General features: G+C 47.7%; 11 protein-coding genes, 1 long non-coding RNA gene and 1 other non-coding gene across 25 annotated transcripts; 9 read left to right on the top strand and 4 right to left on the bottom strand.

The window, feature by feature from the left end:
- Positions 1-35,171: 35,171 nt before the first annotated feature.
- Positions 35,172-37,350, top strand: CITED4 (Cbp/p300 interacting transactivator with Glu/Asp rich carboxy-terminal domain 4). The gene has a single exon (XM_038160996.1). The coding sequence runs from the start codon at positions 35,493-35,495 to the stop codon at positions 36,105-36,107; it is 615 nt and encodes a 204-aa protein (XP_038016924.1). The 5' UTR covers positions 35,172-35,492; the 3' UTR covers positions 36,108-37,350.
- A 10,826-nt stretch (positions 37,351-48,176) lies between these two features.
- STX12 (syntaxin 12) lies at positions 48,177-62,008 on the top strand. Its single transcript, XM_038160929.1, has 9 exons — positions 48,177-48,358; positions 51,793-51,862; positions 53,606-53,705; positions 55,387-55,524; positions 56,471-56,514; positions 58,350-58,455; positions 58,892-58,964; positions 59,136-59,218; positions 60,561-62,008. The coding sequence occupies exons 1-9, from the start codon at positions 48,244-48,246 to the stop codon at positions 60,648-60,650; spliced, it is 819 nt and encodes a 272-aa protein (XP_038016857.1). The 5' UTR covers positions 48,177-48,243; the 3' UTR covers positions 60,651-62,008.
- Positions 62,009-64,361: 2,353 nt separating this feature from the next.
- Positions 64,362-86,130, top strand: PPP1R8 (protein phosphatase 1 regulatory subunit 8). The gene is made up of 7 exons (XM_038160873.1): positions 64,362-64,499; positions 73,153-73,213; positions 79,046-79,199; positions 79,789-80,009; positions 80,595-80,739; positions 82,379-82,443; positions 83,529-86,130. Exons 1-7 carry the CDS (start codon positions 64,444-64,446, stop codon positions 83,880-83,882), a joined length of 1,056 nt encoding a protein of 351 aa, XP_038016801.1. The 5' UTR covers positions 64,362-64,443; the 3' UTR covers positions 83,883-86,130.
- LOC119711249 lies at positions 75,670-75,833 on the top strand. The gene has a single exon (XR_005259686.1).
- SMPDL3B (sphingomyelin phosphodiesterase acid like 3B) lies at positions 84,929-92,776 on the bottom strand. Of its 2 annotated transcripts, XM_038160870.1 has the most exons (8): positions 92,748-92,776; positions 92,344-92,664; positions 90,831-90,928; positions 90,184-90,327; positions 89,455-89,627; positions 89,129-89,309; positions 88,405-88,538; positions 84,929-87,378 (listed from the first exon to the last, which is right to left on the bottom strand). In XM_038160870.1, the coding sequence occupies exons 2-8, from the start codon at positions 92,631-92,633 to the stop codon at positions 86,986-86,988; spliced, it is 1,413 nt and encodes a 470-aa protein (XP_038016798.1). In that variant the 5' UTR covers positions 92,634-92,664; positions 92,748-92,776; the 3' UTR covers positions 84,929-86,985. The 2 variants fall into 2 exon arrangements, with proteins under 2 accessions (XP_038016798.1, XP_038016800.1); XM_038160872.1 differs by lacking the exons at positions 92,344-92,664; positions 92,748-92,776 and adding an exon at positions 92,071-92,331.
- A 136-nt stretch (positions 92,777-92,912) lies between these two features.
- On the top strand, positions 92,913-96,881 carry RPA2 (replication protein A2). The gene is made up of 9 exons (XM_038160702.1): positions 92,913-92,997; positions 93,134-93,246; positions 93,320-93,421; positions 93,494-93,607; positions 94,056-94,130; positions 94,905-95,018; positions 95,308-95,418; positions 95,504-95,598; positions 96,268-96,881. Exons 1-9 carry the CDS (start codon positions 92,982-92,984, stop codon positions 96,350-96,352), a joined length of 825 nt encoding a protein of 274 aa, XP_038016630.1. The 5' UTR covers positions 92,913-92,981; the 3' UTR covers positions 96,353-96,881.
- A 1,009-nt stretch (positions 96,882-97,890) lies between these two features.
- XKR8 (XK related 8) lies at positions 97,891-100,849 on the top strand. The gene is made up of 3 exons (XM_038160706.1): positions 97,891-98,377; positions 98,940-99,136; positions 99,807-100,849. Exons 1-3 carry the CDS (start codon positions 98,082-98,084, stop codon positions 100,544-100,546), a joined length of 1,233 nt encoding a protein of 410 aa, XP_038016634.1. The 5' UTR covers positions 97,891-98,081; the 3' UTR covers positions 100,547-100,849.
- Positions 100,850-101,791: 942 nt separating this feature from the next.
- Positions 101,792-152,955, bottom strand: EYA3 (EYA transcriptional coactivator and phosphatase 3). 8 transcript variants are annotated; one of them, XM_038160974.1, is made up of 19 exons: positions 144,817-144,904; positions 142,339-142,453; positions 132,288-132,382; positions 130,336-130,379; positions 128,228-128,307; positions 124,833-124,899; positions 123,910-124,052; positions 119,127-119,264; positions 114,312-114,394; positions 112,762-112,945; positions 111,863-112,002; positions 110,723-110,806; positions 110,047-110,136; positions 109,569-109,627; positions 108,410-108,567; positions 106,780-106,894; positions 106,307-106,428; positions 105,950-106,050; positions 101,792-105,097 (listed from the first exon to the last, which is right to left on the bottom strand). In XM_038160974.1, exons 3-19 carry the CDS (start codon positions 132,318-132,320, stop codon positions 105,017-105,019), a joined length of 1,722 nt encoding a protein of 573 aa, XP_038016902.1. In that variant the 5' UTR covers positions 132,321-132,382; positions 142,339-142,453; positions 144,817-144,904; the 3' UTR covers positions 101,792-105,016. The 8 variants fall into 8 exon arrangements, with proteins under 8 accessions (XP_038016902.1, XP_038016903.1, XP_038016901.1 ...); XM_038160975.1 differs by lacking the exons at positions 142,339-142,453; positions 144,817-144,904 and adding an exon at positions 152,845-152,955; XM_038160973.1 differs by lacking the exon at positions 142,339-142,453 and having other exon boundaries at positions 144,817-144,906.
- On the bottom strand, positions 146,473-152,977 carry PTAFR (platelet activating factor receptor). Its single transcript, XM_038160982.1, has 2 exons — positions 152,845-152,977; positions 146,473-149,912 (listed from the first exon to the last, which is right to left on the bottom strand). The coding sequence occupies exon 2, from the start codon at positions 149,855-149,857 to the stop codon at positions 148,790-148,792; it is 1,068 nt and encodes a 355-aa protein (XP_038016910.1). The 5' UTR covers positions 149,858-149,912; positions 152,845-152,977; the 3' UTR covers positions 146,473-148,789.
- Positions 152,978-158,892: 5,915 nt separating this feature from the next.
- Positions 158,893-169,540, bottom strand: DNAJC8 (DnaJ heat shock protein family (Hsp40) member C8). The gene is made up of 9 exons (XM_038160988.1): positions 169,390-169,540; positions 168,206-168,307; positions 166,434-166,490; positions 164,757-164,823; positions 164,016-164,110; positions 163,077-163,148; positions 161,872-161,963; positions 160,851-160,926; positions 158,893-159,676 (listed from the first exon to the last, which is right to left on the bottom strand). Exons 1-9 carry the CDS (start codon positions 169,456-169,458, stop codon positions 159,554-159,556), a joined length of 753 nt encoding a protein of 250 aa, XP_038016916.1. The 5' UTR covers positions 169,459-169,540; the 3' UTR covers positions 158,893-159,553.
- A 93-nt stretch (positions 169,541-169,633) lies between these two features.
- Positions 169,634-170,473, top strand: ATP5IF1 (ATP synthase inhibitory factor subunit 1). Its single transcript, XM_038160990.1, has 3 exons — positions 169,634-169,792; positions 169,982-170,094; positions 170,196-170,473. Exons 1-3 carry the CDS (start codon positions 169,697-169,699, stop codon positions 170,332-170,334), a joined length of 348 nt encoding a protein of 115 aa, XP_038016918.1. The 5' UTR covers positions 169,634-169,696; the 3' UTR covers positions 170,335-170,473.
- Positions 170,474-175,058: 4,585 nt separating this feature from the next.
- HNRNPR (heterogeneous nuclear ribonucleoprotein R) lies at positions 175,059-196,058 on the top strand. Of its 5 annotated transcripts, none has more exons than XM_038160985.1 (11): positions 175,079-175,200; positions 182,222-182,387; positions 184,656-184,774; positions 185,193-185,300; positions 185,820-185,933; positions 188,036-188,212; positions 190,090-190,225; positions 191,303-191,508; positions 192,209-192,358; positions 194,442-194,563; positions 194,755-196,058. In XM_038160985.1, exons 2-11 carry the CDS (start codon positions 182,231-182,233, stop codon positions 195,365-195,367), a joined length of 1,902 nt encoding a protein of 633 aa, XP_038016913.1. In that variant the 5' UTR covers positions 175,079-175,200; positions 182,222-182,230; the 3' UTR covers positions 195,368-196,058. The 5 variants fall into 5 exon arrangements, with proteins under 5 accessions (XP_038016915.1, XP_038016913.1, XP_038016914.1 ...); XM_038160984.1 differs by lacking the exon at positions 175,079-175,200 and adding an exon at positions 175,890-176,044; XM_038160983.1 differs by lacking the exon at positions 175,079-175,200 and adding an exon at positions 175,894-176,044 and having other exon boundaries at positions 182,219-182,387.
- Positions 196,059-208,823: 12,765 nt separating this feature from the next.
- LOC119711162 lies at positions 208,824-213,417 on the top strand. Its single transcript, XR_005259675.1, has 3 exons — positions 208,824-208,957; positions 209,082-209,112; positions 209,990-213,417. It is a non-coding gene; the product is annotated as an uncharacterized LOC119711162 (long non-coding RNA).
- The last annotated feature ends 22,596 nt before the right edge of the window (positions 213,418-236,013 follow it).

The raw sequence follows: 236,013 nt of genomic DNA on the forward strand, positions 1-236,013 counted from the left end.
TGTGAGATCATCCTGCTGGCCCTTGGCAGGCAGGGGAAGCCACCCCACATCATCCCACCAGCTCTGTGTGTGGCTCAGTGGCTACTCCAGCAGCTCTGCTCCCAGCAGGCAGGGTAAGGACATGAGCAGCTCAGCTCTGAGATGGACAAGCTGTGCCTTGGACAAGGTCCTGCCACGTTTTGGGTGGTGGGCAGTGCTCTGGATGGTGAGGCTGGGCATGAGAAGGAGTTGGACTCATTGATCCTTGTGTCCCACTTCCATGAGCAGGACTCAACATCCTGTCGGGTGAAGCCACTAGAGAAATGCCACCACATTTCCCACTGTGTCCTCCCTGCTGCCTGCAGAAACAGCCTTGATCCTTGACATTACGGAGGGGTGGGAAGGGCTGGACACACGGCTGTCTCTTAAGGGTGGGCAAAGAAACAGCAAGATCACCCCAGGGCAATGCCAGGCCTTGGCACACAGTGCCAGGGCAGCTGCTCTGTGCCTCGCTGGCTGCAGCAGGTCAGTGCTGCCATCAGGAGAAACCCCAGGAGGAGCTGCTGCAATGACACCCCCAGAGCACACCCTGAACTTGGGCTGGGAAGCCTGGACAAGCCTGGCACGCCACACAAGATGTGCCAAGCTGACCCCCAGCGTCACTCCCCAGCTCCTGGGCACAGGTTTGCATTGTTTCACTTGTTCTGTTTGACCCCTGCAGCCACCCCTGACCCCACAGCCACCCCACATCCACGTCCTGCTCCCCTCCTGGGGGTTCTGCAGTTTTTCAGGAGGGTGGTGCACAAAGGGGACCAGGGCTCAGGGCTCTCTGGGGGACGGAGAGAGCAGCAGCATCTGAACAGCTTGGAGCCAAGACAGCAATGGTCACAGGGTGCAAAAGGCCCTACAGAGTTCACTATTGTAGAAGCTCTTGTTTGTGTTGTGAAATGGTGGTGTGGGATTGCCTCAGCCTGGGGATGGAAACAGGCATCACTGCAGGTGGGGCTGGCAGGTGTGGGGCTGGCAGGTGTGGGGCTGCCTCCAGCTCAGCCCCAAGGAGCCACTGTCCAGTCCTGGGTGCAGAGAAACCCTCTGAAGCATCCTGGCCCTGCTGTGTTTAAGCTGGCTAATGAGTAGCCAGGCAGGATGTGGCCATTCAAGGCCACTGGATGACAACAGCCCTTCTGCCTCTGTTTACACAGCACACACACCTGGGCCATTCCCACATCCCCAGATCCTGCCTGAAGCCTGCACATTGCTGCCGGGATGAAGAACTGGTCTTGGACCAGGGAGTGACCCCATCTCTGCAGTGAGAGACCATCAAAAGCTCTGAGAGAGCAAAGTGTGGCTGAACAAAGTGTGGCAGATCCCTGCCTACCTGAGGAACAGCCCTGCTGAAACCCCAGCTAAAGCCACCTCTGACCAAAAGCTGAAGGCAGCAGGTTCTGTGCTTCTCCCAAGCCAGCAAAAACATCAGGACCAAGAGGCTGGAGGAATGGAGAGACTGCCTTGCCTGAATGCACTCATGGGATCACAGGGCCAGAGAACATGGGTGTGAGCAAGCAAGCACAGGAGAGCAGGCTTGGCTGCACCAGGCTCCTGCTCTGCCTCACATGGATGTGTCTGAGGGACTCACCTTAGGAGCCATTCCACAGAATTCACAGAATGACAAGGTTGGAAGAGACCTTAAAGATCGAGTCCAACCCATTTAGAAAGAGCAGTTCAGGATTTGTCTGTGGTGCTGAAAAAGTCTCCCAGTTTTGGAGACTAAATGTAGGACGTGTCCTCTGGCAGGTACTCATCTCTCCTAACATGAATGGTTTGGCACTGGGACAGACACCCAGGCATGGTGTGGACTCTTCATCTTCAGAGAATTTCAGAATTTGAATGGACTGGGCCTGAGAAACCCCCCGCAGATTTTAAGCCAGTTATGCACAGAGCAGGAGGTTGGACCAGGAACCTCCAGCACTTCCTCCTAAACTAATCCTTGCTGTAATTCTTTCAGCTCCCTGAATTTCTGATCTTTGCAGACCAGCCAAGAAAATGGGCCTATCCATAGGTTCCCACCTAAGGAAAGTTTGGGTGAACTCAAGAACTGGATTTTCTTGGGTGTTAGTAGAGTTGGGTTATTCATGGTGTTTGCTTTGCATGGCTCTGGGAAAGCCAAGGCTTGACATCTCTCTCACACATGCCTCCCACTCAAGTTAATATTATTCTTCTTGAGAAGAGGAAACCACTTAAGGCTCTCACAAGTGCTTCTCATCAGCTTAAGTGAACAGAAGAGTGAATATGAACTGATCTTAGGTAAATGAAGTCCACTTCAATTGTCAGTTAAGGGTTCAAAGCCATTTCATTAATACATTTCAGCTCCACCTCCCTGTGCACAGACCCAAAGAGACACCTCACACCCACTTTCAGTGCTCTTCAGCAACTAACACCCCTACTCAATCCACGGATACTTGAAGACCTTGGTAAACCTCACCTAGGTCCAGATCCAAAACCCCCCTCTGATCCAGCAGAGCCGGGACAATTTCCACCATTTTCTAGCCCTGCACTTTTTATTTTCCTTTCCTTTCCTTTCCTTTCCTTTCCTTTCCTTTCCTTTCCTTTCCTTTCCTTTCCTTTCCTTTCCTTTCCTTTCATTTCCTTCTTTTTATATCTTCTTTCTTTAATCTTTTTCTTTTTCTTCTTATTTTACTTTCTTTTTCTTTTCCTTTTCTTTCTCTTCTATTTCCTAATTTCCTTCTTACTTTCTTCCCTTCTTTGCTTCCTTCTTTTTCTTCTTTCATTTTTTCTTCCTTTTCCTCTGTACCATTTGAATGACAAAGGTTTCTGATTACAGTCCTCCAGGGGAATCAAACACCAGGGCTGCTGCTCATTTACTGACTGGCAGATTAAGATGGATAAAGGGAGAGATTTGTATATTGACTCCGTGTTTATGTAACTCATGTGCAAGGCCTGGCCAGAAGCAAAGGGGGATCTGACCCACATAAATAATAACGAGCAGCATTTTTAAACTAAATCATCTGGAAAATTCACAGACGATTCCATCGGTTCCTTCTATTGTGTCACCAGAGGGTCATAAATAATTCAGCCTTGCTCAAATATTTATGGAAATCAATTTAGCCCTCAGTCCAATGCCACCTCCCTGAGAAAACAGTTTTCTTTCCTATCACAAGTGCAAACTGACTGCCCTCTGTCCCACGAGCCTTCCCAGGGCCAAGGGCACCTGTAACCTCCCACAGCACATCCAGGCGCCAGCTCTGGAGCCACGCAGACCGCAGGGAAGATGAAGCTGCACATGGTCTTCCAGGAGAGGAGCAGGTCCAGCACCAGTCCCCCTTCTGCTGTGACCACCCTAAGCTCCACCATGGGCATCTGCCCTGGCCCAGGGTGGCTGTCAGCTCCAGAGCTGAGGAACAGCCTTTGGCAAAGCTGTGGGCACATGGAGAGCAGCTCCTGTGCAGGTGACAGCTGATGCTCGAGTCAACAACTCACTCCTGCGCAGGAGAGAGACACCTGGATGAGATCAAAGGTCACAAAACAAGCTCCCACAGGAGCCAGCAGCCCAGGGGAGCTCCCCGTGCCCGCTCCCAGGGCAAGGTCCATGGCTGTGCCATACCCACCGAGGAGCAGCTGCCACTGAGCCGTGCCCGGGCACTTGCTGCTCGCTGCCCTCCTTCCTCTGGGGCTGGCACATGGAAGGACTCTCTTGCCAAAAGCAGAGTGGCCACGTGGGCTGCCCATCATGACCAGCACCCCGTGGTGAACCCACCATGCTCCTGAGCTCCTTACTGATCCTTCTGGAAGCTCAGCATTTCATGGGCAATTCCTGTTTCTTGACTGAAAACCCCACTTCCTGGGAACTGTGAATCTCTTCCAGCACCTTTATTGCACAAACAGGACAAATTCCTGGGGTCAACTATGAGGACACTCTTTGGGGGTGCAACACATTCAGCAAGTAACTAGACCACCACACAGATAAAGATCAAACCTCCTCCCAGCTCAGCCACCAGCACAGGAACTGGGAGCAGCCACACACAGTCCATGATCGTGTGGAGAAGCCACATCTCCTCCAGCCTCTGTTGCCTGAAATTCCTGATCACCTCTTAGTGGGTCATTTATCTGGCCTCTCCCCAAGTTTCTGAGCCCATTTCTCTCCCAAGGTGCACTTTGCCTGGAACAACATGCAGAACTGTGCAAAGGCACAACCCAGACAGGTTCCCATGGATCCTGTCCCAGGCAGCAGTGCAGTGAGCTGGGCAGACACCAGCTGTGAATGCCATGGGGATCTGAGGAGACATGGACAGGCTGCAGTGACCAGGAGCCCAGAGAGGGAGTGTTTTGGTGGCTTGGGAGAGATTATCCTCCTGTTTCCACCACAGGGGTATCTCTGCACCAAAAGCTCCAGTCTACAAATATTGTGAGCACCTGGGGTAGGAGACAAGCCTGGTGGGGAGCTCAGGGCAGGTGTCCCAGAGTATAACCAGGGTGACTGACAGCCAAAGAGGTGAAACAGGAGTGTTCCTTCCACCATGCACACTGTCTGAGGCTCCTCCAGCTCTTCAGGGTAAGGAATGCTCTGTGCTGCAGGACAAGGCAGAGGGAAGCAGTGACTGGCAGTCAGAGGGGCTGTGGGAGCTGGTGGCACTGTGGGTCAAACTCTGCACCATCCTGGCTGAAGGAACAGCAGAGGCACACTCCAGTGTGAGGAGGGTTTGTGAGCTTCTGCACTGTCACATGTCTCAGCACAAGAGACTTCCAGCCAACTCCCTTCTGCTTTCCAGACTCTCTGCTTTCACCCCAACTTGTCACCATCCCTGGAGGGTTTTAAGAGCTGTGTGGATGTGGCATTTGGGGACATGGTTTAATGGTGACCTTGACAGTGCCGGGGGAATGGTTGGACTTCACCATCTTAGAGGTCTTTTCCAACCCAAACAACTCCATAATTCTATAAATCTATTTCACACAACTGCTGAGGCACCACCAAGGCCCGCGTACATCCCACATCTGCACATCTGTAGATGTCACTAGATGAGAGCACAGCTGTTGCTCCAACAGAGAAAAGCACCAGTGGTCCACACAGGGGACACTTGCACAGGTTTACATCTGCAAAATCTTCACTTCAGGTCACTCTCCCAAAATCACAACCCCTCTCTGCTCTGTCTGCACACCAAGGAGCAGCAGGATGCAGTTGGCTTGCAGCTCCCACCATAGGGGACTGCAAGCACCAATGCTTCCCCAGCACACCTGGGCATGGGACACAAAGGATCGTGGATATCAGTAACATGGAAGAGCTGCACAAAGAGAAATCATTTTCCCTTGTTGGGAGAAAATCCTGGGAAAAAGTTAGGCAGGATCCTTTTCTGGTTTGGTTTTTTTGGGTGTGGTGGTTTTTTTTTTGTTTTGTTTTTGGGTTTTTTTTGTTGGTTTTTTTTTTTCTGCTTGCCAGGCAAAGTCCCTCTCCTGTCCAGCATTTGTGATTTAGGAGCTTGGAAAGTGTGCTTTTCCTTGTCAGACTGGTGATTCATCACAGAGTGGAACAAAATGGATGTTCCTGGGCTGCAGGGCTCTGAACTGCCCAACATCTGGGATGCCATCTAACCATTACCCTTAATTCATGGTCTATTGCAGGAGTGTCTGCCTCTGCAGTGAGGGCAAGGACATCACCTGCTCTCTCTGCAGAGCTGTTTCCTGACAGCATGTGCATTAGTTGTGTTTTATTCAGAAAGGGGTTAATTTGTGCCCTCTTATCCCCCAAGCACAGGAACACAATCAATCTCAAAAGAGCTGCTTGGCTTTTTCCTCCCTCCTCCAGCCTCACTTCTTGGCTCTTAATAAATTATTCAGCTTTCCTAAATATGCATAGGGATCTCATTAACAACTAATTTTGCTTATTTAAACCAACTGCATAATCAAACCACTATAGTGTTTCCCCTTTCTTATAGCCATGAATTATTCATGTGCTGGGAATCTGCATACAAATTTATTGATTCTTTAAAAGGGTGCCTTTTTCACAGCCTGGAAAAAAGAAACCCTGGTTATTCTGGTGTCCAGCATTTTGGCCCAAACTCCCATGTAACAAATCATATGGTGTTTTCCTGGGAACAGACAACAGACAAACCCACAGCATCACCAAATGCACCTGGAATTCCTGAGTGCAAGGAAAGGGAGTGTTTCCAGCACTGCAATTAATCATTTGCAGAATCTCAAATTGCAGAGTGTGAAGGGCTTGTTGTTGCAGCATCCATTTCACTCTGACTTCCTGGTGCCTTGGTGCCTCCCACACAAGGCAGAAAAACACCCAGATAAGGAAGGGACATCTTGCAAAGGCCTGCAAAGCCACCAGTACCCCCAGACACAACCTGGGCCTATCCCTCAAAGGAAGCAGTGCAGATGAAAGCATGCAGAGGGTCAAGGGGGAGCATGGACCAGTGTGTGCTTCCAGCCTGCTCAGCCCTGTCGTGGAGGGGAGCAGGGCTTTGGGGACCCCCACATGGCCCTGCTCATGCACACCCCTGGTTCCACGCTGGCCTGTTACAGTTTGTCTCATCCTCAAGCTCTTCTGAAGAGCTGTTTTTGGAGATCCACCCCCAGACCCCACATCCTTCTGGCACAGATCCCTGAGGAGGTGGTCCCATTCTGCTCTTAGGCTCACAGAATTACAGAGGAATTCAGGTCAGAATGAGCCTCTGGAGGCTTCTAGTCAAACCTCCAGCTCAAAGCATGCTCAGCTGTGAGATCAGACCAGGCTGTCACACCTGTACCCAGTGTTCTCTTGAGAATTTCAAGGGTGGAGACTGCAAAACCTCTGAGCAACCTATTCTACCACTTGACTGTCCTCATGAGATGTTTTTCCTCCCATCCATTCTGAAACTCCAGCTTTCAATTTGTGTCCATTGTCTCTTGTCCTTCTGTTGTGAAGACCCTGGGTCTCCCTGATTGACTCATCTTTCCCAAGTGCTTCTGGTTATCATTACCCTCCAGCCTTCAAGGCCTGTTTAAATCTCAGGCTGAGATCTGAAGGAGCAGTGTCCATAATGACAACCACAGCATAAAAAAGCTCCTACAAAATCTCCTCCTCAAGAAGAGCATTTTCAGAGAAGGCTTTGACAACCTCATCCCCTGAAAGGTGAATGTCAGAAATGGAGCCATGAAGCAGTCACCTTCAACTCATTGTAGACAAAGGAGGATTTAGAACCATCTGAGCATCTTCTTGTAGGTGCCCCCAGGTTCTCAGCCCCTGCTGGTGGTTGGGGACCAAAGGGGAGGTGAGGATTGTCTCCATGCTCCCCAGCTGGAGCTCTTGGTATGAGCCCCAGCACAGACAGCTCCGTCCTGAGGTCTGCTGGGAGCCCAGCAGCAGGTCCAGAAATGCCAGGCACAGTCCCAGGGACTGCACACTGCTGGTGCCTGTGGGGTATTAGCTGTGCCCCCTCCCCTGGCAGGAGCTGCAGGTGGGCCCCCCTGAGCAGAGGAACTTGGAGCTGCAAGTCCTCCAAGAGCTCTGATCTTCCTGTCTGGGGGCACTGCAAGCTCTGGACAGTGCTCACACCTGCAAAGCCAGTGCACCTGCAAAGAGCCCCAGGTGGCTGCAGCAGTGTTCACAGGAGCCTGGCTCACCACAGGACGGAGATTTCAGTTCATCTGCTCCAACACTGTCACCAAAATCAGAGCAGCAGCACACACAGCCCGGGGACATCTGCAGTGCTGCCATCCCTGGCAGGGCCAGCTCCAGGACCTGTCCCTGGCAGCCCCTGCTTTGGTGCATTGGTCAGATTTGTCCCACCCAGGGAAAGCTGCACCCTGCAGCCACATCTCTCTCCAAGCCCCTGCTGACAAAGCCATGACTTGTCTGCCCCATGGGCCATCAGTGTTTCTGCACTGAACCATCAGATGGTTCATTCTATCTGTCTTTTGAGAGCTGGTGAGGCTCTTTGTTTGCTTGCTTTGTAAAGGAGCAGGTTGTTGTGTTTTAATTTGTCTTCTTGCTCCTTTATAAAAAATAACCCTAGCTGTGGGAGGAACATGAATCTGTAGATGTTCTTTTACAACACAGCAGAATCCTGACACAAAATCTCCAGTTTTTTCCCTTCCCTGAATTGGTGGCTGGCTGGCTCTCCCCTTACTCACCTGTTCAGCTGCAGCTTCTCAGGGTGTCACTCAGAAGCAGCCCCACGTGGAACAGCTTGAGGAATTGATCCCAATCACAGCCTGCAATGGTCTGGATTCAGCCAGGACTTTTCAGGGAGGACCTGGTGGTGAATCACAGAACCACTTAGGTTGGAAAAGCCCTCTAAAATCATCAACTCCAACCATTAACCCAAGCACAGCCAAGCACAGTACCCAGGGATGCAGGATGGCTGCTGAGCACCCCATTTCCCACACCCAGCTCAGGCAGGGGTGTGCTGACCCACCCTTGAACGAGGGAACGGATCTGCTCCCTGCCAGCCCTGTGGAGGCGCCAGCAGGGGTGTCACAGCAAGGTCACCTCAGAGCTGGCAGGACAACACACACTGCTGTGAGTCACCTGTGGCTCTGCCAGAACTCCTCACATGGCACTTGGAGAGGGCAGTGGCACTCAGGCTGACCTCTGGAGACCAAGGCACTGAGGAACTGGCAGGTGCTTTCAGGCTGTTGTGGGTGTCTTCTCACATTCCTGTGCACCCAAAAGCCACCTCTTCTCCTCACAGCATGTGACACCCCTGATCACAGCCCCACTGCTCTTCCTCAGCCCTGTGGTGCCACAGCTGGGCTGAACAGGACTGCCCTGCCTGCAGCACGGAGAGCAGGGGCTGAATGAGGCAGGAGGGCAGGGAATACTGAATCAGAGATGGAAAGATGAGGAAAGTGTAGGAGAACACTGGTGAGATGCTCCTCACAACCACCAGGCTGAAGCAGCCGAACTGGTTGCTTGCAAACCCAGCTCCTCCAAATCTTTGGAAAAGCATTCAGTAGTTGACTGAGAGACAACCTGCACAAGGCAGAGCAGCTATCATCCCTATTCTGATCAAGCAGCTGAATGACCCCAGGAGGAAATTCATTTACTCAGAACAGCAGGAACTCGACAAAAATCCCAGTTGTGCACCAAGGGACACATCAACCCAGCTGCTGGCCAGCAGGCAAAGCCCTGCAGCCCTGGAGCAGCTGCATGGACACCAGTGAGGCTGCTTGAAGCACAGATGAATGCATGTTCTCAAGAGCTAATTTTGTACACACAGCAAGCCTGAAATAGCAGCTTCTGGGAAACATGGCCAACAGGCAGGGAGATGAGACCGTTCCAAGGCTGGGTGCTGAAGGAGTTCTTGGCAGTGTGGCAAGGAAGGTTTGGCTACTGTTGAACCAGCAAGTTTGGGCTCTTGACTTTTGCTCAGGGTTCTACTGAAAGCAGCTGAAGAGCATCCACATGGCTCCAGCTGGGACAGTGCTCGGGTGGGGATTGCAGGAGGAGTCATTTGGCAGAGGACAATCCATGAGCCACATAGATCCTTTCCTGCTCCAGGAGTCCCACTCCTCTGTGCAAAGAGCTTCTGAGTCAAAGAAGTCACATTCACTACCTTGAGACTGAAATCTGCCTTCCATGGCCCCTTTCACCTTCAGAGGAGAGGGAAAAGGCACCAGCATGCTGGGCTCACACAGAGCACACTGCTGCTGGGCACCAACAGGGAGGACAGGAAACAGGGAGCTTCATGCAGAAGTTACCATGCCTCCAAAAAATCAACCTGCAAAAATTTTATCAGGGACAGTTGGTCTCAATGTAACTTCAGGCACATTCCTAGAAAAACTCAGAGCTTTTTCTCCTCTTTAAGATCAGGCTTCTCCTTGTCTGTGTCTCTTTAGTTAGTCTCTGTTCCTTTGTTCACTTTATAAGAGCTAGATTAATCCTGTGATCCTGCTGGTAACCAGGATGCCTGGGTCCTGTGGAGGGTGGAGAAGATATTGTCCTTGACTTCTTTGTGAGCATGAACCAGTCACCTTCCTCTTGCAGACCTCATTTTCCCAGCTGGAGATGGTTCTATTTACCCACACTTGTCAATACAGTTTTACAACCTGGGTTAATATTGATTTCCAAGCGAATGCATTAAACTCATATCCAACCCTCAGCACCCGTTCAGAGCTTCCCTCTTTCCCAGCACTTCACAGGCCAGCTGCAAAGCAGCACAGATGAATCAGGAAGCTTCTACCAAAGCACAGCTCTTTGCTGCAGCTGCTCTTCAGAATGATCCCTGGGACAGACCCCTCACACAGCACCCAAGAAGGAGATAACCTGTTTTTTCTGGATGCATTTTACTCATCACAACTGTACCTCCTGGGAGTTATTCCAGATCTGCTCTTCAGAAACAGCTGACGGGCTCTTGACACCTGTGTCCAAGCAGAGCCCAGCACACATCCCCCATTCCCCCCTACCCGTGGCGCAGCAGCAGCAGATAAAATCCAAAATGTTGTGAGAACAAATGCACAAAGGGGTTATGTTTTGTTTACATCTCTGCACATGTCTGAGCAGCTCTGCTGGGCTCTGGGTGTGTGCATGGTGCTGTCCCTTCCCAGCCCACCTGCTCTCTTGCCCACAGCCATTGCTGCCCTCTCTGCCTGCCCCGTGGAAACAGGGAGTGGCACAGAGTGTCTGGATGCCTTAAGAAGATGAGATCCTCACATAGGCAGCATTAATTGCAACTTTTAACCTTTAATTACAGGTTCCCTTGGTTTCCACTGTGTATTTGCAGCTGATTGCCTCTGTGTTTCCATAGCTCAGACGTGAACTCACACTCTAGCAATGGCAGAATCCCTCCAAGTGGCCCAGGCCAGTTTGTGACTTTTTTTATCTGCCATCCATTTATGGGCACCTGGAGAGAGCCCAGGTGAGGATCCAAGCGTTCCCCACCAACTTCATCCCCTGTTAAAGCAACATGTTCCAAAAATGGCCTCAAGTGGTCTGGGAGAATAAGAATCTCCTTCACATCAGCAGCGCTGGGGAGTTGAGCCTTTGGGGCCAGCAACCCACAGGGAAGTTGGGACCTTCAGTCACACAGGACACTGCTCCAGTGGGGCTCCTTCCAAATGGACTGCCAGAAAGATTTGATCATATGCAAAAACATGCAGATGGAGCTGATTACTCTGAGTCACACCCTGAGTGCTTCTCCCAGTGCCCACAGTTTCACAGGAATGTGTGCAGCAGGGACAGCACAGGGACTTACCTGTGGGAACTGAGTCATATCATGACATGTCCCATCCACATCCCTTCCTTGCAGCTCCCTGCTCCCTTCCCAGTCCCTGCTGTACGGAGCTGCCCTTGTTTGGGGGTGATAAAAGCTCCCTTTGGAGCAGCATGGCTCCAGGCCTGGAGGGGAGCAATGGCAAGAAGGGAGCATCCTTGTTCTGCACTAATCCCAGCACTCTTCCAGGAAGCTGGACCTGCAGATCTGGACCTTAATTAGGACTTCAAGCACCTCTCTGAGCACTGGATATCCATTATCTTTGCTGTGAGGGAGGCAGCTGCTTCCTTCAGCTGGATGATGGGTTGTGTGACCCAGGAACAAGAGCCCGTGGCAGATTTTATAAGATCAACCATTTTCCCCCGAAGATCCTCCCTCAGAGCCTGCCAAAGGGACAGGTCAGACTGGACAGGAAGCACCTGGCCATTCCCAGAACCAGGTGTGACCTGTGTGAATGTGCCCTGTCCTGCCCTCCCAAGCACAGCCTGGTGCAGAGCCACTCCCTGCCTTCCCTGGCACTGAGCAGCTGCCATGGCAAGGCCGTGCCCGTGGGTGGGTGCACAGGAGCTCCACGAGCAGCAAGGAGCTGCACCCACCCTCAGAGGGCAGGGAGCAGCACTCAGCCGTGCCCAGCTCCCCAGACAGCCTGGCCAGGCCCCAGCTTCTGTAAGCACTGGGCTACTGTATTTGTTGGGATTTTTGTGGCAGCAAGGAATGATGAATTTGATTCCATGTTTTCAGAAGGCTAATTTATTATTTTATTATATGATATGATATGATATGATATTATATAATGTTATACTATACTATACTAAAGAATACAGAAAGGATACTTATAGAATGCTAAAAAGATAATAGTGAAAACTCATGACTCTTTCCAGAGTCCTGACACAGCTTGGTACTAATTGGCCAACGAGTGAAAACAACTCACAGCAGAAATCTAATAAAACAATCACTTGTAGTAAACAATCTCCAAAGACATTCCACATGTGAGTACAACATAGGAGAAACAAATAAAAAAAAAGAATTTGTTTTCCTTTTTCGCTGAAGTTTCTCATCTTCCCAAGAGAAAAATCCTGGGCGAAGGGCTTTTTCAGAAAATGTAAATGCAGCACTGGGCATCACAAAATCACCTCCAGATGCTTCCTCCCGTCTTTTCCCGTGGGTTATGCCTACCCCTACCACAGAGGGCTTGGAAACCTCCTTCTATCTTATCTCATGCACAAGCACCAACTGGCTTGAGGGAAACAGCAGCAAAACAGCCCAGCTGCCCGTGCTCCTGAGGCTGCCAGGAGCACACGTGTTCCCAGCTTGGCAGCCTGCTTCCCACAGCAAGAGCCCACAGCAGCCCTGGGACCCCCATTCCTCCCAGAATGCTGCATTTGTTAGGGCAGCTTGGAAAGAGAAAGGAACATGGGGAGTGCATCTCATGGGGCTTGGTGCTCTGTGGTCCTGGGCCCCCTGAAGGCTGCACATCACAGTACCAGGAGTTATAAACGTGGCTTTTTCTTCGAGGGAAGGGGGAGGATACACCCAGCACGGCAGAAATGTGACCGCTCCCTCCTGCACTCTGCCCCACTTGGAGACAGACAAGATAAATCCTCCTGACTCCCAGCTCCTGCTCTGCGTTTGCTCAGGCTGGCACACCAACACACAGCAGCTCTGCACTGCCTGCTCCCCAGCAGCTGCACAAGGCTGGCTCAGAGGAGCTACGAGATCCCTGCAGCTTTTATCTCAACCACCTTCCAAAGCACACAAGCACCCAGCCCCCCGAGATGGTCGGGATGAACCCCAGCACTGGGGATGCAACAGGCTCAGTCAGGAGTGGCCAGAAGGTTGTATGCTGGTCTCCAGGAAATGCCCTGGCCAGGCAGGGTCCCTGAACCCCTTCAGAGGGGTCTTCTTGGGGGCTTGAAGCGTGTCAGACACCTCCCACCCAGGACAGGTCAGGGTCAGGCTGCCCATGACTGAGGGATTGGAAATGATGGTTGAGGTGGGGCCTCTCCCTGCCCTGGTCAGTGCTGTGCATTCCTGAAAACTCAAGGACAGTGAAAAAGCCCCATTTCCCTGCACCTCACTGGTGCCTCTGCTTCCCCAGAGGCTCATGTCTCTTCCTAGCTGCACCTGCCCCTTCCCACTCTGCTTCTCAGCAGCACAAGGACAGCAGATGATTTGTAATAAAGGAATTAAGGACAGGAGTTTTAAGTGAGCCAGAGGGAATTCCCAATCCACAATCCACTGCAGTTCAAACCTGTTGCTTTCAAGCAGAAAAGTCCTTCCAGCAGCACCAGCACAGGGTCTGAGGGATGAGAAGAAGCCCTTTGCTTTCCCTACGGGGGTCAGTCCCATCCACAGCTACACCCCAGCTGAGCAAATGGGGCTCAACCCGTGCCAGCTTCTGCCAAGGGCATTCAAAACACACATGATAAAAGGTTTAGATGTCATCCTCTGCTGCATTACATCACATTAAGTCATGTGTTGTCACCCCACACTATATCAGCTCCCCAAGCAGCTGTGTCCTGGTGACTCAGCCATTCAGGCTGAAATACAGTCCCCTCTCCCAAGGCATTCATGTCTGGGTGACATCTGAAGGACACATAATATTCTGTAATTCTCTGAGTAACTGTTTCCTAGGTGCAAAAATGAAATTTCTGAAAATTTACAAGAAAATTATTTATTAGCACATGAGATAACACTGACACAGAGAATACCCATGATAAAAGTGGTGTCAGGGAGAGTGTCCACCACTGACCCCATCAATGAAACAGCACACTCTCAGCCTCTGATACAGATGAAATTCTCTAAAATCTCAGGGAGACATCACATTTCAAGAATATTTTCTCAGAAATAAGAGGTCTTTCTGCCTCCAGCACTCTGAAATTTCCTTCTGCAACGGCTCTCACTCCTCCTGACATTCACAGCTGTGTCACTTCTTCTTCTCAGCTGGCATGAAACCATGGCACTCTTATTAGGAGAACTCTTCTCTCCGAAGGGCCACTGCAATTTAAACCTAACTTTAGCCCTGACTTTCCCATTTGCTACAACTGAGTATAAATAACTACTGAAAATGTTTTATCATCAATTTTTGAATCTGGGCACCCCATCTAAGCAGACTTTCCTGGCTGCTCCCCATCCAGGGGTCTTTACATGCCTGCTGTTTGCTCTGGCCTGTGCCTTGCTCCCTTCACAGGTGGGATTGCTCTGTGGGTAGGTGAGAGTTGCTCATTTTTCACGTGCTGCAGCAGAGCTGCCTGAGCACAGCCAAGGACCATTGGCACTGCTGATGAGCTGGAAAAGAGTCACAAAGCTGATTATAGTCTGTCAGCTTCCCTAACCACTTCCAGCAATTAGATTTAAGGACTTTCTTACTAAATTTGCAGAAATTGCTTCCTTTCCTCCTGCTCCTCTGAGCAAAATGGGCAGAGCCTGATCCCAGACTGCCCACTTGCATTGTCAGGACAAACAGTCCCAAAGCACCTGGCTCAAACTGCACCCCCAGACTGCTCAGGCAGACCCAGCACTGACTCCCCCAAGACCCTGACCTTTACAATAACCCACGAAGAGAGAGCAAGGATATTTACCTCCAAGCCAGGTGCATGTCATTCAGCAGCTGAAGCAGCCTCAGCTCACAGGCAGTGGGTGCTGGATCAGGTCAGGGACTGCTAGCATCAATACCAGCCAACTCTAGGGATTTGTGGACTCATTTCTTCCCCTTTCTCCTCAACCCCATGCAGTCAGTCCTTCTGCAATTTAAACCCCTCTAATTCTGCCTTCCCAGCCCCAGTGAAACAGCCCCTTCCCTTGCACCAGGCACTGTCTCTGGCCACACAAACAGCCATCACACGGGGCTGATTTGGTCCAACACAAAGCACAATTGCAAGGTTATTTTTCCCTGAATTAGCTCAGCCAGCACTGGCACAGGGGCAAGCAGGAAGAGGCCACCAAGGGCAGGAGCCCTGGCAGGGTCATGGAAGCCTCCACTCAGATTAGCTCCAGCCATGGAGGGAAATGGATGCACGACAGAGAAGATCTGTGTAGGGGACAGTTCATCCCCTCCCTGCCACACTCAGTGTTCCTTCCTTTCACTGTGTCCTTGGCATAGCACAAGCTGTACCTTTCCACTGCAGAACACTTTATTTTTTTTTTTTTTCCCCTCTTGCAAAGAACCAGGCAGCAGCCCTGTGACACCAGGCAGGAGCTGCACCAGGAGCTGTGACACCAGGCAGGAGCTGCACCAGGAGCTGTGACACCAGGCAGGAGCTGCACCAGGAGCTGTGACACCAGGCAGGAGCTGTGACACCAGGCAGGAGCTGCACCAGGAGCTGTGACACCAGGCAGGAGCTGTGACACCAGGCAGGAGCTGCACCAGGAGCTGTGACACCAGGCAGGAGCTGTGACACCAGGCAGGAGCTGTACCAGGAGCTGTGACACCAGGCAGGAGCTGTGACACCAGGCAGGAGCTGCACCAGGAGCTGTGACACCAGGCAGGAGCTGTGACACCAGGCAGGAGCTGCACCAGGAGCTGTGACACCAGGCAGGAGCTGTACCAGGAGCTGTGACACCAGGCAGGAGCTGCACCAGGGGCTGTGACACCAGGCAGGAGGCAGGAGCTGTACCAGAGTCCTTGTTTCCCAGAGGGTCCATCCCCAGGGACAGACCAGCTGCCACCCTGCAGGAGGGTGCAATGGTGTGTCCTTTGTATATCACACGCAGGGAATGAAGACACAGAGCTTCTAGAAACATTCCCAAATCACAGGGATGGCAGAAATCTACCCAGAGCCTGAGTGGATGAACATGGACCTGCACAGGCAAGAGCTTTGGGGACCTTTTGGGCTGGAGAGAGTGGGTAGAAACCTAAAGGTCTGTCCTCCTGCTCCATTTTCTCCCCAAGAAAACATCAAGTCTAACAAAGCTGTCTCTCAGCTCATCCTGTTTCTTGCAAGCCAAGTGGGAATCCAGGAGTGATTTCTCATGCACTACTTTGCCATTAGCTACTCTGCAAAGAAGAGGCAAAGGATGTCTGAGAAATGTGGCTGTATGTGCAGAGCAAGTGCTGCACCCACACCCCAAAAGAGAACTCTAGCTGCAGCAGTTCTCATTGTTTGCTTTTTAGCTGTTTTACTTAGCACACACGCTCAGCTGGCAGGAAAGCTCTCCTGTTATCACAGAGGAACTTCCCTCAGTGATGGGCTCAGAAAATCTCCCATCCTCTGATCCAAACACAAGAAAATACTGAAATTGCCCTTCTGTCTCTTCAGCTTTCCCTCAAAATGAACTTGGTCAGTGGAAGGGTTCTGGATGGTTTCCTCACATTTCCCTGCCTCCTGTCCTACACATTTTCCCCTCTTCATGGGGGAGCACAATCAGGCTGGGATAGCCAAGACTGAAACCCCAGCACAGGAGCCTCCTCCCCATGAGGGCTGTGCTGTGGAGCAGCTTCTCTCTCTCTGTGACACCTCCCCACAGTCCCTTGTCTTAGGAAGTGCAGTACTTAAAATTTAGAAACATTCTGTCAACACATATCAATTTTGGCAGTTTTTCAATTTAAAAATCTGTCACCTCCCCTTCCCCCTCCACCTCACCTGATCCCTGCTTCCATGTCAAGTCTGCTTTTTAGCTGTAAATACAATGCTGCCACTTCCAGTCAAGCAAAAACATCCTCCACATCCTCAAATTGGCTTAAAGATCATTTAAAGCATAATTTTAAAAAATTATGGGAAAATTAGCTTGGTGTACTTTGCCATCTATTCTTGAGCCTGAAAAGGTTCATTTCTGTCCAAATGTCTCCACCCAAGACCATTTTTCCAAGGTGACAGCTAAGGCTCAGCCTGGCATCTGCTCTGAATGAGCTTCCTTGGGGACCAGAGCTTTCATGAGCACAGATTTTGTTTTCAGGTTGAGCCCTGGGGCTTCCCAAACGCAAAACCTCAGGCAAGTTCCTCTCACAATGGCATGCAACATCAGCTGGGTGCTTCCCTCTGACTTGGGCTCTGCCTGATGTAGGAGAAGCCAGAGCACACCCATGCAAGTGTGCCAAACCTTTAACTGGAGAGCAGATGTTCCTGGGCAGGCTGAGGAGAGGGATTGTCTGCCCTGTGTGGGGCTACACCTGGGATATGGGGAGCTGTGGCCCCCAGTTCAGAGGAACGTGAGGAAACTGGGGAGGGCCAGGTCCCAGGAGGCAGGGCTTGAGGAAGAGGCTGAGTCAGCATGGCAAAGAGATTGCCTAGCAGCCCACATGGAAAGGGAGACCTTCATCCCATCCTCATCTCAGAACTGTTCAAAACTAAGTAAGGCAGACACAGCCAGTGCTGGGAATAGTCCTGCTGTGGACAGTCCTGCTCCAAGTGTGAGGCTGGGCTGAAGAGCTTCAGACATCTGACACCAGCACTTGAGTGACTCTGCCAGCCTCCTTGCCCCTGGTGCCACTGGAAAATGTTAGAGAGGAACTCAAACAGCTGTATCCCTCAAAATCCTGTCAGGACTGTATCAGTCTCCCAGGCTGCAACACTGCTCCATGGGTACAAAATATTGTGGGGAAATACTGGAGAGGCATGAAGAGTACAAAAGCTTTTTTTGTGATGTCCACAAATGGACCAGGCACATCTCCCCAGCCTCTGGGGGATGAAGGGCAGGGGAGAAGAATTGATATGGACACATATGGACACATCCCCAACCATGGGTGGCACAGTGGGGCCCAGTGCCTGCCCTGGAGTGTGCCCACCCTTCCCAGTCTGCCCAGCAGCAGGAGGGCTCCTCCACAGAGCCCAGGGCCAGCAGCAACAGCTTCCCCTGAGAGCCCAGCCTGCTCTGGCAGCCAGGACCCCCCTGCAGAAACAGCTCTGCAAAGTCAGAGCTGGCAGCACTGGAAGCAGACAGAGGAGATGGCAGAGACTGCCCAGAACCTGGCTGGAGCCTTCATAGCCCCAGACAACATCAGCAACCCTGGAGTCTGCTGAGGGCAGCCCAGGGTGGCCTGTGGATGTCTCAGCAGGTGCTTCCACCACCAGTTCCTGGGAACAGCCACCCCTGACACATTGCCTGCTCCTGTCTGGGTGCAATGCTCCTTGAGGGCTATCAGAGATGCCAGCAAGCCAAGCCCTCTGCAGCCACCTAAAAGCCTCTCTGCAGGAGTGCCTCCTCCTGCATCCTTCAGCCATCATCTTCTCACCCATCAGCCCTCAGTCAGACAAGGGCTGGGACAGCCCCCAGCAGAACCTTGCTGTCAGCTCCTGAGTGCTCACCCTCCTCCTCCTCCTCCTCCTGCCTGGCCTCCCAGAAAGCCCCCATGGCTTCCCCACGTGCTGCTTTCTAGAAATGCTGACATTTGGCCAGTCCAAGGTGGGGCAGCCAGGCCTGGCTCTGCCTCCTGGGCTGGACAGGAGCAGCCAGAGCAGCCTGGCAAGAGGGGGCCATGGCACAGTGTGCCCCCCAGCCCCTGCCCCCCAGCCCACACACTGCCTGCACCCTGAGGCTGCTGCTGCCTCCTCCCCAGCGGGGAAACAGCTTCCTCCTGACAGAGCCCACAGGAAGCACCGAGGTATTTATAGAGCCCTGAGAGCGCCGTGCACAAACTCGGGGAAAAACCTACACTCTCAAAAACAACCTCCTGCACCCAGAGCTGCACTGGGAGCTGCTGCCTCAGGACATGTTCCCAGCACTCTCCTGGGCCCACGGGTCCTGGAAGGAGGTTGTAGGACTTTCTGCACCATAGAGATGGGATGTGGAGCCTTTCCAGGGCTATTTCTGACCTTCTCTGCTGTCTCCGCCTCATGTGTCTCCTTCCATCTCCCACCTTTTTAGTCATGTTCTTCCCACTTCCATCTTTCTCCTCATGATCTGTGTGATCAAAGCTGCTCCCAGCTGGCCACATGCACTGAGCAAGCAAAGCAACCACCAAAACACAGAGGACTCTGCTGCACAGGACAGGAGAACAAACCTGCTGCCTGCATGGGGTGAAGAAAAGCAGAAGAGTCAGAGCTGCTCATTGACATGTGCTCATCTCTCTGAGACATCTGTCTGTAAGTGGCACAGAGTGCAAGGACATTTTCCACCTGGAATTTCAAGAAGTCAGAGTTTGACTTTCATCTCAAGTTTTTGCAAACAAAATTTTGCATTCATTATTTTAGAGAATTCCAATTTCCTTTTCTGTTCTGAACTTGAGACCATTTTCTGCTATCATAAACAGCAGGAAAAGATTGAGATTTCAAAATACCCACTTCAAAAGGAAACCTGGAAGTGTTTCATTCTGAAAGAGCTCTGAAACAGGTTCAATTACAACCCTGAACTTTTCTTTCCTGAATGAATTCTGATTCATCTGGCCCAGTTCCATGACTTCTTAGTAAGTTTGTATAAGCTGAGGCAATAGCAGTTCCAGGAAATTTTTCCCAGCCATTTCTGGCCCAAATATGAAGTCCACTGCAATCAGACCCATTTTTAGGCACAGGCAGGCTCTCATGTTTAACAAACCAGCTGTGGCTGAAAATTTAGTCCACCACCAGAAAAGTGTTCTTTACTTACCTCTCCTGCGTCCCTGCTGCAGCAGCACAGGGAGAGCAGGAAGCCCTGAGGCTTGTGCTGCTTCAGAGAAAGGAGGTGGCAGATGACACAGTCCATCTGCACTCTCTCCACCCATCCCATCCCATCCCATCCCATCCCATCCCATCCCATCCCATCCCATCCCGTCCCATCCCATCCCATCCCATCCCATCCCATCCCATCCCATCCCATCCCATCCCATCCCATCCCATCCATCCCATCCCATCCCATCCCATACCATTCCATCTATCCCATCCCATCCCATCCCATCCCATCCCATCCCATCCCCTCCCATCCCATCCCATCCATCCCATCCCATCCCATCCCATCCCATACCATTCCATCCATCCCATCCCATCCCATCCCATCCCATCCCATCCCATCCCATCCCATCCCATCCCATCCCATCCCATCCCATCCCATCCCATCCTATCTATCCCATCCCATCCCATCCCATCCCATCCCATCCCATCCCATCCATCCCATCCCATCCCATCCCATCCCATCCCATCCCATCCCATCTGTAGTTTCAGGGGCACAAACAAGGAAACCTCGAAGAACTACACTAAATTTCATTTTACTTTACAGGCACAATGCATGAAATATAAATAAAATCTGTGCTACAGCTCTAAATCCAGGACCTTTTTTTGGATTAGCAGAACCCATTGCCATAGCTGCCATGAGCTGTCAGTTCCAAAATACCAGTAGGGAACATGGAAAAGGTTTTTGATGTGACAGACAAACTGGCATGGATTTTGCCATTTTGCTAACGCCATTCCTCAAAGCTGAGCCCACAGGGACTGGCAAAAAACACACCATACACCCTCCTTTAGCCTGGTGCACTTCTCTCTGTGTGTTTGTGCAAATGTGTTGCCTGAAAATTCCTGCTTGCATCTGGAATGCAGAAGATGAAGCACTGGAGAGAGGAGCAGCTTCCCATGACCCCAGGTTGTCCTGGCAGAGTGCTGAGATGATCCACCTTTGCCTGTAAACCATTCTCTCTCCACCCTCTTTGGGAGGCCCAAGCTGTGGCAGCATCTTGGAGATAACTTCTAACACAGGAATATTTGCATATCTCTCTCTCCTGGAGCCAGGCCCAGCTGCCTGTGGTTTGTGGCCAGCAATTACAAACGTTACAGCAGAAGACAATATTTATTTAAGTGCTTGTGCTGTCAGTGCTGCAGCTTGCAAAGCCCAACAGCACGGCCAGAGCTGGCAACGTGTTGGAAATCATCTGTTCTTGCACCAAGAGTAGGGGCTGATTTCCTGCCAGGTGGGACTCTGCCAGGCTTCACTGCTCTGGAGACCAGGGGGGATGGCATGGCATGGCATGGCATGCCTTCAGCAGAAGCTTCTGCACCTCGGGTCTTGCCTTGTGGAAGCCCAGAGCTCTGGGGATCAGTCCATGAGCTCTGGCTGTGGGACAGCCCATGAGCCAGGCAGCTCCTATCAAGGTTCATCAGCGTGAAGCCCTGACAGCAACAACCCCCAAGATACATGACCTTCTCAAAATGCAAATAATGACAAGTTTGGGGTGGCACAGCTATCCACACAGGCTTTTCTTCTGCCCACAAGGAAGCGGCTTCAGGATGCTCCACATGGCAGCAAGCAGCCTGGTCTTCTCTTGGTCTGAACTGTAAAACTACACCCAACAAGTTGCAAAGGGCAGATGCTCCACTCTGGACACTCAGCACACCCTGACACGAGACACCCTACAGACCACAGAACCTCATAGACTGGATGTGGCATCACCTTGAGACTAGAAGGGACTTTGGATGAAGACAGGCCTGCCCTCCAGTTTCAGGTAGCTCAGCTATCTTGCATCATCTTATTTTAAAGTTCTTACAAGATAAAGCGCTGTCTTCAAGCAGGTAGATCTTCCTTGAGTCTCACCTGAATCCTCCTTCCTGCAGCTGAAGCCTCTTAGTCATGATGCACACGAGGATCATGGCAGAAAGATCCATCCTCCACCTTCTCTGTGGATTTGAAGATTTCTCCTGCCTTCCTCTGCTGTCTGTTCTCCAGGGTAAACTTCAGCACCTCCAGCTGTCAGGGCTGTGCTGATGACTGCATGTCTCAAAACACTCTCCAGTCCATAAGATCCATATCTTTCCTGAAGGGCTGGAGCTTCAGGAATTCCCTTCCTGTGGGTTTCCCCATTCACAGCCATCCTGTCAGATCTGCTCCTCTGTGCCAGGACAACACTGAGCCAAAATTCCCCACACATGTTTGGGGGTTTCAGCCCTGCAGCACAGTTTGGGCCAGGTTCATGCCCAGAGCAGGGAAGGGGCAGCACCAGAAGCTCCAGCACAGGGCTGATCCTCTGGCCAGAGGCACAGGGTGAACTCCGAGAAAACCTTCAGCAGACATCCCTGCACTCATTTCAGCTCCTGCTATGTTGCTGAAGGTTTCCTCAGCATCTGGCTGAGGTACAACACAAATCCAGATGGAATGGTATCCTCTGGTGTTAGTACAAAGCCCTGGAATGGCACAGGTTGCAGAAGCAGAGGGAATCAGAAGCTGTGTGTTTTCTGGTGCAGCAGGTGTGGCAGGTAGCTGTGGCTGTGGGCTCTTGCCAGGGTGCAGGTAGGTTTTCTGGTGGAGCTGGGGAGATCAAGAAGCATTTGGACAACACTCTCAGGCACAGGGTGAGATTCTTAGGCCTGTCCTGTGCAGGGCCAGGAGCTGGACTTGATGATCCTTGTGGGTCCCTTCTAGCTCAGGAGAATCTGTGATTCTAGAAGAGTTGAGCACAGTGAGAGAAGCAGGCAGCCCCTGGCAGCCAAGACCCTGACCCTGTACAGCACTCCCATGGCCTGCTTTGCAGCCCAGCTCCACTTTCCTCTTTGTGAAAGGCTTCGGGTTTCTTCCTGTGATGGCCCAAGTTCGTTGTGAACCTGAATTGAAGCGTTGAGCTGGTCAAGCTGCTGGTTTCATTGCTCCTCAGAATAACAGCTCTATTTCCTAAGCCTTATTTATAAACTGCTGCTGTTTGGGGTTTTTATGACAAAGATAGTGAGCTCAGGAAATCAGCGGTGGTTTCTGTTATCTGGAGCACAGCCACACGAAAGAGGGAAGAGAGTGTCATACTCCGGGAGCCTATTCATGGAAACATCTCACTGCTCTGCCCCTGGAGAGCCAGATATTTATAATCCCTCACACTTCCTCTTTCTGCTCCTTGCTGTCACCAGCTCCAAAACCTGCTCATACTTTTCACCCCACAAAAGGACTAGCAGGGGAAGGCCACCTCTCCTCACTTCCTTCACTTCCATGTGGAATTCATTGCTCACACATTGCACAGAGCAGCACAGAACAGTTGCAGCAACTCAAGCTGTCTCCAGTGGACCTTCCCACCTACTGCTCTGCTTTGTCCTGGCCTTGGGAGCCCCCCCATCAACCCAGGCACACCTCACACTCCTACCCAGGCACAGCTCAGGTCCACAAAAACCCTGATATGCCCCAGAGTTCTCGGGCAGCTCAGAGCCAGAGCAGGAGGGTGCAGTGAGCAGCAGCGCGTGGATGGACAGCACATGGGGCACCCAGCTGCCCCAGGGTCATGGTGGCCCCCCCAGGGGCTCCAGCTCCCTAATGCAGATTGCAAAGGTAACAGAGACACATCAGCAGCACAACCCTCCAAGGCATTCCCACAGGTGCTTGGAAGCCCAAGGAGATCTCAAGATCTCCAGGAAGCAGTGCCCAGAAACTGCTGCACAAACTGCAGTTCAGAAAAGATGTGGAGCTCCTGGAGCAGACAGGGACAAAAAAATGAAGGGGTTGGAGCATCTTCTACATGAGGAGAGGCTGAGAGAGCTGGGACTCTTCAGGTCCAAGAGGTGTCCATTCCCTGTGACAGAGCTGATGAGGACAGATGATCTCCTGGCCCAGGGGAGGAGCCCATGGAGGCAAAGAACAAGGCAGGGATGCCACAGCAAGGTTTGTCAAGCTGGAAGACTTGAGAGCTCACAGCAGGCTGCCTCTGCCTGTGAGACCTGTGCTCCCAGTCCTGCCATCACAGCGAGTGTGGGCAGCTCTGTGAGCAGGGCAGACCTTTGCAGTGATTCAGCCCTTGATCTGCAGGTTTGGAGCAGCTCTGTTCTAACACAATGCTCTGGCCAGACAAGAGCAGTGCAGCCAGAGACTTTACCACATCCCAGGTACAATATCTTGAGGCAGCTGCTCTGGGGGCAAAACCTGAGTAGAGAGAGAAAGCAGCAAGTGCTTTCATCTACCAGAAAAGTCACAGACCCCCTCACTGCCTTGTCCTTGTCCTCCCCTTCCCCCAACATCACCTGGGCCAGCACACACCCTAAGCTCAGGGACCCAAATGCTGCACAGTCCAAAACATGGGCAACACCTGCCACATTCCTGAGCAGTGACACTGGGTCACCAGTCACAAGCTCAAAAGCATTCCCCTGTGGCCATGGAGCAGAGGCTGTGAAACACATGCCCAAATCTAGGTGAACCCATGGAACACATGCACCTCCACGTTGTCCCCAGTGAATGGTGATCATTCCAGGAGTGCCTGCAAAGTCTGTGTGCTGTGTCACCTGCTCCCACACCTTGAGAAGGAAACTGCATTGCTCATACAACTTTGGGAAGGGGGATCTGAGCTGGGAATGCTGCAGAAACCTGTGCAGCTCGGATCAGCTACTCATGTGGGGAGAGTAGCAGCAGCTCTCTGCCCCCTTGGGCTAATTTCAGGGCCCACATCCATGCTGGACCTTGCCAGTCCTCTTGAGTCCAAGCCCAGTCCAAATCCTCCTACCTGACACTATGCAGCTGAAAATGCCCAGAGGAGGTCCCAGACACTGGTGGGGTTGCACTGTCCTGGACAGTTTCTCCTCCTGGTTGCTCCAGCCCGGTGCTCCTCTTTGCTCAGCTCTGGGGGAGCTCAGCTCCTGAGGCACAAGGCCCTTGGAACCTTCTCATGGAGACTCTCTGAAGCACAGCTGGCAGGGGACTGCAGTGCCACCAAGGTGGAAGCTTAAAGCTGGTCCAGATTGCTCTCCAGGGTTGAGGGTGCATCACATGAGATGTACTGGACCAGATTAATGCCACATATCCATAGCAAGAAGAAGACCTTGCTTCCCAGCCCAGAGCCCTTCTTCCCTGCTTATCAAGAGCTCCAGCACTAGATGAGCTCCTGTGTGAGATGCTGGAAGTCCCTAAACCATCAGAAAACCACACCAGTGAGAAGGCAATTCAGCTGCCTGCAAAAATGCAGCCATGGAGCACAGTTCTATGGGTTGTTTCCTCAGGACAGCAGTCACCTACCCACCTCACTCCGAGCCAGGGGAATGCTTTCACAGTGCTGCTGAAAAGTACAGCACAACCAAGCCACAGCCAGGAACACAGGAAGAGTTGTGGTGGCTCAAATCTCACCCAAAACCTCCAACTTTGTCCCAAATAAGACGCCTGTAACTCCATGCAGAGCTGTCCCCCAGCCTTACACTGGTGTCTCCCAGGGACTGCAGTTTTTTAATGTGATTTTCCCCATTTCAGACCTTCAGCTTTTCCCTAAACTGATTTCATGCTCTCAACTGCAGAGCCCAACTCAGACCTTGCCAAGGCCAGAACTGGCAGCACTTGCGGTCACTGGCGTCAGGAAATGAGATATTTAAAGGATGCCAACACATGACTGGCACCATCTCATGTCTCTGCTGTGTGCATCAGGGAGACCTCAGTGACAGGGGAATCTCAGAGTCTGGCCTTGGCCACTTCCTCAGTGAGATACACAGGAGAGCCCCTTGAGACAGCCCTGCCATGTACAACCCATGGATTCATAGATTCAGCAGCAGAGAGAGATCGATGGGGCAGCTGGAGGACGGAGGGAGGAGGGAGGGAGGGAGAGGAGGGAGGGATGCTACTCCCACCCCTCCTGCACCCCCCATACCCATAGCACCAACTATCCCAACACCATGCAGGGTGTGGAACTACAAACACCTTTCACAGGCCCGCAGCATGGCCATGGCAGCAGCAGGAGGGTTTCTCTCCCCACCTGACAGTCATCTACTTTCACCAGCTTGTTCCTTACACAACAGATGCCTTCAGCAGTCAGTGTTCCCAAAAAGGGCAGTTGAGTTTTAATCCTGACAATGGCAGCAGCAACACGAGCTGTTTTCCCAACATCACACATGCCAGTAACTCCCATGGATTTCAGTGGATACTGGCCAGCAACGTGCATTTTTGGATAGCACACATTTTCAGTTTACTCCTAATAAATGAATAATTCACTTAAGCATCCAGACAATTTTCTTCATGTAAAAAGAAAACCTGTCCACGTGAGAACTGGCCTTCCTTTGGGCACAAACCCCTTTGCTTTGGCTGATCTCCACACGTGCCCTGCACCAGGCCAGCAGTGCTGCTCGAGCCTCTGACACTCTGCCCTGGTGACAAAACAAAATCACCAAAGCCCAGGCAGGCAGCAGCAGCAGGGCTGCTCAGTGAGATAGGCACAGTTCTGCTTCTCTCACCACAAACACCAACAGATGTTTTCTTCTGTATTTCTAAGATCATAAGCAGCTCCTGCTCCCTGTCAGCTTTTACCGCGATAAAAAGGAGAATGGATGACGCAAGAAGAAAAAAATTGTTTCTTGATTTCTTCAGAGTAAAACAAATATTTTCATGGGACTGGTTTGCTATTAAGCAAAAAGTTAGCTATCAGTGAAATCCCTGGTTTAGCTGGCAGGTTTTTCTGCTGAACCTTGGTGTTAGAAGAAATGTCCTGCTCCAGAAAGATGTTGTTGTAGATGTAGGAGACAGTGTCCTGCCACAAGTACCTTCTCCCCAGAACTGTCTGCAGCCTCCCGAGGCTGTTCAGCCTCTGTCACAGGCCCTTGCACCAGCCTGTTGCCAGCTCTTTCTCCTCTCTATGTAACCAGAAGTTTCTCACACAGCAGTGACTCTGTCCTGTCCTACCCCAGCCCAGTGGTGACTCAGGGACCATCATCAGCCCACAGCCTGAGCCAGGGGCCAGCAGAGCTCACCTCTGTTGCAGGAGGGGGCCAGCCGGAGAGCAAAACCCAGGGGGTTTTGTCTCAAAGCCCAGCGAAGATGCCCAGGGTGGGGCTGTTGGGGGGTCTCAGCAGGGACAGGGTTGAGCTCCATGATCCTTGTGGTTCCCTTCCATCTCAGGAAGGTTCTACAGTTCCCTGCTGCAGGCTCAGCCCACAGCCACCACACACAAAAGCCAGGCACACATGACTGAGTCTGAAGGTCTCCTCTGACAGCAAAGGCTGTGCTGCTTTGGAGGAGCTGGTGGGGGACAGGTCCCCAGGCAGCACCAGGGCTGTTCCAGGGGCACAGCCCAGGAGGAGCTGCTCTGGCTGCAGGCAGGCACAGGGCTGGCCCAGCTGCACGTGGCCACAGCAGATCCAAAACCCAGCCACTGCAGAGCTGGGATCCAGCCACCCAAACAGGCTCTCCACGCGGGACACTCTCCGCGCTCTGACGCCTGTGATGCCAATCAGGTGACAACAACACAATTTGTTTTCAGGAATACTGAGCTAGTGAATAACAAATATAGGAACCTGACAAACAGGTCCCAGCGACCTGGATCCCAGGCAGCTCTCCCAGGACAAAACTTTCAGTTGCCCTGAGTCACCAGCCCTGATCCTCCCCTGGCCACGCGAACCGGAGCCGCCAGCACCCAGCCCGCTCACAAGCTTCCGTCTTCCCAGGGCTTTGCTGTGGTCCCTGCTCAACACCTGGACTCATTAATGGAGTGGAAAAGTACTTGGGGATCCTAATGCAGAGAGGAGCAGGGGTGACATTGGATGTTATAGCCATGAGGGTCTGGAAATACCAGCAAGAGTCTTGTTGCTACACCAACCCTGGAAAAACAACCACTGACATCTCAAAAGGAGGTTGCATAACACGAAGGAAAGAGAAGGCAGATAAACAGCAACAGATATTCCTATGATAATGAAAGAAACACCATTCTACAGCCCCCTCAAAGACTCACCACCACAGCCCAAACCACCCCAAACTCCAAATGCCAGTCAGTTGCATGAGGCAAGAGCAGAGCAGAGAAACCGCCACAGCTAATCTGCCCCAGCACAGCAGCAGTGCAGGAGCCTGCAGATAACAAGAAATAACCCCAAGCCTCTCTGGCTCCCTGCCCCAGAGAACAATGGGCCTCACAGGGGCAGCACTTGAGTGAGAAAGCCCCTCTGCTGTCCATCTCCACTGAGCCCACCACCACACCAGGTCCTGGGAGGAGGGGGCAGAGGGACAGAGCACGGCAGTGGGACCCAAGAAGAGGCAGTCTTGACCCACGATGGGACAGGACACAGTAGGCTACTTGCCAGAGAAACCACAGCCCTGCTCTGTCCACCTGTGCCTCAAATCCAGCCTGAGGGAAATCGTGGTGACCAGGACGTCCAGAAAGGCCATGCAGTGATGACCACAAGCCTGGTTAGCGATGTGAGCCAGGCCTTGGGCAAAGCCTTCTTACCCCGAAGCAGATCTATGGGTCACTCACATGAGAAGGGTTGACTCGTTGGCTTGTCTTTAGGAGGGAAAGAACATGCTGGGGGGCCTGGACAGGACAGCCATGGGGCTGATGGCACCATGCAAGAGCAGAGCCCCATGACTTGACGAGTGGACCATCCCTTGGGCACCAGAGCCTGCTCGTTCATAGTCTGTGGACCACAGACTCCATACAGAAACCTGGAAAACTCCCAGCTGGAAAGGAAGAATAGAAGTGGGAAACACCAACAGAGCACAAGCCAGGCCTGTGCAGGGTGGTGGCTCAGCTGTGGCCAGCAGCAGGACAGGGCCAGTGCCTCAGTTTCCCTGGCTGCAGCGAGCCACAGAACTGTGCTGGGGAGGGATGACAGCACAGGGAAGAGGTGAGTGGTGACACGTGCACCTCTCCTGCTGAGGCACAAGCTGGTGACACTCAGGGCCCTGTAGCATGTCAGAGGCTGTGCTGGCAGACTGGTCTGGCAGGCTGCCTGTTCCTGCCACGCTCGGAGCAGCACCTGGAGCCCTTCAGGCCAGGCTCAGGCTGCACAGCCATGGCTGAGGGGTGCTTGGGCTGCCAGCTCTCTCCAAAGCAGGACAGATTTTCTGTTGTCAGACCCTATAGGGAGGTCCCTGGGGGCTTGAGGGGCGTTAAGTGGAATCTCTGGGCAGGGTTGGGACAGGCAGCTGGGTGGGCTGGGGCTCAGGTACCACACCACCTGTACTGGGTTTGGCTCTGCCACAGGACAAGAACCCCTCTGGGCCTTTGAGGCTGAAGTGCAGCTCACCCCAGCCATGGTACAGGCCTAAACCCAAAGCAGCTGCCCTGGAATAAGTCAGGATGCAGAGCAGGAGCTCACCAAGTGCCAGCCCCACTCTGCAGGGCATCAGTGAGGAGAGCCCGGACCCCACTGCCCCTTCTGCTTCCTGCAGCATCCCGGCCCCAGCCCCACAGGGACATCCAGGGAGCACAAGGTATTGCAGGAAATTTAGGAGTCTTGAACAACTGACTAATATGATTAAGTAGAAGTTGTTTATTGTTTACATAACACACATATTTATAGGTTTTACAAGCTACTAAGTACACACCTCTTGATTGGTGCCTTTGTCTTGTTCACTCATTTTCTGTCTGCATTTCTCAGAGTATATGATTGCTTATAGTTTAGGTGTTTCATAGTTTTCTGTTATTTAGTTCTTGTGGTCTTGGTATTCAGTTTCTCAGCCTCTCCTTTCTTAATTTAGTACAATTTATGTTCTAGTAGTTTTGATGAATTTTTGAGGCTTTGATAATACACTCAGAAGCAGGCTGGCTGGTGCACACTACGGCCTAACCCTTGCAAATACACTGCAACAACAAGGTGGTGCTGAGCTTCATCTGGTCACTCTCCATGAGACCAAGAACCAGAAGCAGTGAGCAGAGCAGGAAGCAGGCCCAGAGGAAAGCAAACAAGAGAAAGCAATTGAGGAAGCTCGTGTCTCATTCATGTGCGTCTCAGCCAAAGTCCAAAGCAGGAGGCTCTTGCAAAGGACACTGGAAAAATTCCAGTGATGTTATCTGCCCCCACAGAGCAAGATTAGCCCAGAGGAAAAAAAAAAATGAAGTTGTTTACAACCTGGGCAAGCCAGCTTGGTGGTTGGAGCACACGAGGCACTGGGATCAGCTGTGTCTGCCACTCCTCAGGGAGCACCAACCCCTCCTGCCCAGCTCTGGCCTCAGCCACCTTTGCACCCTTTAGTGGCCCTGGCAGGTGACATGCTGCTGAGGGGCAGGGGGCCCACACCAGTGCACACAGGAAGCATGTGCAAGGAGATTGCACACCCAGCACCTGCACATTTGGCAGGCTCCCACAGAGCTGAGAGGAAGCACAGCCTCCCCATCCTCGGCATGCCAGCAGGGTTCACGGCTCCCCAGAGCTGGCCAGTCCAGTCCCTGCACCCAGTGGGGCTGTGGGGGCTCAACCCACCCTTTGCCCCCTCCCGTGGGCTGTTTGCACCCCTTGGCTCAGCCTAGCACCTCCTGCTTTTTATGAAGTGCTTCCATCTAAATGCAGATGAGAATCACAGGCTAATGTAGCACCTGGATTCTGCTCTCCTGGAGGACCCTTTTACCAGGCAGAAATCAGGGAGAGGAGATTCAGTGCTGCTGCTGGGTGTAGCTGCTGTGTGGCTGTGCAGTTACTTGTGCCCAGAGAGGAGCCACATCTGAGCTCTTTGCTTTTCCTCCTTAATATCTGGGTGTTTGTTCAATCTTAATGAAAAGTCTTTCCTGCTGCACACCCATAGTTGCTCTCAGAGAAATGAGAAATGAGAAAAGCCACACTCATCCCATCTCTCTCATCTAAGAGGCATTTGCTCAAGGAAGCTCCATGCTGGCACGAGCCTGTTCCTGCCCCACATGTACTGAGGGATGGCACGACACCATGACTGTGCTGGGCAAAGTCCTTCCCTGTAAATCACCTGTGGGGTGCAGCTCCACAGATCATCTCCAGGCAGACAGTGTCTGGGGCACCTTCCCAGGAGATGTTGCTCTGCCCTGTTCACAGCCCCCAGGGAGCTCAGATCCACCAAAACTCCTTGCTGGGCCATGCTGGCACCCATGGCCCTGATGGAACCACAGATTTCTCACATCCTGCCCATTGAATGCTGGTTGTCACCTTAATTGGCCATGGCAGACCCACCTGGGGACAAGAAATAGGTTTGGGGTAGCAGGGTGTCTCAAAGAATTTGCTGTTGGCCAGTTCTCTTTGTCAGAGACACCTGTAAGTGTAACTCGGTGTAAAGAAAATTAATATTTCATTTAACTTCTAAATCTTGGCTTGTTGACATACCTATTTAAAGTGAAACTGAAGAAATTCCATCAGAATTTGCTCCTGGTTCAGTATTTATAGAACCATAGTATCTTCTGGACTTCTCACCTTCAGAGCTGAAGTTTGCAAACTGCCACAGTCCTTAAACAAACAAAAAATGACAGAGCATTGCTCCTCCTTCTCATCTCCTCGTTGTCAATAAACAAATCTGCTGGGAAAGCATTAGATGTGCAGCAGAGGCTCCCTGGGATCCTTCAGATCTGGTGTAGAGACCTTCAGCAGCAGATAGTGAATATTTGATCAATGTCCCAAGACAATCAAGCATTAGGTAGAAAAACTTCCAAGCCCTTGGCAGTGCAGGGAGAGGCAGCATATGTGTCCCCAGGCAGGACTTGAAGGAATCAGATGCACCAGAAAGGGAAAAGCAGGCCCTGTGGGGTGGGCAGTGTGGACCCTGGGACCCTCCAAGTCCAACAGATCTGTTTAGCCTCCCTCTGCCTGGTTTGTGGTCCCTCTTTCTTCCCAGAGCCTGAGCCACCAGCAAGGAGCTGGCTATGGGCTGGTGAGCCTTGCAAGATGAAAGTCTTTGTGCTTACAGAGAACACATGCCCGCGCTGCCTCTCATCCCTGGGGAGCTTGGGGGCAGGAATTTACCACTGGAATTCCACTGGAGCTGCACAGTCAATGCATGAGATCAGGCATCAAACATGTGGAGGGAACACCTCACCTAAACAAAACCATGGTGACACAGAGCTGTGAATCAGGCTGCCTCCTCAGAGGGAAAAGATCTGCCAGGTGCTGGTGGTCAGATCCCTGAACTTCTGCCCGCCCACACGGATGCCTTGACCTGGGGCAAAGACACCTGGGCAGTGCTGCCACATCCCCAGTCACACCGAGGCAAACTGGTGCCACTGGAGCAACAATCTGGCTAATTCCCAGCCTGGGTAAAGCACCCCTGATAACACAGGGCTGATGAGACCTGTAGAGTAGAGACCTGGGTGTCTTGGTTTGGAGACAAATTCAGGAGAAAACGCTCTGAAACGAGTGTTTCCTCTAAAGAGAAGGGTTCCAGTAATCCCTTTATTCCAATGAGAAATGAATACCAGTGGGTGAAAGTGAAAAAAAAACCCAACAAAACTGTTTATTAACAAAAAACAAAAAGCAAACAGAAAAAAAGGGGTGCCTGCAAGGCACAGAAAAAGATTGAACAAATGCTAAATATCAAAATTTCTAAACCTTAACCCTCACCCTTCCCCAGACTATGTGGATGGCAGCTGCCCCCCTTTGTCTCAGGGAAGGGGGGAACAGGAGCTCACACAGCGCTTGGGCAGATGGGAACCTTGCTGGTGTGGGTCTCCTCACAGCAGGCAAAGCTGGTGGGTTCTAGTGTCTTTTCTTGTGTTGGTTCAGCTTCTCCAAGGTCTCAGGTTCAGGATGTCCCCCACCAGCTCCCCAGACAGACCAAAAAAAAAAAAATTAATCAGAGCCGAAATAGTTCAAGGAAAAAAACCAAAAAGTTGCCAAGAGGATTCCCAGTACAGCCTCCAGGCTAGGGGAAGGGTAAAAAAAAAACCTTCTTGCTTCAAGCTAGCAAAAAACCTAATCCAACAAAAGGAACAATGTAGTGTTCTGGTCCACACCACAGCCTGAGCACACTGGAGAAAGAGAGTGTTGGAACCAGACCACGCAGGAGCCCAAGGCTCCCCACCCCAGGTCCATCATAAAGCTACAGCAGCCATTTCTGGGCAAAAAGCAAACAATTAGGGAAAAAGTATCACCATAAAATCACAGACATTGGGAAGTCCCATGCCAGGAAGCCATGAATGACACACTGATGGAGGTGGCTGATGTGGTGACTTCAATCAGGGCTCACTGACCATGAGCCCAAGGGCTGGATCTGGCAGTTTATCTGCCTTCCCAGAAAAGCCAGTCTGTCCTTGGGCTGATGACAGATGGCAGGGCAGAGACACAAGCCTGGGGTTAGATGGGTCACACACAGTGTTTGTAAATATGGCTGCAGCGGTTTGGGTCCTTAATCCTCAAGACCTGAGCACAACAAGGACCCACTGGTTGTTCTGAGCCAAAAAGAGCAGAGAGGGATGCTCCCAGAACTGTCAGCCCTTTCCCAGTTCCGCTCCCCAGCCAGCAGCTGGGGCAGTGTGAATTGCAGCAGGCCTGTCTAAGCTGGTCCCTGTAAAATCAAATATTACTGGTTCAAGAACAGGGAGCCCTTAGGACACAGAGCACAGGAAATTGGCACACACATGACAAATATGGAAGCTGTGGCTCTCTGGACACCTCTGCCCACTGCAATGCCTCCCATCGTCCCATCCCCTGTGCCCTTCCCTTCCTGCAGGCACTGGTTCTTCTCAAACACTCCAGGTCATGCTGGGGAAATATTTAGGGTCAACGGCACAAAGCTGGCACACTGCTCTATTTCTGGTCAAATTCTTCTCAGATTGGATGAGCAGCTGATTGGTTTTACCCTTGCAGGAGAAGGGGCATGAGTGAGGATAGAGATAAGAGGGGACCTTCCCATTTGTGTTCAGCAAGAGTGTTCTGTCATCTGCTGATTTGTTTCCAAAATTAAGAGCAATTTACCACCTTCAGGGTCGTCAGTAATGCAAATGCTGTGGAGAGCCCTTTCCTACCTGTTACTCCTGTCCAAGAATTCCTGCCCCTGCCCAGGTCTTGCAGGACACACCACACCTCTCCTCCACACGAGAGATATTTTCAAGGCTGGATGCCTCTGAAAAGACCAGGACAGACACTCCCCTAGCATTTATTCCTCACCTGGGTGTGCATCTGCATGTGAACTTGTAGGCAGGCAGGTATATGTATGTGAGTGTGTGTTTATTAGTACTGAAAATGTATTTGTCAAAATCTCTAGAGTTAAAAAACAATCATTACGTAATTATAATGAACAATTAACCAACTGATTCATCAGCTCACCAACAACACCTGAAACCTATCCCAGCCACCTAACAAGGCAGAAGGTGGCACAAACAAATGCAGCTCCCAGAATGTCCTGAAGATTTATGGCCCTGTGCTCTGTGCAGATAAGAGAAGACACTTTCCATTCCTGGCTGCTGGCATCTTGGAGTTGAAGGCTCCCAGGCGTTCCCTGCTCTACTGGTTTAAAGTGTTTTGATACAGAAATATTCCTTAAAAGTAACTCTGTGGGTCAGTACCATGGCTCAGAACTCCCCTAAGGTGCCCATGCTGCCTGACTTAGACCTTTCCTCAGCTCACAAGGGTCTGCAAGTACCCTAAATATGCAGAACACTTAAAACTCCACAAATAACCTGCTCCATGCCGGCAGAAAAGTTCTGTCACTACTAGTTCTGTCAGACCACTGCCATGGTCTGTAATGCTGTGGTTAAGAGTTGTCTGGGAGAGGTCAAAGAATGAAGTTGGGGAAGCAAGCTGAACTGTGTCATTCCACGCCTTCCAAGCAGGTAACTATGCAACACTAATATAAGTTCCTTTTATAAGGAAGTCTCTAGGTTCCTTCAACACACAAAGCGGACAAGGAAGATCACTTCTGTTCTTTCATACACTACTGGAATGCACCATGTCCAGAAGACAGCACCAGAGCTGCTGTAGTCCACACCCACGGTGATATAATTTGGCTAGCAAAGCTCCGCGGGTGGGCACGGGAGTCAGAGCTCACCTCAGAGGTGACAAAGACGCTGCTGCAGGCAGTTACACCAGCAAACCCCTGCGTGTACCATCCTCAGCACAACCTGTGTTTGGAAGGTTGGTGCATCCTGGCTAGGAAGATGCTTCCGACCGAGTAACCAACCACGCAGCTGATGCCACCAGCTGTTCTCGGCCACGGGAGCACCTGACAAGGGTACATCCTTCAGGATAAACAGAGAGCTCAGCACAAGCCCCGCAGTGGGACCTGAGGCCCAGAGTGTGTGTCAGTGGGTACAAAGACTTGGGCAGCGGCAGTGTGAGGAGAAAGGCAGCGGAGAGGTGAGTGCAGAGAGCTGACGGGGCGCCGCTTGCAGTGCCAGAAGGATACAGCGGCGGGACTGCCGAGCCGAGCAGAGCTGAGCAGAGCCGGGAACGAGCCCGCCGCGCCTCCTCCCCGCCCGCGGGGCCGGGCCGCCCGCCCGCGCTCCAATGGGCTCCGGGGCCGCCCCCGCCCGCCGCGCTATAACTGCGGCAGCGCGGCCGTGCGTCCCGGCCAGCCCAGCCCAGCCGCGGAGCCCAGCGCAGCTCGGCAGAGGGGAGCCGCTGCCCGCCGGAGCCCGGACCGGTGCGTACCGCGCAGGCACAGCCCGGCTCCGGCCGGGGCTCCCCGCGCAGCTTCCCGGCCAGCGGACCCCGCGGAGGGAGCGGAGCAGAGCGCTGCTTTCGCCCGGGAGGAGGTGGGAGCTCGCCGGGATCTTCTGTCGCAGCCGGCTCGGCGGGAGCGGGACGCGGAGCCGTCCCCGGGAGCCGTGGCCGAGCCGCTGTCACCTCGCAGGGACCTGGAGCCATGGCCGAGCATATGATGATGCCGATGAGCCACGGTGGCGCCGGGCTGCAGGGCTACCGCATGGGGGTGAGCGGGCTGCAGGGACCCCCGCAGCACGGGCAGCACGTCCTGAGGACGCTGCCCTCCGCCGCTCAGATGATGCCCTACGGAGGGGCCGGCATGGACGGTGCGATGAGGCCAAGACCCAGCCTCAGCGGACAGATGGGCCACCACCAGATGCAGAACGCAATGATGTTCAATGGGCCGGGTCAGCAGCAGCAGTACATGGGGCCGGTGGGCACGCAGCAGCTCATGGCCAGCATGCACCTACAAAAACTCAACACCCAGTACCAGGGCCACCCGCTGGGCATGAGCAACGGGCCCATGGGAGCGGGTGCCCAGCAGTACAGAGTGGGGCCGGGCCAGCACCCGGGCATGCAGCACATGCCCTCACCGGCGCTGACATTGAATGTTATGGACACTGATCTTATAGATGAGGAGGTCTTGACATCCCTTGTCCTGGAACTGGGGTTGGACCGGATTCAGGAGCTGCCGGAGTTATTCTTGGGACAGAACGAGTTCGACTTCATTTCAGACTTTGTTAGCAAACAGCAACCCAGTGCCATCAGCTGTTGAGGGGCTTTGAGCTCCTCCTTGTGTCTTGGTGGTTTTGAGTTTGTTTCTAACTTTTCCCCACCTGCCATCCTCCTCCCTTCCCCTGCCTTGCCCTGTCCTGGATTCCTGCCCTCCCCAAAGGGACAATCATCGGACACTGGCTTGCAATGGATTGCTTTTCTCTTCCGTGTGGGTTTTTTTTTTTGTGTGTGTGTGGGAGTTTTTTCAGAGGGGGTTGGTGCACCCCAAGCAGAGAGCAGATCAAGAGCTCCTGCTGTAGAACTGCCTCTAAATGACATTAACAGGATTTCTGGCTTAAGTAGAAATAATGGACTTATGACTTTCCTCAACTAGGCTTGGAGCACAAGAAGCGATAGGCAGCTGGCAGCCCTGCTGGTAGCTGGATTTGCTCGTGGAATCTGTGGTGCCAGTGGAGCTGAAGGATCCTGAGAGAGAATTGTCTCCCTGGTGCATGGTTTGAACCAGTTTTCCCTTGCAACCATGGGTGGGGTTAGTTATTTGTTGGGATGTTTTACTGTGACAGTAAATAGGTCTTCAGTCATGTCTGTTCAGCTCGGGAAGGGGCACTTCCCCATAGCAGGCTTTTTTCTAACTCACAAAAATAAAGTATGCCTTGGGGAAGGGTGTGCGTTTGTGCCTAAATGTTCATCTCCGTGGAACTTAAGATCTCGGACCTGTACTGCTAATCAGCTGTAAAATTTACCAAGTGTTTGAGGTTGATTCAGGCATGAGGCTTAAAGCTGCAGTCTGGCTCCACTTTTTTCCACCTCTGAAACCAAATAAAGACCATGTAACTGTATATTTCAGTTCTAATCTTATTTATTTTCCTGTGATTATTTATTTGCAAGGGCTCCTTTTGTTATTTGGCTTTGGTACTGCTGGGAAAGATGCCTGGAGAGTACTGCAGCTTTAAGATGCTGGCTTTGGGAAAAGCAAGCCTGGGGTAGTTTTCAAGCTGCTCTGCAGAATAGTCACTTCAACTCGAGATCGTTATGCTGAACGCGCAGGACTCTAAATCCAACACCTTTCTGAATGTGATAAAGATGACTCGATTTCCAGTTCCCTTGCTCAGAGAAGCTGAGATGTAAAAGCCGGCGGGGTTTGGTTTCCTCCGCTGGCTCCTGTTTCCAGGCGCTCCGGTGACTCCTGGTTGCTGCTGCCCCCTGGTGCTGCCGGCCCCTGGCAGCTGCCGCTCGGCGAGTCGGAATGTACAGATGGATTTGCGAATAAAAGCTGAAATCTCTCCCGTGTGCATTTGTTCAGTGCCCGTGCAGGGTGGACCACTGGGAGAAGAGTTGCCTTTGCTCCTGCTGGTGGTCTGTAGGTCCTGTCACTTTTGTGCCCCACCTGATACTCGAGTTGGAAGGATTTGGTTTCTATTTTAATGCTTGGAACTAAGCCCTCGAAGTGTGGCTGGGAGGATGAGATGCTCCTTTTCTGTACTAAAGAGAAATTACAGATGTGGATGGTGTTGCTCTGTTGCAGAATGGCTGCTTTTGCTGGCTGAGCCAGGTGATAGAATCATAGAATTGTTGGAAAGGACTTAAAGATCATTTAGAGTTGCTTGGACAAGTGGGTGACTCCTTCCAGACTGAGTGCACCTCTGACAGCTGGGCTGCAGCTCTCTGCTGCAGTTTTCTATACCACAAAGGCTCTAAAAATCAAGACAGCCATTGCTCTCCTACTCTTACAGGGCTTGAATTTTCCTTTTTAAAGGGTTTCCAGCCAGTTCCTTTGCAGAGCTGAGGGAGATGCCCATGTGTTCCTTTCCTGTCCTGTAGTAATGGGGCTGTGGATGCTAGCATTGACACGGCTGAGCCACTGTGAGCTGTCTGTCAATGTCCCCATGTCTTGTCCCTTGCACAGCTCAAGACCAGTTGTTAAAGTCCCGTCCTTTTGGTGGTTATGCCTGTACCTTTTGACCTGGAGACCTGGTCAAAAAATAACTGCTGGGGCTTTTGTTGAAGGTGGGAGAGCCCTGCTTAGGCTGTCAGCTCTATGGCAATGGGCTGCTGGAGACCTGGAAGAACTTTGTTGTCTCCGTGTAGGTGCAGGTTGTAGGTAAGCAGTGAAGAGTTGGCAACCTCAGAATAAAAGTAATTCAACCACAAGATTACCATTTTCTAGGCTGTCAGTTCTTGTTCAGGGGGGTGTAGGCTCTGTGTACACACCACTGTGACCTACAGTGTCCCAGTTGCAAGTGGGGAGCTGTGTCCATCCCACGGATGAGGACTATCAACTCAGCAATTTCTGCAGAGCTTCACCAGGACCAGCTTTCTGTGTGATAAGCACTTTGCACTTGATGGCCAGAGGAACCTGTCTGTACATCCTCTCTGGGGGCTGTGCACTGCACTGGGAAAGGTGCTGTTGATTTAAGTCAGAGCACAGGAACTGATAATACCACAGATGTGGAGTGACTGGGGGTTCACAGCCAGGATTTTCTTGGGAGTCTGTCCCAGCAGGCTCAGTTGAGATCGTTTCAATGCTTCTTGAGTATGTCACCCCCATTCCCCAAAAGACCCTGTGAAGTGTGGTCAGTCTGTGATTTTCTAGAAAATCCAGGTCAAAACCACTTATCATTTCTGCTGGAAGCCTGGTTTTTCTGTCTGGGCTGGACTGGCCAAGTGCTGTGATCATTTCCTTCATAATGCTTTCTCAGTTCGGGTGCAGTTTGCCCCCTGCACTTCGTGCTGCAGGCTCTGTATGCCTTGTTCAGGCACACAGGAGCTGTACAGCAGCACAAGCTGCAGCTGGGACAGCTCAGGTCTCCCTCTGCACTCAGCTGTGTGCTGCACCCTGCCTGCCCAGGTCCCCTGGCTGGGTGACTGTGAACAGAGGTGCCAGGTGGCACAATGGGACAATCCAGCTACCTGCATCTGCAGGTGAGGTCCCCAAAGGTCACCAAAAATATAACAGGGCTGAGTTCTGCTTTTCCCATGCAGCTGACACTGAGCTCTCTGTCCCAGAGCAGGCAGGAGGGTAGCAGGGTGACCCCCAAAGCTCTGGTAGGGACTGAGAGGCTCTGCAGAGCACTGCACACTGCTGCTGAATGACAGTGCCTATCAGTTTGGGAGCTTGGAGGGCAAATAAGTGAACTCTTCACATGGAGAGCTTATTTACAGACAAGCAGCTCTCCTCTGAGGTACCAAGAGGTTACTTTCTGTGCTGTCAAAGAAGGGAGGTTCTCAAACCCCACCCTGTCCCCTCATCTAGGCTGGATCCTCTGTCACTCTCCAAATAGGTTTTGTAGCTATTTGTGTAATGTCCAGGGCTTGAGGCAGCCTCTGGGAGCATGAGTGTGAAAGCACAGAAAGACAAGGCCTTTCTCCACATGCCTGTCTCTGACCACGTGCTCTTGGGGTGATGAAGTTTGTTGATAGCTCAGGGTGATGTAGAGTTGCAAAGGTGAAAGTCTGGTGCAGAGCTGGTGAAGGAGCTGCTAACGGTGAGTGGCCAGGCAATAACATGAGGGATGCCTGGTAAAGACAAAACGATGGCTAGAGGGTTAATCCTCCTTGACTTCATGCAGTGCTGGGCTCTAAACTAGCCTCACTCAGCAAAGATCTTACTGTAACAATCAATGTTTCTATGAAAAATCTCAGCTTGCTGTTTAGGAGGAGCCAGAGAAGCAAAAGGAAGGCTAAAAAATCATGAGAAGATGAATGAAAAGAAAATCAAACAGTGAATGTCCTACAGAACCAACAGACAATTCAGACCCATGATGGTGAATTGTCAAAAATTCTGGTCTGTTTATAGAAAACTGAAAATGTAAAACTAGACAAATGGTAGAGAAAGAAGAAACAATTGAGGTGGAGAGCAATGTTTCTCAAAAGAAGCCACAGGATAGCTTGGGACTCCTCAGTCAGGAAAAGCTGGGCAACAGAAGTCTATAATGTAAGTGAAAGGAGAAGGTGATGGAATTTTTTTTCCCAAGTGTGATGGGAGATATCTGCTGATCTCTGCAAGTTTAGCAGAGGCCAGGTCAAACCCAAGTGAACAGAGGTGTTTCTGCAGGCAATGTGTAGTTCATCGAAGCTCTTTCTGACAGTGTACAAGGTACATGGACACTTGGGGATACCTGAATATTTCTGTATGGCCAAAACCACTGACCTGTGGCTCAAAAGATCTCCTGAATCAAAAGTTCCTGACTCAGAAACAGGGGGATGTTTGGTTTTATTTTGGGCTTTTTTTTGAGGGTGGGGTTGTTTTGGTTTTGGTTTGGTTTTTTTGGGTGGTTTTTTTTTTGGTTTTTTTTTTTGGTTGGTTTGGTTTTTTGTGAGGTTTTGTTTTTTTTTTTGTTTGTTTGTTTGTTTGGGTTGGTTTGGTTGTTTTTAATTCATAGATAAGTTTTTCCTTCAGTAATGTCTTCTGCCAATGAAATCCACCAGGGAGAAATCAAGGTCTTTATAAGAAGCTTAAGCTCTCTAAGCTCCTCTTTATTTTAAACCTGCCACCCCCTCACTTTGTTCTGTGTCCCCAAATTCCCAATCATTTCTTGTTCATCTTCTCCACATTAGTGATGATTTTGGAGCTGCTGAGATGTTCCCTCTTGAGTGTCTCCCTGTCCAAGAACCACTGTGCGTTGTAGATTGTGATCACCTTTTTCTGCCCTGTTTCTAGCTTTATGGGATGGGGGAGGGAACAGCACTGGTTTAAGCTGTGGATGGATGTGTCATGGATTTCAGCAATGCTATAATTAGCTCTGGTTGTTCTATATTTCAAACATCCATCACAGAACCACAGAAATATTTAGACTTCAGAAGGGACCTTTTGAGGTCACTCAGTCCAATCCCCTGCTCCAAGCAGGACTGCATTCAAAGGCAGGGCAGGCTGCCTAGGACTTTGTCCAGGCAGATTTTCAAAACTTCAGGGGATGGGATTTGTTTGGAGCCTTATTTTAGTTTTAGGGCTCTGATTCTTCGTTTTTTTAAACCCTGTATTGCTGGGTTTGCATTTGCCTCAAAAGTTTGGAGTGAGGAGTCCCATCTGCTTCTCTTCCTCATGCTGCCATCTTGGGACCTCAGTTTCTGCACCACTGTGTCCTCAAGCCTCTAGAGAAAAGCCTGTCTGAGTTTCCCTGAGCAGGGGAAGCTTTGCTCTGTTTCTCTGCAGCACACTTCTAGGGATGGCTTGTTCCTACTCAAAACAGCCAAAGAATACAGTTTGTTCTTGTGACATCTTGACTTGGCCCATGAATCCTCTGGACTTCCACAGGGGTGAGGAAGAAAGGGGATTTTACAATTTATCTCACCCTAAAACTCCAAAGCACAGTTACTAAGAAATATTCAAATAGCTTTCATGTTCTTGGCTACAACATTACTGTGTCAGATGTGGTTTTCTCCTCTAGAAAACTGGACATGCTCCTGGTGAAATACTGACAACTTATAAAAATAAAACTATTGCAGTGCCTGAGGTCATTCTGTGCAGCTCCCAAAACAAGCCACAGCACCTGCCTCGAATACAAGCTGGCTGCTAAGGATACCCATCCCACAAACACTGGCACCTGCAGCAGAATCCAGGGAATGCTCCACACATCAGCTCCAGTCCTGTCTTACAGGTAAGTCCCTCCCTATGCCCCAGCACTGCTCCTGGGGTATATGGCAAGAGGCAGAGGCAGGTGTCAGCTCCCAAGGAAAGCATGACTCCACCACCTCCAACTCCATCACGCTCTGCATTTGGGCAGCACTGAGCCCCTTGATCATTGCCCGTTAGCATGGGCTCCCTGACAATCACATTGCCTCACCGCATTGCCAAGGAAATGGAGCAATTTGGATTCAAGAAGCCAATGGCAAAGACAAGAGAAAGAGTCTCGGCAGCCACAATGAGGCAGAATACCTTCAGATGAGGGGACCAGGCAGGGCATCCCACATACCAGGTCCTTTGTTGATCACAACAGAAAGCAGAGTTAAGTCTGGCTGTGTCAATGCCAGAAACGTCTGTGTCGTTCCCTCTTCCGGATCCTCCTGTCACAAGCACATGCTGATGAGGATATCCCTGAGATCCTACATGTGATTTGTTACAGCTGGACTCTGCTGGAGTGCCTCTGCAACAATAACCGAGGATCCCACTGTGGAGGATTCCCACTTTGCTGAACCTAAGTCCCTAGTGCAGCAAGGATTCCTAGGAACCTCCACATGTCTCTGCATGAATAGGGATTAGGGAAAGCAGCTCTTTGCCAAATCCAAGTGATATTCCAGAGACAAAGCACTAAGCCCATGGTAAAAGCTGTGCAAGTGACTGCTTTCGCAAGCATCTGATCCCAGCCCCATTCCCAGCTCAGCCTTTGCCCTGAAGAAGAGGGAAAACAGGGATCTGCACCTCAAGTCTTTGATAGCATGCTGCTGTTTAGAAAGCCAGTGGTTACACTGTGGTCCACCTCAGCAGTATTTGATGCTGAGGGGCTCTTCTGGGGCATGTCGTTGTTCAGCGTGTTACAACACTCCCCATTTTCAGATGCTGGTTACAGATTGCCGTTAGGTTGCTTCATAATTGCTACACAAAGGTATGGACCAAGTCCTGCTTTTCCTGTTTCAACTGCAAATATAAAATTCAGTTGATTGCAAGGCACTGTAGTGAGTTAAGTTTTGACAAATCAGCCCAGTCCTGTGTCCATTGAATGCATGCAGCTCAGAGGCAGAGGGACCTTTCCATGTGCAGGGGCTGTGCTGCATCCTGCAGCCTCCGGATGGATTATTATTTCCTTTCCAGATTTGCCAAAAATATCCCCGAGTTCACATTTCCAGGGAATTCTGCAAGTTCAGCTTGCTACAAACATTCATGACCTGCTCATGACCACTGAAATACCAGGGAGGTTTTGAGACCTCAATGCACCAGTTTTCTGATCTCCCACACTGCTGGCTCTGATCCATGGTCCATCCTTGCTGCTTCAGCTGCAAAAAGCAGATATCCCCATGGAAATCTGGCTCTCCCTGCATGGCTGAAGAACTGTGTCTGCCCCATCCTCTCCCCATCCCTCTGCACACCTCTGCTTTTCTTCAACAGCACAAAACAAACTCCAGAAGGGAACAGAGGGTTTTATTTAATTCTTTAATTCTCAGCCAAGCCACTGTGCCAGGTGTTTTGCCAGGCACACTTCTGTGCCAGAGCCACAACCAAAAGCTATCACATCCCTACAGGTGGGAGACTACAGGTAACACTGCAGTACTGTGAGCAGTGCCAAGAGCAAAGCTGGTTTGTCAAGAGGGCACAGCTAAGTAAGGAAAGGAACAGTAATTTTAATAGTTAAACATAGCTGTAGCTTCCTCAGAATTTCTGGCAGGGTTCAAAATAGGATCCCAGTGTCCCTGAAGGAAGAGAAGCTCAGCACTGCCCACCGAGCCACTGGCCTGCTGGGGCAAAGAACAGGGAGGGAGGGAGAGTGTTACCCAGCATCCCAACACAGCCTGGCTAAAATCCAGAGAGGCATCTCATGGAGATGAGATTTGAAGGTGCCTATTCCTCTCCTTTCACAGGTGTTGGGGAAGAATGGGTTAAAAGAAGAAGACTGGTGAGGAGGATTGCAAATGCTCAATTGACCTTGCAGCTGGGAATAACCCTTGATAAAGCAGTGTAAGCAGCAGACCCGTGTTCCTCCAGCATGGACCAAGTTTGTGTACCTCTGCCTGGGTGTTCCACTGGAGATCCCTGGCACAGCTCAGTAATGGGAATAAATTTGCTCTTTGTGCTTGAGCCATGAGTTTGTGGCTGTCCTCACTGCCTGCCTGTGCCGACTCACACAACAGAGAAGCAAAGCTAGCCAAGGCTCCAAGGCTGTGTTTTAGACCTCTTGGAGGAGTCAAATCCCACCTCTGGTGTGTGTGGATGCAGTGAACACTGCACTGTTCAGCATCTTGGAAGGATAGAGCTACAAGTACTCCTGATTTCTGCCCTTGCACCACAGGGATCTGCCCCTTTGGACAAGCCCAGCTGTGTCACACATTAAAGGCACGAGTGCCACAATTGGCCAATTTCTCCTGCAAAGCCTTTGTAAGAATTCAGGGCTGTGAACAGCACCAACTGCACAGCCAAGGGATTTAGGGCTGAATTAGGTACTCACTGGAGTTTGACATTTCCAAAGAGTTACTACAAGCTGTCGGGACTGGAGCGTGCCTCCAGCAGATGGGCAGCAAGACCTGCTCTATTCACTCCTGTCTGAAGGATCTCTGAGTGAGCTCAAGACAGCAAAAGAAAAGCTGCAAGAGTCCCTGCCCCCCTGCAAGGGAAGGCTCTGCACCACAGGCTGTTTATAAATAGCCAGTTTCAGGAAAAGGCACTTTCCGTTTTGGTGTCAGTACGCTGTAAAGAATAAACAACTTTCAGGGCTGAAAAAAAGCCCTCCTTATCTTCCCATGCAAGACCTGCCTCCATGCGCTCAGCAAGCTCCAGCATTTAGGGCTCAGCTGGGGTCCCCTCAGCCATCGGGGAGGCAGGCAGGAGACCCTGAGTCACATCCTCCACAGAAATGTTTGTGGCAGTTTTGACACGGCCACCAGGCAGAAGGCAGGCTCGTTAACACAGGATGTGCAATCAGGGCCCTCGTTTCTGGACTGCTGACCTGGGTTATGCTCAAGAGGGGTTGAACATACTGGAATAGTGCCCAGGGTGTGAGGACACAGCCTCTCATTAAGGATCATTGCCACACTTCCACAAATCACCTGGGCTGGACTACTGGTTAAATACATGGTATCCCAGAGGAAAAACAGGCGAATGCTGTGGCAGCGTGAATGCTGTGGCAGTGTGAGACTGGCAACAGGAGAGCTAGGAGCAATGGGAGGGAGCCTGCAGCTTCTGCTCTGAGCACCGGGCAGCTCAGCCCAGCAGAGCCCCATGGGAACTTCCTTATGGACTCTCTAACTCAAAATAGCTCTCAGACCTCTCTAGTGAAGACACACTTTCTGGAATCTTGGCACTTTCTGGAAAGCACGCCCTGACTTTTCCTTTTGTCTTCATCCCTGGGAACCCAGAACTACTCTGATGCCCAGTGCAAAGGGGTTGGAAGGGACGGGAGAGACTCGCCATTGGTAGGGGTGGAGGGGAAGAACGGCCCTGTATATAGCTGGGTCCATTGCCACGGCAGCATCTTGAAGTCAGCTCTTTGGAGTAGCCAGTGTAAAGCAGAAAAGAGTACAGATAGAGAATGTGATCAGCCCGTCCTCCCCATCCCAGCGTGGCTGTCCCCAAATGAGGAGGGACACTCAGGTGCTGCGGAGTGATTGTTTGGGGGCCATCGGTGGTGACCTCGCCCCCTCTACTCGACCGTGGTGTTGACAGAGCCAGCGTGGGCAGGAAGGGTCCCCGGCACCCAGGGCCACCCAGGGCCACCCGGGGCCCCTCGGGGCCACCCGGGAACTCCCGCGGGGCGCTGCTGCCCCCTCGCGGCACTGGGCGAGAAACACCGCCCTGCCCGGCCCCGGCGCTGCGGGAGCGGAGTGCGGGGAGCGGGGAGAGGAGTGCGGGGAACGGGGAGAGGAGTGCGGGGAGCGGGAACGGGGAGAGGACTGCGGGGAGCGGAGTGCGGGGAACGGGGAGAGGAGTGCGGGAAACGGGGAGAGGACTGCGGGGAGCGGAGTGCGGGGAACGGGGAGAGGAGTGCGGGAAACGGGGAGAGGAGTGCGGGGAGCGGGAACGGGGAGAGGACTGCGGGGAGCGGAGTGCGGGGAACGGGGAGAGGAGTGCGGGGAGCGGGGAGAGGACTGCGGGGAGCGGAGCAGGGGGAGCGGAGTGCGGGGAACGGGGAGTGGGAACGGGGAGAGGAGTGCAGGGAGCGGAGTGAGGGGAACGGGGAGAGGAGTGCGGGGAACAGGGTGCCAGGTTGTAGGTACTGAGTGCTGGGTGCGGAGTGCTAAGTGCGGGGTGTCAGGTGCTGAGTACTCAGTGCTGGGTGTGGGGTGCTGCTGAGAGCGGGGTGTCAAGTGCAGGATGCGGGTTGTGGGGAGTGGGGTTTGGGGTGCCAGGTGCTGGGTGGGGAGCTCGGGGGCACAGTGCCAAGACCTGGGTGATGAGTGCTGAGGGTCCTGCAGGTCACAGCACTGGGGTGCCTTCTCAGAAGCAGGTGCTGGCCTTATCCTTCCCATGGCCACACTGTTTGCTCCAGAAATGCAGGGATGTGTGGGCTATGTGTCAGGTGGTGATATCTTCACACTGTGCACCGTCAGAACACAGAGTGAGGAGCCAGAGCCCTGGGAATCCTCCTTGCTGAAGCAGAACACACTGTAAGCACAGCAGCACCATGGGGATTCCCTCAACAGCTACTGCTGTCACTTTAACTCCTCCTGCAAAACTCCTTTCCTCCCCCATGAGCTCCCCTGTCCCATCTTCCCACTTCCATTTGTGTCGCAGGTTGGTATGAGTGTGACTCCCAGAGCAGCATCAGGGTGGGCAGACAGGAAAGTTTCCTTTCCAGGGCCTCACCACCCTCACAGGAAAGAATTTCTTCCTAATATCGCATCTACCCCTGCCCTCTGACAGTGGGAAGCCATTCCCCTTTGTCCTGTCCCTCCTTCCCCTGTCCAAAATCCCTCTCCAACTTTCCTGGAGCCCCTTCAGGCACTGGAAGGCCACAATAAGGTCACCCTGGAGCCTTCTCTTACTCTGTTACACAAGTTTCATCCACCACCCTGCTCCATATTTACCATCATTTTGACCTGGTATGGATGCTTCTGAAATCAGAAATTTTTTTGTACCAAGCATTTCTTAAAGAAATATTTACACTCTTATTTTACACACACATACACTGACTTCTTAAGATCTTATAGGGCATGACCCCAGTATTGTTCTACTCATAGACTGGGTGTACTTTCCTTAAAATACTACAACTCCTGCACTAGGGAGCAGAAAGGGATCTTCTCTTAAATTCCTTTACTCTTGATTTGCGAGCATTTGCATTATTGCTGGTGGAATTGCTCGGTGTTGGAAACATGGCTCTTCCTCACCTCAGGCCAGGCTGTCACGGCAGCGCTCACCCTGGCAGGGCTCCTGGATCAAGAACCCAGCAGGGTGGAGAAGTGCCTCTGCTGGGCTGCCCCCTCCTAAAATCCCGCACAGCGCAGGATGTCTTCCAGACCCAACCTGCCACTACCTCCAAGTCAGGCTGTCCAGGCAGTGCCAAGCACCTCCTGCAAACTGACATCAGGAACCTGGGCTGGTGAGTTTTGTTTCACAGGGAAAAGGGCCGGCGTTGGTGTTCAGAGGCCTGTTGCCCTGAGTGGCCGGCTGCCTGCTGAAATTCTGCATTGCACAGGATGCTTCCCAGACCCAACCTGCCACCACCGCCAACTCGGGCTGCACTGACAGTGCCAAGCACCTCCTGCAAACTGACATCAGGAACCTGGGCTGGTGAGTTTTGTTTCACAGGGAAAAGGGCCGGTGTTCATGTCCAGGGGCTGTGCCCCAAGTAGGCTGCCACCTCCTAAAATCCCGCACAGCACAGGATGTCTCCCACACCCAGCCTGCCACTACCTCCAACGCAGGTGGCCCTGGCAGGGGCCAGGCCGGGCGCCTGCACTCAGCCTTGGTGAGGCCACACTGCAAGCACTGCCTACAGTTCTGGGCCCCTCACTCCAAAAAGGACATTTAGGTGCTGCAGCGTGTCCAGAGAAGGGCAACAAGGCTTGTGAAGGTTCTAGAAAAACCTGTCTTATGAAGAAGTGGGTTTGCTTCGTCTTGAGGAGGCTCGGGGGGATCGCATCGCTCTCTACAAGTCCCCAAGAAGATGTTGTAGTGAGGTGGGTATTGGTCTCTTGTGCCTGTAGTGTGAGGACAGGAGGAAATGTCCTTGAGCAGAGACAGTGGAGATTCACATGAGATATTAGAAAAACCCTTCTGTCAGGCATTGGAAGGGGCTGCCTAGGGAGATGGTGCAGTCACCACTCCTGGAGGTGTTCAAGAGGCGTCGGGCAGGATGCGGCGCTGGGTGATGTTTCAGTGGTCGAGGGGTTACAGTGGCAGTGCTGGGCGGACGGTGGGGCTGGATGGCGCTCCAGGTGTGCCGCCACCCTCCGCCGCCCCTCACGCCGCTCCTCTCTCCCCTCACGCCTCCCGCGCTCCCAGCCCGCCCCCAGCGCGCAGGCGCGGCGGCCGCGCAGGCGCGGGGCGGGCGGGCGCTGTCAGCGGGGCCCGCGCTCGCTCCGGCCCGGCCATGTCGTACGGGCCGCTGGACCCGCGCGGCCCCGGGGCGCCGCCGCCGCCGCCCCGGGACTTCGGCGGCATCATCCAGACATGCAGCGGCAACGTGCAGCGCATTGCGCAGTACAGTGAGTGCGCGGCCGGGGAGGGGCGGGGCGGCCCGGCCCGGCAGCGCGAGGGTGCGGTGGGACCGGGGCGGGCAGAGCCTCCCGGAGCGGGGCCGGGCAGGGCTGCCCGGGCCGGGCACACGGCGGGCACCGGGCGCGGTGATGCCCAGCCCGGCTGCCGGGCGGGGTGAGCGCTGCGGGCGCTCTCGGTGAGAGTCTGTCCCTGTCACCGAGCCTCCCCTTCCCCCAAGGCACTGCGCTGGCACCTCGGGCAGTCCGGCCGCTCGCTGGCATCGGGTGCCCTCAGTGAGGGGCTCTGGGGGCGGCAGGAGCCCGGGGTGTCACCGGGCTTGGGAGCAGCTGCTGTCCCAGGGATCCCGAATGGGCGTGGGAACGTGCGGCTTCCCCCTCGCTGTGCTGGCAGTGTCCTGCTCCCGGGCAGGATGTCCCTAAGGACACGGTGTTGCACTTTCTCGTCATTAGAGAAAGTTACCGGTATTGTATGAACATCGTAGAAATCTCAGTATTGATCGCTGAATTGCTGCTCCTTGAAGCAGTCACATCCAGGAGAGTCTTTGATATAATCCTTCCCAAGGATACAGGCTTTGCTAAAAAAGACATTAATTGTTCAAGTACCCCTGCTAGATCAGTTGAACATGTTGGTTCCTCTGAAAGCTCGTGACTTCTCTGATGATACCAAGCTATTTATGTTACTGAAAATGCTTTGCTCAGTCATGTAGATATGGCTGAATTGTTTCAAAGTTTGCCAAATAGAATGGCCTGTTGAGGTTTTTTCCCTTTTTTCCTGTTTTTATTTTTTTCTTTTACACTCATTTCTTCCTTCCTTCCACGGGATTTCTTTGAGCCTCCTGTTCTAAGCAGCTCAGCTTCTCTCTCTCATAGGACAGGCTCCTGCTGTCTCATGACCTGCAGCCATCCTATCTCCATGCACTGCTATCTCAAGTTAAACAATTAGCCCTACAGTTTTATTGAGGTGGGTGGGAACACACAGAACATCTGACTTAATGTTACAGTAGTTAACTTTATTACACACTATATAAAAGCTTTCCATTCAAGCCAAGAGAAGAAGATATATTGAAGCCTTAAAGCTGTCCTCATTTCTTCTTCTCCCATAAGGGAGAGAGCAGGCAAGCAGTATGAGTATTATTATAATATTATATAATATATATCTTATATATTATAATATTATAATTATTATAATACTCAGGCACAGCTGAGTATTATTCACTTCTTTGGGGAGTCTGTGGAGTGACGATTTCACACAAAATGTACAGAAAACTGGTGGCCTGAGCTGGCAGAAGTGTTGCAGACCTGCAGCTACAGGAGAGATTGTCTTAGCTGTCAGATAGTGAGTATGTGGAAGGCACTACAGCCTGAAATTAAAAGGGCCTGGAGATGGAAAGCTGTTGAGTGAGGGGCTCTGTGTGTTGGTGCATACACACTATCCAAAGGATAAAGAGCTCCAGCCTCATCCTTTCATTTCCTAGACACTTTATTCTCATTTTGTGCAGGCTGTGTGTGTTGCTGTTGGCTGAGATAAACTAAGCAAAACGAACTGCTGAACCCGGCTCAGGGCAGGACAGACATTGCCTGGCCTGGAAATGGAGCTGTGCAGGAATCTCCCCATGCAGAGAGAAATAAGTCACTGAATGTCTGGACATTATGGCACAAATGCTGTTTGCCAAGTCCTCAGAGTGCAGTCCTTGTGCCATTTGTCACCAGCTTTTCTGACCTTCCTGTGTCTGACAGAGCTGTGAAATATGTGCAGACTTGCTTGCTGGAAGCCAAGCTCAGTACATGAGGAGATGCCAACCATCTCCTCACTGTATAACCTAATAGAAGTCTGAAATTCTAGGTGAGAATACACTTGGTGGATGTAAAAGCTAATTACTGTCTAATTACTGATTAACTCATATTGCAATATGCATTTAGTTGAGCTGCCCTTGTTGTAAGCCCTTTAAAAGAAGTGGCCATTGTAGGGATCTGATGCTTCTCCAGCAACACATTTAGTGAACTGCAGAGACTCCAGGCTGAAAGCAGGAATTACACAGGAGGACGTCTCTGCATTGGAAGAAACTCTTGATAAAATCATGAGATAATTCAGTTCAATTCAGTTGCCTGTGGAACTGGATTAAGGTGATCCTCCTTGGTCTTGCCTCTCACTGCATGATGAGATAGCTTGGATTTCATGATTGATTTGGGACGATCAATCTTTGTACTGCTGAGCCCAGCACTTCAGTAATGATAAAATCTGTGCTGCTGCAGAATATAGTGGATCAGCTTCTTGATCTGTCAGAAAAGAATTCTAAGGTCGAGGGACTGGGGAGAGAAAATGTACTTGCTTTTCAGGTAGGTTAATGGTTTGATGTGATTCATTGTGTGGTTTCGTGATCATGAGTGCCTACACAAAGAAAATAGTGGGAAAACATCAGAGATGAGGGAGAAGGAGATCTAAAATACTTCTCTGTGCTAGCTACAACATGATCTCAAATTGACAAAGACAAACTGTGAGGTGCACATTGCTATCTGTTCTTGAAAGATTGTTTGTGCCAGTATTGTGAAAGCTTTGGGCTGTCGTGAGTAGGAAAGTTCAGGTCTGGGAGTTTTGAAACTAATAGCAACACTCAGCATTTTCTTTTTCTTTTTTTTTTTTTTTTTTTTTTTGACAGCACTAATAGTTGAAGTAACTTAAAAAAAAATTAAAATGGCAACACGGCATAATGAAGGTTTTCTGCAGCAGTGATAGCCCAAAATACTGAAATAGCAAGGCTGGTAGAAACAGCTCTGTTAGTTGGGCTGAAAAGCTTGAGGAGAAGGAGTGCACAAGCTCTCAGCTCCACTGACTTCTCTTGAGGGTATCTGTGCCTCACTGTCACTTTCTTGTCTGAAAGTTAGTTTGTTAGGCTGGGTCGTGTACAGGTGAGGATATTTAAAATGCACTTTGCATTTCACAGCATCCCAGAGCTGTTGGGTTTGGAAGGGACCCCTGGAGTTCATCTGGCCCAGCCCCTGCTAAAGCAGGCTCCCCTGAGCAGGATGTGCAGGAGGGCATCCAGGCAGGCTTTGAATATCTCCAGGGAAGGAGAATCCACAGCTTCTGTGAGCAGCCTGTTCCAGGACTCTGTCACCCTCTCAGCAAATGAATTTTTCATCATATTTAGATGGAACTTGCTGTGTTTCAGTTGTGGCTGTTGTCCTGTGTCCTGTCTCTGGGCACCAGGGAGAGGAGTCTGGCCCCATCCTCTTGCCATCCCCCATAAGATACTTGTGTATATTTAAATCAAAGAATTAAGTGTTGCCTTACTAGGTTCAGTCAGATATTGAAATACATTTAGCTTTTAGCTTTCTTTTGGGGAAAGCTAAAAGAATACATTCAAGAAGGAATAAAATGGTTCAGCTTGTCTTACCTACTCTTGTGATCTCTTTATCTTCAGCTGCTCAAATAAAGAATTTAATGAGCCAGCTGGGAACCAAGCAGGATTCCAGCAAGCTTCAGGAAAATTTGTGAGTATTAAATGAGCAAGCATTGATATAGATGTTCTTTCATTTCTGTCTGTGGTCTTAGGGATAGTGGGGAGATGCTTTATTAGATAAATTTAATACAGTCCTGCAAACCCAGAATTACTAGTTGCATTAAGTAGTTTAGTGGACAAATTAAGGTGTTTCTGCAGGACTCTGGAGAAGCCATTCAAAACTGCTGGGTGGGAACAGTTATTCTTATATTGTTCTTCTATATAATTTTTAAATATTTTATTTTAAAAGTAGTAGTACCTCAGCCATGCATTAGCATCAGCTGTGCTCTGAGGAGCAGTCATACTAGCTTCACTCATGGTTCAGCAGAAATGAATGCCATACCAGGTATTTGGTGCTCACATGACACCAGTAAGGAAAAACAGTCAGGGAGCCCCCTAACTGGAGAAAAAGTAGCTTGTAGTACAGATGGATTTAGTCAGTAGAAAGATTAGCTATTGTATATGGCAGACAAAATGTCCTGTGTCCTTTCAGAAGAATAATTTGCCAGTGGGGGACAATGTAGAAGACATTTAAACAGCTGTAATTCAAACTGACCCCTGGAAAGACTGTACAGGGGCTCTCTGTGTCTATGCTCGTGGAACATAAATAGCACATTATGGAAGGAAGAATTTCTTAGGGAATCAAAGGAAACTTAAAAGTACATTCTTCTACGTGACAGTACCTTGAATCTCTGAAAGCACAATTATCCTGGTTTTTATAATAGCGATTTTTGGATAAGTTTATGGCTTGTGGTGAAAGATACATGTACCACATCTGAAGGATGAGATCAGAGTCCAACTGGGAGAGAAAGGGATTTGTTTCCTTGAGCTGCTCAGTTGACTCAATCTCTATTTAATCAGTAGATTAAAGAATTAATCACTGGTGACCAAACGAATGCCTTCCCATTTAACGTCACTGCATAATCTCTCCTCTTTGGGGTGAGAGTGGCTGCCCCCCACAAATTGTCAGCTGCCATACCAACTTGTCAAAATGCATGGATGGTGTTTTTGGTTTAAATGTACAGCTTATACAATAATGGAGCCTGAATGTCCTGGTTTGTGTGTCCATTGGGCCAAGAAACTTTCACTTAAGCATCTTGTACCTGTTGAATGCAAAAGAAATTGCTTCTGGTTTACAGTATTTTTTTCTTCCTAGTTTACAGTATAGGATTTATATAATTACACTAGATTCTTCACAGTAATAGCTGCATATTGCAATGTTGTTGGAAAACATAAAGGCTTAAGGGAAAAGCCTTGCAATTCCTGAAGCTGGATTGTTCTTCTTTCTAATCACTGTATTTCACAAAAATGAAGAGTTTAATATCAGAGTCCCTGTGCTTTTATCAAATGTACATTTAATCAATGGAATTGGTGGTTGTCAAGTGAAGACTTAGTTACTAATTAGTACCACAAGGAATTCACCCTAAAAGAGGGATTATGTTCTCTGAATAAAGTAGTTTCTGTCTTATGCCATTGGAGAAAGATATTTTTTAAGCTACTGAATTATACTAGTTAGTAGGGAGCAAAGAAATTTGAATCTTTTTTCTAAAAATGTAGTCCAGAGCCAAGTTGATGTTAAAAAAAAAGTATGTCTGTGATCCTTTAGGTTGAAAAAAACCTACTGTAAAGCTGTGTGATCTCAGGACCCCTATTTAGTCACCATTCTGCCTGTTAAATGTTCAGTGGCTGCTTTTTAGGTAGATCTTGTGTAACTGCTTTTGAACTTGTGTTTCAGACAACAGCTGCAGCACTCTGCAAACCGCCTCGCCAAAGAGACCAATGAATATCTGAAGGAGCTGGGCTCTCTGCCCCTTCCCCTGTCTGCTTCTGAGCAGGTAGGCAGGCAGAATTTCTGGACATATTTCTAGATCACTCATTTAATGAAACTGGGGTAGACCACAACGTCACAAAGCCTGAACTGGCACAGCTGAAGAGACAGCAGCTTTTTGCAATGAAGGATGATGGTGAAATAGAGAAACTCATTAAGCTGGCTGCTTATATGACACTGGGAAAACCATGTTTCCCAGGAGCAAATAGGTATAAAATTTCCCCACATGAGAATAAGAGGCCCTAAATGTTTGGGAAGAACTCAGTATGCAATTCTGGTTTTCCGAGTAAATTTCTGAAAAATAATCTTGTTTACAAAGTGCCTGGTGGTGCAAGGTTGTGTTTTAGGAGAAGAATTCAGAGCAAAATGCCTATCAGTATGAAATGTGAGCATGCCAGCAAGCTTTCCCTTGCACGTGATTTATTAGTGGTGGAGGGGGAGAAGCTGACTCATTGTGCTTATATTTGAGAAAAGCAAAATATGATGAGGTGAAGAACATGATTTTCTCTTACCAAATCGTAGTTCCTGCTCCCTGTGGGAAAGGGAAGGGACATCCTCTGCTGCTAGTGTCAATTCACCACTGCCTGCTTTTGGGGTGCTGTAGTGGGATGATCTGGGGACGTGGGTCAGCAGATGTTGTCTTGGTCTCATTCTGTATTGAAGGTTTATGTGCCAGTTGGAAGCATGGCCCTGCTTTGCTGGTTTGTTCAGCAAATATTTTTCAGTTAATCTTCTGTGATGAACAAAATCCTGTCATGTGCATCTCACTGAATGCAGCCCAGGGAAAATTCAGTCAAAATCTGCAGGAGCTGGACTCAGCATGCTGAGGACCTGCTCTGGAAGAAGGGTTGTTGCTTCCAGAGAGTTCAGATGGAAGCCTCAATGTATTATAAGGCTGCTGTAGTGGCTTGTTATAGAAAAAATATAATTGAAAATGTTTTTTTTTCCTTGAAATGATTGTTGAATTGGTACAAGCTCATTGCAGGATTGCAGTCCTGGAAATCCCACCATTTGAGCCAGCTGTTGCAAATCTCTCAATCAGAAAACATAAAAACTGACGTAATGTTGTCCTTGGGACAAGCTTGTCCATAATTTCTTATTTCCCATTGCTGGTATGTCACAGCTCTCAAAGGAGATGTCCTGTGGAGGCTAAATAAATTGACATTGTGAAATGAGGATGGAAAGGATTATTGTAACTAATGCATTTGAAGAAAAGATAAACTGAAATGGTTATCAGGACTAAGGATGTTATCTGATCTAAAAACAACAGGCTTGTGTGCCATGGTTGGGAGACACAGCTTAGGAGACTGGGACAGTGGCTGTTATCATTAGTTCTGGAAGTGTGGGGCTTCCTGTTTTTGTGATTTAAGTGTGAATTTGTGTGTATTTTGTTAAGTACTGTGAGGTTTGCTAAGTGAAGGAATGGAGAGAAAAGGCATTGTAGGTAACTGAAAGGTATGTAGCTAAATGTGGTGAATTACTGGAATGTAATTAGAATAAAAGTAATGTTGGCATGGAGCATTGGTGTAAGGAATTAAAACATGGTGGGCTTTTTGTTCTGACCACTGGCACCAAAAGATCACTGAATGCCAGTTGATTGTTGTTGTTATGATGGTTTTTAAGAGTCTGGCAGTCACTTTGTAACGAATGGGAATGTCTAAACTCTTGTTTGTGTTTCGATTCCTCAGCGCCAACAGAGGCTTCAGAAAGAACGATTAATGAATGACTTCTCCACAGCCTTAAACAATTTCCAGGCAGTACAGAGGCGAGTGTCAGAGAAGGAAAAAGAGACTGTAGCAAGGGCAAGAGCTGGCTCTCGTATTTCTGTAAGTATTTATGGGAATTTTGGAGTGATAACAGTGAACTGTGAGTCTTCTGAGAGATCTTGTACTTGCCTTCCAACTTCATGCCTGTTTACTGACACCTTACTGAGTGAAGCTGAGGCCTTGGTGCAGTCGTTTTCCATTCCAGATGTTGGAAATAATTTCTTGTTTCAGTGTGCTCAGTATCAGTGTAGAGGAGGGAAGGAATCCTGGTAGTTGCAAATGTTGCAGAAGATGAGATGGGGAGTCAAAGCATAGTGAAGAGCAAAGTATTGCAGGCTGCTCTCACTTCATGTCAGCCCTGTGCTATAAAATTTAAGCATGGGGCTGACAGAATGAAGCTTACCTGACTTCAGAATGAAGCTTACCACACCTTAAATTATATCTCAAATCTCACACTGTGTTGCTTTATGTTCTTTATAATTGCTTATAATTGCTATTGTTGCTTTATATTCTCTATAATTTCTGTCCCGCTAATATCTCCAATGTATGTTCACTGGTAGGTTTTGACAAACCCCTGTGGCTCCTAAGAATTCATAATAAAATGGCCAATGAAAGCATTTCTCTCCTCTTGCCCCAGGGCTTTCTGCTAGGTATGCATTCTTAATTTCTGCAAGGGAACACATTTATCCATTGAATTATGCTCTTAAATTTTTGTTTCATGTTGGGAAAGGAGGTTACAAACATTGACAGCTGATCCAAGAACATGGACTGGCTGCTTTTGATCATTCGGTTGCCTCTGATTTGCAGAGACAATCTGAATCTAAAAATTAAATCTAAAGATGAAGCTAAAACTAATCTTACCTAACCTGAGTTAAATTTGGGGGCTGCAGTGGCATTCTCCAAGAACTCTCTGGACAGTATGTGCTTTGGTCTTCAAGATGCTGCTGGTGGTTTTGTGCATGGTCCTGGTAGTGTGTGAGAGTGGTGACTCATTTATCTCTTCCAGGCTGATGAGCGGTTCAGAGAAGAACAGCTTGTTTCCTTTGATAGGTAATATCTTCTTGTACTCTTGAGGTTTTTCACTACATATAACTAAAGTTTTTATGGTGTGATATGTTGCTGTAACTTGGGCCAGGTTCTGCTGGCTGAATGCAAAGCAAAAAGTGTTGAAAAGCAGCTATTACAGCACATGTAATCTACTGTGCAAAAAGCTGCATATGACAGTATTTTATCCTCCTTAAATACAGATTGTGTGATTACTACCCTGAGGGGAATAGTGGTGCCCTTAGGATGTGGCAGCTGGAGCTCATGGTGTTCTGGCCTGCAAACACAAGATTACCAGACAGGATTTCACTCACTGTGACTCTTTCCACAGAGAGCTGCATATTTATATCATGGGTTTGGATGTTCTCTAGCAGCCCAGTTGGAGCTACAGCAGAATAGCAGATGAGGCTGCCTAAAATTCAGAAGTCCTGGACATTGTGCACTGGCAATCTAATCCTGGAATGTGCACAAGACAGCGTTACTGTCACCTGTCAGACAGTTGTACTGCTTCTGCAGTAACAGTGTGCCTGTGTGGTAGATGGCTTTGTAAAACCTTACATCAACTCTGCAGTGTGTAAAGAGAGCCTGAGCCCCTCCAGAAGTATCTGTGATTAATGTGTCAACTGGGCTGAAATCTGTTGGCCCTGTCTGTGTAAATCCTTTACTTTCTGAATCAAGAGACCTTGCTTACCTGTCTCATCCTCCCTCTGCAAACTGCCCTTCATCTGCTCAGCTGCTTGGTGTGTGTCCCTTTGTTAGCCCTGGGCTTTCCCTCTGAGCCAGGGCTGAAACCCCAGGTGTTCAGTTATGCAGGTGCCGGGGTGGGTTTGAAGGCCTTGCACACAAAGTGGGACCCAGAGATAAGAGATGATGGCACACAGCAGCTATTCCACAGTCAGAGCTGTTCTTGTGTGCTCTGTGTCAGAAACTTCTGCTTTTGAGATCTGCAAACCCTGTGGTCATCTCAGAGCTGAATTACTGGAATCAGCTGTGTCTGACCTATTCATGTAGTTTATTTTAATTTCTTTAGGTGCTATTAAGCACCTATTAATTAGGTGCTATTAAAACTTACTGTTTAGTGTTGTACCAAACACTGGACTGATACAATGTTTTGTGGCACACTTCTCTATTGAAAAGATGGAGATGTTGCCCTGGAAGAACATTCTAAGCTGAACATAGAGGTGGCTTTGTATTATAGATGCTGGCTCCACTCTAATTGATGTAACTTCTGCAGCAGTTGTGAAGAACCAGCTCATCAGGAGAGAGGTAGACTGGGATGCAGAGTTACTTGAGTTTTAATATCTCTTTTGGTGTGTCATTTAATTCAAAGTTCCTACTAGACTAATGAATTAAAATACTAAAACATTTGAGTCTTATCTCCAAATGCCAGATGGGCAAGAGTCTTTGAATCCAGGTGCTTTTTCAGGGGTTCTTCTGTTCTGTTAATGTGCTTGCAGGCTGCTATCAGAACTTTCACCCTGATTTCTCCCTTTTGGAGAGATGGTAAGAAGCAGGGAAGGTACAAGTATTTTTTTGAAAAAGCAGAACTGAAATGGGCAATTTCTCCTAAAATGCTGTAGATAACTCTTATATTCTAGAACAAAGTGTGCTGTGCATGTAACTGCTTTCCAGTGCCTTCACACTGCCTGATCTGTCCCTTTTTCAATTGTCCCAGTTTGTGACTGTTGTCACAAATTGGTCCTGTCCTTGTACACAGTGACAGGGCCAAGAACCTGGGGGTTGTTCTGTAGGAAACTCTTCAACTTTAACTCATTTTGCCATAAAATGCAGCATGGAAGTACCTGTGCTCAGAGAGACACTGACTTTCCCTCTCTTTCCAGTGGTGAAGATTGGAATCAGATGCAATCTCAGGAAGAAGATGTGGCAATAACTGAACAGGACCTTGAACTCATTAAAGAAAGAGAAACTGCAATCAGGCAATTAGAGGTGACCAGTCAATGCTGCACAGTTAACAGCACTGGGAGATAAATCAAAGGATGCAGTGTTAATTAATGGGATGGGCTGAGGAGAGCTGATGGTGGAGGAATAGAGTTCCTCCTAGACAGGACTGATGCCAAGATAATCTGAAGGAGGCATATTTTCTCTCATTGGTGATCCTTCACACACGGCAGGAGCAGCTCACGTTACAGTGCTCATGCTGTGCTAATTGCTGGCGTGATGAAACAAATATTCAGTAGCTGGAGCATTGTAGGCTCCCATGCTAATCCCAGCTTGCACAGGTGGTAACATCAGGTCACCTCAGTCAGTGAGTGCTGGTGCCTATTCTGACCCTTTCAGTGATGGTCAGAAGAGGTACTGAGAGTGAGGATTAGAACATGTTGTACCCCGTGTTCATTGTAACTTGTTAAACTGTTGTCTTCAGGCAGACATTTTGGATGTCAATCAGATATTTAAGGATTTAGCCATGATGATTCATGACCAAGGAGATATGATTGGTAAGTGCATTTGGCTGATAAGTTTTTTCTTGATTTAGTTACATGTTTTGCCAGTTACATGGATTAAATCTTTCAGTACTTTGCATTAAAAGTTTTGTATTTCTAGCTATAATTTTTAAACACTGAAGCTCTGAAATATTTTGTAATGAATTCTCCTGGTTTTTTCCATAGATAGCATAGAGGCAAATGTGGAAAGTGCAGAAGTCCATGTGGAAAGAGCCAGTGAGCAGTTACAGAGAGCTGCCTATTATCAGGTAAATTCTGTGTGCTTGTTTGGTTGTTAGTGTATGGTTGAGCACTAATGAAACAGGCAGAGCAAGACACTGAGGACTGCAGCACACCAGCCTAGTTATTAAAACCAGCTCCTGCAAGCTGGCACTCATTCAAAATTGCCTGCAAGGAGTATATAAAGCACTTGAGTCAAAAACATGGTATTGAAATTCACCTTCTGCTTTAGAGTAGAAGAGTAGAAATAGTGTCTGGCACTTCACACTCTGCAAGCCTAAGTGTTTATCTGTCTTTGTTGTTGTTAGGAGTTAGTAGAAGAAACAAGAACAAATTCTGATGCTGTATCCAACTTGTAAACATATCAGCCAGGACCCTGACATGCAAAAATTTATGCCCAGACACAGGTCTGGGCACTCTGGTGACCAGGATTTGCACCACTCCTGTCCAGCTGCTGAGTTTCTACCCCATAGTCTGTGCTCCCTGTCCCATCAAATCTCTGCAGTGGCTCTCACTGCTGTATGGTACCAGTGTTTTCTGCAGGTTCCTTTCATCATTCTTGTTCCTGTAAATCCAGCTTCTGTGAAGGGGTAAGGGTTCTGCTTTAGTCCCATTGCTGCTGGGACTCACACAGAAAATACTGGACTCTTCCAAGCTGTTAAGTGGGAGGTACTGGAGGGCAATAAAACTCCAATGTTGGTTTTACCATCTGGTAGTAGAATTCTCTCCCTCCATGGCTTCCTTGCCAAAGTTCTTAGGTACTTGTAAATCTAAGCTTGGGAGCTGTTGGACATGTTTTGCATGTGTTTTTTTTTTTTTAATTGGATGGAGAAAGAAGTGGTTATATATAACTACCCTCAAATCTTTAGATGCCAAGTTAAAAATATTTGGTGTATATGGATGGACTGTAGTTTCCTGTGATGAATAAAGTGAGCAAAGCTGTAAAATCCAAGTTCAGTAACTGTTCATGAAATCATTTAAATTGTAGAAATGCAACACCAAGCCCAAGTGGCCAAGGGGAGATTGTTTGTGAGAACTGCTTAGGAGTTTGATTAGGATTACCTGAAAAACCTAAATGGCTAGAAAGGTTTGGCCTTCTCTGAGGCTTGTATTTTCCTTAAGAGAAGCAAAATCTGTCACATTTTGACTTAACTGCATCTCTTAGACCACTGCACTCCTAAAATTAAACACATTCACCTGTTGAATCATGGAGTTTAAGGAACATGTAAAAGTGTTCAGACTACACTGGTTCCTTCTCTCACATAACTGGGGGGGTACCAAGTGCTCTTGTTCACCCACGTTAGTCACATGAATTGCTTTTTTCCTCAAGTGTTCCTGGTGTCAGTGGCTTCTTTTCTCTTCTCTTATTAGAAGAAATCCCGTAAGAAGATCTGTATCCTGATTCTTGGCCTTGCTGTGGTCTGTATAATCATAGGACTCATTATCTGGAAGACAACATGAAATCTTCCGTGGAACCCAGTCTCACAGCTGAGATTTTTTCTGCCAGAGCAAACAGGCTGACTAGTCTCGGAGATGAATTGACCACCCTGAGAGAGCACAAGTTGGAACTACTTCTAATAATAGATATTAGCAACTAATGTGCAGATAACTAGTATATGGAATTAGTGAACCATGGAGACAGTATTTATCAGTTTATATACAAATTATATTGTTTTATGTAACTAAAATCTCGTGGTTTTGCTTTCTGTAATGTGTTCTTCCCTGTCCCAGCTGTATGCTGAAGTGTGATCAATAATTGGAGATGTCCTGTTTTTGACAAGTCATACAACTTCAACTTTTTGTATGTGTAGGTAACTTTGTTGGACTGGAATGAGAATGACATTCAAAGACAGCCCACCACCAAGTCACATTATGTAAATCCAGCAGTTTCTAAAGTCTCCAGTATCTGCCCCATGGTTTTATTGTCTCCAAGTGGCTGTGGTTCTAGATTCTCTTGAAGGATGAAGGATGTTGTCACAGATTTGAGAGGCAAGGAGGGTATGTGTGGATGATGATTTGAACCTCTACATGCTGGTCAGTTTAGCCTTGAGACTCATAACAGTGAGTTTAATTTTTTTTGGGGTGTGGTTGGGGTTGTTTTTTCACAAAATGCATCACTTGAGGACTGAACGTTCTTTGACTTAGAATCTAACAGTGCAATCTCCTTAGACAAACTAGCTGGTCACTTGCTAGTGGACAAGTAAATCTCTTCCAATGCTGACTCAAGCACTAATTATAAAAGGTTTAGCTGCTCACTCCCAACTGTTTTTAGAAGCTTCCAGGGGGAAAAACACTTAAAAATGAGGAAGTGGGCACCTAAGTTTACAAGCTAGTAAGATTAGTGAAGAGTGTTAGCAGAAATCTTGATTCTGAAGAAGTGCTCTTGAAGCTCACTTGTGGTGTTCTAGTTAATAATATGTGTGGCTTGTGAACATTCGGTATTTTCAATTCTTTATGAAATAGAAAGTGCAGAAACTGGCTGAGTGAAGTGCTGGGATTTTCAGACTGGGGATGTGTGTGCAAATGAAAAGGATTGCTGGTTCCAGCTCCTAGGGTTGAGCAGAACAAGCAGCCACTCCCCACTTCAATGTAGCTCTGAACTGACGTGCACTGAGGGAACAGTAATCTGTCCAAAGCCCAGTGGGGGTGGTAAAAGCAGCATACTGACCCATTTTGTATTTAATCCTTCTTCCATGTCTCGTCTATAATAAAGTAAACGTGAAAGCTGGGAAGGGAGTGTTCTCCCAATTGCACAGTGGTTTGCACTATTGCGCCGTCATTCCATCTAATAATCATCAATAAACACTTTTAAAAGCCTCTGTCAGAGCTCATTTTTCTTGCAGTTTAGACACTGCCACAGGTGTGTTTGCAGTTCCCCCTCTAAGCAGAGTAGAGGACTTTACATCAGCACAGTAGTGTTTCCTGCAGCTTTAGTTCTGTGCTCCCTGATTTTTCAGAATGAAACTCCCTGAAAACACAAAATTCATTTCACAAGGACATACACAATACTTCTGTGCAGAGTCCTGTACAATAGCTGATCCCAGAAAAATTAATCTTGTGCCTCAGAGCAGCATTGGGTCAGCTCTGACTGTTTGCCTGTTGCCAGAACTTGGAGCCTGGATGATAAAATCTGACTTGAAAGCAAGGGACCTTTGCGTTCTGATCCTTTTTTAAAGTGTTCCTTGGAAGTGGTAGGAGCTATTGATTTGTGCATGCCTGCTGCCAGGCACAGTCCTTTGGGTGTCACACTGCCATGTACAAACAAAAGCACTTAGCTAATGTTTGTTTGTTTAGGTCACCAGACCTAAACGGGAGCATTATTTGTAGGCTCCATCCTTCCAGCCTCTTTTATTCCTCTGGAAACTGGAATTGAGGGTACAGGGTGCTGAGCTCAGGGTTTCTGTTACTGCTTGACTCCTTTCTCCTCTCTGCACCCTGTTGTTCATGGCAGTAGAATTTGTGTTTTTAACACCCTTGACTGTGGAAGCCCAGGGCACAGGGAGTATTTCTCTGTCTGCTCTGGGGTGCCCTGACCCCAGGGGAGCACTGACTGTGACCCTCATTCATGGAGAAGGTTTCCTAGACTTCAAGACAGACTGGAATCCACAGAAGTGTGAAATAGCTTATAGAGAGTAGTGTGGGTGCATCACTTGGTGAGAAATTGAGGGTTTGGGATTTTTAGTATGTTGTGGATGGAAGCAAGATGGAGGGCACAGGGTGTTCCTGGGTTTCTTCTTCATGCTGCTTCTTCCTCCTCCATGGGTTTGGGTGGCATTTTGGAATTGGGCAGAACAGTCTGCATTGGGGCTCTGTGGGATCAGTTCTTGGGTTAAAAGGGAAAATAATCCAGGTGTCAGTTCTTAATTGGATAGTTTAGATTTAAAAGACCTTGTAATCAGAGACTGTTGGCCATTTTTGCGGTGCTTTTCCGGCGTGCTGAGCCTGGTGTGGACAGCGTGCAAAACTCTAGATAACAATAAACGAGAACCTGAAGACCCAAAAAATCCAGTGGGTCTCTCTTTCCTGACACAAGACCGCTCTAGGAGGGTGTCCCGGGCAGGGGAGCCCCCTGCGAGGGCCCAGCCAGAGCCCCAGAACTCGGGGAATCGGCAGCAGGTACCCCCACGCCTGACTGATGCTCCCGAGCTTGAAAAGCCACAAGGTCTTGAACCCTGGAGACTGCCGTGGCTGTCGCTGCCGTGTCCCGGCTCTCGGATGTGTGTCCGACCCCTCCGGGAGTTTCTGGAGGCGTTCCGGGAGCCCGGCGTGCCGTGCCTGCGGGCCCGGGCCGGGCCGAGCCGAGCCGAGCCACAGGCGGCTTTTCCCGGGAGCGCTCGTACCGGGCCGTGCCCGCGGCTCTGCTCGGACACGGGCGCTGGCCCCGCGGTACTCGGTACCGGCGCTGGCCCCGCGTTCTAGAGGCGATACCGGCGCTGTCCCAGGGTCCCAGGGCCGGTACCGGTGCTGTCCCTGGGTGGGTACGGGCACTATCCCGGGGTCCCAGGGTCGGTACCGGTGCTGTCCCGGGCTCGGTACCGGTGCTGTCCCTGGGTGGGTACGGGCGCTATCCCGGGGTCCCAGGGTCGGTACCGGCGCTGTCCCGGGCTCGGTACCGGCGCTGTCCCAGGGCCGGTATCGGCGCTGTCCCGGGCTCGGTACCGGCGCTGTCCCGGGCTCGGTACCGGCGCTGTCCCAGGGCCGGTATCGGCGCTGACCCGGGCTCGGTACCGGCGCTGTCCCAGGGTCGGTACCGGCGCTGTCCCGGGCTCGGTACCGGCGCTGTCCCAGGGTCGGTACCGGCGCTGTCCCGGGCTCCGTACCGGCGCTGTCCCGGGCTCGGTACCGGCGCTGTCCCAGGGCCGGTACCGGCGCTGTCCCAGGGTCCCAGGGTCGGTACCGGTGCTGTCCCGGGCTCGGTACCGGCGCTGTCCCGGGGTCGGTATCGGCGCTGTCCCGGGCTCGGTACCGGCGCTGTCCCGGGCTCCGTACCGGCGCTGTCCCGGGCTCGGTACCGGCGCTGTTCCGGGGTCGGTACCGGCGCTGTCCCGGGCTCGGTACCGGTGCTGTCCCGGGCTCGGTACCGGCGCTGTCCGCAGCTCCGCCCTGGGGCCGGGGCCAGCCCTCGGGGGCGTGTCACCGTTACGCCCCGCCCAGACCCCGCCCCTCCGGCGGCGCGCGGGGCACGCCGGGATCGCCGCGCGCCGAGCCGCGCCTCCCATGGTGCCCCGCGGCGGCTGAATGGGGCAGAGCCAAGATGGCGGCGAGCGCGGCCCCGGCGGGCGGCGGGTCCCTGTTCGAGTGCCCCAGCTGGTGAGCGGCCGAGGGGATGAGGGGCGCGGGGCCGCGCTCCCCGGGGCCGCAGAGTGCTGGCCGGGCCGGCGGGGTCCGGGCGCGGCCCTCGGGTGCCGCCATCGACAGCGCCGCGGGGGGCCCGGGGCCTCCCTGCGGTGCCGAGGCTTTTCTAAGAGCTCAGGCAGAATCCGTGCTGTGGTAGGAATGAAATATCCTGCTCGGGGGGTGTGTCCGGCACGGGAAATATGTCAGCTTGGAACTGGGCTGGGGTTTATTTAGCTTGAGTTCAGAAGTCAGGGCTGAGCGGAGAGCTGCAGAAGCAGCATCGCCACCGTGCCTTGGGCTGGGCTAGAGGTGGGGAGCCGCGGTGGAAGGGATCCCTGAAAATGTCCTGCCTCGCCCTCCTGCCGGGAGCAGAGCTCGCCATCAGGGTGCCCTTGGTCATTTGTTCTGTCTTTTGATCATCGCTGAAGAGATCGTGGCTCTCCTGCCTTTTTTGGGTGCCGGAGCGCTGGGATGGGCACCGGGATGGGTACCTGAGGGATGGGATGGGTACCAGAGCATTGGGATGGGTACTAGAATGGATACAGCAGCACTGGGATGAGTACCAGGATGGGTACAGGAACACTGGGATGAGTACAGGAGCATTGGGATGGGTACAGCAGCACTGGAAGGGGTACCAGGATGGGTACCAGGGCACTGGGATGAGTACCAGGATGGGTACAGGAGCACTGGGATGGGTACCAGGATGGGTACCAGGGCACTGGGATGAGTACAGGAGCATTGGGATGGGTACAGGAGCACTGGGATGAGTACCAGGATGGGTACCAGGGCACTGGGATGAGTACAGGATGGGTACAGGAGCACTGGGATGGGTACCAGAGCACTGGGATGGGTACCAGGATGGGTACAGGAGCATTGGGATGGGTACAGCAGCACTGGGATGGGTACCAGGATGGTACAGGAGCATTGGGATGGGTACAACATCACTGGAAGGGGTACCAGGATGGGTACCAGGGCACTGGAAGGGGTACCAGGATGGGTACAGGAGGATTGGGATGGGTACCAGAGCACTGGGATGGGTACCAGGATGGGTACAGGAGCATTGGGATGGGTACAGCAGCACTGGGATGGGTACCAGGATGGGTAGAGGAGCATTGGGATGGGTACAGCAGCACTGGGATGGGTACCAGGATGGGTACAGGAGCATTGGGATGGGTACAGCAGCACTGGAAGGGGTACCAGGATGGGTACCAGGGCACTGGGTACCATGTTATTTTAAATCACACAAGCACCCCACCGTACCTGAGAGCTGGAGCTGTGGGCCCAGCCCTGCTGTCCCTGCAGAGCCCAGGCTGTCCCTGCTCACCCAGCTGTGCTGCAGCTCTCAGTGCTTTGTGACAGTGCTCATGTGTTGTAATTTAGACTTGGTTTTTAAGTGCCTGCTTTAGTTGGTAAACCCATTTCACCTTCTCGTGGAAGAGAATTCCTCATGTGATTTAGGGTCTTATTTGTGCTGAACATACACAGTAATAAATATCTGCATGAGACAGGATGGTGTTCCATAGGATGATGACACAATCGACCAGATAAAGCCAAAGATTGTTCTGGGTATTCAACTTGAAATTTGAAGTATCATCCATTTTTTTTTCCTCTAGTGTTTTTATACAACAGCAATCACAATATGCACTATAGTCCATGTAAATTGGAATGACTTGTACCTTTGAAAGCTGTAGATGGAGGAGCTGGGGAAATACAGCTTGTAAAATGCTCAGTCTCAGTGGATTGCATGCTGTTGCAGAAGAATTCCAAAAGAAATCCCATCTGGAGGAGAGAACTGTAACACCTGTAACTGTGAGGGTCTCTTCAGGTACCTGGTTTGTGTCTTTAGCAGGGTCTGACAGAGAGAGTTTCCCTGTGTTCCAGGTGGGATCTGGGAGATGATCCAAACCCAGGGGTCAGGGGGGCATCTTTGGGTGCCAGGTCCTGTTCTGTTCTCACATTTTTAAGGTTTTTTGTAATTCACTTATTGCAACCTGAATGTCCTTTTACAATAATATTCCACAATAGTTCTTGGGTACAGCAAAGTTCCTGTCTGGACTCTCCTCATACGTTGGAAGGAAACTTTTTGTTTTCTCTTGGACTCTGTTGTATGTTTGCACATTGTAATGGTTTTGGGGACCATTTTTTGTGTGTTTGTAGCTGTGAAGTAAAGAAGTGCCTGAGGCAATTTCATCCTGTCCAGTTGGCACGTGCAGACATGGCAGCTAACACCAGTGAGAGCTTTGTGTTTTTCCTTAGTGCTGCTTTTGAAACCCAGAAGCTGTTTCAGAAGAGGGAGAATGAAAAAGTGCAGGAAGGCAGCCTGGAGAGCTTCCAGTCACAGGGTTTGTGTTCTGAGTGAACCCAAAATGGGAAGTGTGGGGTGATGCTGGCTGGTGACAACCACGGCCTCGTCCCTTGGTGAAAGTGAGGAGCTCTCCTACCAGGTGCATTTATTCATTTCTGGTTATTTTTCTGTTCTGCAAAACAAGTAGAGTACATTTCATGCTAAAGCTCTGGATGCCTTCTGCTGACATCTGCTGAGCTGCAGCTTCCAGCCCATGGTTTTAAAGTGTTTGTTCCTTTCAGAGCCAAGCAAAGAGTGCACAGGTGTGATGTGGAGCCAGTCTGGGCCTTTCCCAGGCAGGATTCTCCAGACTGGAGGTGGTTTGCAGGAGCAGGCTTGGACCAGTAGTGCTCTTACTCAAAGCTCTGACTTAGGAGGGTGTAAAGGCACCCTGCAGGAAGCCTGGTCTTACACAAGCACCAAAAAGTCTCCTGTGCAGGCAGCACTGTAGGGCTTCATTCCAAGAGCTTTGGGTGACCAAAAGCATGGAGTTGCAGAGAGGCTTCACAGTCAGAAGCAGATTCTTCTGTAGTGAATTATCTTCAGTCTCCTCAACCTCTGTTAAAAGCAAAATCACAGTCTCTACTTATCTATTTATGTTCCTGCTCCTAAGGAAAGCTGGCTGGGGCCTGTGAACACCAATCGTATGAGGAATGCATCTAGATATAATCAAAATATCTGGATATAATCAAAAGGAGTAGCTTTTTTCCTTGCCTTTAAGTTGATGCCCATGCTTTTGAGGTTTGCCTCTATCATTTTACTTCTTCTTCCATAATTTGGATTATGGAACTATCTGAGTACCCCATTTCCAGAAAAGACTTCTGCACTGAAATTCCCAGTTTTCATCTGATTCAAGTTGTGGCTCTGATTCAGTTTTTGTGCTGTTATAGGTTGCTTCTTCATAATCCATACAACATTTATTCTTGTGTTTCCAGCAGCTAAACTCAAGACATATGAAAAACAGTGGTTGCCACTTTGCTGATGCCAGAACATGTTTATGCATGTACTGTAACTCCTCTGTACGTGTTAGCCAAGATTTGTGCATTTACAGTTGGCATAGAGAGAGTGCCAATACTTCCTGTAGTTAAAATTTACCCATTCCACGAGATCAGAAAATGTCTTTAGATAACAATTCGACATCTTAGTTTGTTGATTGAGACTTTTGCAAACCTTCTGAGCTGGCTTGAGGTAGTAAAAGTGATTTCTCTGAGGTGCAGGTTATCTGGTGTGTAGTTTTGAAGGGACCATCAGATGTTTAGTGGATACTGCCTGCCTGTCCTTTTCTCCTAGTGTAACTTGTATTTGGAATTGTGACTCTCTCTTTACTCTCTTTGACACATCAGTAGTGGGGATGTCAGATTTGTCCTGGGATGGACACACATTAGAAATAGTTTGTTTGAAAGCAGCACTTGTTTCTCTTCAGTTTCTTTGGCCAAGAGCTGGCTATTCATGGCAATGCTTTTACACAGATTTCTGGGGAGTATGAGCTCCAGAGTGCTGCAAATTCCACCGTCCTTGAAGCTGGACATGAAGGTGTGTGCATGAGTCACAGAGGCCAAGAGTTTTAGGAAGTGGCTAAATTTAGCTTCTGAGTCCATGTTTAGAAACCCAAATAATTGACCTAATTCTAAACTAATACAATAGAATTATGGCTGTCCTGTCTATGTCCTTAATAGCAGCAATTCCAAATTTCTTGTAGTGATTTACATCAGTCAGGCTGCTGAGTTTCAGCTGGTTGTAGGTATTATAACCCTGCTGGCATGTCAGCGTGGAATCTGCACTGTGCAAGAGATCCTGCTTTGTAAAATTTCAGTTCTCTTACTTGACACATTCCAGAGTGTTAATGGCCTTGTCCTTCTTTTCCAAAATGCTTTATCTTTGTTACAGAGACATGGCCTGGCCTGTGGAGCACGAGGTGGAGAAAGCAAGGAAACACAATTTTCTGTTTCTAGTACAGAAGAAAGATTTCTTTGCTTGTAGGTATTTAAATCTTTTAAAAACCTGTGCTGGAACCTGGTTTTGTTCAGTGGTATCCCTTGTAAATATTTAACTGCTGATCATTGTGAGCAGTTGGTGTCTCCTGTAAGGCCAGCAAATCCGTGTGTGCAGCTGCTGTGGGAAATCCCAAGCTGGGAATGCTCCTGTTCTCCTTGCCAGTCAGCTCTGTTAATTCTCTGGAAGGCTTCACATCCCCCCAGCAGTTTCAGGATTCAGGAGGCAGTCAGAGCACCCTGGGTCTCAGTCAAACTCACTCAACTAGTGGCCACCACAATCAGTGCATTTGCAGGTGTTATTTTCAGGTCACTTGCAGGATGCTGCCTGGGGAGGCCCTGGGGACTGTGATGCACCATCTGCAAGGTACAGAAGAAATTGCTTTTTTCTCATTTTCAAGCACAAGCACTTGTGCTGGAGCCAGGTTGTGATAGGAGAGCATTGGCCTTGGGCAGTGCTAAGGGCTCTGTGTTCTGTAGAGAGGACAATCTGCTGACCTCAAGTAATTCTTCATCCTTCAGAACAGTGTAGGAAAATTAGTTTAGTGGAGATTTTAGCACATAGTGGAAAAGTTTAGTGGAAAAGGACTTTTTTAACATCGGACATAAAATGGGAAAACACTGCTCTCCCATAGCAGCATAAGGCCAGCTTTCTAACAAACTTTCTTCTAGGAGATTTGTGCAAGCAATTTCCTTTTGTGTTTTACTCCTTGATCCGTGAGGTGTGAGGTCTGATGGGGCAGAGCATGTGGAGGGTGACTGATACTTCCAAATCCAGGCATTGCTTCTGATCCTTGGTGGCTCTGGAGCCAATTAGTTTTGAATATATAACTGAACAACCTTTCTGCTTTTTCCATTAAAAGACTTTTCAGGTCTCTAACTTGGGCAGCCTGAACTGTGACATTGACTTAAAATGTTCTAAAGGAGTTTTTTATCAGAAATTACTTCTGTGAATTTGTTTTCATGGTATCACAATCAGTATTTACAGCCTTCCTGTGTTTTGCAGGAATAGGTAGATGGGGGAAATACTGCCTACAAATATTCTCTACAGTCCAAAAGAAGCCAGAGAATAGGTAGATTTTTCCAGCACTTTAGTTCACAGCTGAAGGCACTGCCTTGTAATACTGCTGAGCTTGGTTTTTCTGTTGAAAATAAAGTTGAGGGTAGAAGCAGAGTAAAAATAAGAGCTAGGGTGAAACTAAAAGTAGAGGGGGCAATGAAAAAGCAGAGCTGGTATATAGCAGAACATGAACAGCAGACAGGATTCAGCTGTGCTGGAGCTCCTGGGGGCTCTCCTGTGACCTGACAGGTACTGGGAGGGAGTGCTAAAATGTGTTAGGACAGGCTGACCACTGAGCACCCAGGAAGAGATCACTGAAGGAAAAAGCAGAGGCCAGACTGAGTAAGAAGGAGACGTGTAGAATGAATTTGTTGAAAGGTTTACCTATTTGGAAGGAAAAAAAAAAAGGGGAAGTAACTGTTGTTTGATCAGAGTAAGGCTGGTGTGTGAAAATTACCAAAAATTGGGTTGCAGAGTAACCAGAACTTGGCAATTTCAGAGGAAGGGGGGAAAAAAGTTTTCCAGTGCTCACAGGCAGAAAGAAGGAATACTGAGAAATGGACAGGAATCCATGAAAGGAACCTGTGTTCCAGTGAAAACTGAGCACTGAGATCTGCAGGGAGCTCAGGAGCAGGCAGCAGTGCTCAGGTGTAGCCTGGCTGTAAGTTGCTCAAGCAGAACCCAAGAGGAGGAGCTTCCCTGGCTGTGCTGGAGGGACTTCAGCTCATCACACAGACCTTTGGGAACATTTCTGCTTGCTGGTCTGTCCCCCACATCACCATAATCCCATTTCACTGGTGAAGAATCACAGAATCACAGAATTTCTAGGTTGGAAGAGACCTTTAAGATCATCGAGTCCAACCCATGTTCTAACACCTCAACCAGATCATGGCACCAAGTGCCACATCCAGTCTTTTTCTAAACACATCCAGGGATGGTGACTCCCCCACCTCCCTGGGCAGATGATTCCAGTGTTTGACCACTCTTTCTGTGAAAAACTTCCTCCTTAATTCCAGCCTGGATCTCCCTTGGCGCAGCTTGGGACTGTGTCCTCTTGTTCTGTCTGTGGCTGCCCGGAGAAAGAGACCGACCCCAGCTCAGCACAGCCACCCTTCAGGAGGCTGAAGAGAGTGATGAGGTCACCTCTGAGTCTCCTTTTCTCCAGGCTGAACACCCCCAGCTCCCTCAGCCGTTCTTCATACGGCTTGTGTTCCCAGCCCCTCAGCAGCCTCGTTGCCTCCTCTGGACACGCTCAACATCTCAACGTCCCTCCTGAACTGAGGGGCCAGAGCTGGACACAGCACTCGAGGTGCTGCCTCACCAGAGCTGAGCACAGGGGCACAATGCCCTCCCTGCTCCTGCTGGCCACACCATTCCTCCTCTGGATGTGCTCAAGCCTCTCAACGTCCCTCCTGAACTGAGGGGCCAGAGCTGGACACAGCACTCGAGGTGCTGCCTCACCAGTGCCGAGTACAGGGGCACAATGACCTCCCTGCTCCTGCTGGCCACACCATTCCTGATCCTGGCCAGGATGCCATTGGCCTTGGCCACCTGGGCACACTGCTGGCTCATGTCCAGCCAGCTGTCACCAGCACCCCCAGGTCCCTTTCCACCTGAGCACTGTCCAGCCACACCGTCCCCAGCCTGTAACGCTGCAGGGGTTATTGGGGCCAAAGTGGAGACTCGGCACTTGGACTGATTGAACTCCATCCCATTGGATTCTGCCCATCCCTCCAACCATTCCAAGTCACCACTTGTGCTGGAGTTTAGCATCCTCTGCTTTTGCTGCTGCTGTTCATGGAAACAACAGGAGTCAGTATTAACCATGTACTTGTTAGGCTGGTGTATCCACAGTTTTTGGGAAGGGCCTGACAAGAAAACTTGTGAAAGTAACAAGTGGTCAGTTCAGAAAGGGCCAGAGAGATCTGGGCAGGCTGTAATGGATTGGAAACAAGAAAGGAAAATGCCCTGGAAAGAAATGAAGGAGAAATAACAGGAGACTGTGTTCTTACATGAAATTATTGAGAGGAGCTGACCTTGCAACACAGAAGAAACCTATAAATGTAAGGCACACCCCAGAAACGTGAACATCTGTATTTAACCCCTTCAAGCAACTTCAGCTACCAGTGACCTTTCTTTCTTCTCCAGCCACCCTGAGAACATCACTGCCCATTGTCACTGTTCCCTGGGCTGGCTCCGTGCACTGGGTAGAACGGGAACATGATCTCTGCAGAGTTCCTCAGCAGGGCAGCAGTGCAGCCAAGAACTAGGTCACTGCTGCTGCCTGGAAAGCTGCTCCAGCCTTAGAGACAAGCAGCAGAGATGTTACCTGTGAGCAAGTCCTAGAGATGCAGATTCTGAGATACCTGAGCAGAAAAAGATCCTTTGCTGCCAAGAGCTGAGGTATCCTGTGTGGTGCAGGTGGCACAGCAGCGTCCTGGCTTTGAGCACTGTGGGTGCCCAATATGTTCCTGCTGCCCCCATGAGCTCACCCCTTGCTGGCCTTGTCTTGCTGTGATCTGCTGAGTCCCTCAGGCCTCTGTGCTCCCTCTGCCCAGGTGGGAATGATGCTGCTGGCAGGTGAATTGCTCCAGGAGGTGAGCAGGAGCAGTGGGGCTGCTCTTTGTGTGGGGTGTGGTGGGGCAGGACTGTGCTGCAGAGGGCAGGGGTGCCTCTAGGACTGTGTTCCCTGTGTTGTGATCACAGGTGAGTGTGGAGGAACACTGGCTATTGCCCTGCACTTTGTAATACTACAGGTGTGTGCAGAGCCCCTTTGAGGTTTTTGCCATCACCATCCTAGAGGGGAAAGGTGGTAGAAGTTTCTGTTCCTCTCAACAGCCAAGGATAGAGATGTGCTATTTTGAGGGTGACATGAGGAAACAGAGCTCCTCAGCAAACAGTCCCAGCCTGTTCTCATCTCTGGTTGTTGGTCTCTTCCTGCCTCTTACCATGTGCTCTGTTTATTGTGTATATCAGATGGTTTTCACCTGGAGAGGTAAAGCTTGAGATGCTTCATGTCCTGTTACCTTCACTCTTACCATAAAAAAATCTTGGTTTATATGTTGTCAGAAGGAATTTGCAGAGAGGAAAAGAAAATTATGAGATTTTCATATTTTCCCCAAAATACTTCCACTTACATTTGTGTAGGTTTGGTCTGTAGCTCAAGCAGCTCTAATACTAATAATATTTTTATTAAATGTTTTGATACAATATTTTTCCTTTATTTTCCAGGGCAGGGAAACCACCACCTGGCTTACATCTGGATGTAGTCAAAGGAGACAAACTCATTGAGGTATGGAAGTAGGGTTTGATGGATTTGGTGTATCGTGTACATAGGCACCAGCAGCAGAACATTCCCCATCATTTTCCACACTTATTCATAACTATTTCCTTTCTCTCATGTATTCATTATCTTCAAATCAGTTTTTTTTCCTCTGAAACAGTGAATGAAGTGACTTTTCCCTTGCCTGTGCAAGGCAGCCTCGTGCCATGCAGGGCTTCCATCAGTTAATCCTCTTCCCTTTGTACTGCTTGTTTGAGAAACCTGTCTGGTCAGTTAATTTTTTTATTTTGCACTACAGTCAGATTAACCAGGCATCCTGTATTTTGCAAGAGTGCTGCTCTGTCCTACAGTATGAAATACAGTTTGATTTGATTTTTCCTCCCACGTTCGGGATCTGTGAACAGTGTTGTGATCAGCACAGATACAGCGAGTTATTTTTATTGCAGCACCACCTCATCCTCTATTTCATATTTTGTCTTATATCACACTGAAGGTAATAAATAAAGTCTCCTTACCATTGCTGACAGAGAGAACCCACACCAGTGAATGTATTTCAGTGTGGAGAGACTCCTAACGTGAAGCTGGCTGGAACAGAAATGTTTCTGGGTGTAGTGTTTGATACTGGCCAAATGCCAGGCACCCACAAAAGTCACTCACTTATAAAATTAATGAAGGGCTCATGAGTTGAGATAAGGATGGGGTGAAAAAAAACAACTCTGAGGGCAAAACAGGTTCGAATTTAAAAGCATAAAGTAAATGTATTGTTAACAGAGTCAGAGGAGGCTAACATGAAGTAAAATAAGCCTTTAGAACACCTTCCTTCCCCCAGCCCTTCCCCATTTTCCACCGACAGCGCAGGGAGATTTGGTGGGGGCGTGGGGGTTTGGGTCAGTTCATCACTTGAGATCTTCACTTTGCTCAGGGAGAGGAGTCTTCTCTCTGCTGTGCCATGGGGTCCCTCCCACGGGCAAACAGTCTTCCCAAAACTGCTGTGGCATAGGTCACTCCATGGGGTGCAGTTTTCTAAGGCTGGGCTGCTCTACTTTGGAAGCAAAAGACCCTCTCTCTCCATTTGGGTCTCCACTGGATCTCAGCTTTCTCTGGCATCCACCCACTCCAGTGGGAGCCCTTTTCCCACGGGCTGAGGGTGGATCTCTGCCTCCCCCATGGATCCCCAGGGGCTGTGGGTGGATCTCTGCATCCCCCGTGGATCCCCACAGGCTGTGGGTGGATCTCTGCATCCCCCGTGGATCCCCACGGGCTGTGGGTGGATCTGTGCATCCCCCATGGATCCCCAGGGGCTGAGGGTGGATCTCTGCATGCCCCATGGATCCCCACAGGCTGTGGGTGGATCTCTGCATCCCCTGTGGATCCCCACGGGCTGTGGGTGATCTCTGCATCCCCCATGGATCCCCACAGGCTGTGGGTGATCTCTGCATGCCCCATGGATCCCCACAGGCTGTGGGTGGATCTCTGCCTCCCCCATGGATCCCCAGGGGCTGTGGGTGGATCTCTGCATCCCCCGTGGATCCCCACGGGCTGTGGGTGGATCTCTGCATCCCCCGTGGATCCCCACGGGCTGTGGGTGGATCTGTGCATCCCCCATGGATCCCCAGGGGCTGAGGGTGGATCTCTGCATGCCCCATGGATCCCCACAGGCTGTGGGTAGATCTCTGCATCCCCCGTGGATCCCCAGGGGCTGAGGGTGGATCTCTGCATCCCCTGTGGATCCCCACGGGCTGTGGGTGGATCTCTGCATCCCCCGTGGATCCCCAGGGGCTGAGGGTGGATCTCTGCATCCCCTGTGGATCCCCACGGGCTGTGGGTGGATCTCTGCATCCCCCGTGGATCCCCAGGGGCTGAGGGTGGATCTCTGCATCCCCCATGGATCCCCATGGGCTGTGGATGATCTCTGCATCCCCCATGGATCCCCATGGGCTGTGGGTGATCTCTGCATCCCCCATGGATCCCCACGGGCTGTGGGTGGATCTCTGCATCCCCCGTGGATCCCCAGGGGCTGAGGGTGGATCTCTGCATCCCCTGTGGATCCCTACAGGCTGTGGGTGGATCTCTGCCTCCCCCGTGGACTTCATGGATTACAGGGGCACAGCTGTTTCACCATGGTCTCACCACAGCCTGCAGAGGAATCTCAGCTCTGGCACCTGGAGCATCTCCTCCCCCTTCTTCTCCACTGCCCTTGGTGCCACCATGGTGTTTTCCCTCACGTGTTTTCCTCAGCTCCCCTCTTCTCTGTCTAGAAGGAAAAACTGCTGCTGGTAGGTACCATTGCCAACAAGTTCCACTAATTTAAATATTCTTGCAAGATCCCACAGTGCCGAGGTAAACAGCACTTGGATGTGATGCTGGTGATCAATAGGGGTGGCAGAGAGTTTTTCAGTTTTGTCTTTTCTGGTAGCCAGCAGTAACCAAGGAGGAGCACTGTTAAATCCTGTGGGATTGTTACTGAGCACTTGATACTAACCGAGCCATCGGTGTCCCAGCCTCGTGCAGAGGCCCTGGGGTCACCCTGTGATTGCTGGGTCTGCAAAGTGCAACAGCAAAACAGCCATGCAGTGTTTAAGCTCAGTGTGTGAAGGAAGACACTGGGTTATAGCTCAGAGGCACAGAACATTTTGGAAACAATAAAATTATCTTCTCCGTTGATGATTTGTTGCAGTACTTCCATGAGTTTGCAACATCTCTCGGAAGTGCTGCCAGTCAGAGCAGTATTGTTTGTGTGTAACAGGCAAGTGAAAACTTACAGGATGCTTTTGGTTTCAGTTGTGGACAAGAATGAGAAATGGTTTGATGAGTTTTTGTGGTAACTGAAATTGTGAGGTAACTGCTTGCAGAGCTGATCAGTGTTTGTGGAGGAATAAATCAGCTTTCATTTGGTATCAGAGCTATGTTTATACAGGACTTATTTTCGAATTTGCAATAAAAGGAAAAGTTACTACTCATCTTTTTTTAGAGTATGGAATCATAGAATTCACGAGTGCAAAGGTGTTGAGCATGGGAAGAGTCCGAGTGCTAAACCAAATGAGTAAGGAACTGCAGAATATGGAATGTAAATCCAATGCTGGGAAATTAAATCCCCAGAAAACCTTACCAGGGTTCCTCAAAAGATGTGATGTAACAAACAGTTACGATGTTTTTGGATCAAAAGCTGGATGAAACAACTCTAATCCTAAGGGAAAATAGCAGTAAGACTCATGAAATTATGGTCAAGAAATGCAAGGAAAAGCCTCACAAAGGCACACTGACATGTAGAGCATTCAGGGAGGAAGTGGAGGGGTCTGTTTGCAGGTGGAATTAAAAAATTAAATAAAATTCAACCAGAGAGGATTGAGGAGACCACATACTCTTCATCTGTGGCTTATACTTTCTGGTTAACTCTGGAGGTCTTGTGGAAACCAGCATTTCTGAAGAGACAGAAAGTGATGATGAAGTGCCCAGGTGAGAGCAGCACCCAATAAACTCAATAGAGTGATTTCTCATGGTTTTAATCTGAATATTCTGAGGCTTTGAGATGCATTGCTCTGCCCCAGACTGACCAATTCAGAGGAGACACCTGCATGTTTTACATCTCTCAGTTGGAGGAAAATCACTTGCATTTTGCATTTGCACTTCATTTGTCAATAGACCACTTCCTTACAGGTGAATTGCCAATTGAGCTGTCATTGCTGCCTTATTAAATGAGATGTGGACTCACAAAGATTTTTTTGGGGGTTGAAATCTAAGTATTTGCACTCTTTGGGATTTTCTGCCAGCCTGTGTATCACGGAGGGGATTGATGGAGTTCTCATTCTATCTAGCTGTTTGTTTCCACAGCATTGCTTGAAATTTAATAATCTTGTAGTGCTGGGTGAAACTGGCCAGAGGTTTAGAAGTTATTTGGTTTACTAGTGGGTGTCAGAGCTGATAAATATGCACACCTTGATCACCTAATGCTCTTTTTTTAAGATGGTAGGCCAAAATATGTTAGTCAGTGGATTTCACAAAGCAGCTGCTGTCATGAACTGATGCTTTAATTGTATACCTTGGGTTGGGGGGAATATGACATTTAACAGAGTATTATCTAAGGGACCAATCAATCATAAAATTGTCATGATGCATACAAGCGTGAGTTGTTCAATGAATTCCTTTAAACATGCAGAAATAAATGCTTATTACTGAATGCCAGATGATGAGAACTTGCACTGTGGGGACTGATAGATATTCAGCAGAACACTGGAAAATTCAACCTGGAAAATATACAGCATCTGTGTGGGGGAAAAAATCAGAAAAAAAACCAGCAGGGAAGTGACGTGTGACTGTAGCAGTGCTAAAGCCATAGCTGGTAGGCAGGTGAAGAGGTGTGATTGGCAAGGTGATCTGCAGTAGATGCTCAAGTCCATGATGGGATTGTTGTCCTCACAGATAAGGCAGGGGAGTATAAACACTGCGTCTTGTTCCAGTCTGTCTCCTTATTTTCTGTATGACTTGGTGGTGCCCAGAGCCAGTGACTGAGTGTGTGCTCCTTGTGTCATCTGAGAGCTCAGGAATGCCCAGCCCAGCCCCCTGGCCTGGGCACACACTGGCTGCTTGGAGCTGAGCTGTGACTGCCTTGTACCTGGCACAGGGAGGAGCAAACACCTGCTTGGCTGGAGAGGGAGATCCTTGGCATCACCCCCGGTGCCTCCCCGGAGCAGCTGGGACCTGCCAGAGGCAGACTGATCCCGCCCACCCAAATGGGGGGAGATGAACACAGGGCAAAAAAGGCTTTGCAGGCCAAAAGCTTTGCTCAGACACGTGGCAGTGGGATAGAAGAGAGGATTGAATAGCTGGGAATGCGGGGAGGGAAATCCAGGTGCTCAAGCAGGCAGAATGTCAGTTCATCTCAGACCATCTCGTGGAAGCAACGCTCTCCTGAACCAAGATGGGGGTTTTTTCAATGGAAGATGTGTCAGCATTCCCTGGATGGTGCTACTGAAACACGTGGGCTTTGGTAAATGTTTCAAAAAGCAGGAGAAGCCTGTCAGCAGATACATGATGTGCAGCCAGCCTTTGCCTTGTGCAGCTAGAGCAGGGAAGTACAGATGAGATGAAGTTCTTGGGCTGCAGTGAGAAGGTTCTGCACATGGCCTGCTCAGAACTGCAGCATTCAGGGGCAAGGAGTTCCTTTAACACCATCTGGTAACAGAAATACTGTAGGACTTTGTCTACATGTCCCTCACTTTACACAGATGTTTATGTAACTAATATTAAGAGTTGTAAGATGTTTTTAAAGAAGATATTAGAACTAGGATCAAGAAAGAAGAAATACCTGAAATTAATGGTTTACTTGAATAGACTAATACAGATTCAGATCACACCACATGCTCAGTGTAGTTTTGCCCCTTTATGCCAGAGGTCTGAAGTCTCCTGTAGGCCCATTTCTGTACTGAAGTGTAATTTTCTGTCCTGTATCACACTGGAGATAACCAAGCACGGCTTCCTGTCTTAGACAAAGCCTGAGTTCATCCATCGAGGAATGTGTTAAAGTCTCTGGGAGCAGATGCCAGAGAAAATCTGCTGTATGAGGTAGTCTAATGCTTTGAAGAGTGCTGTCCTTCCCACAATGTCCAGTGTTGGCTGGTAAAGGGAATAACTGGGACTTTCCCAAATTCAGCTGTTCTGATTTTATAAAGAGCAGACTTGAGTTTATATATTTAACAGTGCCAGACTAAACTGAAATATTGATGAGCTGTTGATGCTTTGTCTTGAATTTATTCTACTTATTCATGTTCTTGAATTTTTTTCAGGATGATCCAAAAGATTCTAGGAGTCTAATATGCTTCTCTGTTTGATATTCTACCTCAGAAACTCATCATTGATGAGAAGAAATACTATCTCTTTGGGAGAAATCCTGATCTCTGTGATTTTACCATTGACCACCAGTCTTGCTCTCGGGTCCATGCTGCCTTGGTCTATCACAAACATCTCAAGAGGGTTTTCCTCATAGATCTGAACAGCAGTAAGTAGTGTGGCATTTAACCAGACAGAAGAGCTGTGTTTCGGTGCTTAAACATTCTGAATCTGAGACACTTTTCCCTTTCCATTGTTGTCTGCACTGTGGGCAAATGGATATAATTTGAATTTGCATTGCAGGGAAAGACAAGGGTTAGGGCGAAGGAGTGTTAGCTCCAGTCAGCCTACAGCTGCCTCACTGAGTGTTTCAAACATTTCTGACTTGTAAGAGGCCAAAAGAGAGGAGGAAAGTGTCTTGACCTTCTCGTCACAATTTTAGTGAAGCCTTGTCTTCCGAGAGTGATTTCCCAAGGTCTAAAACCTGTCAGGTGTTTTTTTGCACTGTCCAGACAGTACAGTGGGACCTGCAGGAATGCAGAAAGTACAAGGTGTTTGTAGTTTATTTCCAGTGATTTTCTGAGGACTTCTGGTGTGTGTTACCTCAGTTTGTGAGATGGTGGCTCTACATAGCTGATGCTTTCAGCAGTACCTCAGTGCCTTGTACCTTGGAACTATTGTTACCGTTTCTGAGATTCTCACACTGCAATACCATGATCCCGAGCTCAACAGGCTATTTTGCGTTTTGATGTCCTCAGCACATGGCACGTTCCTGGGCCACATCCGTTTGGAAGCTCACAAACCCCAGCAGATCCCCATTGACTCCACGGTTTCCTTCGGCGCCTCCACCCGCGCGTACACCCTGCGCGAGAAGCCGCAGACGCTGCCCTCGGCTGTGAAGGGGGATGAGAAGATGGGTGGTGAGGATGAGGAGCTGAAGGGTTTGCTGGGGCTGCCAGAGGAGGAGACAGAACTGGATGTGAGTATATGTCACCATGATATTTTCTGAAAAATCCCTTTGACGGGATTTCTTCTCCTGGGAAGCTTCAGCTTCTCCCTGTTTCGCTGCTTTGGAATGTGATTTGGAGATTGTTTATCCAGAATGTGAATTATTTTATTTTAATGACCAGTCATGGTCCAGCTGTGTCGAGGCCCTGAGGAGTCACGAGTTTTTATTATTCATTCTTGTCAAGTCTCCTGATCTATCTTTTCTCTTTCTTTAGTATAGTTTCAGTATAGCATTATTTAATATAATATCATATCATAAGATAATAAATCAGCCTTCTGAGAACTTGGAGTCAGATTCTCATCTCTCACCTCGTCCTGGGGATCCTCACAAACACCACAAGTATGATGGCACACTGCCTTGATGGCATTTCCAGCAAGGACAGCCTTCCCCCTTTGTTTGCTTAGTCATGGAATCATTTAGGTTGGAAAAGTCCTTTAAGATCATCAGGTCCATAAATGTAACACTGAAGTGGAACCTAAACAGTGTCCTGTGGTCTTCTGATGTGCACAGTCATGTGATTAAATCAGACTTCATTTGTTTCTAAATTTGCTGTAGAATCTGACAGAGTTTAATACAGCCCACAACAAAAGGATCTCCACCCTGACCATTGAGGAGGGGAACCTGGACATCCAGAGGCCAAAGCGGAAGCGGAAGAACTCCCGAGTGACGTTCAGTGATGACGACGAGATCATCAATCCGGGTAAGGAGCTTGCTTTAATCCTCAGCTGATGCCCTTCAGCACCTCCTTCCAGGATGTTCATAGAGATTCCTCACGGGTGCACATGGATAAGGAGAAGACAAATTTGACAGTCAGTATTTGGGATCTGCTATTTCACAGAAGCTGCCGCCACGTCTCACTGAAGTCTGGGACCTCTTTCTGTTTGTTCTGTTCTGCCTGTGAAGTAACTGCAAGCTCTGAGCAGGATGGGGATATCAAACTCAGCTTCATTGTTCAGTGCTCTGTCAGATACTGGAGAAATGTCAGGGGTCCAAAAGGAGGAGGGTGGTTTACATTTTTTGCCCTCTTTAGAATCTCAATGGGAGCAGAACTTGTTTGCTTTTCACCTGTCCTTTAATGCTTTCTTTGCTGTTGCCTCTGGGATGTCTCTAGCTCAGAGGGTTTTGCTACTTTTCTGCACATCTGAACCAAGTCATCCCTAATCCTCATTCTAACTGATGCATTTGAAGATGTATCCAATTCCAAATTAGTCCTTTTTTTTTTTCTCCCTTAGCTGTTCTGTATTAATGGCATTCTTATCAATCATACTTTATTTGGATAATATTCCTGTTAATAAGAGCAGCTAATTAATAGCAGGTATTGTGAAATACAGTGTGGAGGTGGTTCCTTTGGCACCTAGAGTGACCATTTTGGTTTATAATGTTCAGTTCAGTGCTCAGAACATCCTAATGCAAACACCAATCATTCTCATCACAAAAAAAAAAAAAAGATAATTTTCCAGCCTTTCAGAGACTGACTGCTTCTGGCTCCTGCTTCAAGGCCCCCCAAGGACTTTAGGGACCAGCTGCTGTGCCTTTAGCACACGCAGAGCCTTGTCAGCAGCAGCTTTCAGCCCAAACTCCAGCCTGTCTGATCCCAAACCACTCATCCAGCTGCTCCCATTCTCCATTTGAGGGAAAGCCAGGATGCCTGATGAGCCACCTGGAGACAAAGCCACTGATGTTCCTCCTTTTATTTGGTCACACTTCTGCTTTCTGGGAGCTGCTGGAGTGCTGGCTTTGGGAGGAGAAGGTCTGTTCCCAGTTTTTCTTACAGATTCCTTTACCCTGTTATTTTTTTTTCTTGAGCTAGGTCTTATGAGCTCTTAGAGAAACATATTACACTTGAGATGGCTTAGCTACTTCAGTGGTATAAAATTAGCAGGATGGCTTTTGAAGTATGTTGGAAACAGAAAAGTTTTAATAAAAGGCAAAATAACAAAGCTCTTTACAGAGAAAACACAAGCTGGGGTAAGAGGCTCTTGTTCTTGGTAAAAATACTCTACCAGAGTGATTATTTCTTTTGTTCTCTTCTTTTTCTAGTGAACTGTTTAGGCAGGACTTTTTGGCTTCTGTCTAATTGGGTATCCTTGGGTTTGAGGTGAAGTCCCCAAGGTCCTATGAGGTGTCTTTTTACCTAATTGAGGAGAGAAACTTCTGGGCTTTTTTCCTTTTTAAAGAGACAAGGGATAATTTGGTCACTCCATCAACAGGGGGGCACATTCCTACATTACCCCAGAGAGGTTGTTTTTCCATGTGCTCACTGAACCCATCCCTGGCTGTGCTCACTGAACCCATCCCTGGCTGTGCTCACTGAACCCATCCCTGTTCTTGCTTTGCAGAGGACGTGGACCCGTCTGTGGGGCGGTTCCGGAACATGGTACAGACAGCAGTGGTCCCTGTTAAGGTATGGGGTGACTCCTGACCCTTTCTCATTAGCACATTACATTGATGAACTCACTTTATGATTTATGAATTGCACCTTAGAAACAGGGTGCTCCCACATGGGAGGTGTTTCTTTGCTAGGCAGAAGTCATGTCTGTGTTTCACAGTCGTCTTTTTTAGCAAATTTGAGCATTTCCCTTTGAACCCAGCTTTAACTTTTTTCTTTAATAACACATGGGATCAATGGTGATTTTTTTTTCCTCCCAAAAAGAAACACTTTCTAGAAATCGAGTGCATTAGTTCCAGGTGTCAGATAAAACTGTGAGAAACATGGAAAATAGAAGGGAAAAATGAGAGTTTGTTTATTTAAATACTGTGTTTGATGTTTCATATGTTTGTGTACTAGAACAAGCAGGTTTAGGCTTTGCTCCAAGATGAGAGTGTTGCCAGTGTTCCATTTAATTGGAGTATGCAAGGAAAAATAAAGATCTGTAGAGCTTCGGAGCAGCTAAGCCACTGTGTAACAGCAATTTCAGTTGTTGCTGCTATAGACTAAATAACACCATGTGGAGAAGGATAATATTCCATAAACCCAGACTGCAGGAGAAGATTCCAGTGATCAGGAGCAAAATTACCCAAGTGATCTAGAAGTTGCAGTTTCTGTGGGAGAGGGAAGGTTTGTGTTATAATGCTCCCAGGCACAGGGTGGCACTTGGGGTGTCATGTGCAGGGCCAGGAGTTGGACTCAGTGAGCCTCGTGGATCTGTTCCAACCCAGGACATTCTGTGACCTGCTCGGTCTTTGAGCAGGATGAGCTCAAGACTGGCAGGAGTGTAAAGGAGGTGAAGAGGTGCTCAGGCTTCACCTAAGTTACACCTGAGTGTCAGCTGTTGTCTCCCTTCCTGCACTGTGCACCTCTAAGAGTTGTTGTGGTTTTCAGGGGAGCCTAGAGGAAACGTTGCAGGACAAAGAGTGGGGCATGGTCTGGTGGCACTTTGTATGTGGCAGATTCAGGTGTCCCTTGGGGGAGACGCTCTGGGCACCCAGTTTAAGCAGCTTGCTGGTCCCGTGCACTGTGGCTGATTCTGTAACCGCTCCTGCCTGCAGAAGAAGCGCCTGGAGAACGCGGGCTCGCTGCCCACGGACGAGTCGGCGTCGCGGCGCATGCAGAGCTTCCCCTACAGCGGGGGGCTCTACGGGGGGCTGCCCCCCACCCACAACGAGGCGGGCTCGCAGCCCCACAGCGTCCACGGCACCGCGCTCATCGGGGGGCTGCCCATGCCCTACCCCAACCTCGCCCCCGATGTGGACTTGACTCCAGTCGTGCCCTCCACAGTGAACATGAACCCAGCTCCAAACCCTGCTGTCTTCAACCCTGAAGCTGTGAATGAACCCAAGAAGAAGAAATACGCCAAGGAGGCCTGGCCGGGCAAGAAGCCGACCCCGTCCCTGCTGATCTGAGCTGGGCTGAGGGAGGGTAGGAGTTACAACTCCAGAAACTTTTCACGTGCGGTATCGTCTTTTTAAAATTTCAGTGTCCTAACAGATGTAATACCAAGATTGGAGGAGTGAGATAATCCTTTAAAGATCTGTCTTCAAATGTTTTTATATGTCTGTTATAAAAAAAAATACAGCTCCCGTCTCCTTTTGAACCAAAACCCCTACAGCCTTTTCTTAGCCACCACTGTCCCAGAGGTCTTTGTGCTGAGTTTGGAGCCACAAGTCGAAGGGGCAGTCACACAGTTTCATTATCCCTTATGGCATGACCCTGCAGATCCGTGTATTTCAGTGCTGGGCTCGCTGTGGTGACGCTGTTCCTGCTGGACATTCTCACAGCAGGGCAGCTCTGTCAAGAGAAAATGTTTGTGGGGCCAAGCCTTGCAGAATCCCATTGGAAGGAGTTGTAAAACATTGCAGAATATAGGTCAGCTTTTATTTTTTATATTTTCAAAACCCCACCAATGTGGGGCATTGTCTTTTTTATTATTACTATTATTTTTAGTTTGGCTACAGCTTGTTTTAATTTCCACATAAAACACTAGATCATCCCATGAGCCATGAGGAAGCAGGTGGGTTCCTTAGCTGTGTTCCAGTTGCAGAATGGGGTCTGTGGGATGGATACAGGCTGCAAACGGGGTGTCCAGCAGGATCAGGCACTGTCTGCACTGTGCCATGGTGACTCCCCTGGATAACTCAGGGTGAAGTCAACACAGTGGAGTTTCTTTTAGACTTGGTGGCCTCTGTAACTTAAATAGTTTCATTTTTGTTTGCAAAGGGAACTTTTAAGTTTAGAGTATATGAGGTTCACCAAGACAAAAAGCTGGGAGGACTGGCGTGTTCCCCACACTAAGATTTTGGCTGCTGGGAACTGCAGGTGAGAATTGAGTGCTACTGAGAGCCAGAATAGGAATTCTCAGTGGACTTGGGTTGTTGCTCAAGCCCTTTAGTTCCTTGGGTTTATATTTGAAAATTATTCACATACTCAGACACATTGTGGCTCTACTTGATGCAAGGGAAGGCCAGAGCTTTATTATTCTTAAGTTTGTTCTGGATTTTTGTACACACTCTTAAAGCAGTTCAGCTACAAGTCACATTCCTTTGCTGTTTGGGGGATCCAGGGAACGTGCACTGAAAGGAGAGCATGTACCTGGCTGTTCACTGTGTGCAGGACTGCAGCTGCCTGGGGAGGTGGTGCCAGGTTGTTGGATCAGGGCTCTGTTCCAGTGGGGTGGGATGCTGGATGGTGCTGGATCAGGCTCTGTTCCAGTGGGGTGGCATGCTGGATGGTGCTGGATCAGGCTCTGTTCCAGTGGGGTGGGATGCTGGATGGTGCTGGATCAGGGCTCTGTTCCAGTGAGGTGGGATGCTGGATGGTGCTGGATCAGGGCTCTGTTCCAGTGAGGTGGGATGCTGGATGGTGCTGGATCAGGGCTCTGTTCCAGTGGGGTGGCATGCTGGATGCACCAGACCCTTTCAGACAGATGCCCCAAAATCTGTGAGTTCTGCTCTGCAGTGATTGCTTCTATCATGTCCCTGAGGTGCCAGCAGGAAGCTGCCCAGCTCACAAGAGCCATGGCTTTAGAGACTGCTCTGTTCCCTCCCCACCCCATCACCTCCAGCTCAGACTGTTCCTCGTGTGGATTCAGCACCTGCTCCATGATCCAGCTGTGCTGCTCTGTGTTTAAGTTGCCATTAATGGTTCAGCTGTTGGGCATTTGCTCTGCTTCCCAGTGCTCCCACAATAACTCAAAATCTTCCTCTTTAGTCTGGCCTCTATGATTTTCATTTCCCAGCCAGTTGCTTTCTGAAGGCAACTCTTTAGAGTAAGACTAGTCAGGACAAACAAAAGTTGAGCAGGTTTCCTTCTTTTTCTTTTGGTTTTTTTTTTTTTTTTAATTTTGGGGGGAAGAGGGTTGGGTTGGGGGATTTTTGGGATTTTTTTTTGCAAGTGGCTCTTAGCAAGATTTTTCTTGACAAGGGAAACTTCACTGCTCGTTTTTTAAAGCTCTTCTCCTCTCAGACTCTGAACCAGCTCTTATTATTTCAGAGCTCAGGGGCCACAGCTGGCCACGAGGGGACAGGAACATCGAGGGGCTTTGTACAGACATTTGTACACTTGTGTAATATGTAATAGGCCTTTTCACACTTCTGTTGAGCTTTTTACCTGTAACCTTTACTATGTTGTAAATTAAATGCAGATTTTGCCAGGTTGGAGAGTGTAGCGTGTTCGTTCCAGTGGTACAGCTGAGCCTGCCTGCCGTGCTGTGGCTCATGGGAGGATCCTGCCATGGCAAAGTGCCCTCCTCCCTGCAGGCCTTGGCCTTGGGCTGCCTCGGGCTGCAGCTCCTAAAGCTGCCCCAGCTGCTTTGCTTGTGACCTGCTCTGCAGCCTCGTGCTGCACTTTGGTACACAAGTGACACTCAGCAGTGGATTTTGAACAGTGGTTGCTTTTGTTGTTCGAGTTGAGTTTTATCTGGTTCTGGCATAATCCTCTCTGTGAGTTGTGCTGCAGAGCCCAGCTCTGCTGCTCTGACAGTGGGGCCTCGGGCAGGCTGAGGCACCATCCCCTGGCTCTGGATCTGCAGCCTGCCCTGGCCTCTCTGGGCTGGCACCCCAGCTCCCCTCGCCTTGCTCAAAAGCCACAGGCTGCTGTGGAACAAAGCCACCACGACTTCCTGAGTCACCAGCTGTGGAGGCTTGCAAAAGGGTGTGCCAAAATAAGGAAAACTGGCAGCAGCCTCTGGAACGTGTGCAGCTCCCAACCCTCACCCTTTGCTGGTTCATCTCCACAGGGAGGCCTGGTCTTCATCTGATTTGTGAGGCTGCCCCAGCAGTCCTGGCAGAGGGGAGACACTCCTTGTTGCAGTCACTTTGACACAGTAAGGCTCTCAAAAACATTGCTCTTCACACATCAAGCTTCTCTAGAAATCAGCATCACAGGGCTTTTAGTAAACATTGACAATTTTGTCCCATTTTCCAAGCAAGTTCCCAATGACAAAATCCCCAATTCACATGCAGTGTAGTGTGATCTCGTGCCCTCCTCCTTTTCTCTTGCTCTTGGCCATCACAGCACTTGCTGAAGACTGAGAAATCCTAAGAACGTGCAGAAAACCAAAAGCCAAACACTGCTGGCAGCAGAGGCAGAGCTGTTGCTTTTCACACACTCGTGGTACTTTATAAAATCCACTTCCCTGATGGCACACAGGTGATCCACACGGCATTCCTGCTGGCACAGCTCCAGGTCATACCTGGCAGAGTTAAACTCGTAGTACAGCTGCAAGTAGTGGGGCTCCCTGGAGATCCTGTCCAGCACTGTCTGCATGGAGCGTGCAGAGCCGTCGGGCACCTGGAAGGCTTCTGTCAGCCTGTACTCTTCTTCCCACTCTGGGAACTCTCCCTGCCCTGCTGAGGCCATCGTGTTGGCACGAGTAAGGTTCAAGTAGTAAGTCACCATATCCTGAGGGAGAGAAAAACAGAACTGGGGAGATACCAGGACAAGACTGGCCCTGGTAAGACACTGGCTCTGGCTTGTTCCCCACTGCAGCACCCCCCACCCCAAGGGCCCTGCCCTTGATGAGGCTTCCTACCCAGATGGGGCACCTGGGGACACCTCGGGTGAGACCCTCCAGAACCCACCCCAAACAGAGCCTGTTTCCTAAGGGGTGGCTTTGCTCTGCTTGACTTTGACCTCCAAACGTGAGAAGCTTTGAGCCTGGCCTGCTTCAGACATCACTCAGTTACTACCAACAGTTACTGTCTGCTGCCCAGCAGCAGAAGCAAGGGCTACACAAGTGTTACTGAGCAAAGTTATCTTCTCAGCTGTGAACAAACTGGAGAACCAAGTTTTTCACAGCTGTTCCCAGTCTCTTGCCCTTTTTCTCTCTGCTTCACTGACTCCCCAGCCTTGCAGTGTATCTTGGTATTCACTTCTGTGCTATAAACATGTAAACAGAGCAACTATAGAGAGCTTCATCCACTACAAAGGAGGGCATAAGCACCCATCCTCCACCTCTTGGCAAACAAGAGACAGGAAACAGAAGCTGCCCCTACAATTCACCTCGATTCAGAGGGACACAAATAATTTTTCAATGGTTTAAAGGTTTTGGAGGGGGTCTGACAGGTCTGTTATTACTCAGAGTAGTTCTGTGATCCATATTATCTGGGGAGCAAAGCAAGTGTCAAATGAAACTCACTAAGGACATGAAGAAAACCACAAAAACTGTCTGACCCTGCCCAGGGGAACTCATCCCAGCAGGATGCACTGGCTGCCAGGGCCGTGCTTTGACTCACTGACACTCCGACCAAATCTTTGTGCCAGACACGAGGCTGAAATATCCTGGCTCAGAGTCCTCTCCCACACCGCCACTCAGCTTCTGTGGACTGAGAAATCCTGAGAAGCCTGTTCTGACTACAGGGGGAATTAAAGTTGTTCCAGAGCTGTTCCTAGAGCTGTTCCTGTGTGGTGCACACAGGGGTCCCCTACCAAGACCTGCAGGGTGTCCTGATCGTACTCGATCACCCGAATGGCAGGGTTGTTGGCTCCATTGCTCACTCCAGGTAACGTTGTTTTCCAGGGAGTCACTCCAGGGGCCAGGAACATGACATTGATTGGAGTACCTTCACAGAAATGCAAAGCAAACTGTGACTGGAGACCATGGCTTGTCCCACACCCTGTCCCCATCACAGTGAGCACCCGGAGCACATTGCACTGCTGACAGCACCCTGTCCCCAGCTCCCTGTGCCACCACCCACACAAAGATTAACCCACGGAACAACACTGGGGACTGGGGACTGAGCACAGGGCTGCTGCAGCCAGCAATGGGCTCTCCAATGCTGGCAAAGGCTCTTGCAGTGAGGGTGGCCAGGGAACCACACCCAGCAAATGTGTCCACCCAGAGCACCCAACACACAGAGATTCACCACTGCTCCCTCAGCAATGCCCAAAGCCCTCAAGAGAGAACAGGCAAGAAGCTGCCAAACATTGAGGGGAAACAACAATATTTGAGGATGAATAGGAAGGAGGGCAGGAGCTACAGATGGGGGTAGAGATGAGAATCACTGTTGCCTCTTGTTGCCCAAAGCGTGTCAGATGCTTTTGCTGGCTTCTTAGCTGCTCTCAGCCAACAGCCACTAAAAACTCTTACGGACAGTGATTCTGAGAGCTGACAGAGCTGTCACACAGGTGCTTGGGTGACCAGAACAGGTACCTGTGTGGCTGTAGAACATGCGAAAGCTGTCTGTGTGATGGTGCCCAAAGAACTGGGCAGCAATCACCGCGTGGTGCTTCTGCACAATTCCCACGTAGCGCTCGTTAAAGCCCCTCCGGAACCAGGGCTTGCCCCGTGTCTTCTCAAAGAAGCCAGGAGGGACGTGCCCCACAATGTAGACCTGCAGAAGCAAGAGCTGCCCTGAGCACAGAGCCCACACCACCCATGCAGCACCAGCCCCCTGCAGCTACGCCCAGAGGGAGCAGAGCAGGAAGAGCTTCCAGGCTGGGGAGAAGCCCAAGTTGTTTATTCAGTCCTTTTAATACCATTTCATCTGCTCTAGAGGCGTTGGTCAGTGTTTCTTCCAGCCACTGGAACTGCCCCCCAGGATCCTCGTCACCAGCTGTCTCATCATTCTGGTCATAGTACAGGTTGGTGTTGAGGACAACCATGCGGCCCCTCATCCCTGGGCCAGGCAGCTTCTCGCTGTAGAAAGCTCCTTAAAAATGCAACCAACGGAGGAAGAGCTGCAGATCTGCTCACACTGGTGGCTGTCATCCCAGACCCCTTTGTTTCCACCCCACTCTGTTCTCCTTAGCAGCAGCCACAGCAGGGTCACTGCCTGGGACAGTGCCCTGACCCCTCCAGGATGTGGATTTGGAGTGACTCCTCCCTGTGTGTCTCCCATTCCCGTGCCCCTCCCAGTGAAGGGAGACCTGAATGGGTACAATGGGCAGCACCAGGAGCTGGGCAGCTCTGGAGAGCCCCAGCACCAGCTGCTACCTTTAAAGATATTTTTCCTCCCTCTGCAGGTCACCACTCTGCGTTCTTTCCAGTAACTTGACAATGGCAGAAGAGACCAAAGTATAAAATAATTTCTCCGCTTGCAAGCAGAGCTCCAAGACAGAAATCAGCATTAAATTGGACCCTACCTCTGCAAATCCTCTATGAATACTGCTGCTCTGAGCACAGAGGCAAGGAAAACTGTTCATGGTATTCTCCCACCCCTCCTCATATCCCCAGCATGCTCTAAACACAAGCCAGTGGTGCCAGACCTGCTCTGAAGAGAGGAAGGGAGGCATCACTCAGCCAGGGCCGCCACAGCTCTGCTGTTTGGCTGTAGATCCTGTGCTCCTTGCCAGGAAACTGATTCTTGGGGTGGAAGTCATGATTGCCCATCGCTGCATAGACCTTGGTACCTGGAGGCAGAGCCAAGGAGGCACAGGGGAGGGCAGTGCTGCAGAGCTCCTCCAAGCTCCTGAGGCACTCCCCGCCTTGGGAAGAGAGCTTTGCCAAGGCCAGCCACCCTCTGCCCTGGGACACCACACCCGTGTGTACCCCACACAGCTCTGACCTGCCCTTGGGACAAGCCAGCCACAGGCAAGTGACTGAGTTGTCACCAGCAGTAACGCTGCTTGCCCCCTGCTGACCCAGGTTATGTCTGAGGGGATCCTGCAGCCTTTTCTGCCTTCATTACTAATGACAGAAACCTTTCTTTTCCTCTCTGCTGAGTGAGCTAACCTGAAACATGAGTGTGCATCAATGCTGTATGGCACAGCAGAATTGAGGCCACCAAACAAGTCCCAGTGACCACAGCCCTTCTGTGCCTTTCCCTGTCCCAATTCTGTCATTTCTCCATCCTGGTTAACCCTTCCCATGAGTCTCTATGCCCCTCTCCCCTTCTCATCCCCTCAAATCCTACCTGGAAATGTCTCTTTTATCAGAGAAGTCAGATTTGCTATTATGTGCAGAACCTTCTCTTCTCCGAGCTGCTCATTGGGGACATGGGGAGTGTCATCTCTAGAGAAACAGAAGCAGCACAGTCACTGTCTGGGACTAGCAGGGCCTGTGCTTACAGCAACGAGCAAGGCAGAGCAACTTGCCAACTCCTCTCTGTGCCTCCTAGCAGAGAAAGGTTAAGCTTTTGGGTGCAGAAGTCAGTGCTATGTTGCCTGGCCAAGACGCTGAGGGAGTTTCAAGAAATCACTCACAGGGAAAATGAGCTCCACGCCAAACTTGCCAGAGTCAAGGAGTGTTCAGACAGCACTCTCAGGGGTTGGGATTGTTGGGGTGTCTGTGCAGGGCCAGGAGTTGAAATCCATGATCCTTGTGGGTCCCTTCCAGCTCGGAATACTCTGTGATTCCAGAATTCACTTCACCTTAAACCCCTGTGCACCCTGCTTCGGGGTGTGTCACAGGCACTAAAGCTGCCTGGAAACACTGCAAGGGTCAGCACTTTGCAATCTGAGGGCATCTGATCTGCAATAACCAAGCAGAGCTGTTTGCCCAGCTGTGATCACCATGAACCGAGGAAATGGCTCTAGGAAGGCAGCAGTCCAGGGCTGCTCCATGTCTGTGTCTGCATTAACATGCTTACAGCATTTGTGGATGATGCTGGGCTGTCCACAAGCCCACTGGAGAGAAAGGAGAACATTCAAAATCATGTCAGAGGACTGGCGAAAATTGCTTGAGGGAAAAAGAATACTCAGCGTAAGGTCACAAGAACCAATAACTACATCTAAGTAGGAACAGGCATCTGCAGGGACAGAAAATGAAAACATGGGACAGGCAACAGCCCTGCAAACTGGAACTGGAGGTTACAGCAAGTTGAGGCTGCACTATCAGAAGAAGGACCATATACACAATCACCATGCAAAATAAAGCTTTTACCGTCTGTGAGTGCTATTGAGGCCTCCCATAGGACAGGGGACCCACCCCTGGAAACCACACCAGGAGAGAACATCCTCCACCGGGGAGGTTTGACTCCTAAAGCAGAACTGTCCCTTCTCGAGACAGGTCTCCAGGCGCCTCACTGCAGCCTGAAGAAATGCTGCAAGCTGCTTTCCTGTGCTCCGTTCCCACTGCTCCGACCGGCAGGGCTGGATGCACGGACACACAGCCCGCAGCTCCTTCCCCTGGGCATTCCAGGGACTCGGACTCACTGTGGGATCACACACGGCCGGGCAGGATGCCCAGAGGACGGACAGTGAGTTGCGATCCTTTTGTCACCTCGCCGCCACGAGCGTCTTGCCGGTGTCGAGCGCCCTCGCTGGGGTTGTGCTTTCCTCCAAACCCGTGTGGCATTACGAGGGCATTATTCTCCCCTCTCCTTTCCAAAGCGGGGCCCATGGAAAGAGCCCTGACCCACCACGAGCTCCTTCTGGGCTGTACTGCCCCTCTCCCGCCCAGCCCCGGTGTCCCTCGGGCCGTCTCACCCGGTCCAGAGCACGAAGTCCGGCGCGGCCAGGCGGCCCCGCATGGCCCGGGCGGCCGAGCGGAGCAGGCTCCAGGGCGCATCGCACAGGTAGCTGCCCCACGGCCCGGCGGGCCCGGCCCGAGCGCCGCCCGAGGGGCACGGCCGCCCCGCTGCCGCCGCCGCCTCGTACCCGGGGTCCCAGTGCAGGTCCGTGAGGTGCCAGAACCGCCCGGAGCCGCCGCACGCACGGGGCAGAGCCACGGCCAGGAGGCACAGCGAGAGCAGCACCGCGAGCTGGCCCGGCCGCATGGCGACACCGCCGCCCGGCCTGTACCGGCACCTGGCCCTTACCGGCACCTGGCCCTGATGGCACCTGGCCCTGATGGCACCTGGCCCTTACCGGCACCTGGCCCTTACCGGCACCTGGCCCTGATGGCACCTGGCCCCGCCCCTGGTCCCGCCCCATCCATGCCAGGCCGGGCAGCGCCCGCTCTTAAAATGGCGGCGGCGGCTTCCGCGCATCCTCCTGCTATTGGACGGAGCCGGAAGGCGGAGGGACGCGATTGGCTGCTGGCCGGCAGAGCGGCGCTGGCGGATTGGGCGGCAGGCGGCGGCGCGCGGGCCGGCGCGCGGGCGGCGGCGGTGCGGAGCGGCGCCATGTGGAGCGGGCACGGTGCGCGGGCCGCGCCGCGCTCGCCGCCTCCGGGGGCCGCGGGCCCGAGGGGCCGCCTCCCGTGATGGCGGCAGCGCCGGGGAAGGGGGTTGTGTCCCCGCCACCGCGTCACGGTCCCTCTCTCTCCCCCCCTTAGGGAACTTCGATGGCGGGTACGGTAACGTGGGCGGCGCGGGGCTCCCGGGCGGCTACACGCAGTCCCCGGGCGGGTTCGGGTCGCCCGCCGGCGGCCAGGCGGAGAAGAAGCAGGTAGGCCGGGCGGGGGCCGCGGGACGGGGCCCGGGCGCGGGGCCGGCTCTGACCGCCCCTCCGCCCCTTGCAGCGGAGCCGCTCGCAGAACATCGTGCCCTGCACCGTGTCGCAGCTGCTGGCGGCCGAGCAGGTGGACGAGACCTTCCGCATCTGCGACGTGGAGATCTCGCAGGTGAGCGCCGGGGCGGCCGCGGCCGGGGCGCGCCCGGGGCCGGCCCCAGTGACCCTTCCTTCTCCGCCGCAGGTCACCATCGTGGGCATCGTCCGGCACGCCGAGAAGGCGCCCACCAACATCCTCTACAAGGTGGACGACATGACAGCAGCCCCGATGGACGTCAGGCAGTGGGTCGATACTGATGTAAGCGTTGGATTTGCTGTGAGCGGGCTTCTTCAGCAGCTTTGGGGAGCAGTGAGAAAAGCTGTAGAATTACACAGTGGACTGGAAGGAACCTGTAAGGGTCATTGATGAGCCCCAGCTCCCTGCTTCTCACAGAGCTTTTTGAATCCAGAAGGTGTGGCTTTTCTGGAGAGTATTTTAAGGATAACATGTCTCAGAAATCTGAGGCAGATGCTGCAGTAGCAGAGATCACTGGTGGTGTCTGCCTGTTCAGTATAGCTGAGTTCAGTTGAACAGTTTTGGGAGGGCAATCGGGCAGATGTTCACTGCCTTACTGCAAGTTTAGCATGACACAGGAATGCTCGTTGTTTGCTTGTTTGAGATGAGCCTGCTTTGCTAAGTTGCTTATTGTGATAATTGAGAAATGGAAACAGGAAACAGCAAACCTCTGTTTTTCCTTCTCTGTTAGGAGGCAGGAGGCGAGAATGTTGTGGTACCTCCAGGAACTTATGTTAAAGTAGCTGGTCACCTTCGGTCCTTCCAGGTAAGGCCGTGTTACCTGTGTGTGAGTCTTGTAGGACTTGCAGTACATGTGGTGCAAATACTCAAATAATGGTATATGTGCATTAAGGCAACGTGCAGTCAAGTCCCAGCTGGTTAGAAAGAGGAGTGACTCTGTCTCTATTGTCTTTCAAAATCACATCTCTCCCCCACTGCTTGCTTGCTCCCAGTGGGATGGGGGGAAATCAGAAGGGTCAAAGTGAGAAAACCCATGAGATCAGATAAAAGCAGTTTAATAAGTAAAGCAAAACAGGGGATGCATTCCACACTTCCCATGGGCAGGCAGGTGTGCCTCCTCCTTCTTTCATCAGTTTTATAACTGAGCATGACACTGGCTGGTCTGGGTTTTCCTGTGGAGCATGGGGGCTCCCAGCTGTTTCCCCTCACAGCTCCTTGTCCCCTCCCAGTTTAATACTGGTGGAGCTGTGTGAGAAGCAGGAAAGCCCTTGGCTCTGTGCAAGGGTTGGTGAGCAATGACTGAAACATCCCTGTGTTACCAGCACTGTTTCCAGCACTAGTCAAAACCAGCCCATGCCACTGTACCCCAGCCAAAACCAGCACAAATGTAGGTCAGAAGGTTTTGGATGAGCTGCATGCAGAGAAGCTCTCTCCCCACTGCTGTCCCACACTCCTGGAGGAAATGGCTGGGTTGGCTGTTAGGCATCTTTGTGTTGCTGTGCTGTAAATTGTTTTCTTTGTTTTGTGTTTGTTGTTTTTTTTTTTGTTGTTGTTGTTTTTTTTTTTTTTCCTCTGAAAGAATAAGAAGAGTTTGGTAGCATTTAAGATCATGCCACTGGAAAACATGAATGAGTTCACCACACACATACTGGAAATTGTCAATGCACACATGATCCTCAGAAAAAATCTTATGGTATGTACAAAGACCCTGATTCCATCGTGGCCCTTCCTGGGTGACTGGTGATCTCCCGAAGAGGGACCTTTCTCTGGGAAAGTTCCCTCGTTGTGGGGCTGGAGAGTGTAAAGCTGGGCAACACTGGAGGTGTAACGGGAGTCCTGGCTTCCTTGGAGAGAGATTGCATTGCAATCTGCTTCCACAAGAAGCTATTTTCACTTGCTGGCTTAGAAATAACAGTGAGTCTTTAACTCTGCGGGCTTGGGCAGCCTGGGTAACCACAGCACTTTCTTTCTCCTGATTGCAGTCAGCATCAAGAGTGCCACAGTCATTTTCCTCCACTGGGATAAGTGACATGGGCGGCTACGGAGGAGGTGGCAGCCTGCCAGTGAACGGGCTGACGGCGCACCAGAGCCAGGTGGGTGCCAGCAGCTCTTCTGGGAGCGCAGCAGTGGCAGCAGAGGCTCCTCTGATGTGATCTGCTGTGGTTCTTGCTCATCCAGGTGCTGAACTTGATCAAAAGCTGCCATGTCCCAGAGGGGATGAGTCTACAAGACCTGAAGCTCCAGCTCCACAGTATGAGTATGTCAACGATCAAGTAAGTGTGTAGAAAGGAAGGATGCTATGGGAATCCAGGCAGTCCTTCCAGAGGCAGAGAGAACAGTGGACAAGCCCAGACACTCAGCTGTGAATCGGGGTGGGTAATTCAGGTGGTCCCAGCAGCACAGGAGCCATAGCTTTTGAAAGATTGACTGTCCTGAGTGAGCTGTTGCCAGTTGCTTTGCTCCTTGTTTTCAAAACAAGCTGTTTATCAGTTCAGTGGCAATGTACTGCAGTGCCTCAGTAGCATTTCTCCTGCTCAAAGACTGCCTTGCTCTCTGCACACTGATAAAAATGTAGGAACAGTCTCTTCTATTCTACTTCACTGTCTCATAACATCTTCTCAAGACTTACAAAAGTTGTCATTACCTTCCATGACCTTTGTATGTTCTGTTCCCTCTGGAGCAGAGTGGTGGGTACTACGTAGGAAGTGCAGAATGATGACTCAAGCAGAGTCTGAGCTTCAGGGGGAGCACGTTGCCATAGCTCTGGAGAAACTTCCTCTGTCACATCACTGCTCATGGGACAGAGACACCAAGAGCTTCCCTGGGCAGCTGCCCAGAGGGAGCTCTGGGGATGTGGTCTGTAAATGGGAATCACCTGGCAGGAAGGTGGTGGCTTACCTCCCTTTGCTCAGTAGTTACCAGCTGTGGGGTTTTTCTTCAAGGCAAGCTGTGGAATTCCTCAGCAGCGAGGGACACATCTACTCCACGGTGGATGATGATCACTATAAGTCAACGGATGCCGAGTAAAGTTCCTTCCATCTGATTTTAGTTCCAAGCAAATGTTTGTCCATGTTTCAAGATACCTTGCTGAGCTCTGTTACATGGAAAGTGACGTTTGCTCTTTGTGGGAAGTCCTGGTTACTGGGTGAATGCCAACTCCTTGGAATTCAAGGGTGAGCAGCATGTGTGTGATTCTGGTAACTGGACCTGATGCTATGCTGTGACCATGTGACTGAAAGTATAAACAGACATGGGAAAACTGAACTCCTCAAAGCTTCAGACCTTTAACTTTGTTTTGGCTCCTTAGAGAGTGCCTGTTAGAAAGAAGAGCCTCTGTATGATTTGTCTTTTATTTCTACAGCTGTTTCTCCTAACTCAGCTTCCATTCCGTTTTCTTCACAAAGTGGGTAGCCCAGAGTAATCTTCCACTGATGTACAGCAATCATGAGAAGATGTTTTTATTTTTTAGTTTGTGCACTTAAATCTATATTTGTACTAGAGCTGATCTTGTTAACTAGAGCTTTTCCAATAAAATGTTAACTTGGGGCACCTTGCATCATGTGTGACTCTAGAGGCTTCTCTGCCTTGAAGAAAAAAACGCTTGACAAAACCTGGGGATAAAAGCACAGCTCATACTTTCAGTTTAACTATTCTTATTTTTTTCCTTAGCTTTTTACTTTGAAGGTTCAAACTGAAATGAATGTCTGGCCAGTGAGAAATTAAATAATTGTACTACTGAAGAAAAGAACATGCATCAGTGTTCCAAATAGGGCCAGAACCATTTCTGCCACCAGAACAGCTGCTCTGCTGTGCAGTGCTGTGCTGACCTGCCCTTCCACTGCAGCTTGCTAAAGGCCCAGGGACACGGGGCCTGCTGGAATAGCAGTGTGTGCACATAAGGCTCGGTTCAGAGGGCTCACAGTCTGGTGAGCTCTGGGTGTTCAGGAGCTCCAAGGGTAGGGTAGAGTTTCTGTTGCCTAGGACTCGTAAAGGACCTGGCTTTGCAAAGGCAGTTCCTTGTGGGCTCGTCCATGGGGCTGGCAGGGAGCCCCAGGGCCTCTGCTCTGCTCTGCCAGGAGTTACGGCTGGGGCCAGTCCCAGTGTTGTGCTTGGGTTCAGTGGCCCATCTGTAGCCCGTGGTGCACCTCTGTGGCTGTGCAGTAGGTGTGTAACAAGTGAACGTTTGGCTATGGCGTTCAGCATATCTAGAAGCCAAAAGTACTGTAATTTCCTTTTTGTAGGAGGTGTGCAGGTTAGGAAGGAAATCCCCGATGATTTTCGTAAGTGAAGATGAGCGGAATTGCTTACAGCCAGAACAGCTGTGCAATTGGATAAATGGCTGCGGCCGGGGCTGCTCCGGCGGCGGGAGCGGAGCCGGGGCTGCCGAGCCGGGGCGGTCACACGGCCCGGGGCGAGGCTGCCCGGGGGGACACACGGCCTGGAGCCGGGCCCAGGGGCGGGCACACGGGCTGGGGTGGGGCCGCCCGAGGGGGACACACGGCCCGAGGCGGTCACACAGCCCGGGGGGGACACACGGCCCGAGGCGGTCACACAGCCCGGGGGGACACACGGCCCGAGGCGGGCACACAGCCCGGGGCCAGGCCCAGGGGCGGGCACACGGGCCGGGGCGAGGCTGCCGCTCCGGGGCGGTCGCACAGCCCGGGGTGGGGCTGCTCGGGGCGGGCCCTGTCCGGGGGTGGGTCCGGCCCGTGCCGGCGCCGCCACCGCCGGTTCCGGGCCGGGCCGCGGGGCCCCGATGTCTCCGCGAACCGCCCCGCCGCGGTTCGGGCCGCTGCAGCTGGCGCTGGCGGCGGCGGGGACGGCGGCGGCGACCCTGGACCTGTGCATGGACGGGTGGGTGGCGGCGGAGTACGCGCGGCGCGGGCACCCCGGCTGGGCCGCGCTGTCGCTGTCGCTGCTCGCCGCCGCCTCGGCCGCCGCCCAGGCCTGCAGCTGGCTCTGGCTGCGCTCCGACCCGCCCGCCCTGCGCCCCGCCGTGCCCGTGCCGCTGCTCGCCGCCCTGCACCTCCTACAGCTCGGCTTCTTCTTTAGGTACGGCAGCCCCGCTCCGAGTTTCCCGCTCCGCCCCAGCCTGCCCCGGTGGCTCTCGGCCCCTCCCGGCAGCCGGGGATGGGGGCGAGCGGTGCCTCGGCTGTCGGAGGGCCAGGACGCTCCCGCGCGGAGCGGATCGGCCCAGCCCGGCTGGGGCCGGACGGAGAGTGCCGGTGGGAGCGAGGGGAGTTTCCCTCGGGCTCTGCTCTGTCTCCCGGGGCTGTTGCCGCTGCCCTGCGGACAAACGGAGCAGCGCCCCGAAACCTCGTCACGGCCCCGGCGCTGCCGGCAGTTGAGGGGAGCAGCGAGGCCGAGCCGGGGGAAGGGAATAATCCGGGCAGCTCCGCCGAGATCAATGCTCAGTGTTTTACACTTACACTTCACCCGTGGCTGGGCATCGTGTGGCTGCTGTGGTGTGTGGTTTGAGCAGGGGAAGGAGGGCTTTGGACATAGTTTAGTGGGGTTTGTTGTCCTGTCAGGAGTTTGCTGAGCTGGCAGGGCAGCATGGGGACCAAGGTGTGTGCCTTGCGTGGCCCCTCACCAGCAGCTGGTCCCCACACAGGTGCCTCTATGCGCTGAAGGTGGGCTGGAGGGTGTGCTGGGCAAAGGCAGAGGAGGAGGATGAGCAGAGACACATGGCCTTCCTCTCCCACGACATCAGCATGCTGCGTCTCTTCGAGACCTTCCTGGAGAACACCCCGCAGCTCACCCTGCTCCTCTACATTATCCTGCGGACAAACAAGGCTGAGCTCTCCCAGGGTGAGGGGACTGGGGGCAAGGGAGGGGGCTGTGGGGGTACAGGCTTGGGTGGGGCAGATCAGACAGGCTGTCCAGGGGCTGGAGGACCCAGCAAGACACTTGCAGTGTCCTTCTGCTCCCGTGTCACTCCTTCCTTTGACATGTCACGCTATAGAGTGGACCCCTGTCCTGCACTCACATGCTCCAATGGACCATGCTGGGCTTGGGGTGGGGGGGTTGAAGCTGTGGGACCACTGTGGTCATTCTTTATGTGCCTGGGGAGTAGGGAGCTGCTGATGTTGGTATGGGTGAAGCACAGGCCGCTGAGCGGGGGCTGTGGTGCCCTTCCCAGGGTGGGGAGCAGGTATCATTGCAGGGAAATGGGGAGCCCAGCAACGTGGGAGCCAGCACTCACCTGCCTGTGTGGGCTGAGGGCTTCCATGCCTGGGAGATGGGTTCTGCAGAGCTGTTCAATCCCAGCACTTCTTCCCCTTCTTCTGAGCAAGGCCAGGCACCAGCCTCCTTGTCCTCAGGTCAGGGGAGAGATGCAGGGGCTGATGCTCTGACCCTGACAGCGGCTGCTTTGTGAGCTGGGGGAAAACTCATTTTAGCAGTGGTGGGCAGGGAGAGGTTTGAGCCAGGCTGGGCCACCCTTTGACCCCCCTCAGCATTTTCACCTGTGTGTTTGCAGGCCTGGGGATGGGCACGGCGTTCCTGTGTGTGTCCTGGTCTCTGCTGGACTACCACCAGTCCCTGCGCTCCTTCCTGCAGGACAAGTACGAGCTGAGCCTGGGTTCCTCCATCATCTACTTCCTGTGGAACCTCCTCCTCATCTGCCCCCGCATCCTGGCGGTCGCGCTCTTCGCCCTGCTCTGGCCCTACGGTGTGGCTGTGCACTTCCTACTGGTGTGGCTGGCCATGTTCCTCTGGGTCAGCCTGCAGGGCACGGACTTCATGGAATCAGCTGGCCCCGAGCAGCTGTACCGGGCCATGGTGGCCGTGATCCTCTACTTCAGCTGGTTCAACGTGGCGCAGGGGAGGACGCTGCACCGCAGCATCATCTACCACGGCTTCATGCTGGTGGACAGCGCGCTGCTGGGCCTCGCCTGGCTCTGGGGCCGGGCTCCCGAGGAGGAGCGCTCATACCTCGTCCCCGTGGTCTCTGCAGCCCTGCCCTGCTACCTGCTGGGGCTGGGGCTGAGGGCCACCTACTACAAATGGCTGCACCCCAAGGCGCGGGTGCGGCAGGAGGGCAGATACGACGAGGTGGACGCCAATGGAGGGGGGGATGGGGTGGAGTTCCGCTCGTTTTTGGAACCAGAGCTGGTGAACGGGCGGATGCAGCGGCTGGCCCAGACCCACTTCTCCTTGTCCCAGCCGGCACAGCAGCACACGCTGAATGGGGCTGCTGCTGCAGAGTCTGCTGTCTGAGGGCAGCTCCTCTAAAGGGACATGAGGGGGGAGGTAGATCTGTTGGTGTGCCCCTGGTGGTGCCCCCCAGGCTGTTGTTTTGGAGGCTGGAGGGAGCTGGCAGAAACCAGGGGTGATGTGGAAACACGCAGTGAGTCCCATGGCACTCAGCATGGCTCCCGTGGCTGTACCCTTGGGGAAGCCACAGTGTTTGTGGAGAGTCCTGCACACTGTAGCGTATGGCTGCACTGCTGCGTCAACTTTTCTTGTTATTTATTACTAGCTTTTTCAAAAAAGAAAAATGAAAACAAGAGCACTGTTTTATTTTCTCTGTGCCTGCTGCTGCCATTGCTGTGCTGGGTTATGGGTGGTGGGGCAGGGAGGACCTGTTTCCTCCATGGTTGTGGCTATCTGACCTTTCTATTTCCAGCCAGGATTTTCCTCCCTGTGTTAGTTGTGGTGTTAAGGTCAAAGCTCACCTGTTATCAGTGCGTTCAGGGAGGGATGGGGAAGGAGGCCTGTGCTGGGAGGAGTGGCTGCAGGGTGGCTCAGGGCTTCCTGCTTATTATGGACACCTCCTGCTCCCTTGGCTGCCATTCCCACCACCACAGCCCGGGCCGTGCTCCCAAGGCCGTGACCAGGCTGGAGCTGGCCACAGCATTTCTCAGCCACTGGTGGCTGTGGTCAGTGTGGTCAGCAGTGGGCTCAGTGCTGTGCCAGCTCCGGGGCACAGACACCCACCCGCACTCCCCAGGTGGGGCTGCCTCCACCCAGCTCAGTGCCCAAGCCCCAGAGCTGTTGCCCAGCTGGCAGCTGTGGCACATCCTGGCTGCCCACAGCACTGACCTTTGGCTCCTTCCCCCCATCTCCATCAAATCCCTCCCAGCAGCCCATCCCAGGAGGAAACTTCGAGCCAGGGAAGGCATCTGGAATGCAGCTGGAGGAGCAGCTGAAATGCTGTTGCACAGCTGTTCCTGTAAGCAGCTCAGCCCTGCCCAAGGCCAGCAGCACAGGGTGGGAGAGAGGCCTTGCCTTGTGCCAAAGCAAATGGGAAGGGAAGGTTTTTTGCAGGAAGCACCATGTGCCTGCCCTGGGCACCTCAGCAGGGCCCAGGAGCAGGTCCCTGCCCCACTGGCTCCCCAGGACTCCCCAGGAGCATGGGGGCTCTGGTGGCTGCACGGTGACCTGTGGCACCCTGAATGCTCCTGCTGCTGCCAGGCCTGGCTCGGGCTGTCACAGGGGCAGAGAACAGGCTGAAGCACTGACTATAGAAAATAAAGACTTTATTTTTTTTTTTCCAGTTCACAGGACAGTTCCCATTACAGACCATGAGCAGGCAAAGGCCCCACAGCCAGCAGCACCTGAGATCACCCCTCATAGCAGAGCAGAAGAGGTGCTGTGGGCTCCAGGGGTCCTACTGCTTCCCACCAGTGCCAGCACAGACATCTCCCCAAGGGCTGTTAGAGGCAACAAATATTAGTGGATCAGGTGTTTTTTAAAGCCTCTGTGGCTGTGTTGAAGCTAAAGGGGAAGCCAGCAGGACCCAGGTGAGCTCAGGTGCTCTGGGCCTCCAGGCTGACTGTCCTTCAGGTGTTCAGGTTTGCTCTCCCATGACCCCTGACCTGACTGTAGCTGAACTGGTGACAGAGACAGGAGTAAATCAATGCTTGGATAGAGATGCTGTTCTTGCCTCAAAAGAGACAGGAAAAGGCTTGAATTCAGCCAGTAGAGGAAAAAATAAAACAGCCAGGTCACCTCTTTATTAACAAACACAGAAATGTACCATCAACCTCCTGTTATAAAAGTACTTTACATACATTCAAGGAAACATCATATAAATACCAGTATGAAATGTCAGTGGCTGCGAGTTCCACACTCAGCTAAAATTTTACCAACATCTTAAAATTTTCTTAAAACATTTGAAGTAAACAAACACAAAGCACAGCCAGCTGCCAGGCAGCTCAGGCCTGCAGGTCCAGCACCTGCTGCCAGTGCCTGGGCAAACCCAGCCCCTCTCCAGCACGGCTCTGCTCGGCTGCCTCCGATGGCAGCACGTGGGCCGTGCCGGTGGTGGGAGGTTAAGGCACAGGTTTGAATCCCAAATTCAGCCAGCTGGAGTATGAGATATGCTCCCAACAGGCTGCTGCACAGACTGGGACAGCTCCCCAACCTGCTTACAGGAGACCTTTGGATGGGCTGAGGGATGTTCAGGTCAGCACATTCTCTTCTGTGACTACAACTGAGTCCTGATCCTCTGTGACAGTTCCAGCCTGGGAGCAATGAGGCTGCTCCTCACACACCCTGGCACTTCACAGGGACCCCAGAGGAACTGGACCCTATGGACCCAGCAGTAAGGGAGCTGGACCTGCCTCAGCTGCCTTGGAACAGGTGCAAACACACCTTGGCTCTCCATTTGGTGCAGACAGAGAACACCCCTGGATCCTGCTCCCCTTTCCAAATCCCCTGCTGAGCACTCCCAGCCCCTGTTTGCCCCCGGGCTCTGCTGGGCCAGCAGCCCCCGGGCAGCCCAACACCCTTCCCTCTGCTGAGCTGCCCAGTGACACCCACAGCAGACTCCTCAGATTTTCCTCATGGGATGAGCAGCTCCCACACAGCATGTTCCTGCTGCAGAGCTCCTGGGGAAATACACAGACCCAGTATCCACCTGGGATCAGAGCACAAGGCCAACTCCTGGCAAGGAGCTGAATGGAAAGCAGATCACTCCTGACTCCAGGGACCACCCTGGAGAAAGAGAATTGCCTTTGATTCCAATTTAATTAATCTCAAAAAACCCAAAACCAACCAAACCCAAGGAGAAATTGGAGCTGGTACCATGTGAAATAAACCTCCCAGGTCCAGTCCCTGAGCACGAGGTATCCAAACCCCTGGCTCTAGGCACCTTCTACCCCCTGGTCACTGGAGCTGGCCCAGGAACAGATGCCCCCAGGGCACAGCAGAGCCTGTGCAAAGCTGGCCTAGCAGCTTCCCCTGCACTGATGGAAATTAACCCTCAGTAATTAAAGCCATGAAAGAAATGCAGCAAACACATCCTGCCTGTATGGGCACAGCAAATGGGTCAGTGTCCTCCCTGCAGTGACAGACTTTCAGCCCAGCCTCCTGATGGCTGATGTGGGGCTGATGACCACGATCTGGAGGGGTCTGGGAGCAGCCACAGGCCTGGCTCTGCAGGAGCAGCAGCAGCAGGTTCTGGGGCACAGCACACACCTGTCCTCAGGGCACCTGCTGATCTGGTGCCATCAGGGTGCACGGGGGGGACCACCAAACACTGCCTGAGCTGGCACAAAACCAGCCCCTGTGCCAGCCCCAGTCCCTGGCTGGCTGTTCCTGGCCAGGGGAGCTGCAGGTCACTGACTCCAGCCTCTGCTCTGAGACAGCTGCGGAAAAATCAGCATCACCATCCCTCCCAAGTGCTCCATGCTGCCAAGTCACAGTGTCTTAGAAAATTAAGTCCCTCTTAACAAGGCATTTGTTTGTCACTATGTAGTTAGGCTAATGCAAAGAATATAAGAAAATTGAATCTGATTCTACTAAAAGGAACTTACAAATAGGGTCAGGAACACAGAGGTGAAGGTTATACCATAGCCAGAGCCTTCTCTGTGCAACATTCATGAGGATTTAGGAATTAGATTATTCCTAGTCCAGGTGAGGACTCAGTTCACATCTGAGCAGTCTGCACCAGTCTGCTGTACCTGATGTTCAGAGGCCATTTCATTTTTCTTTGCAGGGAAAATCTGTAGGATCTACAGTCCAGACAAAGGCTGAAATCCAGTGATCTCCTGCTGCCTAAAAGGGCTTCTGCACACATTGACTAGAAGCCACTGGGATCAACTCAGAACAGCAATACTTGCCTCTACAAGGAACCACATATTCCAGAAGCATTCCCTTACATTTATATTTTCCAGTAATCCCACACTGAGGAAATAACATAAGGACATTGCAATAAATTAACTGTTTTGAACAACCAGGGAAGGAAAGAGGACACATTTTACAGCAATAGAGGTATTTTTGACATTTTCATTAATATTTCCTATGAAAAAAACCCACAGCTCTTCGGCTTTGCAAAACAAGGGAGGTTTAAGCTCTGCCATCAGCGTTTTCCTATAAAAATAAATTTTTGTGTTTACTTGGTTCTACAACTAAGCTGAATAGAAAGAAGAAGGCTCTTACACATAAATCTGCTGTTTATGGCCCCTCCCTCTGGAGGCACCTGCATTCAGCTGGCTCTTTAAGTCCCTTCTGCAGACAAGCTCTAGCTCTGCTGAGTCTAGAGCTTCTTCACAGGACACCTCTGGACGTGGCAGGGCCCAAGCTCCCAAGGAACAACCTGCTGTCATATTCCACTGTACAGTTTGCATTAGGTATGTTTTCTTCATCAAGCTGAAAGGTGAGTCCCCAAACATGTGAGATTTCTGTCCCCCCAGTAATGGAGAGGGCTGGCGGGAGCTGCAGTCACGTCTTTGCTCCAGCTTCTTACAGGAAGTCCAGCTCAAGGGCTTGGTGAAGGGACACGAGGTCAGCATGATTTGTGATCCTCCAGAATGGCATGTTGTGCTGTAAAGAGAGAGGACAGTCAGGCTTAGGCAGGGATTTTCAGCTGAGCTGGAAGCAGGCTGGGTGGAGCTGCAGGGCTGTGCAGAGTGGTGGTTCTGAGCCCATCACTCTCTGGACAGACCTCAGCCGTGTGCACATCTGTATCTGGAGCCCATCTTATGTGCACAGCTGTGTGTGACAGGCACCAGCACTGACTGTCAGCTGCTCACAATGGAAACCTTGGCTGTGAGCTGCTGCTGCTGCACCCAGGAATGCCTGTCCAGGGCTGACAGCTCTGGCACGTGGCAGAACGGGTGAAGCCTGCAGATCAAGGTCCTTACAGTCATCTTTGCCCTTCACTACTAATTAGCACAAGTGAACAGCCCATCCAGGCCTGTCCAAATCAATCAATCTCTCTGCTGCTTGTTTGTAATCCAGCCTAATGGCAGGTGCTGTATTGATCTGCTGCTGTTCCTGAGCCCTGACTCCTCCACACTCCTGAGGAACTGCAATATCCTGACAGTCACAGGCTCTGATCTGCATACAGAGCCACGGAATCATCAAGGGTGGAAGGGGCATTCAAGATCACTGAGTCCAAGCTTTCAACATGCTACATCCAACATGCTATACTAAGACACTGCTGACAGGGACAGTGTAATATGCAATCCTAAACAAAAGTAAAAGAGAAACTTTCAACACCCAGGAGCCAGAAAACTGCCCATCTCAACACAATGGAAGATCTCTTGCATCAAAGGCAAACTTTGCTCCTGGCTGCCCTGGCCTGAAGAACTCAGCCTTGGAAGAAGAGTCCTTGTAAGGAAAGCCTGCCAGCATGTTCCCTTTGCACTGCCCCACCCGTGCAGCCAGACCCACCTGCTTAGCTGCCACCTCCTCGTCACGCCCATCTCCGATCACCACGTACGTCACCTTCTTTCCAAACCGTGACACGATCCTCTCGAAGCAGCTCTCTTTACCTGCCAAAGACAATCCCCCTGTAAGGAGCCTCAGGCAGAGAGAAACAGAGCCTGAAAGGTCCCTTCCTCCCAGTACAGAAACACTTCTTGTCTTACTGGGCAGGGCTAGCACCCAGTTCAGCTCCCGAGGCCAGAAGCCTTCACCACGTGGATCACAGCACGGGCTGCTCAGCTGCAGAAATGGCATTTCCCCATGTAAAGATCCCAGTTAATCCTCAGCAGATGGCACAATGCCAGACTTGGCACAATCCCTTACCTATTTTTGTAGCACTATAAATATTTTCAATGGGAAACACCTCGCCCAATCCATACAGAAGAACTTTGGCAAGAGCTGGCATCAGTTGGGTGGTTGTGATCAGGATGTTCTCACAGTTTTTTCTGAAAGAAGAAAAACACTTGTAACAGCACATCTACAGGAATGGCACCAGAACTGCTCCAGGCAGTCTGATCAGCTTGCCCAGGTGCCACGGGCTGTCTGCTTTCAGGAGGCATTCTAGGACAAGGTTTTGCAATTTTTGCTTGTTTGCTTCTGGCAGAATTCCCCGACAGAAAAACCATTTGGTGAGCATGGGGACCTTGCTAACGACAGGTGTTGCAGCAGAGAAACAGGTGAATTTCTTGCCCTCAGTCACTTTGAAGCAGAGTGACAGGAGCAGTGCCCAGCACAGTGCTGCACCCCAGGGCCAGAAAGGGCTGAGAAAGCCTCACATGCACTTCCAGGTTCCATACCTGGACTGGATGAGCAGCAGGGATTTTAATGCAGTTTCCAGCCAGGAATCTGTCAGCACTTCTATGTCAGTCCTCAGTCGCTGCAGAGCTTCCCTCTTCTGTGGGCTAAGCAGGCCTGCAGGGTGAGGAACATGTGTTTGCCTGGCAAGTCTGACACAGGGAGGGCTGTCCCCCAGTGCACCAGCTGCCTGCTCTGCAATAAATAACACAACTGAAGGCCTCTGGAAGCTGGACTGTCTGTCTCAAAGCAATGAAAGAAACCAGCTCCCAGTGACATGAACGGGCCCAGACATCCATCCCGGACTGTGACCGTGGGAACTGGGCAGACACTCATCTGTGATTATTTCAAAGCATTTCTCAGGATGCAGGCAAAGGCACTTCTCTCCTACAAAGCACTTACAGTGGGGTCCAAGGCCACAGAGCAGGGGAAGGAGTCTACAGTCTCCCTCTCTGACTTTCTGCTTTCCAAGGACCCTTTCCACTTTAAGTCCTTTTATATTTTTTTAACTACCCCCCTTCTTTTATTCCCATGCTTGTAATTGCTTTTAGATACCATTTTCTTCAAGCTTCCAGTTTTGAATTAAAAGCAGACAGAAGCGGAGCCCATTTCTGGGAGCCTGCCCATCTCTCCAATTCCCATCCATGAGGTACGAGCCCCCCTCACTCCAGCCTTCTGCTACACCAGTCCTCTGCACTGAGGCCACAGAGGGACCCACAGCAGGCTGCACTGACAGCTGCTTCATCATGTAGCTTTCCACAGCTCCTGAAAAACTCTGCATTCATGTTTCCCATAAGCAAAATATGAAATCATGGTCTGATCCCCCCTACAAGAAATCAGGTAACTGCAGCACACTGAACTGCAGACCTATACTGACAGAGTTTTAAGGCTGAAAGCTGTAGCTTTGAACACCTGGTTTTCAGGAAATATGTCCCAAAAAATACATTTATCAAGGTTTTTGTGTAGGCAAAGGGTATCCAAGCCCACAACTAACCAGGCCAAGCCACCCTACCAGGTGAGCTGCTCCAGCAACGTTCCTTTTCCAGGGGTGGCAATGCCAAGCTTCAGACTAAACAGAAAATTCATCTCCATTTGCTCGCTATGGTTTGCATGATTATGACTGCTTTGGAGTTAAAGGGAAGCAAAACTAGATGGCTTTAAGTGACTTTGTGGACAGAGAGCAGAGAAGTCATATCAAACTGTGGGCCTAACAGCCCAGGGGTGACTCCCGTATTTCCTGACAATGGCATGAGCAAAGGCAGACTTTGTGGAGACAAGAATGAGACCTCCTGAGCAGCAGGGCAAATGAGTCATCCAGGCCACTGCTGAGCAGAGTGCCAGGCAGCCTTTCATACCCAATTAGCAAAGAGATACTATCTGCACCATACCTTTGCCTCTAGGACTGAGTACTCATCCTTATCTCCACGGTAAATCACAGCCTGCACTGGCACACTGCTCAGTTTTGGAAGACATACTCTCTTAGATTCCATGGAAATTTGATCCCAGTTAGCACCAGGAGAATGCTTTACTTCTCATGTCCACACATCAGGAAAGCCAAAGCTCTGAGGAAGGATGGAGTGTGGCCCCACAAGCTCTGCTCAGTGCTCAGCCCTCAGTGCAGGTGACACTCACCTCCAACGTTAGTTTTGTACTTGTTGTAGATCTCGCGTACCCTGCGGTAGCGGAAGGCCAGTTTCCTCATCCAGTCCACCCCCTGCACACCCACCGAGGAGCTGTGGTTTGCATTGCTTCCCGAGCCACTGAACCCATCCGTGGAGAAGTTGTAGTTGCTGTTGCAGGAAAGCAGATGTGTTAGCTGTGCCACAGCAGCACAACCACTGCAGCATTTCTGGTGAGGCTGCTGATGGCAGGGCTGGCAGCAGCTGGAGAACACCTCGGAGAGGAGCTGCACAAGCAGCCTGGCACCTGGAGAGCAGAGCCTGGCTCCTGTGGGCATGCTGACAGCCAGCTACAGCTGCTGCTGCCTCTGAACTGCTGCACTGATACAACTCTTTTCATACCCTCCACTACAAAACCCTCCTTTGTTCTTTGGCTGCTCACTCCTCTGCCATGGAGCATCCTTCCCACTGACCCCTTCCTCATCCTGCAGCAATAAACCCCAGCACACCATCTTCCAAACACAGCATCCATGCCTTTCCATCACAACTGCAGCTCCACAAGCAGATGAGCTGCTTCACCAGCTTATAACTGCAGAAAGCAAGTCCTGCTTCACCACTTTCCCTGTATTTCTTTCCCCCTGACAGATCTTTCTCAAGACTTCTTCATGAGCCAGTTCAGCTCAGTAAAAAGCCTACCTCCCCCTGTTTGCTAGTGAGCACCATAAGCTCTCAGAGGGATGCAAACCACAGGGGGACTTTCAAAGGTCAAGATCATGGAATCACAGGATGGTTTAGGTTGGATAGGACCTTCAAGATCATCTCATTCTAAACCCCTGCCATAGGCAGGGACTTTTTCCACTAATCTAATTAGAGTAGCCATTAGATTAGGTTACTAATCTAATGCTGTCATCATGAGATCTGGTTCTCCATTCCTCACTGGTCACTGAGCACAGAGGCAGTATTTAACAGTGGACAATGTAATTCACAGTGTCATTTCAAAACTCTTAATGCTTTTTAGGTCTTCAAAGAAATGCCCCCCAGCAAACAAATACTTTGCCAGGTTTCATTCCCTGGCACAATGCTGAGCTCCATCCCTGAACCCCATCTGCATTTGAAGTCTTCACAAAACCTGATTACATCAGCAATACATTTCCTGCATTCATCAGTACAACCTCAGATCCTGGCCATTGTCATCAGATGCCACATCTTCTATGTGTACCTGGTCACACTCCTGTTAAAGACAAAAAAACCCCAAAAATAAAGTCATGTTGTGGTAATCCAGAAACACACTGACATCTGCAGATTAAAGAAACTGTGATAGAAACCAATCCCTTCACACTTCCCAACAGCAACAAGCCATGCCACACTGCCAAGCGCTCACCAGTCCAGAAATGCAAATACAGATGAATCAGACAATCAGACATCACTCTTTTCATTTGTACAGGTTCCAGCAAAAACCCAGCAGAAACTGAGAGAGCTCCTGACACTGGAAGGCTGCAGAACACCTGTCTCAGTTAACAGTGCCTCCCTGATTTGGCTGTGCTTACAACAAGCAGTAAGAGGCTCTGAAGCACAGAGTCCTCACAGAGTGGGGTGTGATTCTGCCATGGTAACGTGGAGTTCTGCCTTTCAAACACATTTGCCATGTACCTCCAAGTCATTGAAAAACAAGTGAGTATCAGCAACTTCAAAAATCATCTCCTCCATGGACAGACCTGAGCCAATCACTAGAGTTGGATCCTGGAAAAACACAAAAAGAAAATGTAAATGCACTGTGGATACAGGCAGGAGGGAATTGTCATAAATCTCCCATCAGTTAAACTGCACAGAGTTTTCCACTGAATATCAAACCTGGCACAATCCCAGACACATTCAATGACGTGAACTACAATTTCCCTAGTATTTTAAACAACTCAATTAAAAAAATCCAAAAAAACAAACACTTCAGTGCCCCACAGGAGAGACTGATACATTTTCACAGTGAGCACATGAGATACATTCAAAAATCTGCAATGTTTTTTGGCAGAGAAAAACCACTTCTTTCCCCTATGTGCCAAGGACCTCAGTTATTGCCAGTGAGGGTGAAACCAGTTTGACAGACTTGCATTTTAAGAAGGGGCATGTTGGTGATGTCCATGTCCTAGCTCTGTATAAAGACAAATTTAGTTCTTTCCCTGCCCCAAACTACCAACAACTTAAAAGTACCACCGTAGAGAAAAAAAAAAAAAAAAAACAACAAAACCAAAAAACTATTCCTTTTTCAAAGACTAACATTTAATTCTGCATGACAGAAATAGGTTTTCTTCCATGGAAAAGACAGCATTACCTTGCCATATTTTTGAGCATAAGACCCTGTGAGAAGAGAATGGAAGATGATGATGGTCTCATCCAGGTCCCAGAGAAACACCCGCTGCAGAGAGAACAAGAACAGGTAAGAGCTGAGACATTCCAGGCACTGAACTGCAATAAAGGAACAAGTTTTAGAGTTAATTTTGTGGTTAGCTGCAGTATGCTTTAATAGGTGTGAACAACAGTTGTCACCTTACAGGCTGAACACATTCAACTCTTCAGCTGATTGCACTGCAGTTTATTTACTGCCACAGAAGCACACATTCAGGCTATGGCTGTTTGGTCAAACTATTTCAAAAGCTTCTCTTGCTTTTATAGATATGAAAGTAAAACTTAAGAGTGCTAATGAATTTTAAAGCCCTGCTGAGGTAAAGTGTACGTCCTGTGATCTGGAGAGCACCAGGGCCATGCCCTTGGTGTTTGTCAGAGAAACCTTTGTTATAAATAAGGCAATGGGCTGCCAGGAGGAATGGCAGAGTTCTGGTACAGAAGGACTTTGAGAGCTGGGCCAACAGGCAGGGTGGAAAAACCCCTTACACTAGTCCAGGCTGAAGGAACTGGAGGGAAAATTGGACACCAGGACAAGCCAGTAGCACTCTCTCCCTGTGGAAAAGGTGACTTTCCTGCTGGAGTGTGCCACGTGTGCCAGAAAGGAGGTGCTGTCTCAACCTATTTGGCACTGGGAAGGTTACCCCAGACTGCATTCCTGGTCCCAGAGATCTGTGAGGAAATGAGAGTTGCCAGCAAAATGCTATTGAGATGGTCAGCAGCCCACAGGAGAGGCTAAGGAAACTGGGATGGCTTCTCTCAGCAAAGAGGAGACTAAGGGATATCCAGCAGGAGACCACAACTAATTGAAAGGGAACTGCAAAGGAGGTAGACACAAATCCTTTTCAGTAGTGGCAGATGGAAAATTGCTGTGGAAGAAGAAGGGGAAATTTGCAGCATGGGAGATTCCAAGTGGAGACAGACAACCTCCTTCCCTGGGTGGATGTGGTAGTGCTGGGACAGATCACCAGGTACAGGATCTCACTGTCTAGGTACAGGATCTTTAGCCCTGGAGGCTCCCATGGCTCAGGCAGACAAAGCCACAGCCCCAGTGCTGGGGACTATTTACCTCCAGTTCACTGTCCTGTGAGGAGGAGGTGTCTGCTTTCCTCTTCCCTCTGTTCTTTCCAGAGATGTTTTTTCTTGCTTGCTCATCTAACTCTTTACTTGCTGTTGCTCTTGGTAGCAAAGGACTTGTGGATGCATCTCCTGGAAGAAAGAAATCCCACAGCTCTCATCCCCTTGTGTCTCAAAACAAACACCAGTACAGCACTGGCCACAAACCACCTCAGCAAAAGCTAATATGTAACTTTACTATGTGGATGCAGTGGTAGTTGAACCCTGATTAGAACATAAACCAGGATTTCTTCATCCCATCATTTCAAAACAGCTCTGTCTCCTCAATTTAGTTCCCCAGAACTGAGCTATTGCAAGAGCTACTGCCTGCAGAGCAAAGCCAGAGCAGAGCAGTCATTTCACTACCCTAGAACTACTCTATTACTCAACTATGTCTGTTTTATATAGAATATAAAAGAGTAACAGTGCTGATGTTGGCCCTGGAGACACAGCCTTGGCCAAGCAGCATGGCCATGACTGACAGGGAGATGTGATGGAGCCTGTTCTGCTACTGCTAAGAACATCCTTCCTAGGGAAAGAGGACGTCACCTCCTGCATCATCCTCTCCTGCAGCCAGGTGTTCAGAGTACTCCCTCTCCCTGGGGCACACAGATAGTGCTAGGTGTCCTGGAATGGCAGCAGTAGAAGGCCTCTGACACATAAGTTTGGCTGGCCCACGATAATACTCTGCACACCAGGGAGACCAGGAAGGTCTCGGGAAGGTTCTGACAAGGAGGGCAAGTGTCCCATTGGGCCCAGCATGACAAGATGCTGCAGGTAGCCTCTGGAGATGTTTCCCCACAGCTGCCCCCTGCACTGTTTAGCAGAGGGATTTCACAGACCCAGCCTCACCAGAGGAAGGTCTCTGCACTGCCCGAGCTGGCACCAGGGCATTTGGTTTCTCCTCTGGGTACGTGGTGCTGGCTAATGCCAAGCTCTCCGTGCTGCTGTCTGCTGGTGGCACCACTCCAAAGCCTGAGCTGGGGTAGCAGGTCTGGTACTGGGTCTGGCCAAGGATGGTGTAGGTAGGATACTCCTGTTGGGAGAAAGAGTTAGTGATGGTAGGACACCTCAAGCAGAAAACACTGAATCTCTGACTTTTGTATTAGAATATCCTGTCCAAGAAAAATCCCAGCAAGAGCACAGTCTGACTTTATGCTGTTTCATTCTGCACATGTAAGACATTCCCAAAAAGGGCTGAGAGCTCTGGCTGCCCAATGGCTCTGCACGGGCAGGCTCTGCAGAGGACACCAGTGATCACAGGGCCATTCCTCTGCTTCCAGTGTCTGCAAAAATTAATTCATAATGAATGAAGTGACAGTAACAGGGGAGTTGAATGGATGCCAAGACATCAGTGCACTCTGGGCTCCTGAATGTGTGGTTTTGTCTTGCATTTAACAGTGACAGAAAGTGACCTTGGGCCTCGCTGAGGGCACAACTACAGGATAAATGACCCTTACTCATGTGCTGACTTCATCAAGCAATAATTCTGCATGCTGGAAGGTATCCATTTATGAAAACTACTTAATTCATTTGGGAGATTGCTCAGCACCTGGAGCTGTGCTTGAGGATTTCAACTTCTGCTACTGACAGTAAAAAAAGCAAATGTCCCACCCATCACACTATTCTGGTACACAGTGCTCTCCTGATTCCCTTCAAGAGCAGCCTGGGTTTGTGAGCCAGGTACCTTGGTCTGAAATACTAAAAGAAAACCTTTTTTTCCCCTTACATTTCCAAATAAGTTTATGTTTAAAAAGCAACAGCACAACCACAGAGGGATTTTTGTGCATCCATTGCATTTTCCACACTTCCTGTATTCTCTTTCTGAAAAGCTGGACACTGAAGGCTTCCTCTGTATAACCAAGTACTCAGAATGGCAGTTAACCACCCACAGAGGAAAAAGGCAGGGGGAAATGGTCTTTGTTAGCTTGCAGGGCCATCTCACTTTGTTCTAGTCCACCATCAGAATGCACACCCTACTTTACTGGGTTGGGGTTTTGTTTGTGTACAATCTCATTTCCTATGCTTGCTGAGGGAGAACAAAGGTGTCAAAAAAACATCCAACTCTAATCCTCCCTGCAGGTTTAGTCCTCAAAACAGCTGAACTGTTTCTTCCCCTCCATCTCTCTTGCAGAGATCTCAGTTTGCAGACTCACCTCACAATTAGCAGATGAAGCAACAGCTTTGAACAGATGAAGTGAGTTTGTTGCAAAGGCCAAAGGGAGAAGCACCATGGTGAAAGAGACAGCAGGAGTGATTTGGTGATTTGAGTTACACACTGAGCCCCACAGCTCCAGTACCACTGTGCTCCATTTGAAGTGACATTTCCATGTTAGTTTTGAGCAACTTGTTAAACAAAGGTGAAGGAGATGGTGCACATAAATTTACCAAGGAAGTTTTACCTGTGAGATGCTGGCTACTGCTGATGTGGAAATATTGACAACGGTTGAGGATGTAGAGACTGGACTGGCATTGGTAGTTGAAGCTGTAAAATTGAGAATTACTGCATTAAATATTCTAGAAAAGCATAAGAAATGAGAAGTTGTGAAATAAATACTTACTAGGCAAATGTGCAAGCACTTGTGCTTCCAGCAGCACTCTGCTACCAACACCCAAAAAAGGACTGGGGTGTATTTTGACACCAGTCAGATTTCAGTTGGGTTTACAGGAAAGGAGAGCTAGTACATCTTTAAAAAGAGTCCTTTCCAATGGTTCAGAAACCTTTTCCCTCCATGGTTGCTAAGCAATTGGTGTAAATTAAAAAGGCTTTACATCTTTACTACGTGTTTTGATAAGACAACAGTCCCATTCTGATGATCAATTAGTAGCAGTGGAAAATGAATCAGAATAAATCAAGAAAAAGCATATGAATGTGTTTAAATCAGTTCTGTTAAAAAAAATCTGCATCAAACTTAGTATTTTCAGTCTAATTAGATTTAAAATTTAAGGAAACATTAAGAAGTTTCACATAGTAGAAACAGAGTGTTTCCTGCTGGAGAAAGTGAGCATCTCTCCCAACATCCCTGTGTCTAGAACAGCTTTTTGGATGGGACTTTGTGAAATAATCTGTCAACAGCTCCTAGGATGAATTCTTAGGGGCGTGTAGTTGTTGGCACCAACTTGAAGATGTTTCCTAAGCTTTGTGTCACTGCATTCAGGTCTTCCAAAACACAGAGGAACCTGCTAGAGCAGCACTTGGGAACACCAGTGGTTTAGCAGTTTTTAGGGGACTGCAGACACAGGGCCACTCCATTAAACATTCCTCAGCATGGGGTTTTGGGACTCACAAGGATAACAACGAATAATTAAATCAGCAGGAACAAAACCAGAATGTACAAAACCACATGCCACCAATAACTATTTTGTTTTCTAAACCACCTTCCTCTGCACACAAATAAAACCAAAAAAATCACTTTTAGATGCTTATATAGACTTGCAGAAATTCACAGTATTCCTACCTTACCATCACTCTGAGAAAAACCCTTATTTTCTGCAAATACCACCACACAAAATTCACCCCAAGAACTCAAGCTTCTGAAGGCTTCAGTCCTGCTCCCCCAGGAAAACAGACCCACCATGAACTCTTAACGAGTGTATGTTGTGCTATGGCAAGCACCAATACTGCCCGGTGCCTCCTAGAAAGAGGAATGGATCCAAAATACACCTCCAAAAATTGAGGAAAACAAAAGAAACAGATCTTAAAAGACGTGTAGAAATACACAGGATTTACAGGAGATAAGATATACGAAGGGTGACATCTCTGTGGAAGCAGAAACAAGGGGAAGTAATTAGCCCCAGAAACATTTAGAAAAAGGCAAAAGGGCTGCACTGAATATCAATAATGGCAGTGAAGACACTCAAGGACCCACAGCAGCTCCACAGGTACTTGAAGCCCAGCTGTGGAAGCCAAGGAACCTGTCACAGCCACCCCTCATAAACTGCTCAAAACCAGGGGCAGTTTCCAAACAAAGCTCCTTCCAACCACACGTTATGGAAACTATCAAGGCTGTTATCACCTTAAGAGAAGGTCCCTTCCTAAGCCCCTATGAGGCCCAGCTCTGCAGAAAAGACCCTTGCTAACTGAACAAACCTGCCATGCAGCCAGGGCAGAGCAGCTCTCTGGAAAACAGACCGTTACACCACTGCCCTCAAGACTCTTACTGAGAGGAAACAAAGTGATTCTTATCTGTAATGCTCTGCAGAGGCTGCTTCTCCACTGAGATTGATTACACAAGTTAAGAAATGAGAAAAAAGGTTTGGCATTCCCTCATATGAACTTCATTGTTTATCTTAACTCTAGTCTCCCTCCAACAAGTCTTTTTAATAATCCTGTCTCTAAACATTGCTACATACCAGATTTTTTCAAACAGTTCCCACCACACGGATGAACCAATTCCTTCTGCACTGTGGGGCATTTCCTTTTACCTGTGAATGGGCCAGATCCATGCAAAAATATTTGGCAAGGATTTTGCCAAACATGACTTGAAGGGCTGAGGTTTAAAGACCAGCAAATACAAGTAGTGCATTAAAGATGCCATGACTCTTTTCCCCTTCTCCCTTCTTTATCCCCCATTTCAGACCTCCTCCTTAGATATCCCTGCCCCCTCTAGCTTATTAATCCAAATCTGCTTTGCTTCAATCATTTTCAAAGAGCCAAAACCATGAAACATGGACTTTTGAAGAACCATGCACTAATTCCCCTCCAGTGGGTCAGCACACTGTACAGCTGTGTCTCACCCTGCTGAGCTGAGTGGAGAGAAAAGACAGATATTCCAGGGATTACTACTGAAACAACTCTGTCCATCCTTCCAGCTCTGCTCTCCACCACCTCCCTGGCACCAGCCCCTGTACTGACCTGAACCCTTGGTGGGCTGCTTAAGAAGGAAATACAGCAAATCTGAAAAAGGAGTTTGCCTTTTTGCGAGTCTGCAAAAAGTTATTCTAAAAAGCAACAGCATTTGCACAATTGGAGTGACTTTTGCACACTTTGGGGTGACTTGGGCTGTGCACACTTCCAGAGAGCAGCCTGCAAGGAAATTTCTCACATCACACACTCTCCCAGCAGCACAGATTAAAATCCCTCTCCTGTGTGAAAGCCTGACAAAGCTGGGGTGAGCAGTTTGCAGAAGAGTCCAGGGAGACCTTAGAGCCCCTTCCAGCATCCAGAGGGGATCAGAGAGAGATGAAGGACTTTGGACAAGGGATGGAGTGACAGGATAAGGGGAATGGCTTCCCACTGCCAGAGGGGAGGGTTAGATGGGACACTGGGAAGGAATTCTTGGCTGTGAGGATGACCAGAGAAGCTGTGGCTGCCCCATCCCTGGCAGTGCCCAAGGCCAGGCTGGACAGGACTTGGAGCAGCCTGGGATAGTGGAAGGTGTCCCTGCTCATGGCAGAGAGGTTGCAAAGGGATCATCTTTAAGGTCCCTTCCAGCCCAAACAAGTCTGTGATTTTATAATTCTACAGAACATGGCCTGGCACGGGTCTGTCACCTCAGCACCCCCAGGGATCCACCTGCCCCCGTGGGGCATCACTGGGAAATCTGCCCGGGGTCATGATGTGTAGCAGCACTCCTGAGCCCTGGCAATTCAGGCTGGTGCTGTGAGACAGTGAGTCATTCTGCTGCTGGGACTGTGGGCAGCAGGGTTATGCTGGAAGAAGGGAGTATTTCCAGTGTTGCTTTCCTTTTATTTAACTAATTGAATTCCATGAGTGTTTTGCTCAGTGCCAAGATGCACGAAATTGTTTTTCCTCAATCAATGAATAAAACTCTGATCCTGCTGCTTCTGGAGCCCGTGTGCACTCACAAAAAATGGTCAGTTCATTGCAGTTAGCAATTTATGAATGCAGCTATGCATGTGAAAAGTAAATTAAAGATAAATACTACATTAGCATTGACTGTCTCAATAATGCAAGCTGAGCAAGACTTTCCTCTGTGAGAGACACGCTAAAACCCACTCACTGCTAATTTCAAGAACTATCCTCCTTTTCTTGGCTCTGATGAGACCATATCTGGCTGTGGCATTCGGTTTGGCCCCTCAAGCACAACAAACATGTTGATAAAATTCAGTGGATCTGCTAAAGAGACACCAAACCAGTCAGGGATCTGGAGAACATGCCCTGCAAGGGGCATCTCAGGGGAGAGGGACCGTCCAGCCAGGAGAGGAGGTGGCTTTGGGGACTTGATGCAGCCTGCTGGTACCTGCATGGACATTAGTGAGAGGACAGACACAAACTCTTTTTGCAGGTGTGTAGCAGCAGGAGGAGAGAAATGTTCAGAACATGGAAGAGGGAAAGCTCTGAGTCAACAAAAGAAAAAAGCATTTCATCATAATGACAGTCAGATTCTGGAACTGGCAAAATTTCCATCCTTGGAGGTTTTGGAGATGTAGCTAGATAAAGCTCTGAGCAATCTGGTTCTGAATTCTGTATCAACTACTCTTTGAGCAGGAAGCTGAACTAAAAATTTCCTCAAGTCCCTGCTTTATTTTGTGAAAATATTCCACAAGGCATAGATTACAAATTCCCATATTGCTTTATAAAACTTCCACAAAAGAGACAAATTTTCACCATTTGTCACCAAAACATAAATTCCAGCCTAAGAAGAGGTATCAATTTGCACATATGTGCCATAAGCAACAATATTGCATTATTCAGCTATCTGGCACATTCACTCCTAAAAAGTGCTGTGGAAGCTGCTGAAATTCAGCACCTGCCTTCTCAGATGTGGCACTTCCAGCAATTATAATATTTGAGTGGCAGTCCTATACTGAGAAATTCACTTCCTAGCAGATCTACCAACCCAGTCAGTGTGTGTGATATGCAAGAGCCATCTACCTCCAGAAAGAATTAAAAACAAATGTTTAAAAATCTCACTGCAGTCAGCATACTTCCTGGCATCAAGCTAAAGACCACAAACAAAGAGAAATGCGAGAGCATTCCCAATAAAGCATGCAGGAACACAACACGGAGTCTCTTTCCCCTTCCCACTTGCTCTTCACCCTGTTCAGCCCAGCAGCATGGCACCAACGAGCCAGCCTGGTGCACACACAGGTGTGAGGCAAATACAAACCCACAAACACACAGGCACAAAGAGAGAAGAGGCAAAGCGTGAAGGAGCATGCACAAACCAAGGACAAGCGTGCAAGCCTCTCTAGTTTGGTATCTGGACTCAGTTAGGTGGAGAGAGATGCAGATAAAAACCATGCCAAGTTACCTTCAATGGAATAAGAATAATGTGCTGGGCTGGGCTGGCTTGTGGTTAACCCTGTAGTGCAGGTAAGAACACTGTGCTGACTTGTAGATGGAGTCTGAATTAAACCACTTTCAGGTTTCATACCTGGCCACAGTGCACCTGAATCAGATAAATTGGACCAGTTACAAACAAATATGCTGGGACCAAACAGCATGCTCCTACCTCAGATTAAGATTTTTGCTCATCACAAAGGCAAGTAACAAATGACACATGGAAAATGTTTAATTTCAGCAATAGTAAGTGCTGACTGTCAGGCTGTGCAGGGATTAGAGCTGGTGACAAAATGGCTGAAAAAGAGAAAATTAAAAGCACCAAGAAGAGTAATTTGCAAAACTTTTAACTAAAATCTGTTTGTGTCACTGGGATTCACTGCCCATGCAGATAAAGGACCTGCCAACGGCTGTGATTTTGGGCTGAGCTGCACAGCACTGCAAGTGACATCTGCAGTTACACAGTGAGGCCAAAGCTGGGATCTGTGAAGGCCAAGCTCAACACTTCCACTACTTCACTGGGCTTTGGGATGAGTATTTTAAACCAAGCCACAAGTCAGTAATTTTCCTAGACTGACAACAACAAACATAGAGCTAAAAAAAAAAATTAAAAATCTGACTGTTTCTTCCAGACTTCCTGTTGTTTTGGAATGCTTTTGTAACACCCCTGGGCACAGCATAGAGAGCAGAGTGACTGTAATTATGTGGACAGGGCACACTTAGCATGTGACCCAGCTCAGGTGCTGTGTTAAGGTGAGGTCTCTGCACTGACAGGTGCCAACAGTGTCCAAGTGGGGCAGCTCAGCTCAGGCCTCACTCTTCAGGGCTCTTCAGGCTTTCATTTGAGTGTCTCCAAATCTACAGCCAAAGTCAAAGACAGTTCTCCCTGGCCCTGGTTAGGAAGCAGAAATATTTTGAGAGGATCTACTTATAAACAAGCAGGAGTGTGCAAAGCAGAAGGACAAAGGACGTTTGGAGCTAGACAGAGTTCAGGGCCATCAGAAAGACCACCCTCCTTTTTAAACAGCCTGAAAACAGTACCAAGGCTGCAGAAGCCACCTGCAGTCCTTCACCCACTCCAGCAGGATTGAGCCATAGGCTGTGAGCTCTAGGTTTCTTACCTAAATGACATGGGAGACTCCATCAAGCTGAATATGAGCAGCAGCTCCAGGAGGTCACTCCATGCTGCAGCTTTGTCAGAATTAAATTCTGCAATGGCCCTTTGATTTATTTAAATATCTGATCTCAAACTGACACCTATGAGTCAACTTACATCACTCCCCTCTGCACAGTGCAGGGGGGAGTGCATTGCACTCCCCAGGGTTTGACTCTTCAACTCTCAAGTTGTGTCTTCGTTAAAGTTTCAAACCTCCAGAACCTCAGTAATTAGCAAAGAAAAGGAAAGGCTGATTTCAGAAAGACTGTAGATACACTGCAGACACTCCAGAACAAAACATGTGAAAAAGATCCTCCAAGCAGAGTGGGAGTAGCTGTGCTCGTTTAGCCTGGGAAGGGAGTGCCACCATCTCCAAATGGGAGAGCAGTTCTCACAGGGGACAGTAACCAGAAGCTCCTTAGGGCACAAGACAGAGGGACAAGGAGCAGTCAGCATCGCAATGTGATGGTCACACGACATGCAGAAGTGCAAAACAACCTGATAGTGAACACAAACCCACCCTGATGCTATGGGATAATGACCACCCAGGGAGTGTGGCAGCAGGTCAGACACACACAGAGGCGTTGGCAGCTCTGGCTGGAGCTGCAGGAGCTGATTCAGGTCATGTGCTAAGGCATCTTTCAGCCCCTGCCTTCCCTGACTGTCTGGCTGTTACAGACATGTCCTTTTTACTTTCTATACCCAGGCACGCTCCTGGACTGGTGGCAAATGTCCTTCCCCTCTCATTCTGCAGGACAGCATGATAAGCTATCTCATGTCACCGTGAGATTTAATGAAAAATCCCTTCACCAGGATTTTTCTCCTGAGAAGCTGAGAAACCTCAGAAAAGAAATGTCAACAAGAATTATCTGCTGCTGTGGAATGTGGCAGGTGCATCTTTCATTGGTTCCATGTGAATTGTTTTTACTTAATGACCAATCACAGCCAGCTGTGTCAGACTCTGATCCGTCATGAGTTTTCATTATTCATTCTTTTCTGATGTATCCCTTCTCTCTATAGTTTTAGTATAGCATTTTAAATATAATATATTATCAGAAAATAAATAAATCAGCCTTCTGAAACATGGAGTCAATTCCTCATCTTGTCCTGGGACCTGCAAACACCACCACAATCTCAGCCTCAAGGAGGATGGAGGAGAAGCTGTGAGAGGGGGAGTGAGACTCTCCCATGTCCAATGGCAGCACTGTATGTCACAGAATGTCCCAGCACACATCTACAGACATGGAAAGGCCCCACACAGGACATCCCAGCACTTGTAGGTTTTCCTTGAGTTAATGTAAGCCATCACATCCAGGGTGCTTCTAATACCAGCTACAGCTACACATATGCAGCCTGGATGTCACTACTCTTATTTTAATGCTTCTTTAATAAAATCTCTCCAGACCACAAAGGCACCCCATGCAGAACAATGCACTGAACACCAAGAGAGGTGACAAATCACCAAGAGCATAGGTCATTATTTATCTAAAAGGAGCATCCTGACTTCAGCCACCTCCAGACTATGCTTGTGTTTGTCAGCTTGCTTGCATTTCATGCTGGTTTGTTCTAGTTAGAGAACCCACGGTGTCTTCTTTCTGGCATAGAAACAAATATGAGGTAGAAAAGACACACCAACCTCTGTAACAAGCCCTCTGATGGTGGTAAAACCAAGTTGTTGGCTCTCACCTGCTCACTAGAGATTTTGTGAGCAGAAACAATTTCCAGAATTCCCTCTGCAGTGTGCATGTTCAATCCTCTACCTTCTACCTCTCCATCAAACTGTGCAAGGTCCATCTTCTCAGCAGGACTCAACAGGTAGCACTCCACTGTGATTTTCATTACTGGAAATAATGACTTTTAACATCTTCCTAACACTTGATTTCACACTAAAAATTCAGGTGTTTAACAACAGACCTCAAAATCAACACCAGACATTTCAGTAACTGAAGACATTTTGGATATTTTACAGATGAAAACTTCCTTTGAAATCAACAGAAAATGCAGATCTCCTTCCAGGTCTTCAGAAGAATTTCTAGTGTTATATTTAGACTATAATATTGAAGCAGCTGAGTACCTCTGCACTCCAGAACCTTCGGCTTTAAAAAAATGAACACTCCCCCCAAATATAGCCACCACTACTGCAACCAACAAAACATCACACACACAATAAACTAACAAAACCCCTACACCTTCCCTCCCTCCTTCCAAAATTGTAGAAGTCTAAACCACTGTTTCAAACAACTTCACTGGAGCACTCCACATATTTACAAATACTTGTCTTTAAAAACACCAACATGTGACACATTAAAACACAACAGCACACAAAGCAGCCGCAGGGCACCATGCACAACACACTATCAAAAAACACCAAATAAACGAAGCAAAGGAAACCACCAGCCACTGTTCAGATACAGCAAAAAAAAGTGCAACAAGGCACTGAAACCAAAGTGCAGGCACCCAGTGAGGAGGAGTACGTCCCAGCAACCATTAGTAATTACAGTATTAGTAATTTAACTTATGTTTAACAAAGCCAAGTCTGGATTTATTATCGTTCCTACACCCTCTTTCAAATATATAACGACAAATCAATTGTTTTGTAACCTTTACAAAAGCCCATGCTCTGTCAGCAGCTAACAAAAGCCAGAAATGCAGCTGTTTTTATTCAAAAACATCTAATTCTTTAACTAAAGAAAAATTCATCCTTACACACATCAAGGTATTAAGATTCTAGCAGTACAGAAAAATCTGCAAGAGGCTCAGTGCATATGGTTGTGCAGTACAACCACAAGCCCCTGAGACATGTACTTAGAATCACAGAATAGTAAAAGTTGGAAAAGACCTTTAGGATCATCAAGTCCAACCATTAATCCAGCAGCACCATGTCCACCACCAAACCATGTCCTCTGCAAGGGGTGGTGACTCCACCACTGCCACAGGCAGCCAGGGTTCCACCACTCCACCACTTCCACAGGCTCCCCCAGGTTCCCTGCATGGTGATGTGATGCTCTCCCCTCTCATCAGTGCTCCCTGCTAAAGGGATAAAACAGCCTCTGCTCCCTTCCATTTTTTGGGAGCTGCATTTGCAGAGACTGGTAGCTATTAAAAGGGCTCAGTTATTAGAGCAATTTAAGCAAATTATTTACCTAGTAAACTTGGAGGCATTTTAACATGAGCTCTTAATTTGGTGAAAGATGAAATAAAAATGTCTTAATCGTGGACAACAACAAGGAAAGGAGAAAGGAGAAAGGAGAAAGGAGAAAGGAGAAAGGAGTTGTAGTATGGGGTGTTGTGTCATTTCACTAACAAGGAAACTGCACAAACACAGCTATACCACAACTAAAGACAATTATGATTTCAAACCAAGAACCATATGGCAAATTTCATGGGGAGATCCAAAGTAAGTGCTTTGTAAAACATCTTATTTTTTAAATTAGGCACTGATGTCTTGATGGGACTTCATGTACAACTTCAGCTATGCATGAGCTCTCCTACAAACTCTTCTCTCCAGCACACCTGGTCACACTTAACATTGGCTTTTCAATGAGACATAAAACAGTAATTGCAGGCACAGAGAAATCTTTGAAAAGTCACTTTTTACCGAAAGGAGGTAGTCCATAGGTCTGGGTGGTCTGGGGGTAGATGGTGTAGGGCTGGGACTGCTGTAGTGCTGGGTACTGAGGCTGACCAGGGTAAGGGCTCATTGTTTCCGACACTGGTACAGAGAGGATATGTGCATATGGCCTTGGTGAAAAGAGAGAACAAAAGTCAGAAAGAACTGTTTACATTATGCAGCTTTCAGCCTTCAAACCAGAAGACACATTCAAAAATTGCTCCAGAAAGGAGAAACTACTCAGACTGACAATTCCTCTTAGAGCAATAAGCCCCTTGCGCTTCCCAAGGCAGGCTCTTGAGTTTATAGATGCTGCCTGCAGTGAAACTCCCTCCTCCACAGTGCCAGAGCCCCAGTGCCCATCCAGGACTGGGAGGGCAGGGTGGGTTGGGAGGGACACACTCCCCATTCCATGAGCAGTCAGTGCCACTCATCATGCCTTACCACACCAGACCCTGAAGCTACTTAATCTAGCAGTACCTGTAAGAACCAGGGGGACACACACAGAAACTACACAAAAACAAGCAGCAGGGGTTAAATCCTATCCTGATCCAACAGGAAGAGCTACAAAGATCCCTAAACACAGTGAATGATGAGAAAATCTTATATTCCCCTTATATTTATTTATGTTCCATTTGTTTATTTGACAAATATCATGTGCATTATTCACCAAGACTATCATGTTAATTACTTTAAGGGCTTCATTTATCTTTGTGGGGCTTTCATTTATCATTTATAAAACAACAGTCACTAAAGCCAAAGGGTGAATTCTGTAAATTCAGGGTCCTCAGCAATGAGTATCTGCTGCCAGTAATGGGATTTACTGCACTAGAGAAATGAATAAAGATACAAAAAAATTACTTCAGAGAGAAGTATGAGTTATAGAACTCAGTAACAATTTCTTGACTTACTTTGCAGAATACATTTGTGAGGTATAATCATTTGATGACCTTGGGATATAATCAGTGCATGTCATAACTGAAAAAAAAATAGTTTGTGTAATTAAAGAGGTGCTTTCAAAACCCAACAAATAAAGACAAATATCGATACTCATGGTACATTTTAGTCAACACACAGTATTTACAAAGAGTTTTAGTGCCCTGAATATCTGTTTCAAAGCAAATTCTCAAAAACACACTGTTAAACTGGCACAAAAAATGTTTTGCCAGCTCACAGCCGGTAGATCAGTCAGTCACACTATTCCTCCCTGTGAAACAGAGCTCTTTCCCTTTATCAGCTGGTACAATAATTTTTTGCAACTGTCATAAAAAAACCTTTGATTTCAGTCCTCCCCAAAACCCTGCATATTTGCTTAAAGGGGCTTCATCTGCACCAAGTGTAACATTTCTGGGTCCTGGAGCAGAGACCAAACATCTGTTTTGCCAAGCTTTCCTCTTCCCCTGGGTACTCTATGCATGCATGGCTCCAACAATCTTTCCTGCAAAAACAAACAGCTCCACTCAATATTCTTAATCCCACACATCCAGGGAAGCACAGCTGCAGTGCACAAGGCTCAGAGATGCCTCTAAAGTAACCTGGTAGTTACATTTAACCAGATGTTTCCATTTTTCTGCTTCAATAAATCCACAGCAATTGCACTCTGAGACTGGTAAGAGAGAGTGGCTCAGCTGGCAACCCAGGGAAGAAATGTTTCACAGGTTCTCAGTCAGCACAACCCATGGCTCTGGTACACCTTGTGTGAGAGAGCTCTGTTACAGCACTCCAGGTTGGGCTGGAGACGGGGACTTGGGCTCCTATGGCTTAATCCAAGAGCCATTAAACACTCCTTGGATTCACATCGCCTGATTAAAAACTCAGCTGTCCATCAGACTAGGAAAGCAATGATGGGCAGGAGCCCAGCACGGAATTTGGCCCTGTGCAGCCCCTCTGGCACATGCCACCCCCAGAGTGCAGCCTCTCTGGCAGGAGCCCAGCACGGAATTTGGCAATTTGGCCTGTGCAGCCTCTCTGGCACATGCCACCCCCACAGTGCAGCCTCTCTGGCAGGAGCCCAGCATGGAATTTGGCCTGTGCAGCCTCTCTGGCACATGCCACCCCCAGAGTGCAGCCTCTCTGGCAGGAGCCCAGCATGGAATTTGGCCTGTGCAGCCTCTCTGGCACATGCCACCCCCAGAGTGCAGCCTCTCTGGCAGGAGCCCAGCATGGAATTTGGCAATTTGGCCTGTGCAGCCTCTCTGGCACATGCCACCCCCACAGTGCAGCCTCTCTGGCAGGAGCCCAGCACGGAATTTGGCAATTTGGCCTGTGCAGCCTCTCTGGCACATGCCACCCCCACAGTGCAGCCTCTCTGGCAGGAGCCCAGCATGGAATTTGGCCTGTGCAGCCTCTCTGGCACATGCCACCCCCACAGTGCAGCCTCTCTGGCAGGAGCCCAGCATGGAATTTGGCAATTTGGCCTGTGCAGCCTCTCTGGCACATGCCACCCCCACAGTGCAGCCTCTCTGGCAGGAGCCCAGCATGGAATTTGGCCTGTGCAGCCTCTCTGGCACATGCCACCCCCACAGTGCAGCCTCTCTGGCAGGAGCCCAGCACAGAATTTGGCAATTTGGCCCTGTGCAGCCCCTCTGGCACATGCCACCCCCACAGTGCAGCCCCTCTGGCAGGAGCCCAGCACAGAATTTGGCAATTTGGCCTGTGCAGCCCCTCTGGCACATGCCACCCCCACAGTGCAGCATGCTGCTGGGAGCTACAAGTGCTGTGACTGCATCTGCAAACACATGGGTTTATCAGCTCAGATCTACAAGCACCATACCCAAACCCTCAGCAAACACAGCTGCACTGCTGTGGATCCAGCTGATTTCCCTCTGAAAGCAAAGCACCCAGGCTTGCCCAGGAGGCAATTCAGGCTAACTGTGTATCCCTTGTGCAGGCCCAGGGGCCCTGCTCCTCCACATCTACCATTACAAGGGACCACATTTTCCCTCTCCCTCTGGAGTGACTCAATTAACAGCCTCCAAAACAGGTCATGGATAACAGTATACTCTGCCTTGGGATTTGATCCAAATGCCAATAATGTGCTCCAAAAAGTTGGGATTTCCATATTGGACCCACATTATTGGTCTTGTATGACCGCCTAGTAAACTCTCCTGAGTTACACTGAGGAAAGCAAGACAGTGCCAGGCAGCTCTAACCCTAATCTGCATTCTGCCACCTCCATAACCTTCTCTTTGTGTGATCTGAACACAAGCAGCTGAGAAGTACAAACCACCAACCACATGTGCTGAACCTCCCAAACAGTCCATGAATCACCTTCCTCTGCTCCTCAGTGTTTGCCTTTACTCACAGTGTGAAGCCCACATAGCACAAGGACACAACAGGAAACACAAACTGGGAACTTTTGGACCTAAAGGCTTTCCTCTAACACTTGTCAGTTCCCACACGTTTAGGATTCGTAGGGGTTTTTTTAAGAATGCCAATATTCATCTGAATAGTTATGCAGTAATGATTTTTCTAGAATTCTAGGTATTTATAAAACTGCATATAAAAATTAGGCAATGGTGTAAAAAAGAAAAAAAATCCCACAATACCACTGCATGCAATTTCTAGGATTTGCAAATGGCTTATCCAGTTAGGCAGCAGGTTTTGCAGGATGAAGTTTCTCGTAATACCTGTAACACCACAGTACATGGATTAAAATAGCAATGATTAAATCAATTACAATGGAAAGTTACACCTTACACACTTTCAGCTAAGGTGAGCTGACTTACACTTCAAAATATGTATTGGCAGTCAAAGGTATTCCACACAGGAATCTGACTCTCTAATAACTTCCTGCCCTCTTTTTCCAAGAGAAAGGATACACCCCACTTTTCACTTAGTATGCAATCTTTGTATTTCCTGCCTGTTTCCTCTCTGTTTATTTCCTAAGAGCTTTCTGCAGACATTCAATACAATTCAGAGTCTAAGATGAAGAGTATGGCATATTGCTACAAAGGACCCAACCAGCTGTGTAGAGATAATGATTTATAAACCATGTTTACAATAAGCATTACAACTGATATTGACTCAACCCTCAAGAAGAATCATGTCTAAGGCAGATAAGACACAGCAGTACCCAAAAGCACCCAACAGCCAGCTGAGGGGCACAAAAATATTTGTTAGAAACAGGTATTTCCTTTCCATCAGGCATTAATACTTTGTAAACACTACAGCAAACGCTTGCTTTACAACTGATAGTGAGAGCAGGCTAAGGATTACAAGCAGGAGACAAAGCTTGTGGTTGATGAAGCATGGTACCAGGCAAAGACAGGAGGAAAGACAATGGGGGAACTCCAGAGATACTCACTCTCACTGGACATGGGAAGGTTTGAACCAAGGTTTGAAGATTCAGTTTTCTGATCACTGACTTCTGTGCTGCTCACATGACTGCCAGGACAACAAAGGTGCAGTATTAGCATTATGAACTCTTAAATTAACATCCTTGGGCATCAGAACCCCTGGGTTCAACCTTTCTGGCCAAGGCAAACTAACTCTTCACAAAACCTAGCCCTGTGCTCTTTGCTATTTCAGGAAGAGATTCTGAGATCTGCAACTGGAATTAGACATCCAACTATATGGGGATTGAGTGGCCAGGGTTTGGTAGAGGGGGGACTGCAGGGATGGCTTCTGTGAGAAACACCTCTTGGCACCTCCATTGCACTCCTCCAAGCTGCAGCAGCCAAGGAACTGCTGCCAGCAGTGGTGTGTGACCCTGCTGTCACAGGCTCCCCTGCCCACGGGCACTGCCTCACTGCTGCATTTGTCCCTGAAGAGCAGTGTTGAAACATCCTTGAACTGGGGGTCACTTCTGTACTTAAATATTTGCAGGTTACTGGATTATTCTGGATTTGTCCCACATTGTTTCAGTTCCATGTTGATGTTGCTTAGTTCATGTACAGAGTAGGAAGTACAGGTAATTTCTGAATTAAACTGTTTTTTCCTTGATTATTGCCTTCCAGGCTTTAGTTTTATTATTGCTACTTCTGCAACACAGCAGTCCATGAGGTTTTGAGCCATCTGTGTGCTGTTCTGACATTCTGAAACTGCAGTTTCTCAAGGTGAAGGAGCCAAAGGAGCTGTTTATTGCTGCTGAAGGGGGACCTCTCTCCTTGTAGCTCAGGTGTGCACTAAGCATGGTGCTCTCTGCCTCCCTCCATGACCTGACTCCATTCAGCATCCCAACAAAAAAACAACTGCACAGTTTTGTGCTGGATGAGCAAATTAAGCTCTCAGGAAGAGCCTAAAGGTGCCTGAGCTGAACTACACAGGGAGCAGGAGGTTGTATGAGAAATAAACCCAAACCTTGCAACACCTTCCCCCACCCAGCCCTGCTTTCTGGGCTCAACTAAACTGATTTTTTCCCCCTCCTCCACTTCCTGCAGTGCAGGGGCAAGGGAGAAACAGGTCCAATAAATTCTTTTAAACTAATCCATTGGTCAAACTTAAAATCATGTATAGCTTTATTAAAACAGAGCCAGAATATTTAAACAGAATATTTAATCAAGTTAGAAATGCAACTTTATCCTTCTCCTCTCTTCTGTTTTTAAATACTGAATGTCCACAATTTTAAAATCCAAGGATGTTTACATTCAAATCTTGAGCTCCCTGTGCCCATAGGGAAGGTGTGGTTGTGCTGAAGCAGGGTAGCACAGGGGAGAGCCCCCAGCATGCTCAAACCTGCCCATGCTGCCCTCTCTACCCAAGAGAGGGAAAAAACCCTCCCTAGGGTCTGATTTCTCTGACCTCAGGTGGGCCAGAAAGGGAGTCTGTGTGATTAGATCAAAGTTCTAATTTTGAGAATATACTACGTCCACTCCTGCAGAAATGGTGTTTCCTCCTTGCTCTTGTTGGAATGGCAGAGACTCCAAAAAGAAATCTTTCCTCACTGTATTTGCTGCTACTCAGAGAAGTAGAATAAATCCTAATATAGCTATTCTCATTATAAGTAGTAATAATAATAGTTAATTCCTTAATACAATACCCATCAAAAAGTATCACTAAACCCATTAAAAATAATATCACACAACAGCTTTAAACAGGAGAGGCTACCAATTCAAGAGTTTCATTTCTCAGAGCAGTTATCCATTGTCACTAAGAATAGTAGTACAGATATTATTAAAGTATCCTGAGCCTCACCAAATTAAATGCATGTTATTTCAGTCTCATTCTGTGAAAAATAGATGAGATGATGCCATTCTCTTTGTGGCCACTTTTATAAAAGCTTTATATCACAGGGCTAGTTAATTATTTTTTATTGGGAACTTAATCAAAATTATACCAAATCCAAATACAACTATATTTTCCATAGCTCTGTAAAAAGTAAATCAAGAGGCAAATTTCAAAAATGAAAGCTTTATAATTGTAAAAGACCATAAAGAACTGTTCCACACTAAAATCAAATTTAAAATCCCATACCTCAGGCTCTGGTCTCTGGATTCCTGCATCTTGGCTTTTTTCACCTGCAAAGACAAAAATGTTCAGAGCTACAACTAACACAAGCTGGAAGGTTCAAAGTGGTGGCTAAACTCACAGCCTTGTCCTGCAGCCGAGAACTCATCAGTGTAACCTTGGGCTCTTCATCTCAAAACAAGCTTTTTCCTAATTAGAAACCAAGGGCTAACTCTGGATCTTGTACAGCAGAATTGTGATGTTAGTTACATTAGTAACAGGCACTGAGATATAAAGCCACAAAAATGGCTGGTAAGGACAATTTTGTGGAAATTGAATAAAGCAGTCATAAATTTTAAGAAAATCTCATTCTGCACAGATTCAGCACTACAGCCACAAATGTTGATCTTTTCCCCCTGTATTTTAATATTGCATCAAGATGGGAACATGAATACTTCTTCTGTAACAAATTAGGAGCTTTGACTCCTGACTAAAACCAATACAGCACTTTTCCTCATTTTGCAGGTGCCAGCTGGATCCTGTTCCTGTACAGGGTATTACACCACAGACAGCATTGGCTTGAACACAAATTTGGTTTCTACAGGCTACAAACATTACTGTGAAACTCTCAGAAGAATGCTAGGGTGAGTTTCTCCTGCAAGAACATGCCATTACTACCTCACTCATTCATTATGACCCATCCAGTCTCATGTTCTGTCACAGAATGACTGACTGGTATCACTGGTATTCTTAAAAGAAATTACCAAGAAAATCTTTAGCTGAATATTACAGCAGAATCTGCTTAAAGGACACACCACTGAAAATTAGCTGTACCCTATCTCTCATGCCCTAAAGAATAAAGACAGTTTTCATTATATTAGGAATGTATTTAGAGAGATTCCTTTTTTTAATACAGGCAATTCATTTTTAAACTCTTCAAATAGCTGGAGTACAAACTATACGGTTTTGCTGCTTAGTTTCACATTTTGTGGATATTACTCAGGCCCATTATCTGCAGCTTGTGGAAAGCCAGGTTCTGAATAAGTTTGCATTTCCATTTCACTTGACTTTGTTCCTACGTCATAAAATTGCATAAATGACCTTACAATGTATTTTCTAACTAGTTTAACTGAAGAATATTAAATTTTCATATTAAAAAGGCATCAAAATCTTTTCAATTACAACACACCCAAAGTGCCCTCAAGCACATTATTCTGTTTCTGTGTGCATTTGACAAGGTCTCCAAGATTACAAGCATCACTCCCATTGGAACTTGGCAATTTCTTGTTGAGTTTGTGCCAGGTTTATTTTGGGAACAGAACATTAATACAAACATTTCTGTTAAATTCCTACACTATTATGTTTTAGATACACAAGTTAACTCACCTCATACTGTATTGATAATTCTCCACCCAATGCTTCCACGCTGTGTTAATATCAGATATTGATAATGCAAACACTATTGCAAATACTTCACATACATGTAGCAACTTTAACCTTCACATATGCTTCCCTACCCCGACCTACTGTTGCATCAGTCATTTAAAAATGCCTTCCACTTGTGGAAACAATGAATCACAGGATCTTTTCAAGATCTCAAGCATAAGAAGAATTAAAGACTATAAACTCTGTAATAACCAGCATGCTGAATCTGTCCCTAAAATAGTGAATTTTATTTTCTCTACCACAGGTTTGAGATAAGTGTGGTTTTCTGAGCATAACAGGTAATCATTTTGCATAGAAAAATCATAAAGTTCAAGAACTTATAACTACTCCTTTCTTACTACTGCCTGTACAATTGTAGTAAATTAAATGTACAGCACATTTTACAAACAACAAAGTGCTTTTTGTCCTCTGGATAAATACACTTAAATATAAGCCTTCTTTTCCAATATTAGTTAAAATAACTGTATATCAGAATTTTGAGATCACTAATTTGTTTTATATTTTCATTTTCAGCCTTTTTAAAATATACTTACTGGTTGCTCAGGTAAGTCTTGTGGCTCTTCCATGGGTATTACTATTTTAATGCTTGAATTATTCAAACTGTGTGTTCCTCAGCAGTCTTCAAGCCCTGTTAAAAAACGGTGTTCATGGCTTTATGTACTTTTTGAAGGCTTATCATTTAGGCTATCAGAGAACATTAATTGCTATATACTCCTCCCATAAAACTCGTGTGGCCATCTCCCAAATAAAATACAAAATTCATATATGGAAGGATTTAATAAACAAGGGATTTAGCTTTAAGCTTTGAAGATACAGATTTTTCATGCACATGGTACATTTCTACATCATTTACTCGGACCACGCTGACTGCAGAAGCTAACACACTAATCAGACACGTGCACCATGATTTTAAAGACATTTAAAATGATCAAGTCTGGTCTACTAGGTCAGTAAACAGCATGATTCAATCTAACCTGTTTTAATTTAGAACATTTATATAACAATCAAAGAAATCAGGACAAGACTGTACACCTAAATGCATTTACACACAGTGCTGTTCCCCACCAAATTCACAAAGCAAGTTCATTACTTCAACTGCACCTTTCAAAAAGAGAAGTTTGATGAAATTTTATAAAAGAATTTTTATTTTGGAAGCATTTAGCAGAGAGATCTTATATACTACATCAAAAAGCTGTTGCCTTCCAGGGGCTTAAAATCATGAAAAAGAAATTTTGCATGCTATTTTCACAACCTGATCAACTTTTTCAATTTGCTGGGCAAAAGAGAAAAGCCTGTGTCCTCCTGGCTTCCCCCTGTGCCCACCTGATGTGCACGAGCAGTATGATCTGTGTTTTTGCTCTTTCTGCATCTCATTTTGGAGCCACTTTATTAAAACCAACCCCAACCTTTTCAGAGCAGCTTTTCCTGAGCTGCCTCCTCTGCCACATGCCCACACAGCACAACTTCAGAGGACTGCAGAAATGAGAAGAAAAGCTGAAAAACACTTAGAGGGTTGGAGAAGTTAAATCCAGAGACCTTCTGTGCTGAGGTACAACCTATTCCTGCCTCCACAGGCACAGAAGTCTGGCTCTGTGTCTGCAGCAATGTCAAAGGGCTGTTTTACACACCACTCCTTCCTCTAGGACCTTGTTTACCCACCCTGTGCGGAGCATTCAGGCGCCTGCAAACCATGGGATTATCCCCACACAAAGTGACTGAACTGGTTTACAGAAACAACTTTCTGGTGTCCTGGAAACCATGGCTGTGTCCCCTCCCCGGCTCCTGCCAGACCTACTTACCCCGGCAGCACGTGTAGCCGCCCGCAGCCCGGCTCCACGTGCCAGCCAGAGGGATGCTATGCAGCCTGCAATAATTCCAAATCAACCATGAAAACACAAAGGGTTTCTCCCTCATTTGAGGGCAGGTCTTACGTGCCAGGGTGTATTATATGTGTCAGGATAAAATTTCATGAGGGTTTGAGGATTTTGCAAGGCTGCCACCCCTAATCAAAGCTACTTATCATTATTGCCTGAATTCTATGTCAACTGAATTCAAAACCAGTCTTTCCCATAATTCACGCTCTTTAGAAATGACCCTATTCACAACACACAAGTCTACAATACAAAGTACTACTGTCACCTTTGCAGTTGTTCCTCCTCAAGTTTCAATCAATTTTAAATATAAATCTTATTTATGTTTTGTAAAAATAACAGAAAAATTAGGACTGAAGAGAAACTCTGGCACTCAGAGACTATACAAAGGAGTACAAAATACAATGGCCAAGAGCAAGAAGATCTGAAATTCATACCAAGAAGTCCTGTCCCTCGTCATTCACTTCTGTTATTTAACACTGTTTTGTTGTGTAATTTCATAGAAGAATCCCAAACTTAACTCTTCACTATGGGAAAACTATTTTACATTCCACTGATGCAGGAGTAACTTCCCCTGCCATGCTTTGCTTAAAAGCTGAAAGTAGTTCTTGAATTTTGGTTTTCAGAAGGATTTAAATAATTACAAAGACAAAATTATTCTTAAGAGTCCCACTGGAGTATCTCACGTGCATGAAGAAAACACTCTCTCCAAATAATCTGCACCTTGTAGCACCTGGAAGGAGATGATTGAACCAAAGCAAACCAACAGGAAGTGCCTGCCTTAATGGCAGGCAGAACTGGACCTCTGGTGGCTTCATGCCTTCTCCCAGGGAAGTGAGAATTCCAAGAGAGAACTTGGAATGGCTAGGCTCGTGCCATTCCCTGTACCTCCAGAAACAGCAGGGGCAGAAGACACCTGACACTCGAGGTGCTGCGGTTCCACAGCCCAAGCAGCTGGGTGAAATGGAGGCACTGAGCTCCACATCTGACAGCAAGGGGTGAGGGCATCCTCCCCCAGCCAAGGCCAGCAGCAGCAGCTTACAGTGGTGTGGGAAAAGGGAGGGCTCCTGCTTCTCCTGAGCTCCTGCACCCCACTCCTGCCTGCCTGCCACTCCCTCCTTCCTGGCCTCCAGAGGCTTGTGAGGTTGAACACCAGTCTGGGTGTAGGATCTGCCAAGGGAAAAGAAAGAGAAAGAGAAGAAAAACCAGAGAGACCCAAGCACAGTATTTCTGCTAAGCTGATGACAGAAAGATCAGCTCTGGCCCTGCACAGCCCTGTTCCAGGGGAGCCAGCAGGATGAGGGTCAGGAAAAACATGCAAGCAGAGCAGCAGGATGTCCCTTTTCAGCCACAGCCATGGTAAATGAAACCATAATTTTATCATCTACTTGATGTTCCACTTTGATGAAGCAGAGGCATGACAGTGATAAAGATACCACAGCCTTTTCACCTGCACCACCACCCAGTCACCAGGTCCTCATGCAGAGCAGGCACACATCTTCTTGTGGCTGGCACAGAAAGTCCTTGGATCATGGCACGGCAGGAACCCCTCCCTGCCTCTCTCCTCCTGCACTGAGAGGCTGAGTGAAGCTGCTGTCAGCTCCAAGGCTGAAGCCACCAGAGGAGGATCCAGGGAGCAGCTGCTCCTGCCCCACTCATACCCCTGACAGCCCTCTCCACCACAGCAAATCCCCAGCTGCCCCAGCCAGCCCCAGCCCTTGGTGGGTACATGCCCCAGGGCCCCGAGCCCCTCCAGGTGCTCTCGGACACCTCCTCGCCCTGTACAAGAGCTCTGAACCACCCAGAGCTTGGCTTTCCCAAAAATCAAACCCAGCATCTTGCACTTGCTCAGCCTGAGCTGCCTCAGAGGAGCACACTGAGCCAGCAGCTCACCAGCCACAAAGATGATTTTTAAAAACTGAAAATACACAACACTGATTTTTTTGTTGAGGTTTTTTGGGGGATGTTTTTGGCTGTTTTGGTTTTTTTTGCACATCAAATCTCAAAATTAGATTTTAACTTGTATAAAACTCAAGTTAACTGCACTTCAGGTAAGCTTTATTTTTTTTTACACATTACTACAGAACATTTTTAAACCCTAAGTGAACATAACAGCAGTGGTATCAAAGATTCAGGAGGTGAGAATGCTTCTGAGGGCCACTGGGTTTGTGAGTGAGAAAAACAGTACAAAATGGAAGCAAGTGTGCAAGAAGCCATTAAACGAACTGCTGCAATGAAAGAAACATTCAGAAAAATTACTCCATTGTTCTGCTTCTGGAAACCAGCAAAGTACCACACTTTTGTCCTTTATGGGATGATTTTTGTTAATTACCTGTTAAATACTGTTCTGTAATATGTGAATTAAACACCAGGTTTTATTTGATCTAGACTTGTTTTGAATAACCATCCTGTTTAATTCCAACTTGCATGGAACACTAACAATGCAAAATAATAAGAACTGGGTTTGCATGTAATTTCATTCTGTTTGCTCAATTTAAGGAGCCACATTATCTAAACTTCAAACCACAGGGCATCAGAGCAGAGGTATGAGCTGCAGGATCACTCTCAGCAGCTGCCTTCTGCTCTGCACACCTTGATGCCAATAATTCACCATTAAAAGCCCTGGCAAGTAATCTCCAGTTTGTTGCACTAAATCTTGTTTTAAAAATCCTAAAATACAAAGCCCAGCTTGGTCAGACTTTCTCAAACTCAATACTCTGGATAGAATTTCTGAAAGCTGCCTGCTATGAGCAGGATAGACTGCTGTTTACTTTCAGCTTCTGCTTATCAAGCCCATCTGCCCTGGCTTTGAATATAAAGTTTCATGCAAGAAACAGTTCTCCCAAGCTGCAAATAATTAAAGTCAGGATACTGTGATAAAACCAACACACAGTAATTATACTGATTAGAAAAAAAAGCTAATTGACTATGGTTTTATATGACTTTAAAACAGTCACTATTTCCCTAAGAACGAAGTTGTGACTGGGGCAATGAAATTACATCTACTAAACAGAGTTGGAATAAAATCATAGGATCATTATTTATTTTGGAAAAGACCTCCAAGATTAGGTCCAACCAATGCCCAGCACTGCCAAGGCCACCACTAATCCATGTCCCCAAGTGCCTCGTCTTTTAAACCCCTCAAGGGATGGTGACTCCACCTCTGCCCTGGGCAGCCTGTGCCAGGGCTGGGCAGCCCTTCCAGGGAAGAAATTTTCCCAAATATACAATCTAAACCTTCCCTGGCACAGCTTGAGGCCATTTTCTCTTGTCCTGTCCCTTGTCCCCTGGGAGCAGAGCCGGACCCCACCTGGCTCCATCCTCCTGTCAGGGAGTTGTGGAGAGAGCAAGATCCCCTCAAGCCTCCTCTTCTCCAGGCTGAGCCACACCAGCTTCTCCAGCTGCTCCTCATCAGACTTGTGCTTCAGCCTCTTCCCTTCCCTGAACATGCTCCAGCCCTTCAATATCTGTATTGTAGTGAGGGGTCCAAAACTGAACCCAAAAGAGGGGGAAATCACTTCTCTATTCCTGCCTGACACACCATTTTTCACAGACCAGGATGCCCTTGGCATTTTTGGCCACCTACCCACATGCTGGTTCACGTCCAGCAGCTGTCAACCAGCACCCCCAGGTCCTTTCCTGATGGGCCCCCTTCCAGCCACTCTCCTCCCAGCCTGGAGTGTTCCACAGGATTGCTGTGCCTAGGATGTACTCCATTCCCCTGTCCAGAACATTCATAAAGATATTAAGCAGGACTGGTCCCAATCCTGAACCCTGGGGACCTCCACCAGTGCCCAGCCCCACAGGGATGCTGTTCCACTCCCCTCTCTGGGCCCAGCCATCCTGACAGTTTTAAACCCAGCAAAGAGTACACCTGCCCAAGCCCTGAGCAGCCACTTTCTCCTGGAGAAATGGAGTCAAAGGGTTTACTAAGGTTCAGGTAGACACATCCACAGCCCTTCCCTTATCCACAATGCAAGTCACCTTGTAGAAGGAGATCAGGTTGGTCAGGCAGGATCTGCCTCTCCTAAACACATGCTGGCTGGGCCTGACCCCTGGGTGTCCTGTATGTGCCACACGATGCCACGGGAGATGGTTTGTTCTACAGCCTTCCACTCCACTGAGGGCAGGCTGCAGTCCCCAGACCCATTTTTTGACCCTCCTTCTAGATGGGCATTACACTTGCAAGCATCCAGCCAAGCGGGACCTTCCTGGTTAGCCGGAAGGCTGGGAAATGATGGAAGGTGGCCCAGTGAGCACATCTGCCAGCTCCTTCAGTGCCCTTGACTGGATCCTACGTGGCCCCGGAGACTTGTCTAAGAGGTGTAGTATGTATTTATAGAAACATTCTTTATTGTCTTTTACAGCAATGGCTGTAATGTTTTGTTTTTGTAATGTGCAAGATTTTTGTACAAGTCACCTATGCAGTTATTTTTTCACTCCTTCATTGTTAAGGACCACCACCTTACAATGAACAGCAAGAAAAATACAGGAATTAGGCAGCAGAACAGTGTAGTGTTCCCATATTTTCTGGTGGAGTATCTCATGACAATGTGCCCCATGCTGCTGCATCACCCACACACGGGATCAGAGCAAGCAGCCAAAACAATCCAAGCCATCACCCAAGTGGAGCAGAGCTTTTCCTCACAATGTTTTCACTCTGTGCCCCTCACCACATGACAGCTTCTGAGAGAGGAGCAGAACTTGCCACAGTGCAGCACGGCAGAGCTACCCCTCTATCTTTTTTTTAGATTTAATTAGAATACCCAAATAGAAACAAAAGCAGAAGAGACATATATTGACATTACTATGCACTGCACGATGCAGCAGAGCTCACGGCAAACACTGATACTCCACTACTGGCTTTTCTCATCCTCCACACACACCCACATGCCCCTAGGTACAACACACACAGGTATGTGCAAAATACTGTGGCAACCAGACAAATAAACCTTTGTGATGAGTGCTGCTGGATGAGTCCCTGCTCTCTCTCCATGCTCCTTCCCTTCTTTATCAGCCAGGAAATTTCAGAATTAAACATTGTAAAAGTTACACAGGAGGCATTTTGCATGCCCTGTTTCTGAAGGTATAGATGGTCATGACAAGCCTCCAGATGCTGTCCTGTAGGACTAAAAAAAATCATTATTTGATTAAAATTTCATAACCTTAAAATGGAAAAAAAAAATTGTGCCGTGAGAAATAAAATAAGAAATAAACACAGCGAGAAAATAACTGAAATCAAACATGGAAATACAAATCCAGGTTTCTCCTAAGCAATGCCTGTTCCACTGACAGAAAGGTCCCCATGATTTTTAGATTCTTGAAGGGCTATCAGTGCTCTGAGTGCCTGCAGCTCACTCTGCCTGACCCATGACACATGCTTGTTTTCCCAGTTCTTAGGCAATGCTTTTTCAATTCGATTTTGAAACACAGCAGGAAAAAATTTAATGGGGAAAAGAACTGTTTTCACAAAAGGAAGATTTGGAAAGAACAACTTCATCCTCAAGAAAAACAACTCCCACTGAGCCCAGAAATCATGTGGCAACTCCTGCTAGACAGGGCCAACACACATCACTCACAGGGCAGGAGAACACAGAACTGCTGCTACCTTTCAGTGACAGAACCAAAGCCCAGTGATTTACAGAAACATCAGCCAGGTAGAACAACTGATTCCCTCCTCTTTTCCTGAGGATACAACCTGCAGTGAGATCAAACAGATTTTCCCCTGAAGACCACACAGAATGTGGTACCTCAAATCTCACAGCCTATATACAATTTTGTGTTTCTGCAAATAATTAAACAGGTCACAAACTTCTAGAGCTGCAGCCCCAGACAGAAAAAAAAATGCTGTTTGACTTCCATGGTTTTAAAAACAAACTTCCCAACAGCAGGACATACTGCTCTTAATTCCTCAAAGCCACTTCAGACATATCCTAATAGATTAGGACACTTCCTGAACAAAAGACTGAATTTTTTTAACTTGTCTCAGTCAGACAGCAAATCTGCATCACATTAACCACAAAAAAAAAAAAAAAAAAAAAAAAAGAATTATTGACATTATGCAGTTCTAAATTCCATTTTCAATAAAAGATTTGACTCATACATCTCAAAAAGTCACATAGCTAGCACGAGAGGCTGCCCCAAAATGCACCTATATTTCTATTAGAGGAACTCTTTCAGTACTCAACTGTACTCAGCTCAAGGTCCCAGGAGAAGTGAAGATGACAACTAACAAATAAACAGCCAGCTCATGGTTTGCTCAGAAGCTGATCCGACTGTACAGTGCTATGGGGGGGCCTGAAGAGGCAATGTTTGATCACCAAGGACAGCTTCCCCAAGCACAAGAGCCCAGTCCAGCCCAGGAGGCAAGAAAATGAGCAAATGCAGGGGGAGGACAGTTTGGCTGGACAGATAACTTCTGACTAAGCTCAAAAAGGAAGAATCTGGGAGGTCAAGCAAAGACCAGGTACTTGTGAGGACTTCACCAAAACTGCTGAAGGTGGCTTCCAGGAGGAAATGAACAAGATGATGAAGATATTTTCATTGCTCTAATTTCTTTAGACCTTGGCACTGAGAATCAATCCCTAGCTGGGTAACAAACAAATCCCAGTAAAAGCAGCGCTGTACGCCCCCGAGTGCCTGATGACCACAGACAATCTCGAGCACAAGATGAATGCAGGCAGATGAATGACCCGATCACTGCTTTACTAACAGATCTGTAATCAGTTGATAGTGGCCAGTGATAAGACTGTGCACTTCCATTTCAGCTGACACCACTCCTGCAGTGATCAAAGCTTGTTTAACCTGACACTGTTAAGCTACAACCAGTTTTATCTGACAGCTGGGACAGGTGAGGAGCAGAGCACAGCTCACCTCCACAGCTCTTGGGCCTGGCAGCTCTGTCACCTGTGACCATGGGCCTGTTCCCAGGGGGCTCTGGAAGAGTGAGGAACAGGACTGAAGTCTGGGCAGAACCAAGGCTGACACACACCTTCGGGCTGAACAACAGCCAGGGAATCCGTGTCTTCTTGCTTACCATGTGTACCAGGTAAACTCTGCAAAAGAAGAGCCCACAGCACCTTCTGCTGCCTTTCAGCTCTAAAATCTGTCAGTATCAAGACATTTCCCAAAGGGCTGTCATCTCTGATTTAGGTCTAGTCTGCCAAAAATTAGTCCACTTTTTATTTCCCTCACTGGAAAAAGAAGCTGCATGACATAATGCTGCCAGTAGTTCAATGAAAACTGCACTTTCAGTAAAGACCTGTTATATTTGGGTGTTTTACAACTGCAGCCACAAAAGAATTAATTTCATTCATTAGAGAAAGATGACAACTTGGTACTGGTTTTATTCAGCATAAAGTGAAATTCTTTAGGTGCTGGACAGCTATCATACAGACTAATAATTCCCAGAATTATTCTAACTACCTTTGCTATCTTGTAAAATGCCACCCACAGTGACACCATTGACTCATGGCTTTCCTCAGGTCAGTCAAGAATGAGTATTTTGTAACTTCTCTTATTTTTTAAACCAGAAGAATTAATTTTTGCTCATATCCAGAAACATCAACATAGCAGGACACCTGGCATGTGAGCTAACTACTGGATAGAAGGGGGAAAAAACGTAGAATAAAAAGAATTAAATCTCATGTGTCTTTGTAGTTCTTCAGAATACCATCCAAACTAATGAAGAATAGAAGTGTCCCTGTTAACTCTGAATCACATCTTCTAGAAAGCCCAGCTCCCCTTCCTATACTCCAAAAGTTCTGGATGGACAGGAAATGGGGATTTAAAGGACACAGAATAATTGAGGCACCAGCTTCTGAAATTTCAAGAGCTATTATAAAGGCAGGGAACAAAGCACCAGATATATCCTGCAAGCAGGACCCAACTTGCATGTGAAATTTCAAAGTCCTGAACCAACAGCAATTTTCTGTGACAGTATTTTCCCCAACAGGTAGATAACAACTATGCCTTTACCAAAAGAGCAGCAGGAGGAAATCTGAAGTACAGAAAACCAGTACCACTGTCTTTCTACCCAAAACACCTCCATGTGGTTTTGAAAACAGCTGCTACATTCTTTTCTGTTCTGAATAATTAATAATCCCCTTGTCCTGAACTTTCATTTTTCTACCCTGACCATCTTAAGTCAGTAATATTTAAGGAAGAATTTCTTAAGCTCTCTCAAAAAGAACAGGACAAAAAAAGTGTCCCAGAAAACACACTAGTATGAGACTTACTTATAAAATCCCAGAAATGGAATTACACGTAACAGTGCAGTCTGTATAGAAACAGGAACCAACACCCAAGGTCTAAAGCTGCCCATGCTTTATGTGAAGCTGGTGACTCTCAGGGAAACAGCATGTCAGCACTCAAACGCAACCAACAAACACTTCAAGACTAAGCAGGAAGTTCCTGGGATGCAAGAACAGTGTTCCTGGGACGCAAGAACAGTGTTCTGGTCAAGTCTTAACTCAGGAGAGACCCATCTGCTGCAGAACTGAACTGTTCCATCACCTCTGAAGTTAGGCTAGACATACCCTTAACCCCAAATAAAAGTCTATTTAAGAGATGGAAAGAGTTCCCATGACAATAAGGTATTATTTTTCTAAATACAAGGCTTGTTTTGTAGTTAGCTTGTTCAGTTACAGGACTGATGGGTGACAACCTGGAGAAGACAAAGCAGTGATTGCTGTGAATCACAGTGACACCATACCCTGAAGAGGCTGCTGTGCCCTGCTGTGTCACAGCACTCTCCTAAACATCATGTTGGGTATCAGGAGGAGATCCCAGCCCTTGCAACATCACCTTCACTGAGGCTCTGGAGGCAGCTGCAAGAAGAAAGAAAGGATTTGAAGTTACTCCCTCAGGTACAGGAGTGCCTCCAGTCATGGCATCTGCACAAACTAACCCAGAATCACTGCCAGAGAGGGGCCACCAGAGAATACTGATGAAGAGAGGCTGGCTTGCAGCCCTTTAACTGAGTAGAGGAAAAAAATTCTAGACAAACCAGGATGAAATAAAGAAAATAAATTAAGGGTAAGACAAAAGCAAGAAAAAGCTGAAAAATACCATCCTCAATGTATAACCAATCAGTGAGTGATGCTGGTCATGGTACAGGGGGAAAAACCACCCCCAAGTTCCTGAAAGAAGACCCTGTCCAGAGATGGGAGGTCTGTAGACACGGGTTGGTGCAAGAACACGTATAAAATACCAGCTGTTAAGTCCTGACACAATTCTGTTTCAGGCTCAAAAGTTTCCCCACCTCTCCATCCTGGCAGCTCCTCTTCCAATCACAGGGTTTTGCAGACCAAATAAAAGTTTCATCAACCATCCATTTTCTAAGAGCAGATTTCAGGGGAAAAGAGCAAAGACTTGTCAAGAGGGGAAAAAAATAACCCTAATTCTGCAACCTGAGAATACAGGCATGGAGCTACTCACACCCCAATGACTTGCCATCTGCTCTATGCCTTTATTACCTTGTGTATAGCATGGCATGCACACAGGCACACACTGCTTGCCTGACTTTTAGTTAAATTAAAGTACTTTAGTATATTTTATCTAGTTTTATGTTTAGCAATCTATAACCACCTTTTGGTACACAGAAGTTAGGAAATGGTACATTAATCTACTATACAGGGCTCCAACTCATTCATACAGCACACGGAAACCCATTTATAGTGTCCTCTGACATATTCAGATCAAAATTCATTCAACATCTGGAGATTTCCAGGGCAAAGTTTGGAGAAGTTACAAGTACTTCCAAAGTCACCAATGACTTGGGAATTCCTACACCTACTGCATACATCTGTGACCGTTTTTCAAACAAATTCTTTGAAAAGCAACAATTTCTCAATCAGATGTGCTGCACAACCCAACAACACAGTTCTCCAAGTGCCACAACTGCTGCTGAGGCGAGAGCTGAGGGGGAGACAAAAGCTGCAGGTAAACACTGCAGGAATTGCAGCAGCTTGGAAACTGCAGGCCCTCGAGCTCAGGACGTTTCTGACAGAGCAGGGAGAATGCACCAGCAGATCACTGCTTGTGTGGCAAAAGCTGGATGGAGAACCCCACAAGTAAGAGGGATGACACCATGAGGTAGCAAGGAAAATCCCTCGAATACAGCAGGTTCAGCCCAACAAGCCTGCAGGGTTGCAGGCTGAGAAAACCGCCAAGTTCATACATTTTTAAAAGTAACTTCTTACGAAACCACTGACTTGAGGCACATGAATTGTGGTTTTTAGCTAAACATACCTTTTTCAGCTTCCAGAGTTTAAGATAATCCACAAGAGACAAAACTGAAGGAAACCAAACAAGTGGCAGATAAGATTTTTATGATTATCATTATCTTCATCAGTATGTTGCTTGTCAGTTACCAGTTGGAGGTTACTACACTACAGATTAAGTGTATCAAAGAAGCACAGCTAGCTTCGTTCTGAAAGCAAATTCCACTATGATTCTTTGTTTGATGCTCCATCAGAAGGGCTACAGCTATGCTCCATCAAGGACTAGCTCTAGTCTGGAGACCATTCAGTCACACCATGCTGCACAGCAACCAAACTAACAAGCAAGGCATTCTGTGCTGGACCTGGCTGCACATAAAGCTCCAGCAACTCTGCACAGCATTCCCAGAACCAGGAACATCCAGCAGAGCCCATCTGGATCCAACCTCACCCGTGAAGCCCAAGCCCAGCTCAAACATCCTATTAGAGTGCACAAACTCCATCACAAGCAGCTAAACCCACCCAAGAGCGACGCAGGTGTGCTGAACCGTGCCCTGGGGAAGCACAGCCTGTGCCCGGCCATGTACCGAGCCCCGGGCAGACCGCGGGCCGGCTCCGGATCCCTCTGGCCTCTCCTCAGTGCCAGGGCGAGCCCAGGGAGCCGGGCACTGCCCCCGATCTTCTCCCAGCTCTTCCACGCACCGGCAGCGGCCAAGAAGCCGGGACAGCCGGGCACACCCCGCCGGGCTCGGGGGCGGCCGGACAAGGTCCAGCCCCGCGCCACCGGGGCTGCCGCGGCCCCTGGGGCCCGCGCTCGGGCGGAGGCAGGGGCAGCAGCACACGCTGAGCACACGCGTCGGCCTCGCCGCCCGCAGCCTCGCAGCCCCGGCCCGCCGGTGCCAGCCCGAGCCTGCGAACGGCACCGGGGGCTGCGGGGGCGCTTCGTGCGCAGGGCTCGAGCAGGCTCTTACCGAGAGGCGGCTCCGGAGCCGGGCCCGGGGCCCGCAGCGGACATGGCAGCGGCGCCCGCGCTCCCCGCCCGCCGCCGGAACAGAGCGCGGCGCCGGCAGTGGCGTCACTGCCCGCCCGGCCGAGGCGGGGCCGCGCCGCTGAGGGGCCCGGGCCGGGCCGCTGCCGTGCGGGAGCCGTTGCCGTGAGGGGGCCGCCGCCGTGAGGGGGCCGCCGCCGTGCGGGAGCCGCCGCCGTGAGGGGGCCGCCGCCGTGCGGGGGCCGTTGCCGTGAGGGGGCCGCCGCCGTGAGGGGGCCGCCGCCGTGCGGGAGCCGCCGCCGTGCGGGAGCCGCCGCCGTGAGGGGGCCGCCGCCGTGCGGGGGCCGCCGCTGCGGGTCGGGCGCTGTGGCGACCCCGGGGTCGCCCTCACTCACTGTCCCCCGGTATTTAAATAGAGGGGAGCCCGGCCGGCTGCCGGCAAAGCCGCTCCATCACCGCCCTCAGCCGGGCAGGGGAGAGCAAACAGAACGAAAGGCCGGCGGGGCGAGAGCAGGGCAGGAGAGATCTCTCACCCAGCACCGGTACGGCAGGCATGGCCCGGCCGGGGGAATCCGTTTAATTTATTGCGAGATAAATCAGAGTGGCGTAACGAAAAATAAACCCACATCTTAATCCCCCACCCCTCCGGGCTTGCCGGACTCGGCTGTATTCCCGATTCTGTTCGTCCTCTCCTCAGCGTTGCAGGGAGCGGGGAACAGGGGATCACACGCTCCCTTCCACCCTCACTCCCTCAGGGATGGACTCCTCAGGATTTTCCCCGCTCCAGCGTGGGGTATTGCCCCACGGGGTCAGTCTTCCAGGAGCAGCAGCTCCACTCGGGTCCCCCGTGGGGTCACAAGTCCTGCCAGGACCCTGCTCCGGCACGGGCTTCCCCCGCGGTCACGGCTGCTCGGGCATGCCCTGGGCTCCTCCGCGGGCTGCAGGGCCATCTCTGCACCCCTGCCCACCCTGCGCTGCAGGGCAGTCTCAGCCCCAGCACCCGGAGCAGGTCCTGTCCTCCTTCCCCACCGACGCTGGGCTCTGCAGGGCTGTTTCTCACATATTCTCAATTCTCTTTTCTTTGGCTGCGCATTGCTCCTATGCAATAAGTGGTTTTCCTTTTTTATTATGTTGTCCCAAAGGTGCTGCCACCGTCACTGATGGGCTCGGGTCCGCCCTGGAGCCGAATGGTTTTGGCTTCATTGGACACGGGGAAAGCTTCTGACAGCACAGAAATCACCCCTGCAGCCCTCCGCACTCCCCGCCTCCTCCGCTACCACAGCCTGGCCCTGCAAACCCAATTTGTTTAAATGGTTTGTCACATCGCAGCCACACAATTGTCTGTATAAATTTCCCATATGCAGGCACAAGAGTTCAGGGGGTTTTGTCTGGTTGGGTTTTGGAGAGCTCTAGCAGATACTTCAGAAGTTGCTTCCTATCTGAAATTGTTTCTTCCCCTTCCCTTTTAGCAGGTAGAAGCTTGCTGAGCCTTTAATTTCACCCTTCCCAAGAGTTCATATGATGGCTAAAAAAAACAAAAAGAAGACACATTGAAGCTGTTTCAGTGTGGTACCAAGGCTTTCCCTCAAGTATAAATACAGAAAGATGAGAAGGTGGGAAAAGTTAAAGGGCAAAACACTTGGGGAACACACTTTATTTAAAAGAACTTTTGAGGATCCATTTCATTGCAAGGTAAAGCAGAGTAATGCAACATTGCAGTAAGAACAAGAAAGTATTTCCAGGAAGTAGCAGCTTAGCCTGTTTTTTAGAAATGCATTTTTACTGACTAATTAGCATAATATCTCCTTAAATGGCCTGGGGGCTTTTCTCTCTGCTTATCATTTTCCTCAGATGCAAGTTTATGTTTGTTCCCTGAGCCCACAGTGCTGGCTGTGGAATAAAGCCTGTTACATACCCATGGTAAAGAGCTAAACTGTACACTCTTGCAAGCTTTCCAAGAACCAGTGGAAGAACATGCCAGCTTTCCATGTAAAAATCCTTTCCATTTCCTCCAAGAGTTGCCAAGCTCCATCTATCAGGGCTTTATGGTCTGTGAAATGAGAGCTCCACTACTGCTGGGAGCCAAGGGGGGAAAGCAGACCCCCCCCCTCTGCCAGCTATGAGAGCTCCTCATCTAGAATGTGCTCACAGAACAGTGCAGAAACAGGCAGGTTCTGGTTTTTAAATTACAGAAATTGCTCCCTTCCTGTGTGCTGTGGCTCTGCAGATTCAGGGTGCATCTTTGAACGTGTCTGAGGAGCATGAGGTACTGGCAAGTGTTTGTCGTGGGTGGCTGTTGCTGGAGCAGAGCCCAGGACTAGGAGGGAGATGCACTCTTATTGTGATCAGACTCTTTCCTCTGGCACTGGGCCCGGAGTGCAGGGCTGGCCCGGCCAATGGCCTTAGAAAAATAAACATCTTAATTCTTTTCCTTACTGGAACAAATAAGGACAAAAGCTGCCTGAGGAGCTCCAGAGGATACATCTGAAGGACCTGTATCTCCGCTGGCAAAGCAGTACAAATATTGGTCCTGTCTTTGGAAAGGCTTGAGCTTCTCTCTCCTGTTCCTGGGCGATGTGGGAGGGCTGCTGTCCTGCACATGAATAATTGGTGTCACAGGTCAGATACACTGTTCCTGTCATCAACAGACTAGGACGTTTAGGGAACCAACAACTGTTGTGAAATCAAGTAAGTTCCCTTCCCTCCCCAATTTCCTGTGCTAGATTGAGCAATTTGGGTGAGAAAAGGAGCCCTAAGTGTCTCATGACTGGTAACAGAACTCAGCACCCATGGAAAACCACTTGGCCTGGGCCCCAGGGGACTGCATCCAGCCCTGGGCGAGGGCCTCCTCTGCTGCTGGAGTGTGCGAATTATTTGTCTGTCAAATGTCCTGACCTAACACTTCACTTACTGTAGAGCAAGAACTAGTCAGCTTCGAAAGGATGGAGGAAAAAATAATGTAATGGCTATAATCCTAAAATAAATAAATAAGTACAAAGATACAGAAGCATTTTAAGCTTTTTTTCCTTATCATAATGCCCATGCTGACAGTAGCCCTCTGTTATCTGGAGCCTCCTGACCAAGACTGGGTGTCTGCAGTCAGTCAGAAATTACTAAACTGAGTGCATGAGGCCGCTGGCTGGCCAGTTCTGCTTTCACACAGGAAGCCAGGGCAGACCATAGTGCCCTTTGGCAATAATGCTCATCGGTGGAGGGAGGGGGAGAGATGTGCTGAGGGACTGCCAATTTCTCTTCCTTTCCTTCCCTACTTTACTGACCCAAGAACTGGAAGCAAAGATTCATAGTAGCTACTCCCAGACATCTGTCAAGTTTGGATCCCAGCAGACCATGTGAGTTGCTAAGAAGGGATGAAGGGATGGGAGGTGATCTCTTTGACAGCAGTCGAGGAATTCCATGGACTATGTCTCTAACAGCCACTCAAGAGCTTCATTAGCTCAGACTCTCTTCACCAGACTATGTAAGCTGCTTACAAGAGCCAGCTGATGATACTCAGAGACCTGGAAGAACAGATGGAGCTCTTAGAAGTCCCTTACAGGTCTGATACCTGATCCACTGTGAGAGCTGGGCAGGCAGAGGAGCAGGGATGGTGCTGTCTGGACGGACACAATGGGTAATTTTGGTACACTCAGCTTCTAGCTGCTCACTGCAGAGGCTCAGTGACACACTTCTTTCCCATTAAAGCAGTCATCTGAGCTGTTCTCAGTGCCCATGAGAACACCAGCCTGGACAGAAGGAGCTTTGCTGCCAGATTACTGCAGGTTCCAGTTCAGCCCTTTGCATGTGACAGAAGAAAGGAGCATCCATTCTTCTGTCTAATGGGAAAAAGAAAATGTAAAATCCTGGTCCTCTGTTGTGTCCCTTGGTACCTCTTTTTGAGAAAAGATGAGTGAATAATTCCCACCTCTGCATGTGCAATCAGAAAACACCGAGTGGCCCTAACAGATCCTAATGGCATCCTCTTGGTGAATGGTGCCCTCAATCACTGTATCAGTTGTTTGCCTGGAGCATTTGCGACTCCCTTTCATGCTTTTCAGGTTTTCTGAAACATGCTTCTGAAACTTCTTGGTGAGGAAGCAGTAGATGATCGGGTCCAACACGCAGTTCGTACTCAAGAGGCACAAAGTCACCTGGTGAGCATCGTTGAGCTGCTGGCGCAGCTGACAGTTTTCCTTCTTCCACTGCTCCAGAACAGTCAGAGTCCAGGGCAGGTCCACGATGTGATGGGGCACAAAGCTGATGATGAACACAGCCAGCACTGTGCACACCATCCAGAGGGCTCTTTGCTTGACGTGAGCGCTCTTCCGTGGATGCACCGACTTGGAGAACAGGGTCCTGATAATGACAATGTTCCAACCCAGTATTAAAAGGAAAATGATATAGAAGAGGATGCAGATGATGACATGAATGGCGAGAACAGCTGAAACACCACTCGTGGTGTCATAGCGCTCGAAGCACCGCGTGAAATTCCTGGAGCCGACCTCCTCCTGATTAGTATTATTGTCAAAAAGGTAATACAAAGAGCTGCCCACTATTATGATCCAGATAGCTGCTGAGAGGTAGATACCTCTTCTCTGGGTGGTCAGCTGAGCAGCTTTAATAGGATTAGTCACAGCTTGGTAACGGTTGTATGTGATGACCATCAGAAAGGCAACAGAAGTGTAGGTATTAACAAAAAAAAACCAGCCAGCCACGTTACAGAGGAACTCGGGCATGATCCAGTCTCCATGGTGGTGGTAGTAAACAATCCACATTGGCATTGTAATTAAGAAGAGCAAGTCAGCTATTGTCAGGTTCACCATGAATATCTTGATTTCATTGAGTTTCTTGGTGGGGTAAATACGGCTGAAAATCCAGAGAACATAGCAGTTGGCAACAAAGCCTAGAATGAAAATAATGCTGTAGAAAACAGTGAAAAGGCTGTAGCGAAACTCAGAGTCTATGTGGCACGAAATCTGGAAATCAGTACTGCCTTCTGCACCTCCTTTGCCTTTTCCAGACATCATGGTGTTGAGTGGCCACGTCTGAAGCTCAGTTTCCTACCGCAGCTTTTCTTCTTACCTAAAAGTAGACAGCAGAAATCAAGCTGATTGGTTTGGCACCATTGCTAAGCCAAACCCAACCTTTCTTTATCAGTTGACTATGACCATAGGAGTTCTGCTGATGCCTTGGTTCCAGCCAGACACCTGCTCTGTCTCCTTGGTCTTCTCTTTGATCCAGTTTCCACAGCATACAAACCTCTGTGTCTTCATCCAGCATTGTTTGCTGCAGTGAGGTCTCAGATCACTCATCTCTAATCTTAAAACACTTTTCTCCATGAAAGTTCTTAGATAAAAGTAATCTGTTACTGCCATGTCTCAAGATTCTTAATCTTTTACTAGAATCAGAAGTGTTTTCTGTGACTAATCCTCTCCCTGTATGTGGTTTTTCTTTCTTCCTCTGCCACCTCCCCCATGCCCCTACCTCCCACCACAGTTCCTGACACTTTTTAACTTCTTTACACTTATTTTAAAGAATTCCGGATGTGAAACAATATGTGGTAAAAACCTCTCCCAGTACCCCAGAAGAGCTAGGGTTGGAAAAGACCTTAGGAGATCCCCTGGCCCAGCCCCTGCTGGTGCAGATTACCCTGAGCAGATTGTGCAGGAGGGCATCCAGGCAAGGTTTGAATAACTCCAAGGAAGGAGACTCCACAGCCTCTCTAGGCAGCCTGTTCCAGGGCTCTGTCACCCTCACAGCTAAGAAGTTTTTCTCATATTCAGTTGGGACTTCCTGTGTTTCAGTTTATGCCTGGTGTCCACGTCCTGCTGCTGGGCACCTCTGAAAAGAGTCTGACCCTGTTCCCCTGACCCCTCTCTGCCGACACGGACAGACAGGGATGAGGTCCCCTCTCAGATGTCTCTTTTCAAGGCTGAACAGCCCCAGCACCCTCAGCCTTTCCTCACCAGAGAGATGCTCCAGTCCCTTCATCATCTCTGCAGCCTCTACTGGACCCACTCCAGGAGCTCCATGGCTTCCTTGAGGCCTTTAACTATAGATTGAGGAGCCCAGAAGTGGCCACTGCACTCCAGATGTGGCCTCACCTGGGCTGAGTAGAGGGGTGGCATCACTTTCCTCACCTGCTGCTCCTGAGCAGGTGGCCTTGTGTCTCAAAATGTTCTGGATCCTCCCCAGCAGCAGGCAGTGCCAGGAACCCCCATCCCATCCTCTGTGGGCTGGGTCCCCCCCGGGTGCCTCTGTGCTGTTGTTCCTCATTTACACATTCACACATTTGCAATTTTCCTCTGCAAATAGGGAAGTCAGCTGGAGCTCGAGTTGCTCTCCCTTTTTCTGCAGAATTGCAACCCTTGGCACTCCTCTCCAGTCGTTAGAAGAGGAAGGCAGCACTCATCTTCCTGAGGGCCCTGTCCTTCCTCACCCCTCCCAGGTCCCCTAAGGACACAATTACAAGATGTGGACCTTTCCAGGCAGCTGCGTGCTGGGCACTGCTGAGTTCCAAGTGTCCTTAGGCTCAGTCTTCCAGGCACGGTCTGAGCAGAATGGACACGCAGCCTGGCAGTGCTGGGAGCTGGCCCCAGGTGACACGTGTACTTCTTCTCATTCACCTTGATTTCTGTCACCCTTCTGAGAGCTCCCTGATCTCCAAAGAGCAGTAGATTATTGAGGTGGACTTTGTCACAGAGAGTCTAATGTTTGGTACACTAGTCTGACATTAGAATAAGGAATAAAAACCCGAGAAGTCCTAACTACTTAAGATCATTAGAGAACTCCTTTTTTTTTCTTTTTTTCAATTATGTGCCATAAATTCACACTGCTGTGACTATCTGAAACACCAGCAAATAGTTCTGGTGCTTAGGGCTGGGAACTTTGCAATTAAAGGTGATCTATTTCTGTGGCACCAGACCTGAGTATACCAAGAGTATAGATAAAAAACAGGTAATGCATCTCTCTAGCAGGATTCATGAGGAGAAGTACTTACACCAACACATGGGCACTGCTCTTGTTCACAAAGTCCCTTCAGACAGTGCCCCAGGGCACTGTCCACCCACACCTCCATTTCTGGTTCTGCACAACGGCATGGTGGCCACCAAACTTTGCCCAAGAGCTCTGGTGAACTTTACTGTCTGCAGACTGCACACCAGCTGCCAGATTCAGCAGATGGGGTGGAAGGGAGAGTGAACATGCATGTCCCCTTCACAGCAGGGTTGGGCACAGAAGCTTGAGCCACAGGGCTGTGCTCGTAAATGGAGGGGTGAGTGTGAGAACATGCTCTGTGACTGCTTCCAGGCTGCTGAAATCTCTGGCAAAGGTGATCTGTGGGAGATGGCAGTGCCTTCTCCTGGCCCCAGCACCACCTGGTAGAGCTCAGTTATCTTTGCATTAGAGGCTACGCTGTGCCAGTGCCAGGGTCCTGCAGGGAGTCGCAGGGGAGCTGTCCTTTCCTTCTCATGAGCCAGCTGAGATGTTCTACAGAGCACAGCCAGAAGGGAACATAGCACCGTTCCCTAGGGAATTTACCTAGGCTGATGTCTCTGTACATTTGTGACTGCCCTGAGCCCTGGAGAGCTCTGTGGGGGCTCTCCTCAGCCTGTCCTGCTGAGGCAGTTCCCCTTTCTCTGAAGCCTGTTCGTGCTGCCCATGCCAGCAGAAAGGCAAGCAGGGCAGGGTCCAGGGGCTGTGGGTCCTGTTCTCTGCTGCAGCAGCAGCCTGTGCTGCCTGGCCAAACCCCCTGAGACCTCCAGCCCAAGCCACTTGTCCCCCAGCCAGTCATTCCAGGTGGTTTGCACCATCAGCTGCACTGGATGCAGGGCTGAAGGTGGAAGAAAGCAGCAGGGTCAGGGCACCTGCTGATCCTGCTCCTGGTCTATAGACTCTGCCATGGGCTGTGGCCTCCCAGTCAGGATTTACTGGCTTACAGATGCAAGCAAGCTCTGCCATCAGCAAGAGTATATCCCAAGAGGAATAGTACTAATAAAGTATATTTTCTGCTTACCAGAGTTGAAAAAAATTCAGCACAATATGTCCATCTTCAGCCTTAGTAGCAGTGAGGGTTTCGCTGAGGATGCTTGGTTGTCTGCCAGATGTTATTTTCCCTGCCCTGGGGCTGGACAGTCTCTGCGCTGGCAGCTCTTAAGAGCAGGGCACCAGAATGGGACCAACGGTAGCATGACTGCAGAGTCACTAGAGGAGAGGAAATGTGTGACATCATCAAGGAAATGAGAAATAAAATAAGCTGTAGAGGAAAGGCAATTAGCCACGGCAAAGGTCTGCAAAGTCCTTAAGGCTTTTTCCTCAGAGTATCTCTGCTTCTGATGATCCTGAAAGAGGGCAAAATTGGGATTTTCCTCTAAAGGCAGAATAAGAATCCACTCTGTGTCCCCAGTTAGATTTGGGAATAGACAACTTTTTGAGCATCTTTCTCCCAAACAGATGAATGGCAGAAGAGCTTCCACCTAATAATTTCCCAAGGAAACTAATATATGGACAAGTTCATTTCCTAGCGCTCTCCTTCACACTTGTGGTGGAACTAATTCAGGAATTCCACCATCCCAAGCCTCCCTTTATCTCAGGGATATTCAACAGACAGAGAACCACAGCAGGGCAGATTGTTACTTGTCCCAAAAACGATCACATTATGGCCACTGGTACCTGTGTCCCATACACCATCACATTTTGGCCACTGTTAGCTGTGTCCCATACACCATCACATTATGGCCACTGGTACCTGTGTCCCATACACCATCACATTATGGCCACTGTTAGCTGTGTCCCATACACCATCACATTATGGCCACTGTTAGCTGTGGCAGCCTGAAGCTCACTCAGCATGGTAATGCTGATGGTGGGGTGCTCAGAGACACCAGTGACAAGCAAAGCTGCACACATGTCCCAGCCAAGCTGTAAATCCCAGGCTGTAGCTCCCATGGTGGTGGTTACCCTGCCCTCCATGCCTGCCTCTGCTCTTACACCTGCATGCAGCACGGATGTGAGCTTAGAGGAAAAACCTCTCACCTGACACACCTACAGAGCCCTGAGTCTGGTGCTTGGGGTCACTGTGAAAAACACTGGAGCAGAGCCACAGAGTCCCTCCCCAGGACAAAGGGGTGTCTGAGCCTGCCACAAGGCTGCTGAGCAATGGCAGGGCCCAGGCAGCTGCAGAAGAGGCCACTCTGCCCAGGAGATCCTCTGGGAAGGCTGGGAAAAGCTCTCCTGGCTCTTCTCAGGCAATGCCCTCTGTGGCAAACATTCCATAGAAGGTCCTGGCCATGTCCATGCTGTGGGGGCACCAGAGACCCCCATGGTGTGGCTCCATGTCCTCGAGCCACAGGGACAGGCTGAGGGTTGTGTGCCCTGGGCCTCACCACTGAGGACACCAGCCAAACTTCTCCAAGAGCAAGGAGCTGGCACAGATACTGGGACACTTTCAAGTCACACTTTTGTTGTTGGGCTGGTGAGCCCTGGCTCTGAGCTGGGATGTGGCAATCTCCTCATCAGTGAGGGAGATGGGGTACTGACAGAGGGGCCAAGGTGGACAGCAGCACTGCTGCTCTGTGCTGGCTTTTGGCTCACCCGGCCTGAGGAATCCCAAGGTTTTGGGCAACCATCACCATTCCAGAACCCACTCACTGTCTGTGCCAGTGCCTGGATGTCTCCAGCCAGGGCCAGGCAAAGCCCCAGCACCAGTCTGGGCTTCTTTGCTTGGATTGGCTCTTCCCTGGCTCTTCTCCAGAGGGTGTAGGTGGCCTTTCCCAGGGCCACTACAGAGGGAAACACCTGACATGCACAGTGCTCTGAAGGTGTGCATCCAGGTGTGCATCCAGGTGGCAGGCAGCCCCAGGACTCCTAGGGGAGCTCCAGCCAGGCTGGAGATGTGCAAGGGCTCTGCAAACTGCAGGACAATCCATGTCCTGCTGCTCTGAACCCCTCTCAGGGGGAGCTCCGAGACAACCAGAAGTCCGTGGACACCACAACTGGCACCACAGCACAGGGTGGCCCCTGAGCAGAGGGGAACCCCTGGGCTGTGAGGGAGCCCCAGAGCACCTGCAGCACAGGGATGGAAGCCTTGGCAGGGTGGGCTGCACGGGGGGCTGGCTTGTGGAGCAAGGGACAACCAAGCTCTGTCTGTCAGGCCACATGAGGGTGAGCTGAGGCTCCTGCAGTGACGCCCCAGAGCTGTGCTCAGATGGAAGCTGCAGCCATCTCCGTCCCTCTGCCACCCGACATCCTCCCTCCTTTCCCCTTCCCATCAGCTGCTACAAGGATGAAGGAACCTGATCCTTCATGGATGAGACAGAGCCCCAGCTCTGCCTTTAGGCTGCTCCTGGGGGTTTAAGCTTAAAACCAAACAAGATCCTGCCACAGAGGCTGGCTGACAGCCAGCCCGAGTCTCTGGGAAGAACAGCCAGCAATGTCAGGGGCAAGGGGAGTGCTCGCAGGGGATGTAGCAACACTGGACAAATCTTGGTTCACTGTCCTGCCACAACCCAGCTCTTAGAGGAAATGAAAGCCCAGGGGGTTTTGGGCTGGGGAGGAACCTTCAAAAGTCTCCATCCTTCCTCTGCTCAGCCCTGCAGCATGGCCATTCTGCACCATCAGGTCCCTTTGCCCCCATACAGTGCCCACAGCCAGCTCCTCCCTCTTACTGCCTTCCCACCTGGGGACCCTCTTTCCCTGCTCTCCTGGCCCTGCTGCCAAGTGCTGAGCACTCCGATATTAAGATGCATTTTGCCAGGGGAGGCTGGGCTCGTTCAGCACTCCTGGCATTCTGGCTGCCCTGTGCTTTACACTGTTTCCTGTTCTTCCTGCTCAGGGAGTGCACAACACACCAGCTGACAGCTCTGACAGCAATGCAAGGCTGAGTTGAGGAAAAAAAAAATCTTGAAAATGCCTTTACTTTCATCAAGCCAACTTGCAACCTAATAAAAAACAAATAAACTTCTCTTACTCTGATTCCCATAGATGCTGCTAAGGAGCACTGATAGTCCTTCAGGTTGTTGTACGTGCTGGATCCCAGAGCAGCTGTTTCAGATTCCACTCCCTGGGGATAACCCCACTCAGGCTGACTGGTGAGCAGGGGCTGCTCCCCATGGGTCTGGCACCCAGCAGCGTTCTTGTGGCAGCACATGCTGCCATGGCAGATGCCCAGTGCCTCCTGTAAGCCCCACCTGCCTCTGGCACATGCCCTTGAGGTTGTTTCCTCCTTAGATGTAGCCTGGTAGCAACATATTCACTTTGGATAACCACATGTAAATTTTGTAGGGATCAGAAACTCTTGGTTTTTTTAAGCAAATACCCAGAGATTTCTTCCCAAGAGCAAGCTACACTGCGTGGGCAGAGAAGAGCTCTCCAAGGAGTGCAAATGGAGGAGCAGCATTTCAGCTGATGGGTCTGTGGCTGCCTGTCAGTGACACAAGCAGCAAACAAGGACAAGATGAAACTCCAACATGCAGCTTGTGACAGCAGCAGCCACTGGCACACAGGTGAGCTTGATCCCTGCTGGCGCCAGTCCCCAGGACACACTCTTGAATACCAGGATGGGTCTTTGAAAAAGCATGTAATTCTTTTGGAGCTGCAGCACACGCTCAGCTGTGCTGAGCTGTCTGTGAGTTCCCACTACTCACAGAACACTCCGCAGAATTCTCTTTCGCTTGCTGCAGGCTGAGCACAGCCTGTCCCCACCTCCTTACCAACCCTGCAGGAATGTGCCCCGGAGCTGGGCTTGCTCAGCAGGAAAACACACCAACCCACGGGCCAGAAGGCACTCCTGGGGCAGTGGCAGTGGCACTCCCTGGGTCCCCTCTAAGGCAGGGCATGGCTTCTGCAGCTGGCTGTGCCACAGGGATTGCCCAGCCTGGCAGAGAGTGTCACTGCTGGTAGCTGGAAGCCTCCCCAGCAGTGGGTGAGGCAGGCAGCAGGGCAGCCTCCAGCTGTTTGTGGTTCCCAAGCCCAGCCCTGCTGCACTGGGCAGAGGGGTGAGCTCATGGGCCACCGTGTCAGGATTTGTGTGCTACAGCCCCAGGCTGTCACAGCTCTGCTGGAGACAAAAGCCATGTCCTGCCTGAGCTGCCACAGCTGGGACAGTGCTCTTGCTGCTTCCAACTGCAGTGAGACACCTCCTGCTACAGCTGCTGGCCTTCTGCCCCATCTGCCTGCCCAGCCTGGGCAGGGGCTGTGCACAAGTGGGATGAGGGACCTGCCCTCCTTGAGAGGCTCCAAACACTGCCTCCTCTTCCTCACAGGAGTAAGGTCCAGGCTTGTTTCCCAGCATCCAAGCAAAGCCAGGGTCGTTGTCACTCAGGGCTGGAATGGGTGACAGCAGCCCCCTCCCACAGCCCCAAAGGCAGCAGCAGCAGCTGCCTGACTCACGCTGTCACAATGCTCTCATCACCCCATCCCTGCTTGCTGGCACACAGAACAAGGAGTGTCTCTTCACACCCTGCTGGGAGGATGAAGATGTCTCGGAAGCCCTTGGCGCTGTCTGAGGTGCCACGGCTCAGAGATCCACGGGGGATGCTGAGCCAGCCCATGTCCTGAGTTACCCAGGCACAGAAGGAGCTTGTGGAGCTTGGGGAGGGAGGCCTGGGAGAGCAAGCAGAAGGGAAAGGAGCGTCTTACCTTGGGGCCATAGATCACCTGCTCCAGCTCAGTCGCAGACCCCAGCCCACCAGGTCCATGCTGCAAGGGGAGACCAGCAGGGCTGAGCCGTGTGTGTGTGCTGCTGCCTGGGAAGAGGCTCTGACAGGAAAGAGGGCGTGGTGCTGGCTCCCAGGTGAGTGACTCACTTCCCTCTTGGCACTTGTGACCTGCTTAGCTGTGCCCTGGCTGCACCCTGGAGCTTGACACCAGTTCCTGTGGTCCTTCCTCGGGCAGGCAGCAGACGTGACACAGTGGCTGAGGCTCCACTGATGGTGAGGGGCTTGTCACACTCCTGTGGCACCTGGTGCCTCACAGGCCAGAGATGGGGTAGCCCAGCCCTGAGCAGCTCCAGGTCAGGGGCACTCCCTGGTCGTGCCAGAGGTGGTCCCAGCTCAGCAAGGGGGGCAGTACCCTCAGCAGATCTGTCCTCTGGGCTCCTCATTTCCTTCCAGGTCCCGGGGTCAGGAGGCAGCACAGTGAGTACTTGTTCCAGGGCTTCCATGATGGGTGGAGATTCATCAGGCAAAGTACCAGGAAGGGCACTGCTCTGCTCTGGGAATTCCCCAAATCAGAAAACATCAGCCAGAAAATACTTCAGGCAGGGGCAGCTCATTCCTGTACCCCTTCTGCAGTACTATAAGCCCCCCTTGGTCCTTGTGCTCCTTCAGCTTGGGAAGAAAGGGTGGTCAGGGACATGGGGGACCCACCCCTTCCTGCTGCCACTGGCACTGCTCTGCCCAGATTCCACATGGGGGTTCCCCCAACATATTCTGTGGCACTGGCACTGCTCAGGTCATGGGCACAACATCCACCTGAGTCACTTACAACAAGAAATCACATGTTTTTCTGTCTGCTTCCTTTATGCCCCATGGGTTGTTTAACAAAGAAATGTTGTTGGGGTTTCCTTGCTGGTAACAACTGGCTCTTATTTTGGCAGGAAAGGAAACGTGAGGCTTTTAAGACAGTCCTGAAAGACAGGACAGTCACAACCCATCGGTGCACAAAGCACTGCTGCCAGAAGGAGCTGGCTGGCTGCTTGCCCTGGAGCTCCCCAGGCTCCCAACTGCAGAGCTGTAGCAAACATCCCAACTTCCCAGGCCAACAACCAAGCTGAACTATGGCCCTTCCCAGCCAGGATGGGGATTAAGGCAGCCAGGATCTGCCAGGAGCACAGCCAGAGAATGAGGACAGGTAATGTCCCCTCTGCCTCCAGGCTGGTGACACTGCACTTGGAACAGCTTGGGCAGCTTAAAAGGGATGTGGAGAACTGGAAAGGCAGAGAGCTGGCACCACAGTCTGAGCCTGGAGCACAGGTTCATGCTGAAGAGCAGCAGCATCTCAGCACTGACAGCACTCCACTCACACTCTTGCTATTGCATTTTTTAATAATTCCAAGGAAAAAACGGTAATTTGGGTAAAAATTTATTTTACATACAGACCATTGCAGCTTAACTATTAATCAAGAGAAGTTATTTTCCTTTACAGGAAGTGACCAGCTGGTCTGAGATTAACAGAAGTCTAAGCCTGAGAGCTGGGATTTTAGTCTGGAAATCAGATTTTGGGGGCAGGTTCCTTCCAAGCACCACTCAATGCAGTGAGGAGCTGCAGGACTTAACTGCAGGCCAGCTGCACTGCACAGTGCTGGAAGCATATTCCCAGAGTCAGTCCAGATCTTTCCCAAGCTGAACTTGCTGAGAAAGATGGTGCCTGGAAGGGTTTGGATGCATCTCCAATATTTTGTTCAGCTCTCAAACTAGAAACAGAAGTGGTGAAACAGCACAGTCTGTGTGAAGTACAAAACACCGAGTTACAGGGCAGCAGACACACGGGACAGCAGGGATGGCAGGGACTCTCCTAAGCCAAGAGTTCTACGTGTAGCGGGGCCCTGGCCGGGGTCATTCTCTGGCCCTATTTCAAACAGACAGAGTACAAAAAATACTTCGACCGATAATTAATTGTACTGGAAACAAACAGTCTACTAAAAAGCAAATCTTACTCTAGGTGCCAATGAGTCCTTAAAAGCAGAGAAGGGACTGAGGAGCTGCACTTGGGCAGTGCTTCCAGGATCATTCACGCTGCTCCATTTTTACTTTGGGAGGTCTCAGGAAGGTCCTGTTTTTCTTTTCTTTCTTCCCCTTTGTATTTGCCTGGAAATTTCTCCAACTGTCAACACGACCATCCCGACTTTCCTGGGAACAACAGGGAGGAACAGGTGAGTTAACAAGTGCAGAAGCCAAAGCACAGGAGGTACATAGCAGTTTCGGGAGATCAGTGGCACTTTCCCTTTATCCAGCATGCAGGCCCTGACAGGCAGGACACAAAGACACTGGGAAGAGCCAGAGCAGCACAGTGCACTGGAACTACAAGTGAGCTTACACACATCAGTATAGGCACTGTGCTGGATTCTTGTTTCAGAAACCACCAGACTGGGCTGGGTAGTCCTTACTCTCTACAGAATCCTCAAAGGAAACAAGAAACCTCTCAAATGGATGTTCCAAATCTGTCAGCCCAGAACGTGGCATGTCCTTTCTGTGCCTCAACTCCTCCCTCTCCTGGTGCTATAGGAAGAACAGAGAAGGGATATGTACTGCTGCCTTCTCTCGTGCTTCTTGCTCAAAGTCTCATCACATTGACACAATGAGAAAGAAAGGCCTCTGGGGCACTTCTCTCCCTGCCCTACCTGCTGAGCAGCAGAAACCTTTCCCGAGGAGAAAAAAATCAAAACAGAAACCAAATCAAAAAACAAAACCCACAAAAAAAATACCCTAAACCCTCAAATCTCTCCACAAAGCCAACCTATGATGTCTAGAGGCTGAAGATTTCACAGCAGGACAGAAGACCAGGAATGATCCACTTCACAGCATGTGATCCATCCACTCCAGGCCCATCTCTGCAATACCAGAGCTGCAGATGGGCTCTGGCTACAGCAGCTGTCTGCTTCTCTGCCCCCCTTCCCATGGCAGGATGGGAGAGGGCCCAGCACTAGCAGGGATCTGGATGCTGGGGCAACCAGACGGGAAAGTACCACAACAGTCCACACAAACACTTTCCAGATTAGGTTTTAATGGTCACCAGTGACCTGGGCTAAGCAGCAATTCTATTTTACAACTAAAGATAAGAACTGCTGACAGAGATGAAAAAAATAGTATACCTCAATTTACCAGACCTGTTTCTGCACAGGTGATACCAAAGCCCTATTGATGGGCTCTTCTCCACACACATGAACAAACCCCAGGCTGGTGCAGGTCTATGAAATCATCTTACAGACTTGCATACAAAAGGTCTCTCATCTCTCTAGGAGCATCCCCTGCAACATGGACAAGAACTGCTGAGGCCTATTCTGTAAGTTCAAGTGCTGAATACCTCAAAGTTCTTCTGCCATTCTCGTTCTCGTTTGGCTTTCTCTTGTGCTTCAATTTCCTCTTCCCTCTGTCTCTTCCTAGAAGGAAAGCCACAAAAGTTATGAACCACGAGCATCCACTTTAGAAAGCAAGGTTAATACTTTCAAATAATCTTGGAAAGCTCTTCTAATTATTTGGCAGATTACAGAAGAGATAAATATGCACACCTAAGATAGCCCAGCAAATACAATTTGGTTTCAAATTTGGAAGAGCAGCGAGCAGAGAAGATGGTTTGGCCCCACTGACAGCAAGCATACAATTCAGGAGTTGGCTTCTCTTGCTCAGCAAAACAAGCTGGACTTCTTCATCCAAGAAGGTGGGCATCACTCTAGTGGTAAGGCTCTAAAACTGTTGAGGGTACACGTTCTGAGAAGTTAATAACCACTTCAGCAAGCAAAGTACAAATTCAATTTTTAGCCCCCTACTTTCCACCTGTAATCAAAAGCAACATCCTGCAGCCATCTCCCACCTCACTGACCAGCACAGGGCCCTGCTGCAGGAGTGTACTCACAGTGAGCATGTGATCAAATCACCTAAAATAGTTCAGGATCACACATGCCACAGGGTATTGCTGGCATTTAAATAAAATTAAAAATCAATCCTCTGCAAGCTAATAGCATGCAGAATTGTGTCACCATTTCGCTGTTGTGGCTGGCCTCCACGTGTACACATAAGATAACACAACCATATAAAATATATTGACATCTTCAGCACAGGAGGGCAAAGTTCCCGGGTGCTTTTCTCAAGCATAGGGCTCTACAAACCCACAGGCTGCCCAGAGACGTGGCAGAATCCACATGATTGGCAATCAGCTTGACAGGATCCTTGTTAAGGTCCTGCTTTCAGCAGGTGGTCAGACCAGATGATCTCCAGAGGTTCATTCCAATTTAGACTTTTCTAAGACTCTCTGATCCCATAATTTCTCTGAGGAAGCATGAGGTGGAAGAAGAGCCTGAATTGCACAAGTGGAATGTCATTTATACCTTTCATGCATTTCTTTCGCTTCTCTTTCTTTCCTCTTAATTTCCAGTTCAGCAAAGAGCTTCATTGTCTGTTTGTATACAGCTTGTTTGAACTGTAAAATACAAATCCAGTGTTAAAATAATGCCTGTGAACACAGTTCCAGTCTGTTTTACATACAAATGTATGAAGCTAATACCTCCTATCCTGCCCTGACAGTAGCAGCAGCACACAGAAAGGTATAAAGCACTGCTGATTAAATTCTGGTCTTGGCACCAGGAAACAACTGCATATTAACCTCATATTAGTCTCATTTTAATTTGTATTCATGAAGCTGTGCCTAAACAGAACTGTTCACTTCAAATTCTCTTATTTTTGGGTTAAGTCTTGCATTGTTACATTTGACAAAAAAGACAAAATGGTCACTGTTTTAGAGAGTAATTTTCCAGCAGATCTTCTTGATGTGTGGTAAAAATCTAGCATTGGCTTCCCAGTAGGAAATCAGTATGCTTAAACCAATCTTCATTACTAAAGAAGAGCAACAGCCTTCTGAAAAATGAAAAATAGGATGGTTATGAGGTTACTGTGGTGATACCAACAGGAAGAAATCACTTTCCAGGAAAAAAAAGAGCGATGAGACTAATGAAGCCAGTGTTTGGCAAGCACCTAGCATGGTTACAGCCTCTCATAAGGCTGGACTTCTCCAGACTAGAACCTAGGTAAGAAGAACTAAGTTATGCTATGCCCTTTTTAGTACAAGTGGTTTCTTGCAGACCAGCACATCTGTCCCTCAGTGCTACCTGAATGAAACAGATGAAACTGCTCTCATTTAAAAGTCACAAGCTCAATTTAGCCACACTGCAGTGAGTGCTTCATGTGCCTCTGCCAGCAGCAGGAATGATTCCAGCAGTCAGAAGACAACAGGAAATTCAAAAAAGAGTGAATGATGCACAAGCAATGAAGACTGGCTTTGAGAAAAGATCAGGGTACTTTGATCTATATAATCTCACCATATATTTGCTCTTTACAAGTGAAGCTATTTTCCACAATACACAGGTATCACCTGACACATGATTCTCTACAGTGCCTAAGCAGAATTTGTTCTTCTGTAAATGTAAGGGTTTACAACATTAGCATTTCTAATAAATACTTCTGCACTGGCTTTCAATCTTAATTCCTCAAAACATATTTTATACTCTCCAACTTCTCTGAACATAGTATGACTTACAACTTCAGGATCATCCTCCTCTACAGTGGGAGGTTTTCCATCCTTCTTCAGCTGCTTCTTTTTTTCTTTCACCTAAAGATTAAGAACAAAAATAAGAGCCTTAAAAATTCTGTAGAGGTTACATAATTTTATCCAAGTGGTTCTGCATTCCTATTTCAATGTGCAGAAAATACTCTGTTCTTGATTGATGTTTTGTTTTACACCAAACCCTCCTAGGCCCAAACACTACAAGATTACAATCACAGGAACTGTAGTAAAATTACTGCATTGGATACTATTCCTCCAACATAATCCCTTATGGCTTCTTATATATATATATATATATATATATATATATATATATATATATATTATATATATATATATATATATCTTGAATATATTTTTATTCAATATATCCCATCCAAAACAGCAGGAAGATTATTTTGCTTCATGATATTCAAGTGACTAACAACAAACAGAACATCAAGTGTTCCTGTCTCCCATATCATCTGCTTCCTGAAGCTTTCTGTGTTTTAATCCACCCACATCACTCTTCTTGGCCAATGCAATCCAAGCTCCTTTTCTTATCTTATAGGTCAATATCCCCCAAACTTCCCAGCCTCCCTCTGTCACCACCTATTCTCTTCCACCTACACATATCTGAACTGCATCATTCATTCACAGACTTGGAAAAAAATATTTAGGTCAGATCACAAGGTCTGACCTGATTATTTCAAGTACTGAATTTCACTGAATTATCTTGCACTGAGCTCAACAGCAGTCCTGGACACAGCAGGCTGGTTCTGCTGTGAAGAGCTTGGAGCCCACCTGCACAGTGCCATTACGAGGTTTGCTCAGCTTAGTGACCTAAACATGAAGCAACTGTACCAGAAAGCAAAATATGAATGATTGATTACCACTCACCCCCAACTCTGGATGTTCCCACAGAATACTCACAGTGTGTTCCACATATTCTTTTCCTGCCTGTATCACATCCAAGGCTCTCTTCTTTTGCTCCTGATCTAGCAGCAGCTTGTAAGCTTTATCTACGGCTAAACAAAAAGCATCAATATTAATAGCACCAGGAGTCATGTTCACAAGGCATCACGAGACTGCCACTTGTTGGCATTACTAATCTGCTTCTAGAATTTGTGGAAGTCATTTGTTTTGCAGTCTGTTTTAGTTGGGTTTTTTTTTTGTTTTGTTTTTAAATACATCTAGGAAAGTGGTAACATGATTACTTGAATGAGTTTTGGGGTACAGTAATGGCAGGAACTGTCTGATACCTTCTGGAGGAAGCAGCTGAAAGCATCATTCCTACCAGCTGTAGTTATGGGCATGAACACCTTACTGTGATTTCCTGCCTGCACAGCACACACCTAAAACCATCCCTCTACTTCTGTCCTATGATCTTTGAATAAAATCTAATTCACAGATTAAACAGTTTCTCTTGAACAATCCCAAAACCCCATGAAGATGTCTGTCCCTGTCGTGACATGACAATGGCATTGTTGCCACCTAGTGCCACCTGCTGAAATGCCACCACCTCACACAGCTGCTGCCACCACGGCTGCTTCTGCCCCAGCTAAAGCACCTCTGCAGCAACCCTTCTGTCCCCTCCACCCCAATGAATTTTTAAACCACACCAGAAAAGCTGACACTACTAACCCAGAGCAGGCAGAGAAAGAGTATTATTACCTTCAAATGCCTTCTGGGCTCTATCTGCATCATCTTGGTTTTTGTCTGGGTGCACCAATATTGACAGCTGCAAGAAAAAGGATCTTGCTATCAAGAGCATGGTAAAAGATGAAGAGTATTACAAAGATTTTTTGAGAGAAGGGAAATAGACAGAAAGAATCCGAAGAGGTCACATTCATTTGTACATGGACAAACCAGCTGACAACATGCACAAGTGTGTGCCAGTACGAGCTGATAGAACAAACAATCCTTGTAACAAACAGGCTGTCCAAGAAATGCTGCAGCTTGTGATGAGAGGAACAATTTAACACCCCTCAGCTGATATGAACCCCTTGGTCATCAAAGATTTGTATCCTTGGTCTTGACAACAAACAAACATAAAAATATTATCCTCAACCAAAGCCTCTCAAAACATTCTCCAGCATGCCCAAGGCTGTGCTAATACCAAACTATTTAAGAGTGGTCATTTTTCCTTAGGCTGCTTTACTGAAAGTTAAGAAAACTCCTGCCTGTGCTCTACCTGGCAGAGACAGGAGACAGATCACTACCATCCTGAGGGGAACTTTAACTGGGCTGGAAACCACATCCTCCACATTCCTCTTTCAGAAAGTTATTTAAAATTTTCCATATAGCCTCTTTTAATTTTTTTTTTTATATAGACCTTTTATTTTTGCCATTGCTGTACAGAGCAGCAACTGAAACTGCTTTAGTGTTGAAGAATATAAAATAACTACTTTTGGAACTGTACAGCTGCCAGTTGTAGCTCCCAGGAAAAGGTTTGCCTTCAGATCTGAACAGATTTACTTCAGCCAGTGTCTTTTTTCCCCTTTGTTGACTGTTCCATGTTCTGCACTTGGGCGTTTGATTTCTTCAATGCACAATTCCATGCACATTTTTCATTTCATTACCCTGAACTCAAAACATCTCCCTGGAGTGTTTTACCAGCCCAAAGCTGAGAACATCTTACTTTATTGTCTTGCAGAAGTGAGAAGCCAACAACAGACCAAAAAGTCATCCCTCTCACTTCCCACACACAGGAGGAGCCCATATCCTGTTCCTCTGCCCCCCAGCATCTTCCTGTCTGAAGACACTCACACCATCAATTCAGGTGGAGGCTGCAGCTCTCCAAACACTGTTTCTTTGCTGTATGCACTGATTAAGCTGAAAACTTGCTGCAGGTCTGTCAGCAGAGGCAGGCTGGGGTATTCCTGTGTTGCAGACCTGCCAGTAAGCAGGGCTGCCTCTTTCCCAGGTAACCAAGCCACTAAAAATGACCATGGAAATTCTTAAAGAAACCTCAGAGAAAATCTGGATCCAAGTCCATATATTTGAGAAAAATACCTTTTGATCTCCCTTTTGAACTCAAGCTCAAGAGGCTGGTAATACATGGCTCTATTAGCTGGCAATAGCCCCATCACACACGGCACAGGCAAAGCAGCCTACCAAGGACTATCACCATCATGGACCTATCATCAGCCTCTCCCTTGGACCAGGGACACTGCTGCACTCTGCTCTTGTTGATACAAGCATTGTTCTGTGCATTTCTGCCAAAAATAGACACCCCTCTACCCACACACAGCTTTACTACCATTTTCCTTGTGCCCACACCCAGCTGCACAGTGTCTCTACAGCACTTCTATTTCCCCTCCATGAACTTTGAGTGCAAAAGCTGAGTACCTGTCGGAATCTTTTCTTTATCTCTTCATCTGTGGCTTCAGGATCCATCTGCAGCACCTAAAAGAGACCATGAAAGCAGAGCAAGTTTGATGCTGCTCTCCACGTTTCAGGTTCCTGCCAGCAAGCCCTAACACTCTCATGAAGAGTGGCAGAAGTCACTTGGTTTGCTCAGCCTGAGGAAGAGGAGGCTGTGAACTCATTACACTCAAACATCCTTCCAAGGGGCAGCTCAGGGGCAGGCACTGAGCTCTTCACTCTCATGGCCAGGGACAGGACATGAGGAAACTGCATGAAACCGACTCAGGGGAGGTTTAAGTTGGGAGCTCAGGGCAAGGCTCTTCCCCCAGAGGGTGCTGGCACTGCCCAGGCTCCCCAGGGAATGGGCACGGCCCCGAGGCTGCCAGAGCTCCAGGAGTGTTTGAACAACACTCCCAGGGATGCCCAGGGTGGGGCTGTTGGGGCAGGGACAGGGGTTGGACCCAACGATCCTGATGGGTGCCTTTCAACCCAGCACATTCCATGAGTCTGTACCACTTGGTTCACAGACACACACCAGAAAGCTCGCCCCACAATGACATGAATGTTCACCCAGTAAAACAGAAACATTTCACAATCTTTTTGACATTTGTGACACTACTTTTAGCAGTGCCAGATTCCTCTGGCTCGTGTCTTTTCTATGTTCAAGTCTTGTGTAGACAGCTACAATCCATAAATGGGTCTGAACCTTCAGCCAGTCCTGCAGCAATGCTCAGTCTGACAGAAACAAAAGCATGTGGTGGTTTAGGGACAATGTCAGGCCACTCCGAATTCTGGACAGGAAACATACTACTTCATAAGAATTTATTAATTTTATCATTTTGAAAGAAGACAATAGAGTTTTACTGTTTGGTTTCCATGAGTGACATCACTTATTTATTGATCTTTACAGATGTGGCAGAGTTTAGGAACTCTTTTATGAATTAATTTACTGAACATAAGATTTAAGCAACAAGTGAGCAGATTCTGGTCTGACTCTAAGAATCTGTAAATAAAAACCACTCTCCCACAGGAAAGCTACAGTCTACTCTGAAACAACTTTCTTAATTTACTCTTTAAGTATTAAGACCTATACAAAACTGATCATTGTCAAAGTGAATCTGCTGACTCATTTGGCTGACCAGCCCTGAACCACAAAAAGCACCCGAGGCTTGAAAAAGGCAGCAAAGATGACACCAGGAAGGAAAACGCCCAGGGAAAGCCAACTCCAGATGAATACAATATTGGTTATTTCTGCCTTCCTCAGGCTTTCCTACTTATTAGGACTTTATAACTGACTGCAAATGGAATCAAACCCTATAAAGTGCAAGGGGATTATCCATTATCCCCTGGTTCCTCAGAGAATACCCACTGGTGTGACCACTGAGAGACCTTTCCTTACTCTACACAAGTTCAGTGGGATGAACACCCAAAATGAAACACACAACTACAAATGCTGAATTAAGAGAGCTACGAGCAGAACCTGCCAAGCTGCCAGCTCCAGCTGCTACCTTCCTGTTCAGAAAGCACCCAGCCAAATCTCCCAGTGCTGCTGTATGAGGGAAATGTGACAACAGACAGCTTGTCCTGCCATCAAACACTGAGAAAAGACAGTGAGCACATATACACCACCCTGCTGTCCTCTGCACAGTAATCTGTACCCAGAGAGATTTCTTCTTTCCTTGTGTTGTCTCTTAATGGAATAAATACTCAGGAATCAGAAAGCTCATACATCAATCCAGAATGTTCAAACTAACCTCAAAAGGGTTCAAGTTGAAATATGAAGATCCAGGTCGGGTCAGTCGGTCAATTTGGTTTTTTGATGTTAAAACAGAATCTCGTTTTTCAATTTGCTTTACCTGAAGAACAGAGAGATCTGTATCAACTGACCATCACAACACCCTCATCTGTTTGTTCCATGCTGTTGGCATACAGTCATCCTTGTCCTGTGCTACAATTCATAATGCCCCTTGCTTACCCCAACCCTGTAGTTGTTTTCTCAGGCACTAGCAGTGCATATTTTTTAGCCTTTCCTACAGCCCAACAGTATTTTCAACATCACATTTTATCTATAAAACATACTGCAGAACAGTTCTGTTTGTTCCTTCTATGGCCTTCTCCACAGCCGTGCCTTCCCTCCTCCCCATGCATCTCCAGCAGTTCTGTGATCCTTGGAAACCACGGCGTTATTGCTTTTAACCCGTTGCTGGCAGAGCAGCCCTTTAAACACGTTAAGTGACACGGATGCAAACACACAAACCCACTTTTAATAACCCCAGGTTCTTTAGTTCAGTTGTTACCCTCCACAGCACTATACCGAACCAAACCATGCATTTCTATGTAACGTTCACCTTTATTTAAACAAACGTGCATCCAGCGAACTGGCACGGCCGCAGGGAGCACGTTCAGGCCGTGCCCACAGCACGGCCCGGCAGGCGGAGGGGCCCCGGCCCTGCCGGTGACAGTCTGCCCTCAGCCGGGCCGAGCGGAGCGCGGAGGGGCCCCGGCCCTGCCGGTGACAGTCTGCCCTCAGCCAGGCCGAGCGGAGCGCGGAGGGGCCCCGGCGCTGCCGGTGACAGTCTGCCCTCAGCCGGGCCGAGCGGAGCGCGCCGGGGCCCCGGCGCTGCCGGTGACAGTCTGCCCTCAGCCAGGCCGAGCGGGAGCGCGCCGGGGCCCCGCGCGCAGGCACCGCGAGCGCACGGCTCCGCCGGGCCCAGCCCGGCGCACCGAGGGCCCAACGCGGGTCCCGGCCCCGGCCGGCACCGGGGCTGCGGGAGGGCCGGACCGAGCACCAGCCCGGCGGCACCCGCCGCTCGCCCACCCCCACAGCGGCCCGGCCCGGCCCGGCCCGCCCGCCGGCGGCCCCCGACCCCGGCGCGGCTCCGCAGGGCGCGCAGGTCCCGCGGGCGGGCGGGCGGGCGGATCCCGGGGCGGGCGGTACCTCGTTGTAGAAGGTCAGGAACGCGTCCTCGGCCGCGCCCGCGCCGGGCCCCGCCGCCGCCGCCGCCATCGCCACCGACACGTGACCGCGCCGTCACCACACGTGACCGCGCCGCGCGCCGCAGCGACAGGCCACGCCCCCTCACGGCGCGCGGGGGCCGTTTGCCCCGCCTTGTGACGTCACAGATACAGCCCCGCCCCCGGCGCCGCCGGGCCCTGGGGGCGGAGGAGGGCGGGGCCGCGGCTGCGCAGGCGCGGCTGGGCGCGCCCGCCCGGCGGCCCGTCCGGCGCTCCAAGGGCAGGCGGCTATGGCGGCCGTGGCGGCGCTGGCGGCGCGGGGCGGCCTGCGCGGGGCTCTGCTGGCGCAGCAGCAGCGCTGGAGCTCGGGATCGGGCGCCGACCAGGTGGGTGTTCCGACAGTGCCCCTTCTCCCCTCCGTCTGTCCGTCCTTTGTGCGTCCTCCCCTCCGTCCGTCAGTCGCTTTGTCCCACCGCCCGTCCGTCCGTCCCTTTGCCCCTCCGTCCGTTTGTCCGTCATTTTGTCCTTCTGCCCGTCCGTCTGTCCTTCCGCGCTCACCGCCGTCTCTCCCGCAGCTGGGCGAGCTGGGTAAAGGCGCTGGGAAGGGCGGCGGCGGCGGCGGCTCCATCCGCGAGGCCGGCGGCGCCTTCGGGAAGAAGCAGGCGGCCGAGGAGGAGCGGTACTTCAGGTGAGCGGGCTCCGGGCCCCTGCAGCCGCTCCCCGCGGGCCCGGGCCACGGCCCGGCCGGCCTCTCCCCGCCGCCGCACCTCCTACCGTTCTCTCTTGCAGGGAAAAGGAGCGGGAGCAGCTCTCTGCCTTACGGAAACACCACGAGGAAGAGATCCACCACCACCAGAAAGAGATTGAGCGTCTGCAGAAAGAAATCGAGCGCCATAAGCATAAGATCAAGCAGCTTAAAGATGACTAAGCTGGTGCTCTTGTTGAATGTGCATGGCCAATACTGATCATGGTGTAAAACAGCGTGAAGACTGTATTTTTTGGTCAACATAATCCAAATCCATACAATTATGGTCTGCAACAACATCAAATAAACTACTCAGTCTCACTTTCTTGCTCAGTAACTGTTCAATGAAAACAAAACCAATCAACCTCACTATCTGGTCTTAAACTTCATTTTCTTCTAGAGTAAAGCTGCAGTCTTGAGTAGGCAGGCCTTTATGGAATTGAGCTATTTTTTTAGATTTGTATGAAAGAAATGACCATTTGTGCCTAGTAGGATAACTATGAAGTTAAAGCTGCAAGAAGAGTTGGGGGGGAAATGGTACCTGTGTAGCAATCCCTTTACAGAGAAGTAACTTTGTTTCAAGTAAACTGTCTTTGTGGCCTAGGGGGGTGTTATCTCTGATGAACTAGCAGATGACTAAAAAAAATAAGGTTCACTTGTTGCACTTTGTGTTTAGTGCCATAAACTGAGAGAGGAAAATGGTATTCATAAACTGAGAGGAAAAATAGTGTTCAAAGTTATCCTGGTGTCAGTTGTGGTGGTCCTAGTTCCTGGAGCAAGACAGCCGAGATCCTGACTTTCATGTGAATGTTCTTTTCCACAACTGCCCAGTAGATTTGGGTTTTCTTTTACTGTCTCAACTTCTCTGTTCTTTAGCTAAGTGTCTTTTCAAAGAGGGATGGCTTAAGACTAATTTTTGTGCAGTTTCAATCACTGTTGACATTCCAACTTAGGAAATTCATCATAAAATACACAGTAAGGGGCCTGAAACAATGTGGCCTTACTGCAGTAGGCACTGACAAGAAGGGGACTTTCTGTATCAACAGGCAGGTAAGAAAAGTTGTTCCTTCTCTACTGTCACGTCTAAATCTGCCCAAACAGGCTTCCTGTGCAGCACAGGTGAAAGCTGCCCATGGTACAGTCAGTGAAGGTTGAACTGGGTGGGTCCGTGCCTGGAACTGCCCTGTCTGAAAGTGCGGGAGGCAAATGATGCCTTTGATGTTGAAAGTGGTTTACAGGGCTGTGACTGGCTGGCTGAAGGTGTCCCAGTTTCTCCTGTGTTCTCTGCTACATCCCCAGCCAGCTGCTCCCTTTGGGCTGCCCTCACTTGGTGAATATTGCAGGTAGTGGCACATCTTGTCTGCAGAGTGACACCACTGTCACTCTGTGCCCTCAAACACTGTTCTTCAGTGAAGATGTCACCAAAGTGATCAGCCCTGGAAGGGAGGCTATGGAGCGTCCTTGCCTGGCTGTGCTCAGATGTGAGGGATGGTGGTGTGGTGAGGTCTGCCAAGGCTGTGCACAGAGCTTCCGTGTGGGCTTTGTTCCTTTCAGTTGGGGCTGATTAACAAATTATGAGCACCTTCCCCACCTCTCTGAACCTGGTGAGATGAACTGAGTCATGAAAAGCAATATACTATTGGGTTTGGGTTATAACTATTTAAAATCCATTTTTTTTACCTTTTCCAGAATGTTTTTCCTATTGTATCTGCCAGCTGGGGTTGGCTTCCCCAGAAGCTGCAGAGTCACTACAGAAGTTTGGCAGAACAGCTTCAGTGGACTGCGGAGAGCTGACATAAATATGACAACTCTGTATTCAGAAGGGAAGAGATGAGGGTTTAAATCCACATCTCTGGGCTTTGTTCTGCATTTTGGTGCACTAACTATGCCATGTAAGCTCAGCCACAGAGCCTCTGCCCAAGCACCTGTAAGGGAGGGGATTTGCTGAGACTGGGAAGGCAGTGAGTTGGAGCTGTGTGATCTACTGTGCCACAGAGACAGGTGCTACAAGCTCTCTGAAGTCCCCCAGGGCTGCAGTGTGCCAGTCAGTACCTTCCTACACCACGGAGCTTTCTTGGCCACCGGCAAATGACATGAACATTTGAAAGGCTCGCAGCAGTTTGGGTTCAGTCACCACTCCAGGGCCTGTGGATGGAGAGATGCCAGCTACAGACTGTTTGCTGCAGGATTCCAGAGCAGGAATGCTGGGGAGTAAAGCAAGATTTACCTCAGACCTGGGTGATTGCTGGGGAGTTAAAAAGGCACGAGATGTCTAGACACCCTTCCAGGATTCCCCCTCAGTCCAGGGCTTAGTTGTCTTTTGGAAGACAACTGCTGCCATCTGCTTCCAGGTAATACTGGTTGAGAGCAACCAAAACCAAAGCTGGTGTTTGAAACTGGTAAGGCTGCAAGGATAGTGCTGAACTCAGATCACAGGTCATAAAGGGACTAATTGTTCTGGGTTTCCTCAAACACTCTGGAAGGGCTGATGGCATGACTTGTCCCCTGCTTTGTCCCACAGGCACAGGGGTACACAAAGGAAGGGATTCTTCTCTCTTCTCTGCCAGAACTGGTGCATCTTGGTTATTTGCTAGCTCTTCAGGGTTGGAATGATCCTGTTCACAGCACCCTGACTTCCCATAGCCACCTACAGTGCAGAGCCATTAAGAGTTTCAGTTCTTGGAGCAGGTGCTTATCCTTCCTTATCACCAGATCCTCTGTCTGTTCTGTGCTTCTAGAGATCACAGCCCAATGCTGCTTGGCCACTGCAGGAGCAGGAAAAGTGCAGTTTGTTTTCAACTAAACTGAGCTGGTGATTTTTGCTGCAGCAAATAGAAGCTATTTCCCAAGTTGCTTCATTTGTGCTGCATCCCACACAAATGTGATGGAAATTGCCAAGAATCCTTAGCTCAGGGGTTGGGGAAAAAATGAAAAGAAAGGAAAGCGAGATCCAAGATCTTTAGCAAGCTGGTTTTAGTGCAAGGCACCCAGGTAGCCCAGTCTGGTCTCTTTGGGCCTTTTTGTCACACTCAGCCTCCCCACCCCATAGCAGATAAAAGGAAAGAGACGAGACAAAGACAAAGCACATGTGTGTTTTCCTAAAAATCAAATGAACTGGCTGTGTGAGAGGCAAAATAAACATATGCACAGGGTAATAACAGTAGCATGGCCTCTGCAGGCAGAAATTTTCCTGAGTATTTCCCTGCTGTAGAGGTGGTGGAACACACTGGGGGTGCTCAGAGAGTTCCTTACTGATAAATAAAGCTTGAAGATTTTCAAGACAGACCTCTCCCTGAAAGCCTGGGATTTAGCAAACACGTAAGAGCTGCCTGCAGGGCTCCACAGAACAAGATATTTACTGGAGGTGGGCACATCTGCAACGTATTATCCATAACATGCTGCACTAATGATTGGTCAGGATAAGAAGTCTAGAACATCAGGAAATGTCATATTCCACATATAAGTTAACAGCTCACCTACAAATTACAGCAGATTCAAGTCTGTCATCTTGCTGCTGATGTGGAACACACAGGAATTTCAGCCCAGTGTGGAAGAGAAGTGACAGACTGATGGGAACACGCTGAGCCTCAGCAACCTCTGGCCACTGAACACAGGAAAATGGCAACAGGTTGCAGAGTAAGTATATGGAGCTGTGGAAAAGCTGGATCCCTTCACTTGCTTTGCTCTGTCCCCTCAGGGGTGCTGGAGGAGCAGAGCAGGGCAGCCTCCTTGCCAGAGGCAGGGGGACTGTTCTGCCCTCCCAGCTCTCAGCAGCTGAGATTAACCCTCTCCTTGGTTCCAAGACGATTTTTGTTTTGGCTTGGCCCGGGACTAAATCAGATCTCACATTTACCTGTTCAGCTCCAATCACAGAGAGCTGTAGCTAGTCTCATTCTGGGATTTTCTAGCAAAAATTAAATTTTTTTGAGCAAAAACTTAAATTTCATCATCTCAGAGCATCCAGGGCCTCCTCTCAGGCACTGCTTGCTGTATGGCACTAACCCAAATACCTGCAGGCTATAGCTTGCTCCTGGCTAGAGGTGTCAGATCATTCTGGGCTGAGGCTGTAGTGTGTAACTGGTTGAGACCAAAGAACAAAGCACTGCAAAGCACACAGAACCTAGGGTGGGAGTTGCTAGAAATATTCTGGCAATTATTCTCAATATACATTTTGCTCATTAGCCTCATCATGTTCAGTTGCCAGCTGATGGGACATATGTCATTATACTTCATAATTCATTCCTAGATACTATAATAGAAAAAATTTAAGAGCTTTACAAGACATTTATTAAGCACCACTAAAGATGCTCAGCTCCCTCAATTCTTCTCAATACTGCGAGAACTTCTTTAACCCATCATTCTTAACTACCAGAAAAAAAACACTGCAGTCAATTGGGATGGACAAGGCAATGAATGATTACTCCTCCTTCCATCTCTACACCACAGTAGACCCAACACCCAGCACTGAAGAGCTGGCTCTAATGCCAAATCTCAAGAGGGAAGCCACTGAGGCAGTGCCAATTCTACAAGAGAAGCAGCATGTCTATCACCAGACTGGTTCAGCAAGACAGACTGAACTCCTCCAGTATCTGCACAACTTTGCCTCCAGCTGCTGGCTTGGAAACATTGGGCATCACATACCACTTTTCCCACAAGTCCCACGTTACCAGTGGTGGGATATCACACATACATGATTCACCACACAGGTAAATGCCATCTTCAGGAGAGTAATTCTGGGGTGAAGGTACTGGAAGAACCTTCTCTGAGAGTACATGAGCTGTTACTTTTGTTCACCAGACTCCAGACGCACAGCTGACATGACCGTAGGAACACACACAGGTTCTCTGGGTTTAATTTGACACAGCACTCTGGGACTCAGCCTGAGCCAAGCCAGCACACATTGACTTCCACGTTATGCAACAGCATGACAAGCACGTGAAGCCAGCCCGACACCACCGCTGCCAACAGGCCGATTTCTTCCTGACTTATCTATTTATTGTGTCCAGCCTGCACTCATCGAGATCCTAATCAAGAAAATCTGGTGAGCAGGCAAGTAAGACTTAATCACCGATTAATTACAGATTAGCAGCTGCAGAGCCCCGCACGCCAGAGTCCTGAGATGAGCCTGACCCGCACTCCCGCAGCCGCATGGCTTCTCCTCCTTGCCTCGGGCCTGGGGGGGCAACGCGGCCAGACCCGGGCCGGGGGCTCACACGAGCCACGGCCTGGAGAGCGCAGGAGGCCTCGCGGGCAGGCCGGGCCGCGCCGGGGTCCCGGGGGCGCCGCGGGGAGCAGGGCCGGGGGCAGCTCCGGCCAGGGGACAGCTCCGGCCTGGAGTCCCGGGGGTAGGTCCGGCCCAGGGTGCCGGGGGTAGCTCCGGCCCGGAGTCCCGGGGGTAGCTCCGGCCCGGAGTCCCGGGGGTAGCTCCGGCCCGGAGTCCCGGGGGCAGCTCCAGCCCAGGGTGCCGGGGGCAGCACCGGCCCGGAGTCGCCCCCTCAGCGCAGGCCCCGCCCCGGCGCGAGGGGCGGGCCCGAGCGCAGCGGCCCCGCGCGCTCCCTTTGTTCGGGCCGCGGGAGGCGCTGCCCCTTTAAATGCCCCCAGTCCAGCCCTACCGGCGCGCCGGGTGGAAGGCGCCCCGCGATTGGTTACGGCGCCTCCCTCTCATTGGCCGCCGGCAGGAATGGCGCGTCCCGCCTCTCGCATCTCATTGGCTCCGCCTGCTGCTCGTCCGCAGCGCAGGATTCTGAGTGGGCGAAGCGGCGGTCCCTGGAAACAGTTCCGGGAAACCCCGCGTGCTGCCGGGGTCGCGCCGCCGTCCATGAGGAGAAGGAGGAGCGCGCGCCATTTGCCGTCGCTGCTTGGGCCCGAGCTGCGCCGCGCCGGCCCCGCTCCGGTGAGTGCCGGGGCCGCCCCGCGGGGCAGGGGCGCTCCGCGGCCGCGCCGAGCCCTCCTGCGTGGGCCCCGCGAGGGGACGGGCAGCGCGGGCCGCGGGCAGGCCCGGCGCGGGCGGGGACGGGCCCGGGGCGCTGGCGCGGCGGAGCGGAGGGGGGCGGGGGCCATGGCGGGGCCGCTCCGCGGGCAAAGCGGGCGGGCGCGGGCGCGGGAGCGGCGCCGGGGAGGGGCCGGGGGCGGGCCCGGCGGGTGGGGGTGGGGGGCGGCCGGCCCGCTCCGCCCAGCCGTGCGGATCAGGGTTGCATGTGACGGGCGGCCGGGACGCGCCTCTCCCGGGGCTGTGGGTCGGGTCGGGTCCCTGCTCGGTCCCTCCGGGCTCTTAAAGCCCCAGCAGCCCCGGCTGCTGCGGTTGTGCCCGGTCCGCTCTGCCCGCGGGCACGGAAGAACGCTCTCGGCAGCAAATGCGTCGCTGTCGCAGCGCGCCCTCAGATCTTAGGCAGCGCATGATGTGGTAGAGCCGGCAGGGACAGCTGCACCCACCCGCAGCGCTCGGGTCCGCGCTTCCTGCTTCCATTGAGGGAATAACGCTCGTCGAGTACTTAAAGGGAAAACTGTCCAAAGTTTTGTTGTTAAGACGTTGTTTTTCTTAAATTAACTTCTGTCAGAAGCCTTTGCTAGATCTTGAAAAGTTTTGTTTAAATGCATCGTTGTTGCAAATACGTCATTTACTCGGTCTGAGCAGCCTTGTTACCTGTCAGTATTTGAACATGCTACTTTAAGTACACTATCTGTGCAGGACTACTCATTTTGAAACAGTGTGTTGGTTTCCCTTTCCCATGTTTATGGCTCTAAAGGATCCCACTGGCACTTCGTGCTGCAAAGGACGTTAATGCTCATAAAGCTGGTGCTTTGGTTTGTTGATTGGTTGGGTTTTTTTTCCTTTGAGATTACACTTTACCAGAGTTTTTTTGTTTTGTTTTTTACATGTAAAACTAATTAACGAATTTTGCATCTCACAGTGTAAGGTTTTTGTAACCTATGCAAATAATATTTGCAAACGAGCAGCGTCTGCTTGAAAATTTTGCATCCTTGAAATTGTATTTCCCACAAGCATTACATGTCCTTATCTCTCAGTTTTTCTGTCTAGGTGAACACTGTTAAAATAATACTCGGGTCTCCTGCTGACACTCAAGTTCTTAGTTCAGTCAAAAATCCCAATACTCCCTGCTTTGTTAGACATCTGCAAAATTCTTTGAGAAGAAATTCTTTGAGAAGAAATTCTTTAGAACAAAGCTCATTTCTGTTGAAGTGTTGCTTGGAACTGGAGTAGCAGGAGTGTTGTTTAGTACAGCCCAGACAACCGGATGAGCTATGAATAGCCAACTGGAGTGAGAAATGAGCATGGGCAGACTTTATGGTTTAGGTTAGCAAAACACAGGAGCTCTTGGTGCAGTCAGTGGTTTTGAGTGGCACTGATGGGCACGCTGCTAACCTGCTGTGCTAAATCATCTCCCAGTCATCGTTGTGTGGGTGCTGAGCAGAGTTTGATTCTCTCTGGGCTGTGCTGCTCCCTTGCTTAGCATCATACTGGAGGCTCTCAGATTTTTCCAGGGGGCTGTGGAGTGAGCAGGGCTGAGCTGGAGAAGTGAGGGTGCTGGCTGCATTTCGGCTTACAGGTAGTGAGAAGTCCTGGCTACTGTGTAAAGGTCTTCAGGCTGTGATTACTTCAAAATAAGGTTTCATGTAATTCATGCCAAGAAACGCCTAGCATGTCATGATTAAGCTATTAAAATGTGTTTTCTGTGGTTGAATAAGCTAAGGTATAAAAGAAATGGCTATAATGCCTTCATGTACAGAGTAAAGGGCCCACCCGTTTGTACATGCTTTCATGTATGGAAATGCTTCTGAACAGGTGAGGTTTTAATAAAATCCCAGTTCAGACTTTAAATGTGAGTTCTTATTTTCCCCCCACTTGCATGTTTATCTTCCTTGCTTGACAAGAATCTTGAAGTGTGAGGCATAACTATAGGGACTACATTTGTTTTCTTGTGGTCAGTTGAAACAACAAAACCAAACAAATGTCCCCCAAACTTCCTTCAGTGTTATTTTTAACATGATTTAACTGAACTGCTTGACACAGATGATATATTGGTTAGGAGTAGCAACATAAGCAAGTGCAATGACTTGATGCAGAGTTTTTCTGTATGCATTAGTTGACTTCCTGTGCCCCTGAGCTAAACGTGTTCCATTCCTGCACGAAGCTAAGCTTTCAGCAGCAAAACCAGTATTGGTGTATAATCACTGAAGTTCGTTATGGTCCTTTTAGATATTGCCCTTTGGCCAGAAATTTTCTGTTCCTTCTCAATTAAGCTGTTCCTAAGCATGTTTTGAGTTAACTAGACTGAATTTATAATTAATTGGATGGAGTTATACTTAGATAGTCTGTAGGTGGCAACCTCTGTTAGAGGCATGGTATAAGATAAAGGGAATAGTAACATCATGGCTGTTTATCCAGCGATTGTCAGATTAAGGCTGTGATCAGGTATCTCTTTTCAAGATGCCATACACTTTGAGGACCACATCTCTGTTAATTTCTTTTATTTTGCAGAAAAATAACTAATTGAGCCATTTAAGTTATGAAACACTGGAAGCGCCTGTAGTTTTAACTTTCTACTTGTCATACCAGAGCTTAAAAAAGGGGCTAGTAACTTTGTAAATGACTCTCGAGATGCAGGAATTTTGGATGAAAGATAGTGAACTATCTAAAACCAGCTAAAACCACACTTTTTATCATGAGGTATTTACAGTCTTCATCAAGGCATTGTTTGCAACTACAGTGTGAAACTTGAAACAAGATCCTCTGGTATGCAGTTAGGAGGTGTGAGGGTAGGCAACATCTTGGGCACCAGTGAGAATTCTCCCTGCCTATGTAAAACTGTCCCCGAAGTCTGTTATTTACTTCTGCTCATTTGGTAAGCATGGTTTTGTGTACACTGTTCTAAACTCATCCATTTCTACATGTTTTAAAAACAAACGCGTATCTCACATGTACTTATATATAAATTCTTTACTTATAATCCACCCTTGAAGTCTTTCCAATTCAGCCAGTGTCCTCTTTTCCGGATATTTTAATATTGAATGCAGATGAAAAACGGAGCGTGTGCGGGTGCTGCTCTGTCAGGCTGAGTCACATGGCTCACTGCGCATGCAAACAGAGATAGCACTCCTCTTTACCATGCTTTTAATATCTTTTAGAGCAGAATAAAAATGTTAAAGTAATCAGTGTGTGTTTTACTTACTAGATAAAATTACGTTAAAATATTTTTTTGTTAACTACAGCTAACTGATGTTACCTAGAGGGAGAGCTGCACAGTATTTTTCAGCCATGACTTTCACCCACATATCTCTGCTGAACTCAGAGGGAAGATTCAGTGTTATAAGAGATGCAGTTTTGCTCGTTAGTGATTGTTGTGGAAGAAAAATCAATTTAATCTCAGATTTCAGGCCAAGCTTGCCAGGCCATTAGGGGTATCTATTGCTATGTCTGTGAAAAGAAATACTTGTCTTCAGGATGCTCTTGGTACCTGAATATTCTGGTAGCTGTGTCACTTCAGAATTTTCTACAGCGTATTTCTTTAGGAAAACCTTTTAAATAAAGTTTTTATAAGAGGAAATAGCTGAAATTTGAACCCAAACTGAACACGCATTGCATTTGACTTTAGTTCTTTATGAACTAAATGTGAAGTGAAAATAAACAATACAGCTAATAAATTACAAAGCTGAGTATTAATTTAAATTGCCTAAAAGCCTACTTTAAAAGGCCTTTGAGCTGTGGTGCTGTGCAGTAATCTGATTCTCAGGGGTTAGCTATTGCTCCTCTGGTACATGCTTGGGGTAGGCTGATACCTTTTTGTGCTGCAAATCTTGCCTGTCAGAAGTTTGAATCACTTTCTCCAGAGGAGGTGTTTCTCCCTGGGCACAGCATAACTTGTCAACCTTTTGTTCACTTACAGGCAACACTGAAAAAAGTGTTAAACTTTTGGGTGTGTGACACTTGGAAGCTACTCTGGGTTATCAAGAAATTGTCCTTGAGTGTCTCTATAAGCCCTTGTAGTTCAGAAGCTCGTAGAAATTGCTTCACATAAATTTTCTGTATTTCTGTGTTGCTGTAGCCTCTTAGTTCATTGTGGCTTGGTTTTTTGCTTTTTTTGGTTTTTTTCTGTGTGTAGAGAAGACAGTATATGTGCAATTAAATGATTTTGTAAGGCAGTAGGAAGGTGAACACAAAAATGCCCTCCTGTTTATATCTTCATCGTGTGTCTCAGCTTGTGAGTTTTTGAGAGGAGGGGTTGAGGATGGTGCTGTACCCGAAGCATTTTCAGTGTAATTACACCCCCTCTGCCCTGCACTGTTTCAAATTTGAGATCTTCCCAAGGCTGTCTAGCAAGCAGACACGTAGCTGAGTTTTGCCTCCGTGGTGTTCGTAACCTGCAGAAAATTGATTTTCATTAGTGTTTTGATAGTTAATATCTGTAAGGATAGGTAAGCATTATTGTAGCTTTAGGTAGCTTTTTTTTTTTCTTGTGTAATTAGGCTGTAGTTGCTTTTAAGTAAACTGAATTGGTTAGAAAGTAATTTCTCTTTGTCAAGTAACAGAATATGTGTGTGTGTGTGTGTATATATATATATACATACATATAAATATAAATATATATATATGCCATGTAGCTATGGAAAACTTCCTTTCTTTTCCACACTAATGGCTTAAAGAAGTGGCATCTGACAGAAACAGTGTGAGGCTGCTTTACATGTCTCTAAAATTGCCCTTCAAGATAAGACAGCTTTAGTAAAAGCATTACTGTCTGAAGAAAAATGATTTGGTTTTTTTCTTCCCTTGCTCTAGCTTGCAGATCTTCATAGGATATCTTCCAACCAGTTCATGAGCTGTAGTCTGGAAGGGTTGGGTGTTCAAGGGACTGTTAGAGGTGTGCTTATGCTTGGAGACTTGTTTTGCAGCTTAGTAAATAGCTTGAGGCCTCAGCATTTAAAAACAAAACTGTTCTTGAATCATCTTCATACCTGTATTCCAGTACTTAATTGCATTGCTCCAGCCATGCTGCATTGTCTACCTGGTTATCATTTCGCTGCTGCTCATCATCTTCTGCCCTATCATTTAAAGCCTGAGGCTTGTTTCACTCCTGAACCTAACAGCTGATCATCCTTATGTTCTCCGCCGGGTAGTCGAATTGTCTCTCGTCAGCCTTTTTATTTGAAAGCACTGAATATCAGCTGGCTGGCTAATTGGGAAATTGAAACAGTCTTTAATGAATTGGGCAAAGCCCACTGGAATTGTCTGGGAAGATAGTTGTGCATTTTTCAGTGCACGTATTTGGAATCAGTTTGTTCATTCTGAAAGCGAGTCCTTTTATTAATATAAAGTAATGAAGATGCTGCAGTCATGCCTTCCTTTTAAACCAATAAGGTATACATTCTTGAAATAGTAGCTGAGACTTGTACGGCTCCTATTTGAGGGAAACTGAAAGCATGGAAACCGTTGCGTTGCAGCTTCAAATGACAATGTCCATCAAAGTGCAATTTTTCTCTTTCTGTCCTTGAGATCTGACAGCGTCGTGAGGAAGCGTGTGGCTAGTCTTGTGCAGCATGTTGGGTTTGAAGGAAGACATGGCGACAAGCCAAGCGAGTGGAAAAAAGTACTAACAAGAAACAAGTATTAACATTTTTATACCTGAAGCTACCCTGCAGGGTTACGTGTTCACTCCGTTTGAAACGATTGGTTTAAAAGTAGCGGAATGGGAAATGGAAATAGCACTAGATCTTCTGAGTCTTTGCTGAAGGATGTCACTGCTGTGTCCCCATACATTCTAGCTGCTATGGTAACCAGTTCATGACAATCAGTAGATGGAGTTTAGACGTTGTTATGTACATGAAGTACATTTTTTAAAAGTTATGTAAATTCTTCCATGTACATTTTCCACAGCATTAAGGGTTGTACTTTCTTTCGGAACTTAGACCAGCTGCATCCAAAAAGTATTAAATAAAACTTGATACAGGTGATTTTGCAGCATGTATACAAATTAGTTTAGATAAATCATGCATTGTCCTACAAACTAGTTATTTCTGGCTTATTGTAATATAGCTCCTGAATTTTTTCCAGCAGCATAATAAAATGGCTAATCAGGTGAATGGTAATGCGGTACAGTTAAAAGAAGAGGAAGAACCAATGGATACTTCCAGTGTAACTCACACAGAACACTACAAGACACTGATAGAGGCAGGCCTCCCACAGAAGGTGGCAGAGAGACTTGATGAAATATTTCAGACAGGTATAATATGCATTTCTTGTTTCTGATTGGTTATGAAAGTGAGGGCATACCATTTTCAAATTTTTATAGATTAAGATTTAAAAATTAATTGTTTTTGATCTGTGTAGCTCTGAATGTTTTGCTACTTTGATTTCCCTAAAGGCAAATTGGGTTTGACATTTACTAATTACTTGACACGTCCTTGGAGTTGTATGTGATATCTTAGTTGCTTTAGGGCACAGAGCACTAGTTTCTTAGACGACAAATGAAGATGTATGTTTCCGCATACTAAACTGTACATTTTTTTTTCTTCAGTCCAAATCATCATTTTGCTTTTATGTTTCTACTGTCACAGTGATTCTAAAACACTCAAAGGCTGGATAGGTGGCTTAGTGAGGGAAGCAACTAGCTTGTCTTGCCTGGGACTACATTTGAATTGAGTCTGCCTGTGGATTTTTTGTTCTCTCTAGTTCTGAGTGGACAGTTTAATCCCTGTTGGTTATTACACTGAAATGTTTAGTCTGACACTAACAAAGTTGAGGACTAAGCTATCTAGCAACTCGAGTAATACCTTGCTGGTAGCCAGTGGTCTCTGCAACTTCTAAAGAGGTTTCTTCATATACAGAGGTTTTCCTATTTTGTTTTTATAACCACCCTATTTTATCTCATAGACAGAGGCTTTCTTTTCCTTTTTAGAGTGCGTTCTGTGAACAGATTTACAAGAAGCAGTAGAACTGCTCTACGTGCTTATCTTGAATGCCTGGGTGGCAAAATGACAGTTTTTGTTGAAAAGAGTTAAAATCACCCTGATCAAGTGAAGGCAGTTCAAAACCAATACCTTATTAATCCTCAGTGTGAAACTGGCTCATGTGGGTGATGTCTTTTGGAAGTCATTCACAGTGAGCTTTCTTCAAGCCTTTAGCAGCTTTTATTGGCTGTAGAGATGCACTTTCCAACTGCGGGTCACGATGACGTGCACTTGATGGTCTGAGAGAAGGTGTAAATAAATACCTGGGCAGAGGAACTCGTGGGGCTCTAACATGTGCTGCAGTTAGGTTGTGTTGTGAGGAGTTCTTAAGGAGTTTAAAAGCTTTTTAGCCCAGAACCTGACTACCAAGTATAATTCCACTGCATGAGTAACCTGAAAACATTTATTTACACTTCATTAATGCCACTGAAGGTGTTTGCTTTGTGGAGGGGTTTGTCAGTGAAGCAAACTACTTTAGATACTTGAGCCAAATTTGGGGTTGAATTCAGTGATTTTTTTTATCTGCTGAAGTCTTCCATGAAAGATACAGGTGCCTTCCAGTATGCAGGATCACTTCTGAAATGTAGTCCTTGGGCTTGGCACTACTGTGCATTTTCCAAATCAAGTAGCAGTGAAATAATCTGTGTATTTTGGAGATCAAGCTGTTGCAAAGTGTGTGGAGTTTTAGTATTTATCCTAAATTTGGATGTATGATTTCAAAATGTAAATCTCAGTCTATATGTCTGACTCCACAACTGATGCAAGTGCATTACAAAAGGAAAGAAAAACAACCCTGTAAAGATCCTTAAAAAGAAATGCTTCAGAACTGGTCCAGTGTTTCTTGGGGGAGTCTGTACTTGTAAAATTAACATCAGCATTTCTGGGTACATAACAGGGCTCAAAATAATACCTTTTTGAATTCTGGCTCTTGGAACTGCATAGAGCAACAAAATAAGTTTAAAAAGCCCCAAACACTGTTTAAGATACACATGAAGTCCACTGACTCCTGCTTTTTTGAAGCTGGAGGAAAGAGTGAACAAATAATTTTTGCTTCCTAATATTTTGTGGGGTAGAGCTTCTAGGTATTTGATCATCACTTGGGTAGTTCCTTTTTCCCATCCAGTAGGATACTTGTAATGTTCACCTGTCAGTTTACTCTAAAACAGCTCAACTCAAGAGAAGGAAGTGTGAAACTTAAAATGAGGGATAAACAAAGAAAATTCAAATCATTAAAAGTGAGCCAGAGTTCATTGTTTCAGACCCTGGTGTGTAATACTGCTTTTATGCAGCAGATTGCATTCCTGAATGCTAGAGACCTGTTACACATGGGATATAATCAGTTAGTGCTTAGGTATATACATTTTAATTTAACTTTTTCATTGTACTCATATTCTTTCATATCCTTGTGTAGGAATATATAATTAAATGTATAATTCTGTTGCTATGGAATGTAACTTTTTGGCTTTAAAAGCAAATTGCATAGTTCTTAGTTTGTATGAAATTCAATAGAAATCTGTAACTTCTTTATCTTTAACTTTTAGGCTTGGTAGCTTATGTCGATCTTGATGAAAGAGCAATTGATGCTCTTAGGGAATTTAATGAAGAAGGAGCCCTCTCTGTATTACAGCAATTTAAAGAAAGTGACCTGTCGCATGTACAGGTAAGGTGAGAGCCCCAGGAGTGTGAGCACATAAGTATAAATAGTGTTCTGGCACCACTGGCAGGAGAGGTGTAACTTAGAAATTCACTGATGCTGCTGTATTACATTTCAAACCCAAATAACAAGTCTGTTAAAAATTGCTTTAAATGTGTAGGTATTTGAGCACAAAGCAAAACCTCCCAGATAATAAAAATGTGCGTGCAATTGAGAAAATAGGTTAAAATGCTGTTTGGAATCTGATGACTTTCAATCTGACAAGTTTGTTCAATTAATTATTGTATTTTCCTGAAGGATTCTTTTGACACTTGATTTATTTCATTGGCTTGAAGTAGTGACTTCATGGTATGGAGTGTGAGATTCAGTGGATTCCCAGGGCTTGTCATACACAATTGAATTATTTTGTAAATTGTATCTACAGAACAAAAGTGCATTTTTATGTGGAGTTATGAAGACCTACAGGCAAAGAGAGAAACAAGGCAGCAAAGTACAGGAATCAACGAAGGGACCAGATGAAGCAAAGATTAAGGTAACGCTTAAAGATATTGTGCTGTACTAGCTGCTACATTATGTGTACACAGACTGAATATGAACTCCAAAAGCATCAATACCACCTGGATAAGTATATGCACACTAGGCTTTAAAGTGCATGCATGATAGAGATTCTGTAGAGAGGGGTTGTTGGAAATGCAGCTTTTTCTGATCACACAGTTGCCAAAATTTAAGCTCTATAAAAACATTGATTCCTGTTTGAGAATTGTCTCAGTTGTCCAGTGTTCTGCGCTTCTTGGGGTACTACATATAAAATGGAAAATAAGGGAAAAGGCAAACAAGTTCTTTCCAGTGACCTTGTAATATAAAACAAATGCTGCTGTTTATGATAAAACAACAGGGGTTTTTGTAGCTTCTATCTTTTCATCTCTACCTTATCAGGTGTGGCAAGGGGCAGATAAAGAATTGCTTATCTTGAAATGTTTGTTTTGTCCTGTATATTTTAACCCACTGCCCTCTCTCCTGTAAGTAGTCTGACTTTTTTTTTTTTTTCCAGGCTTTGCTAGAGCGGACTGGTTACACTTTGGATGTAACTACAGGACAGAGGAAATATGGGGGTCCTCCTCCAGATACTGTGTATTCTGGTGTCCAGCCTGGCATTGGAACAGAGGTTGGTATTTACAGACTAATCTGATAATTGCTTTGTATCCTTATGCAAACTCATAAATAGGAAATACTGGAAAATAAACAGTATTGCAAATTTAATGTATTGTAGAGGAAAATAATCTTCTATGTGTGTCTTAATCAGTCTTTCTTACTCCTCAGTATTCTGCAAAAGACAGGAAGATCGGTTAAAGTGGAGAAAAAAGAGATGGAATATACTAAAAAACTGTTCTTTGTAAAGTTAAGAGATAGTTGGAAGAGTTTCAAAGACTTTATTTTTTTTTCCTTCTAAAGGATGAAGTCTAGTCTGTAAGCAATTATTTGGAAATTTAAGGTTGTGACTGAACCTGTTCAGCTTCCTAGCAAGCTGTGAGCAAACTTAGGTTTGGTTATGGAAATGCTTGAACTGTGTATTTCTTCACTTAGCTATTTTCCAAGGTTTTAGTCCCTAGCAGGTTGTTTTGTAATACATGCTGAACACTTCAAACACTCTGTCACACTGCTGCCTGTCTGATACAGGAGTTCTTTCAGAGATTTTTCTATAAACCACCAGACTAGATTTGAGGAAACAATCAGTCTCCTTGATGTCTTTCAATTTATAGATAAGTTTTTCCATTCTTTGAGATGCTGAAGCTCTTGCATTTATTGTTGAGAAGATGTCAAGAAGTATCACAGTAAGGATTGTTTCTGAAGGGAATGTTCATATTCCATGAAGGAAAATAATTTAGTGGTGGTGGTAAATAATTAGAATGAGTCCTTGCACTGAAAGATAATAACTGATAATAACTGATGTGTATAACTTCTCAAGTTCTGCTTAGGTCTGTGTGCCCTATGCTAATTGAGGTTTTGTCTTTAAAAGCTACAAATGAGTTAGAATTAAGTGTTCCAGAAGTAATGACAATGTAAATATCTATCTAGAGGAATATCTTAAGCTTTCTAGGGAGATGGTGGGGAAAACCTTTTGGCTCTGCCATTAAACTTTCACTTAGTGTGATGAATCAGTTCCTTTCTTTTCTCCCCAGTCAGTAATGTTCAGTCAACATTCACATTGAACTGAAAGAGGCTAAGCTTTTAAGAAATGTTCTGGAAACCGAATTTCAGGAATATCTGTATAACATAAAGTATCTAGAAGTTCTACCTTGTTCCGTGTTTTTCAAGTTAGTCATATTCTCCTCATGAGTTTGTTATATTGGTGCATATATGGGCATGCTGAGTGTCTTTAGTTCTGAAACTCTGCTACGCCTTCAGTGTGAGATACAATTATGACAAGGCCTTACTGAGAAGGAAAATGTTGACTCATGGCTTTTTTTTCTACAAAAATATTTGAAGTTAAAATAAATTTATTTTTATCTTAATGGGTGTTTGGAATGTTTTGTTTGTATTAACAAGGAAGAGGTTTTGAGACTTCGGAGGAGAGCTGCAGTGATTAAACAGCTGGGGGGATCTTTCTAAGGAGACCTCAGCTATTAAGATATTAACTCCTCAACAAAACTTAACCCAAGTTAACTGTATGGAACAAAACCACAAGAACTCACAGGTTTGCTTAAGTAAATATTAAACACTTGATTGGTGGAAGCTGAAACAAATGCAGACGAGAAACAAGACTACAGTATATATTAAAAGGGGAAAAATGTGCATCACACAATTAGAAGGAAATTATTATTATTAAATTATTTTTCCATCTCTGTAGCTTTCCAAGGAAGAGTAATTTACAGAGCGATTTGAAAATACTGCAAGAGCAAGGAAGTGCTTGGCCCTGCTTTAACATATGATACCCAACTAGATAGTCTGTAAGGTCTTAGTTTTTAACTGCCAAAACTAAAACCAGGTAAGAACCATCTATCTATTCAGCAGGGGAAATTCACAGCCTCTTCAATATAAATAACAAACTCAGGTTTTCTGTGTGTAAAACCTCATACAAATGGTAGGAGGATTAGAACACTTGGGACATACAATAACATCAGCTGCTGTGAAGGCTGCACTGGTGACTGCAATGATTCTACTCTGCTGTTATCTGCATTGTTCTTCCTTTCCCAGGAATTTTCAAGTGTTAAAAAGAAGCTTGTATTTCTGAAACAGCTTTGTTTCAAGTGTCCTTTTCCTTTCTAGGTTTTTGTTGGTAAAATTCCCCGAGACCTTTATGAAGATGAATTGGTACCACTCTTTGAGAAAGCTGGTCCAATCTGGGACCTGCGTCTCATGATGGATCCTCTTTCTGGTCAAAACAGAGGTTATGCTTTCATTACCTTTTGTAGTAAAGATGCAGCACAAGAAGCAGTCAAACTGGTGAGTTAACTTTCTTCCAGACAGGTCAAGACAAAGTAGACAGCAAACATGTCAGTAATTTCTTAAGTAATGAAGTCTTTAAAGCATCCGTTGACAGACTCAAAATTTTACTTTCTTTAAAATTGCCTCCTGATTTCTTTAGTAAATACAGATACTTACAAGACTGTTATCTGCTGTACCTTACTGTGGCTGATCAGAATACTTAGGTGATTGACGGGAACCTACTTGATTCCAGCTAGAAAATACATTTTTTGAGCTTCAGTGTGTTTTAAGTTTCATCACCCTTTCTACTGGAAAGAGCTAGTTGAAGATGCCTTATTTAGCTGCTGCTGCCATGGGGAGGTCTCTGAGTTAGTTCCTTTGGTTGTTTCCAGTGGCCTTCAGTTCTTTCCAGTCATGCTTGGAAGCTGACATGCATGCACCTAGACAATTTGGGAAAGGACACAGAGCAATAGGGGTTAGAGGGAGAGACAGCAGTCTGACTGGGGCCTTGCCTCTGCCTGTGAGGAAGAAGTAGAATTAGGCAGATTGGGGTGTATGTCCCCAGATTTGAATTTGGCTGTGAAATATTGTGTATACTTTGAACCAAAACAGGTGAAATGCCTGATCTCAATTGCCTTAGTGGAATTCAGCTCATCCTGAATGAGGGATGAAGAAGAGGGGTAAAATCTGAACACCTTAGTTAAGCCGGTGGGGGCAGGGAAACCCAAAACCTGGAGAAACTTAAAAGCAGTTAAAACCACGTGGGCCTTCTCCTTGTGTCAGCAAGGCACCAGTGGGAAGGGCATTGATTGTAAGCAAAATGGCTTTGCATAAGATACAATGTGAAAAGCAGATTCAGGTTAATAAGTTCATAGCACCAGAACAAAAAGTTTTACCCTGTTAGGAATCACTTCAGTCTGTGAAGCAAAATTCTGAAATGCTTTTGTCATCCTTGAAGTGATATTGTTTGATAGTCTGTGGTACCTTAATGTTTTTCTAGAATATCAAGAAGGTTCCTGAAGGTCTTGCTGTCATTTTTAGGGCTTATATCTCAGCTAGATTTAGAATGGCTAAAAACCATTTAAAAGAATTGCATGAGATTTTCAGAAGCTGGCTGACGATGAAACATCCATCCTCTTCACTGTGTTTCAAAATCCTGACTAAAACAGGGATGATGTCTGCCTTGAATTTTTTTTTTCAAAGGTTGAATTCTTGTACCTTTAAAGGCCTATTGGAGTTCTTTGTTTTCAGAGTAATCTGGCTGTGGGTACAGGCATGAAGCAGTGGAGTAGATTTTTTATTAATAGAATTTTTAAATCTTGACAGTAAAATTTTTTAGTCTTATCATATACAGAGTCAAAAAAATGCCTGCTGTTGTGGGTGGGGTAGAAGCCAGATCACAGACTGATTTAGACTGTTGATTGTCTTGGCAAACCCTCTCAGTGTTCAAAGCTATCCAAGGAAAGAGGAAAAACTCCCCGTATCTTTAATGCTATGTATTTGCTTATTGATAACAGCAGCAGCAGTTGGCTGACAGCAGAGGAAGCAGTAACCAGTTGCTAGAAAGATCTTTCAAGTCTGAGATAAACAGTAGGTGAATAAACTTATGCAGTGCAATTTGTATATGGTGCCAAGTTGTTCCTGTTACTGCCGGTTTTTTTGCAGCTTTCCATTCAACAGGACTTCTGAAGTTTGTGGAAATCTTAAGCTTGGCACTGTTCTTCCAAGTGAATGCGGACTCAAAAAGAGCTGTTCTAGGAATTCTCTTGCAATGCCAATTCAATATGCTATGTATAAAAGTAGTAGATGATGAAGAAAATACCTGAGTTTATTATTTGGGAAAATTTTTTGCATAGTATTGTGGATAAAACAAATCAATGGCTTTGTTTTTTCAGTGTGACAACTATGAAATCCGTCCTGGAAAGCACCTTGGAGTATGCATCTCCGTGGCAAACAACAGGTTATTTGTTGGGTCAATTCCAAAGAACAAAACTAAGGAAAACATATTGGAGGAGTTTGGTAAAGTCACAGGTAAGACCTAATGAGTCCCAGAATACCATTTAGTCTCTGCTTTGTAGGTCTAGTTGTTTGGCAGATGTGTTCGGGTATCATTTAAACAGTTTTCAAGTTGGATTCCAAGTTTGAGTTTGTTAGAAATTTTATATATGTACTGTATCTTAAGGTGGAGTGAAAAGGGACTCGTGTTTGTTTTAGTGATTGTTAAATGAATGATGTTGTAACTTTACAATTAGAGATGAAGGTGGCTTGAATGAACTCAGAAACCAGCACACATGAACTGTGAAGAAAATAAAGGTTCCGATTCTGTTCCCTGTTTTAACTTTCTGTTGAAGGCTCTGTATTTGTTACTGGATCTGCAGGAAATTCTGCTGTCAACATGGAGAAGTTTTTTGGGGAGCCTGAAGCAAATGTATTTCTGAGTAGTGAAGGGGAGGAGGGAATACTGAATTGGTTTAGAGGGAATATTACCAGAGAAATAGTTAATAACAGACTAATTTTTTTGTCCCAGTTTTTCAGCACTCTCCAGTATGTGCAGCAAGTAGGAAGAAGAGAAGTCAGCTCATCAGTGAAAGGGTGCTTCTGCCATAGATAAGAAATTGAGTCACTTGCTCTTGTTCCTGTAGGAGAGCTTTAACCTCCTGCTTCTTTTTTAGGATTGCTATTTATAAGTACTTCAGGGAAGTGGTGAAAACAGAAGGTGAATATTCATTTAGTTCTCTCTCCTCTTTTTGGAGAGATGTGGAAGATGTTCCTTGTAGGTTCTGCAGGAGGCAGGAGAGAGGTCATGTGTTAGTGCTGGCTGCCTTTCAAAGATGTAAAAATGATTAAAAAAGTATAGAAAACTTAGACTGCGTGAGTTGCTGAGGTTGATGTTTTGCAGACCCTATTCTGAGGAATTTTAATTGCTAGGTGACATGTTTCTGGGTAAATTTGATGACTATCTGCTATTTGTTTTGCTTTTCTTGTGCTCCTACCCCCTTTCAGGTGCAAAATTCAAATTCACTATAAAACATGAGTGAAGGCATTTTAGGGTAGACTCTAGATTTTTACTTTCCTTTTGAAGCTCAGTACTAAAGATATGTTTTTCAGAGGGTTTGGTGGATGTAATTTTGTATCATCAACCTGATGATAAAAAGAAGAATCGAGGATTCTGCTTCTTGGAATATGAGGATCACAAGTCAGCAGCACAAGCTCGCCGACGCCTGATGAGTGGGAAAGTAAAAGTCTGGGGAAATGTTGTTACTGTGGAATGGGCTGATCCAGTAGAGGAACCTGATCCAGAAGTCATGGCAAAGGTCAGTGAAGACTTCACCGGATGCTCTTGTGCTTTGCGAGGAGTTTCTTTATGCCATAGTGACAAAGATTTGTTCCAGCTGAACAGGGCTAGTTTTGAGGCACAAAAACCAATTAGGGGGCATTTTCACAGTAAGCTTTACAAATGTGTGGTCTGAGCACTGTGGATGAGTTGCCATTGGAAGATGGTGGGAATGTGCTGTTACTGAGTGCTGTTAACATCTGAGCTAGTCCTGTGCAGGGTTATCCTGCTGGATTGACACGTCAGGCTGTGCATTTTCTGCTTTAGCTGTAATCAATACCAGGTAGGTATTGTGTAAAACTATTTTCCAGAGTGAGATAAAGGTGAAGTTCAGCATGGGGAATGGATGTGCGTTTTATCCCAGTGTTTTGGGGTAACTCCTTGCTGTCCTTGAGGTCCGTTACTAAAATTTTGCTGGGATTTGTGGCATCCCAGAAGCAGAAAGTCAAAGTTGGATATCCTTCTGGTTATGGAGGGGAACTTTGGAAGGAGAGAAGTTGTAGAAACTTCATACAGGTAACTACAAGGCACATCTTTTGTTTTTTAAAACAGATTCAGAATTAGTAAAGTTACCCACATTTCTTTAAGCAACAAAAAAGGGAATAATATCTTACTAGTTGGGAGTTTCCTTTGAGGTTTGACTTTTAAAGATTATAGCTTTCTTCTCATTTTTTCACCAGGTTAAAGTTTTATTTGTAAGAAACTTGGCCACTACTGTGACAGAAGAAATTCTTGAGAAATCCTTTTCTGAATTTGGAAAGCTGGAAAGAGTAAAGAAGTTGAAGGATTATGCATTTGTTCATTTTGAGGACAGAGGTGCAGCAGTGAAGGTAGGTTAATTATTCTTTCCTAGTTAAGTTGGTGAGAGCACTTTATTTTTTACGAATGGTTTTAAGAAATTTCTTTACAGTAAATACCTCAGTAAGACGAACCGTAGAGCCCATTTAATAAGGTTCCCATTGTGAGAATTTCAATGCTAATAATTTTGTTCCTATGATTTCAGTAGCTAGGAGGATGTGAAACTTGAAAGGACAAAACTGTAGCAAGTTAACAAGTAGACTGGAAAAGAGGTGTAGAGCAATGCAGGAGAGTCTAGAGAAGAGGAAAAAAAAAAGATCAACCTAGACAATTTTTCTGAGGAAACACTGGCAGAAGGTATCAGTTGTCTCTCAAAGACCCCTATTTAAAGGCTGTGTGTAGTTTTGGAGTGACAAAAGTATCAAATAGAAATTGGGAGGTAATTAAAAAATGCTTTGTGAAGGACAGGAGAGTGGTGTTGGCAACTCTTTAAGCATTGCCTGTTTTTAACTCTGTGTGTGCCCAAGGTTTCTTCTCAGTGACTTGTTAAATATTGAAGACCATTATTGTAAGCTTCAGAGTTCTCTTCCTTTGTGTCCCTGAGCTGTTGAGAAGGTCATTAATATCTGCTGTCTGTGCTTCAGTATATTGAATTGTGTAGAAATTACTCCATCTGTTTTTTAAATCCATGGTTCATGGGGTGAAGAAGTAGAGTAGGAAGTGTTCTTTGCATTTGTCTTGAAGCAGGTATATTGCATTAGGTGTATGTGGACAGTGTAAAGGCTCTGTACTGGATCTTCTTATCAATGATTTTATAGCCATTTAATTGCTTAGGATTTTACTACACACGAGATTAGGTTTTAGAATACTCTTGATTATGGCTTGAAGATGAATATAACTGGTACTTAACGAGGTTGAGGTTGCTTTGGATAGGTTTAGACCATGTCTGAGGGAGGACAAGTAGTTGAAACAAGGGGTAAGTCAGCAACACCTCTGGATGTGATTTTCTGTAGTGTCTGTAAACACTCTCCAGCCCTTTCCCAGTACTGTTACCTGCTAAATGCTCTGTTAGATTTCAGCAACTGGAAACTTGTAGCAGCTGAGAAAAAGACAGACCAAATGCATCACTAATATTCATCTCAAGCTGGAAACTATCACATCTGGCCCATGTGACTGCTTCATGGCCACTAAATTGCTTATGAACTTTGTGAGATATTTTTGTGTATGGACGTGTTTTGGCTTGCAATGAAGTTATGGTATTTATGTGTGGAATGCATGGAACTGGCTCATTGATTCTAGTGTTTACTGATTTCAGTCAGTAATCATGTGGAAATAAATTGCCACGATTTCTAATGCTTTTGAGGCTTGTAGGTATACAGACACAAAGTCTTCATTAATGAAAATATTAATACCCAAAAAAGTTTAATGCAAAGCACATAACTCCAGGTGAGGAATTAGGGGGTCTAGTCCTAATTGTACTTTGTGTATTAAGTTCTCTGTGTGGGTGTATTTGATAGTAAAAAATCGTCCATTTTCTGGAGGATTCAGGGCTTGCTTGATGAGATCACCAAGTTTCAGTAATCGTCTTTGGCTTTTTCTCCTCGAGTTTGTGTCCTCAGAATTACCTGATTTTCTCAGTCACTTGACTCACATTCATCTACCTGGGAGCCCCAGATGTAACAATTCTTTCTCTTGTGTGCACATGTTCTACCAGGCTTATAGGTGCAGTGAGTGTTATATGTCAGTGTGAGTAGTGAGAACTTGTTTATTTCTGAAAGGTTTCTAGGAGATACAGGAACATAAAAACTGGTGCCATGTCTGACTTCATAAAAAGAATTCTTAATATGTTTTAATCCTCTTTTTTATTTTACGATATAAAGAGTATGTTTAAAAAAAAATACCACTTCCCTGGTAACTTGTAAACTTCCCTGTAACTGCTGAATAAAGTGGGACTTGGAAAAGTGATGTGTAACATTCTGTTTACGTAGCACAAAAGCAAAGCACGCGGCACAGCTCAGCCTGGAGCAGCCCAGCTGCCTGGTTTCTTGCAGTAAGTTTTAGTTTCGTCTGAATGGGAAAAAAATTTTAGTTATTTTTCTTTTAATTTTTGTACAGGCTATGAATGAAATGAATGGGAAAGAGATAGAAGGGGAAGAAATTGAAATAGTATTAGCAAAGCCACCGGATAAGAAAAGGAAAGAACGTCAGGCTGCCAGACAGGCCTCCCGGAGCACTGCGTGAGTGTCACCCTCGCACCGTGGTAATGCTGCGGAGTGGAGTTGTGCTGTGGAACAGGGGCTGGTCTAGAAGAACCGAACGACTTGACTTGACTTTTCTCCGTGTTGTGTATTGTTAATCAATGGCAAATGTATACTGTATTTTGGGTTGCTTTTGGAGATAATAATTCTGCACTTCTTTTCCTTACTAGGTATGAAGACTATTATTACTACCCTCCGCCTCGCATGCCACCTCCTATTAGAGGCCGAGGCCGTGGAGGAAGAGGTGGATATGGCTATCCCCCAGATTACTATGGCTATGAAGATTATTACGATGATTACTATGGCTATGACTATCATGACTACCGTGGTGGCTATGAAGATCCCTATTACGGCTATGATGATGGCTATGCTATAAGAGGAAGAGGAGGAGGAGGAAGGGGTGGGAGAGGTGCCCCTCCACCACCTAGGGGGCGGGGAGCACCACCACCAAGAGGTAGAGCTGGCTACTCACAGAGGGGGGCACCCATGGGACCGCCGAGAGGAGCCAGGGGGGGGAGAGGGGGCCCCGCGCAGCAGCAGAGAGGACGCGGTGCTCGTGGAGCCAGGGGCAACCGTGGGGGCAACGTAGGAGGCAAGAGAAAGGCAGATGGGTACAACCAACCTGATTCCAAGCGCCGTCAGACCAACAACCAGCAGAATTGGGGCTCCCAACCCATCGCTCAGCAGCCGCTCCAGCAAGGTGGTGACTATGCCGGTAACTATGGTTACAATAATGACAACCAGGAATTTTATCAGGATACTTATGGGCAACAGTGGAAGTAGACAAGTGAGGAGGGATTGAGAATATTGGAAACATAGAATTGGCTATAGCTCTACATCTTTCAAAAGAAAAAAAATTGGCTTAATGTTTCATCCTTCAGTAGCGATTGGCTGCCATTTGTATTGGGCTGAAGAATCACTCTATTGTGTATATACTCGAGTCTCTTAGTTTTCTTTTTTCATAAACGCACTTGGACATTACTGGGCTTGCAGAATTCCTGAACTCCTTATGGGGTTTCAGTGCTTTTATCATTTTAGGCTTCACTTTAGCAGTTTAAAAGCAGGAATGGCACACTGTTCAATCATGATTTTGCAGAACCTCTGGTTTTGGACAGTTTCTTCTTTTTTTTTTTTTTTTTTTTTGGATTTGGGATAGACTACATAGGAGTATGCTGTACATAAAAGTAAAAGCTAGTGCTTTGTCTTAGTAGTTTTAAGAAATTACAACAAATTAAGTTTTCTTGTATTGAAAATAACATGATTGTATGTTTTGCATTCCTAGAAGTAGGATAACTGTGTTTTTAAATTGTTATAACTTCACACCTTTTTGAAAATCTGCCCTACAAAATTTGTTTGGCTTAAAACGTCAAAGCCGTGGCAATTTGTTCCTTGATGTGATTGTATTTCCAATTTCTTGTTCATGTAAGATTTCAATAAAACTCAAAAATCTATTCAAAACATTACCTATTTCAAATTCAATTGTGTCCTAAAACATTATTTCATTGGTAATTCTTGTGAAAAATATTGTTTTCAAAGTATAACTGCCTATGTGAGTGATCAAATTTGTGCAAAATTTCCTGTGCTTTCCAACATGTAGCACTGTGGACATCAGACTGAAAACTAGGAGAAATTACAGACAGCCCAAAAGGCACTCACTGTTTAATTGCTGCTCAATAATTTATCAGCATCTAATTTTGAAACTTTTTTTTCCTATTTAAAAGTGTTGAATTGTATCCAAGCATTCACAGAGATCTAATTTAAATCTAGTCTTCTAATGTAATGTGCAGAAGGAAGCAGATCCTACAATGGTGTTAATTTTGTTCCTTTGGTGATGTCCTGTGGAGTCCCTGTGGAGGCTGTTCTGGTAGGATCCAGCCTTATTGGATAACTGAGCCTACAAACACACAGGGAAATTATTTTGATCTCAAGCATCTTAATCTAATCTCAGCTAATATTTGACTAGGAATGAGAATTACAGCTTGGGTGCTATGGCACACTAAATTAATTTCTTGCTACGGATAACACGAACATACTCTCCAGATTCTGCTTATTTCTATCTTGACATTTTAATTTGATGTTCTGCCATGATGAACAATTTGCCTTAGAATTCTCCTGCCTTAAAATAAAGGCTGTTAAAAAGTTTAAGACTTTATCTTTTGAGGGCATTGCTAGCTACATTATATTATGTGTTGCTTTGACCCTTGTCTTGGACATTCCCAGATGTCAATTTTAACTGGCTAATCATGACATTACTCTTGTGTTGCATCTAAGCCATTCTGTACCACAATGAAGAACATTTGCTTCTCAAGAAAAGAGAGAAACAAACGGATTTATACTTTCTCTAAAGAAAACTATTGCCGGACCTCTAAATATCCAAATCCAATACATTGCTCATACTTGATTTACAGCATTCCAAACACAGACTATTGAGGAAGTTAAACTTCAGTGGTCATACTCCTCCCTTTGTCTTCTATTCCTGTCTGGTGTCTCAAGTGTGTTGTGTCAGAATATACCCAGTAAGATGAGCCTCCCCACGCTGCTATGGATCTGGAATGGGATTGCAGGGTTTGAGTTGTGACCTGAATCGAAGATGTCTGTCTGCTTCTCAGAAATGGGTTTGCCCATGTCAGGCTCTTCCAATAATAGAACTGGTCATAAGTAGCTTAAAAGTGCTTTTAAAAAAAATCAATATCTAGTATGTTGGGGGTTGGGTTGTCTTTTTTTTTTTCCCCACTTCATAAAGTTAATGGGGCCATATCATGTCCTCTCTGTTTCTTACCTGAGCAGTGAACTCAGAGGGCTGTTGCCTGAGTATACACTTCAGGCTTTTGCTTGTCATAAGGATGTGGTTTGTAATTCTGTTCTAACACAAAGTTTTGCTGCCCTATCCCTATGACTTTCTGGTAGTAATACAGCTCTTATAGTGCTGAGCAGAACCCTGTAGTCCCAATAAGTATTGGCTTTTCAGTATTCATTGTAAAGGGGATCTAGTACAAGGAGCTTAATTGGAATCATGTTTCAAGTCCTTTCCATCTTGGAAGAAGTAGTATTCCCATATTGCACATGTTAGCTAGGAGAGGTGAGGTGCTAGTAAGGGCTGTGGGGGGAGTGGGGAGGAAGTTAAACACCTCAGTTATAGTGGTTACAAAAGAGCTGAGAAACAAAAATGTTAAGATTGTCTTCCTCAAGAACTGTAAAGTTGCATCTTGTATTTACTTTTCTCCCTAATCATCATTTATGCTAGTAGTTTTATTCAATATGAGGAGTGAGCTATTAATTTTTATAATTGAAAATCATAATGGCTAAACTCAGTAGAAGTTTATATTTGCAAGATACACCAAGTTATTTGATTTACATGGTTTATGGCTACTCAAATTCACCTTTTAAATTTGCAGCAGTACTTTTATTTAATCCTTAGATAAGGTGTGCTACAGCTTACTTGAATAGTGGTGTGTGCTGAACTGAAAGAACTTAATGAAATGAAGGAAAAAAAATTACCAAGCAAAGATACTGTAGTACAAAGGAGAACTACCATGCCTGACTCAAAGGAAGAATTTCTCACCACAATTTTGACATCTAGTTAAAAAATAAATTTAAATTTACTCTCGTGCATTTCTTTTGATTGTTTCTTCAGTATAACCTAGCAAAAATCCTCTATAATATGTTGAAAATGGATTTCAACTTGCACACCAATATTCAGCTTTTATGAGTGTCCTGCTGGCATTGGAGGAGGAGCCATGAAATGGAGTTTTAATAATCATTTGATCACTCATTTATAGCAGTTTCTTAAACGTCTGTATTGATAAGGTGTTTGACTTAAGAAGCAAGTTACCAGATTCCTAGCAGTTCCAAAACTCTAGCAAAATACTTTACAGCTACTGTGTTATTATATACTTAATTTCACTTTATTAACAAGTTAGTTTACTAAACTCAACTTACAATTTTACTATTTCATTCAACATAGTTTGCATTTTTTCAAAGTGTTTTCTAGCAATTGTTTATTTTTAAATCTCAGCTTCTGTAGTCTGATTATTAAAGAATGACAACTGCATTGCTTAAACCTTTCCAAAATAAACTCGAAGTAGAAGATCACCGCATGATTTTGGTGACTGTGTATAAAAACCTGACCACTTTTTGTCCCTTCTATGTTTGGACATTAAGCCCATTTCAATAATTTAAACTACACGGAAAAAAATTACAGAGGGCACTCTTATTATAAGGCTAGGAGAGAAATAAAGGTGAAGTGCTGAGCAAAAAGTCTTAAACCTCTCAAAAACATTTGGTACCAAGACCCATAGACCTTACTGAATGAACGTATTTTCAGCAAGAATTAATTGTTATCCAAAAGTGCTGGTGGCCCATCCATAGAACAGCAAGGACCTATCCTAGAAATCTGTCATCAGCAATCTTTGATCATGCATGACTTGAGGTGGAGTACGTGTGTGATTAAGGATTGCTTGTAAGGTGGAGGTTGTCAGTGGAATTCTGTCATTCCTGTGACCTGTGTGAGTAGCTCAGAGCCTTATAGAAAGAGTGTACCACCTTGTGTTCCTGTTTTTTCTAAAACAACAACAAAAAGAAGTTAGAGCTTCTGTTAACTTAGAACTTGAATGAAGCTGTTGTAGTCTATTGGCTTAAATTGTCCTTTGAAACCCAGAGCAGATTGTTGAGCGTGTATTAGTTGATAAAATGTGTAGGGTAGGGAGAAAAAAAATCACTTGTACTAAAGGGAAACCATAAGCTTTTGGTCTCATTCAAATAAAATAGTCAAGCTGGATCTGCGATACTTGGTTATTGATCAGGAACTTCTGAAATTTTAGAGCAGGAGAATCCCTCTGAAGAAATGTTGTTTTAACAACTTGGAGGTTACCAGAAGCTCTGAAAGACAGTTCAGAATATATTTTCTGATGTCCAGAAATCTGCAAGTGTCAATTTTGTATTTTAACTCCTTCCTTTTACCTGACTATCAGGGAAGCGTGGTTGAGGCTGACCTGACATGTCATGATGTCGACTTGCTAGGTGGGGTTCGCAGGGGACATTAACCTTGGAGTTATAGGTAAGAAAACTTTCTTTCTCATTTCCTTCAGTAAGGTGAAAGGGTTGGTGTGGGAGGAGGGAGGATATGAGCTCCACAGACCTGAGCACTGGAATAGCTTTCAAAATCTGCCATTACCATGGAGAGATTGCAAGTGTGGAAGGTAAAAGTTGAGGTAAAATTTGTCCATGTTCAAGGGAAGCATGGCATAGGTTCTTGAAATTAATTTGAAAATCAAGATGACTTGCACTTCAGAAGAAAGGTGGATGCTCTTTTAGGATGCTGGAAGCATAAAACATTTTGGACATTTAAATTTTTCCCTCTCTGATTAAATCCAGGTATGGGTTGGATTTCTTTCCCCACCTGTGGAAAAGCAAAGAATTTGCAGCACACTTCTTCAAAGCTTAAGAATGCTGTTAAGAAATGTGTCCAAGTAGATCTTTGAAAAATAATAAAATTTTGCCTTGGAAATAACAAAACTGGCATATCATGAGTTTGAATCTTTTATGTATTGAACATGAAAATGCTTAGAAGGCACTAATCAAGAGAGAATGGCTTTTGTACCAATGGACAGTTGTAGTTGATCCCATTATAAAATCCCACTGGATTTTAATAATTATCTGTTTTTGTGGAGGACATATGTTGATTCTAGACAAACAAATAGCAAAAGCTGAAGAACAGGTTTGCAAATCAAATACTTGGACATGTTGAATTCTTCATGGCACCTGCTCATCTTGCACCTTTCCTCAGCCAGCAGACTTGTCTTTTCCTGCTTGTTCATGCAGTACTTGGAAAGGAGCAGAGAAGTTGGAAAAGCTTACTAGGCTAGAGGAGCATTCCAGGTGCAGTCATTGTTTACCATGGGACTGAATAGCATGCCAGTTCTGACACCAACTGCAGAAGAAATGTGCCTGGTGAGTACAGGTATTTTGTAAGGAATTTTCAGAAATGAAGTATTTGTTTCATTACAGATAAACCTTACTCAGCATAGAGCAACTTGAGAACAGTTATGATCACACAAAATCATCAATGTTGTTTCACTTGAAAGATCATGAACAGAAAAAAGAGGATCTCCTAATTCTGGGTTTTCCAATCTGCACGTCCCATAGAGCTGCTGATAGTGAGTGTAGCAGGCTGTGCTGCAATGCTCAGGTGGCCTGTCTCTGGGAAAAGAAGCAGATGGCAAGGTCCTTACAGGAGAAAAAGCAACTGAATGGATTGGATTTTGCACATGTGGAATTTGGAGATAGCTGGAAATAGTGGGAATGGGACATGCTACTTTCATAAAACATCAGTCTCTTATCAGTGAAGTTTATGAGTTTAAAACACAATATCAGTATGTATTTATGTGAACGTAAGCTGCCAAATTACATTAAATGCAAAAAAATAAAAAGGGGGGTAAAAAGAATGAAAAGCAGACAAAATTCCAGTTCTGCCCTCCTTGCTTCAGAAACAAGCTTCACTTTTCTCCTTCTTTAGCACCAGTGAACAGTGTTCTCATTGGATTCTCCTGTTGAACTTCTGCAGAGCTTGTGTAAGTGTAGGATACACAGTTTTTTCTCTCTCTGTTTTTAAATCTTCACAGCAGCCTGTGAGAGGTGATTGTATTCACATTTTAATTTCAAGGAATGAGCATCCATTGTATCAGCACCTGTTCACATGACATTATTCTTTCTGACATACCTTCAGACATTTCACATTTGGTGTGCAGAAGGTGCATACCCAGCTGGAATTTCAGAGGAGATGTGGTGTAAGCATTAATTTCATGATAGGAGAGGAATCTAATTCTGGAGAGCATTCAGCAGTCTTAGCAATGGATGCTTCTTTCTGTTCTGGAATTCCCTGCTGTGCTGCTCTAACTGCTGCAGGAAAAGAGAAGTGAAATGCTGCATGAGCTAAAAGTCCTGTGATTAAAAATAGTTGCAGTTCTTAAAAAAAGCCAAAACCAACCAAACAACCTTTACAAAAAGCCCAAAGTCCCAAACAAGGAAAGACAGCATATTTGTGCCCACAGCACCCTATGGACTGGGCACCTTTTCCTTCTCTCCCTGGCAGAGGAGTTGCAGTAGTGCCCTTGCACAGGTAGGTGGTAGCTGGTCAGGTTTGGGAAATGCCCCACTAATGCAGCAGTTCAGGAACAGCTGGATCATTTTTCAGTGAACATGAGTTATTGGCAGGGATGGCCAATGGTCTGACATCAGGGCTCTGGGGCCTCTCACCAAAGTTTGCTGTGTGCCACTCCAGGAAGAGGAAAAGAACTGTGAATTCTTTTTGCTTTCTGTTTTTGCTGGTATGGCCACTTTTCAGGTATTTTATAAATCTGTTCATGCTGCCGTGGGTGTTCTCTTCCCACCTTGGAAGTGTCCTTGATGCAGTATCAGGAAGGTCAGAGTTGAAAGGGCTGCAGTGAGGGGTTCATAGAACTCTTCTGGGAATCCAGGGATCTTGTATAGTGCTTAAAATTAGGCCAGGAGAATATTAGCACCCTACCATTCTGCAAATCAAGTTCAATAGGGTCAAAAACTGGAGGAGTGTAGATCATAAAAAGGTGCTTTAATAGCCAGATAGCTGAGCAGTAGCTCATAAATAAGGACAGTCATGCTTATCCCATTGTGCTTACTCCAGAAATTTGAGCAGCCGCCTTTATTCTCCTGTTTCCAAACAGTTCTGGATTCAATTTAAAACTTTTGGTGGACACAGCTTTAAAAATGACTCTTAACCATAACCATTGCTGTCAAATTTGGTTTTCTGCCCCACCAGTTTTCTTCCAGCCATTATTTAGGGGCTCTCTACAAAAACCCTGTTAATGAATACCTAGTCAGTCTTTATGCCATATATGTTGGTTTTGATTTCTGTAGCTTCGATTTTCAAACTGCTGTACATTTGCAGGATGCTAATACATTGCATTACATCTGGTAAGCAGTCTGTAGGCTTTTTGATAGAGCACTGCTGAGCTGAACACACAGGTCAGAGGCAAAACTCAGTTTCAGGTTGAAGAGTGAATCTGTAGCAGTTCTCCTGGTGAACTTGCCAGCAGGATTTCTCAGCTGTTTCTCAATTCATATCCAAAGTGATACTTGACCATCAAGCAGTTCTTGCTGCTCTCATGCTGTACAAACCAGTGATTATGAGTAGAGACATTGAATTGAAGGTTCCTGAGAAATGAGGGTGCTTAAACCCTTAATGGTAGCGTTGTGGCTTCTCACTTCTACTCTTCCTTTCCTCTCCCATTGTTGGTTGGATGTTCACCTGTACTTGTCTCCTTATGTAGAGAGAAAGAGGAGAAAAGCATTTCCTGCAGTGTCTTGGATGTGTTGAGCCAACAAGCTGCTGGTGCAGATGCAAAGCTCTGTTGCAAGGTTTGAGATGTTTTTGAGTGGACTTTGCTGTTCTTCAAATGATTTTTTGATGTGGTATGTAAAGGTAAAAATACTACAGGATTCTTCAAATGTCTTTGATACTCCTTACCTACATGAAGTATGAGAATTTGAGTTACTAATTTTGTCAGCATTTCTAGATGATAGATGTTGCAGAGAAATGTAGGCATGCACTTAGGAGCTGATTTGCTCATAAAATCATTTTATGCAAAAAAGATTCATCATTCATCATGTTTGTGAAGCGTTAAAACATATATTTTCATTAATGTTCTGGTAAACAGTAAATCTTCTCTATGTTTCTTTCATGGCAGTTCATAGAAAATAAATGTGCTTTTTTCCCCCTCCTTTTTTGCTTGACTGACTCCTGGTTGTAAAGTTTGAGTCTTTCCTCTCATGTCAAATAGATGCTTTCTTTTATGTGCCTTAGGAGTGGGTTCAGAAGGATTTGCAGTGTAGCATGTAAAATCTAAAGGTCACAAATTAAATCTATTTCACTGGGCCAAAGTGGGGTCTGTGCAGTGAAGGCTGCACCTCCCCACTGTGGGAGGCTGTGTGGCCAGAGAGGTATCTCCACCAATGTAGGTCATCTTTTTTCTTTCATTGGAAATAGCTTAAAAAATCCTTTTAGCAGCTAGGCTGAGGTTTAAAATAGAAGCAGCTAAAGAACATCAAATGTGTGGCTGTATCAGTAGAAGTTGCTGAAATGAGATACAGATGTGCAACTATTTGAGTAGCTCTTTGTGATTTTTCTGGTGTGTGTGCAGTGTGGGATGGGCAGAGTGTTTGTTTACACATATGGAAGAACACTCGTGGTTGCTCAGCTCTTAATTGATTGCTGTGATTAGCTCCACCCCTTCTTTGACCGAGGAACAAGTAGTAATAGAAATTTGCATTTCAGGAATACATGAAAAGCAGTGCTCTTCTGTTACAGCGAAGTCTAGACTCTAGCATAAAGGTTTAGAGTCCAATTTTGTGTTGGAATAATCATCCTTCTTCTCAGAGGCAGCACTTGCAATGTTTTTTCCTTTAACTTCAGTAATTTTCACTCGATTGAACTTTTTATACTGATTCCGTGTTTCTAGTTATACAAAGGCCCTGTATTTGAGTTCTTGGGATTCAGGTGTGATATCCTGACTTTCCATGAAGATTATTTCTGCAGGGTAGAGTTTTTTGGCATTCTGTAGAAAATTGGTCTATTTTTTGGTAGACTTGTCTTGTTTGAACTGTCAAGTGCAATTGAAAGGCTGTGTCTGCAGATACAATCTGGGCAGTTCCTACTGAGACAGGCTATTTCCAGTGTTGCTTTTATGTGAACAAAGGGTGGAAGTGAATTAGCTCACAAAGTTTTCTACTCGGTATTTCTACAGAATGACTGACCTTGGGAAAAAGAGAGGACATCAGACATTTAGGAAAGCATTGTACATTAGACCAGTAGAGGCAGTCTTCTTCACTAATGCATGAAATCCAAATCCAGAGTAGTGACTTGCTTGTAGCCTGGGTAACCAGGAGAGGAGCAGGAAGTACTAACACTAGATGATTATCTGTGCTGTCTTCTGTGGCTGTTTCAGTTTGAGTTCCTACAAGCTCGAAATGCAAAGAAGTGGTGTGGTTTGCATCTTTTTAACCATTGTGTATTTCTTACAAAGCCTCTAGTAATAAGTTAATTAATGCAGGACAGACCACAAGGATGTTTGGTGTAACTTTTTTTTTTTAATTTAAAAATACATGTTTTTCAGATACTGAGCTGGATCTGGCCATAGAGACTGTGAACTTTGCTCTTGATGTAACAGAAACATGGGGTACATAATTCACATTGATTCTCTGTTGTCATTTACTGTGTTGGTTGATGAAAATTAGATAATGATGCCTGAATTGGTTAATCCCCTGGGCATGGAGGGTCTGCAGCGTATAAATATTTAAGAAGACTTTCAGGAGGAAGCGTGGGATTGGCAGAGCCAGGTGGATCTCAAGCAAAGACAGACTCCTTTTTGATGCACAGAGCCTCTGCTTGTGTTAGCAAAAAATTCTTCTCTGTTCCAAACTGAGACCACAAAACCTTCAGTGAGAAAAAAACCCCCACAATCAGACTTTAATACCAAGAGCCTGAGAATGATTGCAGTTGCTTACAGAGATAGGATTGCTTGATGAAAATTGAGATGTAAGTGTGATTAGATGTTCATTTGCTTGTTACACTCATGGTTCAGTCCTGTCATTAAAACAGTTCAGCCAGTGCAGGTGTCTTAATGCTGCCTGGAAGAAGATGGCTGCTGGCTGAATGAAAGGGGAAGAAAAAGCCTATGGCTCTGTAAATGCACACTTTTTTCCCTCTCTATTAGTTTAGAAACTATAGTTATTAACAGCAATCAGAAATCAGGCTCTGAAGAAGTTAAAACTCATATCTTAGTACACAAGTGCCTGGACCCCTTTATCTACTAATAATGTTTTAGCTTCCATCCTCATCTCATCTCATAATCCCTGAAGAACATTCATGATGCCATATTAACTGAGTTGGTAAGTTACCTCTCCTTGTATGTGTGGAGAAGTTTGATTGCTGGATTTCCTGAGAGGATTTCAGGACTTCATTTATGCCATCTGGTATTATAGCCTCTGCACACACACTAGGACACTAAAGCTGTGGCACAGTATGAAGTCAGTTGGAGCCTGGATATACTTTTAAATTTGCAAAAATCTAGCAAAATTGCTGTTTGCCTGTGAGTGACTCTTGGCCTGTGGCAGTGCTCTGGTTGTAGCCTGCAGGGCAGTGCTGCTCTTCCCTGCCTGACTGATGCAGCTGCTGTCTGGCAGAACAGGAAACATGTGGAAAGGGATTACTAGAGCACAAGTATCAGTCACATCCTGGATTCTTGGGCTGGGTACCATGCTCTTAAAATTGTTAGAATAATACCTGGAATAATCAAGATACGCTCCACTACTTAAATCAAGTTTATTTTTAGCCCAGTGGTTCTTGAATTGAAACTGCTCAGGCAAAAGTTGTTTTTGAAGTATTTATAATTGCTTCTTACAGTGTTGCACACAAATTTCATCTGAATCTGGACTGAAGGAATTTGGGAATACCAGTAGATGGCTTCTCAGTGCCCCTTTGCAACCTTACACTGGGGGAAAAATTAAAAAAAAAAAAAAAGAGAGGAGAAATAACTGGCAAGTAGAGAAGTTGGACAGAAGATTATATGACTCCCTAGTTTCTTTTCAATATTTATTGTTACATTTTTTGAATATTTTTCCTTTTCTAGGTGTTTTCTACATCTCCTGGACTTAGGCTTAGTCCCTTTCAATCTCTTAAGGTTCATCATGCACGAGTAGTCAGCATGGTCAGAAGGCTTGGCTCATATTTACCTCACAGTTTAGAACTCCTTGCCAACATTTAAGAAGGAAAAAAAAAAAAGAGAGACACATATTTCACATATTCCTGGTTTTCTGTATTTTAAATTGAAGTGATTCGGAAGCTGGGTTTTAATGAGCTTTTAGTGGAGATGAGATAGAGAGCTGTTTGTGTAACTGCTCATTATATTTGTCTGAAAACACCTTTTTGGGTGTCACCTGACTCAGTGCCTTCTCAGGTACCTGCTGGTTTGCGAGGCTCAGGTGGAATATTTGTGAGACTGATACAACAAGAGAGGCAGAGGAGGAGATAAAAATCAATTGTGTTCTCAGAAGTGGAGCTCAGTGCCTGCTTTCTTCACGTGTGATTTGGGTTGGGAGAAGAATTGAACCAAACAGTTCTGGTGGTTTGATACCTGGTGAAGAGCAGCACAGAGCTGCATGACCTGGCTGAAGGAGGGCAGCCCTTGGGAGCTGGAGAGAGGTAAGGCTTTGGTGCACCTTTTCCTTGCTCAACGCTGCTGTCTTTGTGCTTGACCTATGTCTGCAGCCTCTTTCTCTTTGCTCACAAAGGTGTCAGGTCCCATACACCTGCATCCTTTCCAGTTTCTCTTAGGGAAGTTCCTGGCCAAAGTCCAAACAAAAAGTGTAGCTTTGCCTGCAGCTTTTCAGCTTTTATATGTTTTGCCGTGGAGGTCTTTGCTTGTCTGTGTTTCTACTTCATGTGTGACCTTTTCTCTTTGGGCTTGGACCTTTTCCACTTTTCATGATGGCTCTTCAAGTCTTTCAGCATCCTACCTGGCTTACATTTTCAATAAGTAAAATATTTTCAGTCCTTCTGTTCATTTTGGTAGGTTTTGTCCATGAATAGGACCTCCTGACGTCAGTCAGAGTGCAGGGTAATGTCTGAAGTGTGGCAGGAGTGGGTGATGTTTGAGGTGATTCTGCTTCACTGACTCTGAACACCTTCCCATTCCATTGAGGTGTTCCATCTCTGTAGTGCTGCCTTCCTGGCACTGCTGAGCTGGGAGAGTTTCCATCTTCCAGAGCATTACCAGAGGTAATAGGAGGGATGAGATCAAGCCTTTTTTGGCTCTGTGGTTTTGCTCTGTTGTCTGAGCCCTTTCTGATAAAAGTTGCCTATCTTGTGACCCAAGAGTTTTAGGTGCAGAAGTCAGCTTGGTCTGAGTGAGCTCTAAAGCTTTATATCTGCACACTGATGACAGGACCCCATCAACCTTCACAGCTTCTTGGAACAGTTATTTGTTGGTTGAATTCATTTGAGGGGTGATTTTCCTCTGGGTTCTTTGATCTCTGGTCTCTGGCCTGGGCTGGGTCATCGGCCTGGCTTAGCTTATGCCTCTTGATCTCTTCAGGCTTCGTTCATTTTTTAGAGAAATAGGATGTTGTGATCACAGTTCTTGAATCTTAAAATCTCTAGTTTCTCTGGAATTGGCTGTTTTGTATTCATGCCTTTTGGCTGTTAGTCTTGGAAGTGCTCTTGGGGAGTGTGGCAGTGCACTGCCTCCTGCAGTAGCACTTTGCTGGTGGCACCTTGACAGGCATCATCTCTTACACTTGCATAAGCAACACAAAATCTTGCAGCCTGCTTATTCACCATTCACATGAGCACATTAGAGTCATTTAGGACTTTAAATCCTTGCCTCCTCTTAAAAAAAGAGTAAGCAAACACTAGTTAATGTCACTGCTGCACAACGTTATGAATTGCCTGAGCAGATGTTAATGAAATGACTGTTGCATTTTATTTCATCTGCAGGATGTTCAGGTTGATCCATCTCTGAACAGCTTCTCTCTCCTTAATGGCCACTTTGGAAAAGATGATGATCTGTTCCACAATAGCTGGGATTTCTTTTTATTCTGCATGCTTAAGCATCTAAAAAAATAGCAGGAGGAACAGCATTAAAAAGAAGAAAGCCTTCCTGCTAAAGTCAAGAAACGTGGATATTCATTACTTACCATGGACCAAACCTCCAAACTGGTATTCAGAAACTGAAGTGTAAAAACAGCTGAAATCAGCTCTGGCAGTATGTCACATTTCCTTTAGTGAGCTGAAGCAGTAGCTCAGGTGAACATTGCCTGCATTCTTGTTTTCAGATTCAGTCCTAAGTTTTAGCTTACAGATAATTGATGCAGAGAGTTGTAGCTTATTTTGAAAAAAATCAGTAAGAATCTTTCCAAGTCTGCCCCAGTAACTTGGGATATTTGGTGGCATGTGAAATAGGTGACTTTGCTTCACTTACCTTTGTCTTTATAGGGAGGCAGGAGGATGGTGTAACACCTGCTCATGCTCACTGCAGTTCTGTAAACAGTGTGTGTGAGAGTTGGTTAACTATTTGCATATTAATATTACTACCTAGCACTCTCAAATTATTCACCACAAAGAGCCTTTCCTGAGATGGTGAATTCTATTTTATTCATGTTTGCTGCTTTTGTATCTGCTGAATGCCAGCTCCCTCTTTTCCATGGGGTAGGATTGCTCTTTGTTTTAATAACTTTCTCCTCTTTGAAATGCCATTGTTTCTGGTCTGTTTTTAGATGATGAAGGATAGACACTGTGATGGGCACTAAAGCATGGACTTGAAGTGTGCACTCTGGTGGCAGGTACTCCTATCTGGTCCCCGTGGTCTGATGTGTCTGAGGAGGGCTTAGGTGCTGTGTGTCTTAGCTGTGGTTTTCTCCATTTATTAATTTCAGTGTTGATTGAAATGTTTGTCTTTATTTATAGCATATCCAACAGCTGTGTTGCAACAGAGAAGGTAAGTTTAGAGCTTGGGCAGGGGGTGAAGGGATTGGCAACCAAGCTCTGGATAGTTAATCTGTTTTGGTTTTTTTTCTAATACGATCCTTAAAGTTTATAGACAGATGTTGGATTTATGGATATCAGACAGCTGCTAAAGCCATTACAAAATGGCAGGAAGCAGGGCATTTATTATATATTATATGGGGAGGAGAAGAGACTAATTTGAGAATTAGATTTGTAATCATTCTTGCAGTATTTATTTGTCCTTTAAGATACAGACACATGCAAATTCACCAATCTGTTCAGTGAGATATTTTTCCTATTCATTTTCCTGATTGAGAATTAGTGTTAATGTCACACTTGTTGCTAGAAACTGTTGAGCTGGTCATGCTCATTTTTCTCTGCTGAGCTCAGTGAGTTTTGCTCTCCACTCTGTGATGGAGGATTGCTGGTTGCTGTTAGCTGTGCTTTAAAGACAACAATTCCTGGGTTTGGTCAAGTTTAGGACATGTTTGTTCCAAAGCCTAATAAAAGCACTAGCTAATATATATCTCAATTCTCTGATGTGGGTTATAAGGGACTTGCCTGTCAATACATCTGAATTACCTTGTTTTGACAGGTAATTAAATCTGGATCTCTTCCTTAGCTAACAAAGCAAACAGTCTCAGATATGCTTTGCTAGGCAGAGTCATGTGTAGACAGCAAGGTTTTATTATCTGTGAGGAAAAATGCATTATAAGAACATGAAATCTAGATGACCTTGAATGAAAACAAAGAAATAAAATTTTATGAGATACAGTATATTAATGCTCCAACTTGGATGTAGGAATTCCTGAGCAGTAATTTTGTTTTAACAGCCATTAAAGCTATGTGTACAATCTGTACTTCTGCAGGAAATGTGAAATATCCCAGGGATTGGCTGGCTACCTGAAGGACCCCAGTATCTGCCTTTCATGGCAAGTGACCTGAGCATTGATGTGCCCATGGTAGCAGTTCAGGTGGGTGTGTTACCTGTATTTGCAGACTTTTCTTGTTCTCTGCATTGTACCAGAAACTGCACGTGTCTTGTACAATCTGTTTAGCCCTCTTGTAATATCTGGTTTTCCTAATAAACATCTTTTGAAGTCTTTGCTTTGTGGCTGATTTCCAAGGGTCCAAGTTCCCATGTGTTAGGTACATCCTTCTGATGTATTCTTTGGATCATGCAAGGAGGAGAAGAGAAACTCATAACTGCTTCCTTTGAATAAAAACCTTATTTGAAGCTGCTGTGTCCACACAAGACCTTTGCTGGTAGTTTCTCCGTTTTGAGTATTTTCTTGGAATGTCCTGATGCTTAAGATCAGACAGAAAACCCTTGTAAGCAAAATCAAAGAAATTTCTTATAAAGAAAAATTAGTTCTGAATGTTGGTTTGGAAGATGATGGTGAAACAAATGGGAAGTTGTGATCTTAGGCTTTTGTTCCTGTGAAGTGCCAAGTCCTGTGGGGAAGCTTCAGCCACATGAAGGTGAACTACCTTGTGCTTATATGAATACCAAGAGTTTGGCTTCATCCTGGCTTGCTAGTTGTTATTTCAAAGGAGGACTGAGAAGAGAGTAGAATGCACCCAACAGTGTGTTTTCAATATTCCTCCATTTGGTTCTTTCCAGGGAGGATGGAAGGTAGCCTGTGTGCCCATGCAGATCAGGTTTCAAGAAGTGAAAATTTGTGTGCATGTGTATATTGACTTCAAAATCCTTTTTTTTTTCCTATAGCAGTGTTCTGGCATGTCGTGGAGATCAGTGTGGCTTTGTTTTTCAGTTCAGCTGGGCAGACATTACCAGAATCCCTCAGAAAGACACTGTTTTTTCCTATGCTTAATCCTTTTTACGTGCAGCATTGTACTAATCTTGCTGAATAGCAGGAATGTAGTTACACCTACTACAGAAGTGTAAATTAAGAAGCTGGCATGAGGTTATTTTGCAGACTTGGCCATGAAAACAGAATTAGAGTTAATCCTATAACAAATATGTTTGGCAACTTCAAAAAACATCCAAAACCAAACATGTTTGGCAACTTAAAATCCAAGAGTTTTGATGTTTGATTCAGCTCTAAGCCTCCTCAGACAAACAAAGTCTTCTCAAATGTCTCGTTTTGGCACATTGTGGTGTCAGTGCTGTGTGTGCAGTCCCTGAGCACAGGCCCTGGTGTGGCCTGCTGGCAGGCAGCTTGCTCCCTGGGAACAGGGTGGTGTGATGTTGCATTCAATCAAAATTCAGTGAATGTCTCCTATTATGGAAAAAGTTTATCCTGTAAATAACCAAGCACATCACTTTCATGGGGAGAGAAGAGACACTTTTCAACTAGGACTGGCCTGAAGGAATCATTGGCTACAGATGAGGAGCCATCCCCAGCCCTGCAAGTCCACTAGAACAGGAATAAACTTGCTTTATGTTTGTGTTTGATTGTGTGAATTCCTGCTTTTTCCAAAGGCACCTGTGAATTGGAAATGAATCTTGTGTGTAAGTTGTATTTGTGTGAGACCCCACCTGCAGTGCTGCATCCCCTTCTGTGAGGTCCCCAGCACAAGGAGGACAAGGAACTGCTGCACAGAGTCCAGAAGAGGCCACTGAGGTGCTCTGAGGGCTGGAGCCCCTCTGTTCTGGAGCCAGGCTGGGAGAGCTGGGGGTGTTCACCTGGGGAAGGATTGGGGCAGACCTCAGAGCACCTTCCAGTGCCTAAAGGGGCTCCAGGAGAGCTAGAACAGAGTTAACATTTTCAACATTTTACTTCTTTTTTTTGCCCCCAACAATTTAACTTGATCAGTCATAGACAAAATTCTTCATGGTGTGCAGTTCTTGTGTTTTAATAATTAACAAGCAGCTCTTTACAGGTGATTTTATTGCCACCTGCTGGAGTTCAAATAAAAAGTCAGGTTTTTTTTTTAATATTTTGGCTGCCTGAAATGCCCTTGGATGAGGGCAGGTGCTTTAGGGATGTACTTTAAGAAATGCAGGCTAACCTGTCCCTTATCAAAGCACTCATTGACTCATCATTTTGTTTGTAAAGATCAAAAGACCAATATTTGAATTTTATCTTTATAAGGAAATCAGAAAAATTTGGCAGTGGACAGAATTGGAAAATAGTGTGCCAATGTTGGTGCTGTCAGCTGAGGTGGCAGATGGAGCCTGGGCTGCAGCATTGGGAATGGGGACATCACAGAGACAGGACAGTGCTGGGAAACTGGGACCTCCAGCTCCAGAAACAAATGTTTCCAGACAACTGCAGCAGCCTTGGTGATAATTTTGTGAGATTTTTGCATTCCTGGGCCTGCCCTTCAATCAAGATGGGCTTTGGAATGGAACTGGACAACTCTGCAGTATAAATTTGTTACTAATCTATTCTGAGCCCTGCTGCTCTGAGCTCCACTGGTCAGACTCTGCAAGAGCCAACACTGCTGGCAGCCTGGGTCACTGGGAGTTGGTTGTGTCAGTGCTGATGATTTTTGGGTGACTGTGGAAAATGTGCCTGGAAAGCTCTAGCCACGATCACTACAAATTAGCTTCTTGTCCCATTGTGACTTGGGGGTGTAGCTGGAAAATGAGTGCAAAGTTTCCTTTGGCATGGGGGGCTTGGAGGAACCCACTTGCAACTGATGTAAATACATTAACTAAAGGACAGCAGGTGACAATGATTATTTTTGTGTTGATAATGGCATGAACTGTCAGTTGTGATCCAATTTAAACATGTGCCCTGTGCTCACTCCCAGTGCTCCAAAAATGTATGCTTGGTTTCTGCCTTAGACTTCACTGTTTCCACTTCTGACTTCTGATGTTTTTTCCTGTATTTTCTCTCTATGCAGCTTCTTTTTCTTTATGATGAACTGGATTTCCTGCAGAGTCTTGCAAAACATGAAAAATAATAAAAGCTCTTTGTCATGACCTCCCCAGAGCTTTACACACCTCAGGTTTTAGCAGTAGTTACTAGAGACCCCTCTTCCCGTCCCTCAGGGACCGTGTGTCTCCAGAGATGGGCAGGATTGGGTGAGGAGGGAACACAGAGGAGGCCACAGAGATGCTCTGAGGGCTGGAGCACCTGTGCTGTGGAGATGGGCTGGAAGAGCTGGGGCTGTTCAGCCTGGAGAAGGCTCCAGGGAGCCCTTAGAGCCCCTTCCAAAGCCTAAAGGGGCTCCAGGAGAGCTGAGAGGGACTTTAGACAAGGATCTGGAGGGACAAGGGGGAATGGCTTCCCACTGCCAGAGGGCAGGGTTAGATGGGATATTGGAGAGAAAATTTTCTCTATGAGGGTGGGCAGGCCCTGGCACAGGGTGCCCAGAGAAGCTGGGGCTGCCCCTGGATCCCTGGAAGTGTCCAAGGCCAGGCTGGACAGGACTTAATGCAACCTGGGGTAGTGGAAGGCGTCCCTGCCCATGGCACGGGGCGGAATGAGATGATCTTTAAGGTCTCTTCCAACCCAAACCATTCTGTGACTGTATGTGGTACCAGAGCTCTGGGGCTCTCCTGGATGATGAAGGCTTTTGGAGATTTGGAGTGTACTGTGCATTTTTAGGACAAATGCCTAAAGCAGCAAAAACAAGGCCATGGTATCCTCGGGCACATGCTGTGATGCAGGGGGGGAACTGGGACCCCATCTGCTTGCCAGGGCTTGCCCTGCCTTGGCACAGCCTGCACCCTTCCTGCACGGCCTCCCTTTACTGGAAAAGAGGTGTTGGAGCTGGGTGTCACTGGCCCTGCTCAGGTGTGGCCCTGAACTCCCATCATCCCTCCCCTCTGTGGAACCACCCACATCCAGGTGGAGCTCTAGCCGAGCATTGTCTGCTCTATCTGCCTCATTATCTGTCTGCCACGGCTGCTGTCAGTGCCTCCCACATCCCAGATCTGTCACTGAGCTCCCTCCTACATCAAACCTTTCAGAGCCTTCAGGGGAGGTCTTCACACTGAAATTCTGTGAAATCTGTGCCCTGCCTGCCTTGGCTGGGAACCTACAGCTCTGCCTGCCTTTTGCTTTGGGAACCTCCAGTCTGGAGTTTCCTGGCTCCTTGCATCCCTGTGCAAACTGGAGCCACCTCCTGTGGGGCAGCAAGTATCTCTGAGCAGATTTGAGATCCTGAGGCCCCTTGAGTGCACTAAAATGCTTGGGGATTCATGATTTAAGAATGCAATTGCCCTCATCTTCCTTGTGCAATGTGGGAATGGTTTCGTGCAGCCTGTGTACCTGTGCCTGGTGCTGTGGGGTTTGGCATGCAGGGGAGCTGCTTCCCAGCCCCTCATCCTGGGCTCACAGCTGGGCTCCCTTGAGAGACCCACTCCAGCCCCAGAGTAAACTCCTGCTGGGCTCTGGCTTTTCTCTTTATTAATTGCTTATTAGCAAAAAGAAGCGTTTTCCCAGTGGGTGGAAAGTATGGCCTCTGGCTGCAGCAGGCAGAGTGGCTGCTCTGGGATCTGCCCAGACAGTGATGAATATATTCATATGTAGATTTGATGTGCTAAAGGCAGGGAGGCCTCTGTTCCAGGCAAAGCCCAGCTGGAGGCTGTGCCTGGAGAACTGCCCAAGCCAGGCCCTGCAGGCAAGGACCTCCTCTCCCAGTGTGCTCCCTTTAACCCGTGCTGTTGTTTTCTGTGACTCACCGGGCTGGGTGCTCTAATGTCCTTTTATTTGTAGAAGCATGGGACATACTGTGCTCCTGCAGGATGAACACAGGACGCAACCATCACTTCCTAAGCAGGGATATCCCTACAGGTGCTGGTCCAAATGCAGCCTGTGATGACCCTGGCAAACCTCTTCCCCAAGGACCAGCTTTCCTCTGAGCCTGGGGCTGGGGACAGCTGTTCCCACCTGCAGGCTTCTGGAGGACTCTCTTTCCTTCTCCTGGTGGAGTGTATCCCTTTGCACATGGCTGTGGGAGGGCTTGGTACTGCAGGAATGGCTCTGGACTGCTGGTTCCTCATGAGCAGCAGGGTCCTGGCAGGAAGGGATCACTGATGGGATAATGTGAGCAGTAATGATGCCCTTTCTGGGGAGGTTTGTGCAATGGAGATGCTGTGACCTGAACACACAACTCCAATGCATGGCTGGAGGCAGGACATGACTGTGTGTTCTCCAGCCAGGCTGAGAGCTGCTGAATACAACCAAATGGGAAGGTTTTTCACCTGGGATCTGATTGCTTGGCACATTCAGAAACCTCTGAATAGGACAAGAGGTATAGGCAGGATCTGTGTGTCTCCTCAGAGACGTTTCATTGAAGCATGGCCTCTGCCTGGTATAAGAGCACAGGACCCCTGCTCCTGCTCTCCTGGCTCTCCAGGGCAGAGGAGCTCCAGCCCTGTGCTGCCCTGGGCCTTTTGGTTACTGGTTTGGAGGAAGTCCCAGTCCTGCTTTGGGAGGTTTGTGTGAGACAGAGACATGTCCTGGTGGTCCCCATTCCTGTCCCTGCCTCAGTCAGCAGCAGCTGGGGATGTTGCTGCTTTCCCAGGCATTCCCACTAAACACTTCTGTGGGGAGGAGAGGAATGGAGCAAGCTGGACACAACAGCCTGAGTCCCATGGTTGTTATCCCTGTGAGAACTGTGCAGGACTGTTCCAGCCATCACGTGTCACAGGTGTTGTCCAGCTGTGACAAATACCACTTACCCAAGACAGTGAGGCTAGAGAAATCCATCAATCTTGGCTGCTTAGAAATCTTCACTGCTTGCTCCTAGTGAGGGGAATGACTTTACAAACTCCCTAGGATACACATACAGAAAAACCTCTGCAGCCTGCAGCTCCTGGCACTGTGCAGGGTGGCTGCTGTGAGCCACCTAAAATCACCCTTGCACTAGCTAGAGCAGTGACTAGAGGCCCTGTCCTGGAAAAGGCATGAGCCCTGTCCTGTTGCTGCCCTGGAGACTGGGGACAGGACACCAGTGGCCATCTGTGTTCTTTGTGGCTGTCAGGATCTGCAACACTTCCTGCAAGAGTCCCTGGGTGCTCACAGCTTGTGGCAATCACCAACCCACCTGTTCAGCTGCTCAAAGGTTGTGGAATCCAGCACATCAAGCCACTGCTCGGCTGCAGCTTTTTGCTCTCATTACTGGTTTCTGAAGTCTCATGGTAAATACATTTCAGGGGTGAGACAGAGCTCAGCCTGGCTGCAGTCAGCTGGGCTGTGCCAGCTGTAGGCAGCACTACCTGGTCAGTGCTCATTGCAGGCATAACAGCCTGAAGTTTTGGGTTTTGGTTTAATTTTTTCTTACTTTAAAAAAAAAATTGTACAGAGAAGCTGTAAAATAAAACAGGTATTGTTCATATTGTGTCTCTTGTTTTGACTGTCCAGGTGATTTGGGGTAAAGTGGAATCAGAACAGACGTGAGTTTGGGGGAGTTCCTGACGCAGGGTAGGATCTTAAAATATTTTCTGTGTAGTCCTGACATATTCTGCTGAAATGCTGTGGTATAGCATCCTGGGAAGGGTGGTACTGCATAGCAGAGAGGAGGAATTTGATGATTTTTAGGTCTACAGGAATAGAAGTAGGACAAATGCAAATGTGCTGAGTGAAAGGATGGCCCCTTCACAGAGTGATTTTGCACCATCCTGGGTCTGGAATGTGACACCTTCCAAAAAGGCACTTCTGAAAACTATTATGAAATGCATTTGCCCACAAGGCTCCTGCTACAGCCATCCTTGTGCTGGCACACCTGCCTGATCTCGGGTTCACAGAAACCCTTGGCAGCAGCCTGAGGAGCTCCTGGAAAGGCTCCGGTGGTCGATGTTGAGCAGCAGATGAGGAAGGCTCTGCCTGAGCAGTGCCTGCAGTGGGAGCAAACTGGGGCTGTGGCCAAGGGGGTGCAGGAGTGGCCCAGGAAGGCTGAGGGAGCCTGTCCCATGGAGCCCTCCCACGTGCTGCTCCTGAGATGACAGCCTGGCAAAGCATGGCAAAGGTGGAGGAACTGGTGTGGAAAGCGGGAATCAGCTGAATTAGCTGCAGATGAAACACAAAGAAGCCATTCCCTGTCCTGTAGCTGCCTCAGGGAGAGACTGCTAGGTGCACTTGGGCAAAGGAGAGCTTTGCTGTCACTCTCTGGGACAACTCAGGTGTTCCTGTCACCTCTGCCAGCCTTGTGCCAGGCCAGCTTGCTCTCAGTCATTGCTCTGGCCATGGGCTTGAGGACTTTAGACTGGCTTTCTGCTGTGAGCAAGCACAAGTCTGTCTCTTGCCAGGACAGGGACATGGTGCAGAGACCTGTCCCCATGGTCTGTGTCCCACTGGGTCAGGCTTGCTTGGGTCTGGAGTGTCTGGAGTGCTCTGCTGCCTGGTTCCAACAAGGGCTGGGGAAACCCTGGCTCTGATGCATGCAGGGGTGTGATGGGAGGACAATGACCAACTTGTAGAGACCTTCCAGCAGTTCCTGGGCTGCTCTGGGAACTCTCCACAAGTCAGGTATCAAACAGCCCAGGGTTATGCTGCATCCAGAGGAGGAGACTTCTGTGTGGGAGAGGAACTCCCAAACTCACTGGGAAGTTGCACTTGGATCCAGGCTGACCTACAAGCAGTCAGGAGACAGGAGGTGCCAGGATGGGGTGTGCAAACATGGCACATGCAGCCCTCCAGAGCCCTCTAACACCAGCACAGTGCCCTCCACAGGGCACACATTCTTCACCTTCCATGCCAGTCTGTTCTTCACCCTTTATGCCAGCCTTGGTGGGCAGTGGGAGGGCTTTTATCTTCTATTCCCAAGGTGTTTACACTCATGTTTATCCCAGGCAGGTACTTGTCAGTCGCCCTGGGGTGTTGCTGTTTGTGTTGCTGTGCTGTGGTGGAATGCTGGCAGGTCCTGGGAGATAAAGGAGTGCCTATGATTTCCTGCACTGAGGAATGAAAGGATGGCTGCAGGGAAGAAATTTATGCTTATGCTGCAGAGGTTGTCAGGTCTGCCTTAGGCAGAGAAAGTGTGAGGGATCAATGCTGAGGACAAGCTTATATGATTGTAGTTCAAAGTCAGCCACTGGGATTTTAAAATCTTATTTAATTTAGGAGCAGCACTGCACGATGGCCAGTGGAATGTAGACAGTCACACGTGGCTCTTGGATAACAGAACCCCGAGTTACAGGAGCTGTCATGCATCACATGTAAGGCCCATTAGCCCCTGAAGTGTCTCATTCTTCCTCACAGATGCCAGCAGAGAAGAGCTGAAATCCTAGTTTGAAATGAGGACACCAGAAAGCACATTACACCAGCCACCTGGTGCGAGGAAGCCACTGATGCTGGGGTATGTAACACATCTCCAGTGTCAGTGCCACCTGGTGCCATGTACTAAGGGAACATTGAGGTCACATTAGTCAAATAAGTGGTTCAACAAATAACACAAGGCTCTTTTGGGATGAAGTTACAGGCCTAAAAGCTAAAGGAACATTGAGAGCTGGCTCAGGAAACAGAGGGACATTGGAAGGGCTAAAAGCAAGAAAGGTGACTGCTTTGTGCAGCAGAGAATAGGGAACCCACAGGAGAAGTGACTTTTGACATGGCCTGGTTTGGCAGAGGGTTTGATTTGCCTTGTGCAGGGGCAGTGAAATGACAAAGTCACATGCAGTAGTGTTTGATGAAAAATGAAAACGAAAATCTTGTTAAAGAGGTAACAAAAGAACAGACCAAAGGGTACAGTACTTACAGAAGGTTTGAAGCCTGTTTGAAGATAACACAGTGGAGTCCTCTGCCTTTTTTTATTAAAGCCCTGATGACTACTCAGCAAGGCTGGGAAAGCTACTGCAAGTGAGATCAGTGTAAGAAAAGTGATCCTGATTTTGCCCAGACAGCAGGGGCTCTAAATTTGACTCAGATGCTTGAAACTTAGTGCCTAAAAACAATGCAAGATGTGTTTGCAATGCTTTTTAAATCCCTGGCCTGTCCATATAGTGATGCTGTCTGTAGCATCTGTTTGAAGAAGGTAAACTTGCAGGGAGGAGTTCAGAAAGGAGCAGCAAAGATAAACAGGAATTAAGGAATAACTTTTGTGAGTGAAGTGGCTGAATACATCAAGACAGCTCAAACTGCACAGAAGATTCCTCAGAGTGTGTTCAGGATCATCCCATTTAGATTGAAGGACTCAAATCTCCCGTTTATCTCTTTCAGAACAAGAGCTGGGGATGTCAGAAGCAGCTGGTGGATGTGAGCCAAACCACAGCTAGTCCCTTCTCTTGGCACACAGTGAAACACGTGGACGTGGTTGGTTGGGGAAGCACAGAGGTGTCGTAGATATTTTTGTCCCTGGCGAAGGAGAGGAATGATGAGGAGGGCTCCATCTTATCAGAAGGCTAATTAATTACTGTATTATACCATATTATTCCATATTATATTACACTGTGTTTCATTACATCTAAACTGAATCTGCCAAGCACTCCACTGCACTTCTCTCGTGACTGTCAGCTGTCAGTCCTGACACACACCCCTGGATCCAACTGGCCAGTGAATCAAAACACTCACACCAGAACCCAATCACCCATTCCCTTCAGGTCAACAATCTTCCACGATGCATTCCACTTGTGAATAAACACAGGCACAGCAAATGAGATAAGAATTGTGTTTTCTTTCTCTGAGGTTCAGAGAATGTGAAACCCAGAAATATTCTTGGGAAGAACTGTGCCTTGCTTTTCTCTGTGAAGAGAAATGTGGTGACACGGAGGGTGAGGCTTCACTTGTACTTGGAAAATGATCTGAGAAGAACACAGACATCATCTCCAGTGCAGGACCCCCTGGATGGGTTGCAGAGAAGGCTCCTTTGGGGAAGCACCACAAAGTGCTGCCTTTGTGGTACTGGTCAGCTGAGCTGCTTCACAGAGGCAGAGGGTGCTGTGGCCCACAGGTGATCCCATGAGAACATGGGATGTAACTGGAAAGCTGCCAGCTGTCAGAAGGAGCTTCCAAGAAGGAACCTGTGCAGCCGAGAGCCAGATGAGAGAGCTGAAGCTCCTCCAGCTGCCTCCTCTTCCAGCTGCTGGAGGAGGCCAAGGCAGCATCAGAGAGGGAAGTCCCTGAGCAGCCTGCATGCCAGGGGAAGCTTGTCTTGCAGGGGAGTGGGTCACACTCTTCTCTGTGATCTGGGGGCCACAGCCCAACACGTGGCAGGGCACAAGTCTAAATGTGCAGTAAGAGCTTGGAGAAGAAAAACTCCCCCTGGGGAGTGCAGCCATGGGCCAACAAGAGCTGGGTTAGACAACCTGAGCTGGTTTGGGGGACAGCCCTACTCCACGTGGGAGGGTGGACTGGTGATCTCCAGGGTTCCTGCCCCAGCACTGCTGTAATTCTGTGACTTGCCCCTTTGGGTAAGGCACAGGCTCAGAGGACTGTGTGAGAGGGAGAATGGAGGGCTCAGCTTGCCCAGGTTAGCTCAGACACCACTGGGTGTAGAAGGGAGTTTTCAGGCTGTCCCCTGCCTGCTTAGAAGCAGCCCTGAACACATCCTGCAGTACCAGGCCTGTGGCTGCAGTTGGTACCTGAGTTGTGTTATTCCCAGGCTGCAGAGATGGTGCCTTGGGTGTGAACCTACTTCTTACCTCGAGGACACCCAACCCTCATGTCTCAGTCCTCAAAGAGCAGCTTTAACTGGATGTTTTCCATAATGTTCCTCTGTCCCAGACATCTCCAGAGCCATAGGAAGTTAGTTCTAAGATGACAGCTTGGATAAATGAAAGTGTACTGTAACCACACTCTGTTAAATAATGCAGCATATGGACAGCATGGAAGTTAATTTTTAAAGGGTTTGTCTGCACTAGTTCCTGATTGCTTTCTCATCTGTGGCATATTCTCTGACCCTCTTCCTCTCCATGTTACTCAGATGCTATTGTTTCATGAGAATTTCTCAGAGTTATTGGTACTTTAATGTGGTTTTTTTTCCTATAGATAACCACTGTTGATTTCTTTCTGCATTAAAAATAAGATTATTGTGTAATTTTTCAACATAATGCATTGGTTTCTTATGAGGTAACAGTCATTGAGTTAAATTATTGATGAGGGTAACGTTACTCCTGCTAGAAAGTGCCGTGGCAGCCAGTAAGTATGTCTGAGCTGCTCAGGATCAATAACAGGGTTTTGTCATGCCCTGAGCATTCAGTGCTGACCTGGAGCCCAGGAGCTGTCACATGCAGGGGAACTGCAGGACAGTGCCAGCCCAGCAGCAGCAGCATGGCTGTGCACTTGCTCAGTAGTGTGAGAAACGACAGCTCGCTTTAAAAATTTTATAAGGTTTATTAAACCTTAACAAAAATACAACAAAAGGACTAAATAAGGAAAAATTGCAGCGCTGGGAACTGTCCTCGTGGCTGCCTACCACGTGGCTGGCTCATCTGAGTAGTTGTTTGAGAGCAAGCTGGCCTGGCACAAGGCTGGCAGAGGTGACAGGAGCACCTGAGCTGTCCCAGAGAGTGACAGCAAAGCTCTCCTTTGCCCAAGTGCACCTAGCAGTCTCTCCCTGAGGCAGCTACAGGACAGGGAATGGCTTCTTTGTGTTTCATCTGCAGCTAATTCAGCCGATTCCCGCTTTCCACACCAGTTCCTCCACCTTTGCCATGCTTTGCCAGGCTGTCATCTCAGGAGCAGCACGTGGGAGGGCTCCATGGGACAGGCTCCCTCAGCCTTCCTGGGCCACTCCTGCACCCCCTTGGCCACAGCCCCAGTTTGCTCCCACTGCAGGCACTGCTCAGGCAGAGCCTTCCTCATCTGCTGCTCAACATCGACCACCGGAGCCTTTCCAGGAGCTCCTCAGGCTGCTGCCAAGGGTTTCTGTGAACCTGAGATCAGGCAGGCGTGCCAGCACAAGGATGGCTGTAGCAGCAGCCTTGTGGGCAAACGAAGATTCTCTCTCCTCTGGAGAGAAGGTTCTAACCCTGCTGCCCAAACAGCCTCCTTGGGCACGGGCAAAGAGAGAGAGGCAGCACCTCTGGCCCTGGCATGAGGTTTAGCTGGGCTGCCCAAAGCAGCACATCACTGTGGCATTCACATTCTCTGAAAAAATCCCCTTGCCTAGGATTTTTCTCCTAGGAAGCTGAGAAGCCTCAGAGAAAAGGAAAACAATTCTTATCTCATTTGCTTCTCCTGTGTTGTGCTCGTGTGGAATGTGTTTGGAGATTGTTCACCCACAGGTGATTGTTCCATTGGGTTCTGCTGGGAGTTGTTTTCACTCTTTGGCCACTCAGGGCCAAGCTGTGTTGGGACTCTGGAGAGAGTCACGAGTTTCATTATTAGCTTTTTAGCACTCAGTAAGTGTCCTTTCTGTATTCTTTAGTATAATATAATATAATATAATATAATATAATATAATATAATATAATCTAATATAATATAATATAATATAATATAATATAATATAATATAATGTAATATAATGTAATAATAATATAATATAGTATTTTAAAGTAATAAATTAGCCTTCTGAGAGCATGGAGTCAGGTGCATCATTCCTGCCTTTGTTGGGGCATTCCCTGCAAATACAATACATCACAGCCTTAGTCCAAGGGACAGGGTGACTGGAAGAGTGCTCCAAGAACACCTCCTAAGAGCTCCAGGAAAGCTGACTTAGTGCCAATAGTTCAGTTTGGGTGGAAAAGGCTCAGTAAGGCTGGTTCTGAGTGCTGCTTTAGTTGAAAAGAGCACGTTCTCAGTTGAGAACTTGTGTTTTGCATTCTGTGTCATTTCCCATTTTCTCCTTGCAAGGTTTCAATGTTCCTGTTTCACTGATGCAAATACCCACTCAAAGCACTCATTGAGCTGGCTTTAATGAACGCTTTAATGAGCTGCTGAAAATTCTGGATTGCATTTGAAATGTTAACAAAAATGTGTGCCACTTTATTCCACAAACCATAAAGGACTGTTTAATAGATCGTGTAATCACAGAATGAAAGGACCTGGAAGGAACCAGTTGTAAGAACTTGCTTGGGACTTTTTCCAGTTGGGATGTCTTGACAGGCTAATTCATGTGGCCACTCACTCAAATGACAATGGAAGTCATTCACATACCCAAGCCAAAATCAGTGATTTTTGACTTTACAGTCTTCAGACTAAATTTAAAAGTATAGACTTAACTGTAAGTGCTATTATCAAAATGCTCTGGATGATAAATCTTCCCAAGGAAATTCATGATACCACCTCTGTAGCCCATTTGAGAACTTCTTTCAGCATGGTTGTTGAAAGAAAATAACAGAACCACCAAGGGCACCATTAGTACTCCAAATATCCTATTTTCTGAGCATCAAGTGCAATACATTGACTTAGTGAGAATGTGAATAGGAAGATTTGTGTGCAAAGAGGAGTAGGAGGGTGTCTGTACCAGGAAGGAATATGGCTGTGGAGGCGGTGGGTGCCTAAACAGAGCAGCAGTTGAATAGTGCTTTGCAGAGAAAGGGAGCATCAATCCCCACCTCTGTGGCAGCTTGGATGTCAATCTGAGTAACCACAAAAAAGTTTCACCCAGGTTCAGCTTGTCACTGAAACTAACGGGAAAACAAAAACTCTCCAACAACATTCTCAGTGTTAGAGAATCGAGGCATTGCTTTATTCTGGCCAGGATGTGCAACAGAAATAATTTCATTCACACATAGCCCAGGCTGTGCAGAGAAAATCATCCCATGACACATGACTTTGATTGGATTTTTTACATGTCTTGTGTGTGGAAGCATCAGGAGAAAACCAGGGTAAGGACCATGCCATAAAATTGGTTAGCACTGGGAGAAGTGTCATTTGTGTCAAGACAAGATGCAGATGAGTTCAGCAGAGCACATCACTCCTACAGCAGCCTGACAACAAAGCACCACAGATCAAACACACATTTTCTCTTCCTGTTATGCTGATTGGGAGACAGATTGCTGCTCAAAATATCTTGTCAGGAAAATTAATCCACAAACACCTGAGGTTTGTGTCCAAAAAGGAGACAGAGGAGTGCTGGAACTTCATTTGAATAAAGGGAGAGGCCATGGGGCATTTCCCATGGGGTCTCCCAAGTTGTTAGACAATGTAGCCTCCTTTTTATCCCAATTTCCTGGCCAGATTTCTCTGTCTCTTTGCCACTGTCTCAGGTACTTGAGAGGTACAAACTTCCCAAATGCCTGATACAGACCTCCTTCTCATGCATACCCCCCCTGTTTTTCTTTTCCTTGTGTCTCCATTTTCTCTAAGTCCAGGGATTTAACACAGTTTTGAGTGAGTGACAGTCTGTGTCAATTAGTGGAACTCCTATGGAGTTTCTGGTTCCTCCCCATTGCTTCTTTCACCTATCAGCCTCTGGCTTTATCTACCAGGAGGCTCACACTTTGTTTTAAAGACACCTCCTTCTCATTCCTTTCAATCTAAAATGAAGAAGCACAGAGAAAAGGGATTGTGTGAATGGCTGAAAGGGAAAGGTTACTTAAATAGACCTCTGGAGTGCTGATGAAATTAGGCTTTAAGAAATATTGTTAATTAAATATGCTTATTGTTTAAGCTATCTTTAGGGTGATTAAAATTTATATTTTACACAAAATCTCATGAATTACATTTAATATGCTGGCTAAATCCTAAGACCAGAAGAAGACAACCTGGTAAGGTTTTTGGTGCAAATATTTTCTAAAGGAAAATACTCAACATTTGCTTAGAAAAATGAGCTTCATGTAAGTGAAAGAGCTAAAGAGCTCCAGAATAGAATATGGAAGTCTTTCACATATCCAAGCCAAAATCAGTGATTTTTGACTTTACAGTCTTCAGACTAAATTTAAAAGTATAGATTTAACTGTAAGTGCTATTATCAAAATGCTCTGGATGATAAATCTTCACCTGGGAAATTAATGACACCACCTCTGTAGCCCAGAGCTGAACTTTTATTAAGGCCTGAGAAAAATACTCCGGGTTTACTCAAAAGTTTAAAATCTCCTTAAAAGTTCTGCTGCACTTTCACTGCAGTGAATTTCCAGTTAGATGCTTGGATTGACCACACAGTCAAAAATGTTCTCTTGTGTGACGAGGTCTGGGCGGTGGTGACTCACGGGGGGTGATGTAGGGTTAGTTGTAGACACAGTTTGGGGAATGGCTGTGTTGCTTCTTCTCCCTTGTGTAATGCAGCCTCTGTGGGATCCAGACAGCAGCAGGAGAGGGGCTGGCTCTGTAGAGCAGCCTAAATTTGTCCCAGCGGGTGTGTGAGCACACACAGGAAAGGCAGTGAACACACACGACACTTTGAGGTTTCCTTACACAGAGTGGGTGAACTTTCCTATCTCTGCGCAAATATAGACTCAATTTTGCATCACAGGACTCGCCTCTGCTAGAAACCTTCTCTGCAAGACTCAGCTGACACTGAGTTAAGCAGCAAGATTTTCCCTGGCTAAAGTGTTGCTTGGAGAACTTTGGATACCTTGGGCCTGATCCTGACAGAGTGAACGGGGCTGTGCCCCCCTGGGGGCTTCAGCTTCCCCCACCCAGCCCAGCCCTTTCCAGAGGGGCTCAGTGACCCTGCTCTGGGGGCAATGTGGGCACAAAAGGGCAGGGGCCAGGTAGAATTGAGATCTACAAACACAAACAGTTGTGTGTAGTGCCCTCTTTAACCTGTGGATAAAATAATTCACCTCAGAGCTGTGGGAAGAGGAGCAGTCTGGAGGAACAGAGAAGCTCTGGAGCAGCAAAACACTCCTGGGAATTCTAGATGCAGCTGTGTGGAGCTCATGGGGATAAGCTGCATATTGCTCTCCAGAGAGTCTCTCCCTTTTAAGATTCAGCCCAGAAGCAGATGGTTTGGTCTGGTAGGGCTGGGACAGCACTGCTATAAAGAGATTCCTGCACTTTTCTCTGAAACATCTGCCTGTGCACAGGAGGGAATGCAGACATTGTGGTTTCAGCATTCATTACATTTAATACTGGATTTAATTTAATTTGGAAAACCAAAATGTTTTCTTTTGGGACCAACAGAAGATATTCTGGTTTATTTGAAATAGAGTATTTGTCTCCTGCAGGAGTGGTGGGCTGGGAAGGATGTACAAGGAGGCATATTTGTCCATTTTTGTTGACACGGTTTGCCTTCCACTCACACTGATTTTTTACTTTAAATTTTAAATTGAAAGTACTGCAGCTGGAACAACATGGACGTGGCATGGACAGGGCTCCCTCAAAAAGGAAATACTATCCCAGCAGCTGAGCTGGCACCCCAGCCCCAGGAAAACCTGGTGCAGAGCCTGCTTCCACTGCTAGCTCACTGTTTTGCTCCCATGAAACCACATCCTGTGGGAGCCACTGCAGACTTTCCCTCCTTGCATATGACAGACCTACACATGCCAGAGTCTGCCAACATTATTGCAGAGTGACTGGATCTGCCTGAGCTACACACTGCCTGTCTGCTCCTGTACTGCCAGGCAGATGCAAAGCATTCAGTGCCACTGAGGGTAACAGGGAAAATCTCACTCTGTTTGGTCATGGGATGTTCTCTGCCATGGTGGAGCTGGAGCTCATATCAAAGATGTCTTATCTTGAGTACAAACATGCTCACAGGCAGACAGGATCAATTAAAGAAGTGAAGCAGCTTGCAAATCAGCTGGCTCTGAGAGCTCCCCCGGTGTGATCCAGCAAGTGAGTCAGAGCACATGGGCTCAGGATTCATCAGGCATCTCCAGAGAGCACAGCAAGTGCAGGCTAACGTGTTCTGCCCAGGGAACTGGGAATGGGGATGAGTGCCACCTGGTTTGAGCTGAAACAGCTCCAAAACATGAGAAAAACAGGCTGTTTGATTGGGATTTTCAGGAGCAGGAGGCTTTGATCTCATTAACTATTTCATGAGCCTTGCTGACTTTTCAGTTCTGAGAAAGAGTCTGGAACTTGCCTGCTCAGGCTGTTAGAGGAATATGAATTACTGCCTCCAGATTTCTACATAGCAAATGGTTCCAAATGAACTGGGGAATGAAACACTGGAAGAGGAAGCCAATGAGGGTGTGGACGCTCCATACTTGAAAATATTAAATATGAAAGCCCCTCAATGACCTAAATTAATTTGAAAACTAATTCACCTTTAAAGCTGGCCCTGCTTTAGGGAGGTTGGTTGGACCAAGTGGTCCATAGAAGTCTCGTATTACTCCATAATTCTGCAATTTATAAACAAATAACAAAAAAACCCCAAAAACCTATAATGAATTGGTTGTTCAGGCTTGAACCAAAGTCTCAAGGGGTTGCATTTGGACAAAGCTGTGATGGATGTTGCTTTGTAATTTTTTTCCCCAGTAGTTCTTGCCCAAAGCATTGCCATCACTCACTGCTCTCTGCCAGAGCCTTCTCCACACAGGTCCTTCCTCACACAGCATGCTCAGTTAAAGATATATGTGGCCCCACCCTCGTGTAATTTAGCATATTTGACAAAATGTTGGCTTGCACCTCTCCCACTGACATGAAAATGCAGTTAGAACTGCCTTTCAAAAGTGATTTTTTTCTGGCAAATTGAAGAGTGATTAAATATGACATTTCTGTAAATTGGTCATTGTATAATTAGAAGTTTAAAGTCAAAGTATTTTTAATATAACAGATGCTGTTATCTCCACCTTTGTATTTAACAGTAGGAAGACTACACAACTACAAGAAGAAAATAAATGGGTTTTCAAGAATGTTCAGTGAATTGGATGTTTCAGAATTCCCCTGCATTACAGCAGCTCAAAGTCCCTGCCAAGTCATGACAACTCTCAGGACAAAACAAGGACCATTCCACATCCACAAGCTGCACATTTCTGTGTTTTGTGGTTCACAAAGAGGAGAAAATGCATAGGAACTGTTCCCCATTGGCAGCAGAGTGAGTCACGAAGATTTTACAGGAGTGAGGCTCTGGTGCACCCTAAGTTTTGAGAGTGTGTGCAGAAGATATTTTGAATGCTTCTATCCAAAACCAACTCAGATGCAGAAATGGTTTTCCAATCTGGTCATGGAGGAAACCCAGCTAAATGCTTAAGCCTTTGTGGTTTGTCACTCCAAAGCCAGGCAGAGCAAATCTCTGGATATAAGGCATCACTTTGCTAGAGGTTCATCACAGGCACATGATTCTTTACTGGATCCATTTCTCATACTTTGTAAAGCATGTGGAGTTACTGTCCTAATTACCAGGATACTTTAACCCTGTCCTCCTGAGGGCTGCTCAGCTGACTGCTTCTGAATGTCCAGGTGACCTCTCAGATACATTTTTTTCTGCTGACAATAAATGAGACCAGGCCATCTCAGACAGAGACAACCATGGATGCTCACCTGTGGTGAGACCTCCTCAGGGTCTCCAGTAGGAACAGGGTGAGGACTCTGCCTCAAAAGGAAAAGCCTCTGTGTCTAGCTGTGCTCTCCACTTGACTTCAGGGCTGAAGTGAGCTAAGGCACTGAGATGAGAGCTTCCAGCTGGTGACTCAGCTCTCCCACCCACCCTCCCATGGCAGCTGTGCTGCCATGGCTCTTTGTGCTGTGGTAGCAGCAGCCCAGCAAGGACTGAGCTCTCTCCACTGTCTCTGAAGCATGTGGGTTTTGCTCTTTGGGGAGCATCTTTGAACCCATCTGCCAGAAAGAAAAATGAAGGATTGCCCTGTAGAAGTGATTGTTGTAGGACATTCTTCAAGCTGGAAGTGGCTCATTCTGGCTGTGCCTGGTTGTTCTGGCTCTGGTAGCAATTCCCTTTAGTACCTTTCCTCTCCTCACTCCTCTCCCAGTCCCTAGCCAACTGCAAAGTCAAATCTAGACACTGGTGATAAGTACAAGCCCAAGAAACAGCACACCAAACAGACCAGGGAGTGATAACAGAAAACCACACAGACTTTTCCACTGTAGTTGACAACCAAGGAAGGTTTGGTCAGGTACTACCTTCAGAGGAGTTTATAATTGGAAGGCATCACATCTGTCACCTCATTTTACCCAGAATATTGCTCTTTTCTGTGTGTGTAGAACAAGGAAAGTTGTTCTATGGAATAACTGCTCAGCAGAGAGCAAGAAACCAGCCTTGTGGTGGGTATTTAACTCAAGAGCAAGAAATCCCTGTGCTGCAGATTTTGAGGGAGCGATGGAAAGTGTGCAAAGTATAAACCAGTGTATCTTTAATTCCCTGAATAATACCAATGTGATATGCTCCAGGATGCAGAGAGTGAAATACAGTAATTCTGTATAGAAACCAGTGATCCAGCAATGAGGGAGATGTTAATGAGATGGTTCAGAGGGTTCCTCAAACTGAGGAATTGCTACTGAACATTTAATACAGCTTCTTACACACCAGCCAGCTGCAGGAGCAGCTGGGACAATTTCACCTGAGCCATCACATCCACAGTGAGAAGAAGCAAGCAGAAAGCAGTGACATGCCACGGCCACTGGTGGATGTGTCCTTTCTTTCCTCTGATGTCTCTCTTCTCAAATGAATTGTTCTTGCCATGGGACTGCTCCCTAAACTCCACTGTGGAGGCAGGGCAGCTCTAACCTTCCTGCTCTGTCCAAGTAAAACCTGCTGCACTGAGCCTTGCTCTCCTGCTCCATGCTCTTCTCTCCTCTTTTTAAGCAATTTTCTGGAAACTGGAAGAAGCACGTTCAGTTTGGGACAGCAGAGGAGGTGAGGGAAAGCCCAGCGTGCTCCAGACCCAAAGTCTCCACCCTCCACCCAGGCAGAGGGCATGGGTGCAGCAGCATCTCAGCAGGGTCACCCATGTGCTGATGGCTCTGCAAGGAAACACAGCAGAGAAGACACCTGCTGTGGCAGGTACTGAAAGTATTATCAGCAATCAAACAGTGGCGTTTGTGCCACATCTCTTGGGAATCACAGGCTTACATCAGGAGAGAGCTCATGTCCACAGGCATCAGAGTTTCTAACTCAGAGCTGTGCACCAGCTCTCTCCATGCCAAAATTCCCTTTGTTTTGACAGCTGCAGCTTCACCCATGGGAAGTTTCCACCAGGACTGTTCTGCCTCCCATGGAAAGAGAGTGGAGTGGTTATAGCTGAGGAAATTGTGGCTGTGGCTCCTCTGACATGAGCAGGGAAGAGCCATGGACTTGGCTTCTTGTACCATGGAATAAAAGTCTGGCAAAGGAAGAGGAGGAACTGGATGAAGGTCCAGCCCACCAATGCTCCAGGCCGAGCAGCACTTTGGCACCCTGTGGCTGAACCTCCACAGTGCAGACTTGCTGACTGCCTTGCAGTGTTTTCCTGTGGCCAGTGTTTGCTGGTAGCTCTGGATCAGGCAGCCCAAATGGGAGGAGCCCGCTGGAGGTGGCAGTCCTAGCTTGATCCTCTCTCTGTGATGAAAGGATGGTTGGTGGGCTGGGGCTCTGGGGGGACACCTCCCTTTGGTGCACGGTCCCCAGAGGGCACATTAAAGTGGCGGTGATGCCTTGTGAAGGCTGCCCTAGAACAGAGACTGGATGGAGCTAAAGAATAAAGCAGGGATTTATTAAAAGGCCTCAGTAGATCCACCTTGGGCAGCACAAGAGCCCAGCCAGGGCTGCACCCAAGGTGAACCAAAATGGTCCCAAAATGCACGAGCGGGCACGGGGTCTGTCCCTTGGATCAGCTCTGCTCCATTTGCACCTTGCAGTTCATTGTCCCAGTCCAGCCCCAGCCCAGGCACTCCCACCCTGCTTGTTTTTCTCTCTCCAGCCCACGCTGTTTGTGCTCCTGGGCTGAGCTTTGGATCATTTGTCCTTGGTGCCCAGCTGGAGCAGGAATTGTTTTGTCACCGACTCTGTGAAGAGAGCTCACCATCCCATAATATAAAGCCTAGACTCATACACTAAAGCAGAACAGAATCTGAAAAATAAACAAACTAAAACCTGAGCAAAGGCAGAGCTCCAAAGGAAGGTGGCTGTTGGTTTTCCTGTCCTTCTGCAGGGGAGGTGCTGGGGTCAGAGGCATTTTGGAGGATGCCCCAGCTGCACTGTGGAAGTGGTGGGTGAAACTGGTGGGGTTTGTCCAGCTCACTGCTCCCTTGAGCAGCAAACTCACGGGAGGTGCAGTTAGCCAGACCCCAGGAGGATCAGATCAGTCACTTCCTGGGAGACTCTGCTTTTCTCTGCCTTTCCAGGGTGACTCATTCAGACAGCTGCAATGTGGAGGCTTAGAGCAAGTGATGTAAATTCTGCTTCATGAGGAAAGCTAAAAAAAGTTGAAAAAAGAAAGATAGCAGAACAAGACAAAAAAAGGAAGCAAGGAGGGTGTGACTTCACCCACAGCAAGGACCGTGAATTACAATCTCAGCAGGGAAAGGTGCTCTCTACAGAGCAGTAACTCCCAACATGCCAGTGCTCATTTTAAAGGAAAGGCTACTGGTAAACCCCGTTCCTAGCTAGAAGCAGAAATCAAAAGAGAGAAATGAAGCATCACTCCAATTTTCTCTACTTTGTGCAACTTGTAAGGAAATTTGCTGTGGGAGAAAGCTCTTCCAAGAGGATCCTTCCATTGTGATAGCAGGAGTAGCTTCAGACAGCAGGGTAGCCCCTGAGGAGATTTCCTGCAGCACAGAAGAGCCAAAAAGTTTTCAAAGTGAGCATTTTCTAGCAATGTAGCATAAAAGCCATTGACACTGAATTTCTAGGACTGCCAGTATTCCTGGAGGGAGGGAGGGATGCCTGGCACCTGAGCCCCCAGGGAGCTGCAGTGCCAGTTCAGCTCACCCATTTCTCAGGTTTGGCTGTCGAGGTGACTGCTGGGTGTGCAAGGGTTGGAGTAGGCACAGTGAATACAAGAAGGAAGAAAAATAATTAGAAAATATCCTTTAGACATTTACCTGCAGGTGGTCCACCTGCTCTGCTCTGCTTTGTGCATCTCACCTTGGCAATATTGAGGTGAAATGAGCTCTTCTGTAAGTGATCAGAGAACTGCTGGGCCAGGTTCAGCCCAGCAACTGCAATTCCCTGAGAGCTGTGGGCCAAGCAGTTCTATTCCAAAGGCAAACTACACAGTATCTGCTTCTTTATTTGGTATTTAAATGTTATTATAATGCTTAGCTCTTTTTTTTTCTGCCAGGCTTAGAAGTTTCTGAGGTATTTTTATCCAGTGCTATGAAAATGAACAATGTCTTTATCTGTTGAGCTTCACAAGCAATGCATTTATCTACTCTAGCTGTCTGCTAAAATTTTAAAAAGTAAATTACTAAATTCCTTAGGCACTAAAGCTCCATTGTGAACTGCCTCAGTAAGGATGGGGGTGCTTGCTACAATTCTTAGGAAAAAATTGGATCAGACCCAGGGGAAACATCCAAAATACCTTCCTTTAATGACAATGACAGATGCTGAAGCAATTATTTTGAAAGCATGGAATCTAAATATGATATTAAAGTGAAAGTAGCTCCATTGTTATAAAAAGGGAGATAATAATAGTAAAAGCCTCTCAGTAACATCCATGAACAAAAGCAAGTAGCTCAGACCCTGGTGCTGAGGTTTGATGCAAATGCAACACAAAGGTCAATAAGCAATATGCTGTCATTATTTCATCTCATCAGATGGGTTTTATCCTCTCCCTTCTTTCATTTTCTTTTTCCAGTGTAGTTTTGGACAGGATTTGGATGAGCAAAAATAATTTATTTTCTTCAAAGTCCAGTTTGCCCACAAAAAAATGCAGTAAGACAATGCCAAATTCAAGGAAAAGAAGATGGAGCAAAAGTCACAAAAAAATCCATTCAAAATTTTGGACCAAAGGAAAAAAGAAGACAGAAAACAAAAAATAATAGCCAATAAGAAGTTTGGAAACACAAATTTTAAAAAATCTAATGAGATCTTGGACAAAATGTCAAAAAAAAAATCTTTTTCTAAATGTACAAATGGAAATTATTTTGAGATTTTTTTTTCTCAGTGTTGTTTCCCCCGTATGGTTTCTAATGTGTAATTACCTATAAATTCACAAAATATCAGGAATTATTTATTATGTCTGTACATTCTGTTTTTCTCCTGACTAAATACAAGACTAGTTCTTCTACGTGAATCATGAACAGAAGATCTTCCATTCCCAGGCTGATCCTTCTCTTTTTCTACTCCAGTATTGTTTGCCACTGAGCAAAATCGAATGTATAATTTTGAAATATGCATTAAAGCCATGAACATTCCATTTGCTTTGGGTTTTTATCTGTTTTATCTCCTTCCTCTGCTATGTGCTATAATCCTCTTTCCTCTAACACCTTGCTGGCTGCTTGCCAGTTGTGCTTTTTTTTGGGATGTGTCAATGGCCACTGGGACCACTGATGGTTTGCCTTCACAGGAGCTGCTTCCACTGGGAGGCAACTTCTTTTTCACCCCTGGTACCTCACAACTTTAACTCTGTATGAACCTCCACTGTGGTATTTGCTGGGTCCCCAGGACGAAGGAGGAAATGATGTATCTGACTCCATGTTCTTAGAAGGCTAATTTATTATTTTATTATGTTATGTTATGTTATGTTATATTATATTATGTTATATTATGTTATGTTATGCTATATTATGTTATGTTATATGATATGATATGATATGATATGATATGATATGATATGATATGATATTATACCAAAGAATAGAGAAAGGATACAGACAGAAGGCATTACAAGATAATAATGAAAAACCTGTGACTTTCTCTTCCAGAGTCTGACACAGCCTGACCATGATTGGTCATAAAGTCAAAACAATTCACCTGTGGGATAAGCAATCTCCAGACCACATTCCAAAGCAGCAAAACACAGGAGAAGCAAATGAGATAATATTGTTTTCCTTTTCCTCTGAGGCTTCTCAGCTTCCCAGGAGAAGAGTCCTGTGCAAGGGGATTTTTCACAAAATGTGACAGTGACACTCCACCCTCATCAGTTTTCAGCTCTCAGCTGGGTGGGGCTTTGCATAACCTGGTCTGTAGCTTCTAGACTTCCCATCTTTCAGCAGGAGAGACCTCCAGGGATCCTTTCCAGTTCTCCTGTGGTTTGCCTGGTGTTTCCACACAGTGAGACTATTTCAGCCTCTGACATTTGTGAGAGGACAGCTCGCTGCTGGCTGCCCGTGTGCCTTGTCACAGTGCTGCACCATCCTGCAGCTGCAGCTCTTCACTGGGGAGCAGGGCATCATGGACTGCTTCTTCTCACAGCTTCGGGTATTTGAACTCCTAGCAAAATATGTTGTTAGGAAAATAGTGGGAGTTGATAGGGAAAAGTGTTTTTTTAAATAAAATCAAAGTGTATTGTGCTTCAATATTCTTCTCTTCACACACATTAACTCCATAACAGCCTCTAAGGCAAGGGAAGGAGGGCAAAGAACAGATACAGATCTATCACTTTTAATTGAGAATATAAATATTTATTCAGTAGCCTTCCCATTAATGAGCACCTGGGGCAGATAGACAGATTGCCCCCACAGAGGATTTGCCACAACATCAGAGCTGAATGTTGGCCTAAAATCCAGGGTCCTAGGTGTTTGCATACAGGGATCACTGTCAAGAGAAATAAATGTTGGCTCAGCCTGTTTACAACTTTTCCTTACCTCACCTGTGACTGATGATTTCTTTATGAGACCCAGCCAGTGCTGGACACAGCAAAATACCCACAGTGTGCATGGAGATGTCACACAGGCCCTGGCATCGTCTGTAACCCCATCAGTTAACTGAAGATGGCACTTAGATCCCCCTTGTCTTTTCCAAAATGAACATGCCAGGTCCCTCAGTCCTTCCTCACACAATGTCTGGGGGGTTTCTCCAGCCCTGATGTCAGGACCTACGCTCTGTGCAGAAAAATGCTTCACTAAGTCAGTGGGAGAGCAGTGCTGACAGAGAATTCCTCTCTTCTGCGGAGGAAAATCCATGTCTGTGTATAACAATATTGTTTTGTTCAATGTGTAAATAAGACCTCATGGAGTTCAGTGAGCACACACAACTGACTGTCTTTCTCAGCCATCTTCTGCATAAATCAGATGGTTAAAACAGGCTTGAGGAATTCTGGGGAAAGCAACTGCCAAGCACTGCTACAAGTTACCTCAGCAATCATAACAGAGGTTCTGTATTTTGATTATGAACCAATTTCTGAGCATTTTTCTACCTGATAGAGTGAAAGGTAAGAGAGGAGCCTCAGAAGAAGGAAGCACTGGCTGGGCTTTGGTTCTGCTCCTTTGTAAGACTGAGAATAAACCTTTAAAGCCAAAATACACCTTCTGTAGAGAAGCAGTGCCTGAAGAATTCTCCATATGTCAGTGTCTAAGTGTGAGGTTTGGAATGTGACAAAAACGTGGAATTCAGAGGAAAATGGCTCATGTAGGAAAAAAGAACTGTGAGTTTCCTCCTTTTTTTGGAATGTCTGGGTCTTCAGTTAAGCTTTCAGTGATGAAGTAAGGTGACATTAAATAGTAAAAAGCAAAGAGAATTCCTGAAGCAAAAGGAGGGACCTCACGTGAAGCATCTGTCTTCCTCAGCCAAAGTAAATTTCTGTGACAAGGAGCCAGTGCATTTTGTTGTCCCAAGAAAGAGTTGGTGGGTAAATCATGAGGGTAAACCTCAAGGAAGGTCATGCTGGATGCTGGAGAAATAGATGTAAATTAGCAGTGAGCAAAATTAGACTGAAAACTAGGAGGGTCTTTTGTATTAGTGTTCTCACCACAGTTTAACAGTGAGCAAAAGCAGTTCTGAAGTATTTGCTGGGGTACTCCAGATGACATCAGCCTTCTCTCCTTCTCTAGTCTGGGCTTGGCAAGATCTACAAAGAGAAAAAGCAGCATCTCTGTTCACACAAGCAATGGATCTGACTGTGCTGCATCCACAGGGAGCCATGCTGCTGATGAGGAAGGAGGAATTTTTACGTGAATAAAGGAGGAATTTTTACATGAACATCATCGAGGTGCAGCCATTTTATTGTCATTTCCCATCTTCTGAGGGGGATGTGTCCAGGCGATGGTTTTCATGAGAACTCACTGGAATTGCTGTAGAGGTGCAGCCAGTTATTGTCATTTTCTGTGTCTGAGGGGGATGTGTCCAGGTGATGGTTTTCATGAGAACTCACTGGAATTGC

This window comes from Motacilla alba, chromosome 23 (assembly GCF_015832195.1).
Source record: "Motacilla alba alba isolate MOTALB_02 chromosome 23, Motacilla_alba_V1.0_pri, whole genome shotgun sequence".
Lineage (NCBI taxonomy): Eukaryota > Metazoa > Chordata > Aves > Passeriformes > Motacillidae > Motacilla > Motacilla alba.

Excerpts from the sequence above, each read along its gene's own strand:
- PPP1R8 (XM_038160873.1), top strand. The coding sequence starts at position 64,444 with ATGGCGGCGAGCGCGGCCCCGGCGGGCGGCGGGTCCCTGTTCGAGTGC. Across the intron at positions 79,200-79,788 it reads CCTCATAGATCTGAACAGCA|CACATGGCACGTTCCTGGGC; the intron begins GTAAGTAGTGTG and ends TGATGTCCTCAG. Across the intron at positions 80,010-80,594 it reads AGGAGGAGACAGAACTGGAT|AATCTGACAGAGTTTAATAC; the intron begins GTGAGTATATGT and ends AATTTGCTGTAG.
- CITED4 (XM_038160996.1), top strand. The coding sequence starts at position 35,493 with ATGGCCGAGCATATGATGATGCCGATGAGCCACGGTGGCGCCGGGCTG.
- XKR8 (XM_038160706.1), top strand. The coding sequence starts at position 98,082 with ATGTCTCCGCGAACCGCCCCGCCGCGGTTCGGGCCGCTGCAGCTGGCG. Across the intron at positions 98,378-98,939 it reads CAGCTCGGCTTCTTCTTTAG|GTGCCTCTATGCGCTGAAGG; the intron begins GTACGGCAGCCC and ends GTCCCCACACAG. Across the intron at positions 99,137-99,806 it reads CAAGGCTGAGCTCTCCCAGG|GCCTGGGGATGGGCACGGCG; the intron begins GTGAGGGGACTG and ends GTGTGTTTGCAG.
- HNRNPR (XM_038160983.1), top strand. The coding sequence starts at position 175,970 with ATGAGGAGAAGGAGGAGCGCGCGCCATTTGCCGTCGCTGCTTGGGCCC. Across the intron at positions 184,775-185,192 it reads GTGACCTGTCGCATGTACAG|AACAAAAGTGCATTTTTATG; the intron begins GTAAGGTGAGAG and ends TTGTATCTACAG. Across the intron at positions 185,301-185,819 it reads CAGATGAAGCAAAGATTAAG|GCTTTGCTAGAGCGGACTGG; the intron begins GTAACGCTTAAA and ends TTTTTTTTCCAG.
- PTAFR (XM_038160982.1), bottom strand. The coding sequence starts at position 149,857 with ATGATGTCTGGAAAAGGCAAAGGAGGTGCAGAAGGCAGTACTGATTTC.
- RPA2 (XM_038160702.1), top strand. Across the intron at positions 93,608-94,055 it reads GGCAGTGGGTCGATACTGAT|GAGGCAGGAGGCGAGAATGT; the intron begins GTAAGCGTTGGA and ends CTTCTCTGTTAG. Across the intron at positions 95,419-95,503 it reads TGACGGCGCACCAGAGCCAG|GTGCTGAACTTGATCAAAAG; the intron begins GTGGGTGCCAGC and ends TTGCTCATCCAG.
- EYA3 (XM_038160975.1), bottom strand. The coding sequence starts at position 132,320 with ATGGAAGAGCCACAAGACTTACCTGAGCAACCA. Across the intron at positions 124,900-128,227 it reads CCTTCCCATGTCCAGTGAGA|TTATGACATGCACTGATTAT; the intron begins GTGAGTATCTCT and ends TTTTTTTTTCAG. Across the intron at positions 108,568-109,568 it reads GACAATGGCCAGGATCTGAG|CAACTACAACTTCTCCACGG; the intron begins GTTGTACTGATG and ends TTCCTGCAACAG.
- DNAJC8 (XM_038160988.1), bottom strand. The coding sequence starts at position 169,458 with ATGGCGGCGGCGGCGGCGGGGCCCGGCGCGGGCGCGGCCGAGGACGCG. Across the intron at positions 161,964-163,076 it reads AGGAGGATGATCCTGAAGTT|TTCAAACAAGCTGTATACAA; the intron begins GTAAGTCATACT and ends TGTATTTTACAG. Across the intron at positions 159,677-160,850 it reads AATGGCAGAAGAACTTTGAG|GAAAGTCGGGATGGTCGTGT; the intron begins GTATTCAGCACT and ends TGTTGTTCCCAG.
- STX12 (XM_038160929.1), top strand. The coding sequence starts at position 48,244 with ATGTCGTACGGGCCGCTGGACCCGCGCGGCCCCGGGGCGCCGCCGCCG. Across the intron at positions 58,456-58,891 it reads CTGCAATCAGGCAATTAGAG|GCAGACATTTTGGATGTCAA; the intron begins GTGACCAGTCAA and ends TGTTGTCTTCAG. Across the intron at positions 58,965-59,135 it reads TGACCAAGGAGATATGATTG|ATAGCATAGAGGCAAATGTG; the intron begins GTAAGTGCATTT and ends TTTTTTCCATAG.
- ATP5IF1 (XM_038160990.1), top strand. The coding sequence starts at position 169,697 with ATGGCGGCCGTGGCGGCGCTGGCGGCGCGGGGCGGCCTGCGCGGGGCT. Across the intron at positions 169,793-169,981 it reads CGGGATCGGGCGCCGACCAG|CTGGGCGAGCTGGGTAAAGG; the intron begins GTGGGTGTTCCG and ends TCTCTCCCGCAG. Across the intron at positions 170,095-170,195 it reads GAGGAGGAGCGGTACTTCAG|GGAAAAGGAGCGGGAGCAGC; the intron begins GTGAGCGGGCTC and ends TCTCTCTTGCAG.
- SMPDL3B (XM_038160870.1), bottom strand. The coding sequence starts at position 92,633 with ATGCGGCCGGGCCAGCTCGCGGTGCTGCTCTCGCTGTGCCTCCTGGCC. Across the intron at positions 89,628-90,183 it reads CCTTCCTCTCTTCAGAGCAG|GAGCTTTCTACAGCGAGAAG; the intron begins GTCTGGCACCAC and ends TGCATTTTTAAG. Across the intron at positions 88,539-89,128 it reads CATGTTCTACAGCCACACAG|GTACTCCAATCAATGTCATG; the intron begins GTACCTGTTCTG and ends ATTTCTGTGAAG.